At 43.7% G+C, this 233,969-nt stretch overlaps 5 protein-coding genes across 13 annotated transcripts; 2 read left to right on the top strand and 3 right to left on the bottom strand.

The window, feature by feature from the left end:
- Nucleotides 1-3,567: 3,567 nt before the first annotated feature.
- On the top strand, nucleotides 3,568-21,678 carry LOC119651440 (sarcoplasmic calcium-binding protein, alpha-B and -A chains). 2 transcript variants are annotated; one of them, XM_038055042.1, is made up of 6 exons: nucleotides 3,568-3,721; nucleotides 12,812-12,962; nucleotides 13,450-13,616; nucleotides 13,690-13,770; nucleotides 20,690-20,842; nucleotides 20,909-21,678. In XM_038055042.1, the coding sequence occupies exons 2-6, from the start codon at nucleotides 12,911-12,913 to the stop codon at nucleotides 21,032-21,034; spliced, it is 579 nt and encodes a 192-aa protein (XP_037910970.1). In that variant the 5' UTR covers nucleotides 3,568-3,721; nucleotides 12,812-12,910; the 3' UTR covers nucleotides 21,035-21,678. The 2 variants fall into 2 exon arrangements, with proteins under 2 accessions (XP_037910970.1, XP_037910971.1); XM_038055043.1 differs by having other exon boundaries at nucleotides 3,612-3,745.
- A 10,509-nt stretch (nucleotides 21,679-32,187) lies between these two features.
- On the top strand, nucleotides 32,188-86,148 carry LOC119651923 (THO complex subunit 2). 3 transcript variants are annotated; one of them, XR_005249506.1, is made up of 25 exons: nucleotides 32,188-32,319; nucleotides 32,377-32,533; nucleotides 32,598-32,845; nucleotides 32,900-33,030; nucleotides 40,833-41,080; nucleotides 41,141-41,281; nucleotides 41,362-41,613; nucleotides 41,688-41,989; nucleotides 42,056-42,242; nucleotides 42,298-42,569; nucleotides 42,629-42,746; nucleotides 42,809-43,153; nucleotides 43,216-43,500; nucleotides 50,260-50,465; nucleotides 50,527-50,629; nucleotides 50,715-50,894; nucleotides 50,960-51,169; nucleotides 51,235-51,415; nucleotides 51,673-52,041; nucleotides 57,118-57,158; nucleotides 78,866-78,988; nucleotides 79,062-79,110; nucleotides 85,467-85,553; nucleotides 85,848-85,894; nucleotides 85,957-86,049. XR_005249506.1 is itself a non-coding variant. In XM_038055753.1 (24 exons), exons 1-24 carry the CDS (start codon nucleotides 32,258-32,260, stop codon nucleotides 86,062-86,064), a joined length of 4,353 nt encoding a protein of 1,450 aa, XP_037911681.1. In that variant the 5' UTR covers nucleotides 32,188-32,257; the 3' UTR covers nucleotides 86,065-86,148. The 3 variants fall into 3 exon arrangements, 2 of the variants coding, with proteins under 2 accessions (XP_037911681.1, XP_037911680.1); XM_038055753.1 differs by lacking the exon at nucleotides 85,467-85,553 and having other exon boundaries at nucleotides 50,715-50,882; nucleotides 85,957-86,148; XM_038055752.1 differs by lacking the exon at nucleotides 85,467-85,553 and having other exon boundaries at nucleotides 85,957-86,148.
- A 6,574-nt stretch (nucleotides 86,149-92,722) lies between these two features.
- LOC119652724 (transient receptor potential-gamma protein) lies at nucleotides 92,723-150,141 on the bottom strand. 5 transcript variants are annotated; one of them, XM_038057018.1, is made up of 22 exons: nucleotides 149,929-150,141; nucleotides 149,478-149,517; nucleotides 127,354-127,514; nucleotides 127,158-127,288; nucleotides 126,857-127,094; nucleotides 126,654-126,796; nucleotides 116,617-116,806; nucleotides 116,244-116,426; nucleotides 112,281-112,392; nucleotides 112,089-112,211; nucleotides 111,882-112,028; nucleotides 111,682-111,821; nucleotides 105,469-105,737; nucleotides 105,302-105,409; nucleotides 105,044-105,239; nucleotides 104,783-104,977; nucleotides 104,569-104,610; nucleotides 104,311-104,488; nucleotides 94,012-94,344; nucleotides 93,792-93,947; nucleotides 93,601-93,713; nucleotides 92,723-93,080 (listed from the first exon to the last, which is right to left on the bottom strand). In XM_038057018.1, exons 3-22 carry the CDS (start codon nucleotides 127,465-127,467, stop codon nucleotides 92,862-92,864), a joined length of 3,330 nt encoding a protein of 1,109 aa, XP_037912946.1. In that variant the 5' UTR covers nucleotides 127,468-127,514; nucleotides 149,478-149,517; nucleotides 149,929-150,141; the 3' UTR covers nucleotides 92,723-92,861. The 5 variants fall into 5 exon arrangements, with proteins under 5 accessions (XP_037912946.1, XP_037912947.1, XP_037912945.1 ...); XM_038057019.1 differs by having other exon boundaries at nucleotides 104,569-104,607; XM_038057017.1 differs by having other exon boundaries at nucleotides 126,654-127,094.
- Nucleotides 150,142-155,502: 5,361 nt separating this feature from the next.
- On the bottom strand, nucleotides 155,503-187,794 carry LOC119651689. Of its 2 annotated transcripts, XM_038055396.1 has the most exons (12): nucleotides 187,472-187,794; nucleotides 187,090-187,393; nucleotides 177,201-177,323; nucleotides 170,772-170,935; nucleotides 170,397-170,679; nucleotides 169,425-170,285; nucleotides 169,219-169,363; nucleotides 168,979-169,130; nucleotides 168,601-168,914; nucleotides 163,071-163,349; nucleotides 162,817-162,927; nucleotides 155,503-155,813 (listed from the first exon to the last, which is right to left on the bottom strand). In XM_038055396.1, the coding sequence occupies exons 2-12, from the start codon at nucleotides 187,217-187,219 to the stop codon at nucleotides 155,694-155,696; spliced, it is 2,682 nt and encodes an 893-aa protein (XP_037911324.1). In that variant the 5' UTR covers nucleotides 187,220-187,393; nucleotides 187,472-187,794; the 3' UTR covers nucleotides 155,503-155,693. The 2 variants fall into 2 exon arrangements, with proteins under 2 accessions (XP_037911324.1, XP_037911325.1); XM_038055397.1 differs by lacking the exon at nucleotides 162,817-162,927 and having other exon boundaries at nucleotides 187,090-187,793.
- A 16,568-nt stretch (nucleotides 187,795-204,362) lies between these two features.
- LOC119652461 (short-chain specific acyl-CoA dehydrogenase, mitochondrial-like) lies at nucleotides 204,363-224,505 on the bottom strand. The gene is made up of 4 exons (XM_038056628.1): nucleotides 224,152-224,505; nucleotides 223,685-224,095; nucleotides 223,464-223,625; nucleotides 204,363-205,097 (listed from the first exon to the last, which is right to left on the bottom strand). Exons 1-4 carry the CDS (start codon nucleotides 224,177-224,179, stop codon nucleotides 204,487-204,489), a joined length of 1,212 nt encoding a protein of 403 aa, XP_037912556.1. The 5' UTR covers nucleotides 224,180-224,505; the 3' UTR covers nucleotides 204,363-204,486.
- Between the last annotated feature and the right edge of the window lie 9,464 nt (nucleotides 224,506-233,969).

Raw genomic sequence — 233,969 nt, 5'->3', positions numbered from 1 at the left:
AGCCGCATAGTTCATCTGCTTCTAGTTTCATTTTGACAAGAGAACTGCTACTCGTCTAGGGTGCATTGCCGTTCTTCACGAGCAACAACCTCCTCCGGCCCATCGCCCTTGCGCTTATATATGGCTTGACGCTCCTTAGCAAGAAGGGCAACGGGAATCACTCCCGCGATCACCATCACGGCCGGTTCAGAAACAGTGCGGAATGCAGAAGCCACCCGCAAAGCTTCCCGTCTCTGTACTTGCGCGAAACGTTTACGATATATCTCCTTGCCAAGAGCGTCAGCGCCGTTGAACAGGAAAAACTGCGTTGAGCTCATCAGGAGACGTCGCCTGCTAGACATAGGACCCCTAATGTTTGCCATCAGCCTATTTAACGCCGAAACTTTTGCTGCAGCCTTGTTCGATGCTGCCTTGAATCGCTCAGAAACCTCACCTTTGAGTCAAGAGTCAGCCCGAGGTTAAAAGGTAGTTCGGCACGTGGAAAGTATTGTCTAGTGTGCCCAGAATGTCTTTCCATCTTAGGGAATTAAAGGCATTTCTGACGTCAAGCGTTTCGAGGAACACCACCCGTCGAGTTCGGCGGCTATTTGCTTCCACTCGTCGAACGGCATCCACGACTTGCATGACAGCATCAACTGTGGATCTCCCTGCTCTAAAACCAAACTGCCGAGGGGATAAATCTCCGGTAGCGCGTATCACTTCAGTGAGTCTACTTCTGATGAGCTTTTCGAGCACTTTTCCAGCAGTGTCAAGCATACCTAGTGGACAGTATGAAGACGGCAACTGAGAGTCGCCTTTTCCCTTTGTGGATCAGCACAAGTCTCATCCCCTTCCAACGAGCAGGGAAAGTGCCCTCTTTCAGGCAAGCGTTGAATGCGCCGAACGGTAGGTCTGGCCGGTGTTGGAATACCAGTTTGTATGCCTCTGCTGGAATACCATCGGGTCCTGCGTTTTCTTGCTTTTCATAGAGACGACTGCCTGTTCCAACTCTTTTATAGAGAAATGTGGACAGTCTTCTGCGCTCTCTGCGCCGACGTCATCATCCCATACAGGGTGCGAAGGGAATAGTGCCCTTACAATGCGGTCCATTTGCTCGGCCCTAAGTGAATAGGATTTCCGCCAAGCCTCGATTTTTCGGGTTATCAGTTTGTAATCGAGTCCCCACGGGTCCCAATTCACCTCGTCGACCAGATCCCACCAGCAGCGAGCTTTGCTCTTGTTTATTGCGCTGCGGAGTCTCCTTTTGGCTGGTTTGTACTCCGTCACTATGGTACATGCCTCCTCCGGGTCGTTTAGACATTGTGTTAAGCGGCGGAGCGTGTGACACTCCTTCCGGAGCTCTGCGATTTCCACTGTCTACCAATACATAGAATGTTTGCCAGGTCTCGTTGCCCTCCTGGGCATGGAGGCTCCGCAGGCTGTCGTTATCAAGTTTACAACTAGAGTAAGATTGATCTGATTGCTCCCCCCTCAATTACTATCTGCATTCAATTAGATACAATTATTTATGTCTCGTCACAGATCAGTGAGTAATTAATTCAAAGCTACAAGAGAATACATGGGAATAACTGGGTTTTAGAATATAGGGTTAAAACCCAGCCAACCATTCACTAGGAGGCGTAAGCTTGATCACCTGAGAGCCATCACATTACATGATGTGGAGGTGAAACGAGAAACAGAGGTCAAATATTTGGGAATTACGCTAGACCAAAAATTACTCTGGAAGACACATGTCGGAAACACTTGTAGGAAAACCACGAGGGCTCTGATGACTTGTAGATCCATAGCAGGAAAAAAATGGGGTTTCAGCCCGAAAATACTACTTTGGATATATACTGCAATAGTAAGGCCAATGATTACTCATGGAGCGGTAATCTGGACAGAAAGAACCGAACTCAGCACACAAGCCAGGGAATTACATAAGCTTCACAGACTGGGTTGCATGTGTATCAGTGGGGCAATGAGGACATGCCGAACGGCATTCCTGGAGGTCCTTCTGGGATTAACCCCTCTCCATCTGTACATACAGATGCAGGCAAAGAGGGCAATATTCAGGATGGATGGTAGATCAGTGAGGCGGGGAGCTGCCTAAACCGAAGGAAGATTGATATTCTTTCTAGGCGGTATCCCGAATTACTGATACCAAGGGATAACATGGCAACAAGGTTTCACTTCGATTAGAAGTTTGAAACACGTTGAAGTAACAAGGCAAACTGGGAGAGCGTGGCTGCGACATACGGCTTAAACCAGCAACTGATTACTTGGTACACTATCGGATCCCCCATAGCAGAGGGAGCGGGTGTCGGTGTCATTGGTGCAAGGAAAATGTACTTTGAGCCAATGGGCAGGTACACTACCATATTCCAGGCGGAAATATACGCCATAGACAAATATGCCTCCTTTAATCTGCAAAGGAACTACAGGGGGCAGAACACAGCTATTCTGACCGATAACCAAGCAGCGACCAAGGCATTTGGGTCCAACCAGGTGAACTCTAAACTGGTATGGGAATGCCTTGAGAGACTGAATACACTCGGCTCGTCCAACAAGGTCTGGATACTTTGGGTTCCATGCCATCCTGGGTTGGAAGGCAACGAGGCAGCGGACGAACTAGCTAAGAAGAGAGCAGGGACGCCTTTACACGTGCCAGAACCGTTCGTTGAAATCGGAAACGGTTTCATGGCTATGAATCTAAGAAATGAAGAGGAACGGTTGAGGGAACTATACTGGCGGGTCTACCAGGGAAGCAGCAGTCCAGAGTGCTTATTGGGGGATACGAACCCATACGCACAAAAGGATTGTTTAAACCTCACCAAAAAGAACCTCAGAATCATAGTGGGAATTCTTAGTGGCCATTGTCAAACTATTACCTAGGGAAGCTAGGGATATCTACGGACACTGCCTGCAGGTTTTGTGAGGAGGATGACGAAACTTCTATACACGTCCTGGAACAGTGTCCGGCACTTGTGCAAAGTACGTCCAGGCATCTGGGAGAACACTTAATACCAGATGCAAAGCTGAAAAATCTGGAAGTAGGGAATATACTAAAGTTCCTAACGGTTATAGGCCTGCTTGAGATACTATGATCAATAGGTACACTATAACCAATAAAAGGGGCACAATAGTTCTTCAAGGACGCGGTACGACTTTCCCTTAACAGAATAATAATAATAATAATAGAGTTGTCAAAAGAGTTAAAAGATTTGGTCCTTTTTCGGTATCATATAAGCAAAAAAAGTGCATTCTCCTTGAGAACGGTCAACTAATTCAAATTTAAATAAATTGAAAAAAAGAAAAAAAATATCATAAATTGGCAGCTACTTTCACCGGTTTTTTCAAGTAAATTCTTTTGCCAATTATTGCCCGGCATACATAAATACTACGCTATCATTTCTGAATAAAGCATGTGGGTTGGAATTAACAGCAAAAAAAATCTTTCTACAAAAATGATTCACAGATTTATCTGGTGCCTTCATGGATAGGTGAGATAAATTCTGAGCCTATTGTGATGTCACCAGTCAGCATCTGAATAATGATGCTACGTGCAGGGATCATCTCCGCGATTGCGCGTTCCCGACTTTTTCAAATTGGCTCACCTCAAGATTCAATCAGTCTGGCGGTGATTTTATTTAAAATTTTTGATTCACCATCGCGTACGGTTAGTTTCAATTGAACGGTGCTACTTTCGAGACTTTCCCTCAGAGACTAGCTAGTACGGGGTGTAAGTGAATTTCTGTTAGTCAAGGGAGGTTTTGTTTGATATCTAACTGAAAGTTTTTATTCGTGTTTTAAGATTTTCTCAATGAAAGTGAATCGTTTGAAGTAACCAAAAAATCTGAATAATTTGTGTATCTTTTTTTCATGATCAAACATTTTAAGAAACATTAGACAGTGTTTGTGGAATTTTCCGTTATATTAAGTATGAGTGTGTTTCCTATTTTAAATAACTGATTTCATGCTTTAACTATTGTGGGATGTAAATCATTGGAAAGTTAGGAATTTTTCGTGTAAGTGGTAAAGCTGGTAAAAACTGCCAAAACTAATTTTTTGACCAATAGAAGTTATGCTGAATTAGTACTCAATTCGCATTTCCTTTACAAAATTTCAACGGTTCTCTGTAACATATCAAAAATGTGAAGTGATTTTAAGATATCGAAGATCATCGGAGAGACCTTGCAGTTGACTATTGCCAATAGAAGAACTTACATAACACATTTAGAAACGAACACTCCTTAATAGTTCAAAACTTATCTGCACTTCTGAGGATTGGAAGGATGCAGCAGTAGATTTATACTCAAAAGAAATGAGACCTTCTACAGTATATTCTATAGACTTAGTGCAGATATTCTGAGAACTAAGAAGTAGAAATCGGCATTCAGAGCAAACTCGGTAGCCCCAAGTTCGTAATGGCCAATAGTCAGGTCAGGAAAAATAATAAATTTGGTCCTCGGTTTGAATTTGCCCATATGTTGAATTCTTCCTTCTTATCTCAGAGATTTAATAAAAAATAATCAACTATAGTCAGCGATAAATGAGTTTAGCAAACTCATATCACTTTCATACATTTCTAAGAACTCCTGATCTCGGAGAATTCATAGGTCCTTTCGTACGTCGATAGAAAATTTTGAGATCCATATTTTTCTATCCTCAAATCTCAGCCGTCGGTCAGAATTCAGACGGCCTCATTTTCGTCAATGGGCGAGGCTGCTAGAGCGTCAATTTTTCGGTTTCTTCTTTTATCTATAGAGAACACCTTTCGAATTACTCTGTGTGTTCAAAGTTTCAATCGTTGTATATTTTCGTAGACAATCCCCTTTTATCGTTCATTATTATCCGTTTCATCTTATCTTAATAGACCTTTAAAATGTTATATTACTCATATAGGACTTGTAGGAACCTTTACATGGTTGTTATAGGCCCCCCTATGTGCGACATAGTCCGTTAACTGCACCAACGCGACATCGCCCTCGGTTCCCGGCAATGTATTTCACCTTCCTACAAGATTTTCCGAGAAGCTTGCACTTCTCCTCCACTGTTCTGCTCCACGTAGTTCCAGGGCGTCGGATCCTGGGGTAGTAGTTTCTATTGCATGGCATAACCCACCATTGAGTTGTCGCTTTTCCTCAATGTATGAACTATCACTACCTCTTCCGCTTTCTCATCAACACATCCATGGGTAGCTGGCCAGTATATCGAACAAATTCTTCACTAACTACTGTCTTAGGCCAGAGTACCAAATGATACGATGCAGGCACGAATTCGCGCCGTGAATTTGATTGACAGATGGTGTTCCAGGCATAAAACCACAATGGTTGCCTTCCAGAGATGAGGGGTACAACCCTTTAACTCTATGAAGAAGTGAAATGTCTGAGAGTTATTCTAGGCAAGAAGCTTCTTTGGAACAAACATGTAAAGATAAAGATGGAACGAGCTCTCACAACTTCTGGGCTTTTGCCTCGACATGGGGACTTAGGCCTCAGGTAGTAATGTGGATATATGTTGGTATCATTTGGCCGATGTTCGCTTATACATCCGTAGTGTGGTGGCTTAAGGTGAAACGGAAGAGTTTTCGCCGTAAACTAGCCACACTGCAAAGAACTGTATGCCTGGGTATCACTGGTACTATGAGCACCACATCCGGCCCAGCTCTAAATGCATTACTCAATTTGCAGCCCTTGGATTTGTTTATTCAGAGCATTGCAATGAGAGCAACTTATAGACTAATTCGATTAGATCTATAGGAAAACAATGGACGTGGGGACACAGAGCTTTGGAAGAACCATTGGGAGACCTGAGTCTAGTTTTCGCAATGCCTTCCGATTCACAGATCCCCATGCATCTGTTTGGTAGAAGATATGATGTTATCTGTTATCGAAGAGAAAACTGAGATGAACCAGAAGAAAGCACCGATGGCTCAAAAAACAGAAAATGGTTCTGGAGCAGGAGTCTACCTCTCGAATAAAAACGAGAAGTCGGCTTTTCCTTTGGGACAGTACACAACGGTCTTCCAGGCTGAAGTGTATGCGATCCTATGGACGGCAACTTGAATGATTGACGAGCGGTTGAAAGGCAGGTGCATCGCTATCTGTAGCGGCAATCAAGCTGCATTGAGTAAAAACTGGCTGAACTCTGTTTCTAGATTCAATACGGTGGAATTACTCTGGGTATCTGGTCATTATGGTGTAGAGGGAAATGAAATCTCGGGTGCCTTAGCAGAAGAGGCTTCAATTTCCCGGACCGGAACCAGCAATTGGGGTGACACTAGCATTGGCTGATGCAGCTATCAAAAACTGGGAACAAGCTTCCCATAATGACAGGTGGCGAAACCTTAATGCTGCTAGACACACCAAACTTTTCCTGTCAGAACCAAATAAAAATACTGCAAAGTTTATCCTGTCGAAAAGTCGGAAGACTTGTAGAAGTATTGTGGGCATCCTGACTGGCCATAATTCACTGGGGAATATGTTGAGAATACGAATCATCCAAGATTTTCTATGTGAGTGCCCGCCCTATGGGCGCATCAGTCATCAGATTTTTGGCGCTGATATGCTTCGACTGCAGGGGGAAGCATCACATCCACTAACGGAAATCCTGCGATACATAAACGAATCCAACATTACCAGATGGTCTGATTCGGTCCGGTAAAATACCGACCACAGAGCCCATACGCTGCGAGAATCCATTTCATTTCTGTTTTTGCACGTTTTTTCCAAAAAAGCATCCTACAGATATTACACTTCTTCGGAAAGTTAAAAGATTATTCCCTTCATCTTTGAGACCCAAAGACTATTCAGTTTCCTCCTATTTTTTGATAATACCATTTTAGCTTTATTTGGATCTACTGGAGCCCATGGCTGTGGCACAAACTATGATCATCATCAACGCCGCAATAACCAGTATTCGGTCTAGGCCTGCCTTAGTAAGGAACTCCAGACATCCCGGTTTTGTGCCAAGAACCACCAATTCCACATCCCTAAAAGCTTTCTGGCATCCAGGCCTACGCCATTGTTCCATCTCAGACGGAGTATAGACTTTTCGGGCTGGATCATCCTCATCCATACGGCCCACCGCAACCTATTCAGACGGATTTTATCCACAACCTGACGGTCATGGTATCGCTCATAGATTTCGTTCTTATGTAGGCTACGGAATTATCCATCCTCAGTAGGAAGCCAACAAATTCTTCGGAGGATTCTTCTCTCAAACGCGGCCAAGAGTTCGCAATTTTCCTTGCTAAGAACTCAAGCCTCCGAGAAATACATCAGGACTGACAAGATCATTGTCTTCTACAGTAAAGCGTTTCGGGTGGAATAATTTTTGTAAGCTGAAATAGGCACTGTTGGCTGCCAACAACGGTGAGCAGATTTCATTGTCATAGCTACTATCTGTTGTAATTTTCGCCCCTAGATAGGAGAAATTATCAACGGTCTCAAAGTTGTAGTCTCCTATCTTTATTTTTCCCGTTTGACCAGTGCGATTTGATGTTGTTGGTTGGTTGGCATTTGGGGTTGAGGTTGCCGCGATATATTGTATCTTGCCTTCATTGATATGCAACCCAAGATCTTGTGCCGCCTGCTCGATCTGAACGAAGATAGTTTGTACGTCTCGGGTCATTCTTCCCATGATGTCGATATCGTAAGCATAGGCCAGCAGTTGGGTGGACTTAAAGAGGATCTTGCGCCTCGCATTTACTTCAGCATTACGGATCACTTTTTCCAGGGCAGGGTTAAAGAGGACGCATGACCGGGCATCCCCTTGTCTTAGACCGTTGTTGATATCGAATGGTCTCGAAAGTAATTCTGCTGCTTTTATCTGACAGTTCACTGTCGAATGACCATAGCGCTGGCATTTCGACACCTTAGCAGACACTCAAAACGAATTACCTGTCATAATGAATGATGCCGGTCAAATCGCTTCCTCGGCTTTCCGGGCTTATATGCACGAGAAACTGCGGCAGAATTCGGTTTTCCAAAACGGATCTCCTCGTACTAAAACGCGAACATTGAGAGGAACTTGACCTCAGGTCGGGCTCTTCCTCCGCATCCAAGCCTTTCAGAAGGAAGTTTTGCACCTTTTCTTCCTTTGGGATGTAGGTGACGTGAGGAGCCTTGACTCGCTCCAGGACCTCCCTTGCTTTCTTGTAATCGGCTATTTGTTTACATTTGATTTTGACTTTCTCGGCCCTCGTCTTTTTGATTATGAAATTCGAGAGCCCTGCGCTCCCAATAAGTAGAGTGGCTAAATCTCCTCCACCTAATTCATATACATTACATTTTTCTTTATTTCGGATGCTACTTACGCCCATAAGTAGACATCTCCTTGTAGATATAAAGTTCCCAAGATTCACCATTAGGCGACTAAAGGCCGAGACTCCAGCTGAAGCTTTGTCCGCTGCTGCTTCGAGTCGAACATTAAATCAAGGTATTGGTTGGTTTTGACTTCATAGTTAACTCGTCGACCGATATGGGACGCAGTGTCGGGATTCTCTATCCGGTCAAGATGACTATTTCGGTTTTTTTCCAGCGCCATTGAAGCCATGAGCAGACATCCACTCGCTTACCCGTCACATCAATATATCAAGTCTTCTTGCGCCTGTTCAACAGTGCGTCCGCTAACAAGTGCCACAGCGTCGGCTGCATGACTCTTCTGGCATGTCGAGTCTTAGCAGACTATAATAAGAAGCACTCCCGAAGTTCGGCCTTGGATGGATCCCTGTGCCCTCTAGCGTCTCAAAGAACAAGAAGCCGTTTCTCAAATAAACCCTCAATATACGGAAGCGATAGCTTGGCACGTGGAATTAGTTGAGCATAACTCTCCATCTTACGGAATTGAAAACATTGCTGACATAAAGCGTTATAAGGAGCACTATTCGTCGAAATCGGCGGCTATGTGCTTCTGCTCGATGAATTGCAACGACGACCTCCATAACAGCATCCATGGTAGATCTCTCTGCACTGAACCCGAACTGCATTGGGGTAAGTCCACGCAACACGAATTACTTCAGCGATGAACTCCAGATGAACTTTGCGAATACTTTCCTGGTTGTGTCAAGACTACACAGCGGTCGGTGTGCAGACGGCAACTCAGGGTCTCCTTTTCCTTTGCTGATTGTCCCGAGCCTCGCCACCTCCCAGTGACAACGAAAAATGAACTGCCGTTAGCAGAACACCAATTTGTAGACTTCTTCCAGAATACCATCAGAACTTGGCGCCTTCTTGTTTTTCATGGTGAGAACTGCTTCTTCGAGTTTTTTCATTGTGAAAAGTGGGCAGTCCTCGACGCCTTCGAGGTTAACATCAACACGTATGGGATGTCTAGAGAAATATGCCCGTAGAATGCGGAGAATGCCCGCAGAACCCCGATTTTCCAAGTGACAAGTTAATAGCCAAGCCCTCACGGGTCCTTATTTACCTCCTTGACTAACTTCTGATAGCCGCGAGTTTTGCTTTTATTTATCGCGCTGTGAAGTCTCCTTTTTGCCGATCTATACTCTGCCTCTATGGCGCATGCCTCCTCGCGCGCGTCTAAGCGTTGTGCCATACGGCCGAGCTTATGGCACTCCTTCCGGATATCGTAAATTTCTGCCGTCCACCAGTACATAGAGGGGTTGCCACGAGTGAGAATCCTCCGGCGCATGGAATCTTCGCAGGCTATCTTCATCAGGTTCATTATTGAATTTATGACAGTGTCAGCTACAACTGCCCTAAGTGCTCTCCAGCGTTGCCGTAGCTGTTCCAAGAATTTCGACGAATCTCTCAATGTTCACCCTTAGGACGTTCCAGACGCAGGGACAGCGCCATTGGCCTCCCCGGCCGGCGGCAGCGTCAACCACTTCAAACGCGATGTACAGGTCGTCAGTTCTCTCAGAACTCTTCTTCTTCCCCGTCCCCCGACGATGCCAGAGATTCCGACACAAAAGTTATGACAGGTACGTTGCATTCGCAGCTCGGGCGATGGAACGTTGCGTAGATCCCGTTGTGGCAGCACAGCAACGACAAGAAACACCGACTGCATTGCCGGCGGTGAGAACACCTCCATCAACTTACTAAACTGCCGTCGACACATCTGGCGGCCTGACACAAGCCTGGCGCGTTGGACTCCCTTTTTCTTCTTTTTCCGACCGCCAAAGATTAAGGATGCTGATCAGACAAAATCGGAAAATGCCAAATCTTGCCATACCAATTTTTTTGGCGAAGGATATTTGAAGTGCCTACAATTGAAATTTTGTTTAACGCACGTGTTTAGAAAATAAATTGACCTCTCATCATCCGTCTGATTTTGAAAATTTTGTTTCATACACATTAAAATCGATTCAATGTCTGTCTGTCCGTCAGTTTGTCTGTCTGTCACACTCGATTTACTCGGAAACGGCTAAACCGATTATCATGAAATTTTGTGAAAACATGTGGCCTGTGTGTCAGCGAAGGGCGCCATTTTGTGCTAAGTTTGAAGGGAGCTGGCAATACATGCGAAACGGGAGTGTACATTCTTTTCACAGAATATGGTCATGTGGGGTATCAAATGAAAGGGTCCGAATAGCACTTTGCGAAACTGGTCCTTTTGATAGTAGGTAAAACATAGGGGAGGTAGGGTTCAAAATGTGTGCCCCAAAAAGTGAAACAGGTCTCGTTCTCAGAACCCATCCAACCGAAAAATCTGAAAAAATTAGTGATGCATCTATATGAAATCTAAGTCTCAAAATACATCCCGTTTCAATATCAGCACAAATAAAGTTAAGTTCATCCCAGAAATACAGCAGCATAGGCGCTAATATAGGACATAATTTTGAAAAGTTTGAAGGCAATCCAACTATTATTAACATAACTTTGTCAAAGGTGAAAGGTTCGCATTTCTGGTAAATTTATTGCAACCTGAGACATGTATGACCTCATCATCATGCAAAGTGAACTTATATGAACGGCGGGGTTCATGCGGACGTTTTAGTTTTCCTTTTTTGGTTTTTTTTAGTTATTTGCATATCAGTGTCAACTACTCGAGGGAGACATGTACGTGTGTAGCAAAGCTCGCGGGTAGTAACCAGAATAATAGATATGTGTGTACTTGATTACCAGCCGTTTTTAATTTACGTACATGCTTTTGTACGTGGAGTATTTATGTCGTGGATATGTATATGTGTATCTTAGAGTCTACAAAAACATTTCAAGCGAATTTTCTCGCCGAATTCTATGTTAATACCCTTGCTCCAAAAGCAAGCAGCAAGCAGTTCTTGCTACCATTTCCAGTATCTGTTTCATTCCGGAGTCTGCGCGAAGCATGCCCATTCAATTGTACTAGCATTAGTCAAACCCTACCAGGATGTGCCGTCCAACCCCGCGCCCGAAACGGCGTCCTCTAGAGAATCGAGCCTGCGTCAAAAGTCCGGCATGGTCTCATTCGGCGTTAGGGAACCGCAAGAAAACGTTATACTTTAACACCCAAACATTCAGACAAAGCCATTCCATCGTCTTTGGGCAAGAACACAAAGTTGAATTCCATTCTGAATCCAGATGGTAGCGGTACCCAATGAGTCGAGATGCCATTAAGCTGGGTCCTTGTTCCGGTATTATTTGCTGATTAGCACTAGATTAGCCTTTACTTTTGCAGCGGATTGCGCTAGCAATTCGTAAATGGTTGCACTCTCATGCATGTTGAGTTGTAGGATGCCAGTCAAGTGTGTTGCGTCCTTTCTAATTCCCACCTGAAGACTAAATATAGCTTCGAATCCGCGGTGTGTGCGACGCTTTCATCAGGCGCGCCACGATCCTTGCAGAGGATAAAATTTTCGCTTTCGTTGCAGATCTTCGCTTGGCGACCTACCTGGCCGCATCTGCAGAATGCTGTCCTCTTGTGGGATCCCTTGCAAGTTGCTGACGTAGCCCAGACGCCTGGTGGGTTTATCTGCATACCAGCCATCCAATTTTGAGTTTCCTCGCATATTGCTCGGGGACTTCCACCACAGTGAGTTGTTGTCCTCGAGCATTCACAGAAGTGATACCTATCCGGGCATTGGTTACCTCTGGACATTTACGTTTTATGGTCTCTTCCACCTCGGCCTTTTCTGTGAGCCAGCCAAGATCTCGGATTTCTAAAAGGCACATAAACTCTAGACTAGAAACGAGAATCTTCTCCCCCAGGAGCCTCTTGACTGCTTTTGCAGAAGGTACTATTGCTAGTCAACTTCGGGTATAATTCTGTCACTATTCGTTTTGCGTGTGGAAGACACTTTTGTTTCATTGTCTTCGGGTTTCATCTTGTAGCGTATTTCACTGAGGACTTCTGCAAATGTTCTGCCTTCCATCGGCTTATTGAGTAGGGCCGACGGTCTAGTCCTTCTTCGCTCTCTCGCCCTTTCTGTTAGTGCTTTTCTACATATTTGGAGCCTCTTTGTCTTTGGACAGACGGGTTAAGGGGTTGGTGGCCATTATGACATATCCTTCAGAGTTCTAGTTTATATATTTTCACCACAATTTGAGAAAATTAATTGCTGCTTATTATGTCGGTAGCAGAATCGTTTTTCTCTGATAATTTTAATATTTCAACACTCCTAATTTAGATACAAATGAGTAAGTATGCATGCTGCTTTTTGTACCGTTTTATTTGCTTTCATTTTCCGGCGAAACCACTGCAATTTCGACTATGAAACATTTTAATGTATCTTACTTTTACGTGGAAATGCATGCGGTACACAATTTGCACTCTCTTTTGGATATTTTCGAATTTTAGGGAAGTGTGACTTCGTTCAATAGCATAATAAAATTTATTATTAAACTTCCGTGGATAATGTGTATAAGTTCAATTCTCCTTTCAACAGGGGTTGGCCAAGCTGATGGAACTTCTATAAAACCAACTAAATTTAAGGCTAAGAAGGAAATAGATCTAAAGGATACCAGCGCATTCAAATATCGCCAGAATGAAGTACTCATGGGAGAACCGAGTGGACTTCGTAGTCCGTCATATGTATGGTAAGAGCTGCCTAAAATTAAGTAGATATGCATGATTTGATATTAATGAAGAGAGTTAATTAAAGTTGGCGCTATAACAATAATAACTGCGTCCAGTATTTTTAGAAACTTCTAAGAGTAATGTTCTGTTGTCGAATTTAGAAAGTCCCCAGCGAAGTGATTTTCAATGGGACCACCTTCTATCGATTTCCGTGGAATTCTCTACCTCAAACCCAAAACATAGACAGTGAGTGCGCCATAAAAACGCATTGAATAATAGTTTTTGGTCCCATCAACGAATATCAACACTAATTTCACTAGAACTGCAGGCAGTCTTGCTTTTCAATGTCGGGACGAATATGAGTTTTCCCTGGTCCAGTGCCAACAGAACAAAGCACGTTATGCTTCCCATAGACTGAAAACACACCACATTGAATGGCCGCTAATAATAAGCGCCTCGTTCTCAGACATCCGCCACTATTATTAATTTGATCGATATTCATTTTAGATATTGACAACAACGGCTATTTGGACCAGAAAGATTTCGAATGTATGGCCTTGCGGGCGTGCATCATAGAAGGAAAGGGAGACTGTAGCACTGGTCGACTGACGGAGTATTTGCATATTATGCGAAGTTTATGGGAAGAGATCTCAGAGCTGGCGGATTTTGATAAGGTGAGAGAGGGACAGAGATAGACTTAAGAGATTTGAAGACTTTAAACTGAATACTTTTCTTTATACTTCCCAGGATGGTAGAATTACAACTGCAGAATTCAGAGAAGCAGTGAAAAGGACGTGCATGCAGAAGAAATACGATGATTTTCCTCAAGTGAGTTGCGTTGGTTAAATATTTTTTTAGTTTATTCTGCAGCTTTCAGGGAAGTCTACCTAATGATTCTTGTGTTGATATCGACGTAATTTTTTCGTTCCTCCTGGTTCTGTCTCAATCGCCTATACCCCTAGATATTCTAAGATAAACTTCGTAACTGATGTCACCTAAGATCATTGAGGCAAATTTCGAAATATAAGCCTGATTAATGTTTACGCCCCGACAGAAGAGGCTGCAGAGTCAGATAAGGATATCTTCTATGGAGCGAACCCTCGAAGCCTGCCCAGGTTTGATATCAAAATCATACTTGGAGATTTTAACAGTAGGGACGGAGCCCGTATTCAAGCAGTACGCTGGCTCCCATAGGTTACACAAAACTACCAATGAAAACGGACCGCGACATTTGCCTCACGCAACTCCCGGGGCGGTCGAACGAGCGCTGGACTTTTCCGTCTCCATAAAAGTTCTAAGAATGTACTGGGAGTTGAATTTCCAATCCCCTCAACTACTGGTCTATGATGTTAATATCAAAATCATGGGAAGAACATAAACTGCCTTCATCCAGATCGAGCAGGCGACGATCGGCCTATTTCAGCGTACGAAAGCTATTGACTGACGGTTAGGTCCAGGGCAGAGGCAACTCATCAGACGCTGCCTCACTTCTGCCCTGGGAGCAGTGTGACCGAAAGGAGTATTTATATATAATCGCAAATACGACATGAATGCGAATTATATTGAAGTGAAATCTGTTATAAGTTCAGACCCAAGTAGCCTCTGCCCTGGACGAAACCGTCAGTCAACTTGGGTGTTTAATCCAAAAAAGAGAAGTCCGTGGACTACAAGAGTGAGTGCGGACTCAGGATAGCATCTTGAACAAAAAATGCACTTTGGATTGGTTTAGGTGTAAACTTACAATGGATTTCACTTCAATATAATTCGTACTCATGTTGTGTTTGCGATTATATGTAAATGAAGCGATTACCACCTGTCGCGACTTTCGGTCACGTTGGTCCCAGGGCAGAGGTGAGGCAGCGTCTGATGAGTTGCCTCTGCCCTGGACGAAACCTTTAGTCTACTTTTTTTGAAAAACTTGGGAGTTTAACCTAAAAAAAAAAGAAGTCCCTGAACCACAAGAGAGGAAGTAAGTGGCTTCTCAAGTGGTCCAGTCCGTTATCAAGTGGGTGTGAACTCAGGACTGCTCGCATCCTCAATACAAAATTACAAAAACTGTTCGGTTCAAAACGCCTTACTATAGAAGACAATGATCTTGTCAGTCCTCATGTACTCCTCGGAGATATGGGTTTTTAGCAAGGACATTCTCCTTACGAACGCGACTAAGAGTTCGCAACTCTCAGTCGCGTTCGTAAGAAGGATCCTCCGCAGAATTTTTGCTCCTCCCTCCTCCTCTCCTCGTAAGAGGAGGAGGAATATAAATTTATGGCTTAGAAACCTGCAAATTTTAAAATTTTACTGCTACCGAAGCATCAACACCACCTCGGATAGTGACTGATCTCACGCTGAAGGCCTTTGGCTATCGAAAACCGACTATGGTTGGTTTCTAGAATGTGCGGACGCTTCTCGACAACGGTAGCCAGGGACCCAAGAAGGCTCACTTTCTTCAACTCGCTTCCAACGGTATAAGCTGGAGATTCTAGAGGTAAGCAAAGGCAAGGCGCGGTTTCTTGACCTGACACACATTTCTGACAGATTTCTGCTTGCAAGATTCCGATTCAGATTCTCGAGCGTCACAATTGTACAGTGCTATACACCAACGGAGATTTTCGATATAATAGAGAAGGATGCTTTCTACAAGCAATTACACACAGTTCAGGAGAAGCTTCCTAAAGGTGACATTGTGATCGTGATAGGTGATCTGAATACCAAGGTGGGCTCTGACAACACCTCGTTCGGACATGTGATGGGAAAACACGATAATGGTGAAAGGTTTGTGGATATCTGCAGCTTCTATTGCCTCGTTGCTGTTGGTATATTGTTTGAGCACAGAGCCTGCTATAAAATCAGTTGGTTTTCAAATGACCGACAACGCAGGAGCTTGCGATCAACAGTAGATTTAGGAGTTGTCTCCTGTGTATAACAAGAGAGACACTGGCATCGGTGTAGAAAGAGATCACAATCCGATGGTTGCTCAACTTTGCTTGCGTGTTGCGTGCACCACTTTTCGCAGAGTTAGGGAGCTGCGACCCCCAAGTTCAACAACGGCCGCTTATATGATCCAGTTTTCGCTCGACAATGAGAGGATTAGCTTGCTGACCGGACGACAGATACACTGAGTAACCCGCCTGAGAATATCGATGGGCATTGGGCACCTATCAAAAATATTCTTTTCTCAGGTGCTACGCAGGTCTTCAACTACGTTCCGCTGCATTAATGGCGCATCCGAACTCCGATATCCAGCAAAATGCCGGGAAGTTCAACGTAGTGTGCATAGTGATGAAAAAGATTTCGTTATTGCGGTGGTCAGAGAAACGATTTCAAAAGTATGTATCACATCACATCACGAAAGACTTTGAAGGTGGTGACAAATCTTTTGATGGTCCTGTAAAGAATTTTAACGGTCGATTCCTCACCTACGATGACGAGCAACTGAAGAGTCGGAAAGAACACTACGCCGCCATGAATCGATGGGCTCAAACGGAGTAAAGCCGCTGGTTTGTCTTCCTGGATTCTTCTGGATTCCAGAGTAGTTGTGTGTGACAGTTGGAGGGGTATCTGCGTGCTCCGTGCTATTGCAAAGACAATAACTAAAATAATCCTAGACCGCACCAAAGAACATATTGAAAGCTTGATCGAGAGGGACTAGGCTGAGTTCCGCTCCGGATCCTCTTGCATTGATCACATCAGCAAATAGTGGATCATTTTGGAACAGTGTACGGTTTTCAGATCTTTGTTTCACCTGTTCTTTATTGATTTCGAAAAAACTATTGACAGTGTGAAAAGGGGGTGTAACTAGCGTGTTCTACGTCGGAGGGCATCCCGGAGAAACTAATAGCTATTATCAGAGCGACAAATGATAGCGGAAAATGTCACGTGCACCGAGGTAAAGTCTCAGAGGATTTTGAGGTCCAAAGCGCTTGCTTTGTTCGGAGAATGTAGAGGAATTCAATGGACTATGATATATTTCTTCAAAACATCTCAATTACCCTGGTGACACATGTTTGCTCTCTAACCCGGTCTTGGGCCTTGGCTAAATGGTTTTAAATTTGGAAAGAGAGGTAAATAGAGTTGGACTGAAGATAAACACCAAGAAAAGCAAGGTTTATCAGTCTGATGGGTCATCGTACTCTCTTTCTCTCTGGGCAGGGCATCAAAATCTGATGTTTCCCGACGCATTAACAGGGCCAGATCCACTGCCTCTGTCTTGTCCAAAATTTGGAAATGCAGGTATTACAACACCAAGATCAATTTGAGTCTATTCTGTGCTAATTTTCTTTCGGTGTTGCTATATGGGAGTAGCATATGAAAAGTAAGCCCCACTCTCGCCGTCGTCAACACCTGTTTACGTCGTATCATCGCAATAAGCTGGCCTGATACTATTTCAAATGAAGAACTTGCTCTGCGTACAAACCTGACAACCATACACATTGTGAAAGGAAGGCAGAAGTGGCAGTGGATAAGTGACATATTAAGGAGGGACGACAATTGCATTGCTGGCTATGCCATGCAGTTGAATCCGTTCTGCCTAAATAGCCTACGAGTGGGTCGCCCCAGGAGCACTTGGCGCAGAACAGGACAGAAAGAGCGTAGGCGTCTCGGGAAGTTATGAGGGGAGCTAAAGCACATTTCAGATAACCACGAGGGATGCCGCGTAGGTGTAGTTGACGCGCTATACCCCACCAAGCGGGAAATGTTGACTATATATTATATAAGAAGTCTGATATTGAAGGGAATTTTTCTTGTTATGAACTTTAGAATCAAGTTGACGAGCACAAGGAAAACAAACCTTCTTCTTCTTGCAATATATGTATAGTGATAGATCAGTCGGCGTACTTCGAAAGCGGGCCTGGGATGTTCGCAAACCAGACAACCTTCGGTTAGACGCTAGTTAGAGCATGAGCTTTTAGATCATCATTAGCACCATTCCGGTAGTCTTGTATTGTCGGTAGTTGAACTGTTCGTTCTAAAAATAGTGGGTCTTCACTTCTCCAACTTTAGCCAATATAACGAAAACTTTCGGAAAGCTTACCCTATTGCCTTCATCGATGAACCGGCAATCGTCTTTGGTTTCGTCCCTTTGTATCCGAGGCGACGCCGTCTAGTAGGCCTGTAAACACCACCAATGTGAGGTTCGGGGGGCATTTCAATAACAAACGTACTTAGATATTGCTTTTTCAAGGTTTTGTAAAACAAAACCCTATTAAAATCGGTTTACTGGCTGTCTGTCACGCGCATGTTTCTCAAAAAAGGTTATAACGATTGACACCAAATTTAATGGAACTGTGAACGCTCACGCATACATTAAGCTAGATCATTCTACGTTGAACTTAAGGGGAGGTCCCAAGAAGGAAGGTGTACATTTTTTTACACAAAATATAGTCATGCGGATAATTAAATGAAAGGTCCCGGGTAGTACTTTCCGAAGCCGATCTTAGTTTTGACATTTGTTGGAAAGATGGGCAGTGCGGGGGTCGAAAGTGATAATTTCTTTCACGGACCCATTCTTAGGAACTACCCAAACGAAAAATCTGAAAAAAAAACAAAGCGGCAACTATATGATGTCTAGGCTCTAAAATACGGGAAAATTCTCTTTTTCCCTGTCACCGTAGGCTAACTCCTAGGTTGCTTTGCCGGCCCTGCGGTCGTCAATCCACTACCAAAAGGTAGGCGAGCCATTCGAGTGAGTGAATTTGGCTTCGTGGTGAATTACGCCACTCTTGTGTGGAGTACAGAGGAATCTCCACTAATTGATTCCACACTGCAGCGCTTTCACACAACCCCACCCCCAGCTGATGCTGGGTTTCATCGACAAACCCCAACTTTTGGCACGGCAACTTTAGGGGCGCAGATCGAATCTCACGCGCCGTGCACCCGCTTTCCCGAGACTTTAGCTCTGGGGACAAAAGGCTTTAGCTTGGACACGCAAACGATCTTGGGTCTGCCGCCGACGTCAAGTTTAAAGAAGTGCTCTCCTCTGTTGAACACTTCATATGGGCCCTTACATGGTGGTTGTAAGGGCTTTCGGGAAGCATCCACACGAACCAAGGCGCGTGTGCAGACATCCAGGTCCAAATTTTGTCACGGTGTCCTAGAGCAAACGCAAAAGCCCAGTAGTGGAAAGGGCTGACCTGGTAGCGACACAGGCGCAGACGCCTCAATTTTCCCTTTGATTCCGCATCAATTCAAACTAGCGGCGGCAAACTCTTCAACCATATAAACTTATGGCTACAGGCAAGTGGACGAAAATCTGGGACTTCGACGAACGTTCTCATGGCATTTTGTTGTTGCGGAGATCAGCAGCCCCATATTAGGCGCAGACTTTCTAAACTACTATGGATTGCTAGTGGATCTGCAGAATAGGTCTCTTATAGATCCCGCAACTTCACTCAGGTCTCCAGGACCATCTACGCTACTGTCAGTCTTTCAATCATTTTTGAAGAAGTAGCCGACCCTCACATTCGTGCGCTTCTTCAAAAATTCAGCAACATAACTACCGAAAGTATAATTTAATTTTTAATAATTGATTGCACTTAAGTGCAACCTTTCATTCCTGAAGCGTCCCACTTCCGGTTTCCCGACTTGTTTTGTTTACAAGAAGCCAGCCGCAGGCTGTACGTCCTGAATAGTGTTTCATCTGCGAAATCGGCTATCCATATGTTATCCCTGCGGCTTTTAAGTTATTCACTTATTAAAGTAACTTACGCCCTTGATTCGTATCCAGCAATACAGCTCGTTCAGATCGATCAATAGCACTTGTAGATTCCTTAGGTTGGACCTCTTCTATAATAGATCCTTGCACTGTGTAGATGAAAATCGCATGCTTTTGAATACGTTCCGCGACATTCTTCCCAAATTAATTTGTTATATGGCTGCGGAAGCCTTGGGCCTTGCTCTCACCAGACTTTCTCAGCTCCAATAAGAGATCTTCTTTCTAGGTACTCTCGATAATACTGCTATTTTCTTCCAGGATTTTTAAGATTTTGCTACACTTTTCCTTTTCTTCCCCATGCTTGAGGTGACAATTTTATTATTAGCATTTTTTGGCTCAACCTTAATCCAACCGTTATGCATTTCTCATTTGAAAATCGGCTTGGCGCTTGGCGATACTTGCACTTTCGGCACTACTTTGCTGCCTACCGCAGTTCTAGCCACATTCTCCAAAGTAGATCACACCGTTTTGGTTCTTAGACCGCTGTTGGATGCTTAAGATATATTCCATATTTTTCTTGCAACCTTCTATTTGCGAGCGCAATGCTGACCACATTGCCTCCTAGTGTACCGTTACGGTCTTGAATGAAGTGCTCTAACACACTTCAAGGCCCTGATCCAACATGGATTGTTGCGCCAATGATTATGATTATTTGATTTGCCCCTACGCTGTGACTGTATTGCTTACGGGGGAGCAGTTTTCAATATTTCCTTCAATTTCTTTCTGCAACTTTCACAATGCCAAAAACAGCAGTGCATAGGTCATTTATTATCGAAAATACTTTCTAATGAGAAACTGTTGCAATGGAGCCCACTTTTCAGAGAATACCGCATATGTAAAGATTGAAAAATAGCGCAAATATCTGAGGAAGTGTAGGAGGAAGTTAAAAAACGTGACAAAGATAAAAAGATAGAAAAGGCACTCACGGATGCGATCCAGTAATTCTTAGGGCGATATTTCCCGTTTGTTTCAATAAATTCAATAAATTAAGTTAACTAAAGAGTGAAAGATATATCTTGAAATTTTGAATTCCAGGCGATGAAAGCTTTCATCGAGACCAACTTCAAAATGATGGACCTGAACGGTGATGGAGTTATTACCAAAGATGAGTTCCGCTACAATTGTATCACACGGATCGCTATTGAAGATATCGAGCCAGTCGACGAAGCTTTTGATAATCTACTTAGCGTAAGGAAATCAATCATTAAATCGAAGAGAGACTATAGGACTCATACTTGATTGTCTTATTTTCAGGATGACGACCGAAAACGTGGCGGTCTAACTCTCTCTCGATACAAGGAACTCTACAGCCTCTTCCTAGGACATCCTGAAGACAACCACGAGGGAATCTATCTGTTTGGGCCACTACCATCAGACTAAATTCAAACTCATCCTAACTTACAATGACAAAAATGTACCTTGAAATCACATTTCGCTAGTTGCGTTTCTTTGATGTTTATTTATTTATTTATTTAAAAACGTAGGAGTTGAAAATGTAGTTCTGTTTTCTGTTTAATTATTCGCCAAAAACTTCAGTGTAAATATCGATAATCGCATACATTCATAAGGGACTTATTATACCTGGAAATCTACGCACTCTCTCTCTGTAGATTTCAGGAGCAACGAAAAAAGACAACGAAGAAAGTTTGATATTGGTTGCTTTCACCATCGCCAATAGATTAGATTTCTTTCTCTGAACATAAAAGTTACTACACGAACACATGACTATCTAGCTGTAAGTTGTAAGGAACAGCATTGTTAATGTATCTTTTTTTTTTATTTTTCTCGTTTTTAGTGGATTGATCCGTTTTTGTGTTACTTAGAATTCATTTTCTTCTTTTTTTTGATGAGACCTGTTTAGTTTTATGTGCCTCGGATATTGTTTAGTTAGGTACAGACTTTATCGCACACTTTTTTATAAATATCTACTATGTACGAAGAATTTATTTAAGGATTGTATTAAAATTACTGTAAACGTTCTTCTATGGTTGTAAAATTAATAAAAAATGGAAACGAAAGTAACATTTACTGGTGTTTTCTATACCTTTCAGATGATCTCCAGTGATTTCCAGAATTCATCATCTTTGGTGACCGTCTGTCTTTTTGAAAAAAAGGCGGAAAACATTGAAAGCTACATTGTGGTACTTAAAACTAGCTCCACTAAGACTAACTCTCCTTATCTAACTTGTTCCATGGGACTTTTGCCAAAAACAATATTCTCAATGACTTATGTACCCTAATGCTGGGCGTTAACATTTTTTCTAATGGCTTGTGGTGTGTGGGATTCTCACCCACTAAAACTACCCCCACTTTTCCGTCCATATCCCCGCGGGACCACCATGAAGTTTTATTTTGCGAAGAGGGCTCTGGTTTATACCAGCATGACTAAGTCAGCTTTTCCTTGAATGGCAACTGTTGTTGCGTTTATCGCACTCCAATTTGCTTTGGACGTCAACATCTCCAAGAAATTATGGTGTCCCATAACTGCGTTGAGGGTGTCCCATAACTGCGTTGAGGGTGTCCCATAACTGCGTTGAGAGTTTCCCTCCCTCTTTCAATCGCAAATCTCGGACAATGGGACATAACATGCCCCGGCTCCTTGGGAGTAGCCGCACATTTGGGACAGTCTGGGGATTCATCGAATCCGAAGCGATTCAAGTACTTCCCGTACCCACCGTGTCGCGTAAGTAATTGTTGGTGTTGTTAGGTTGGTAATTCAATTCTTCGTGCTTTCGCTCGTCCCATCTCTCAATACACGGGATCAGTGCCTTTTCCGGAATTATCCCACTGTTGCTCCCATCTCCTGAAAAGCTGTCAAAATTCTTCTTAGTGGCTTTTCGGTAGTCCACAGTCACTTCGGCTGGATTCACCTTCCTTCTCCGGTAGGGATAGTGTGCTTCATTCGCTAGAAGATCCCATTCCCGCGATAACACACAGTACCACGCCGGATACTTCCCTATATGCGTTGCACACGCTCAGTGCGATTGACCCGTATGTCGAATTAACGCTTCCCTAGTTCACTGTGTTATCCAGTGCGCACACCCGGAGAGGAGCAGGATGGATTTTACCACCCCTGCCATAAGCAACTGGCGACTAGATTTTAGCCCTTTAATGTTAGGCATCATCCTTGCTCGCGATGATCCAGCCTTTGCTGCCTTTTTCAGGTGGACCTTTAAGCTCAACTTGGCATCGATCATTACCCACAGGTATCCATTGATCAATTTTGAAACGACCTCATGATTACCAACCCGGGTTTTGCCAGTATTGTTTTTTCTGTGATTGGTAATAAGAACCGCCTTCGTCTTATCTTCCGCCAGGTTCAGTTTCACCATTTAGACCTATGCTTTGATGATATGAATGGTTTCACTTCCATACAGGAGTTTCGCAATCACTACCACCGTCAGATCCTCCATAAAGCCAATTAAAGTTGTCTCCGTTATCAGCACTTCGTCGTACATTAGGTTCCACAATAGGGAGCCTTGGGAAACACCCGCTATCAAAACATATTCCTTTGGTCCGTGTCGTCCGTCTCATACCAAAGAAGTCTCTCCGAGAGGTAACTTTCAATTATCCAAACCAAGAAACCAGAGACACCCAGTTTAGCCAGAGTGCCTTTAATCGAAATCCAGTTGGCCGGGTTAATGGCATTCCTGACATCCAGGGTTCCACCGCAGCACTTATCAGCAGTCAATGCTTCCCGAGCAGTCCACGACTGTTGCTATTGCATCGACAGTGGACCACGCTCAGTGAAACTGATACTGCCATTCCGATAGATCACCAACTAGCTCGACGAACGGAAACAGTGTATTGTATATCACCCTCTCCACCATTTTCCCTATAGTGCCTAAAAGATAGAGCGATATGAAAGGGATCCGCCAGTTGGTTTTTGGTGCTTCGGTAGCAGAACCGACCTCTACCTTTTTTACTGGGCGTACTCCTTCCACCATGCACAAATCAAATGTGCTTATGAATCATGCGGGCCTAATTATAGCAGTCAACTTTAGGGTTATTATCCCCAATTCGTCCACAAATCTCTCATAGTGCTTCCTCGGTAACGCCGTGGGCGGAGAAAACGTCCTGATGAACCGTTGACTGGCATCCATTTTCTTCTTGTTGCAGGAAAAGAATTGCCTTTACTTTGAACAAGAGTCAGGGACACGTCAATGAATTTTGTTCACTACAACGTTGTAAGCAGTGCCGCACCGGTTCGTATTCGCCTCAAGGCATAACACTGTGGGTGTAGTGTTCACTTACTCGCCTTCACTAATCCTCTCGCCAACTAGCTACTAACGTAAGTAAGATTGACAATGGAGATTAGCCCTCTTCCTCGGAAGGTGAGCACGAATCCAACCTTGGCTAGTACGATGTGAGACGGTTTCAAGCAGGATTTGGTTCCTGGTTCGTTACTCGACTCCCCCAGTTGAAATCGCCGGCAATAATTTCAGGGCTGTGATCTCTAGCCTCCAACACCAAGCTGTCTAGAATGTCCTCACTAATGTGGCGTTAGGAGGAGCGTGACAGCTGTAAATATAGACGCCGTTGACTTTTGCCCTTACAGAGCTGGCTCACGGGGATACCAATGTTTCTTATATGGCTTGCCCTCTGCATGCACTTGTCGCCGCGTTTCCAAATGAATCCTTCACTCATATAACACTACCGTAATTTCGGTAAGGTTTGCAGATAACCGCTACGTCCATATTCAACTCTCGAATGGTTTGCGAGATCAGGTCTTGAGCTGATTCGCAGGTTGACTTCTATCAACCTCATTTAGCCGCTTTCAAAGCGGGGATTCTCGAATGGCGTAGTGGTAGGTAGACAATGAAAGTGAGTGGACGTTTTCTGCTTGAAGCATTCGGCTAGACATACTCCCAAATGTCGGGATCCCATACCCTTTCAGAGGAAGGGACTTGGGGTTTATAATGGAACTGACATACGCGCACGCGAGCACCTTAGCCAGTTGATTTGCTTGGCAAGACCTATTGTTCGGGGCATTCAACGCTTGCCTGAAAGATGGCACTTTTCCTGCTCTTTGAAAGGTGACGAGGCTTGCGCTGATCAACAAAGGGAAAGGCGACCCTGAGTTGCCGTCTTCATACCGTCCACTATGTATGCTTGATATTGCTGGAAAAGTGCTCGAAAAGCTCATCAGAAGTAGACTTGCTGAAGCGATACCCGTTGCCGAAGATTTTTCTCCACGGCAGTTTCGTTTTAGAGCAGGGAGATCCACAGTTGATGTTGTCATGCAAGTCGTGGATGCCGTTCGACGAGCGGAGGCACATAGCCGTCGAACTCTACGGGTGGTGCTTTTCGTAACGCTTAACGTCTGAAACGCCTTTAATTCCGTAAGATAGAAAGACATTCTAGGCACACTAGCAATACTTTCCAGGTGTCGAACTATCTCTTACGGATATTGAGGGACTATTTGAACCGTTCCCTGCTCTATGAAACGCTAGAGGGTAAAAGGAGGATGGAGGTAGCACAGGGATCCATCCTAGGGCCGGTCCTCTGGAACGCTACCTATGATAGTCTACTTAAACTCGACATTCCAGAAGAATCGCGTCTGGTCGGTTAAGCAGATGATGACGCGGAGCTTGTTACTGGACCCACTACCGAGCAGGCGCAAAGCAGATTCGGCGTATTGATGCGACGGGCAAGCGGATGGATGGACTCATAGTTTCAACCTTGCACTGGAAGAAACCGAAGTAGTCATCCTAACTAAAAAGAGAATTCCAACCCTGCGTCCCATATCGAGTCGATAATCGAGTCAAAACCAGCGGTAAAGAACCTCGGACTGACCCTTGACTCAAAGATGAGCGTTTTTTTGAGCAAATCAAAGCAGCAGCGAACAAGGCTGTAACTGGAGTTTCGGCATTAAGTAGGCTAATGACAAATATTAGGGGTCCTACGTCTAGCAGGCCACATCTCCTGATGAGTTCAACGTATTCTGTCCTGCTCTACGGCGCAGAGGTATGGGCTGACGCTCTTGGGATGGAGGTATATCGTAAGGGTCTCGCGCAAGTACAGAGACGGGGAGTTTTGCGGGTGGCGTCTGCGTACCACACTGTCTCTGAACCGGCCGTGATGGTGATCGCGGCAGTGATCCCCGTTGCCCTTCTTGCTAAAGAGCGTCAAGCCATATACAAGCACAAGGGAGAAGAGCCAAGGGAGGTTGTTGCTCGTGAAGAACGGCAGCGCACTCTAGATGAGTGGCAACTCTCCTAGCAAAATGAAACTAGTCTTACCTGCACAAGATTGGAAAGGCACGATCTCCAGATTGTGTGTTTTGCAATGGAGTTATGGACGACGTCTATCACACTTTTTTTTCTTCCATCAGGCGCGACCCAAGATGGCGAATAGGGGCATACCTATTGATGTGTAAATATGTGTTCATGCACTTTTCCTTTCTGACTGTGCATGGGCTAGTGTTTGCTCATCTCTGGTGCGTGGGCCAAAATGGCTATGGGAAGAACACCCAGAAAATAGAACCAACATGGACGAATTGAGAAGGAGGAAAGTTACGGTGCAGGGGCTCGGAACCCCACTACCGGCGGCTTTTAGGAGTAAGCAAGCGGGCTCTCGGCTGTCGATATCCCTCAACCACAGTGTCTCAGTGGTTGATAACTTAGCCACCGTGGCATCTAATGCTACAAGTGTTTTAAATTTGGAAAATGAGGTGTTCAAACGGAGTACAACTCTGCCAAGAACACCAATTGCAAACGCAAAGGATGATGCGCTAAAAGGAGATAGCTGGCCGAAAAAGGCGATTTCGATAACCATCGGATCTGACCAAGAGGAGCAGAAAATAGATCCATTCAGGCGAAGCTCAGCAATTTTACGACCTCCTCCAATATCAAAGCCGGCAAAAGAGAAAGCTCATGGGAGCTTAGCAATTGAAGGTGAAGGAGTCTGTAAAAGGAGTAATCTGGCCAAGACTCATCAAGAACAGAGCCCTGACCCAGAAGAACTACCTTTTATGCAGCTTGGGACTAAAATAGTTTAGCTGTCCGATTTCATCAAGGACACGCACAATGTGTACCAAGCTATTGAGAACATGGTGAGAGCCATCAGGGTGCTTTACAATAGGTTGCAGGAAGAAGAAAGAAAGTCTAAAGAAACGCCGAACATTCCAGCCCCAACAGTGTCACAGGCGAACCAAGTAACAGCAAAGGACAAGATTATCGACCTTCGATCAAGTAAGAGAGTGCGAGAAAAAGAGGGCTTTAGGGAATCAACAGGCACCAAAAAGGAAAAAAGGACTGTTGACCAGTCCAACAAACGGAAATAAAAGTTCGGAAGGGCCCAAAGTGCCCAAAGTAGGAATGTCGGCTAAAGAAGCGAAAGCGAAGGAAAATAAGAACGGTGGTTGGACTAAGGTCGTGAACAAAAAAAGGAACAGGAAACCAAAGATGCGAATTCGCCCGGAGGCAATTGTAATCTCCAGCGAAGAAAATCTAACGTATGCGGAGATATTGAAAAAGGTGAAATCTGACGGAAATCTAGGCGGAAATGTCAGCAAAATCCGGAGGGGATCTCTTGTTTGAGCTGAAAAAATCCACTGTGGTAAAAACTGACGGCTTTCGTAACCAAGTTATATACTCAATTAGGGAGGATGTCACGGGTCGTTCCCAAAAACATGAGATCTATATACAGTGCAAGGATCTCGATGAGGTAACATCCAGAGGAGAGATCTGCACTGCTTTGAAGCAACAATTCAAGTTGGAGGAATTCAACGAAGAATCTATCGTGAGCCTAATAAAAGCTTATGACGGTACTCAAACGGCCACAATGCGACTGCCAGTGGTGTCACCGCAGAAGTTGTTGGCCGTGTGGAAGGTTCGGATTGGATGGATTGTTTGCCGACTAAGGCAACATATTTCTTTAAAGAGGTGCTTTAATTGCAGGGCTGCACAAGATATGCTTGCGCAGACCATTTACGAACCCGCGATGGAGATTGCTATCATTAGTGAACCGTACAGAAATCTTGACGGTGGTATATGGCGTCACAGATTCGACTGGTGGGGCGGCAATATGGGCGTGCGGTCGTCAAACCATACAACATAGCATGGATCAGGCGGCTAGTGGCTTTGTGTGTGCAAAAATAAGCGGCATATTCATATACAGCTGCTGCGCCCCACACAAGGCCACAAGGCTGAAGCTGAAATCCAAAGGAACACCAGGATGGTCTACAAAAGCGATGGATGAACAAACATTCATGGAGGTGTGGTTAGACCTGCCTAGTAAAGAGCTCTCCATATAACATAAGGCATCTCTAAAGCATGTGACGCATCGATGCCTAGGAAATGCTCATTCCCCACTAGAAGACCCAATTATTGGTGGAATAGTGAGCTTGCCAGCCTTCGATCAATTCGTCACAGAGTCAGACGAACAGCTCAGAGGGCAATAGGTAGGATCGATCAAGGGCAAAAGGAGCATGCCTAAGGAGAAGCCCGCAAGAACGTCAAGCTCGCCATCTAGCGGAGCAAGCGGGAATCTTTTAAGTAGCTCTGTTCGGAAGCGGATATAAATCCCTGGGGAAACGCCTATAAAATCGTGACAGAACGATTCAGAGGCCGATCATCTCCGCAAATTGCATGCCCTATGCTCTTGTTGCAAATAATCCAGGGGCTATTTTCTCAGCAAAAGATGGGTACTGACACCTTTCAGCGCCCCTTGAATGTGACGCTAATTCTACCAGTCGCCCAGAACTAGCTGCTGGAGAACTGCATTCGAATAGGCGACAGCAAAGCCCCGCGTCTGGACGCATACCGACTAAGGCCCTCAAACTTGTCGTCAAATGTAGACGGGATATGTTCGCGGGGCTGTTCGAAGCGTGCTTGTCCGAAGGTATCTTTCCTGCACCATGGAAGCGGCAGAAGTTGATGCTGCTGCCTAGGGCTGCAAACAAAACCTGAAAAAATACAAAGACTGTAGAAGCTAGGTGCCGACTTGGCACGAACCAACTGCTTCATTTTGCAAAGCAATTGGCTTGGCGCACGGTCACCAAGCGTTAGCTCTAGTTAAATAGGCAAGCGCAACATAGTCATTCCGACCCAGAGCCATTGTAGTTTTGTATTCAGTGGCAGTGGTCAAAGGGTAGTATAGATCCCAAGGCGAAACGTGGATTGGTACCCACGATGGAGTATGAAACCTGGGAAACGCCTGCTGAACTAACACCAACAGCTCTACTACCAAACCTTATCTCCGCCTCCACGTGCTGACCGCTGAGAGCTTTTTCTTAACGAAAAGCTGCAGACGGAGAAGGATGAAGGCGAGTCTCCCGCGCCTAAAAACGGGACAAATTATACCAACTGGGGGTTGGGTAGGGCTGACAACCCTACACGGAAAACAACTTGTTACGAAGCCACAACAAGAGCCTCGGACTGGACGGATTATACAACGACGAACCCGGCAACGACAACGGAATAATGATTGCGCATTTTCTCATGGAACGCGCGCTCCTTGTACAGAGATGAAGCTGCTGAGCAGCTAGCCGATACCCTGTCCCAATATTGGGCTGATGTAACAATGTTACAGGAGATGCGTTGGACAGAGACCGGTTTCTTGGAGAAGCGCCAATACACCATATATTATAGTGGCCGGAGTAGCTTTCTTAGTTAGCTAAAAAATGAAACCTGCTGTTATCGGCTTTGAAAACAAGCGAACGGCTATGCACTCTGCGCTTGTGAGGCAAGTTTAGAAAGCCTCCTTAACGTTCACGCCCTTACAGAGGAGACTGCAGAGTCCGACTCTCCGATACCTTCTACGAGGCAGTAGAACGAACCTTCGAAGCCTGTCCCAGATATGATATCAAAATCATACTTGGGGATTTTAAGCGCCAAGTATTCAGGCGATACGTTGGCTCCCATTGTTTACACCAAAATACAAATGATATCTACCTCTGCCGTTATTTCACTACCGTTTCCACGCCGTGCTGGCCATTATGGGAGCCCGACCTAGTCAACAAATCAGACGACTCCCATCGGTTATTCATACCGGACCTTAAGTTCCTCCTTTTCCTCATTTTTAGATTAGCATTTTATACCTAACTGCCCCGTTTGGTGATAGCTATCGCAGTGAGTAATCTGCAAGGCTACAAAGTTCCTGCACTTTCCTCACCTACCCCCTGTGACGCTGGGATGGCATGCAGCTATTTAGACTGAGGCTATCCATCCATTCTCCTTTGACAACCGGGCTTGGGAACGGTTATGACGGATTATTATTATTTGTTTAAGTCGTCCAAATCCACCCCCTCAATTTGGATGTGATATTGTCATAAGAGTAACAAGAGGGGGAGGCGTACTATTCAGAGTCCCACCATCTTTTTTCGCATAGGTCCAGAAAGTCCAGTTGAAATTCTCGCTCAAGTTGGATATAATAGCATAGTCAGGGTAAAACTGAGAGAATTCAGTATCCTGACGAAACTTATAAGACTGACTAGGCCAGATAAAAGCAGCAGGATCACTCTCAAGGCCATTCGACATCAACAACGGTCTACGACAAGGGGATGCCCTATCATGCGTCCTCTTTAACCTGGCCCTCGAGAAAGTGATTCGTAATGCTGAGGTAAATGCAAGAGGTACGATCCTCTTTAAGTCCACCCAACTACTGGCCTATGCTGACGGTATCGACAGGCGCGAGATCTTGGGCTGCCCATCAATGGAGGCAAGACAAAGTACATGGTGGCAACGTCAGCACCGAAGACGAACTAACCAACAACATCAAACCGCACTGGTCAAACGGGAAGAAGAATAAGAATAGGAGAATACAACTTTGAGACCGCTGAAAGGGGTTGAACATCACAACCGATATCAGCTGCGATGATGAAATCCGCTCACGGTTGTTGGCCCCCACAGAGCCTATTTCAGCTTACAAAAACTGTTCCGCTCGAAACGTCTCACCATAGGGTCAAAGCTCTTACTGTACTGTCAGTTCTCATGTATTCCTTGGAGACTTGGGTTCTTAGCAAGAAAAATTGCGAACTCTTGGCCGCGTTCGAGAGAAGAATCCTCCGAAGAATTTTTGGCCCCCTACATGAGGATGGACGATTCCGTAGCCTACACAATGACGAAATCTATGAGCGATACCATGACCGTCCGGTTGTGGATAAAATCCGGCTCAATAGGTTATGATGGGCGGGTCACTTAATGCATATGGATGAGGATGATCCAGCCCGGAAAGTCTATAAGGGCAATCTCTATGGCAGAAAAAGAAGACGAGGCAGACCCTGCCTGGGATGGAGCGATGGCGTAGGTCAGGACGCCAGACAGCTTTTGGGGATATCGAATTGGTAGATCTCGGCGCAAAACCGGGATGTCTGGAGTTCCTTATTAAGACAGGCCTAGACTGGATACCGGTTGTTGCGCCGTTGATGATCTGATTCAGTGGCAACATCCCCTAGGTTGAAAAGGACGGCGAAAGAACGCCCTCTACAAATTTGGGTTATGCTCATAATGGGCCTGCTTTGGGCTCGCGGTCATAACAACATAGAGGGGAGTGAGCTGGCCGGCGGATTGGCCTTCGCTCTTGACAGTTCCTCGTCCCATTAACAACTGTGATGGGTGGGATCTATTCGCACTACTTAATACTTGCTGACTTGAGGAGGCCCGCCATCTGTGCCTAATCGAGGAGGCTTTGACCCTCCTATAATAAGACCCAATTACAAGAGGTTTTGGGCCAGACGCGTGTAAATGCGTAAAGGATTATGGCAGTTAGCAAGGACCCTAGTCTATAGGGGGCCATGCCACTAAACTCTTCTTATCCTGCAATTTGCCTTGCTGAAGCTGAGAAGACTAGGGAGAAACGCGATTGCCTAACTTAAGCTATTGCGAGCACAATTATTGGGGAAGCTCAAAGAGATCCCTAGTTGTAGGGAGACAAACAGTTTTCTTTTGTAAATGCTACAGGCTTGCTTTGAAGATCTGAGTCGGCTCAATTCTGTTTCTAGTGAAGGCCAAAGGCCTCAGACAGTTTCTGGTAGTTAGTGGGGTAGTCCCAGAATAAGGACTTCTGTTGATTTATATGTTAAGAAAATGTAAATCATAAATTTTCTATGACTTAAAAGTTAAATATTCATCTACATACCTACGATGTTGTCATTTGTCGTCGGGCGGACGAAAAGAGCGCCATTTGGGTGATTGCTATAAAGTACAACGCCTAGGATCCGGCTTGGCTGGTCTGTTCAATTCTTTTTTTCATTCAATCACTTCGTTATTTACTAAAAAGTATCTCTTTTTATTTCTGATTAATTCGTGAACAAATTGTTTCCTGAATAAATTAACATTTTTACACAAATACCAAAATCTGGTAATATAACTATTATTGCACCACGCATTGGGCGGCATTAATACCGAAAGCGTTTCGCATACTGTGCCAACCGCACGTCAACTTTAATAAAGCTGAAGTTTCCATAAATGCTGAAATCAAAAAACGAATTATTTTCACTTCACACAATCCACGGGTTCATACGAGAATCCGCCCACTTCTTTCATCTAGTACCTCACCTTGATCCGTCATATGTCAAACTCAATTCGACAGCCATTTGTAATGCCAATCGCTTGTGGCTTTTAGTGTTTAAGTTTCTTTCGGGAATTTTACACTAATAAGATGGCATTAAATTCGACTTTTGACGGCTGGAAACATTGGGAGAAACACGGACGCAGTGAATAGTAAGTCGAATAGCCGCCAGAATAGAGCAATTTCATGAAAATTTCGGTTTATTTCAGCGTGAAGCTCATCAGACATGCTTTACGTGATGAGGACAGTGCAAGGAATGAATCGCTCAAAGGGAACCTTTCCCGGCCAATTTATGATTTATTTTGGCAATGCTTGAAGGGACGAATACGCAGGGATTCGGTTATTTCCGCTTTGAATGATATCTTGGTAAGAGTTGAGGCGCAATTTGGAGGTTTAGTATGCGACATTTACACTGAGTTTTGTTCCGCAGAGTCTGCACTGGGACCTTGCTTCTCACGTCCTTGATGTGATTAATATCATCGACGCGGAAACGTCTCTGTTGTCGGACGGGCTCACAGACGAAAGACAGATATTTTGTCAGGTGGTGAAGGACATTGAGAAAGTGATTCCAGACAAACTTCTCAAGGAGAGACTCGAAATTGACACCTTGCAAGATGCCGGCACGGTGAAGAATAAGATTTTCTACACAAAGTTCATTAAAATTAAGACCAAACTATAGTAAGTGGGAGCCGGTTATTCATATTGGGTTACTAACGCTTGTTATTTTGGTAGTTATAAGCAGCGGCGATTCAATTTGTTCAGGGAAGAGTCTGAAGGTTATGCGAAGCTTATCACAGAATTGAACCAAGATTTCGGGGCGAGTTCATCCGTGGCCATTCTCGATATCATAAAATCTCTGATAGGTGAGTAAGTTTTATTGTTGAGAAGCGTCTTTAGGAGCTAAGAAAGTCCATTTTCAAACTAAACTATTTGACGAGGTTACCCTATTGCTGTCAGAATCTGCGGTAATTCGGAAAAGTATGGAAAGTCCAGTTCAGGAATCGGAACAATTGATTCAGGAGGAAACTAAGATGTGCAGCGAGCGCTGAGAGCTAATGCAGACGAGGCCGGTTTCAAGATTATATTTTCTTGAGGATTTCGTGGTGCTCCCGTCAGCACCCCAACTTGCCATTGACTTATATCTTCCAACCTTTGAATTGTTGGAAGCATTTATAGAAAACAATTGGATTTCCTGAAGTTGCACCTGTGTACAGTGCTCTAAGAATATTTGAGACCGGATACTGAATATCCCAGCCCTACGGCCGTAGTGACATCCGAAACGAAGTATCTCGAGAACGCTGAGCTTCAAGAAGAATTTTGCTTTTCCAGTCACCAACGCATCAAAGGTGGTCTGTGGAATCAGTGTGAGCGTTTTCTCGGGTACATACAATGTGATCGTACGGTTTTCCAGGAATCGTCAGCGCAGTACTGGCAATCTGAAGGCTGACAGGGAGCATATTCAAAATCACTCCCTTCTGGGTCCCCCGGTCATAGGAGCATGGGCAATGACGGAACGACTGACTGATCAGGTGAAGCTTTATTGACAGTCACTCGGTGGACGGAGTCCGTCTGGCTTACGCTGAGCTCAGATGTGCTTAGTCGAAGAGGACGACTTGCCTCTCTTATATTCGAAAAAATCAAAATTTGCCTGACGGTTTCGTCCAGGGCATCAGACGCTGCCTCACCTTTGCCCTGGGAACAGCGTGACGGAAAGTGCCAACAGTCCGGTCCACCATCACATGGATGTGGACTTAGGATCCCGCAGATCCTAAACAACAACCTACCCCCTCTTATATTGTAACAAGGCCCGATTGTGAGAGCTTCTGGGCCAGAAGAATGCGAATGCATAAAGATTTCACGGTGTGCTGGCTCACAGGAGATTATGCTTCCAGACTCGGTACACCTTTCAATTCGCATTGCAAAAGTGGCAGAGAGGAAGGGGCAATACTCAGATCCTTCCTTTGTGATTGTCCAGCTTTTGCTAGGGGCAGCCTGCGGACACTAGGTAAACAATTCTTTGGGAACCACAAAAAGATTTCCACCTGCAAAGTAGAGAACTGCCGTTCCTTCGTCGAGATACTCCGCTCGAAGAAGGAATTTCAAAAAGCTGGGACCGCTACTCTCAAGGCACGGACCATCCAGCGACGTCGACATTGTTGCCGCCGTTTTCTTGGGCCAGTCAACATTAATCGACTGGCAAGGGACTAAAGTTAATCAATTTAATTTCAATTTATTTTAAAAAAAAATATTAATAACCAAAACGCATGCTAGTCTTCGTTCTACTTGAGTGTCGTTTGGTGCTGCAGGTTGTGCCGCTTCGGCACCTGCAAAATGTCCACAGACAAAACCGCGGCAGAGCTTTCAATAATTGCAGTAGCTGTACGGGTGCCATCGTTTTTGCGAAGAAGCATAGCTCCAGCTCGAAGCACCGTTTGCTTCTGTCGTCACGTTGTATACCACGCGGTTCAATCATGCGTTCGTCGGGTTGGATTAGGAGCCGATTGAGTATGCCTTCGACATGCTAGAGGACCGCTCCTACACAAAGCTGAAGGAGCAACTCATTAGACGCTTATTAGTGAGTGAAACGGCTGAGCTAAAGCAGTTGGGTGGTGACAAAGTCGGAACTAAATTGCTGCAGTCTTTCTGGCTGCAAGAACTGCCGGAGAGCATACTGTGCAGATTTAGGGTCCCTGGACACGTTAGTCGTCACCAATGGTGTAATCCACGAGGTCCACGCGCGACTAGTGGCTGGCCAGTTATCGCGGGGCACATCAAACTAGGTGGCCCGGTTGGGCACTAACAGCCACCGTTTCTAAATTGTCGGCGAAAGTATGTGATTTGCGTTCGAGAAGTATAAATAAATTCCGATCCGCTTCCCGAAAAGGGCAATAGGGTAAAGGTCGTCAGGACCCTGGACAAGTGCCGCAGTGTGCTGTTGTTAGATTAATCCAAATATCCAATAAAGAAAATGTTATTTTTATATGGAAATTATTCCTTCTGTTCGAAGAGCTACTGTCACTTTTGAGTGTCGCTTTATATAAATACTTCCGGGACTCTAGTCCACAAAATACAGTGTTATCGAAGCGCGGACTCTGCAAGCCTTTTATTCAGAACTTTAAAGGGCACCTGATATGGTGTGTGCAGCGGCTTTCGTTCACTCTGATGAGGATCTGGGAGCACGTCTCGAGGTCCCTGGGGTTGTCGACCTCGCACGTGGTATGTCGTGAAGGCGAAGTCTGTCGCAATTTCGAAACCGCATCCCTGAGCAGACGCACCATGCTCGAGCCGCTTAACCCTGCTCTGATATCTCTCTTTGCATCATCTACGTGAGGCTGGCCGTGAATTCCTCTTGCTGGGCTGTGCGAAGTTTGAGGAGGACGAAAGAGAACGGTTGCGACCACGACAGATCGTCGCGAGCCATTGGCGCGGGCCTCAGCGTCCGGTACCAACGTTCTATCAGCCCATTGGGCTGCGGGTGGTATGCCGTGGTATCCTGGTCAGGTGCTAACTCCGAGAAAAGGGTAGACTCAAATCGCTTTCCTTGGTCCGTGATGGTTCACCAAAACCCGGGATCCATTCTCGGCAGAGGGCCTTGACACATGATTGTGTAGTAATGTCAGTTAGAGGAATTACTTAAGGTCACTGCATAAATCTGTCGATGGTTGTGAGGTAATACTTGAACAGTGCGAGTGTCGCAAAGGATCAATGATGTCGAGGTGGATGGTGTGGAAGCGCTTGATCGACCCAGGGAGTAAACATACTTCTTTTTTTACGTGTTTGTCGATTGATTGACCAAAACATCGTCCATGTAGACGAGGATGAATCTTTGGAATGTCTAGATAGCGTTGCACAAGCCAAATGTCATTCTGGTTAACTCGAAGAGTCCGAAAGATGTGCAAATAGCCGTTTTCGGTACATCTTCGGAAGCTACAGGGATTTGATGATGCCTTGGCCAGATGCAAGGTCGTTAAAACAGGGCAGTTTGTCAAGTAATACGCGAAGTCATGAATGAGTGGAACAGCGTACCCGGCTGGAATTGTCGACAACAGCTAGCTCCTGGTGTGATAGAGGAGACGCACCTTTGAATTGATCGTAGTGCTGATGTGGTGTTGCACATCGTGCTTAATCGGCTGGAAGAAACTAATTTCAGTAAAGATGTTGCGATATTTTCGGAGGAGTGCGCGAATGCGCTGGTTGGTAATGTCCTCGAAAACAATGGTAAGAGTGTCGTTGGCGTAAGTGGACATTTCTGCTGACGCTTTTAAAGAGGTCGCGAGGGCGAGGCTTCTGTTCTGCAGGTCCACCAACAGCCCATAGTGACACAGGAAGTCTGCGCTTAAAATGGGGGTGCTAATTTCCGCCAAAACGAATAGCCACGAAAACGTTCAGTGCAATCCGGGACATCCAGCTGCCTGTAAGCGTATGAGCGGATGTGAGAGGAGTTCGCGGTAGCCAGTCGCATGTTTTGCGATATTAGCATGTTTGGACGGGGTACGAAGAGAATTGATATCTTCACGCCCGTGTCGACCAGAAAGCAACACCTGCTCAGAGAGTCGAAAATTGTAAGGCGATGTGACACTGCGTTTCGAGTAGTCGCCGCCGAAGCTTCCAGCGGGCCTAGCTTTGAAATTGCATCCAGTAGTACATTTAGTCACTTGAACTCCGAATTTACGGTAGTACCAGCAAATCGTCGGAGCCGCTGAGGGCGAGAAGCAAACCTCCACCTTGGCTCCGATCGAGATCTACCTGTCGGACGCAAGGTACTCACAGTCGCTGGCAGTTTGGAAACTGCGTCCGCACAGGCCAAGATTTGGTGGTGGTGTTCTCCGCAAGGATTTCAACATTTCTGATCCGACGTTATACCCACTCAGCTCGAAATAGCTGGCTGGGGGTACGGTTGCCCAGCGATAGCTCGTTCAGTAGATGATTCAGCTTGGCCTCCTCACTTGCTGATAGCCTTCGTGTGAGCTGAGCGTCTTCCAACACGTCCACGACCAGCCCGTTGGACCGATGAGTACCGTTGTCACGCCCGCGGGCGCAAATAGCGCCTCCAATTGGCAGAACAACGCCCGCTGCATGGCGACGGCAAACGGGGGCTCCCTTACTGCGACCGCTGCCACAGGGGATCGGGCCTTCCATCTTTTTGTTACCATGCGGCATGTTACGTGACGCCTCTCAAGCGAACTGAGCAAAGCGGAGGCGGAATCCTGGAATCGAACGAACAACCGGAGCGGACAGAAGAGAGCCACCGAAGCAATGAAATCACGCAACCACACAGAAAAACGACCCGAGCGGAGACCGGAGTGGAACCTACTTCGAAAAACTTCCCGCCAACTCTTGCTGCGAGCGACCTGATAAATGTCCATATTATGTTATCTGTTCAAATATGTTACCACTAACTAAGAAAATAGGTTTGCAATCTCGGTAATGTGGAGTCTCCTGAATTGCCGTAGCCGCCGAAATGAGCAGGGAGTTCCCCTTGCAAGAATTCTTGGCGTAGAAAATCGCTGCAGCAGACGACGTGTCTTCAAGAACAGTTAAGTTAGCTGCTTCGCAGAGTGCGGAGTTCCTTGGGTCACGATGACGGAGTAATTGGCGACGATTCTGAAGCGGCAACTTCGCGGTACCTGGACACGTTCTTGACATAAACTGAATCCACTGGTCCTTGGTGATTGGAATCAACGAAATTCAATTGATTCTCAAGGTTGGAACTGGTAGCGTGGCTGTCTCAGTGCGCTCTGCTCGACTAGCTCTTTGTCTGCTGGAGGTTGCGTTACTTTTCGTACAATTTGCAGGCAATGTACTCGTTCGAGGTTTGACCCAGGTCGTTGAGCACGATGACTTGGGCGGTAAAGTGTTCACTGTTTGTTTCTTTTACTTTGCTTTCATTTATAACTTTACACAATAATCTTATATTCGTTTAAGAATGATGTATATTAGCCACTGTTAGAGTACTCCAAAAAAATGTAATTTTTATATAGATATCTGTTCGACACACTACTGCCGACGGCTCAAAGGATTTTAGTAGTTTTCTTTTCGCAATTTTTTGCTATTTTTCTTAATATTTCGATTAAGTTCTTCTTAGCCTCTGCGTTTGGCTGATTGCACTTTGAATACAAAAATTATAGAAATCGCGATGACGACCTAAGTAGATGCGCAGAAAATGACTTGAATGTGTGCTCAATGATGAGGTATGGCGTAAACTCGGACGAAACGGAAAGACAAACAAAAGGGCGCGTGAGAGCCAATTTGTTGTCTTTTCTCCCCTCCTAAAAGACTATTAATGATAAACTGTTTCCATCAAAGGACATAGACACAAAGCATTGAGAACTAGATTCGTAATAAGAAAATTGTCCGAAATCTTTAACAATTGGTTGCACTTCATTATGAACACGTCCCTTTGCAATAGCTCTTTAAGGTTCTTGTGTAAAACAAAACCTTATTAAAATCGAATCACTGTCTGTCTGTTATACGCACTTTTCTCCAAAACGGCCAAACCGATCCGAATGAAATTTGATAGACAGATGTGAACTATGAAATCCCACGCATACAGCGAGTGACATAAATTTAGGTGGAGTTTAAAGGGAGGCTCCCCATACCTGACATGGGGGGATTTAAAAAAAAATTCACCGGATATAGTTGTGTAGGCTATCAAATGAATGGTCTCGATTCGTACTTTCCGAACCCGACGTTAGTTTTGGCGTAAATTGCGAGTAAGGAGACAAAATGTACGCACCTAAAGTGAGAGAGGACTCCCATCCCAAAAATCCGAAAAAAAATCAGGGTAGTGCGCTTAGATGAAATCTAGTGATCCTCTTCTTCGACTCTCTGGTCTCAGATTTCCGAAATTTCCGTACGAGTGGAAGCAGCAGATTTGCAGTAACTGCAGATGCAGGGATAAATAACTCTGCGGGGAGACTGTCAAACTCACCGGCTTTACTTCGTTTGACTGCATTGATGGCCGGAATGATTTCTCTTCTGCTTGGAGGAACAGTCCGTATTCGCATGTTACGGTGACTAGTTATTTCATCCATAAAAGGAGGATTCTCACCGGATATAATACGGTTAGGGACCCTGGTGAAGTGTTCTTTCTACCTCTTCAGTTGTTCATCATCGTGGATGTGAAATCGACCGTTGACTTCCTTCACAGGACCATTGAAAGATTTGCGATCACCTACAAGCGCTTTCTTGATGCGGTATACAGTTCTGAAATCATTGCAATCTGCGGCATTTTCCGCTTCCCTGCACAATAGCAAATTCTCGTTTGTCACGCCGTACGCTGAATTTCTTGGGTTTTCGCTCAGTATCGGAATTCGAGCGCGTTACGCCCGTCATCATTCGCATCAGTTAGTAGAGCCCTCAACCCCTTCCATTCATCAATCCGCTTTCACCAATCCGCAGACAGCCAGGTCTTATGATGCCCTGTCGGGACGTGGCCGACGACGTGTGCAGCACCCAAGAAAAGAGCATTTTTGATGGGGGCCAAATGCTCATCGACATTCTCGGGAGAGTTACTCAGCAGATCTGCCGCTCGACCAGTAAGATAGCTCTCCCATTGTCGAGCGACAGCTGGGTCGTACAAGCGGTCGATGTTGACTTTAGGGGGTCGCAACTCCCCAATGCTGCAAGAAGTGGCAGACGCGACACGTAAGCGAACGTTAGCGGCCATCATATGGTGGTCACTTTCAAGGCCAATGCCAGCGCCTCTCTTGTTACGTACATCCAGAACACAAATCCTAAATCTACTGCTGATTGCGAAGTGGTCGATCTGATTGCTTGTACAATGTCGGGCAGTTAAAACCCAACTGACCGTATAGGAAGGTCTGTGCGAACAGTGTGCCACCAATGACGAGACGGTGGACGTTGCAGAAATTCACGAACCTCTTATCATTACCATTACGGTCGCTAAGACCGTGCTTCCCCATCACATACCCGAGCAAGATGTTGTCACATTCCATTTTCGCATGCAGATCACCCATCACGATCACCATGTCCCTTTAGGAAACTTCTCCTGAACCGCGTTTAATTGGTCGTAGAAAGCATCTTTCTCCACTTCATCGGAAGTCTCTGTTGGTGCGTAGCATTGTACAATTGGGATGCTCGTTACCCTGGTCCGAAATCTAGCAGTTAGAAGTATGTCAGAAACCGGCTCGCAGGTGAAGAGAGGGCGCCTTGCTGTAGTCGTCAAAAGCAATCCGACACCGTATTCACGTCTGCTATCACTTGGTTTTCTAGAGTAAAAAAACACATAGCCATTAGTGCGACAAGAGGGAGAGGAGTACTGTATCCAACATCTTACTTCGTTTAGGCTCAAAATGCCCAGTTTATGTCGCTGGAATTCGTTTTCGAGGAGCGTGCGCACATTTTAGAAACTAATCATAGTCCGTTTTCGATAGTCAAAGGTCGTTGCCGTGAGGTCAGTCCTTATCCGTTGTTGGCAGAAAAATGTCTATCCCTTTTAGTCGCCTCTTACGACAAGCAGAGGAGGCTTTGAGTGAATCCTTAAGCCCCAAACTCACAGGGCAAGATTGGTTATAAGTAAATGGTTCGAAGTCTTTAACAATTGGTAACACCATCATAAATAACCACTTCATCATAAATCATTTTTAAGAATGTTAGCGTTATATCAGAAAATAGTAGATAAGACAAATTAATACTTTCACAGGTTGCTTCAATTTGGATCCTAATCGAGTTCTTGACATTATATTGGAATCTTTTGAAACGAGACCTGAAAGACACACATTGTTCATACCATTGTTGCAGTCTTACATGCGAAACGGAAACATAATCTGTGAAGTTCTGGGGTACAAATTTCGTTATTTCAGTGAAAGTACAACACCTGAATCATTGTATAAAATTACCGCGTTACTACTTAAGTACTCAGTCATTGATTTGGATGAAATTTACGCATGGGTAACTATGAAATTGACATGAATAGGAGAAAAGAGACTAAAACTGTTCGTCTGCCTCTAGTTAAGCCCATCAGATAAGTCCATATGCCAAGACTGGGAGAAAGAGTTGAATGAAGCAAAGGAGTTTGTGCGAAAGTTGAATATAATTTTAACAAACAAAGAAAAGGAACCTGAACAAGAACCCGAAAAGGAGGACACAATGGTATGTGGACAAGTTCGAATCCCTAATTCGTATTGAAAGGAAAGGATTTTTGAATGCTCATCACTTTGCGCTTATTTCAGGGAAAATATTTAATGAATCAGAAATGGGGACTTTGTGAAGCACTTCTAAAAGTTGGTGATTGGACGACGGCGCAGAATTTGATGAAAAAACTTCCAGAACAGTGCGCTGTTGTCAATGAGCCCATTGCAAAGGCGCTAGCCAATTACATTAACATAAGCATAGATAGTCTGTATCGCAAGAAATGCTTTTTGCCTGGCATACTCAAGAGTGTGCTGTGTTCCTCGGAGTTTAATCTGGTGGAGGAACTTCAAGTAATGCATGGATTTTATTGGGAAATCGTCACATAATGAATATTGGTGTTTGCTCTGTTTTTCCCGTCCTACAGGTTAATGATTTCAGTGAGCTTCGAGAAAAAGCCTTTCCAATGATTGCAGCGCTAGGACCATCTTTACACTACGATTCGATTCTCCTTCAAAAGCTGATTCGTATCATGCGGACCATTCTCTCCGATATGAATATTGACCATTTGAATACGCCGCCGAACGGAACTACTGCGGAAATAATGTATTTTGATATTTTATCACTTTTAGACTCATCAATTTTGCCAGCTCTTTCATATTTGGACTGCAATTGTTGTGTAGCAGAAGAAATATGGACAGTCGTTAAGTTTTATCCTTATCAATTTAGGTAAGTGTTGAGGTTGATTTCCAAGAATTTTGAACTAAACAAGTGACACCTGCAATCGCTTTCCAGATATAGTTTATACAGTCGATGGAAAAACGAAACTTATTTGAGCCACCCGATGTTAATTCGCCGCCGCGGAATAGTACAAAAAAATATAAAGTCGCTAATGAAACGTGTCAGCAAAGAGAACGTCAAACCGGTTGGGCGGTTGATAGGAAAATTGAGTCACTCCGCTCCTGGATTTTTATTTGATTATGTATGATTGCCCCTAAAATCAAAATGAAGCAAGTTTTAACCTATCAACTCTTTAGATTTTACTTCAAATACAAATTTACGATAACCTCATTACACCGGTGGTCGATTCATTAAAGTATCTGACTTCTCTGTCCTATGATATGCTCGGATACTGCTTGATCGAGTCGTTAGCTGTAGCTGATAGGGATAGGTTTAAGCACGACGGTACGTCACTGTCGATGTGGCTGCAGAGTTTGGCGAACTTCTGTGGTGCCATTTATAAAAAATATAATATTGAGCTCAGTGGATTGCTGCAGTATGTCGCGAATCAATTGAAGTCTCATAAAAGGTAAGACTAATCCACAAGGTGTTATCTGAAATAGTTGTGTAAACCGGTTTAACTTGCAGTTTGGATCTATTGATCTTGAAAGAAGTTGTACAAAAAATGACGGGAATTGAAGCCGCCGAGGAAATGACCAATGAGCAGTTGAACGCAATGTCGGGAGGAGAATTGTTGCGCGGAGAAGTATGTTTGCAAATTTACTTCTTAGTTTCCTCGGTTTCTTATACTTATTATTGAATTTCCAGGCGGGTTACTTCAGTCAAGTTCGAAATACAAAAAAGTCGTCGCAGAGGCTGAAAGAAGCTCTGGCAAGCAACGATTTAGCAGTGGCTCTATGTTTGCTCATGGCGCAACAAAAACATTGTGTTATATACCGTGAAACTGCTCAGAATCACTTAAAGCTTGTTGGAAAGTTATACGATCAATGTCAGGATACTCTGGTCCAATTCGGTACTTTCCTCGGTTCCACCTATTCCGTTGATGAATATGTCGAAAGGTTGCCATCTATTCATTCGATGCTCCAAGAGTATCACATTCATTCGGATGTAGCTTTCTTCCTAGCTCGGCCAATGTTTTCACATCAGATAAATGTAAGTTTTTCGCTCATAGATAATCCTAAGAAATATCTTCTTATTTCATGTAATTTTCACAGCAAAAGTACGATCAATTACGAAAATCGGATCCCAACGCTAAGAAGCTAACGACGAACCAGAAATTGCAGAAATATTTAGAAGCTACAGCAGCTGTGATGGATCCAATTGTTGAATCCGTTCGACCATTACATGTCCCTAAAGTTTGGGAAGATATTAGCCCGCAGTTCCTAGTGACGTTCTGGTCTCTGAGTATGTACGATTTGCAAGTTCCAACGGATAGTTATCAAAAGGAAATTGCCAAGTTGAAACAGCTTTCGTTGTCAGTGTTGGAGTCAAAGGATGTGGTGAGTGGTTTTTGATTTTGTTGAAAAGTAAATTTAAATCGAATGATAGTGAATGATTTTGCAAACGTGTATTGCGGCAGGATTTGCAATTAAAGCTCTTTAGAAGAAAATAGTGATCATAAAATGATGAAAACAGGGATGAAGATGGCTACGCTTTCTTATGAGGGCAGAGACAAATCCTCAGACGCTGCCTCACCTCTGCCCTGAGAGCAGTGTGACCGAAGCGGCTCGCAGGTGTTGTACGCTCCCTTGTATAATTCGAACCAAAACTTGGCCGGAGTTAAACAATTTATTTTTAGGGATTGAGGAGTTCTGAGTCCGCATCCATTTAATGTCGGACCGGACCAAATGGAGAGCAACTTGCTCGCACTCTTTATGGTCCATGAACTTCTCTTTTTGAGTTAACACCCTTGGGAGAATTTACGCTGAATATAATTCGTACCCTTGTTGTGTTTTACGAATTATACAAGAGAGCGTACAACATCTGCGAGCCGCTTCGGCCTAGTAAGAAACCGTGGCCGTCTTTGTCCCTCTTTTCATTTTTGAACTTTGGGTGTAACCCCAAAAGGATGAGTCCGTGGGCTATAAAGAGTGGGACCAAGTTGTTCTCCATTTGGTTCGATCCGACATTAAATGGATGCGGACTCAGGACTCCTCAATCCTTGAAATGAAATCATAAAATGATGATATTTACGGTGCGAGCACTATTGCAGGATCTAGCAAAGATGATAAAGTGCGGTGCGTTTTGTAAGGCGGATAAATAATTTTGATTTGATTTAGTGGGAATTAAACGAATGACGTGGTCCCTTTTGAGTTGAGTTACTATCTCCATCGGATTGGCTAAGGAGGTAGATCATTTACCACCCCGGAAAATAAACTCAATGGAGCTCTACCATTCCATCATAAAGCAGATATAAGATGACTACATCCACTTGTAATGTTCACTCGGATTTGATCGCAAAGGGTCGAATTGAATTACATTTTTTTCCAGGAATTTAACAAAACGCAAAATTTGATGAGAACAACATAATAATGCCCTCGATAACTCACTAAGGAAAGTCGTAAGCTCTCATATCCATCTTACATGGAGGTGGTTTCATAATGATCCTGTTATTGGGGGTGTGTGTGTAAGAGGTGAGGAAGACGCAAAGATTCCGGACACTATGACCCTAGTGGTCCATTGTATTTGGTTCCCCTGTCTAGCGGAATATCCCGGATTCGTTTATGTGTAGCAAGATTTCCATTAGTGGATGTGATGCTCAAAAATCGGATGTCTGATGCGTCCATACGCTTACATAGAAAATGTTCCGTCGATCCCACTTTCAATATTATCTTGGAGAATTCCTATTCTAAACAGATGCTCAGCTAATGAATTATGGCCTGTCAGAATGCCCACAATTCTTCTGCAAGTCTCCATGTTTTTCGACAGGATAAACTTTCCCGTATATTTGTTTGGTTCTGCCGGGGTAAGTTTTGTGTGTTTATGCTACTGAAACCCCAATGATGGTTCCTGTCTGAATATGGGGAAAATTGAATCCTCTTTTGTTAAAGTACCGAGATTTCTTTTTCTTCTACACCACAATCATTGGATACCCAGAGCAGTTCCCTCGATTGAATCTAGAAGCAGAGCTCAATTGATTTCTACATTCCTGAACGATTTTTGAAGTGATCACAGACTTTTCAACGCTCTTAATGCGGCTTGACTATCACTTGCAGATTGCGATACGCCTGCCCTTCAACCGTTCGTGGATCATTCAGGTTGTCCCCCTTAGGATTCTATACACTTCGGCCTGAAAGATTGTGGCATATTGTCTCAAGGGAGCCCATTTCACGTTTTTATTCGAGGGGTAGACTACTGCTCCAGGCTACGGAGTAGAAGGCGTCAGTATATCCTGACACGCATTCTTCTAGTTCCCCCAGATTTCTCTTCGTTTCAAAATAATAATTATCTCCTATCAAAGAGATATATAGGGATCCGAGAAGGCATTGCGAAAATTGGATTCATTTTCCCCAATAATACTTCCAATGCTCTGTGCCCCCACGTCCGTTGTTTCCCCATAAATCTAATTGAATTAGTCAATGAGCTGTTCTCATTGCATTGTCCTGCAAAAAGAAAAACCAATGGTTACAAATGGAGTAATACTTTCAGAGCTGCACTAGATGTGTTTATGGCACCGGCAATATCCAGAAATACCGTTTCTTGCAGTGTGGCTAGTTTACGATTAAAACTCTTTAAATTCACCTTAACACACCACACTATGGATGCATAAGCGAACATTGGCCTCGTTGATTTAATTATTCATTTGGTCAAAGTATCTCATTATAAATGCTAATCAAAACGATAAATGTTGCCTCGGCCACACTCTCTGAGCGCCCGGTATCGCTTCGCGATGGTACTCCGCTGCCAGCTGCTAGCGAGAGAACAGCTGGCGTGGCTACTCGGTTGCGATCGACTGACGGACGTGAAAACGAACGCGGCGCTCTCGCTTCCTTCTAGTGCAGTCTGCTTCCTGGAAGAAAGGCTTCAACCTGTCCAAGGAGATTCTCTTATTGGGAACCTTGTATCGTGACTGCAGCAACTTTCGAAAGGCATCATTTCTCTCACAACGTGAGTACAAATTTCAAGTTTCCCAGGAATGTGGACCACCGGCTGTATGTGATGAGATAGCGAAGGTGGCTTTACTTTAGGCACGACCATTCGTAATAGACGCAACAGTCCGGTCTTTAAGAGGCCGTCTTTCCTGTCGAAGACCAGGTCGTTAGGGAGTCAAACCGTACACCAGATCAGCAGGGATGGAATTGCCCTTCGCGGACGGCTGTACAGAGGTCAAACGAAACGAGAGGCAATACCTACAACCAGGACGGCTCCTTGCGTTCCATAATGGCTACCTTCAGCTTCCGATGCCAACATTCTATCATGCCATTGCATTGCGGATGGTACGCAGTTGTCTGTTGACGTTTGCATCCCAGGAGGTTTCCGAGTTTCCGATAAGAGAGTAGATTCAAATTGCATTCCCTGGTCTGTGATGATGATGGCGGGAACATCAAAGCGCGGAATCTACCTTCGACAGAGGACCTCAACATATGATTGTGCTTTTGCGCCCTTCAGAGGCATTGCCTCAGGCCACCGCGAAAATCGATTAATAATCGTAGGGCAATACTTGTGTGTGTGTGAACTGCGTCATCCTTCTGGGATACGCCGATTACCGAAAAATCGACTGCGGCTGGGGTGTTGATCTCGGAGATCCGAGACAAAGCGTCAGCGACTAAGTTTTCTTTACCAGATACATGCTGAATATCCGATGTGAACTGACTAATGTAAACTAAGTGCCGAAATTGACGAGGAAATGCTTTGTCAGGCTATTGTCGTAAGGCAAAAGTCAGAGGCTTATGGTTCGTGGACAATGTGAATGGCTTGCCTTCAAGGGAACATCGGAAGTGTTTAATACTCAGACACGCGGTTAGTAATTCATGGTCATATGCGCTGTAGTTCCGTTGAGCCGGATTCAATTGTTTTGAGAAGAAATCCAACAGTTGCCAGCTTTGATTCATCCTTTGATGATGAACGGCGCCTACTGCGGTGTTTGAGGCACAACTAGAGGTGCACCTTGTTGAGCGAATGTCAAAAGAGTAGCGTCTACGAGTTGTTGCCTGCTAGTTTCAAACGCTTGGATGGTTTCTGGTCTTTGGCAGAGTTTGCTTGCCCCTCGTCTAGGCCGAGTTGATTGCCGTCAGGAGTGATGGATTGGTTTAGAAAATTCAACTGTTGCCAGAGAAATTTGCATTTACTGTTGAGAATTAGGCCATTTTCAAGTAAGCCTTGAAAAATGCACTCGAGTTGTGCCAGATGTCGGACTCGACGGAAGATGCGACTAGAATGCCAGCCAAGTAACAAAAGTCTAAATTTCGTAGTATAGAGTGGATGAATCTCTGGAAAGTTTGGGCCGCATTGCACAGGCCAAAAGTTATCCGTGCGATCTCGAAAAGTCCGTTGTTGCTTTTTTTGGGATATCTTCGGAACTGCAGGGATTTGATGGTAGGCCTTGGTGAGATCCAAGGTCGAGAAAACACAACAGTTTGTTAAATAATGCGTAAAGTCTTGGATGAGTGGAATGGGGTACCGGTCCAGAATCGTCTGAGCATTCAGACATTCGTCGTTGGGCTTTGGGACCAAATGGAATGGAGATGACGGACAGCCGCTCGAAAGTCTGCATGTATCCTGCTTAAGTAGCTGTTCAAACTCTTTCTGCGCAACAGCGAGCTTCTGGGGCACCTTAGAGAAAATTGGGAAACCGGTAGTGTTAATATGGTGCTGGACATCATGCCTAACTGGCTGAGGGAGACTACTTTGGGTAGTAATGTTGCGATATTTTTGAAGGAGTGCGCGAATTCGTGGATCAACAACGTCGTCAAAAATGATAGAAAGAGTGTTGTCCTAAAAGCCTACCGTGGTACCAACACACTCCGGAGTTCGATGCGGACCGCGGCGCGGTTACCCGAACGATCATTCCTCCAGGCGAACGTTGATCGAGTTCACGACCGGTTTTTCGAACGCAAAGTATTCACCACCGCGTCAGTTTGGTCACATTCGTCGTAAGAGGGGCCAACTGCCTCTGCAGTTTTATCACGTTGGCGGACTTAGTAGACACCTCCGCGACCACGGGGCGCGCGTGCACCTCGTAGTCGAAGTCAACACCTCAAGAGAATCGCCGTCGGTACACGCTAAGATAGCCTGCGTGCCCTCCGGTAGTCACTGGAGCCACAAGAAATTTAGGAGCTTTGCATCGAATTTGTCACCACCCAGCTGCTTCATTAATACAGCTGGCTGGGTGTGCAGTCGCCAAGCGTTAAATCTGTCAGTAAGTGATTCAGTTTGGTTGCTTCATTTATCGACAGGCGCCTGATGAGCTGGTCCTTCAGTCGGGCGTGGAACGGCTCGGTTCGGCACGTCAGTGAGGAATTCCTCGTCCAGACAGACTAACGCATGATCGTTACGCCACTAAATTTACTACAGCCTTTAACTGGTGGAACTACGCCTCCGAGATTCGCCGCCAAAACCGTGGCATTCTAGCAGAAACAGCACTAAGGGCGGGAGAAGGTCCCGCGACATGATCAGCGGAGCAACGCTTGTACTCGGCTTCTGTTGTCTGTAGGTTGGGAAAGAGGAAGCGCTCGCATTCGGTTTCTGTTATCTGCGGGTTGGAGACGACGAAGCGTTCGCACTCGGTCTCTGTCTGCTGGGCTGGGACTCCAATGCGAATTCGGCTTGACTTCAAAAACGAAAACATCCATACATCAAAATTCCACGCTGAGTTGCAGAAAATTTGGTCGCAGTGGGGACTTTCTTTAACATAATCCTCAAACATTTTCATTTATTTTCGATTCTTCCTCGGGATCACCACTTGTTGATTTAATTATTCATTTGACCAAAGTATCTCATTATAAATGTTAATCAAAACGATAAATGTTGCAGAAAAGACAATAAGAACAATATATTAAATCAACAGACAAAATAAGACATTTCTTAACAACTACGACTTTTCTTCGTCAAATTCAATTTCATTATTTTTTAAAACTTCACAACTGTCACAATGACCAGGTATGGCCTAATTCACACGATTATTCTCTTTTTAAAAGGCCTCGTGGCCGGCCACTCTCTCTCCGGGCGTCCGGTATCGCTCCATCACAACCTAATGATAAGTACCACCTGAGTCCTGTCCCCACGTCGAGGCAAGGGTCCGCTTACACATCCCACAAACTGAGAACTTGTTCCATCTTTACCTCTGCATGCTTTTTCCATGTTTGTAGAGATAAGTGTCGCCTAATTTGAAAAGGGCCGCTAATTGAAGATACTGCTGGGTCCAGTGTGGGCCCTGCCGCACGGCACCAACTTCCGCCGAAATTTCCTCCTTTTTATGTCAGATTTCTTTGGATATTGCCACGCTTGATGATGCCACGTCATCATTCGCAAAAAGCATCGGCTTTTTTCGCAGGCCTGTAAAATCTGGGAGACGATCACGAGGGGAGAACTATCCCAAAATCTAAAAAGACAAGAAAATTGGCGAAATTAACCTTGAAAGTCCTCCATCAAATACTGAAGTTCACTCAAAGTGTTTCCCCACACTCCCGAGTCCGGCTAGCATAGACGCAAGCAAGCGCTTGTAGACGGAGTCGTGGAAGATAGCCAATCCCAGTTCACACCTTCGTTTTAGAGTGTCGGATAGAGAATCGTCTCTCAAGTTTGTTCCCGGCTAGGCTCCCGTGGACTTGATTTCATCTTTCAAGATTTAGGTTTCACACCTTTTCCCCCAGCCTTGTAATGTAGCGGTTCCTATCCTGGAAATTCTGGATCATTCGTTTTCTCAGAAGGAGTTGCGACTACGCACAGGCTCCGTATCCCCATGATTGCATAATTGTTGCGCTCAGCAATGGTAAGAGAATGCGGACGTATGCCCTGCTTGCGTGCGTCTTATTTTGTAGGTGCTCTTGAAGAATATCAGCGGAGTGGTTGTAGGAGCTTTAGATGCCAGCCTGGAAAGTTAAAGGCACGCTAAACCGAAGTCGTTTCTTTTGTATGACATAGCCGGATATGTCCCCACCCAGATAGCGTTGTCTTATTTTAGTACCTTCTAGCCCCTTTCGGTACACGCATTTGCTAATAAGGTTATACATTAAGAGGCATTTCTGATTAGAACCAATTTTAGAATAAAATCGATAGAAGCAGAACATGTATTTTCATTGTCTCATTATTCCTCCTAGAATATATCGAAAGGTAAAAAGGAGCAAGAACGATACATGGCCTTAATGGAAAAATTGCAAGATGAAAGGAAGAAACATCAGGAACATGTCGACAAGATGTTGCAACGTCTCAATCAGGAGAAAGACACATGGTTTCTGTCAAGATCAGCAAAATCAGCTAAAAATGAAACAATTTCACAGTTCCTGCAGCTTTGCCTATTTCCAAGGTTATTTCCACTTTCTAAATTGTGTATTCGCTGAGTGGCCGTATTAACATATTCGTTATAGATGCACCTTTACCGCACTGGATGCCATCTATTGCGCCAAGTTTGTTCACACAATCCACAACTTAAAAGCAGCTAATTTTTCAACCTTATTGTGCTATGATCGGGTGAGTATATCGTTTAAATTGTTGTACAATTCCCACCTTTTACTTGCAAAAAAGGATATTATTTGAGTCCTTATGTTGTCTGTAGATATTTTGTGATATAACTTACTCCGTCACATCGTGTACTGAAAACGAAGCCACTCGTTACGGCAGATTCCTTTGTGCTATGCTGGAAACTGTGATGAAATGGCACGCGGACCAAACAACCTTCAACAGGGAGTGTGCTAATTACCCTGGTTTTGTGACTAAATTCCGAGTAAGCAATCAGGTGAACTGTTAAATTATGCATTTAATTGAATTAATCTATTTATTGTCTTATTTTTCCATGTTCAGTTTTCAGAGGCAAATGATCATGTGGGATATGAAAACTATCGTCACGTTTGCCATAAGTGGCATTACAAAATCACAAAAGCAATTCTGTTTTGTTTGGACTCTAAGGATTACATGCAGATTCGGAATGCGTTGATAATACTGATGCGAATATTACCCCATTTCCCGGTTCTTACAAAACTGGCGCAAATAATAGAGAGGAAGGTTGAGAAGGTAAGCTTTTGGTGTGGATTCACAGCCCCCTTGAGACTTAATTAAATGTTTTGTCGTTTCTTAAGGTTCGGGAGGAGGAAAAAAATCACAGGCCAGATTTGTTTGTGCTTGCTTCAAGCTATATTGGGCAGTTGAAGACCAAATCACCACAGATGATCAAGGAAAGCGACTTCCACCAAGTTTCGGAGAAACCAAGCAAAGATGCAGTCGACAACAAATCAGTCACGAACGGAGATGTTAAAACAGGTAAGCATGAATATTTGGATTGGTTGGACTCAGCTGGGGATACTATTTCAGTCAAATCACGGTAATAAACTTGGGCAAGTGCTATGCCTCTTAGTGTATTGTTACGGTCTAAATATGAAGTGCTCTGACACGATTCAAAGCCTAAGTTGTGCTATCTATTCTTGCTATTGATGTGGCGGTCATAGTTATTTTTCGTAAATAAATTAACACCATTTACGGGAAAGTGTTATCCAAATCTTCCATTTTTATTATTACAGAAAAACGTGAGAAAGATAAGACCGACCGAAAAGCAACGAAACTAACCAGCGCAGAGAAGGACATTCGGATAGATATCAAGGAAGAAGTTGTTGAGAAAGAAAAATCGAGCAAAGAAATTAAAAAGGAGGAACGAGCGAGAGAGAAAGAACGGGAACGAGAGGATGATGCCAGGAAAAAGGAGAAACGGAAGGAATACCGTCTCGAATCGCCAAGCTTGAATGAAACCCCCCTTTTGGATAAGCACTTCGTATCTGAGTATTACGACTATGACAAAGAGCCCGATCGTGACAGGGATTTGAGTTCGGTTTCAAATTCAAGTACAGGATCTTTACAACGTCGTAATCAGGATATTATCGAATATGAGAAAGGTAAGTTGAAGATATCATTATTTCATTTGGATCATTGCTAGTTTTGTGTAAAACAAAACCTTAGTAAAATCGGTTTACTGCTTGTCACACCCATTTTCCCAGAAACGGTTATTTGTATTGACATCAAATGAAGAGTGAAGGTGGGAGCTTTGAATCCCTTCCCATGCAGTGAGTAGCATCGTTCTGTTGAGTTTAAGAGGGGGGACGAGGTTCCCATACGTTTAAAAGAGTTGTTTTTTCAATGAATATAGTCATGTAGGTTGTCAAATGAAAGAGCCGAACAAAGATGGTCTCACCTGTGACATTTGATGCAAGAGGAGGAAGGCGGGAACTGGACAAGTAATAATTCTTATACGAACCCCTTCTCAGAAACTATCCAACCGAAAAATATGAAAGAATCATGAAGTTGCCACTATATGGTGTATAGACCTCAAAATACTCTCCATATCGATATTTATTTAAATAAAGTTAATAATAGTGCGGCGCCGACAACGCTCTCGCCGCCAGCTCAGCGCGCCCAGCGAAAGCAAGCACTGGGGCCGCACGAGATTATCGCTTGTGATTAATTCATTAGTAGCGGGCCTTAGAATCCGAGGCGAATCCTTTCGCTGCACTTACAACATGGCCAACAAAGACGACGAGACCAAGCAAGTTCGCCTCGCTGCACAGGCAGTGCGCACAGTGAAGCCAATCCAATTGACCACTGGAAACTGCCACCATTCTGGCGGGCCAACCCGGAGCTGTTCCAGGTGTATCATATAAGCAACGATGCAACACGCTACCACCTAGTGATTTCTATCTTGTACCTTCGACACTATCTTGGACGTGTCAGATATTATACGCTCGCCCCCGGTAACGAATAAGTACGTAACTTTGAAGACGGCTATCATCATCCATTTCACGGAGTCACCGGACGCGCAGCTGCACAGACTGCTTACGGACGTCGAGCTCGGGGACAAACATCCCTCTCAGCTTTTGGGTTACATGCGTATTTTGGCCGGTACGTGCGTCAGTGATGATGTCCTGCGCATAAAATGGCTTGATTTGCTGTTGCAGCAAACACGCCGAATATTGCTGCTCATTACCACCTAACACTGTTGCTCAGAGGTGGCGGTGAGGAAGACGGGGCGGCAACCCTGTCGGTCAAACCAAAACCAAGAGGCCGAGGAGAACCTCCATAGTGGTAGCACCGGGAGACGCTGTACTCACTTTGGTGAACTCCCGTTGTATGTGAGTACAGCTCGGTTGTTTGCGGTTGGCGCCCTAGTGGGAGTTTCATGGGGGTTGTGGTTATGCTCAAGCGTGAAGAGACCTTCGGGCCTCGGCGTGGTGTTGGGTTTCAACATATGCTCCAGGAGAATTCCTGGGGGGTTGTGTTCTCGGCCCGGTTATTTGCGGTTGGCCCCTAGTGGGAGTTTCATGGTGGTTGTGGTTAGGCCTACATGGACCGTGGGATTATGCCTATACGGCAGGTACTCACGTTAAACCCCCAAGACTTTCACCATCTAACGCTAGAAGTTGCTGATACGACATAGCACCTTTTATTATGGCCGCCTCACAAAAGCAAGTGCACACACAACAATCAGCACGCTACGCCTGGCCAAGCTCGTCACCGGATAAGACTGCCGTGGAGCTCGCGTTTTGTCTGAGGCCAACGCGCAGCTTACCAGCCTGATACATGAATTATTACAAAGGCTGGACTGCATCACTACGTTCTACAACGCTTGGTACGCATCCAACGACCGGTTACTGTTGGTATCATACCAAATTCGGTGCCCTGGCTCGACGCTGCAGGCAGCTGTGTCTTTTTCGGTTCAAATCGCTGATACCGACACATCGGGAAATTAAAACCGTCGGCTTTGCACTCGGCGAACAACGCCGAAACTTCCACGGAGAGCCATCTCTACCTGTCAAATCGCAGCATTGTAAACCGTTTCCTGGTGGACTCCAGCTTCGTGCTTTCCATTATTCCGAAACGGTTTATCGCCAGTCCACTTACCAAACAACGTTACGCTAGTCACAACATTCGGCGCTCAGCGTCCCACCTTGGACATCGATGTGCGCCGACCATTTCATTGGCTATTCATCATTGCTGATGTTCAAACAACCATCCTCGGAGCCGACGCACTCATGCACCGCGGATTAATAATTGACTTATGATGCCGTCGCCTCACTAATTTTTCCACGATCTGCATGCTCGACCCGGCTCCACAAATTCACATCATTAGCATCGTCTCATCTCAATCGACACTTCGCGACCTTTCGGAGGGCGAATATAGGCAAATTATCGGCTATTTCTCAAAGATTACCTTTTTGTCAGCAGAAATGACAACCTTGTCAGGTCTGTTAATTCACCACCAGATCGTCGCCAATGGACTACTGGTTTTCGAACGAGCTCGATGCTTCGTGGGAGAACGCCACATCGCAGCGAAGCAGGAGTTCGACGTCCAGTTGGAGCGTCGTGTCATTCGTGGGTCAGCCCTCTGAATATGGTGCCCAAGGGTGGCGGCAAGTGGCATGCTGCGATAACTAAATTTGACCACTCGCCCAGACCAGTATGCACTGACAGTAATAGAGAGACTGGACCTGCAACGAACTTTTTACCAGATTCTGGTCCCTTCCGGGGACGTCTACAAAACAGTTGTCCCTACAACCTTCGACCTGTTTGAGTTAGGCATGTCAATGGAGCTGAGGAATGTATGTAATTTAGATTGGCTTTCACTTTAACATTTAGTTCTGCTTAGTCGAGCTAAGCAAACAATTAGCAAAATTAATTGCGTCTGCAGGGGAGACCCATATTTTTAATTCCTCGTCCTTGAATTCGCAGTTTGTCGATAATTTAACTTTTGATCACTAGTGCCGTCATTCCAATCTTCAACCCGAGCTCTGTTTAGTTCCTACCAGATTCAGGAATCTTCTATTCTATATTGTACCATTTGAAAAACTCACTCAATCAGTTCTGACTTCGGCAAGGAGGGGGAAACAGGGTTGGAGGTTACTTCAATGTAAGGGTAATAATAGCAATAATCGTAGGAGCGACAATCTAATTGGATCAGGGTCTTGAAGCGTTTTAGAGTACTTCATTCAAGATCGTAACGCTACACTACAGTATATTGTAGCAGATAATGTAGTCAGAATTACGCTCCCTCGTGATTCGATTCACAGCTGAGTCGACCGGTATCCGGCATCCAGCCATCATACAAATCCCCCTGTCATCAGTGTGATTTGAAATGCGACCTTCTGTTACGACAGCCTAGTACTCTAACCGCTGGGCCATCTGGACACAAGATGTTAGGGTAATGCCGAGAAAGGAGCTCGAAGTTTTAAACATCGTATCCACGCCAACGTCTCGGCTGCAGAAAAAGCATTCCCAGTGAAATTTTCGCGTTGGAAACAGTGGTGAAGTCGGTGGACAAGTAACCAGTTCTGTAAGGCTTCCAGGCGAGTGACAATATATAAATCGCATTTGAATTGGTTGGCGCTATCTCTCGGCCTGCACCAGCCCGGCGCTCTCTGCCATGAATGTCGCAAGGTGAACACCGGGAGATTCATCGAAGTTCTTGGAATCGCCATACCCGCCCTGTAGCACACTTTGGAACGTGGTAGTCCTGCAGCTGAGATTGTCGTAAATTCAGTTATGAACTTGGTAACGTCAGTTTCCGGGCTTCCATGCTCCACGGGGTACCTGCGATGATAAGCCTCCTACGTATTAGTGGACGGCGGTAATTGCCGACCTGTGAAAAGGGTCCATAAACTCCGCCGTTTGCCACAACGTTTAACCAAACGCGAGGAAGCATGTAACACAATGACAGGGTACAGATCAGCTAAAAGTAGGCTCGGTACTGGTAGGAGCGAGATGTATGGGGATCCGTAGGGACTAGGTAATAAATTTATGGCGCAAAAAATCAAGGCGCTGCGGAAACCCTTTCCACTTAATGTCGAACAGATTGACGGAATGGTTCGGAAAGTATTCCCTACGAGGCCCCATCAATGATTTTCCACTTTCCACTATGGAAGAGCTAGAAGAGTCAGTCTTTCTATGAAAAATAAGACGGCGCTGGGACCCGACGGTATCTTGGCAGAAGTATATAAACTAATGTTTCACGCCGGAACGTGACAAGACAGTTCAGTTGAAGAGAATGGAGATATCCAGGGGATGCTATCATGGAGGTTTTAGACGCAGTTCATCGAGGTGGGCACAAATCATTGAATTCAGTGTGTAGTTCTCCTCGTAACGCTTGATGTCAGAAATGCCTTCCACTCCGTAGGATTATGGACGTACTAGACACACTTGAAAGCTGATTCCACATGCCGGGCCACCTCTTGCGAATATTGAGGGAGTACTTGGCTAGGTCGCAGCTGTAGTGTCGGGTTTAAGTTGACTATTGGCAAACGTTGGGGTTCTGACAGAAAACGTCTTCTTATGAACCCAGTATAGTCCGTTCTAGTTTATTCCGTGGAGGTTTGACCTGATACTTTTGGTAAAGAGGTAGGGGAAGGGAATTTTGCGAGTGGCCTTTGCCTGCGGCGCTGGGAGTGACGGTAATCGCGGGAGTGATTTCTGTTCTCCTTTCTAAAGTCGGAGGACTCAAGGGAAGTGTTTTTTGTGAAGAATGGCAACATGTACTTCGGAAAACGAATCAAGAGACAGAAGAATAGCGCGGCTCATCGGCAACTTAGGTCGGTGGGAGATTCTTACCTGGTTCCTAAGTGAGTCTGGAGGTTTTCGGTGTTATCTGCATAAGATTGGGATGGAACGATTCCCTGACTGTGCGTTCTGTAGAAAGTGGCAAGCCGCACCGGTCACATGTTTTTTTCTTGCGGAAGGTGGTATGGTATTCGGCAGCAACCTTATTCAGATACAATGGAGGGGGCTCTCTCCGAACAACATTGTTAGAGAGGTGCTGAGAAGCAATTACAGATGAAGTCGTATTGCATATTACATTTGGGGATTTGTTCTGACGAAGAAGGTTGAGCTTGAGTGGTGGAGGGACCGGAGTTTTTAATTTATAAAAAAGTTATCTTTTTTATTATTTAGCATATTATATTTATCAATTATTTTCCTTTTTCTTACAGTTGACGTAAAGCGACGAAAGGTGGATTCAAGCAGTTCCAAGGTTAGTATTATGATGTAACGGCCGAAACCATGCTAGAAACTTTGAGAACCTTAGCGATTGAAATTGCAAATCATTGGGCTGCACAATGTACCGGTATTCAAAATCATGGGCAATCTTAGGGAAGAGAGTAGCTGAGTAGTGTCTGTTGTGCTGTACATGCATCCAAACCATTCATGGTTTTCCCTTTGAGTGTTACTCCGTCTAGTCAAGAAACTAGAAAACTTCAAAACAAAGTTTACGACCAAGTGTAACAATAGTGATTATTAGTGAACTCAAATAGAAATTATCTGAAGTGGTGAAACTACATTGCCGAAGCCCTGATATGGAATTGCTTAAAATACACAAAGTGTTGTCTTGAAGGTCGAAGTGCAGCCCAATTTTCATTGAAGGTAAGTATTACTGTTGGATAGTATAGTAATTACCACAAATTATCTGGCTACACAAGTGAATTGAACTCTTTAATCAAATTCTAATAGACACCTTTCTAACACATACGGGGTAAGCAAAAAAGTGACGATAATTGGGTAAACTACTAAAAATAGGGGTTGATAACATCAAAATAGCAAGAGAGCAATTCCACTCAAGCGGAGGGCATCGTCAGATATTTTAGTCTCCTTTTGCTATCTTTGGAAGCTTCGACCTGGGGCGTTGGGCGTGAAAGAAGAGGACGACTGTTAAAACATCGAAGAAAGGCTAGTGCATTTAGTGTAATAAATCGAGGGGTGTTTATGTACTTGATATACCTTCTGTTTCAATCATGCGCAAGAATTCTCTAACGGGTTTAAGTCTGAAGAATTGCCTGGTCACGGTAGCACCTCCAGATCCAGTGGATTTATTTAATTTACACTGAATATATTCTCTTCGTGGAAGACTGTTAATATATAACATTAAAACATTATGATTTACGTCTATCTATTGCCCAGATCGTATCGTACCATCTACAAATTATATTGGACCCGGAACTTCGCCAAAAATACGGTTCCAAATCACTACTTCTGGTGGATGTTTGAACTTTGGAACGACACACACGTCAGAAAAGTGTTCACAACTTCCACCAAGTGACTGCTCTACTTACCCGTATAGCAGTTAGATAGCTTTTGGGGAGTAGATTACTTCGGTAGAAACGAAAGACTCTTGTTATAGGGAAGTGTCTGGAGGTGATTAGTACCACCACATTACCTTTAAACAGACTCCAAGCTCTTTAAATAACTATGTTGCAAAATAGTTATAGCGAGTTTCAACAGAATGAAACGATTGTCAAGTAAACACCATTCAAAACCCTTAATCTCGTGGATTGGTACAAATTTCCAGCCGTTTTTTTTTGTTTTTACAATTTTTATGCTTTCACAAAAGCAGAACACATAATTAGTCAATAATGTATTCTTCTAAATTATTTATGACTTTTTCCCAACGTTCCGGCAACTTCCGGATGAGGAAGAACTTCCCAACCGAAAAGAAAAGAAAAAATCTTGACTGACGGTTTCGTCCAGGACAGAGGCAACTCATCAGACGCTGCCTCACCTCTGCCCTGAGAGCAGCGTGACCGAAAGTGGCGACAGGTGGTAATTGCTCCCAACCGAGCTCTTGAACAACCACTTTTGTCACAATTGCTACGCACATTGCCATGCTGTGGAATCACTTGGTGAATAGCTCCATGATACCGGCAAAGGGGCTAACAATATTTTAAGCTCGGTTCTAACTGCCTGATTTCGCGGGAGTACATCGATTGCTTTCTTCGGGTGAGAACTTTCTTTGGTACCAGTCGCTTCCTGCTTAACTCAGGCATTATTTTCTTTGCTTGAGATTCAGGTATCAGCACCATTTCTTCATTCATTCATCGCCAGTGATTATATGAGTCAGTGTCAGTGTTGTTCTGTCGAATGATGACAAGCCAGTAAGGAAGCGTTTATTGGAATTTGTTGATTTTTGCTATTCTCGTTCAAAACATATGGTACCCATGCTCCTAGCTTTTTAACTTCTTTTTTTTTCTTCAGCATTTGTCCCGTTCACAAGCGGGATCAGCTCGTCGTGACCGGTTTCGCCATTTGGCTCGATCAAATGCCTGATCTGGATGCGATCTCGAGGCTTTTAAATCCCCGTTCAACGTATCAAGCCCACGTTGTTTTGGCCGGCCTTTTGGTCGTTTACCATCGATTTCGATGTTCAGACCAATCTTGGCAAGTGAATTCTCGTTAGTGCGAATTACGTGACCATATCATCAAAGACACCTCATATTGATCGCTTTTGAAATATTCCCATCGCAATTTCTTTTTAGGAATTGAGGAGCGGTAAATCCGCAACCTTTTAATGTCGGACCGGATCAAATGGAGAGCAATTTGCTCCCACTCTTTATGGTCCACGGACTCCTCTTTTGGGGTTAACACTCAAAATTCAAAAATGAAAAGAGGGACGAAGACGGTTAAGAGGAGTCCGTGGACCATAAAGACCATAAGAGCAGAGCACAGGGCAGAGGTGAGGCAGCGTTTCATGAACTGCCTTTGCTCTGGTACGAAACTGTACCGGCCTTCGTCCCTCTTTTCATTATTCCCATGGATTTCAACTGTTAGATGACGATTGAATTCACAACCCATTATATTGACGAGTTCTCTTGTCTTTTGATGAGGATCGTCATGGATTATTGCATTCAAATGATTTTCGTCCAAGTTTGCTGATCGTCCGGTGTGTAAAGTGCCGTTTAAGTCAAAATTTTCCTCCTTGAAGCGTGAAAACCAATTTCGAGCTGTTGTCTCATCGATGGTAGCTTTATCATAAACGTAGTCTTTCTACACGATTAAACTCGAATAAAAGATGACGGAAATGTTCCTTTCTGAGTCTAGAAATACAAATGTTTTTTCTTTCTATTTAAGGGCTTTATAAAGTATCACAAAACGGACGGAAATTATGGACCGGTCTAATATGATATTTTGATTTTTCATTACAATCGAAAAAAGAGTGATATAGTAAATTTTATCGAAAAAGTTCTTGTTCCTAATTCAAGAGGCAGTCACTGCATATAGGCAGGATAGGATAAGAAGGTGGGGATAGTCGTAGATCGGTCACATATTAAGCACAATTTTCTGGTTTCTTACGCAGTAGAATATTTTCACGCTTTAGCGCAACATGGACGAAGTGACGTTCAACAATTTGCGTTCTATGTGATCGACGATTCAGCGAACGTCTCGGGTCGAAAATTAGTCGCCGTGTCGTCCACCCTGTCGCCCTCTATGGTTGTGAGTGCTGGCCGACTATAAAAGACAATGAAAGGCGTCTCGCGGTAATTGAGACGAAAATGTTACGTAGAAATAGTGGCGTAACACATTATGATCACGTTTGATATTCACATTTGATATAGGATTGCACCGATCGTGGAAAAATTCCGAGAGAGGCATTTTCGATGATATGGCCACGTAAGTCGCGCTAACGAAAATTCACTTGCCAAGATTGGTCTGGTCTCGAAGTCAATGGGAAACAACCAAAAGGGCGGCCGAAACAACTGTGGCTTGATACGCTGGATGGTGATTTGAAAACCTTGCAACTTCATCCATATTATTTCTTTGGTCGAACAAAATGTCGCATCTGATCAAGACGAGTCGAACCCGAATGACTAAAGGAAAAGAAGAATACTTCCTCGCAAAGCGACGAGTGATTAGCTCTACAGTAACTGGGGGGTGGGGGAGAGGGGGTTAATTTGGAAATTTCTTATTAGAAATGGAGAGAAACAATAGGGCCTAATCGTGGTGGAAGTCTATATTGACTATGTCCTAGAAGCTGTCAAGAAGACTATACACAGGAAATGGATTGCTTTGAAAAGCCTTGAAATCTCACAGGACAAGAAAGATGACGTCCGGTGGATAGGGTTTCTCAGTCAAGATCACAATTGTGTTTTGCGTGTGTTCATTGTCATTGCTTCTCATTTGTGTGATCCTGTTAGTGCTCGTAGCTGCATTTGTTATATACATTTTCCAGATTCGTGTCAAAATCAATTGTCGAAGGCGGCGATCCGAATAGTGTCGCAATGGCACTTTATTAATTTTCTATGGGTTGTTTGTATCTTGTTGCTTGCTTACATGCTCACCCAGAAGTGCTATACAAATACGAGACTCAATACATTAACAGATCTGCAGAACGCCGGTTTTTTCTTTTTTACCCTGTTTTCTCTTTCGAGTTCCATCTCCTGTGTATAATCGTCTTGGGGCCTCTACATCAACTTATTAGTAAGTTTTCTTCTTCTTTTTCTTCTTTAGCCTTGTCCCATCGCATCTTTGGGTGGAAGTCGAAGGGCTCTAAAATCACCATCTATCATATCAAGATATCATTGTTTCAATCGGCCTTAAGTAAATCAGTTTTCTTTCGGGTGAAATAAAACTTCTCAGTTTGTTCAATGTGGTATGGTTTTCGAATTCGGCTCAAAATAGATAACAATGGGTTATTCCCCCAAAATAGCATTGTAATCTTTTTGTGTAATCCACCTTATTTATAATTTGGCTTACGCGCCACATCGTCCGGCGCATTGCTTGAATTTGTATAACGGAAGAAAAGCATTGCACATTTTCAACGTTCTTCGATAACAATACTAACCACTTGGCCCCTTGCACTGAAAAATTTCGCGCATTTACTCTGGTGTTAGTGTCGTATGTGTGATGTAGTGTACCTTAGTTTTCAGCCCCGTGGTTCCGAGCTTATGGCATTCCACAGCTGCTTATGACTTACCATATGAAATGGGGGGAAAAGCATTTAGGTGCCATCGACAAAACGAAACATTAATTAATGAACCACAGAGACAACGGGCTAGTTAGCTACTTCGTACCTACTCCGCGAATAGGCAGTGCCATTCCGTGCCACCTAGAAACTTGATTTATTCTTCCTGTGTGTAGTCTTCTTTAGCACGAATGTAAATTCAAGAGACGGTTACCGTGCGATAATCAAGTTGAGACTCCGCTACACAACGGTTTCATACGTTGTGCTAAAAGCTTGCAAATAAACCAAACCAATTAAATTGTTTTAAATGGGAGCTGCCACATGTGATATACCTATCATGTTTGTTTTGGAGAGCTATCGTTCCCAGCGATTTCGCTCCCTGTGATGGTTGCGGATCAACCAGATTCCAGGGTTAGATACATTCCTGTGTGCTGCCAGATGTATTGGGTGCCTCTTGATTTTGCAATCATAGTCGATCAGAGGTTGGGAAGAGCTTCCGCGTCAGTCTCGAAAATGGCTGGCGTTTGAATGTTTGTGCGCCAATGTACAATGGTATTGCTGTTGTTTGATTGTTGTTTAGCATAGAGAGAAAAGTACTTGCTGAGACGGAGGGAGAGAACTGGCAGATTGCGGGATTCCTGTTCATCTTAACCCCAAAGATAGTCACAATATTAGAACCAAATCTGGAGTATATGAAAATAATTGCGAGTATTGAAATTGTTTGCCCTGGATCCTCGGCGAAAGAAGTCATTTGTTTCTCTGACTTTCCGAAATCGATTATGTATGATGTTATCCCAAAGTGCGGTGAGTGGGAGCCGCCCAAAGAAAATTTTGCAACATCAACGAAGAAAACCCACTTGGAAGAGTGCGTTGTTAGGGCACCCTACATTATCTATCCGAGTTAAAATATATTATTTTAAGGTTCAGGCCATTCTTTTCTAAATTGTCCTCACCTATTGATGAAAGCGTAAAAACTATACGTCGGATCGTCGAGAATTTCACGACGATAAATATTACACAATTAAAGAGAGAGGTTGCTAAATAACGTTCACTTTGTTGAATTTTTGTTTTTAACATCCCAAATTTGAATCCTTTACACTTCTATATATAGGACGGAGTTGAAAGCGTCACAAACAAGTTCTGAAATTCAAAAGTCGCATCAACGAAAGCATTCACCGACATAGACGACGGTTGTGCAAACTTAACCGACAATAGAGGCCAAGTAAGCAGTTTATCTATTAAGGAAATATGTTATCTATGGCCTTACAAATAATCCGACTGAAGAATTGAATCGTTCGATTTTTTGCAACAACACATATAAATAAATAATGAAAATGTATACAGGGGACTTATATCTTCTTGGGAGTAAAGTCCATCAATGCTGTTTGTTTGTTTTTAAGGTAATACATAGTATAGCCGTAAGTTCTGTCAGTCGATGCGTATAGCGAGAAATGTTAGGCCGCCGAAACTGGTAACACTGCGCACGGAGAGTACCTAACCATACCCTACTTCCGTCAGAGTTTTAGGTTCCGAAGGTCAGTAGCGCGTGAACGACAACACGATGAAGTTCGGTAACTACGAAAAAAGAATCGCGATGATTGCGTTGCACCAATCTCGGAATACGCCGAAAAAGATTCATAGTTTCTTAAAAAAAGCTGCCGGTAAGCGAACGATTCGTTTTTAGGACATTAGCCCGATACCGCGAAACAGCTGATGTGGTTGACAGGCCGCGGGAAGGGCACCCACGGTCCGTACGTCGCCCGGATGTCGTGCATGCTGTGCGTGAGCGTGTTTGTCGTAATCCCCTCCGCAAGCAGAAACGAATGTCGGCAGAAATGGGCGTTTTAACTCGAAGTATGAGTCGTATTTTACGAGAAGATCTCGGTCTCGGTGCGTACCGGTGGTGCGTTAGCCATATGGTAACGCCAAAACTGAAGGAAATACGGCGAATTCGGTGTGCTGCCCTTCTGTAACGATTTCCCGGTAAAAAATATCGCAAAGTTCTATTTTCTGATGAAAAAATTGTTACCATCGAGGAAAAATTCAACCGACAGAATGATCGAGTATATGCTCACAATTGTTTTGAAGCCAAAGAAAATGCTCCGCGAGTCCAACGTCGTCACCATCCGACTTCTGTGATGGTATGGTGGGGCGTCTTATATCACTGAGTAACTGATATTCATTTCTGTCAGGCCGACGTTAAAACCAATGCGAGCGTGTACGAAAAGAGGATGTAGTCGAGCCATTGAGTGAATCTTCGCTGGAAAGCCGTGGTGCTTCTAGCAGGACTCAGCCTCCGCTCCCAAAGCCAAGATAATTCAGCAGTGACTTTATAACTACGGAGGAATGGGCATCAGGCAGCCCAGATTTGAATCCTCTGAACTACAGCCTTTGGATTAAATTAGAGGAGACTGCCTGCGATCGATCTTACACCGATTTGGAGAGTTTGAAGGCCAACATCGTGCGTACAACTCGAGAAATGCCGCTTCATACCGTGCGTGAAGCGATCGATGCATGGCCTCACAGACTTCGGGGCTGTATGGCTGCTAGCGGCGGCCATTTTGAATAATTTTTTTCGTTTGAAAGCGTGTTTCCTTTGTCTAATGGTGTACTTTTCGATTGATTTGGTTTATTACTTCTTGAGAAAGAAAGATTTGTTTGACTGACAGAACTTAAGGCTATACAATGTACATGATTGTATATTCATTTAAGTGTTTACCTATAGAATCCTGTGGACTGTAGCGAGATTTGATCCATTTCTATAATCCAGCATACTTTCATAGCCGTTCAAATCTCTCTAAACCGGAGTGCCTACTACAACCTCTTATTATAATTTAATAAATTCAGTTATCCATTTGGATCTGACTTATTGGATGGAGTGCTAACCTTTCGAAACGGAAAGTTGCGGGCCGAATTCCATGGATATCAAAGCGATTCATAACATAGGTTGTATTCAGAAATTAATTGATTCAGCTGCTAGTGAGAACTAGTTAGAGTCAAATTAGGATAATAATAGCTGCCCCTGCGTACCGTTGGGGTCTTAAAATCAAAGGGTTTGATGGCCAGGATGGTTGATCATCAACCTTTGGGTTCTAAGCAAACGAGCACGATTTATCCAATCGTGTGGCCGCAGGTGATACATCTGGATTTCGCATTATACCTGTAGTAAAACCATTTCCACTAGTGGTAGATTATCATTAGTAGGACCGATTAGCAACAGAGACCGAGTCTTCGGTGGCTTTTGGAAATATCGTTTTAGCCCTACTAGCAATTGTTCCTGACAATTCAAAATGGAGATTTGATTGGCGTTTATCAAATCGTATACGACAAACAATAAATGCTTCTTTCTTTTTCCAACCTACTTTCATGTGTGGTCTTGCTTGGGATTGCTGCGCTCCTGGAAGCTTCGAGAAGCACATTGTCCTTTTTGGTAATCAGGATCGAATGCTCGGAAGAGTGCCTGTTCGTCCAAACGACAGTTTTCAGTGATATATTGGTTCCAATAGACTTCTTTATGAGGCATAGTATCTAAATCGTGCTCGAGTGCCATCATTCTTGGTTCTTGACTATGGATGAGGTTGAACCCCTACTAAGTATAGTTTTCTTCAACTGTGTTCTGTCAACTACCCGCAGGTTTATTTAACAAAGTTTTTGAAGTGTAGTTTAATGTTTGTTAAGCATTATTTAATAAAAAAATACCTTTGTAATGTCTTAACTGTAATTACAACTTAGGCCCTTCAGATGTTCAGTCCAAGTTTTAATTCTGTACTATATTCACGTCATTTTTGTGAGAAGTTCTGGGCTATGTTTTTACCCTGGCCCAAATCATTTGGGATGAATAAATAGATAAAAACGCCGGAAATGTGACAATAAAGATCATGGGTAATTAGTTAAAATTGAACAGTTTCATCGCGCATCAAATCTAAATCTGCCCTGGAAAACCTCATCACAAACAAAGTTTAACAAATGTATGCCTTGATGTTGACAGATTTGCCAATAACCACAATTTCTGTAGTCATTTTGTCACGTCAACTGCGCTAAAGTCAGGACCCGTATATTGAGGTATCGCCTGAACTGAAGAATGGTGTCACTGTAGTGTTCCTCAGTCTCCCTATTCGTCTAATTTCACTCCTCGTAAAGAAAAAAATCCTTTAAACTAATGAGAAAATTTTGTTTAAGAATCTAGGGATCCCTAAGTCCGCCATCCACATAATTGCGGACCGGACCAGTTGGAAAACAACATGCTTTCACGGTTGCGGTCCACGGAATCCTCATCCTTAAGCAAGCACACAAGTTGCAAAATTTGTAACGGTTTGCGGTTTCGTCCAGGGCAGAGGCAGCTTATCAGACGCTGCCTCACCTCTGCCCAGGCAGCAACTTGATCGAAGTGGTTACAAGGCGGTATTTACTCCCTTATATTAGTTCACAATTGAAATTAATATAAGGGACTTGTTAGCACTGATGAAGGGAACAAGTGGTTCCCGAAATATTGGTATTTGCAAAATATAAATCATCGCCAGCGAATAGGAAAAACAAATTTTTATTATTTTAAATAATTTAATCGCTAGAAATACCGCGGAATTACACTTAGAGCACAGAACAGTCTCAACTTGATGTTGGTGTTGAGACAACTACATTTCTAGATTTCTAACTAGGCAGTGAAAACGGATTCAGCGCTCTTAATACGTCGGGCGGCATTCAGTTCAGTGTCACCGTTGGCGGAAACTATCATCAGTTTCCTAAATATACAAATTGATTGACGTCAGACCGTTGATTGATCAGTCAAACTGGAAAGCTTGGTTTTGTTGGTGTTTATACTCCGTTCAGCTCTACTCCAAGTCCAGAGCCATTTGGCGAAGGTGAGAGAGCAAAGAGATGTCATGCGTGTAGTCGAGGTGTTTAGGGAAATATGTCAGGGTCCATTGAACTCCTCTACGTTCTCTGGACAAGGCAGTATGAATAACAATAATAATCGTAAGTGCGACAATCTATTGTGATCATCAAGCGTGGTAGAGAATTTAATTCAAGGCCGCAACGGTGCGCTACAGTGCACTGTGATCAGCGTTGCGCTCACCCGTGATTATTATCCTGATTTTAGTCAGGTTTTTATTCACAGCTGAGTCAGAGACATCCAGTCACGATACAAATTCTTCTGTCACCAGTGAGGTTTAAACCACTACCTTCTGCTACGGTCTAATCACTGCGGCATCCGAATACCATCATGAAGCAAATCACCGATAATAAGAAATAATAATAATATATATCGGTGACAATTTGCAGCTCTGCCGAACTCCGCTTTGCGCCATCATATGTCGCTCCAGTCTCTCTGGAATACCCCTCGTGCATAGAGCATGCCCCATATACCCCTGTTCACTTCGAAATCTTTCTCGAAATCGATGAAGAACAGGTGAAGCGAAGATTGGAACTCCGTGCACTGTTCCAAATGGTATTGGTGGTATTGATGTGGTCAATGCAAAAGGATTTATAGCGGAAACCAGTCTGCTCTCTGACGCTCAGGCTTTCGAGATGTCCTTTGATGCGTTCCAGGAATAGTGTTTCCTGTTGAGTCCGAGTATAGGGCATCCTGACAATCAGACTGTGCTATAAGCCTCACTATCATCACACTTAACGCTGTGCATGTGATAAGCTCACAGCAGCGAGACAAACACAAGATGAATGCAGATACCTATGACGACTGGGATTCGAACCCAGAGCAGCAACATTGAGAGCCTGGCGCGATACCTCTCAAACATCGCGCCGTCGATAATTTTTTAGCTATTATCTTTGTGACGTCAATGATTTTTACACTCAGAACGGATACCCTTCTTTGGAATCTTAACGATCATCGCCTTCTTCCCTTTGCTGGGGAAAGATTCGGATTCTCACGACAAACTTCCAGCAAGATCTTATGTCAAAAATAGTGTGGATTATCTTGGCTAAATATTTGGATGCGGGTGAATCTTGGCCCTTCTCAGAAAAAAATAACAGAAAAACTATTTTTTAGGCCTAAAGTAACCCTTAGTTCCCAACAATTAATTACAAGCTGACCCAGTTGCCAACAACTGTCTTCCACAGTTAAAGTTTAAAAATTCGAGAATAGTTAGACGGTTTTATTCAAGGCAGGAAGGCAGTCGTCTCTAAGTGGTACAGTCTGCCATTAAATTGGTGGTGATATGGGACTAATTCAATTCTAAATGTCTAAATTTAGATCAGCTTAAACTGGAAACTCCTCAATATGATTCATTGCCGTTTTAGGATTACGAATCAATAAAAGGTAGGAAATATCTGCTTTCGCTTTTGGTTACATGAGTCTTAGGACAAAGGTGAGGCACCGCCTGAAGAGTTGCCTCTGCCTTGGACGAAACTGACAGCTCCTTTTGGATACTTGTTCATGTTGTCCATCAGTATAGAATACAGAGTCTTCCTAAGAGCTTCCCAGGATAACATGAGTATTTTAACATATCACAGTCGTGTAAACTGTCTCACATTAATATGGTGGAGGAAAAAGAAGACATTTCAGTGACTATCTGAATTGTGAAGTGTGAATCCATACGTTTTGTAGTTTGTAGATATGGTTTGCAGTCTTGGTAAAAAAATAGATAATTTTCATAGTTTCAATTTCTTTTTATCCTCTTCATGAAAAAAAAGTTACAACCACAGAGAACTCCATCGTTTAAATAATTTTCTTCCAACATTCCTTTCTGAATTGGTGTCCTTTTTATGAAGGATAGCAATAAAAAATAATGCTGTCAAGGGAAGTCATACTGCGTCCTGGAAGAACTATTGTGCCCTCTTACTGGTAATAGTATACCTATTAACTATACCATGTCGTCCAAGCCCATAATCGAAAGGAATGTTGTTATGTTCCCTACTTCCTTCAACCTGACATCTGGTATTAACTATGCTCCCAAGAGCCTCAAGTCACTTTGCACAAATGCCGGATACTATACCAAAATATAAGTAGAGGTTTCATCCCTCTCCTGACAGAACCTGCAGACAGTGTCCGTAGATATTCCCGGCTTCCGTAGGTGGTAATTCAGCCTAAAGTGACTAGTGAGTATTCCATGAAGGATAACTAAGGAAATCGTAGTCTGTCCTAGACCGGATACCGGTTGTTGCGCCATTGATGATGTTGTTATCAGTACTGGAGACGAAAAAGGATGCTGTTGGGGTGAAGAAAAAGAAATAAAGTGAAACTAAAAGAGAAATCAGTCAAAAAGAGTAGTGTATCACATAAAACAGTTTGTAATCTGGAGAACCGAACATTGTAGACTATCATGAGAAATGCGGTTGTAAATGGTTTTTAACGGTTAAAGATGACGACATTTTGAATCTTTATATCGAAAGAAATAGATCTATTACGAGAAGTGTGCTGCAGCGGGCAAGTTATGAATAATATTTAATTGGCGGGAAAGTTTCTAACCTTCTGTTTCATATTGTTGATTGGATGCGTTATTGGGCTTTTTTCTTCTTTAGATAGATAAATTGCGTGTGGAGATTGGTTCAACAACGGAATAATAAAATTTTCGGGTAGAAATTGTGTCGAAAAAAATTTGGAAAGTGAGACAAAGTTTCCCTCCAATCCTTTAATTCCAAACAAATTTTTTTTCCAGTTTTGACCGGTTTAGACCAGAAATACTAGACGGTTTTCCCTATGGATATAATTCGTGCCCATGATGTGTTTGCGAATTAATATAAGGAAGCAAACAACAGCTGACAACCACTCCGGTTATGCTGCTCCCAAGGCGGAGGTAGAGGCAGCATCTGATAAGTTGTCATGGCCTTGGGCGAAATTGTAGTCGTCAGTATATTTACTCAACTTTGGGTGTTAGGTCATGGACCAGAAATGTGGCAGGAAAGTGGCAGAAAATGTCTCTCAAATTGGTCCGGCCTGCCACCAAATTATTTCAAATTCAGAACTTTCTAAATTAATTTCAAACTTTTCCAAACTCATTCCAAATTCAGAATTTTTCACTCCAAATTCAAACTTTTCCGTTTCAAAATCAGAATTTTCTATTTCAAATTCAGGTTTTTTCAATATTTCACTACAAAGTGTTATACCAACTTTTTATCCCTGAGGAAGGATGGAGGTGAGATTCTATGAGAGAAGACTGCCCAGCCCATAATTTTAGTTATTTAAGTGGATTTTTTTCTCCAATCATATAGTTCAGCTTCGTGGGGAAGAGTATTTGTAACTATAATACTTTTCGGAGCTCGTTCATCATATCCATCACCCAATTAACACAGTCTCTCATTTCTATTGAAGTTGCACCTTTCTCGATTAGATTGGAGAAGATACGCTGCTCACCTCCATTGAAGAGAACATTCTTCACAAGCATCTTAATTTTAGAAAGAACCTTCTCTGTCGGATAAGTTCTGAGGGAGTAAGGAGGAAGAAGGAGAAGACTTTAAACCTGAGTTAATCCATTTTTTCCGTGAGTGTTGCCTCTCTATGAATAGTAGCATTGTCCATTATCAGCACTGCATCATTGGCGTTTTCCAACTTTTCTTGCACTTCCGTCAAAAATTCGTTAAAACGGATTGTATTGCAATTTTCCGCAGTAATGAGTCGGCAGAAATTGGATGGAAACCGTTTGTATAAACTTTAGGTGCTTATATGTAACATTGGAACTGCTACTGAGGCAACTTTTAGAGAAAAGACAAATTGGATCAAAAATAAAGTAATGAAAGCAATTAAGGCGGCTTTTTTTCATGCTCTGGGGAGGTTTGTGAAAGTCATTAGCAACCCAATAATTTAAATTTCTTAATTTGTGGGAAGTTTTCCGCATTATCAGTCGGCGTTAATAAGGTTTTACAGAAAACGGCGGAATTAATGGTGGTCATAAGTACAAGATTTAATATCTAGGGGTTATGAAAAAATGCAGCAAAGATTAAGGAGGATTAAATTTTGTTTCCTAGATCGAATGCAATAAAACAATGACAACATTTTTTCAACGCATTCGAGCTCCATTCTCCTTTGTCCAGAAGTAAAATATTGAAAAAGTTAAAATGGAAAATTCTGATTTTGAAATGGAAAAATCTCAATTTGAAATGAAAACCTCTGAAATTGGTTGGGAACAGTCTGAAGTTAATTTGGAAAGGTCTAAAATTAGTTTGGGAAATTGGAAATTTGGTTTTGAAAATTTTGAACTTGACTTGGAAAACCTACACTGTATACTGATTCGAAAATGGTTTCCGCTGTTCGCTTCGCAGGATTCAGTATTTGTGCACATTTAGCAACACAAAAATTAGAAATATGATCCCATGACAAATACGTAAATGTAATATAAGCTCAGCGAGTGATTTGATAGGAATTGAGCAAAACAAAATCGGGAGAATATTGGGGAATCTTTTAAAACTCAGAGTGATATCACTATTCGATTTAAGGGCAATGATGGAGCTGTTGGTCCGTAAAATTGCGCAACATTAGGTTGTTGGACTTTTTGATGATAATGTGTTATTAGTGAAAAGTTGCTTTCATGCTCGTGAAGATAATTTTCTGAACATACTAAAAGTGCAATGAGAGCTGCCTTTTTTTATGAAATTCATGGCACAGTCTTCTTGTAGTGTCCCTTATCATAATATTAAATTACGTCCAACTCTATTGGAACCTGCTTTTTAGTCAGTAATGACTGGACATTAATATGGATAGGCACTCTCTTCTCTGAGCCAGATGAATGGCTATGCCCCGGTTCTTAACATATAAAAATAAAAAGGATGTTCTCTCCCCGGAGCATAGCCATTCATCTGGCTCAGGGGAGAAGGAATGAACGGTACAAATCGGAAGCAGTATTAGTAGCTCAAAAATTCGAAGAATGGTTATGTGGGTTTTCAAAGGAAAGCTTTCGATTAGTACTTCCCTTGTTCTCAGTTCTAACATTTATTGGTCAAGGGGAGGAGGGCGTGGGCTGACAAACTTAGAAAAAGATCCTTCTTACAGGGAAAATGTGTTCCAATTGACTAAATTGGTGCGAAAAGAGGAAAAATTGGTCAGCAGATGAGGGAGTTGATGTAATTTCCTCTGACGAAAGCAGAATAACCTTAACCGGTTCAGATGGGTACCATGGTGCGACGTATAAGCAATGGATGATACAGTGATGAAAGAGTACAGACTATTGTAAAATATTCTACACAGGTAACGAGGCGGAGAAGCAACTACAAGCCGTAGTATTGGAGAAATTATATTGCTGGAAGGCTTCTTGCCAACAATTAAGGCTTTAATTGAGCCCACGCGAAACGTAGACTTTCGTGATTATTCTGCACCGTCCCATTAATCGAAATTCATGAGAACACCGTGGAAACTTTCTTATATGGTTCCTTTGTTGTATTTTTTACAAACAAATTATGACGAATTAACTTTCTTTCTTTGCAAAAGCGAAGGAATATCAAGATATTGCAGGGACTAAGCCCATATCACTGCCTGCAAATTGCATGGAGCTCAACCACATTGAGGACGCTCATTTTCCCTGAAAGTCCAGTGTCAGATCATTTTCTCTATAAATTCATTTATTTCATTAAATTATATGCTAATACTGATCAAATTGATGCTACTTTTGCCCTTTAATACCAGTCAACCCTAAACAAATTAAATTCTTATTGAAAAACATCTATTTCCTTCTAATGTGGTTTCTCGCTTAAATGGTAGTTCCGCGAAGTCAGGGCTGGAAACGTCGGGTGTGAATGACTCGCCCCGCTTTTGCTCCAAAGTTCAGTGGTTGGATCGGAGAGTCCTGATTTTTATATTTCCTTGTAGGGTATTAAACGTAATTTCACAGAGTTCACTTTTCATTTGATTCATTTTTCAATATTATGTCTCCTTAGCTCGGCCCCCTCCGGGGAAATTTACGCTCCCTTATACTGTCCCATGTCTGGAAATTTAAGTACACATTATTAGTCACCCTTGTTATTTCAACGCATAGATTAGTAGGATTATTAACTTTTAATTTATGCAGTTCTATTTCTAATCACCTTGTAGAATTTAGTCGGGTCAAAGCATCCCGATAACTTGAGGTAGAGAGAGGATCACCAAAAATCGCTTCTTAAATGCACGTTGGGGTCGCACCTCACAAAACCGAATTGCTATTATGGCTTAAATGATGCTACTTTTCTAACTTTCAAAGCCATGGGAAATGCCGAATTTCCTGTGTCGATAAAGTGTGAATAACGAGGATGTTGAGTGATGTCCACGGTATTCTATTCATCGATTGCGACGATAAATGAAAAACCACCAACAGCGAATTCTATATACTGCTGTTACTGCATTTGACAGAAGAAATTACGCAAAAACGATACAAACTGAATAAAAAAGTGCTTTTTCATCAAGGCAATTTACCTTATTCATGGAACAACGCTGAAATGGCATAAATTTCATTTTGAATTGCTTCCGCTTCCAGCATTCTCTCTGGGTCTGGTCCCCAGGGATGGTTTATAAACCTAAAAAGTATATCTATAGTTGCTATTCGCCCCTTGGTGTGTTGTAGCGGGTCAACCACATCTAAGCGCCATCGTTCAAGGTTCGCTGAAATTCGCTTCAACTCGCCCAAGACTTTCCGAGATTTCCGCCCTCATCATCTGCTGTTCTGTGCTAAGTGATCTTGGGTCGGCCATTTTAGGGAAAATGGGTTCCATTGCATGGCGTAGCCAGTATTGGGCACGCCGCCCCTCCTTAATGTGTTGCCCAAGCTCTTTATTTGAAATCTTATCAGCGCCGCGCACGTCGATGATATATCGCAGGCAGGTGGTGACGAAAGCTTAGCGCTTTCGGGTAAAAGTGGATGTGTTTTTCCATGTGCTACTCCTATATAACAGCCCAGAGAGGACAATAGCACAGAACAGTCTCAATTTGACGTTGGTGTTGAGATAACTACATTTCCAGATTTTGAATGAATGAAATATTTTGAAGCCAAAGGTGAATCGTTTCGAAAGGGGTTCAAATATTAGAGAACCGTTTGAGTAAATCTATCACTTCTGAAGGAGACTACGTTGATGAATAGAGTTGAATTTTGTCAGAAAGGTATTGCTTTAATAAGTCATCCTAAGAACTTATTGATATGTTAAGCATAAATTTGGATGTATTCCTAATCATAACATCTTTGTATTCATAATACATTTATGGAACATTGACACGACATTCGGTTGGCCGCAGGAAGAACACTAAACACAGGTAATTTATCTCCCGGCGCATTGGTAGAAATTGTGGGGTGAAAAAAAAACCATTGCACATGTTCGATAGTCTTCGGTATGTGCACGAGAAAAATTCCGCGCATTAGAACTTGTATTAGTGTCGTGTATGTGATGCAGTGCATAGGTGTGCAGGCACGTGTTTGCGAGCATAGATGTTTATGGCTTGAATCATGGGATGTTGAAATACACAAGAAAATCGTTTAGGCATCATCGACACACCAAGCATTATCCACAAGGACCACAAGCCAGTTAGCTACTTTTTCCCTACCTCATGAATACGCAATGACATTTCGTGTCTCCAAAACACTTGATTTGGTACTCCTGCATGTAGTTTTCTTGAACCGCTAATGAAAAACGTAGTGAATACATTCTCATCGTCCATGTGAAATACGGTCCTTGGACTTCTGCTATCCCACATTTATGTCTGCCTCAGATGTTGCCATGCGGATTTATGCGTATACTACCCTTTCTTTTGAGTTGTTAATAATACGAACCAATGGCCCATATTGTATGTTGGTTTTTCCTGTATGGAATGATCCTTTGAAGACGCCATGCAGCTGACTCTAGAATTAAAAACAATTTCGAGGTTTGTCTCATTTTCATCTTTCTCCTATATCTGCAGACAGTTGCGGCAAAGCTACCACTACAATTGAAATCAATTAAAATGGCGAAATTCAGAAATAGATAGAAAAAAAAAATTGGCTTTGATAAATGGTCACTCATCTAACACATCGGTCAATAAATCCGCAGGATAACACATAGATGAAGTCACGATACCGTAAAGCATATCATTTTCGAAAAGTCTTCACCTTCCAATGATTCCTGCCAAAATTGCCCTTCATTTCAGCCACTAGTGGTTGACTGGGAGTTGTTTTTGTGCCGCTATTTTATTGTTATTATTTCGTTTGATTAAATGGAAATGAAGCAATTTCGGTTTTGATTTATCGTTGCTGCTTGATGGGTAAAAACGGTTCAAGCGCTGCTCTGGCTTAATAAGTGTTATACGAACTCTGTCCCGTCACAATCCATGGTAGGAAAGTGTTATCGCGAATTTAAGAGTGGCCGTAAAGCACCAATGATGCCGACCGTTCTGACCGCCCAAATAAGGGACCACACAGAAAAACGTGAAGAAGTCCAGAAAATGATGTGTGTTTACTAGCGTCCGTGAACGTTTATTCATGAAGAAAAGACAAAAAGAACAACGTGTTAATGATTCAGAGGGTATTTTGGAGCTCCAAACGTATCGAAAGAGACTCCTTGCGTCGGTATGTACCAATAGACGAAACTCGGATCCAGCACTACACACTAGAACAAGATGAGTACAGAAAGACCAGTGAAAATCGTCCGAAGAGACCAAAAACGCAGGTGTCAGCTGGGAAGATTTTGGTCTCTGCACTTTAGGATACTCACGATATCGTATGTCGTACTATTGTTGCGTTTGACGGAAAAATCGCGAAAAAGGCCCCCTTTGAAGAAGAAAAAAGCGCTGCTTTTCCACCAAATCAATAAAAACGATGGCCAAATTGCACGAATTAAACTTTGAATTGCTTCCACACCCACGTATTCAGGGCCCTTTCTGCCAGCGATTACTGGCTTTTTACAAGACCTCAAAAGAGTGTGCCAGGGTAGACAAATTGACTCCAACGACGAAGTTATTGTCGAAATTGAAGTGTATTTTCGAGGTAAAAATTGGGAGAAGGGGCTGGAAGTAGAGACTACATGAGTGCCCTGCCCTCTATAAAGAAATTAAGCAGGGCACATACGTATATTTATAGTATATTAGCGAGTTCAATTCCGTTGAGCTTTAATCTGTGGAATTTTAAAGGACTCTAGGCATTTGATTACGCAGCCTTTCCCTATCTCTCCATGAAGGTGAACCATTTACACACAGTGACTGGCATTGGAAACGCAAAATTGGTCAAGTAATCATCGGTTAGGGGCTAAAAAATTGGCAACTAGAACAGTAATGTCAAAAAACTGATACCCCGGGAATCTTTTATAGTCACTGGTAGCTAAAAATGAAAGATAGGTGATTAGATTCTTTACTACTGTTCGGAAACAGAAATTACTAAACGCGATCAATAGTCTTGAAAACTTTATCGTCAAAATCATAAAAAAATTATTAGCTTACTGGAAAAGGTGATACGAAACACAATGGATAGAGAATGACGACGGAAAAAGCACAGAAGCTCAGAACTAAGATCATTCTGAACGCAGAATACTCCTGTCAACGCAACATCTTGCCCTGGTTCATTAAGACAATTGTTACAATAGTAAGGAGGAGTGGGCGAATTATCGTATTGCACGCCGATGCATTACATGTTGTGTCGCTGAAAATCACTGTCAGTATTGTCGTAGCAAATTTCCCAGAAGAAGGTTAAGACTTAAAAGATTTTGTATAAACGCTTGTAAAATCTAATTTGAAGTCTACCGTCGCCAGCATTCGTGGAGCCTTCCGTGTATCAAGCAGGGAAGATGTGCTGGCTGACATCAGCTTACTGAAGGCAATAAGAATCTAACAGCGAACAATTTGCACTGAAACACTGAGCAATAATTGCCGATGAGAAATGAATCCTATGTTTGTGTGAGGTGGAGAAGAGGCAAAGCCTCTGAGTGCTCAGATCCTAGTGATCCATTTTACTCGATTCCCCTGTCTAACGGAACATCCCGGAGTTGTTTATGTATCCGTTAGTGGATGTGATGCTACCCGCAGTTGGGGACATCGACACCAAAAATTTGATGTCTGATGCTTCCATAGACCACTCACTTCCTCATTACAGGATGGACACGTACCATCTCGAAGAATTCTTATTCTGAACAGATGTCCAGCTAGTGAATTATGGCCCGTCAGAATGAATGCAATATTCCTCCAAAAGAAGCTTGTTCCCAGTTTTTGATAGCAATGCTACTGACATTTCAATTGCTGTCCGGATATTGGTGAAATTGAAGCTCCTCCTCCCCTTTTTTTTATTTTTCTATACACCAGAATGACCGGGTACTCAGAGTAGTTCTACCGTTTCGAATCTAGAAACATAGTTTAAACGGTTTCTATATTCATGAGTCGTTCTTTGATTTGTATAATTATATCAATGAATGAAAATAGTGATTCTGGTGAAATGCAGAGGGGTGACTTTCAACCTGATAATGGCCGATATCATATGTCAAAAGCCAGGGGAATCAGAATGAATACCTCTACGATATTTTCCTTGTTTATCTGGCTACCATTGATTTGTGTCTCTGGGACTTTCTTTGCAAAATGAAACTTCTATACTTGTCAACTTGAGGAATATTTTGTTTTTGTTTGAGGATGGAGGGACTCCTGAGTCCTCCTGAGTTGATGACAGATCGGACCAACTGAGAGGCAACTTTTTTCAACTCTTATAGTTTATAGACTTCTCTTTTTGGTATTTGACGCAGAATTCCTTCAATCCTTAAACAAAAATAAAATATTCCTCAAGTTCACTTAAAAAAATTCGCTTGGGTCTAGTTCAGGCTTGAACGCAAGGCCGTTCACCTGAATACAATTTGCACTCATGTCGTGTTTGCAATTATATATAAATGGGACGATTACAACCAGCAGCTATTTTCGGTCCAGGCACTCCCAGGGCAGGGGTGAGGCACCATCTGATGAGTTGACACTGCGCTGGACGAAACGGTCAGTCGGTTTGTTGATAATTTGTTAGCCAATTCGTTCGAAAAAAAAAACAGTTTGTTGTTTAAGTATGTGGCGTTGCACCTCGAGTTGTTTAACCATAAATAATAATAAGAATCTTTGGCGCAACAATCCATACTGGATCAGGGCCTTGAAGTTTTGTTAGAGCACTTCACTCAAGACCGTAACGGTACACTACAGTACAATGTAGGAGGCAATGTGGACAACACTGCGCTCATCCGAGATTCAAAGTTTAGTCGACTGGTACCCGACAACCAGTCACGGCAACAAATCCCTCTGCCGCCAGTGAGATTTGACGACTGCCCAGCGAGCTAACCACTTGAGCCATCCGGACACTGTTTCCAATCCTAATATGTTTTCACCCAGCGTCCCGCCTCAATAAACAACGAAACCAATGGATGATATTCGTTAAATAGTTGCTGCACATCCTGAAGAATTGGTTTTTTCTCATTGCCGTATTGATCGTCTGACGCTGATCAAGCAGATGAAATGAGTTTATATGAATTCATTAGAAAATGCCGTGTTTCTGATGTTTTGCTATGAAGCAATGGATCATGGGAACGGAGACAATAATGGCAATTTTAATTTGCTACTGGGGCAGTGCAATCCACATATTTCTCCAGTGAACTTCAATGCACCGTAATGGTCGCACATATTCGCACAATTCGAACGAAGGGATACGAGCTGCAGTCAATTGTGCCATCGTATTGAAACTCTGGACTTTGATTCTTGGACTTAACAATCTTATACAAACAAAGGAAGAAGTTTTAATTTCATAACTGAGAAAACTACTAAAGCCGTCTTCGCCTAATATTTTTGAAGTTTGGGTGCTAAGCCCTAAACGAGGGGTCGAAGGACCAAAGAAAGAGGAAGTAAGTTGCTCCCTATTTGGCCCAGTTCGACATCAAGTGGATGTGGACTAAGGACTCCGCAATCCTTAAAAAAGATATATTTTTGTATTTTTGGTTCCTCTGAAACTGCATATATTGTGCATAAGTGAAGTTAACTATTTTTTTTTTGCTGTAATCGATCTTAAAAAAGACGAAGCTAAAATTATTTCAACCCTTTAATGGTTATTTATTTCTTAATTAGAAGCTCTATCTCTACTAGCTTAAATATAAGCTGTACTGAACAATCGTTTTTTCCTTCACAGAAAGTCGAAGAGTCCAGTGTTGATGTCAAAAAGGAAAGAAGTTCCAAGACAAAAGAACGAAAGGAGAAACTTTCAGATGAAGAGAAAGATGCTCGAAAAGAACGAAAGCTAGGACGTAAAAGGGTAATTATCAACTGACCTGGAGTTACCTAAAGCTGATATGACTAGAACTTTGTTGTTTTTTTTTCGATTTCAGGAGAGGATGGAGGAAAATCTTACGAATGACCATAAGAGGCGGAGAGAAGGTAAGATTTTTTTTTCATTGGTTTTAGGATGTCTCCTCGTTTAATGTTGTTTTGCGCCTATTCTACTTTATGGTGATCGATAATGGTGACGGTACTTCATGGAAAAAATATAGTAAACGTTCATGGTTATCAGTTGAAATTCATCTACTATCAAATGAGGGATACAAATTTTACCCTGAATTGCTACTCAGTAGAGTTTTGTTTGTCATATTCGGAATTTCACAATAGATTTTAGTTTAAAATATTCTGTGAATCTCTAAGCGCACTTGTTGATTTTTGACAATAGACTCTTTTAAAGCATTCATTGTCCTGTCCCTCAATGCAGACAAGGAGGGGCGGTGACTCTTATTGTATTTTGCTGCCACCGAGGACAGTGTAAATATTCTGGAAACCACTTCTTACCTTTCTAGGGAAGTCGAAAATTGTAACAGAAATTTGCTGGAAGTGTGGCTAGTATTTGATAAGAATAAATTTATCTTCACGTTAGCAAGTTTCATGTTGCTAAAGCATTTATTTTTGTGAATTCTTTATCGCCAACTACCAGGGTAGTTACTATCTCAGAGAAGTTGTTTATGCTTGAAGCGCTGGCTGTCAATTGCACTATCTGTTTATTAAGGGATCTGGATTTTTTTTCGGCCATTTAGATCTTGTGTTATTCCTGCTTTTCATTATTCATTGTCCACTGTGAATACTACAGACCCACTCAATAACGCTGATCGTTAATGCCTTGTTGTTTCTATAACGCACACTTGAGACTGTTTCATTCCTATTGCCTCACCTAACTCACAATTACGATAGTAATGTGTTCGCACACCGTTTTATAATTTGCATTATTATTTATTTATTTATTAATATCTGGAAGACTTGGTGGTTATAGTACTAGGCTGTTGTAATGGAAGGTTGCGATTTGAATCTCATTAGTGACAGAGAGATTTATATCGTCACTGAAAAACTGCCGCCAGGCGGCTCAGCTGTGAACGAGTATCTGAGTCAAATCAGGATACTAATCACCGGCGTGCGCAAGTGCTCTGACACGCTTCAAGTCCTTGATACAACTGGATTGTTGCGGCAGCAATTATTATTATTATTTTAGAGTTATCACAAGTCTTTGCAAATGCCAAGCGACGATCCTACCTACTTAAAAATACATTGTAGACAAAAAGTAGGGAATCATTTATTTTTTTTTAAACTATCTCACAAAATATAAAAATTACTGAATTCTTTTCGTCGCCAACTTTTAAAAACTTTTCTCGTTACTTTTCTATCAAAAGTTTGGAATTTGACTTTTGCAGATCACTGTGGTCATAATCTTACTGAAAAATGAGTACCTTGTTGATGGGCAGTTTTTGAAAAACTTACCGGAAACACGTGAATAATGACCTACCTACCTGAACATACAAAACAGATTACATCCCTCAGTTAAAAAAAAAATGGTGGCGGTAGCCGATGTTAAGTCAATGGGAAAATCTGTTGAGAGCCTCCCCGCATCAAGTACGTTTGCAGAAAGGTGTACCTCTGGATGGTTTAAATTAAATTGTAAGAATCCCAGGACACCAAGGCAAGCGGTAAGGCATTTTAGGTACAATACCTGCAGCTGACAATATTTTGATTTCCTGAGCCAGTGGGTCGTAGCTCACCTTCTCCATTTACTTTCGCTCAATTATGGGGATAGAAACATCAATAGTATACGTGAAGCAATTCGTCTTCCCAACTAGGCTTGTGAATGTTGCGCACTGCCTGCTGTTCATACCAGTAAACCAGACATGTTTCCGCGATCAGCCCATGCTTTTATGTAAAGGTTTTGATGAATCACCTTATATACAGCATTATGCCTGTTCGTGTGTTGCACCTGCGCCATAAAAGTACAGCCATGAATGGAACACATAAATCGGTTCGTGTGAGCATAGAGTTTCTGAGCAACAAACTTCTAAGGTGTTCATCAGCATCAGCATACAGCTTGATGTCATCTAAGTACATCATGTGGGTCAGCTCGCACTTAGCACGTAGGCCACATTTGACTGCAGAACCATGCCCTCTAGTATCATTCATGAAAGGGGGTTCAATGTCATGCAAAACCAAAGGGGATTTACTAAATCCCTCTGGAGGATGCCTCTTCGTATATGGATAGGCTCTGAGGTGTTGGAACCCTAAGATGAATACACTGATAAGGTGGTCGCCAAACACTTTATTAGTTTGGGATCAAAGCGATACATACATAGGACTTTGGTGCGTGGGAAGCTGCTAAAAGCCTTGGCATAATCGATATAGCAACTAAAGAGATTTCTTTGGCCTCTAGTTGTCTGTCCTACAATTATCGAATTCCTTTTTGCAACCCCTTCACCCAATTCGGTAGCCCTTCTGCTCCTCAGGCAACGTTGTTGGTCTCGAGGTGCGCATTGGCCCTTCCAATAATAATGGACGCTCTGAATTTGTAGAGGATTTTTGGTAAGCAAGTAATCGGTCTTGTGTCTCCAGGGTCCCGCATCGTGTCCTTAGGGATAAGATAGGTAATCCCCGCAGAGAGGAAAGGTGGAAATTCCTTCGGCCGACTAATGATCTGATTTATGCTATGTGCCAACCGACTATCTATACTGGTGAACTTTTGATACCAGGAGTTCTGCATCCGATCCAGACTTGAGCCCCTCCATTTCTTGGAGCTGTTTATGGTTCGTCGAAACTCCTTCGGTAACGTCCGCAAAATTCATGCCGGGCATAGTAACATGGCAGGTGCCTTTGGCGGTAATCCACGCAGCGTAGTAGGAGCGGATGATATCCTCAGTCCATTTCATCCGCTGCCTACGCGAACCTGCTGAAGTCGTCGCCACAGTTTGTAACGAAACAGCTGCAGTAGGCGGAGCAATGCTCCTGGTTATCATGGCGCCTAGATGTCGATTAGTGGTTTCGACACCGTGTTGTCCATTACGGGTGCCCGATCCACCCACCAAGTTTGACGACTTCCGCCGGTTGTCCCGGATCTCAAATTTCTCCTTCTCATCTTTGGTTTTGTATTTTATAGCCTTCGCCTATTCCCTGAGAGGCTGCGGTGGCATACAGTCATTCAGACTGAAGCGTGTGTCAAATTCCTCGTCTTTCCCAATTTTACAAATTTATTTCCTTTTCAACATTTTTTTTCAAATAAGTTTTAGGTTTAAACACTTCATTGTCAAAATGTTTATTCACTTATTACCGCCCTAACTCCAACAATCGCTAAATTGATGTATGTAAATAAAAATGTTACCTTTTGTTGATGTTATGATAAGTATGTTTCGTCGTATTGTCAATTGGGTGAGTGATGGGTTAATTAGGTGATGAGGTTAGTTGTGCGTAGATAAGCCAACATTAACTTGCTCGGCAAAAGGACCAACTACTCGGGAGTTCAACGAGCTAGATACCAATGGGAAACGGATCCGCTGTGGTGATGCTTAAGTAGTTGGTGGCAGTGATTACCGCAGCCTGAGATGCAGCGATATGAGTACCATTGCAGTTGGATTGGATCGATCAAGTCCTATTTGATGGTGTCATTACAGATTCGGTCTGGAGTTGTAAACTAGAGCATAACGAGTATAAATAAAAAAAACCCGAAAACGCAAAAGAAGAAAAAAAGACCAACGAATATGAGTTGAAAAATTTGTTGGTAAAATGGATGGATGGAGTTAAAGATGTACATTATTCGGCGGAATAGTACATCAACACCATCAGGTGGGAGTGGTTCCTAACAATCCAGAAAAGCACAGAAGGGGGTAGCACTGATGAAGGGAACAAGTGGTTCCCGAAATATCGGTATTTGCAAGAATAAATACTCACACCAACGAAAAAAAGAAACAACAAGTTTTTATTACTTCAATTTTTTTGCTGTTGCTTGATGGTCAAATGTGCTCTTTTTTTTTAGCGTTTTCCATCGTTTTGGCCAATGTTTGGGTCGATATGCCAGCTATTTCGCATCGAATGTTGTTTTTGAGTTGAGTCCTTGGATTGTTGATGTATACATTGGATTTGAGATAGCCCCACAGAAAAAGGTCTGGTGGCGTCAAATCTAGTGATCTGGGTGGCCATGGAAAATCACCATTTTTTATATCAACTTTCCGCTGAACAATGGGTTCAAAAAATCGATTGTAGCGGATGAAGTGTGGCAAGGTGCTCCGTCCTACCAGAGGACTTCCATGTCATTTTCTTCGATGATTGGCATGACAAAATCACGAATCATGGCCCAATAACGCTCGCCATTGACGGTAACAGAGGCTCCTTCGTCATTTTCGAAAAAGAACCGTCCGATGATCTTTTCCGCAGAAACACCGCACCACACAGTCACTTTTTGATCGAAGAGAGGCTGTTTTTCAATTAATTGAGGATTTTCGGTAGCGTAGAAGCGACAGTTTTGCTTATTTACGCCTCCATTTAACTGAAAATGGGCCTTCGTCTGACATGATGATTTTTCGCCAAAAGTCTGGTTCATTGCGAATAATTTCGATGGTTCATTTGGCATAATCAAGGCGTTTCGGATAAGCTGGGTTTAACTTTTGTGCCAATTGAATTTTGTACGGAAACATTTTTAAATCGATACGAATTATGCGGTTGAGTGGGGTTCTTGCAATGCCTAACTCCAGGGAACGACGACAACTTGATGTTTTCGGAGTCTCCTCAATACTGGCTTGCACGGCTTCAATATTTTCATTGGATCGTCTTGTAGGTTGTTTGGATGCGTGACTGGTATTGCTTAGACTACAGTGGATAATAAATTTTGTCTACAAAAGCTGGAAAGTGCTTTTATCATAGATGGAGCACTTTTCGTTTTTTTTTTACGAAATCCACGTTGAGTTAACACAATTGAGAGCGTATTTCGAATGTAAAGCTGAATTATTTCAGCGCGTTCTTTTATAGTGTTCTACTCCACGCTATAAATTGTCCTGGACTGACGCTTCAAACGCCGTGTGTCATTAGTCAATCTGACATTCTTACCAAAAGTTGCAGGGTTGCCAGATGGGTTCACATTAAATGGCGTACCCTGTATCTACTATGCAATGTCTCGGAGGATTTTGAGGTTCAAAGTGAAGCCCGCTAGGGTTGCATCTTATCACCGATATTATTCCTTCTTGTTATCGGTGGCGTTTTTCATGCTACCCTGGAGGAGGACGTAGAGGAGGACCATGACATCTTTCCTCAAACATCTCGACTACGCTGACAACATATGTTGGCTTTCTCACTGGATCATGAACTTTGGCCAAATTACTCTGGATTAGGAAAGAGAGGCAAGTAGAGTTGGACTGAAAATAAACACCAACAAAATGGACCACCACTGTCGCCTTATCTGCATTAATGGATAAAGCATCGGGGGTGTTGATCAATTTGCATTGTATATCTAGCAAGCGTGGTTTCTGCCGACGATGGCACCGAATTGGATATTGCCCGACGCATTGACAGCACTAGATCCATTTTCGTTGCCCTGTCTAAAATTTGCAAATGCAGTTATTTCAACACAAACATCAAGTTGAGACTGTTCTGAGCTAGTGTTCTTTCATTGTTGCTATATGGGAGTACCATATGAAAAGTGAATCCCGCTGTTACTGAAAAGCTTCAAGCCTTCGTCAACACCTGTCTGCGTCGTATCATCGGAGTACGTTGACCTGACACTAATTCTCAAACGAATAACTTGGTCGGCGCGTAGACCTGGTACTCGTAGCACTGTCATCCGAAGGCGGAAGTAGCAGTGGATAGGTCACACATTAAAGAGGGACGACAATTGTATTGCGGGATACACTTTGCAGTGGAATTCACTCTTCCAAGATGGCCAGCGAGTGGGTCGGCCAAAGGGCACTTGGCAGAATGTTAGGACTCTATGTGCACCTTGGAGCCGTTTATTTTGTTCTTCTACTCTCCCTTTCGACTGTACTGTGCTGAGCCTAAAAAGAGAAAAGTCCGTGGATTAAAAAAGTAAGGAAAAGTTTTTCTCCAATTGGCCCACTCCGCCATCAATTGAATGAGAACTAATTAATCCTTAAAGAAAATCTGCTTCAACCACGTTCCGGTCAGAGAAGGGTCTGTTGAATTTTGTTAAAGGTTGTGTCTTTCTTTGAAATGTATATGTATGTGATCGGGAAAAGATTTTCGAAAGTTTTTGATTTCCAAGCAGCATCCTTAAATTCTCTATTATTTTTTTGTTGAAAACTCACAGGGAGCCTGTGAACTCGAATAATCCATTACCTTGGACTAAAAAGCTAACCAAACAATCGAAATATTGAATGTTTTCAATTTGTTTGCATGAATTTCATTATACTGACTAGTCCTCGTGATTCTTTGTGCAGTTTGATGCTCTCATGACTCCATTTTGAACTAATAATCATTTTCTGTTATTTCTTAAGGCAGTGATTGTAGGATCAACGGCGAAAGTATTAATAGAAATATTGGAAATCGTCAGAATAGCGAAAATTGAGTAAAAAAAAGTTCAGGTATTTTGTTTCGAAGGAAGACATTTAGTAATTCATTCTATTTTACGATCAAGTTGTGCGTGATATAAATCTGTATAATATACGTCTAGGAGACTATTGAGGGACCAATGGAGTAATTTATTTTTTCTATTTAATTCTTTAAATTAGTAATTAACTGCTCGATTTTCATGGGGATCTCAAATAGAGTTTCTAGGCACCTAGACTAGACTTGGCACTCACTAGACTCAAGAAAGTTATTCAATATAGGCTTCAACATTAAAGATTAATCAATTACTGTTTTTGTCTGGTTTTCAGTTAATCAAAATGGGGATGATGATTGTCGTGATAAATATCACTTAAGGGTGAGTTTTTAGGCTTAATATCGACGGTGGTTAGTTTTTAAAACTGAATTAATTAATTATAGGAAAAGTCACCGCATTCACGGGAAACTAAGGAGCGATCACATGATAAGTTTGAACGTGAAAAGCAGTATAACTTTACAAAATCATCAAGATCGAGAATAGGCTATTAAGTGTGAATTTTATATATGTACATGATATAGTATTGTATCAAAGGAAATTTTTTTATTTGAACAGTAAAAAAAATGTTAAAATTACCATTTGGGTTGTTTATGGTAGCATCTAAGTTAGTATTAGTTCAGTGGAACAGCTTTAGTTTATAGCTAGTGTTGAGTTAATGGAATTTTCAGATTTTAGACAAAGTAACGAAGTTGTTGATGATTTTAGCGGCATAGAACTTGAAGCCATTATTACCAAAATTAAGATTAGCCTAGCGTTGAACGCCCCTTCCATCAATATAAGTAGAGGCTGCTCAATGACTAACCGAAAATGACTATATGCTGTAGTGATTCAGGCTGTATAATGTACCCCGGTGTTCACCCGATTGCCATTGGCATATATGTATGTATAAGTCGTTTTTAGTGGAGAATATTTTGGCACTATCCACGTTGTTGTAACTTGCACCTAGAGACGCTGCAATGGATCAACTTCTACATCTTTCAACCAGTCTTCATGGCAAATAATAACTGTGATTAGTTCTTGATGAGACATTCAATTCTCCAAATTATTGAAAATGTCATCACAAAAAATCGAACGTTAGAAGACCAATCAGGCATGCGTAGCAAGTGGTTGCAAGTAGAGCTGCTGAAATATTTGAAGAACGAAGCTCGCGACTGGAAACAGAAGGAATCAGGGCCTCTAATAAAAAACCTGTTGAATCATCAGAACACTGAGATACACGATTTCACAACCTACGAGTTTGAGCTTCGACTTTCAGAGCTGTCACAATTCGCGAAGAGTAAAATACACGACGTGAAACTTGAATGCTCATGGTAGGCAGACAAACGTCCGCCGAGTTTAGCTAGTGGTCAAAACTTTGTCCGGATAGCTCAGTGGTTAGAGCACTAGGCAGTCGTACGGAAGGTCACGGTTCAAATTTCACTGGTGGCAGTGAAATTTGTATCGTGATTGGACGTCGGATACCAGTCGATTCAGCTGTGAATGAGTACCTCAGTAAAATCAGGGTAATAATTTCGGGCGAGCGCAATGTCTCCTACAGTATACTATTGTGTACCCTTTCGGTCTTGAATGAAGTGCTCATAACACACTTCAAGGCCCTGATCCAATATGGATTGTTGCGCCAACGATTATTATTATTAATAATTAGGAGAAATTAGACAAACCACAGCTCAAACCCTGCTATATTCAACGAACCAGCGCTTCGGGCCACATTGTCGATATTTGGGGATACTTTGAGTGCGACGTCAAGCTCAACAGCCAAGAAGCTCTTCGTATCCACTCGACTCAATCTGTTAAGGATTAATTTCTGGATTGTGGGATGTTCCAATCCCACCACTAGTCTGCAATGACGTTAATACTGACGACGAACGCAACTTTTTGGCAGTAACCAAGACAAAATTTCCGCAACTCTTCATTGAAGGACTTGCAAAGTGTACCAAAATGCAAATCAAAAAACGAACTCAAATTTTCGCAAAACTCGACCAGTACCAGTCGCTTCAGCATCAGCGATTTTCGCAGAACTTCAGCGCCTCTAACACTTGGGTCTCGTTAGCCGTTGCAACTTCTTTCAATAAACTGCACTGATTGTTGCCGTCCGGAAGCACAACGATAAGGCGCGCATCTGCGGTGACTAATTGACAGGTCTTAACATTTTTGAGCTAATCGAGTATCCGATATTGGCCGTCTTCAGTAAGCTCGACCTTTCGGATGCTTTTCTCTAGCTTGACGACAACGGGAAGAAACTACTCCCCACCAACATCAATCGGTCAATCGGACGTCCATTCCACATGAGTATTTCTTGGTGTAATCAATTATTACGGCAAGTTTATCGCAGGAATGAAGGTTCTGCGTGGTTCATTTGGCAAGTTTCTCAGGTAAAATGTTAATATTATTTGGCAGAAGAAGCAAGACCGAGTGTTTAAGCAGCTCTAAAAGATGCTGATGTTGGATCTGGTTCTCACACATCACGATCCCAAGAAGATAATCGTGGTTGCAGCGGATGCCGTTTTGATGAACGAATTCCATGGTGATACTCTCCGCTGGTCACGAATACGGCGATGCTACCCTCAGGTTCAGTGTGAAGCTCTTGCTCTCGATTTTGTCGCCAAAAAGGTTCACAACTTCATTTACGGCAGATGTTTCTGCCAATCTTTGGATCAAAAACTGGTATCCTCGTCCACACAGCAAGCCATTTGCAATGATATGTTCTCACTCTCTTCCCCTACAACTTCAGGATGCGTTACGTGCATACCGAAAGTTTCGAGTATGTAGATTTGATTTCTCGCTTCATTGCATCACTTCCGAAGCCCATCGGCAAACCAGCTTTCCGTGAAATTCGCCGATATCCAACAAGCATTGTGCAGTAGCCCCGCACTTCACCAGGTTGTTCAATATGCAATATGTATATAAGGCGGCTGGCCACGAAAAAGGGTCAAGTCAATGATTCTGAGATGACAGTATTTTTTGGCCAACGGCTTGAATTGATAATTATTGAGGGCTGCATTTTTGCAGGAAAATTCTCGAAGCATTTCACGATGGTCACCCGGGTACATCATATATGCAGTCGATTCTACTAGCATGGCATCGTTTGTGACATCGAGAACTTCGTTAGGCACTGCGAGAACTATGCAATTATCGCGACGTCGTCTCAACTCAAGTATACACTCTGATCATGGCCCCTGGAAACATCCACCTTGATTTCGCGGGACTCATCAACCAGTACTTGTGTACCTAGCTGTCGTTGACGCTTTCAGTCGATGGTCCAGCGTTCACAAGGTGACAACCGCTACAACAGCAATGACACTTGAGTTTCTGCAGGACTTGGGGGTACGGGGTACGCCATACGATCTGTCCAACTATAGACAATGACAACGACCGGCAGTTCGTATCGCCGGAGTTCAAAGAATACTGTAAGTGGTATGTAATCAAGCATACCAAAATCAGCGAAATGGTCATGCCGACCGGTTTGTAGACTTGCTGAAGACGGCACTCAAGGAAGCGCAAGGAAACACCGATCATAAACTTATTGGCGAATCGCAAAATGATTACTCGTCTCGACTATCTTATGCCGCCTCGACTTTTAATCACATCAAGGGACACGCAAATGGAGGACGGTTTAAACCGCCACCATGGTGTTTCGCGACGTAAATTCACCGCTGGCGATGAAGTCAGTTCTATCAACTGAGAGATGGGCCCGGGTATCTGTAACGGTCATCCGACGATTCATTATCAAGCTCGACGACACCTCATGTGAAGCTCAGGTTAAAACTTGTTACACACAAAATGAGTTTCTTTCAATTTGGACCCCTCGAAACTCCAGAAGGTGAGGTCGAGCCGGTCATCGTCCCGCTTTATGTCCCAAAGGTACATAACACTGCTTCGGATAAGAACTGACCTCACGGCCAAGACCTTTAACTCTCGAAAATGAACTGAGATTCGTTTCTGGAATGTGCGTACCCTCCTCGACAACGCCAGCGAGGGTCCTCAGAATGCTCGATTTCTCCAACTCGAGCGAGAAATCCTGCGATATAAATTGAACATTCTGTGCCTAAGCGAAGTAAGATGATGGGACTGTGGAGTTGAATTCCTTGTCTCCTTTCCACACTAATAGTAATGTGCTTTGTATTCTGGAAATCGAGCTGCGGCAGACGCGAATTTTGTGTCGGGTTTTTTTCGGGCGGGTCCACCAAGCCGTGATGGGTGATCTGAATGCCAAGGTGGACTCTGACAACACCTTGCTCGGATATGTGATAGGGAAGTACGGCCGCGTTCGAGAAAAAAATCCTCCGAAGAATTTCTGGCCCCCTACATGAGGATAGACGATTCCGTAGCCTACATAACGGCGAAATCTATGAGCGATACCATGACCGTCCGGTTGTGGATAAAACGAAACGTTTCCCGGAGAGTGGAAAAACGGGACGATCGTTAAGATTCCAAAGAAAGGCATCCGTTTTGAGCGTAACAATTGAAGGGATATTTGCTGGCTTCTCTCTCAGTGGTTTTTTGATTCGATTGAAGAGGAAAATGCGGCCAACTCAGGTGAATTCCGTGTTGTTTTTAGCCAAAAACTCGTGGATAATGATTGCATTGTGCGATGGTGCATTATCGTGGTGCAAGATCTACGAGTTGTTCGCTCACAAATGCTTGCGTTTCTGACGGACTGATTCACACAAACGTTTCAAAAGACCAAAATAGTATTCCTTGTTGACAGTCTGACCCACAGTAGATCTACTATAGGCAGTACCTTTGCAAAAATGACCCCACTTGCAAATGTGCTTGCAGAAGCTTATCTGTACACATTAGAGACGCTAAACAAGGAAAAGGCATAATCTTCGTCAAATCGTATTGGTAAGAGAGAGATCGGTGAGCTTTTGCTATTCTGGTACTACGGCGTGCTCACCCATATAGCAAAAAGTTGTTTCACGTATTCACTTATACATAAGCAAAAACTTGCCAATCTCACCAATACTTTGGCAAGTCCGGGCGGTATGTCAAACACAGCTGATCGGGTTTTCGGTACATCTCGCTCATGCTCAAGGGCAAAACAATTTGAAATCGTGTGTACTCGCACTGATTTCCCCCCTTGAGGGGCAAGGGGGAGTGAGGTAGCTGTCTAGTATCTAACTGTGGTCTGACCTTATGACAAGAATTCACTTTGCACCACACCGTGGTAATCGATGAAAACTGTGAGCATCGCTTTCTTCTTTGACTGAAAACGACACAGTTTCTTCGGTCTCGGCTCATCCGAAGCGCGCCATTCACTCTCCTGATGGCTGGACTGCGTGTCGTACTCATACACCCACGCCTCTTTTCCAGTAATGATGCGTCTGACGAATTTTGGGTGAGAATCACCCATGAAAATCATGTTTTGGCGATGTACACACGTCCTCCTTTGCCTGAAATTTCAGTCTTTCGGCACCAACTTGGCTGCAATCCAACGGAGAAACAAATCGTTCACCACAATGCTTTGAAGGGACCCAAAAAATGCTCAAGTCTTCTGCGATCTCTCTGATCTTTAATTTGCGGTTTTTGGCCAACATTTCCTTCACTTTGCCAATGTTTTCTTCGGATTTTGATGTCGACATCCAGCCGCTCTGCACATCATGGGCGATGAACTTACGTCCTTTTCTGAATCGTTCGTGCCACTTGAAAACGACTGTTTGCTTTAAAGCATCGTTGCCGAAACATTTTCCCAACATTTGCAAGGTTTGTGTACCGTTGAAATCGTTTTTAATACAAAATTTAATGTAAACTCGTTGTTGCTCATTCAAATCCATTTTGAAAATTCTAGAAAATCGTGAACACGCTCAGAGACACATGCACTCAACTCGACGTAACTTGCACAACTGATGATGAAATAATGCCAAAATTTGACGGCAATATCAGTGACAGTTGAGCAACACATACACACAGAAAGAAGGACAGCCGAGTGTTAAGAGCGCCAGACGACGATCATTCCGGGAACTTTTTGATCAAATTAGTATCTGGCGTGCTGCATACATACCAGAGCAATTAATAGCTATTATCGGAACGACATATGATGGTGCAAACGAGTTTCAGTTCATCAGTGCTTCATCATGTTACCGATATTATTTGTTCTTGTTATCAGTGACGTTCTTCAGGCTCCCTTGTCCGAGAGACGTGGTGGAGTTCAAGGAGGAGTTTGTCAAACGCCTCTACTACGTTCATGACATGTGTACGTTGTATTATCGGGTCATGGACCTTGGCGAGATGACTCTAGATTTGGAAAGAGGCATGTAGAGTTGGACTGAAGATAAACACCACCGCATTAAAAGTTTTGATCAATTTGTATATCTAGAAAGCGTGGTTTCTACCGTCGGGTATCTGAAATCTGGAAATGGAATTATCTCAACATCAAGTCGAGACTGTTCTGTGCTAGTGCTCTTTCTTTGTTGCTATATGAGGATAGCACCCGTGGGTGATGTGATCGAAAGGCGGAAGTGGCAGTGGACAGGTCACACATTATGAAGGGGCGACAATTGAATTGCTGGCTACGCTATACAGTCTAATCTACTCTACCAAGCCAATGACGAGTGGGTCACCCTAAGGGCACTTCACGCAGATCAATATACGAGGAGTTTCGGGGTTTCTTTGGGAAGCTGAAGCGCATTTCAGGTAACCGCGGACAATGACACGCTATACTTCACGAGGTCTCAGCACAAAGTTATGTCTGGTCGTGACTTCATAGATGTAGGGTTGTCGAAACTTTGGTGGGGGTAGGTGTTATTTATTAACAATACCAGAAGGGCCCTTTCTAGTTTGGGCGTTCTCACAATACCGTGCATCACTTAAGTGTTGGATGAACCGCATAGTTTTCAAGTGATCTTCTGACGTTTGCTTGATGTTCTTGCCACAGTTACCAACCGTTTCTGAAGTTGACTACTGGATGCATCCTTTCAGTTTTCCTAATATTTTTTTCGCTCAGATAATATTGATCGATGTCTGTTTACGTAATTGAATGTAATCGTTTTGCTGAAGATAATATAAGACACCTGTCAGTTCCTACTCTTATCATAAATGCTGGATTTATCAAAAGCTAGATAGCAGCCGTCAGCAATGGATGAAAGCATTTCATCAAAAGCCCTTCACAACATCTCCCTCTTCTTCCTGCAAGCAATACTAAATACTTAATTGCTTTTCATATTACATGTCTATATTATGATAATAAAGTACTTAAAACAGTGTACATAATATGCAACTAACGTTGATATAAATTTCCTTTGTTTACTTCCATTTGGTTAACATATCGTATATAATGTGCGCTCGCTCCTTAGTTGGTTACATTCGATGTGACCGAAGCATTAAGTAATGGTTCCCGCGAATTCCCAGCTGTACTCAATGGCTCCATCTGTGTTCCGTCAGGCACTGAATATTCTGGTGGCAGTTCATCGGATTCATGCTGACTCTGGGTGTGCTCATGACGTCGAGGCTTTGCCGAAATATCTCCAGTGGTTGGACATGCGGGGAAGCTAGAGACTCGCTTGATAGCCTGAAAGGAAAGGTCTCGTTAATGTCCTTAAATAAGTTTATCCGGCGAAGGACTTTATTTGTGGGTAAATTTAGTCGGAAACAGAGTTTTCCCTGGAGTATCCTTAGGGGTTCCTTCATGTTTACCTAAATTCTATTCATATCGGGACTCAAAGCATTCATGAGATGATAGCATTAAAAAAAACTTGATTAATAGCTTCCACTCCAAATTTGATTCAAGCTTAGGAAAGTTGCAATTCTGTGTAGTCAACCCAATCATTTGGTCCAATGGATGTGCTTCAGTTTGTGTTCAAACAGTGCCAATAAATTTGCAAATTAAATGATATAATAATAATACAAATAACGAATGGAAGAAGGAAGATTTTTGGTTGACGATTCACTGGGTATTTAAGTGGGGAATATATGAGGAAGGATTCAATAGTTTGCAACGAAAAAAGAACTACCCAATTTCACGAGCATGGAAAGAACAGAAAGTGGTGCATACAGCATGCATTGAAAGAGACGAATTCAAAGTGTTTTACCCTTTCATTAGAGGGATCAGGGTTAATCGACACAGAGTCCAGAACTGGACTTGAATTTTTGCTTGAAGAGAATTTCTTTCTTTTCCGCTTTAAAGCCGCCATGGCATTTAGACCTGGGATAAGAAGAAAATCGAAGGATTACGTGGTGCAATATCTGCTAAGCTGATTTCACGGTACTGATTCAATGATACCTGATTTTGGTTGACTTGCCTCGGTCATTCCCGATTCGGGTGGTAGATGTTGTGCGTTCATATTTGGATTTATTACTCCGTAAACCGAATCTTCAGATCGGGATCGTCCAAGTATTCGTGAAACGTTGCCGGCCTTTGCAGCTTCGATTAGGGTGCCTGGAATGTAAATCATATCAAGATGACTAAGTGTCTCCCATTTTCAAGTTGACCAATCACTTACCCCATCTCTTCTTCTGGTTCGCTAATCGTTTGGTGTACGTTTTTGCTCCACATTTATTTATTTTTGAGTTTGAGCCATGCATACTCATGCTGGGATCTTTGATTAGCATCATCCCACATGTTGGGTTGATGCAACATGGTTTTCGGTGTAAGAAGTGGGGATTGAAGATATTTGAAAAAGTTGATCCAAGCATGTCTTGGTTGTTTTCAAAATGGTCCAGTGAAGTTGCAAACTCAGAGACTGGAGCTAGAGAGTTTGATGAGCCAGGCGGTGCTATGTTGAAACCCTTCATTAGACGGCGTTCCTTCTGTCGGTTCTTTTTTCCACCGGTTCCTGCAATTGGAAATGAACTAATTTTAAAATGGCTTACAGTCTATACAATAACAGACTATCTATTGAATAAAAGAGGGAGAGAGAAGGAGCAAAATAACATCCGGCGATAAATACTAGCGAATTCTGCAGAAACTTCCAGGAAACTTTAAGTTGTAAAAGTACAAAATCAGTTCGAGGCTAGTTCAGTACCTACCCCCCAGGTTTTACAGTATACATTTAAGCAGTGCAATTGCCGCATTGATTAAGCCCTAATTCTTTGGTCCTATGTTCTTGGGTCGAATCCCAATTTTGACCGACCAAAATTCCGCGCATAAGGGCTGGTGTTAGTACCGTGTATGTTATGCAGTGCATTGGTATCTTTTTTTTTTGAGGAGTTGAAAATCATCAAAAGACACAGGTCTGGACACACCAGCGTGTGGGATTTTTGCCCATTAAAACCACCCCCGACTCCCTCCCTGCCCCGCGGAACTACCATAAGGTATTACATCACGGGGCGGAGTCAGCTCACTCTAGCTTAATCCCATTTCTTCTATGCGCGGCGCACGCGACCGCGCTTTTCTCCTTTCCTCTGCGTTTTGCAGTTTATCTTGAATAGATGCGATCATGGAGTTGACCGCATCCTAATTCTCTTGATGTGCTAGCATTTTCGGTACCAGATTTTCTGGTACCAGCACCTCTCCTAGAGTCTCCTCTAGGTTCCTGCTTTCTTCTACAAATCTTGGACAGTGGAAGAATACATGTTCAGGGTCCTCTGGAACTCCATCACAATTTGGACAGTCGGGTGAGGTTTCCAATTTAAACCTGTGAAGGTATTGAAGATATCCTCCATGTCCCGTGAGAAACTGGGTGAGATTATAAGATTATACAATATAATTAATCTCACCGTGTTGCCTCTCCAACCACTCCTTGATGGCAGGAATGAGCCTGTGAGTCCACCGACCCTTTTCCGAGCGTTCCCACCGCTCTTCCCATCTATTTATGAATCTCTCCCTCTCAGCGTTCTTCTTCTGCAATAAGGGAGGGATTGACTTTGCATGGTATATATTCGCCATCTCATCTGCCAAGATATCAATCGGCATCATTCCAGAGATGAGGAATGCTGCATCATCTGAAACAGTCCTGAAGGCAGAGCATACCCTCAAGGCTGTCCTCGTGTATACTGCGCTCAGTTTGTTAGTGTTAACTGACATCTGCAATGCCTCCCTCCAAACTGGGGGCGCATAGAGCATGATTGAGGCCACCACCCTGGCTATAAGCAACCTAGAGGTATGCCGTGGCCCTCCCACGTTCGGCATCATCCTCGCCAGGGCCATACTAGCAGTGGACGATCTATCGCAAACATACTCCACGTGTTGCTTATAACTGAGCTTCCTGTCTAACACCACACCCAAGTATTTGGTATCTGTCCAAGTGGTTAATAATAATAATCGCTGGCGCAACAAACTATATTGGATCAGGGCCTTGAAGTGTGTTAGAACACTTCATTCAAGACTGTAACGGTACACTACAGTAGTACACTGTAGGAGGCAATGTGGTCAGCATTGCGCTCGCCCGAGATTTTTACCCTGATTTTACTCAGGTACTCATTCACAGCTGAGTCGACTGGTATCCGACGTCAAATCACGATACAAATCCACTGCCACCAGTCAGATTTGAACCGTGACTTTCCGTACGATAGCCTTGTGCTCCTTGTGCCCAAGCGTAGCGTAGAGCACGTGACGGCAGTATACAGAAACGTGACAGTCTGGCGTGGCGCGTGCCGTTCGTTATAACAATAAATATAGCCCAGCTTTTTATGGCTTCGTATAACCCAACGAGAACCAAAGGCAGAGTTTTCTTAAGGATTCACTTCAGATTAATGGTGATGGATCTTAATGAAATTATTGAGCAATTGATGCACAGAGGAAGGAAGCTTGGTGGAAGCAAAGCCGCGTAACATTCTCGGGAATAGATCCATGTTGGCTCTCTTAGGAAGTGAGCAGGGAATAAGTAGATGCCACTCAGATCAATCTTACAAATGCATTCGTTTTCTACTGGGATAAGATGTGGAAACACACCCAAGAAAACCATCTAGGCGACATGGGCACACCGATACATCAATAACCCTACCTGAAAGGTGCACAATGAGATTCCGTGCCCCTTTGCCGCTGCCCCTGTAAATGGTCTTACTGGTGCAAAGTTAATAGAGTTGGGCAGTTGCATTTCATCTTTTGGATTACCGTAATTAAGGACTGGGAGCTAGTTTTTTCTCTGGCCTTAACACCTAGTCAAATTAGTTCCTTGCGGTTGGCAACGTGGAGAATGTGAGTTGGGGCTTAAGAATACACTCAAAATCATCCCTGTTTGTCTTATGGATAGAAATTTGTGAGAGAGCAACCTGCAAATTTCGAAACTTTACAGCTACCGAACAGTCAAAAATGCTTCGGAAAGAGATTGACTTCACACCGAAGAGCTTTGGCTATCGAAAACGGACTATCATCGGTTTCTGGAATGTTTGCATGCTCCTCCACAACGATATCGAGGGTCCTCAGAATGCTTGCTTTTTCCAACTCGAGCGAGAATTCCAATGGTATAAGCTGGATATGTTCGGTTTAATCGGAGTAAGAAGGTATGACTCTGGAGAATACGTCTCTCCCTCCTGCCATACCAACGGCAATGCGGTTTTGTACTCTGGAAAGCGAATTCGGTATCGGGTTGCTGTTCCTTTTTATCTGGGAGCCAATTTCTGCTCGACTTCTGACTCCAAGATTCCAGTCCAGGTTAAAGACAATCACAATTGTACAGTGCTATGCACCAACGGAGACTTCCGACATGGAGGAGGAGCAATTACAAGCATTTCAGGAGAAGCTTCCTAAAGATGACATTGTGATCATGGTGCGTGATCTGATCATCTTACTCGGACATGTGATGGAGAAACACTGTATTGGCAGCCGCAACGATAATGGTGGGAGTATCATGGATTTCAGCAAATTCCATATACTCGTCATTGATGGCATATTGTTCGAGCACAGACCCTGCCATAAGGTAAGTTAGATTCCAACTGATCCTCACCACATGAACAATCAGATTGATCACTTTGCGATCAGCAGAAGATTTAGGATTTATCTCCTGAATATGGGGGAAAAGGGGTGTTGACAGCGGCCTCGAAAGGGATCACCATCTGAAAGTCCTTTACATTCCCTTGCGTGTTGCATCCATCATTTATCGCGGGGTTGGAGAGCCACGACCCCCTAAATTAAATATAAATCACTTGTAGGACGGCCGAGCATATTGATTGGACAACCATCAAAAGTGCTCTTTTGTCGGGTGCTGCAGGGGTCTATGGCCAGGTCCAAAAAGGACAGCATAACATCTGGCTAACTGCCGAATCGTGGAAGCGGGTCGATGAAGGGAAGTGGTTGAAGGTTTGCGCAAATTACAACACCGAGCGAAATCCCGAGAAGTTCAGCGTAGTGTACACCAGGAAAGCTGAAGATGCCACAGAACGCAATGATTTCAGAATTGCATACAGCATCACAAAAGAATTTGCGTGAGTTCGTAAATCTTTCGATGGTCTTGTGAAAGACATTAACCTCTGACGAATTAGCTCCTCATCTACGTTGACGAGCAGCTGAAGAGATTTCAAGTACACTTCATCACGGTTCTTAACCGTATTACATGCTCTTAGATTCCGCTTCTCGTGGAAGAAATGGCTAGTCCTGCAGTTACTGCAGACCTGCTACTCCCACTCATAGGGAAATCTTGGGAATCTGAAACCTTTCCCAGAGAGTGGAAGAAGGGGATGATGGGTACGATTTCAAAGAAAAGCACCCGTTTTGAGTGTGGCAATTGGACTAATCCTGGAACGCAGCAAAGAACATCCCGAAAACTTGACCGATATGGAGCAGGTTAGTTTCCGCTCCCTCTACATCAATACCTTACGAATCACTTTGAAACCGCGTGAGAAATTTGAATCTTCGCTTCACCTCCGAGAAAGTTTTCAATAGTTCTTCAAGGACGCGGTGCGACTTTCCCTTAACAGAATAATAGGGAGAGTATCTGGGGTGTTCTACGCAGGAAGGGCATTCCGGAGAAACTAATAGCTGACATCTTTCTCAAACACCTCAACTACGGTGGTGACATCTGTTGCCACTTTCGGTCAGGCTGCTCCAAGAGAAAGAGGTGAGGCAGCGTCTAATGTATTGCCTCGGCCCTGGACGAAACCGTTAGTAATTCTTTCTATGTTTTGAATACTTGGTTGTTATGCCCAAAAGGAGGGGCCCGTGGACCAAAAAACTGAAAGTAAATTGCCCTCCATCTGATTCGGCCAACATCAAGTAGATGTGGACTTAGGATCCCTCTTATCCCACTAAACACCTCGTATAGAGTCCGCCAGGGTTTCATTCTGTCAGCGATGCTATTTCTTCTTATTTTAAGTGACGTTCATCGTACTCCTTCTCAAATACCTCAACTACGGAAATAACAACTGGTTCCTCTCTTGTGGACTTCGGTCAAATGACTCTGAATTTAAGAAAGGAGGTAAGTAGCGTCGACTTAATGACAAGTACCAATAAAACCAAAGTTCTCGGACGGAAGGGTTTTCACATCTTCCCTGTTTGCATAAATGGGCAAATCATTAAAGGCGTCAAATAAGTTATCTTTTTTGGTGGCGTTGTTTCTGTTGATGGTGATACCGAAGTTGACGCATTATCGCATTTTGTCTAAAATATTCAAATGCAGATATCTCCCCACTAACATCAAATTGAAGTTGTCCCACGTTCCTCCATGTTGGAGAGGTGTTCAAAACGGCCTTCTCTATTATTCGAAAGTTCTGACCTTTCGTCAATAGTAGTCTGTGTCATGCCAAAGGGATACTTTGGCTACACACAATCCCAGACGGGAAATTACGTCGGCGGGTGAGCCGTGAAAATGTTGATCAGAAGCGGAAATAGCATTCGATGGTTTACACAGAGGGCAATAGCCAAATTACTACCTAGGTCATGCAATGTCATTCACTGTCTAAAAATAGTCGACGGGTGGGCCGTCCTATAGTTAGATTACGCAGAAAAGTGGAGAAGAAATCTTGGAAGGACTTTGAACATGTTTCAGCAGCTGTCAACGGCGACATGTGGGTGTGGTTGAGGTGCTGCATCATTTTAGGGATGTTTGCCAACCATATTCAATTCGACCAATTGGTTAAGGTTTTATGCAAAATAAAACCTTATTAAGATCGATTCATTGTCTCTTTGTCTGCTCATCTGCTGTCTGCCTTCCTGTCTGTCTATCGCACACACTTTTCTCAGAAGCGGCTGTAAAGATTGATACAAAATTTGATGACACGAAAGATTTGAACTGTGAACCCCCACGTATTCATTGAGTAACATCGTTATACATTGAGTTTAAGGGGGTTCCCCCATGCATGGAAAAGGTGGTGTGCATTTTTCAACAGAATGTTGTTGGCTGGGGTATCAAAAGAAAGGTCTTGATTGGTAGCTAGAGACGGTATCATTTCTGACATTAGCCTTAAAGGGGGAGTGGAGTGTGGGGACTAAAGCGTGATCACTTCTTTCACGGACCCATTTTCAGAAACCACCCAATCAAAAAATCTGAAAGACAATCATGAAGCTACTCCTATAACAACTCCAGCACTAAAAAATGAGTAATTTTGAATCCAGCACCAGCATGGTGCGAGGTGGTGAGCTCCTAGTTGATCGATGCAATGGGAATTTGGGGAAGAGCAGTACAACATAAAGCACCCCCAAACTGATGGCGGAAACTAATCTAATATCTTTCAACATAGTTTCTATCTATCGGGATGCAGTTGTCTTCCCTTCCCAGTATTTCTAAAATCCCTGGAGGTATGCAGGCTTTCATCGCCACTACATTGCAATAGTATCTTCTCCTCATAGCGTGTTTTTACTATGGACACGAAGAGGAGTCGCTAGCAACAAGGCCTGGTGAGTAAGATCGACGACTTAGCGTCGTGATCGAATTATCATCATCATCAACGGCGCAACAATCGGTATCCGGGCTAGGCCTGCCTTAATAAGGAACTCCAGACATCCCGGTTTTGCGCCGAGGTTCACCAATTCGATATCCCTAAAAGCTTTCTGACGTCCTGACCTACGCCATCGCTCCATCTCAGGCAGGGTCTGCCACGGCTTCTTTTTCTACCATAAATATTGCCCTTATAGACTTTCCGGGCTGGATCATCCTCATCCATATGGATTAAGAGACTCGCCCACCGTAACCTATTGATCGAATTATGGGCTAAAAAATTATCGGTAATCACTACAGAATGTCCTCGCCCGTTTCCGGAAGGTAATATCCATTGACTTTCAACAAAAATTTGGTAGCACACGACGCATGTAATTTCTCAAACACGTAAGAACTTCTAAGGCAGCATTTACTGTTTGCCATTGAGGTATAAACTCAGGATGGACATAACCTTGAATATCAAAAAAGCTACGAACATGGCTCTCAAAATTTATCGGCTTTTTTGACGTTTCTTTGTTTGTAGGTCACCTTTTGCTTTCGATTTCGTGTGATTTAACCTCTGTATTCGTAAAAGTATAATTCACCGGTAACGACCCTTTCAACCAGTGTAGTTTCTCCAACAGTTTAATCTATCAGCGTACGCCAGTTGAGGAAGCAATCAAACGAATGACATTGGGGGAAGCAACATGACCTAACGATATTGTTGCTGAGCTCTGGAAAGCGAAGAGCTAGGACCAAGCACTGCAGCTGAAACACCATCTGACTGGCAAGAAAGCACCACCGTCCTAATATGAAAAAGAGAGGCAGGCCAGCAGAATATTCCAATTTTTGTTTGATCTGGTTATTATGACAGTTTTTTAAAACATTTTTGGCAACTGCATTCGCGACGTTGTTTGAATAACCGTGAATCGAGCTGGGTTTGTCAGAAACTGCGGAACTACTGACGTAATACAGGCTGCAGGGTGTAATGATAAAAGTGGAAATAGGAGATCAGGTCGATCATCCTGAGTGGTCGATAACGACCTAGAGGGCAGAGCTATCCCAAAAAACTAAACAAAGTGGCTAATTTGACCGTGAAGGTCCGCCCACAAAAATTGAAGCTCCATCAAAGTGCTCGGTCGACACGTTCTTGCACGCCTCTGTGCTAGCCAGGCTCGGGAATGTGGGGGGGTCCTTTGAGCGCTTTGATCCCTCACGCTTCATTACTCAAAACAACGTGCCTTTTCCGATGCGTGGGTCTGCACCGGATTCTAAACTCGACCTTAGTACGGATTTCGCGACGGCCTATCGAAGGACAAACAGAACGCGAACTAAAGTTGGAAATTAAAGGAAAAAACGGCTCGACCGCGCGCGTGGAGCCGTAAGTCTCCGGACCCGAGTGCCGCGATCAAGGAGGGGAAGATCCACGACGGTTCACTGTCTCAATGATCGTCTCTTCCTCCATTTCAGATCCTCCTTTGTTTTAAAAGGGACATCCTCAAAGTAATAACTGGCCTGAGGATGTCGAGGTAGGGTGGGAACCTCAGAGGCCGTGCCTCATACCAGATCTGAGGCACGTTTGGCAATGACCCCTAGACAGTTTTCTTGGGTATTTTTCTACTTCTCATACATTAAAAATATTAAAAAATGCGTGGAATTCTTCACGCGCTAGTGATTGAAAAACGTCGAACATGTGTAATACTTTTCTTCCATCATACAAATTCGAGCAATGCGCTGTGAAACGAATTTTCTGTAGGTAGTTCTCTTGCAACGAACGTTTCAAATCCAAAATTGATCGCAGTGTGTTTCACCCTTCTGTGATTTTGAGTTCTATAACTAGACTATAAAAGACAATGAATGGAAGTTCGCAGTACTGAAGACGAAGATATTTCGTTGGACTAGTGGACAGCTGAAATGAGGACATCTTGATAGGCAAGAGAATGCATCGATTGTGAAAAAATTACGCTGGTAAGGACATATAATTCACGTTAACGAGAACTCACTATGCAACGTTGGTCCGAACATCGGTCCAAACAACCATGGCTTTTTACGGTGGATATGATTTAACAGCCTCTCAATTTCATCCTGATCAAGCATACCGTCATCGAGGCTCTGCAGCCCATTTCGAAACTTGGCTTTGAGGAGGTCCTTCCTCCAAGACGAACGGATCCACTACAGAGTAGAATAAAGACTAAAGAAGATTCGCTTCTTTATAAATCAGGACCTCAGTGCTAATTATATCGAACGAAAGCAGCCTAACAAGTTTAGGATTGTAAGAGTTCGCATCCATTTGATGGCGGACCGGACCAATTAAAGAGAGACTTTCTCTACTGTTTATAGCCCAGGGACCGCTCCGTTTTGCGCTAACATACGATTTTATAAAAATCAGTCGAATTGTATCCGCTCTCTTAGTAAGTGGATAGCGGATTCAATCGCCCCCAATTTCCAAGGATTTTAGGTTTCGTATCTCAATAGTGACTCATGATATTAGCCCTTTAACCGTAGCAGCTCCTCGTACTGCCGGCTTTAGTCGTTGCAAGCATTTTGGGTTATCCTTTTTTCGTACCTAGGAGTCTGCCACAATCACTGCCCGCGGCAATGATCTGCCCAGAACTGAGCGATTTAAATACCTCGGGTCAACGCTATCAGTCAATGGAAAACTGCGTTATGAAATTTCTTCACGCATTAACGCAAGCTGGATGAAGTGGCGTTCCATAACTGGTATTCATTGTGATCGACGTATCAACGAACGTCTCAAATCTAAAATTTATCGCAATGTCGTCCGTCCAGTCGCTCTCTATGGTTCTGAGTGTTGGCCAACTATAAAAGACAATGAACGGCGTCTTGCGGTGATGAAGATGAAGATGCTACGTTGGACTAGTGGCGTTACACGTTTAGATCACATCCGAAATGAGGATATCCGCGATCGTTATGGGGTTGCACCGATCGTGGAAAAGTTGCGAGAGAGGCGTCTTCGATGGTATGGTCACGCAATTCGTACAAACGAGAATTCACTTTCCAAGATTGATCTGAACATCGAGGTCGATGGTAAAAGACCAAAAGGCAGATCTAAACAACGGTGGCTTGATACGTTGGATGGGGATTTGAAAGCCTCGAGATTGCACCCAGATCAGACATTCGATAGAGCCAAATGGCGAAGCCGATCATGACGAGCCGACCCCGCTTGTGAACGGGACAAAGGCTGAAGAAAAAGAAGAAGTACCTAGGAGTTTGCACGTAGTTTTTATCAAACTCCTGTGTTGAGCAACCATTGCTTCGATTCTGTTGTTTTCTCTTTCTTCCTTTTTAGGGGAATTTTTAACGTTTTTTGCGGGAATAGAAAAGCTTATTGAAATCGGTTCACTGTCTGCCTACCTGTTACTCGCACTTTTCTCTAAAACGGTTATATCTATTATATTTACATAAAATTTGGTGAAAGGGACGATGTTGAGGACCTCCACAAAGCAGCTAAAGCTAAAGTTAAGGGACTGTCCTCTGTGCGCATACATAATCCTGTAGGATACTAAATGAAAGTGCTCAATTAGCATTTTCTCCAATTGCTTTGACTTGTATTGAGATCCGAAGAAGTGCTCGTAGATTAGGGATTCCATTGTGGAAAAAGCTGAATGATAGTAGCGGACAGAGGTGTCAAGAACCCAGAAGGTAGATACCTTCCAGGTCCACTCAGATGGAGACACTGTTGAGCTTTGCCTACGTGACTGTTAGAAGTAAAGCTGAGGCGAACTTTTTGACCACGCCAAAACTCCTAGTTTTACATGCCTTCTCTACTGTTTCTTGCCAGGATTCCCCGCTCCCCGTTCCTTCCTTAGAAAGTCTCACTCGTGTATGCTATTAGAAAAAGCGCTCGATATGTTCGACGTTATTAACATAACAATCGTGAACTTCTCCTAATGTATGACCTATTCACTGCCGAATCTGCCTCCCAATATAAATTTAAAGACAGGGGAGAGTTTCCAAGCATTTATATCAATTATTGTTTAGGAAACGTACCTTGGCTCGCTGATACATTGGTGTCCATTCCACTATTTTTGAGTATCTCGACTAGTTCACATCGGAATGCTGATATGTCTTGTTTTATCTCATTTACATCATCTTCTGTGACACCCTGAGATTCTGCTTTACGTTGCTCGACCGTTACATAGCGTCTCACGAGGTTTCTCATAATTTGCTGGAAAAATATAATAGTAGATCCAAAGGTAAGGTTGATTCGATTATTGGCTCTAAATATCTACCGAAATTGGGACTCACCTGGTATTTAAAGTCACGATCGTTTGCTTGTTGCGCTTTCTTCTGAAATGTTGCATGAAAGAGTCGATCGCATTTTAGAACCCGAAAAAAAAGGTACCAAAAAAATGAAGCAAACATTGAGATATGGAGTTTGATTTAATTAAGAACAAAGATAATTTCTTAAGGGACAAGTGTGACAACCAAAGGAACTAACATTTATATATGCTGGGCTTACCCTTATAGTTTTCAAATGTTCACGCCGAGCCGCTGAAGATGAGCTGCAGAATATTCGCCTCAACCACCTAAATCCGTACCAAAGAGACTTGGGGGTTGGTATGATGTTAAACGGGGGTGGGCTTGTCCCGCCTTCTTCGAAGTAACTAATCCAGAGCTTCGATCGAGCGAATTTCCACTCTATATCGGCTCGTTCCTGTGAAAATACGAAGAAAAACCTCAGTAGGCATGACCATGACTCTTAAGGAGGAGTATATCTTACCGAGATCAATTGATAGGAATGATTCATCATAGCAATAAGCAAATTCAGCAATACAACAATGTTTATAACAGAATACGTTCCAAACATCAGCATCCCCCAAAATCGTGTAAAAACTTTTATACCATCCAACTCAAAACTGTCCAAATCGATGAGGCCGAAAACGGCCCAAAATAATGTTTGTATGGTTTCGAAAAGACTGAAAAAGGCGTGAAACGGAAATTTACCAGAATCAGGATATTTGACGAAACGAGAACTCACTTTGCAAACCGCCTCCAAACAATACACGCATTGGGGTCTGCAGTACCATTCATAGGCATATTTAGTGAAACCTCTGGGCAGCGCTTCTTCTCCAGGTCTGCATAATACCTAAATTTATAATCCTTGAATAAAGGAGTTCTTTTACCACAAAACAGTCCAGATATTACCATAATAACTGATTCAAGCCACTGCTAAATGCAAAAAGGACCAGGACATATAAGAAAAAGAACTTCATGATGTCCATGATCATGCGAGATAGTGAAACCTGTAATGGTCCCAAATATGGGTTCACAGAAAAAATATAAACCAATTTCAGAGAACTAAAAATATTGGCAGCGCTAAAAAGTCCTTCTGAAATCAGCATTGGGTCCCATGTATCCCATTTTTCACGTGGTAAATCGGCAGCATTACGATTTGTGGCCATCTCTTTTCGGACCTTTAAGAGAACAGACGAAATTAGTTAATATTTTTTAAATGTAGATTATATACCTTTTCAGAGTTTGTTTAATTGAAATAGGATAGTCAAAAAAACCTTTAGCCAAGAGAATAATACAAAAATTAATAAGTGGAAGAATAAGCAGTTTATCCTGGATAACTGCGATCATGGAAGTGATCGTATCCCAGTCTTCCTGGAAAGCTATCATTCTCCGGACAAAATTTTCCGGTGATAGCACTTCACCTAGAGTTTCCTCTAAGTTCCTCCTTTCTTCCATGCTTTCTCTCCAGCCACTCCCCGATGGATGGGATCAACCTGTAAGTCCAACGACCCTTTTCTGACTGGTCCCATCGTTGTTGCCATCTGCTTATGGATTTCTCCCTTTCGGCTTTTTTCACCTGCGATAAGGGAGAGATGGACCTGGTGTTATAAATGTCCATTATTTCGGTTGTCAGGATGTCAGTCAGCATCGGCATCATTCCCGAGATGACGAACGCCATATGTCTTCTGGACACTATGAGGAAAATGTTAGAGTCGGTAATCTATAATAGATTGTTTTCGATTACTGAGGGCCAAGTCTCTACCGAACTAAGGAGTACGGTACCCGTGTTGAAACGCAATACCACGCCGAGGCCCGAAGGTCTCTTTACGCTTGAGCATAACCACAACCCCCATGAAACTCCCACTAGGCGGCCAACCGCAAACAACCGAGCTATACTCATATACAACGGGAGTTCACCCGAAGTATAAGAGTCCAGCGGCTATCCCGGTTCCCATGGTATCAGTATACCCTTGGTAAGGTTTCGTGGCCAATTGCCACTTCATATGAATCCCCGTACAGACTCGGGTCTGATCGCCCTAATTAGGCCTTTGGAGCATTCGCCTACTGCATCACGGCCGGCAAACCAAACTGAGTACAGCGTCTCCCGGTGCCACTTGGTTTTGATTTGGCCGACAGGGTTGCCACCCCGTCTTCCTCTGAGCACCAATCTTTAGGTGCAGGAAGAAATCACAGTGGCGGGTTACGTCGACCATATAGCCCTGGTTGTCGAAGATGCTGAGTTGTATTCATGCGAAGTAATCAGTGCTGTTAACGGTTGGCTAGAGAGATCTGGTCTGACACTTCTCGAGGAAAAACGGAAGCGGTCCCTTTACCAGGCACATAAAAGAAATTTGAGTAATGATAGAGTTTTATGCAACACGCGCAGTACGTTTCCGGATGATGTCGAACGTGGGAGAGCTCGATTTTGCTTTATGTAGTCCCAGTTTGGGGAAAGCATTTCTCATTTAACGCACATAGAAGGATAGCCCTAGCTAAGACCTATGGAAACGAGTGCAAACTTAGCTAATTCTTACGTCATCTGCAATATTTAGCCGAAATCGCGATGGGAGACGAAGTTGTGCGCACATTGTGAGTTAGCCGGCTGCCAACCAAAATGGAGAATATCTTCTCAAAAGGACGTCGCACTATAGCGACTTAACAGACGTGATCCCCGAATCTATGGCGAGTACGCCAGCACAAATCGCCAACCTTCGAACTGAGTCCTCCGGATTGAAGCGGGGATCGCGAAACTCACCGCAGAGGTGGTGGCATTCAGCGCGCCCTCTTGAAACTTTCGGTATCGAGGCCCAGAGATACATTTTTGCGTTTTCGAAAACGCGACCGGCTCTCGTTAATGGCTGCAAGACGACCTGGCTACAAATTCACGCCGCCTATTTGTTCTGGACGCGACGTTGCAGTGTACGTATTTGATCGACTCTGGCGTTAACTTATGCGTGTGCCCTGGATCAAAACCAAAGAATAATCCTCAACGGCTGATCTACGAGCTGTCTGTGAAAAATAGGACCACCATGAGTACTTATGGCTCAGAAACCTGTACTCTTAACCTCCTTCTGCGGCGTGATTTTGCGTGGAATTTTATCGTAGTGGACGGAGAACGTATCATAATTGGTGCCGATTTTTCAGCTCATTACAGTCTCGTGATCGGTCTACAAGATAATCAGCTGAACGACAATACAACCCGGCTCTCTTCGAGGGGTTAGGTAGTTCAGTGCTCTATATATCAAGGTAGTTTCCGGTGGATCGCAATAACCACCATCTGCCATATGCGATCACAGGGGAATTAGTGAACGCACGTACTGTGAGCGTTATCCAGTACGCCACATTCGTCACCTAGCGCAACAGTTCTGTGGGACGAAGATCTATTCGCCGCTGGAGTGGACGTTCCCAAGATCTCTACCATCACTTCATTAGGATCATTCGAATTTCTCTTCATAGGATTCGGGTTTCAAAGGTTCGTCGACGAAGTGCTGAGCAATCTTCATTTCCTCTACGCTTATATAGATAATATCCTGATTTCATTGAAGCATGAAAAACAACTCTTAAAGATCGTTTTCGAGTGCCTCCTGAAGTATGGTGACGTCGTGATTCCTTCAAAGTGCGAGTTTGGTCAGGACAAAGTGTTCTTCCTCGGCTACATCATCTCAAGCGCCGGCATTGCCCCATCAATGGAGAAGGTAGCCGTGTCTAGAAGTTCCCAGAACTCAGGACGGCTTTTGAGAAACTTTTGAGAGCCACCTTTCCAGCGCTGCAATGCTCGTGCATCCTGGTGCTGAGCAAACGTCTTGGCTCCACGTGCTACGCGTCCGACTTCGCGTTCGGAGCAGAGGAGCGGTAGTTCCTGGGAACAACTAGGTAATGTTGCGCAGCAAAAATAACAAGGCTTTCGACCGCGAACTTTTGGAAACTTTTAGCGCTATCAGGCATTTCAAACACATGCTTAGACCGCATGATAAGACAGTTTTCACCGATCACAAGCCGCTCACATTCGCCTTCAAGCGAAAGCACGAGAACGCCTCACCTCATCAAGCTGGGCATACGGATCACATGGGCCAGTTCACGATAGATATCCAGTACGTGGTTAGTAGAGACAACATCGTTGCCGGCGCACTTTCACGCGTTAAAATTGCGAGGGTACCAATCGATTATGAGGCTTCGCGAGGGTACAACCCACAGACTCTGAAATGCAGCATCTCCTGCAGAATGAGCCTCGGTTGGAACTCAAGAAAATACAGGGCGTAACCTTCGAAGGCTATTGCGATGCTTCCACCGGTAGACATCGACTGCTCATTACGCTAGAATTTGGTTCTTCTGGCCCAACATCGAAGCCGATTTTAGGACATGTGCCCAAGCGTGTTTGCAATGCCGGCAATTGAAGGTCAGCCGACAGTCACAATCAACATCACGGCACTTCGGGTCACCGTCGGCCCGTTTCGAACACGTCCACGTAAACATAGTCGTGTTATGTTTCCCTAAGGGAACTGATATTTCTTTACATGCGTGGACCGATTCTCGTTGTGATAGGAGACTTTTCTCATGGCTGACCAGGGAGCCGAAACGCTTGCTTGCGTTTTTGCGAGAGTTGGATTAGCCGCTTTGGCAGTATTACCGCTGATCAGGGGCCGCAAATTTGAGTCGCATCAGTTTCAAACACTTAACCGCTTGACAGGTACGAAATACCAACCCCCGACTCCGTACCATCTGCGGGCGAACGGTTTAGTTAAGCAATTCCACTGATAACTGAGAGCAGCCATTCGCTGCTACCAAAACGACTCGTGCATCCGAATATTAGTAGCCTGGCTGTCTGTCAGCCGAGCTTGTGTACGGAATACTACTCCGATTACCTGGAGAACTCCTTATGGAGAGTTCCAACGACTCGATCGAGCAAGCTGCTTTCATCGAAGATCTTCGTCGATATTTTGACACGTTTCGACCAGCACCAACGATACGATGCAGACCGCCACGCATGTTTTTGTTCGGCATGACCCGGTGAAAAACATGCTAAAAATGCCCGTACGAGGTCGTAGGCAGAACCGAATAGGAACCAGCAGTCACTGTGCAGCAGCCAGTTAAACGAAACGACCAGGGCCAACAACTAGTGTCGCTTACTGCTGCCACGGAAAACCAAACTCTTCGTTTTGAGAATGTGTTCTACGAGTTATATAAAGGAGCATTCAACATCTGCGAGCCGCTACGGTCATGCTGCTCCCAGGGCAGAGGTGAGGCAGCGTCTGACGATTTGCCTCTGCCCTGGTAAGAAACCGTAAAGCCGTCGTCGCTTGACCAAACTCTTACCAAACACACCACGCCAGTCAAGCAGGCAAGTACGCTTCGTAGGCAGATACCAAGCTAGTTTTACGGGTTACGAGGTATGCGGCTTACTGTAGCGGCCATTTGTTGGCACAAACGGATGTCACGCCACCACTCGTCGTTTTCTAGACCTCTCCAGCGATCCTCTCATCATTAACGGGCAACCCTCGAAGCACCCTTCGAGCTGGAATAACGCCCAAGATTCCTTCGTCATGCTCCGATGGTGAATGATGACAGCCACCGTGTATTTATTTGGATGTAAGGATGTTGAATATATATTGCAGAAAAAAAAATTCAGACCGTTATTCACTCGCGTATTAATAGGGAAACGAACAAATAGGGATATAGGTATAGAAGGTAAGAGTTTTCAGCAAATATGTAGCCAGTAAAAATTAAAGGAGACAATCGTTATAATTAAGTTGATCATGGGCAATGCCTAGGATGCGAATGTACGGTTGATTCTCTTTCTCTCCCACATTGTCCTTACAGAACAACCATTCAAATATTGCTTTGCAAGTTCCATTAACACCGTGTCGCAAAGCACCCCAATTGACACACTCGACTTAAGGTTTAATCTGGTAGCACGCAAATAAGGTGTGGACTTTATCAAAGGCTTCCTTCTGATTTATTTTCAAATAACCCTACTTCTAGCGTGCAGTTACCCTAGATGCAAAGGAACTACAGGGGACAGGATATAGCTATTCTCACCGATAGCCAAGCAGCGATCAAGGCACTTAGGTGCAACCAGGTGAACTCTAAACTGGTATGGGAATGCCTTGAGAGACTGAATATACTCGACTCGTCCAACAAGGTGTGGATACTTTGGGTTCCAGGCCATGCTGGGTTGGAAGGCAATGAGGCAGCGGAAGAACTAGCCAAGAAGGGAGGAGGGACGCCTTTACACGGGCCAGAACCCTTCTGTGGAATCGGAAACGGTTTCATGGCTATGAATCTAAGAAATGAAGAGAAACGGTTGAGTGAACTATATTGCGCGGGCCTACCAGGGATGGAGCAGTCCAGGGTGCTTATTGGGGAATACGAACCTATGCGCACAAAGGATTGCTTAAACCTCACCAAAAAGAACCTCCGAATCATAGTGAGAATTCTCACTGGTCATTGTTGGCTGAACTATCACCTAGGGAAGCTAGGGATATCTACGGACACTGCCTGTAGGTTTTGTGAGGAGGAGGACGAAACCTCTATACACGTCCTGGGACAGTGTCCGGCACTTGTGCAAAGTAGGTCGAGGCATCTGGGAGAACACTTAATACCAGATGCAAAACTGAAACATCTGGAAGTAGGGAACATACTAAAGTTCCTACGGTTACAGGCCTGCTTGAAATACTATGATCAATAGGTACACTATAACCAGTAAAAGGGGCACAATAGTTCTTCAAAGACGCGGTGTGACTTTCCCTTAACAGAATAATAATAACAATACCCTAGATCGGTCCTTCTACAGTAAGGTGGGAACGTCTTGATACACGCGTTTCTATTCTTATTTTTAGCCCTTTCATGGGCGGTAAAGTTAGATCAAAATCCCCAAAATTTTCAAGTTCTAGAGCTTTAGTAGCCTCACCCCCCCAAGGGAAAAACACTTGGTTAAATTAGACTAATTCATCTATGAAAAAACTCCAACCCTTATGGGTTTTTACTGGCATACCTTTATTTTCGCTGTAAATTCTGGTAATCTAACGTGTCGTCCCTTTAATGTAGGAAAACCTAGCGAATCTATATTCTGCCAGCAACGAGAGCTTTTTGGCAGTTTTTTAGTCTTTATTTTCATCAACTTACCTGGACAAAGGATACAACCCTCAGTGCAACTGTAGCCACGTAAAGAGAGTTCGTCACGAAGTCAATCACATTCCACATGTCATTCAAGTATTCCTGCAACCCAACATCCCACAACTGCTTCACTTCACTCCAGATGAGTCCTTCAAGTATCCATTATGAATTTTTCGCACAATTTATTTACATAATCCGAAAGTCCTTACCGCTGACCCACGCCAATATCATCCATTCTATAAACGTGGGTTTCGCACCTCTTTTCGTCGGCACCTCGTCCTGAATGATGGCTGTAGGATGCCAGAACCATCCGCCGATAAACGTTTCAATTCGCTGGGAAGCAAGCATCAACAAAACTAAGGGAGCAAGTACTTGGATTAAGCAATTCATGAATCCTTTTTTCAGTTGGTCCTTACATAAAAATGTGAAATATGACGCACTGTGGCAAATAAATTTAATGAAGGGCTTCCGCATGGTTTGTCCTATGGTTGAATATGGTGCAATTATGTAGGCCAGTGAGAACAACGGGAATAATATACCTGTGGTGGGGGATAAGGGAGGAATATTTAAACGTTTTGAATTCAGGAAATTTTGTGAGGTATACCCACCGATGCGGATAATTTCAAGCGCTTGTAGGACCATGTTTTTCCTCCGAAATCCTGGCAGTCCTTCATACCAGATGCTTGCAAGCAATTGTTGGACGTTTGGATGTGCGACAAACTGTAATTGAGTTTTCCATTTGAATATGAAATTTATGGAAAGTACTTTGAAGGCCTAAGTCAATTAGAAGATTTAAAGTAAAGAGAGTTAAACGAGAAAAGGCTATAAAGATGAAAGTAACTTTAAACCGTAATGTCATGCTATAAAAATGGAATTAATGAAAATTGCTCTACTAAAGTTAGAATACCTGCCCGCGCTCAGATAATATTTTTTAATTTAATCTCCACAGAGTACGCTTAGCTATCTAAATCAATTAGAAATTATTTTAGGATTGTGTTGGGATGAAAAGATAAAAAAATAAAATTAAAATTTAATTTCATTTGAAAATTAGAATATGTGTCATTCATTGTCTATTCTTCTGTAGAATCCTGTCGAATTCCGGAAGGATTTGAAAACATGAAGTTCGAGTTCTCAGCATTGTGGAAGATCTACGTGGTCTCTCTTTACTGAGTTTACTTTATCAATCAAGAGAGCAGAGAAAATTGATTAACTTCCTCTTTTTTAAATTTTTTGTAGCGACGATATAGAAGTGTTGAAAGGATTCCTCTCATCGCATCTGATGATCGCTTACATTCTTTCCTGAACCAAACCAGAAACAGAGCTGAATTTTTCTCTGTTTGCGAAGAAGATTTCAACCAAAGTACCATTGATAAGCCTACAAGGGGTCCAACTACAAATAATTATACTGACTGTTGGTTTTCGTGGAAAGTGGCGTTTTGGCGTGGAAAAAACAGAATTTTTGACGTCCGACTCCAATCCATTCGACTTAAATACCTTGGATCAACGCTATCAGTCAAAATCAGTCAAAAACCAAAATTTATTATAATATCTCCCGCCCTATCGCCCTCTATGGTTCTGAGTGTTGACCGACCATAAAGCCAATTAACGTTGCTTCGCGGTAAGGGAAACGAAGAAGTTGGTTGCATTGGACCAGTGACCTAATGCGGCATAATCACATCCAAAATGAGGACATCAGGGGTCGATATGAGGCTACGCAATTCGTGAAAAAATTGCGAGAAGCGCCGTCGATGGTATGGGTATATGATTTGCGCTGATGAAAATTCACTTGCAAAAATTGGTCTGATCATCGTCCGAAACGCTAGATGGTGATTTGAAAGCCTCTCGACTTCATCCATATCAGGCAACCGAAGAAAATAGCGCAATCGATCAAGATTAGTCCACCCCGCTTGAATGGAACAGAAGCCGAGGAAGAAGATAATCTGTTTGCGGATGATCTGGTCAAAGATCACTCTCTGAGCGGCCTGGTTAGGCAAATGGTAATGCATTCTTTCAAGATTTCTCTGGAATGGGAGTGCGGGGGGAGGGGGGTTAGGTCCTGGCTTCTCAGCAGAACATTTAACTAATGAAGCACATTCCGGCATTCCCTAATCTCGAAGGAATATTGATCCACTTTTCTTCCAGCGTCCGAATATTAGTGATTATCCGCTTTTGAGAAGAATTTTTGAAGAGGTACGTTAGTGTTGTCATATTAATTGCATGTCTCGGCACTATCAGACCTTATTTGGTAGTTTCCAAAGCCTATTCGCATCTGCAGTATTCAAGATGAACAAATGATTTCGTATATCCAATGCTGTTGGTTTGTCTTTATATCTCATCGGTAGTGAATTTGCAGAAATAAATATTTTGACTCATTATAGGGTTATGTGGAGTCAGTGTGCTGTATGGCGCTCGGAGAAACTCCACCACCCATGGAAGGGACAAAAAAAGTGAGAGAAGAGATAGCGTTCAGTATTCTGTCCCATTATTTCAGATGGCCTATGCCCAGTTTATTCCTAACTTTCAAATAAAACAAGGCCTGTCCAATACCTCTGCCGTCTTTTGGTATCAGTACCCAGTTGACAGAAGTCCTAATGTAAGCCAAGAACAAAGTCCTTTCTTGGTACATTATAGTATCAACTACAACAAGCGTGAAGTTATAATAAGGAGGTCAACCGTAAATAACCGGATTAGAGATAAGTTCCAGCGAGGTTTACCTACTCAACCAATTGCCACTTTCTAGTAAGTGTCAAACCATGGATATGGTTCTAAACCATTGGATGGATGTACGTCATGGAGACGCCAACCATAATCAACGTCGTCTGAAATGAGGCAACCAGCCAGGTTACTTTACAATATTCACGGTTTCACCAATGAACAATCCGTTAATTCTTGCTCACTATTTGAAATCACAGCAGCACCAAAACCGAAACCACACTGTCATACCCCCCTCCCCTTTTTTGCGGCTGAGGCCAAGTCTGTTTCTGGCCGTACCAACGATAACATTCTTGAAGTGGTCGTAAACATCATTTGTTTATGTTTCTTTCCCAGGAGCTGCGATTATTGCGGTGTCAATTTCCTCCTTATAGGTGTTATGGAAGACTCTGTTAGAGATGGCTTCAGTGTTCGCTTTTAGCTGATTGTCTTGGGGGTTCGAAATAGTGTCATTATTCGAGATCGAAGCACCATTCCAACGAGGTGGGGATCCTAGTCTATTGGCCACCCTCTATGTTTTGACATATATTAAGGTTGAGAGGTGGTGGCGTTAATTTGGTTAAAAGTGGTCCCGTTTGGAGAGGCCCATATTTGTTTGTACGATAACAGAAATTTTCATTTTTTGGTTGACTAACTAACTGACTGGATTTCCACTATAGTTTATGGTGTAATGGCTCTTCTCCAGAAAACCGTTACCTGTCCAACGCATCTGTTGTAAAGTTGTGACATCAGCCTTATATTGGGACATGGTATCAACTAGCTTGACAGTTAATTTTCTGTACAGGGAGTGCGTTCCATGAGAAAATTCGTCCTTTTTCGTTGCCGAATCGGTCGTTGTAGAATCTATTCATTCCAAGGCTCCTTTCGTGACTGTATATTTAGGTATTACCAATGCCGGGGGAACGACATTTGGTGCGTTACAGGATTTACAGCTCTGGGATTTATATATTGACGGGCATGGAGCAATGGAGGCGATATCAGGAGAACAGAATTACTCAGTTTTGGATCTTCATAAATATGTTTGGTATAAAGGAGATAGCCTGAGGCGTAGAGAAAATCGGCACGGACTAGAGAAATGCGCTGAAAGGTGTATTGTGGTTTTCTGCACTGATTTTTCAAAAACTGAACAAAGTCTGAAGTTGGGGTCCACCTTTCAGATAAAAGTCAGAAATGTGTTTTTTTCAATGCGACAATGTATAATAGAACTATCTTTCAGGTTGATGTAGGTGCTACCCTAAGAGCGACAGCCTGTGGGATTGAAGTAACGCAATCTTCAGCAATAGTCAAACAAGTTGGAGACATTGGGCAGTTCTCAAAAATCCTTGAGAGATATAGATCTCGTTTGTGGCCTATACGTGGATTCAACGTGGTGGAACTACTTTAGGTACCTTATGACTTTGACATTAAGGGAAATGGAATTCTAGACGTCTTTGCAAAACAGGGTTTAATTTTCCATGTCTTTTGACTGAAATATTACGACCTTTGGTTCCTGTCGAGTCGATATTTAGTTTTATATGGTCCAGCATTCACGAATACATAGAAAACCCTCCACGACATCCTACGACCCTGTTGATTGGTATTAACACTCTGACCTTCATTGATTACTTCCGCAGTTCACATGACGTTTTCAACCATCACAAAGTTAGGGGTCCACAGACCAAAACTAGTGGAAGCCAGTTGCAACTCCGTTGGTCTGACCTGTCATCAAGTTGGCGTCCTCAATCCTTAAACAATGAAAGTGCTTATGCGACAACGAGGATTGGATCTCATTTCGGGTAACTTCTTTTGCCAGAGATTTAGGCATATCTGGTTGATTGTGTTTTCGATATCAAATAGTTCAAAGGACTTTTTATTTTTACCTTTTTCTGTCGGAGTTTTATCGCCAGCTTAAGCCTATTCAAATGCATTCTTTGCCCATGTTCATAGACGGGAGCGGTGGGATCATGATTGAGTAGTATCTCTAATTCATTGGACGTTCTTGTGTGATCTAAGAGCGCTGTAGCAAAATCCTGACATTGCTTCCTTAGCTCCTGATATTCGCTCTGAAAAAAGAAAAATTTTTCCTTGTTAGCACTGATAAAGGGAACAAGTGGTTCCCGAGATATCGGTATTTGAAAAATATAAATCAACACTAGGGAATAGGAAAGACAGGTTTTTATTATTTTAAATGAAACATTTTTATTATTTTGAATTATTATTTTGAAAAATATGAATATGAATATCTTTACGTACCTTAAATTCATGTTCAAGAAAACTTAATCTACGCAATTCCCATGAAAGTTCGAATGCCGTTAATATTGGATCCTTCGATGATAAAGCTATAAGACTGGGACTAGCCAAGGCACGATATGCATTAATTCTAGACCTGGAATGCCGTAGAGAGTCCTCGAGACGAGATAGTACACATTCATCGCAGCCGCATCTTTGAATAGGCAAAAAAAAAATTGTTTCAATGTAGGATCAAGTTAAATAATTAGTTTAAATTCAAAGAAATTTTTTTCTACTGTATTTCGGGAACCAACTACCTTCTTTGTCAGTGTGCAATTTTTTTCTTGCCGTAGAAAACATTTTTTGGTGAATAAGTAGCTTTTGGGTCTGACAAAGAGGAGTTGGCTCCCTTGAGCCCGTGACTTTCTCTGAAGCATGTCGGTACGCTTCATTCACGTCGTTCGAAATTCAATGGCGATTTCGGTTTTCTGCAAGTCTCAAAGTCTCGCTGATTAGAGCGAGTCAGCCCACTTGGGCCCGGGACATCCTTTGAGGCATGTCGGTAAGGTTCATTTACGTAATTCGGAATTCGACGGCGATTTCGGTTTTCTGTAAGTCTCTAAAAACCAGGCAAATTGACCCCGACGACGACTTCTGGTTTCGCCTGGCACAAAGGCCCCCCATTAGACGCTGCCTCACCTATGATCTGTGAGAAAAGTGTCCGAAAATGGTTACAGATGGTAATCGCTCTCTTAACGTAAATCTATAAGCGGAAACGTTGGTACGAATTCAGGCCTAAGATTGCCCGAACCATCATCAAGCAAAGTGTTTATCTTCTTCGACTTTTTGAAAAATTTCGTCAGTTTTTACAGCATTTCCAGCATTCTGCTTTATCATTCGGGTGTGTATGAGCTCTTCATGGTGTCAAAGTGAATCTAGAACTCTCATGCAGTGTCGAAGCCATAATTCGCGAGTTCTTTCCTAGCTGCATAGGTCAAATATTAAAAAAGGGCGACAATTTCATTTCGGGTTATGTCATGTGATGGAACCTAGGATGGCCAACATGACTTAGAAGAGTGGAGGAAAAGTATAGGCTTCTCGGAAAGTCATGGAGGAGGGGAATAATGATAACCATATAAGAAATGAGTTCAAAACTGTAGTTTATCTGTTTGAAGTTGTTAATGACTGAACTGTTTGATTGTGTTTCTAAGTGACACTTAGGCTTTACGACAGGAATCGCCAGTCTCCTGCCTTAAACCTTTCCTCTTTGTCTGTAACAATACATGGCATTAACGCTGCTCCCTTCTATCTTCCGTTAAGTACAATGAAGCTGGACAAAATAGATGTGCAACTAGCCCTGAATGTTTAAAAACATTTTTTAACAAATTCTAGGGGATTGGTTGACAATACACAGCGAGTGGTGACGAAGACACGTTGGGAGTTACCTCTGAAAGAAAAGGCAGCTATCCTGGGCAAATCTTCTGGAGGCAGGTGTCTAGGTATAGGTTCATGATCGTAGGCAATTGAGTAGTGATGACAAATTCAGAGAGAAGAAATTTCGAACTCTGTTCACCGATGCAGGTGAAGAAGGAGCATATATACTTGCTCCGATGGCTCGGCAAATAATGCACAATGGTAGCCAGTGTGATATGAGGACTTTGGCTAAGGTTTTTCTTTTCTTATTAAATTTTTGCATAGTTTTATTTCATCAGGATTTTGAACATATCCTTCATTCGTTACTGTCAAATCCTTGAGTAAGATTGAACCCTGCAGTCTTTAATTCAGTGTAAAGAATGTCAAGCTGTTAGTTTGGCTGATGTTTTAGTGATTACTCGATCATGTTGATATTAATACTAGATTTCGCTCCGCATGCACTTTTCTCATTTCTTCGTTTTGATAGTCTTGACTCTGCTATTGACTTAGCATTTTTGTCTCCATCAAGGGAAGCCTGCCTTTAATGCTCGGTTCTGTGCGGAGTGAATAATTTTGAGGTGAATTTTTGGTTTTAAATTATCCTCTATTCGAAGGTCACAAAGGAGGGAACGAATGCTTCTTTTGGGGTTTCATAGAAATAGCGCTACTTCAAGCGCTTATCTCATGTCGAAAGTTGCCGCTAACATTCAGATTCGTTGTCAGGTCGTCGGTCTTCCTATTTGAAAGTCAGGGATCAGATTGATCTTACCATTGTACTTAAGGGGAGGGAATGGATGGAAATAGAGCACTGCTTACTATGCCAAAGCTTTATAATAACAATATGGAAAGCCATAAATAGTGTTTCGCTGAACGGAACCAATCATTGCCTTAACACATCGAATTATAAATCTCGCAACGACCATTGCAATGCGAATTGACGTCGGATACCAGTGGACTCAGCTGTGAATGAGTACCTGAGTCAAATCAGGGTGATAATCTGGGCCGAGCGCAATGCTCCTACACAGTACTGTAATCCTATAGTGAACCATTACGGTCTTGAATGAAGTGAGGAAAGAAACTTATTAATTGCATGACTCACCTCTTCTCGTCGGCTACAGGTACCATTGAACCCCTTCCGAAAATCTTATCTTTGTATGAACAAGGCGAGCCCCAGAGTCCCCTATAGGACTTCTCGGATATCTCCGTCCCAAGGAAGAACTCTTCGACTAATTTTCTATACCTGGCTTCCAAAATAAACAGGAATTGATCCTCTTCCGCGTATTACTGGTAACACTACCAGGCATGGGAAAGTTACTCCGTCGCGTATATACTCCACTTTGATTTTCTTATGATTTTCAGGGTAAGAAATACGGCTCCTATTCATCGCGGGGGCTAAGTGTCCTAGACTACTGTTTGGCGTACGTATGTAAACGATATCCTTATTGTTTCAAAATCATCAGTCTTCGGTTCAATAAATCCACTCCACAAAGGTTAACATTTTTTCTACAAACATCCTTTGACCACATTCGGATTCATCTTCTGCAAAGATAGCCCTGCTAGACATATTGGGAGACTATGCCTCAAGGAAAGGTAAATCGTCCGCCACTATATCGACATCTTAAAAAACGAAGATGGTACAAAGTTCATATCCAACCCGATCCTCTACGACACTTCCGGAATACTGCGTATCGATACTATCATGGCCAGATATGCAGTCCAATTACTAGAAAGGCGTCAGTCTGGTGATTGAAATCAGCGGAGAAAATTTTCTCCACAAGAATCAATCCCCATAAATCCTCATTCCCTGAAACAGTGATAACCGTCTGTTCAACAGTGAACGTAGTAATTCTCTACACTGGTTGCCACTCCCATTCGCAATACGTGTCACCAAACAAAAGCTCATGTTGTTTCTAATCGACTTTCCTTTTTCCCTAAATCCTATCCCATTCCTTTCCTTCAACCTCTTCAACCTTGAAACTACTTCAAACAGGCCCGTAAAGGGAAAAACCGAACCTGAGGTGAAAATCATGCGGAGTCCTTATTATCCTTCGACTATTTTCTGTATTTATTCCGGATCATGACAAAATTCTAGGCCTAATGAGAATCATCTTCCTCTCAATCCTCTCCTCAACCTTGAGAAACCGTACCGTACCGTACCCATACTGCCGCTGGATGTTTCAAAAAGGAGTAAACTGGGGGCGCTTCTTAAAATTAGACTATATGATTCCCAATATTAATATCAACGTAATTTCTCTTACAACGCTTTGTGATTATTATTTTTGTTTGCATCTTCAGGAACAGCTCCCGTGAGATTCTCCTCCCTCCTTCGTTATCGCTTCTGTATGTCTTTCCCTCTGTTCCACAAAAGTCACAATATTGGATGCAGTACAGGCCCTATGCAATACCGTGGTAACAATTCATCATCAGTGTCATACCAGATCAATCTTTCCACCGAGCTAATAACTTGCAAATTTCGGAACTTTATTGCTACGGAAACATCAAAAATACCTAGGATAGTGGCTCTCCTCACGCTGAAGAGCTTTGGCTGCCGAACACGGACTGTGATTGGTTTCTGGAAAGTGCCCACGCTCCCTGACAATGGTATCGAGGGTCCCCAGAATCCTTGCTTTCTCCAACTCGAGCGAGAATTCTTCTGATATAAGTTCGACATTCCGCGCTTAACCGAAGTAAGATGGTGGAACTCCTGAAGGTACTCCTCCCCTTCTTGTCATTCTAATGGCAATGCATTTTTATACCCTTGAAAGTGGTAACGGACGCGAATCCGGTATCGGGTTGTTTCTGACTTCTACTCCAAGAGTCTTGAACTGGAGCACAAACAAACAAAACAAAAGTCGAGAAGGATGCTTTCTACGAGCAGTCTTGCTCGGACATCTGATGGGGAAACAAGGTCTTGACGACTATAATGGTTAGGTGGAAGGTTCGTGGATTTCTGCAACTTCCACCGCCTCGTCAATGATGGCACATTATTCGGGCACAAAGCCTGCCATAAAGTCACTTGGGTTTCAACCGCAATGGCAACGTACGAGCAATCGCATCGACCACTTCGCGATCAGTAGTAGGTTTAAGAATTGTCTCCTGGATGTGCGTAATAGAAGAGACACTGACATTTTCCTCGAAAGTGATCCCCATCTGATACCCACTTGTGTTCGATTGTGTGTTGCGTCCGCCATTTCTCGCAGTTTTGGGAAGCTGCAGGGCCCCAAGTTCAACATCGACTGCTTGTATAAGCCAGCTGTCGCTCCACAGATATACTGAGTAACCCGCCTGAAAATATCGATAAGCACTGGGTTGCTATCTAAATTGTTCTTTTCTCGGGTGATACACAGGTCATCACTCACACGATGAAATCACGAAGGAACGCCATTAGATCTGACTGACTGCGGAATTGCGGAAACGGATCGATGAACGGAAGGAATTGAAAGCTTTATTGACCGCTGCGAGTGATGGCGAGTGGGACGCTGGAACTTGGATACCGAGAACTCCCACCCGAGAAATTCTCCTTAGTTGCACTGATCAGGGAAGTGGAACCTATCGCAGGACGCAATGATTTCAAAAGTATATCTTTCGATGGTCCTGTGAAGGACGCAACAGTCGCAACTAAAGGGATGAAAAGAATAGTTCACCAGGTTCTTAACCATATCATATACAGTAGGGTTCCTCCTCTTATGGATGAAATGGCTAGTCACCGTAATATGGTAATATGAGCTGTTCCTCTGAGCAGAAAAAAAAAATCGGAGTAAGATCGCTGGGTTTGACAGTCTCCCCGGAGAGTTGTTTATCGCTGGACCTGCAGTTTCTGCAGATCTGCTACTTCCATTCATAGAGCAGTCTTGGGAATCTGGAACTGGGTGATTATTAAGAGTCCAAAGAAGGGTTCGCTCCATTATCGCCTTTACCGAGAGCCTTCAACTTTATTAGGTTTTCTTTTTGGACCAGAAGCTTAGTTTCTTTACATTCTACTACGGTAGCTTTTCTCTGGTCACTAGGGGTAATAACATGCTATTAGATCTTCAGTCTCTAATGGCGATCACAATCCCTGCCTTGCTAGGTCGGTAATTTCTGGATGATGATGAAATGACTAAACGTGATTCCCCGTATGTCTTTTGAGTGACCTTATGACAATTCTGAAGTGACCCATCAAAATCGTGTATTCCTGTCTGAGCAGAGTCCTTTCAAGGGTTTTCCATACTTCGCGAAACCACTTATTTGAGGTTTTTTTAACCGTTTCGTAGACTTGTTATTCTTCTTCTTAACAAATTTTACTTATCACCCTATTGCGAATTGCTTGGCTAGACAGCCGCCCGAGGAAAATTATATATGGTTCCCATAAAACCCTACATGAGCCGTTCTCGGTTCTTGCCACGGTTTTCTGAAAAGTTGGCACCGCTTTTCCACTATTCTACGCCACTCTCTAAGGCGATTGACTCTTCGGCCATCCTGAGATAGTGAGTTCCACTGCATGGCATAACCTGCAACGGAGTTATTACCTTTCTTGAATATGTGACCTATTCACTGTCACTGCCGTTTCATCATCAAAATGTCTACGGGTATCTGTTCTTCATTACTTATTGCCAGAATACCTCGATGACACGACGAAGACATGTGTCGATGAAAGCTTGGAAGTTTTGAGTAACAGTGATGGTCACTTTCCATGTACTCCTCCCATGTATTAGTACCCAGAGAGTATTGCTGCGAAACATTCTCAACTTTATGTTAGAGGTTAAGATAGTTGTATTTCCATCAGTTGAAGTTAGAAAAGTTAACTAGGGAATGTCCATCATTTCAACACTGAGTCAAATTTTGTTCTGTAGAAAACTGTGTTGGTGGGTATACCCTCATCTACAAAAGTTTGCTGGTCCATCGCTTTCACTAGCCAACTTCAGAACCTCTCCTTTTTGGCCTTGTAGGTTTCATACAGAGCTTCGTTTCTTTAATGAGATTGTCTGGTGGTTGCTGCCAGGATAATCCTCATTAAAGCGTTAGCGCGTCAGCGTCAGTCCCAGAATTGAGTGTATGTGTGTTTGGGGTGGGGGAAAGGCAATGCCTCTGAGCACTCAAACCTTAGTGGTCCATTGTACTCGATTCCCCCATCTAACGGAATATCCCGGATTCGTTTATGTATCGCAGGATTTCCGTTAGTGAATGTGATGCTATCCGCTGCAGTTGGAGCACATCAGCACCAAAAATCTGATGTCTGATTCGTCAGAGTAAGCGGGGCACTCACATAGTAAATGGTCCGTGGATTCCGCTTCCTCATTACAGGATGGACACGTATCATCTTGGATAATTCCTATTCTGAAAATATGCCCAGCTAGTGAATTATGGCCAGTCAGAGTGCCCACAATACTTCTGCAAGTCTTCGTGCTTTTCGACAGGATAAACTTTGCAGTACCTTTATTTGGTTCTGATAGGAAGAGTTTGGTCTCTTATTATGAGAAGCTTGTTCCCAGTTTTTGATAGCAGCATGAGCCAATGCTACCGACAACCCAATTGCTGGTTCCGGTCCGGGCATGAGCAAAGTTGAAGCCTCTTTTGCTAAGACATCCGAGATCTACACCACAATGACTAGGTACCCAGAGTAAATCCACCGTATTGAATCTAGAAACAGAATTCAATCGATTTCTACATTCCTGAACGATTTTTAAAGTGATCAAAGTACTACTCAACGACCTCAATGCAGCTTGACTATCGCTACAGATTGCGATGGGCCTGCCCTTCAACCGCTCGTCAATCATCCAGATTGCCGCCCTTAGGATCACATGCACTCCAGGCTGAAATACCGTTGTGTATTGTCTTAAGGGAAAAGCCCACTTCTCGTTTTTATTCGATAGGTAGACTCCTGTTCCGGAACTATTTTCTGTCTTTGAGCCATCAGTGTATACGTCAGTATATCCTGACGCCCATTCTTCTGCTTCGTCCCAGTTTTCTCTCCGTTTCAAGATAAAATCATATCTTCTACCAAACAGATGTATGGGGATCTGAGAATCGGAAGGCATTGCGAAAACTAGATTCAGTTCTCCCAATGACTCTTCCAATGTTTTGTGCCCCCCATATCCATTGTCTATATATAGTCTATGAGCTGCTCTCATTGCAGTCCTCTGAATAAAAAAATCCAAGAGCTGCAAATTGAGTAATGCATTCAGAGCTGCGCCGGATGTCGTGCTCATGGCACCGGTGATACCCAGACACGCAGTTGTGTGTGTGGCTAGTTTACAGCGAAAAGTCTTTTATTTAATCTTAACCCACCACACTACGGATGCAATAGCGAACATCGGCCTAATGATAGCAATCCACTTTACTACCTGAGGCCTAAGTCCCCATGTCGAGGCAAAGATCCGCCTACGCAGCCCATAGGCTGTGAGAGCTGGTTTCATCTTTACCTCTGCATGTTTGTTCCAAAGAGGTTTCTTATCTAAGGGATAAGGGTTGAAGGGTTGTATCCCTCATCTCTTGAAGGCAAAGACCATTCAGTTTCCTTCTTCTTGTAAATAATACCATTGTGGTTTTATTTAGGTTTACTGAAAGTCTATGCCTGAGACAACAACTGTCAATCAAATCAACCGCGCGTTGAGTATTTCTACATACCATTCCGAGATCTCGACCAACAGCCAGCACAGACACACTACCCGCATAAGCTTGAGGGTGTATTGGCAGATTTTGCAGTTCGCATATTAGTGAGTTGATCAGCATATGCACTCCACAGAAGTGAGGGCAACCTTTCGTCGCTTCCGTTGTTAAGTAGCGATCAACACCCACTTCAGCACACAACAATCTCTGCATTAGCATAGCGTAGATCCACTTTATTAGAGTTTCGTCAATACCATGCTTTCTGGCGGCATCACAAAGTTTTTGGAAGGGCGCACTGTCAAAAACCCCTTCAATGTCCCCGAACACCCCCGTCGCATAAACACCCTTCAGAGTTGCGTCCTCTATCTTTGAAACCAAAGAATGAAGAGCAGACTCACAGGACTTTCCACGTTGGTAAGCAAGTTTTTTTTCATTTGGAGGGTGCAACTTTAGCGCCTTATCGCGAATGTGACGCTCAACCAGTCTCTCCTGACATTTCAGCGAAAATGATGTTAGGCTGACTTCCCTGAAGTTCTTTGAATTAGAATAGTCATCTTTCCCAGGCGTTGGTATGAAGACTACCTTCACCTTCTGCCAAGAGGAAGGCACGTAGCCCAGAACAAGACATCCTCGAAAAATATTTCTTAGAAGCTGTTCTAAGTGCTCTATACCTTCTTTTAGCATCGCTGGGTAGATGCCATCCATACCAAGTGCTTTGAAGTGTTCAAATGATAGCATAGCAGCTCCCGTTTTTTCGTTGGTAACAACCGCTCTCGCAGTGTCCTAATTCCCCTTGCAACACCTTCGTGTTGAAGGGTTTGCAGAAACCGCCAATTCTCTATTTCCGACTTCTGAGACATGTTCTCCTGGGTGGTGTACTTCCAAGAGAGTCTGTACAGACTCAACTCTGGAATTCGTGAAAGTACCATCCGGTTTTCTAAAAGAATCCAACTTGGCCGACTCATCCTCATTAAGGACTCTGCAGAACCTGAAAGTTTCCCTTTTAGCTTTCAGTTCCTCAGAGTATGCTCAAAAAGAGTCTCATTTCGAACGTTTTACGAGCCTCTTCTATTCACGCAGTGAGTTCTGGAAGTTTAGCCAGTCTTCATATTTATTGCTTTTGCAAGCATGATTTCGAAGTCTTCTGGTTGATTTCCTGATTCTCTGTAGTTCTCGGTTCCACCATGGAACCGTTTTACCCAGAACTGAACTGAACCTTTCTTAAAAATAAATGTTTATATCAGCACCATGACTAATAGTGCAAAACCCCACAAGGCACCGTGCTTTCGCAGGTTTTTAGTGGTAATCAGCAGCTTTGGACGCCGGAAACTAGCCTGCCGAAGCATATTTTCGAACTCTGGCAGAATAAGGTCTTGGGGAGCGTAGTACTTGCACATATACGCCTACCATATCTAATAGGGTCCATACACCATCAAACGAATGTTTGCCGAGTTTCAAACACGTGTGAAATCTTATGCACAATATTTTTCAGCTGACGGCTGAATTACTGTGATAAAGGTTGAATTTTCAAAACTATTCCCCAAGGAGGTGGAAAGTTTTCGGAAGGGGAAGAGGAGAGGTACTCCCTCTTCAAACCCAAATATTGCTCGTAGAATTTTCAAGCCTATTCCGTGAGAAAGACAGGATGGGGAGGATATGTAGAAGAAAGAAAAAGGCCCCTTCTTTCTAGTTCCGTTAATGGATTGCGGAAACCACCTCTTTAAACGCCATACCTCCTCTAAGTAGGGCCACATTCATGTCAAAACGCTGGCAGCGCTAAATGGAGGGTATGAAGGGAGATGTGAGTGGTCCTCTCTCTCAAATCCCGTTGAAAAATCGTGGCTGCCCCGAGATCCTTAAAAGATTAAAACTGCTGGTTAACAACTATATAGGGGACGATAAATTTATTGGTCCAGGCTAACAACAATGCGGAACAGGATCAAATTCAATAACTAGGGAGAAAATTGGTTTGAAAAATTTTTTGATAGTAACCTTAAGTATATTTTTAGAATGTAACAACGTATATCAGGCTCTTTGTCCTTCCTTACTTCTCTACTTACCGTACATCATGAGGCATGGGAAGGATTGATCCTCGATCGAGCAAAATTTTGATTATTTCATAATTATCACGATGCGCCGCTAATATTAAGGGTGTTATGTCAGGCGTGAAAGTAGACGTATCTTCTGGTGTTGTTTCCCAGTTCTGTAAGCAACAAAAGTTATCACCTGCGTGCCCTACACTCTCATCAATATCTCTCCTTACATGTGCGCCATTATTTTGCAGGTTAATATCTTCATGGTCAAGAAGTACTTCAACAGCTTCCACAAACTCTTCCGAAATCGCGTGCAGGAGGGCATCTTTTGTATCGACGTTGTAATTGATAAGTAACTCTACCATTTCTAAGTTTTCGTTGTCTATAGCCATCAAGAGTGCCGTTCGTCCTAGGGGGTCTACGCAGTTTATGTTGAAGTAACCAGTCTCCTGCACCTGTTGAAGCATCCTGGGGATTTCCAAGGATAGATCCGCGATGAATCTGGCTTTTTTGGAAGCGGTTATAACCTACCTTCTTGTTCCTGCCATGTCACCTCGCTCCACCGCCAGAAGGAACTTTTTCTCATCAAGGGTTAGCTGTTGGATTTCCTGATGGGGCCTGACAATGTTCTCCTCCTCCATCATTCCATGGATGCTATGTCTCTAGATTCCAGTAGAACTTTCATAAGAAATCGATACAGAAAATGTGTGGGGGTGAAATTTTTTACTTTAACTTTTCTGGCGGGGAATTTCTCCATTGATATCGACAATGACCCGTCATTCTTCTCATATTCATAAGAATCCACATTCACTTTCAGCTTGGATAGAATCGGTGCAAGCATGGATTTACGTCGACCCGTGCTGGTGAAGTGGATGTTTTTTTCTTCGTCTGAAAATTAAGTAGAAATTATTTTTAAATTATTGAATGATGCGAAATGAATTTGGTGAATTTAGCGGATGATCTACACAAGCATCTAATGAGCGAGAAATGGAAACGATCTGGCAGATGAAAGATAAAGCAATTTTGGATATCATCGCTGATCTGTGATTTGCGCATTTCAATTGGATATTGATGAACCTTGGCCCCATTTTGGTGTGCGTTTGGATCGTTTGATTTACGCATTCAAAATTACTGATTGGTGGGGGGTATCAAGTGGCGTGATGCGAACTGAAACGAACTTTGGATATACTCTTCTTATGTGAAGGAGGCGCCATAGTCTCAGAGCACTTAGATATATGGTAGAATCCATTAGTAATGTTTGCTAACATAGAATTTACATACTAAGTCCGCTCAATGTAGCCAAGAAGGAGCTGGTGAGATAATCTTCTAATAAGTCTAAAGCAGTCTTTGGCGAATGAATGCTTCATTGTGAAACATGATCACTAATATAACCTCTACGTTTTCAAAACACAAAGGTCTCGCTCCATAATTAGGCCTAACAAGTCGGAATACCGGAAGTTCAGCACTTGAGGTATGAAAGGCGTTGAAAATCATCCTAGGGTTATTTCCCCAGCTTCCCGACAGCTTCCGACCGCCTCTGAAAGTGACGGCGATTCCAACAGTCACCAGATAGGAGGAACTGAAGATATGCGGTAGAATAGGCGAGCGTAAAACCTCGGACCTAGACGGAGTACCGAATAAGGTCCATAAGCCTTCCGTGAAATCCAGACAAGACATGTGCACTGAGTTGTTCTGAGCGTGCACCACCGGGGGGATATTTCCTTTAGTATGGATAGCGATGAAAGTTGATACTGCTACCTAAGGCTGATAAACCTCCAGGTGAGCCGTCCTTCTACAGAACCATATGTCTTCTGGACATTGTGGGGAAATACTAGAGCGGGTTATATACAATAAACTGCTATTGGTTGTCAAGTCAAAGAGGCATTTCAGATAGACGATACCATTCGGTGAATTGGAACCTAATATGGAAATCCCTTCTGGTATCCCATCGACCGCGGATCCCTGAAATACGTTATCCGGGAGTCCCACAGGGCTCCGTATTTCTTCCACTGCGATGGAACATTATGTACAATGATATGTTTAATCTTCAGGTCCAGGAGGAAGCCATGGTGTTGGGTTACGCCTACAACATAACACTAGTTGTGACCGCAAAACATCTCGAAGATACTGAGTTATACTCATGCGAGACCATCCGTGTTTTTAACGGTTAGCTAGAGAGTTCTGGTTTGACGCTTGCGGAACAAAAGACGGAAGCGGACCTCAACACTGAGAAATTATCCCCGCATTCAAATTGGGGATTATATCATCACTTCCACGTCTGCCATCAAATACTTGGGAGTGCTAACAGATGCGAAGCTTAGTTATAAGCAACACGTGCAGTATGTTTGCGACAAAGCATCCTCTGCAAGTATGGCCATGACAATGATGATGTCAAACGTGGGAAGTCAACTACGGCATACTTCTAGGTTGCTTATAACTAGGGCGCTGAACTCGATCTTGCTGTATGCAATCCAAGTTCGGGAAAAGGCATTGCAAATCTCAGCTGGTGCTCAGAGGTGGTGGTGAGGAAGACGGGGCGGCGAACCTGCCGGCTGAACCAAAACAAAGTGGCCGAGGAGAACCTTCATAGTGGTGGCACCGGGAGACACTGTATTCACTTTGGCTTGTCGGCCGTGATGCAGAAGGCGAATGCTCCAAAGACCTAATTAGGGCGATCAGACCCGAGTCTGCACGGGGACTCATCTAAAGTGGCAATTGGTCATGAAACCTTACCAGGGTTTATACTGGTACCATGGGAGCCGGGATAGCCCCTGGACTCTCATACTTCGGGTGAACTCCCGTTGTATGTGAGTACAGTTCGGTTGTTTGCGGTTGGTCTCCTAGTGGGAGCTTCATGTGGGTTGTGGTTATGCTCAAGCTATTATAGAAGAGACCTTCGGGCTCGGCGTGGGTGTTTCGTTTCAACACGGGTGCCTTACTCCTTAGTTCGGTAGAGATCTAGGTAGGTTTTGCATCCACCAGTATGAATGCTAAGTCATGCACTTGATATTGACTGGTACCGTTGTTGCTTGTCACAGCGGAGCTCTGATTGTGGTCATAAAATCAATCCGTGTCTTAACAAGACCCTGGGATTATGTCTCCCTGATAGGTGCTCACGTAAAACCCTCAAGGACTCACTCACTGCAGATCTCAGCTGACGCTCATAAACTGAGTGTAGTCTACCGAAGGACAGCTCTAAAGGTGTGCTCTGCCTTCAGGACTGTCTCATATGGCGCAGCGTTGATCATTTCGGGAATAATGTGGATTGACATTTCGGCTGATAAGATGACGAACATGTACAATGTGAAGCCTATCTCTCCATTATCGTGGACGGAAACGGCGGAAGAGAGAGATCTGTAAGTAGATGGCAATAGGTTTGGGAACACTCAAGAAAGGGTCAGTAGACACACTGCTTATCCCTGCCATCAAAGAGTGGCTGTGGTTTCACATGTCCAAGAGAATATCCCCACCACCTGTGGAGGTTTAAAGTTAATACCACTCCTGATTGTCTAAATTGCAATGGGTTCACAGACACAGAGCATATCTTCCACTGTCCAAGTTTTGTGGAAGAAAGGAAGAACTTAGAAGTGATTCTAGGAGAGGTGTTAATAATAATAATAATCGTTGACACAGCAATCCATTTTGGATCAGGGACTTGAAGTGTGTTGGAGCACTGCATTAAAGACCGTAATGGTACACTACAGTACACTGTAGGAGGCAATGTGATCAGCATTGCGCTCAACCGAGATTATTACCCTGGTTTGACTCAAGTACACATTCACAGCTTCCGACGGCAAATCACAATGCAAATCCCACTGTCACCAGTGAGATTTGAACCGCGACCTTTCGTACACATTGGCGTGTCCAGGCCAGTGTACTTTGAAGATTTCCACCTCCTCAACAAAAAAAAAAGACAGATAGACGGACAGACAGAGTAAACCGATTTTTTGTTGTTTTCAAGAAAAACTGTCAGTTATTCTCGCTAATTATGGCATCAGCATTCTATTTCCATGGCTTAAGAAGCAATGAATTCACGTGAAAAGGCAAACAGGAGGCCTTTAATCGAAAGGAAACCGAAGAGCTGAAAAGCAAAGTGAAGAAGTCCTTAGGGAAAAGAGGCCTCAGGAAGGCATACGGAGCACGCAACGGCAACTATAAGCTTACCGCCTGAAGCAGCTATTAAACTGCAGGCGGCTGGTGAAGTTAAAATAGGTAGAGTCGTTTGCCGAGTCAAGCGCTGCTCCATATGCCTTGACAAACACCCAGGAAACCAGCAATTCCCCAACAAACAAGAAGGTCTATCACTCACTTTGAGGAAGGGGCCTAAAACCTCGGTAGGAGCGAAAATAGTGCCTGAAACTCTAGTTCCACAACGGGCGCTGATGTTGAACTAAGTTTGAGCCAAAAAAGGGTAATAAAAGGAATGAATGAAGATTAGTCCCGATGTGACCACCTTACTAAGAAAGGTGAACATTGATCCTGACCACAAAAATTTTGGGGGGAATGTCGGCAGAATCCAAAGGAAGTAAAAGAGGCAGCGTGCATGCTTGGACCTGTAGTTTATTACCCCTTGCATGGACACGGGGGCAGGCACAAGTTCTGTTGATCAGTGTTGCCGATGCAGAGTGTCTGGGAAAACGGGTTTCATTGCCCACGAATATGACAAGGATCAAAATCCATACTGTGCGTTGAAAAGAACATCAGCCATAATGTCAGAAGCGACAAGTCCCCTGAGCTCGAAAACGATGTAGGGTCATTCAAAACATGCTCTCACAAACCACTTACGAATTTGAGATGCACATGGCTGTAATAGGCGAAGCCTGTAGAAACCCTAACAATAATGGATGTGTAGCCTGAGGCTGTAGGATCAGCCATACACGAATGTATAGTATCAGGCAGCCCACAAGTGGATTCGTATGGGCAGAAATCGACGGCATATACATCCACTGTTGCTATTCTCCTCCAAGCCTAACGCTTAGTTGAATTCGAGGACATGTTGTATAGTTTGCTCTTTGATGTAAAAGGATGGAGACCCAAAGTCATTGCCGGGGACTTCAACACATGAGCCACAGAATGGGGAAATTTAGTGACGAATGCTCGTCCAGTTAGACATCATATTGGCTAACGATGGTCAGGTTAATACTTACAGGAATGGAGAGTCCAGTTGGGTAATGGACCTGACTTTGATTATACCCACAGTGATCACCAGGTAAACGTCTCTGGCCTCAAGAATAAATCAAACGGTTGAAGACCTGCTCCAGAGACCTGAGTGAGAAGAAGGGTCTGCGAAAGCAGAGACAGAGCTGAGCAGAGACCTGAGTAAGAAAAAAGATCTGTGAAAGCAATTGACGAATAAATATTAGGCTCCCTTAGAGCCTTAGGCATGAACCCAACAGACCTCCGCTCCTAAAGATATCGAAGTCAGTTGGAAGCCAACTGTTGACTTATCTGCTTAGTGTAAAAGCTAACACAGACGCTGGCCCTATCCTCAACTCGACTTTTATTCAAAAAAATCCCTAAATTCCCATTCTGCAATTGAGTATGAAAAGTTCAGATATCAATCTTCCGTAACGAAGTGGATAAAAATTTGTACAAAAAACATCGATAATTATTCGAAGCACATGGTGGATGTGCGAGTGTCTATACCTGGAGCGCTCTGGGATTGTAGCTTTTCATTGCTATGTACCAACAGGGTCGGGAGCTTTGGGCGGGGACTTTTCATATCGTAACAGAGTGAATTGCAACGACATGCTACTCATCAATGCCGCGATGTTATACTTTCCCCAGTAGAAGGCCTAGCAGCTAGGGGAACTGTGAACTGTCTAATCTTCGGGAGACGTGTCATCAAGCCAGATCCAGAGATCAATGGTTATGAAGGAGGTGAAGCAGCGTATCTATAAGGAAGTTCGAGGAAATCTGCATCTAGCTATACAGGTAAGCAAGAAGAACTGCTTCAAACAACTCTGCACAAAGGCAGATATAAACACATGGGGAAGTGTCTACAGGGTTTCAGTGGGGAGATTCAAAAGTCAGGCAGCTCCGTAAATTAGATGTCCCGATCTCCTACTGAAAACTGGTTTGTTTTTTTAGGAGAGCCTGATCGACAACGAATAATATATAGCACAAACTTCAAACCCCAGTTGCACGATCGAAAAGGAAGAACCACGACGGATTGCTTCCTCAATCGAAGTTTCTCCTACCTCAGAAGTGCAGTCAAAAGCGGCCTTTGGGGTTCCTTCCTTGCCTTGGCGTACCCAGGCCATTATACTGGAGGATGTTTCTTTCACAACACTTATTTGCTAGCTTCACTCTCTATCGTCGAAGATGATCCATAAATAAAATCAAAACCGATTTCCCATGACCCCGACCTTGAACTTCAAATTCAAAGTCGGCAGTAGCGAAAGCTTTTGCTTTTACGTCTGTCAATACATCACACCAGCAACACCCCGGCCAGAAACAAATAATGATGTTTTCAGCAATATGCAGCAGTATTTTAAGAGAGCCCACGGTTAACCAAAAGCTCCAAAACTTCGAGAACACTTGTTTGTGACATGTCAGCGGAATACGTTGACATGATATCATTTCAAAAAAAATAACTCGGTTGGCGCACAGGCTTGTGATGACGGTTTGATCGGAAGGCGGAAGTGGCAGGGGATAGTCTTACATTAAGGAGGGGCAACAATGAGCATGCAGTGGAATCCACTCTTCCAAGATGGCCGTAAGTACGGTTGACGCGCTATGTCTCACCAATGGGGTGAATAGTAACCATATTGGCTTAATAGTTAACTTAAGGGTTGACTGAGTTTACCATCGAGATCCGGTGCTTTGCTCTTTCGAAACTTGCTACAATTCTGAAAAAATTCTGCCTTCCGAACTGCCAGGGATTAACCCCTGGATACTCGCTGAACAAGTTCACCATACGTTTATAGTTACCTCTGGACATCCCTTTTACTTGGCTACATAGTTAACTGGAAGTACAGTGAATAGTCCAGTAGATATATTTCTTTAGTTCCTGGCAGCTGTGCCTACTCCTTTTTAGGCCATTCGTTCAGCGCAGTGGTACGAATTCGATTCACTAGTAAACCAGTAGTTAGTCCTTCCTATGAAAGGCTCTCTCGAAGGGCGTGGGCTAAGTATTGAAGCCACCGACAATCACTTTTAGTCTGCATCCTTTTGCATTCGAGTCCAGCCCCCCAGTATGACAGTGTAAAGCTAATTGTGCCCACACAAAGTTTGAACCTAGGGTCCCTACCATATGCCCTGACAATATGATCCACTTTTTCTGCACCTTCTGGATCGCTTAGATCAATCAGTAGCATTTGTTTGTAATTCCAGATTTACTCGAAAATGGTTAAATTTATTGCTACGAAATTTGGTACGAATATGTAGTGTATGTGTATACGTCGTTTCCCTCTATTGTCCCAATCAATTCTTTGGTCCAAACGACCTATTTGCTATAAAATTCTTACCACAGACCACTCCTGATTTTAGGAGGCAACTTAAACGCCAGACAAACCCCTGTTTGGGCTCCTACATCAATAATAATTGTCGCAAACTGCACCACTGGTTGACTACATAGCCCGGTGCTCGTAATATCTCCCATTTCAGACCGGCACCCCTTACACACAATGTAAGGAACAGCGTAAATCTTAATCCAACACAAAAGTGACCATGATGCCATCATCCTCGACATCCAACTCCCCAATCGGGCCTTTCGCACATCGCCTCTAATAACTCCGGACTTCCGGAACGCCAACAAGCGACTTATAAGTCAATCCCTCAGCCAGGCTCTCCTAACTCCCACTCCTTCTGAATCTGAATAAAGATATCATTGATAGTGCGCTTCGCCAATATACCAACACGCTCTCAACTCCCGTAAACTTATCACCCTCATGGACGATATTCTTTAAGACATCCACTACATAAAAACCTTACGGCGGAGACCATTAAGGAATAGATATTCTTCATGGTACTTACTCCCTAAGAACGAGATATTTGAAAGGATTTTCACCCTGTATACTAATTACCGCCACAATCGTTTCTCCCACACTGAGCTAAATTCAAACACATGCAGGAAGCTCAGGCAAATATCCAAATATCCCCTTGACAAAACTGCCAGTCGTAACGACACCCTTCCAAAAAACATATTCTCTCCAGAAAAACCAATCTACTCTCCACATGCTTGATCGAATCTTTGAAACTGGGGTCAAGGCATCAAATAACCCCCTTTAATACTCACATTCCTACACCTTCAACCTTCGCCAAAATTTTCGAGCGGGTAAATGAGCATTGCAAAAGAAACAACTTTATCCCGGACTTCCAGTTCCAGCCAACTGAACAGGTTCAGTTGAACATGCCCTCCTTGTCCTGAAAATCAATGTCTTGCTCGTAATTAGTCCCAAGAAACCTACAATAGCCTGTCTCTTTGACATAACCCTGACATAACTACATCCAATCCTATCAAGATCCTTCAATACGGCGACGACCTTATCGTCTATAGCACCACGAGGGACACAGTACGAAGCGGGGATCTTCTGAATTCATATTTAGATGAGTTACACCGGTACTTAACTAAGTGAAAACTTGTCCTCAACCAGTAAAAATGCCAAACAATTGTCTTGAAGGGAAAAATGAAGATGACTCCGAAAATGATTTCCGATATCAAAAACCTGTCCCTAAAAATCTATACACCGCCTATCCCCACAGTGAACCAGGTTGTCTACCTTGGCGTCAATATAAGCTCAATCCTTTCCAACACTCCCCATATCAATAAAGTTCCAAACCGTACAAACGGCGCTACTCCACTCCACTTTAAGAAGTCCACCCCACCAAAATTCCAGGTTTCTTGCTACAAGCAGTTAATCCGATTCCTAATCACTTTCGTCTTCTGGACTGACACCTCTCCTTGTCAGATGGAGAGACTGCGCCGCAAGGAGAGACATATCCTCTGCCATTGTACCGGCATGTTTAAAAACGTGGATGATATGAAGCATATATCCAATCTGGTTGCTCGCACCTGGTTTCCGAAGATCCGCAAGGATAAGGACACATTCCTACAATCCCTCCGTCTTCTAAACTCTAGGATTTAAATGGGGGACTAGTTAGTTATCAAAGACGGGGAAAACAAACAGCCAAACTTTTATGCTCCGTATAAGCGGAGAGTGCCTGGAGGGACTCGAAAAGATAAACTATAAAGTGCGGTTCGGAGTCAGGAATGCAAAGGTAAAAGGTTCCGCTCTGCAAAATCGGACGACGGATTCAATGAATGCCGCCAGGGAGCTGTTGGAGGAGATTAGGACTGACCCTCTAACGGTGACTGACTAACCCTTCAAGCAAGTAGATAAATCTGCAGCTCGAAGTGTGCCTCGGCCAATCTGCTTGTCTTCCTCCTAGAGGAAAACATCGACATCGCACTAATACAGGAGCCTTGGGTCGGGGGAACTATCAAAAGGCTCCAAAGCAAATATTATAATGTATTCCACAGGACAAGAGACGCTGATCAGGACAGACCTAAAGCATGTATCCTCGCGAGGAAGAGTCTGCACGCGTGCGACCTAGTCATGGTCAAATTAGAACAGTCGGTGGCACAGAACGTGTATATTTCCTTAGCTTACATGGCTCACGACTGATCAGCTCCCTCAGAAGAACTGCAACATTTGATGACTACCATAGCAACAAAGAGAGCCAATCTGTTGATAGGCTGAAACACCAATGCAAGGCATACGCTTTTAGGCGAGGAAGGAAATCAACGAGGGAGGTGAGTTATTCTTTGATTTTATTATTAATACAAATCTATCGGTGTGTAACAGGGACAGTACACCAACCTTCCTCTTCCCCAGCTCGGAGAACTGTTACGCTTGGGACGAACTCCTTGATGTGACCCTCGTAACCGACAATGGGATTCTTAGGGTGGATAACTGGAGAGTGTCTGACTAGAACCTTCTCAGATCATAGTTGGATATTTTTCAGTCTAAATCTCGCCTTCAGAGACCCTAGAAGGATCACCTGGAGGAAATTTAGTCAAGTTATTAAGAACAAAATCCCTGGTGCGCAAATTGGCAAGATTGGCACAAGTCATAAGTTGGGACTCTGGAAAAAGCAAATCGATACCGCTTTTAAAGTCACGTGCCCTGCTAAACACAGTAAGAAGATACTGCCACCGTGATGGAATGAAGATCTGTCCTGCCTCAGGAAGCTGACCAGGGAAATCTTCAGCATCTGCTACAGGCGTGAAAATTGGCAGCCATACAATTCCCGAAAAAGTACAAGTCGGCCATCAAGACCGCCAAGAAGCGGTCTTGGTTGGACTATTGACAGAGCATCGAAAGCGCCAGCAAATCCGCAAGGCTCAGTAAGATTCTGTCCAAGGAACCTAGAAACCCTTCCTTTCTTAAAATATCGGAAGGTTCCTGGACGGAATCTTCTGGTGAAACCTTGAAGCTGTTGGTTCAGACGCCCTTTCCCGCCAGCGAGGAGGACTGTGAGTTAGAGCCTTGCTTGGAGGATTTGCAGCCTGCCGTGCGAGACTATCAAATCGATAATTATGATACCAAGAATCAAATCGGTGTCCGGATAGCTGAGTGGTTAGAGCGCAAGGTTGTTGTGCGGAAGGTCGCGGTTCAAATCTCACTGGTGGCAGTGGAATTTGTATCGTGATTTGACGTCGGATACCAGTCGACTCAGCTGCGAATGAGTACCTGAGTCAAATCATGGTAATAATCTCGGGCGAGCGCAATGCTGACCACATTGCCTTCTACAGTGTACTACTGTAGTATACCGTTACGGTCTTGAATGAAGTGCTCTAACACACTTCAAGGCCCTGATCCAATATGGATTGTCGCGCCAACGATTATTATTATTATTCAAATCAGTTGGGCTATAAACAGCTTCTCCAGATGGCATAATGTGTTTTGGTTGTATCTCTCCAGGATACGTTCCACAATTTTGAAGACGCGCACGAGTGGTTTTCATACTAAAAAGGGGTAGGTTCGGCCATGAGTCCGCGAAGGACTTTTGACAAATCAGCCCTAGAGCTCGAGAGCAATTAGGGAGATAACACCTTTCCCTAAGTCCCAGCATACCTACCTCAAAGGCAAATCCACAGAAACCGAGATAATTGGTAGGGATATTTCCTTCCATTATGAGTGACATCATGGAAGCACCATTGGGAAAGGTGTCCCTGTGGGTCACAAGATACGGACTGGGCATAAACCCAACCAAAACGCAATTGACCTACTGACTATTCACCACCAATACAAGGGTACCCGAATTCCTACTACCGCAGCTGAATGAACAAAGATCGGTTCTTTCCTCCAATGTAAAGTATGTGAGTGTAATCATCGATCGGAAGCTAAATTAGAGATACAACTGGCCTGTATAACCTTCTGAACCTGCATGAGAATCTTTGCAAATAAATGGGGTCTCCGGCCGAGGATGGTTCTCTGGATATACACAGTTCTGGTGCGTCCCATCCTAACATAAGGCTCTGTTGTATGGTGGCAGACTTTGAGGAAAAAGTACAATAGAACGAAGCTTAATAGGATTCAAAGAACTACGTGTGCAGGTGCTACCGGGGCTCTGCAGTCCTGCCTGGCACATGTTCTCAATGTGCTCCTGCACCTCCATACCCTAGAACTCCACAATTAATACGTTGTAGCTTGCGGTGCCATACTACAACGTGAGTCCGGGTGGCGGACAGCGAAGCCCTACGCTAACATCCCATGCGAAGTACCTCGGAAAATCTAGGCGTTCCCCACGGACTATGCCACACACAAACTGAACTTCATGAGAAATTTTGCTGTTGACTTTTCAACCAGGGGGAGTGGAAGACCGGTGGCGTGTTGTAAGATAATGACACATTATTCTTCACCGACGGATGAAAGATGATCTGTGGAGTCGGCCAGGGGTTTTCTCGAATATATACAGGGTATCCGAGTCATATGATCTCCCTGGTTTTGCCAATGTATTCCAAGCGGAATGCTGCCGATACTGGAAGCCTGTCGATGGCTGGGGCATAATTCGAGCCGTAAGCGTAAGATAGTTATTCTGACGGACAGCCAAGCGTCCATTAAGGCCTTGTACTCAGCGACGACATCCTCCAGGATGGTGGGGCAGCTGATGCCCATCCTCCTCTGTATTCCCGGTCATAGGAATATAGAGGGGAATTAGCGAGCTGACGGACTGGCCGGGTGGGGATCTGCTCTTGGCAGTCCTTCGGCGGGTATAGTCTGTGGGTGAAATCTATTTTTACTACGTAGCAGCCGCGAACTTCAGATGGCGAAGCCTCACTAACTGTGCCAACCCAAGGAGGATTTGGCCTGCTAATAATGAAACCCGATCTCGAGAGCACCTGTACTAGAGGCGTCCAAATGGCCCATAGGGACCATGCCGCCAGAGTCGGCATACCTTACAATTCGCATTGCAGAGAAGACGGGGAAACTCTCAGGCACTTCTTTTGTGATTGCTCAGCTCTAGCTAGAGTCAAGCTACGGATTTTGAGCAAACTATTCTTTGGCGACCTCAAAGAAATTTCTAACTGCAGGGTGGGAGAGCTGCTTTCCTTCGTGAATGCTACAGGCTGGCTTTGAAGATCTGATCCGGCTGGACATTGTCTCCCTGCTTTCGTAATAGCAGTCACGATCTTAGGAGTTTATGATGTCCAAACGGCGCACCACAACGCTAACTGGGTTCCTCGGAGCGGCTACTGATACTTACCTACCCCATATATCCAATCAGAACTTCTATGAAGCTATCCAGGCTAGATACGCGGTCGAATCCCTTGAAAGATGTCTGTTACACCCTAACTCCTTAGCAACTGAGTGTCTGGGGATTGATTTTAGCGAACAATACGAAAACACCTGTTTGCGTGGTATCTTCGGAGTAACGCGGTTTGATAGTATTATAAACGAACAACTTGGTTGGCGCGCAGACCTGGTACCCACATGCGTTGTGAACGGAAGGCCGAAGTGGCAGTGGGTAGGTTACACATTAAGGAGGGGCGACAATTGCATTGCGAGCTACGCCATGCAGTGAAATGCACTCTCCCAAGATGGCCAAGGAGTCGGCCGCCTCAGGAGCACTTGGTGCAGAGCAGTAAAGGATGAATGCGAGCGTCCCGCGAAATCATGGGGGAGCTGAAACGCAATTCAGCGAACTGCTAAGCCCATTGAACTTATAATAGTTTCCCATATTAAAGGACCATTTACATATGAATTAGACGAGAATATTTTTGATGCTGCTTACTCCCACGTTGGGCGCCACTTTTACAATTTAAAAAAATGTTCGTCCTTTCCCCCTAAATTTCTGTCTTTCTTCGATAAAGTCGTTCACAGCAATAGACCGCCTTCAATATTACTAATGAACAGAAGCCCAGCTTGTTTCGCATTATGTGGATTCCTGAAAAAGCTTTGTGTCCTTTGATGTTTCCAACAAAAACAGGAAAGTAATCAACTAAGAACTCGACTCTTATCATTGTTCCCATAATGGAAACCGCGTGGGATTCCCATAGGTCTCTTGTTCATATGTTATCTTTGATTCTAATGTTAAACTGAAATTGTATCTTTGTCCTGACGTCAACAAATAAATGGAATATCACATCAAGATGCAGATGATGGATGCAGAAATAGCTTTCATTGTATTATATTATCCCCTCGTGGAGGTGGGGACATCGTTTAGCGAGATATTGACAATGGCGACTCCTGGCGAACGGCACACTACTCACGTCAATAGGGACGAAATCAATGGCCTGTGATTTGAGATAGATTCGATATGAATGCCATTTGCATCTCATTGCATTGTGATAACTCCCAGCGTTTTCCTCCATTTCTTGTAACTCTATTGTGCTCTGGGACATTTTTGCTTGGATAATGATGTTTGCTGACCACATATCCCTACGTGGTCACGTCTCAGGCTCCTACTGTTTTATTGCAAAAATAAAATGCACATATCAGCAGGATATTCCTGAAATCCCATTAAATTAATTAGCGTCTAATAAATTGCCATCTATTGTCCCCAATGTGGGACGTTTATCGGATACAATGTCTGCATTCCACTCAGGAAGTAAGAACAAGTACTGAAATAGGTACAATCTATGTACGAAGAGATCCTTATGTGTGGAACGCCGGGTCTTGTATCCTTGCTGGCAGATATGGTGTTTACCACATTAAAAGCGGAGCGTCAGCAACAGCAGAGGTGAGATTAACTGCAATTTTGTGTGTCCCTGATTTTAGTGGCTCAATTGGGATAGATTCTGTGGGAGCCTTGGAAACCGCTACAAGATTAAGACAAATGGACTTTTAATGTAATGAGCTTTCACCCAGAACCTTCGGAAAAAGGCCCTCCTTGATGGACTAAGGGAGTCAAACTTCACGAGTGATAGTGTATCGGCAAAAACTGTTCTGGGTATGAAACGTGTCTCTCGTTCGATGCCTCCACTCGGTCAGGACAAGAAAAGCCTCATTAAGGAGACTTCAAATACATAATGTCATCCATATCCTCCTAGACAGCTCTCCACCAAGGCTCATCCATTGTCCGCACGCCTGCTTATCGTTTTTGCACTTATCACAAATACGGCCCAGCTCGGCGTGTTCCCTTCAGCCTCCCTTGTCCGCATTTGTGCGAAGACCTCATTAGTGGGAATTGTAATGGCATACCTCCATCATGTTGTGTGTAGTAAATATTTGTTCGTACACATACATCACAATTAAAGCAGCAGGAATACTCGAATTGTTTACCCAGAAAAATGCTTTTTATCCTATCTGAGAACTGAGAACTTGGACGGATAATCGTGTGACGTGGACGGCGAGTTATCAAGAAAATCTAGTCGTCAATTAATCACAAAAATAAATGAACATGTTTTTTCCTCTTGGCGTTGCTCGAAATATGCTTGGCAATGTTTCTCGCCTCTACGGGAATTAAATTGTTAGCGGAAATTGATGAAAGAAATAATTTGTCTAATTTATCTCGTGGCTCGACGCTGGAAGTGGATTGAGATGGATTCTCAAGGGGATGTGGATAGCGTCCATAATCATCAATAAGAATAAGGCAGAACATTGGAAAGTGAGCAGATGGAATGATATTGGCGATGCATAATGATTGAAGGCCATAAAAACATCTCCAGGAGGAGCCATTGAGTGCTTATATAACGAAGTGCAGATCCCCAACAGACGGAGCACTTGGGAGTGAGCTCATCGGGGTGGAAGTGATTTATGCATCCATCTTGCGGGATTTACTGATTTATGTCGGATGTATCGCAAATCTGAATATGAACTCAAAACTTTCGAGTACCAGAACATTGTTCAAATCAGTTTCTCCTTGTTGCACGCTCTATTCTTCGGGGCTGAAAGGCTCGAATCGAGGATCAAATTTTTGTGTGGATTTGTACAAGAAAACTTTCTGAATTTCTGCCAATGTTCCAGCTCCAACTAATCAAATTTTAATCAATAAACAACTCACTTGAGAGCAGTCATAATAGTAAGTCCAATTACCTACATAGCAATCGAAAAGGAGGGGTTCACGTATTTTAAAAAATCTGGGATTAACCGATGAGACAATTTTCAATTTTATTCTAGTCATAGATACTTTTTAGGAATTTTTCTTTGAGCGACAAGTTGGAATCCGGGTTCTGCTCGCTTTACATAGGAAACGTATTCCTGACAGAAACTTCAGATGCACAGCCATTCTGGAGAGTAGTATATCGGGATTATTCTCTCGATGACTACCTAACTTGTCGTGGTGACAGAGCTAGCGGAAGCTAAGCAGCAATCAAAACCCCAATCCATGGTGCGAATACCGTGCCGAGCAAGCAGTAGGCTGCAGGAAAGACTAATGCAGAATACAGCCTTTTAGAAGCCCATCTATTTTTTTTGAGGTTGATATGTGGCTCTCCAGAAAGCAAGCCTCTCGTCTACCAGGAACGTTAGTGGGTGTTATGCGATTCGAGCCCATTGAATAATTTGCAGTCGGGGATAACTGACTGTATTCGAACGGAGCCTCACGGATACCTAGTCGCCTCAGTGAGTAAGCCTCACTACACGGTGCTAGGGGAGCTATGACACGGAGCACCTCTTAACTACCATACTCGTGGGAATCATATGAATACACAAAGGAGCACAAAAAAAAACTAAAAACAAACAAGCGGGACCCTATGCCACAAACAAACTGACTCATTAGGCGGCGCCATATTTCTATAACACTGATAGCCAGGTGACCGCAACCAAAAAGGGAGAAGTTGAGAGGTCAAGCAGTGGAGCCAAGATCAGCATTGTCCTACTGCGAAAACCACAACCAACAAAGGTCCCTCCTCGAAAATGAGGGAGAAGCAAAAGTGAGTCTGAGGTCACCACATCTGATGTTAAATGGTAGCTGCGCTATCTAAAGGACGACCTAAAACCAGAGAGAGTCAGGATAGACCTAAGCCCTCAGCATCAAAGACAAGAAAGTGAGGAGCACCGGAAATCATTCCGCAAGAGGGAAATGCTCCCAAGAGACCTAAATCCGAGCCCAAGAGTGGTGAAATGTCAAGGCGGTTAGTGGTAAAGACAGGAGATACTCACTCGGGAGGAGGTGGAAATAATTGAGAACCGTCGTGAAGATGAATGAGAGATGGAATAAGGAGCTCGTGTTCACCGGCATGCAATTTCGGCCAGGTCTTATACTGGTAGATGTTTGTGTGGAATTGCCAAATCTCTTATCAGGCGTAAGGATAAAAGAACATTCGGCGGATGTGTTATAGGCAAGAATATGCACGCATCCCGACGTGTGCGTGTATGGGCTTGCTTATGCGCAGGCCAAGTAAGTGGGAACAGAAAGCCTGCCCGTGAATAAAAATTTACTATGGGAAGGATACTCAGAAATAAAACTGAACAAGGAGGAACAGAAGGGGAATAACGTTGCGGTGCAGGACTTTGGAAATCCAGTACCGGCGGTTTTTGGCAGTGGACAAGAAGGCTCCCGGCCGTCGATATACAACGACCGCAGTGCCTCATTAGTGCGAACCTTGGCTACTATGACATCTAATGTTACAAGCGTACGGGAGGGATTGGAACTGGCTCCATGGACGGACTCGTTCAAGAGAAGTTCGATTCTTGGCAGATACCTCCCCATATGGGCACAAGCCCCAGCGATCGCTACCCTCAGCGGGAAGTATGTAGTAGCAGTCTTCGTCGAAATCAACCCAACAATGTTAGAGGCAACGATCAAAGATCGGGTAAAAAGCTCATGGAGCTGAATTCATAAAAGAGCGCAAAAATATTCACCGAAATATAAGGGCCAAGATAAAAGGCATTAATTTGGCATGCGGTAAGGCCCATCGTGCAAGAGGGGGGAAAGCCTTCAAATGAAAAAGTGAACCAGGCGACTGAAGGAACGCCTGTTTAAGATACGAAAAGGGAAAAACCGGGGAAGAGGCTGCGCGAAAAGTTGAATGATTCAACGGGCCAGCAAACCCTGAAAAGAAAAAAGGACTCAACTCCCAAAAAGGCGGAGCACATGAGGACTACTGCTGAAATTGCCGGCGAAACGGTTGCAGCAACGACCTCGGGAAAAGGGAGTGGATCTCTTGTAATCAAAATTATGTTGCCGAATATTGGTGGCTGAAACACTGTCGGGGGTTGCTTCTAGCCGGAGCGGCGCGTTCCATTTTGCTTTTCTCGTCAAATGTGTGGGCAGAGGGGCTTGCAAACTCTCAGACACGGAAGCAGGTGAATTTCCTAAAAAAAAAAAAACTCGAGGGGTACGGCGGACTGACTTCGGATTATAGTCGTCAAATTGCCAGGATGGAAGGGAACGGAACTGTCGACATGTGCCGATAGTGATATACCAGGAACACATATGGATCTCCAGAAACACTTATGGAGAGGTTTTAGAAGCAAGGAGGAGGGCAAAGACGAATTCTTCACATTCGGGCTAAACAACCGGTGGTGGGGTGGTTCTATATCGGATCACAGAATAATCAGATTCGACATTGGGGGCAACTCAGAGGTAGGTAGAATAATGAGGAATCACAGGAGAATAAACAGAATAAAGACACCTCAGTAACAAAATTGATGCATCTAGAGGTGTCCGGTGACATCAGGGGCAAAATAGAGCTGGAAACAGTGTCATTAACGCATATGAGGCCATCTGTCTGGCTAAGAGAATAGAATCAAGGGAGGTAGCCTTGTGGAACAGGAACCTAGCCCGAACGAGGTAGAAGGTGGGAAAGCTCTTTAACCGGGCGAAACAAACCGAGGACTGGCAAAAATACAAAAGAGCACTGACGATGTATAGCAATGCGATCAGGAAAGCCAAACGAAACAGCTTCAGGGAATTCTGTGAAGGAATAGCACAAACCGCAGAAGCATCCACACTATATAAAACTATAGTCGAAGACAAAGCAGTATCTTCTTTCTTTCTGAAGAAAGAAGATGGGAAATTTACCGAGAATGAGGACAAGATACATCTGCCTTGCAGCTAGAATAAGATGGGTACTGGAAACCTTTAAACCAGTGAAATCACCCGGCATATCTCTCACGTGAGAACATCGACCACTATTAGGCCGCCATCAGAAATGCTCATTTTTCAGGTATTGCGCAGCTCATCGGCCACGTCCTGAATGGACATCACAAGATCTGGCTTACTGCAAAATCGTGGAAGCGGATCGATTGACGGTCAACTCCCCATTCACGACGACGAGCGACTGAAGAGATTGAAAGAACACTTCTCCAAGCTGCTTCACCGTATCACATCTCACATCCGGTGAGGTTCCTCGTCTTGTGGATGAAATGGCTAGTCACTGTAACGGCGGATATGGACTGTTCTTCCAAGCAAAAAAAAAATCATTTGGACCATCAGTCCACTCAAATGGTGTAAAGTGGCTGAGTTTGGCGATCTCCCTGTAGAGTTATTCATCGCTACAGATCTGTTACTTTCACTACTCATGCCGAGACCATTCCTAGATAGTGGAAGAAGGAGATGATTGTTGAGATTGCAAAGAAAGGCATCCATTCTAAATGTAACACTTACGCGGGGATTTGCTATAGCTAAAACAATCCTGGAACGCATCAAAAAATATCTTGAAAACTTAATTGACAGAGAACAAGCTGGTTTTCGTCCTGGATCCTGCGGCATTGACCGCATCACCACCCTATGGATTATTATTAGAACAATGAGCTGAATTTAGATTTTCTTTTTACCTACTCTCCATCGATTTCAAGAAATCTTGCGACAACGTGAATAGGAAGTGTGCATGGAATATTCTGCGCAGGAAAGCATTTCGGAGAAAATGATAGCTGGCGAGGTTCCTCATGCTGCCCTGGAGGAGTTTAATGGATCATGATATCTTTCCTCAAACACTTCTACTATCCTGATGATATCTGTTTGCTCTCTCACTGGATCATGGACACTGAATGCATTTACGCACACCACTTAAAAACCTCCCCATCATCGGAGAGCTAGCCTGAACTGTTTATTCCATTACTTCGGGCTAGTCCCCGAATTTCCCTGCCATGCAGAATCTTCAAATCGGGTAATTTCTTTCACCAACGAAAGGGAAGAGAAAGAAGGGACCCGTCAGTTCAAGGAACCCCCCGCCATCTGACTCCTCCACCGGTCGAGCTTTATCTTCTTTGCAGAGAAGAAACTGAATGTAATGGGCCACGCAGCTCCACCTATCAGCGCTCCTCAGCATTCTCCCACAATGTTGTCTGGAGAGAGATCCCCTATTTTTAAATAGAGCTGCTGACGAATCCTATCCCACCTTAGACAAGCAGAAAAAGTGTGATGAGCGTCGTTCACAACTCCATTGCAAAACACACAATCCGGAGATCGTGCCTTTCCAATCTTGTGCAGGTAAGCCTGAAAACCACCACACTACCAGCCAGGTAACCACCCCAACTGGCTCTTCTTCATTGCGCTTATATAAGGCTTGACGCTTCTTAGCGAGAAGGGCGCTTGATATCACTCCCGCGGTCACCATCACGGCCGGTTCAAAGGCAGTGCGGTACGCAGACAGACTGCGTTAAACTCATCAGGATTGCTAGACGTAAGACCTTCAATATTTGCGATTAGCCTACTTAACGCCGAAACTCTAGCTGAAGTCTTGTTCGCTGCTGCTTTGGTTTGCTGATTTTGACTCGATTATCGACTCGCCGAATGGTATAGAACGTTGGAATTCTCTTCTTAATTGGGATGACTACTTCCGTTTTTTCCAGTGCAAGATTGAAACCATGAACAGTCATTCATCCCCACCCATATGCTAAATCTGCTTTGCACCTGTTTGACAGTGCATCCAACAACAAGCGCCACGACATCATCTGTATAACCGACCAGACGCGACTCTTCTGGCATGTGGAGTTTAAGTAGACTATCATAGGTAGCGTTCCAGAGGTCCGGCCCTAGGATGCTCCATCCTCCTCTGAATCTCTAGCGTTTCATAGAACAGGGAGCGGTGTCGCAGATAGTCCCTCAATATCCGTTTGGCGCTCATAGTGTTCTCATCGGGAGGTGCGGTGGTTTCTGCTTTCTTTTACTCTTCATGTCCGCCTATAATATGAAATTCTGTCCAGGAGCTCCTCCTGCTCCATCAGCCCGTTTTTCATGTCTTCTTTGACGTTTTTCGGGAGGAATGTCGCAGTTCGCATGCACTTCACAACTACCACGCATTTCTTAATAAGCCTTTCCTCTTCAGTTTTCGCCAGAGTAGTTGACTGCGCTCCCACTCGGCCCATATTCGAAACGATTTGGTTAGTTTCGGCAGTTTCCACTGTGCCTTTTCCCGCAACTATAGCCCTGTGTGGTCTTGCCTGGATTCCCGTCTCAGTTACAGGTGCCGCATGACTTTGCGAGTCTTGTCCTCTATTTGCGCATCTCAGTGTCTCGTCGGGTATTTCAGCCCTTGTTGCGTCATTTGCTGGGCGCTGGGGCGAACGACGCATTTTCGTGCTACGTATAATATAAACATAGCCAGCTCACTCTCCATTCCCACTATTTTCTCGTTCGTTTTGTGTTCGCCATTTAAGTTTTTTACCAGCGCATCGTGTGCAAGGGAGCGGGCCGCAATGGTCAGGAACGAATGTACTCTCGGGCATAAATCCCCTACCTCAGCTCCCTGAAGTCTGATCTAGGACGGGGCAACACAGTCTTCTAATACCGATTCAATGCACACTAGGGGTTGGCTCCTGCTATACGTCACAACTGCCACCTTGGCAGAGTCACTCTCACTTCACCCCATCGATGTCGACAAGGAGTTGTCGACGACTCCGGGGACTCTTGTTGTGTCCGGGTGTGTATCGGCCATTAGCAGTTCGCTCTTCACCGAGAAACTTCTTCGAGGCTACTACCTAGGATGCCAGCTAGAACTACTTCCTCGGGGACGCTACGCCTCGAATCGTAAGCAACCCGTTAAGGATCATTGACCACTCCTGAGATTGGTGATGCGCTATACCCTACCAAGGGGATAAAGAGCAACCATATATAGTACATATTTGTATTTTTTTTTTTTTTTGAGCTCAGTACAGAGGTTGAACTTCTTCGATAAGGCAGGACTCCATTGGAAAGCATTTTAAACTTGGACTCACTATGAGCACCACCGAATAAAATCGTATTCGAGAAAGAATCTGGGATTAGCCCTTCACGTCAAATTCTTATATCACCCCCTTCCCCTTCCTATGAAAATATCATAACAAGTTTGATGCCAGATAAGCCATCTTTATCGCCCATTAACTAATGGATTTTTCGAGTTCTCATTAGCCCTTTTCCGAGGTAATTATCATTAGAATTGTCTTGCAAATTAGCTTTGATCATTTTTCTCTGCAGCTCATGTGGGTGGTATCTTTGCTAATTGTTATAGCTCCAGCTGCAACTGTTTTCGTAGAATAACCACAAAAGGGGTGTCAACAGATATAAGAAATCTGCGAAAATAGAAAGATTTCATTTGGCGCTTAAAAAGTGCTCAAAATATCAAGCAACGCGAAGATCATTTTATTTTAGTAATTTCTCATCGAATTCATGGATTTCACATGTTATTGGTGATAGTGAGCTCTCAATCAGAAATAACAGAGCCCGAAGCAAGTGGGAATAGGAACATCCGAGGTACGACAGCCAATCGCCTTTCCTTAATTACGCGTGGATCAGTGAAAACATGAAAATGATGAAAAATAAATATACAAGCGACGCTCCAGGGAACAAAACCCACGGAAAAATCATTTCGAAAACAAATTTTCATTTATTTACTTTGGCAATTTTCCCCGGAGAATACCCTCACGTTTTCCTAGTGAATATCGGCCCAAGATGAGCTCAATCCAGCGCCGTGCACTGCTTATGACACCTTTTCGATGAATAGCCACTTTGCAGCTTGCAGGTACGTATGCACATACCTGCGTACGTGTGTATGCCTGCTCCTATTCCTTTGAATAAACTAATCCTTCTTTCGCATTCACCGCACAAAAGTCCTTAACCGCTCAAACGTGCCCACCACCGCGGCCTAGTGCCGTCTCGAAAACATGCCCCACTTTGGATGGAACAACCCATTCAACATTTCACACAAAAACCTATTCCGAACGATTTTTTCCTCGTTTTTAGGTCAATCAATAAAGGATAACACTCATGACTTAAGAACCACCTATATATCTTCGCAAGCGATGCACCACCTGAATCATGTCCTCATCATCGTTGCACGTTGCACGTTCAGGTGTGCAGGGCCTGGCGTGAGTGCAGCCCCAGAAATCGGTATCAGTGCGACCAGCGGAACTATCCCCGTGGTCTGATAGTAGCATAAATGATTAAATGGGGGTTGCGATGATAGCGTCCTAAATGCACAGGTAGGCGGCCGAAGCACATATAGTACTCCGGCCGAAACCACTCTGAACGACTTACCTCCGGTTTCCGCGGTTTTTCTTTCGTTCCATTTGTGCAGCTACAAATAAAAGAATGATGAGGTGAGAATGGTTCGCTCTTTTGTGTCTGATGGGATTGGAAATTGGACGCTTTGGCTATTTTTGGCCCGAACACGAGTTTTGTGTAAACAAATTCGTTGAGTACATATTTGTTGCCTGCGTCGACTTCTTCGCGGAGCGGTCCCGGGCGACTCGGTTCTTTCTTGTTAACAAAAGCACTCCAGCCCGATTTCTGCTTTCCTACTTTCTCCGATTTTATATAATCCTATCTCCGGTGATTTGGCCATTAGTAAATTAGCGGATCAAGTGTCCCAGGCGGATTACACAGCTTAAATTTCGCGTGGCCAATCAATTAATTGGCTCAGTGGACACCGCGACCGCACACTCACACACAAAGGACATTATTTGCCCAAACATCCTTTCGCTATTACCTTGAATTCCGCCTTCTCGTGAAAGGGAAAACTTTTCCTATACGCCGAGGGGATCACGTTCACTGACCGCAGAAACGCGGAAGTGCAAAAGGGAAACGACTAGAGCAACTTGTACCGGAACTAAGTAGCGTCAACACTACACGATAGGTATCCTCCTACCCAACTCACTAGAAAACCGTTACTCGCAGGACTGCACAAACTAGACTGAGTCGAGCGCCGAATGCACTCGGAGTCGTCCTACTTTATGGCCGTTGTGTGGAAAGCTCTCCCAGCTTTCGGAGGCTCGCAAATTGTTCAGTTCGTTGCTGGAGCATTAGAACAAACTCACCCCCCATTCTCCAAGTTTAGTTCGCCTTCGCGGCGAAATGATGTGATCCAGCTGCGTAGGAATTGTGTAGTTTACATTGCTGGGAACTTTTGATAATTCGGTTAGGAGTGCTCTCCTTATAGACGCAATAGAAGAAAGTCGTTTTTCCAGGTGTACACGGAGTTTCGGGCTCTCTTCGAATTTCCCGATAATTTTTTTTTGAATATGATATTTGTCGTGATAATATTGAAACATTATCACCGCCTTCGCTAGTTCTCTTGTGTTTTCACAGCGTGTTTACTTTAATATTAATATTGTCAAGCGGTGATCAAAGAGTAGTATAGGTCCCGGGGCGAAACGTGGATTGGTACCCACGATGGGGCATAAAACCTGGGAAATCCTGCTGAACCAACACCAACAGCTCTACTACCTAACCCTATCTCCACCTGCACGTGAACTCGTCCTTAACGAAAAGCTGTAGACAGAGAAGGATGAAGATGACCCTCCCGTGCCTAAAAACGGGGCAAATTTTACCAACTGGTCCTCCAGCTTGGGGGTTGGGCAGCGCTGACAATCCTACACGGAAAACAACTTCTTACGAAGCCACAACAGGAGCCTCGGACTGGACGGATAATACAACGACGAACCCGACAACGACAACGGAATAACCATTTGCGCATTGTCTCATGGAATCTGCGCTCCCTGTACAGAGACGAAGCTACCAAGCAGCTAGCCGATACCCTGTTCCGATATAGGGCTGATGTAATAGCGTTGCAGGATGCATTGGACAGGGACTAATTTCCTGGAGAAGAGTCGCTACACCATATATTATAGTCCCCATCCGGTAAACCATGTGCTCGGAGTAGGTTTCTTAATCAGTCAAAAAATGAAACCTGCTGTTATCGGCTTTAAAAACATAAGCGAACGGGTATGCACTCTGCGCGTGCGAGGCAAATTTAGAAATATAAGCCTCATTAACGTTCACGCCCCTACAGAGGAGACTGCAGAGTCGGAGAAGGATACCTTCTACGAGGCAGTAGAACGAACCCTCGAAGCCTGTCCCAGATATGATATCAAAATCAGACTTGGGGATTTTAACAGCCAAGTAGGGAAGGAGCCCGTATTCAGGCGATACGTTGGCTCCCATAGCTTACACTGAAATACAAATGATAGCAGACTGCGGATTATTCAACTAGCAGTGTCACACGAAATGGTAGTTGGAAGTACCTGGTTTGCGCGGAAAGCGGTCCACAAACATACGTGGGCCTCTCCAGATGGGACCACTTTCAACCAAATTGACCACGTGTTGATCAAACGCCCCCACCTCTCAGCCTTGATGAATGTCAGAACATATGGGGGGCCCAATATAGACTCGGATCACTATCTCGTTGGCATGGTGTTCCGAGCTCGAATAACACACCACCCAGAATCTCCGCTGACAATCAGGTGAGAGTTAACACTGAAGCCATCCACAACACAACCCTCCGCGACATCTATAAGAGGGAAATGCATGCCGCAATAACCACAGTCAACAGAGGTCGTGGAGGTGAAGCATCAACAAATGATCTTCACAATCACCTGAAGAACGTTATCACTGATATCGCCACAAATATACTTGGCCCCAGCCGCAAAAGGAGTCGGAACGGCTGGTTTGACTATGAATGTAAGCTAGCAACGGAACGGAAGAGTGCTGCATACCGAGTAATGTTGCATTCTCAAAGAACGCGGGTACGCGCAGAGACTTATCACGAACTCCGTCGAGCGGAGAAGCGACTTCATAGACGGAAAAAGGAAGCCTGGGAGAACCAACAAGTCCGTGAACTCGAAAAGTACAGGGAGCAACCGCACCAGGTCCGGAAGTTTTACCAACAAGTCAGCAGGATGAAGCCTTATACACCTCAATGTTCATCCTGCCGAGACAAAGAGGGAAATCTGGGTAGCTAGCCATTCAAGAAACAATGGCATTCCCGAGAACCGGCTTTGCAAGTCCCTCCTAGTGCAACATTAGTGCAATAGGCTAGACGACTTGGTGTTGGACACTAGACACCACAACCCTAAAATCATTGCCGGCGATTTCAACACGTGGGCGTGACAAACACCAGGGGCTAAATCTTGCTTAAAATCTTCACGGAGCTGGACATCGTGCTCGCCAAGGTTGGATGCGTGCCCACTTTCCGAGGTAGGTGACTAGGCTCGGTCGTCGATCTAACCTACCTCAGTAGTACGTCGGCGAGAGGGATGGTCTGGCGGCTGAGTGAGCACTATACCCACAGTGACTATCAGTCCATCTTTCTCGACATCAGGAACGAGGGAGGCGGCAATCGAGTGCGCATCAAAAGCGGAAAAACCAGGATAGCTGGGTGGTCCCCTGGAGCTATCGAGGAAAAGACATTCCTGGCGACTTTAGAAGGAGGTTACGACCCGAAGGGGACGGTGCTGCGAAAAGTGAGCCAGTTATGTCAACGGATAACTGAAGTATGCGACTCTACAATGCCGCGACGCAATTTCCATCACAGTAGAAAACCAAACTACTCGAGGAACCAAGAAATCGCGCTGTTGAGAGCATCGTGTCTGCGAGCGAGGAGGCAGTCAGAGAAAGAATACCGCAATCTTCAAAGTAGCCTTAAGAAGGCTATACGGGAAAGCAAGCGGAATTGCTACAAGCAGCTGTGCCTTGAAGCCAATATGAACCCGTGGGGCGCTGCTTACAAGGCTGTAATGAACAAGATTTGTGGACAAAAATCAGCCCAAGTGACGTGTCCGCGACTCTTGTTGAAAATAATCGCAATTCTTTTCCCACAACAAGAAGAAAACGGACCTCATCCAATGATTCAACAGGACGTCTTCACAATGCCCGGGATGAACGAAAAAGATCTGTGGACGAATTGAAGACAATAAGGTTCCGGGATTGGACAAGATTCCTAAAAAAGCCCTGAAGTTGGCTGCTAAAATCAGGCCCACATGGTTCATAAATACATTTGAATCATGCATGGTTGAAGGAGGCACAGGTTGGTTCTGCTACCGAAGCCCCAAAAACCACTTGGCGCACCCTCTTCAAATCGTCTTATCTATGTTTTAGACACTATGGTAAAGAAGTTGAAGAGGGTGATATACAACTAGCTGCTTCCCTGCATCGAGCGCTGGTAACGCTGAATGTCAGGAATGCCTTTAACCCAGTCAACTGGGATTGGACTAAAGGCACCCTGGCTAAACTGGGTGCTCTGGTTACAAAGCTCGGAAAATCGAGAGTTACCTTTCGGAGAGATTTTTTTGGTACGAGACCGACGAATGACCGAAGGAACTGACTGCTGACTGCTGGTGTTCCCCAAGGCTCCGTACTTGGGCCCCTGCTGTGGAACATAATATATGACAAAGTGCTCGGCCTTCGCGTGCCAGGGGAGGCAACATTGATTGATTTTGCAGACGACCTGGCAGTGGTAGTAGTTGCGAAAGACCACCAGGACGTGGAACTGTATGCAAATGAAACCATTCATGCTATCAGTGCATGGCTCCAAATGGTGAAATTGGACCTGGCGGAAAATAAGACGGAGGTGGTCCTTATTACCAATCGCAGAAAAAACAAACTCTCACAATCAGGGTTGGTAATCATGACGTGGTTTCAAAATCGACCATTAGATACCTGGGGGTAATGATCGATGCCAAGTTGAGCTTCAAAGGGCACTTGCACTATGGTCGCGAAAAGGCAGCAAAAGCTAGTTCATCTCTAGCAATAATAATATCAAATATTGGAATATTATCGCAGGGGTGGTGAAATCCATCCTACTATCCCCGGCTCCTGTCTGGGCGTGCATACTAAATAACATAACAAACGAGGGAGGGGTAAGTTCGGCATACCTTCAATCGTGCTGAGGGTGTGCAGTGCATATAGAACGGTATTATTTGAAACAGTGTGTGTCATTGCGGGAACGATACCCTTGAATGTTCTGGCAACTGAGGCACACTGTCTCTACCGGAGAAGGAAGGTGAATCCGGCCGAAGTGACTGCGGACTTCCTAATAGCTACTAGGAAGGAGCTATACAGGAGATGGGAGCAACGGTGGGATAATTCCGAAAAGGGCCGCTGGACCCTACACTGATTAAGAGATGAGTCGAGCGCAAACATGGAGAATTAAATTACTACCTAACGCAGTACCATACGGGGCACGGTGGATGCAGGAAGTACTTGCATCGCTTCGGATTCGATGAGTCACGCCTATCCTGAATGCGCCGCTACACCCGAAGACCCGTTATGTTCCGCTGTCCGAGATCCGCGAATGAAAGATGAAGGTTAAACGATGCCCTCAACGCAGTTATCAAACCCCGCCCATTCAATGCCGTCCACCTGGTTAGCTAATCTTGCAACCGTATCACTCGAAACCTTTGCGCATCATCTTCCAGATTCAGACACATGAATTTAGACTGACTATGATGTACCGTTGCTCACGTTGGCTAGAGGTAGCGTATTACAAGTCCATCCCAGTTGGCAGAACGTTCCTGAACATATGGAATTCTAGATTTAGTATACCATTTCGAATCACCTCAGTTCAAGGATGGCATTTTAAATGGAGGTAGTTTGAAGAAGAGATATCGAAATAGTCGGAATCGATCTCTAGAAAGGATTACTACAAAGAGCACTTACTTTTGAATAGTTTGTTGAATGTTTAGAAGAGTGTCTCCAGGAAGGGATATAAGGTTGCCGATGTTGAACCCTCCATTATAACGACAAACAAATCGAGAAAATGCAGCCGTAATTCAAAGAACTCCTCGACTAATTTCATTGGCACGTGGAACTTATGACTGCCTGTACTATCTCAGCTGACATTTTAAAGATGTGCTCATAATGCCAAAAAAAGGACTAAACCACTTTTTTTCTCACGTGGTTGCTGTTGCTGAAATTGATGATGAAGACTCGGTTTCAGACACCTGGAATAAACCGGTACGAAAAAAAGTCCGATTTGGGTGGCCAGTTCTATTGTCGGTGCTTTAGGCTGGGACTTCATCATGTCCCAACTATTCCCATTTGACAAGATTTCCAAATTAGAGCCCTGAGATCAGTTCATAAGAAAAGTTAGAAGGATTACCCCTGACTATTTAAAGAAAATTCAAAATTCATTACCCAGAACTGAATTAGTTACTTACCAGCTATAGAACTGTTCTAGGTAGTCATCCTTTAAAAAACTCTTGTGCTGCTGGGAGAGTCTAAGGAGAATAATTTTAGAAAGAGGTCCTGAACGCAGGAACCGAACATAAAAACCTGCCCTTTTGCATTTAAATATTAATGCGTAATTTAATTCAATAAATTAACAATAACAATTTCTTCTTGAATTTGATACCACGTTTCCATGAAACAATTCCTTTTGTCCTCATTAATATAATTACTCGTATATAATATTCAACTATGTTTCCTCACATTGACATTACAATTAGACATCGTCGGAGATAGTGCTCCCCACGTAGATTATCGGGTTTCCTTGCTGTCGCTCTTGTCACTCTTCTTCTGATCAGTCGTCTTAGCCGCAGTCTGGGTCGAATTTGTGGGTTCCGCTTCTTCTGGTATGGATTCACGACGCTCTTCGTCCTGCAAGGATATTTCATATTAAATTGATTGGGATGACGATGTTAAGTTGATTAAACTCTGAAGAGCATTCACTTCTAAGAAGAAATGGAATAGACAAATGGTTGAGGAAAGAAGTAATTGATGAATAGGACTCTGGTGGTGAATGAATGATGGAGTCAGGAGCGAGGTTACTTTTTCCAATGAATACGGGGTAGTTACCATTTGCTCTGAAATTCGTCATCAAATTTTGATAATATTTACATAAATGGGGAAGTTGAATTGAATTGAATGAACAAATTATGGTTAGAAGTATCCCTGCGGGCATGCAATGAATAGATTTGTATAGCTATATAGTTAATACTCCTCACGGGATATGTATATACAATATTAGGAATTAGGTATACAGAAAAGTCCCGACCTTCTCCCGAAGGAATCTGGGGAGCTCTACCTCTTATGGGAAAGTAAAACACATTCAAATTTTGAGAATGATTCCCAGCGTTTTCCATACCGCTCCTTCATCTCCCAGGAAGCGGAAATCCAGGGAAAAAATTCGAGGAAAGAGCAAGGGATCCAATTTGATTTCAATAATAATGAGCCCATTCAAGGCCTTCTCGTTGAGATCATTTATGGATTGGGTGTAGTACCCCAAGACAAGAGCTCATTTGCCTCTGTGCTAACCGGAAAAGTGAGTCGGGTTCTTTAAATACTCCAGTGTCTTTCCTGAATATGATACATATGTTTAAAGAACCACGAAGAATGGACAGGAAGAAAATTTGGATCCCAACACTCGCAATCATGATTGCTGCGATTGAGGGATGGAAGATCAACGAAGGACCACAAGCTTACCTGCTACTTCGATGAGGTATGACCTCTGGGTTCCCACCCTACTTTGACATTCCCCTCACAGGGGCAGCATACGAGTGCACATAGAGAGGTGCACCTTATAAAATGGGATATTTTTTGGTGGTTAACTTATTCATTCTGAGTCGTTTGAAACAAGTTCCATCAAAATCGGAGCATTAGAATTAGGTGATGAACTTTTTTAAAGTCACATAAGGCTGATGACCTTACTCGGAAAAATTGCCTATCAAGAAGCCATGAAATGAACCTCAGACCCGATTCGAAACACAACGGCGGACGCGACTAGGTGCATGGTGCTCCCTATTCGATTTCGTATCTCATATCGCCTCTGACATTTAGGTAAATGTAAACTGAAGTTAGGCCCTCTTCCGAATGATAATGCAAAATGTTAACTCCTAAGATACTTGTAGACGCTATGTGGGCAAGGGCTCGGACGGAAAGCAATATCTACAAACAGGTAAACAACAAAAGCCGGGCGACGAGGCACGAACTACGAAACCCTTCAGCGACATGGCCAGAAGTGACTTGCGTGTGGTAATTCCCCTGGTAGAAAACGGGCACCGGAGGTGTGAACCAGCGTTGTGGCCAGGCTGTGGAAGATAGCCACCGAGCATCTCGTGAACGTCGGGAAGGATGCGGATTCATCCCTTGCTTCGTTTTATCCCAGATGACCCGCGATTTCCATGTCAAACCATGCAAGAACCAACTTTCCAGATACTTTCTCGGTTCGTGTATCCCTAAGCTCAGCAACGCCAGGGAGGGCGTAAAGCTCAAAGTCATCCCATACGACGTGATTCCACGTGATCGGTTACTTGCATCTGGGTGCCGAAGATGCAAACGAATAAGTACAGGCTCGCCTAATATTTGCGGCCTTCAAGCAACAGGGTCCCAGGCGACTGTGGTGGTAATCAAGAGAAGGAATCCCAGCTGAACCGTCAAACTTCTCTGCTCTGCGTAAATAGAGGCACCAGGAGCGAATAATAAAATGCGGAGTTAGAAACGCAAAGGTGAACGTGTTCTACCCTACGAAACCAGACGTGTACCAGGATCCATTCGACGCTGCTAGAGAAGATGAAGATCGACGATCCAACAGGGACTGAAGAATCCACTACGAAAGCAGATGTTGCTGAGGGTAGCGCAGATAAATCTGCAACACTCGAAGTGTACCTTAGCTAATCTGCAGGTCTGCCTCCTAGAAGAAGAGGCTGGAGGAGGCCGAACCATTAAAGGGCTCCAAAACAAATATTACAATTTATTCCACAGCACAAGAGGCACCGTTCGGAGCAGACCTAGAACATGTATCCTCACTGGGAGGAGCTTGCACGCTCTACTGTGTCTGGATCTAAATTCTAGTGACATAACTTTGGTCAAATTGGAAAAAGCAGGAGCGGAAAACGTGTATATCTTCTTAGTTTAAATGGCTTTCAACCGATCAACTCCATCAGAAGAACTGCAACATTTCACTTCCACCATCGCAGCAAAGAAGGCCAACTTGTTGATAGTCCACGACGCCAGTGCAAGGCATACACTTTGGGACAGCTCGAAAATCAACGAAAGAGGTGAGTCTCTTTTTGATTTTATTATTAACATAAACCTGTTGATGTACAACAGGAGAAGTATACCAACCTTCTATTTATCCATCTTTAAAAACTGACAGAAGATGATTGATCACCCTACTAAACGACAATGGGACTTTAAGGGTGGATAACTGGGGAATATCTGGCCAGAGAGCCTTCTCAGATCATAGTTGGATACTTTTCAGTCTAAATCTCGCTATTGAGGTCTGCGACCCTTTCAGAGACCCCAGGAGAATAGATTGGAGGAAGTTTGGTCAAGTTATCAAGAACAAACTCTCCGGTATACACATTGGTATTATAATATTAACCCGATAGACGAAATTGAGTTAAAGATCGGAGCTCTAGAGAAGGCAAACGAAGTCTTGTATCCTGCTGAAAACAGCAAGATGACATTGCCACCGTGGTGGAGTGAAGATCTGTCCAGCTAGCTGACCAAGGGAGGTCTTCAAATTTTGCTGCAGGCGCAAATATTGACAGCCATACACGGACTGGCTTAAGTAGTAAAAGTTGGCCCAGACTACCAAGAAACGATCCTGGTTGGACTATTTTTAGAACATTGAAAACTCCTGTGTCCAAGAAACATAGAAGAATCTTCTGGTGAGATCCTGGAGCTGCTAGTCGAGACGTACTTCCTCGCCAACGAGGAGGTCTTTGAATCAGAGCCTTACTTAGGAGGGGTTTGCAGCCCCAGTCGCGTACCGCGTTTTACCGAAGGTAAAATCGACTGAGCTATAAACAGTTTCTCCCCATATAAGTCTCCAAGTCCAGATGGCATAATGCCGGTCATGCTACAAAAACAGCAAGAAAGGATTGTGTGTGGCTCATCGATATTTATTGGAGCTATGTCTCTATGCGATACGTACAACCCTCTTGGAGACGTATACGCCTGATTTTCATACAGAAAGCGGGTAGGCGCCGTTATGAGTCTGTGAAGGACTTTCGACCAATCAGTCTCATTACCCTTTGTTCAAGACCTTAGAGCGCGACATCCATTTAAGGATGATTATGGAGAGAACGCCTTTCCGCATGTCTTAATAACCCTATTTCAAAGCAAATTCACAGAAACCGCTCTTTGCGAGGTAATTGGTGCAAGCAATATACTGTAGCTTCCCGGATATAGAGGAACATTCAACAACGTTAGTGCCAATGCAGTGATGCAATTCTACGCATATCAGATACATACCCGACAACTTAGTGATGTTGGTGTTAGGAATGTTTCGCCCGGTTAGGAGTGAAATCATATAGCGAGCGTTGGGAAAGGTGTACCTATGACCTGCAAGATGCGAATTCGGCAATAAATACAACCAAAGCGGACCTGATGCTGTTCATCACCAAGACAACGGTGGACTAATTCCACCTCCCGTGGCTATATGAATAATGATTAGTTCTTTCCTCTTATGTAAAGCTCCTGGATGTAATCCTGGATATTGAATATAGAACTACGGGTTAAGAAGGCCTATATAGCCTGTAAGGCTTTCTACAGTCGAGGAGGCTCCCCTCGATGTGCACAGCCTTATGTCATCCCATCACAATCTACGGTTCTATTGTGTGATGCCAGGCTTTGAGCAAAAAGTACAATAGAATCAAACTTAAAAGGATTCAAAGAACCGCGTGTGCAGCGCTCTGTATTCTGCCCGGCAAATGCTATCAATTTGCTGCAACACCTCCTCCCTATAGACCTCCATTTTAAATACGCTGTAAAGTACAGTGCTGTCAGACAGACGAAGTACATCGAAAATTCTGGTCGTTCACAATGGATTACGCCACACGCAAGCCAAAATTCACGAGGAACTTTGCTGTCGATTTTCTAGGCAAGGTTATGACATCGCCGACGAGTTGCAAGGTAATGACACAGTGTTCTCCACCGGATCAAAGATGGCCCATGGAGTCGGCGCGGACGTTTCCTCGGGTCCACAGCGTAGCTCTTCTGGAATTCTCCAGTAGGAAAAGCAGAAACCGTCAGGCACTTTCACACACGAACACTAGATAACCCTTTCTTTGAGGTTCTCAAAGAGATGTGTAGTTGCAGGCTGAGAGAGCTACTACCCTTTTGTAGATGCTACGGGGTGGCTCTGAAAATCAGACCTCTGCTCCTCTTGCTCTTACCTCAGCAGTCATGATCTTAGGAATTTGTCGCATCAAAACTTCGCACCACAGCAGAGGGACCAGTGATAGCTACCTACCTACCTGTAGACCTGCTGATGAGAAGATGGAGGCGGCGATGGATAGTTTTCACATTGAGAAATGGCGACAACTACATTGTGGGTTATGGTTTAATATCGAATCCAATCTTAAAGCCACATGACATAAAAGTGGCGATGAAGAATAAAAGTATCTCGCAAAGCTAAAGTACATTACCAGGAACCGACATGGCGCTGTGTCACATATAGCTGTTTCTGGCACCTATAAATAGTACGTAGATCGTCGCAAGGCATAACTCATACCTCTTCTGACGAAAATGCGGAGGCAATTCTCTGGAATGATTCAGTTATCCTCACCATACGCCAACGCGAAAATACCTCAGGGTTCCATCTTTCCTGCAACATTTTTTGTTGTTGTGTTGTGTGTTTGTTTTCAATTTATGATATAATCACACAACACAAGCCATGGTTGCCGGTTCGAACAAATGCACTACAGCTCTCTTTAGACCTTCCCATGGAGCCTACACCACTATTCAGTATGCTTTAGGATACTGGATTCCATTGCATGGCGGGGCCAGCAATGTATTTGTCATCCTTTCTTGAAGGACTACCAGTACCTGGCTCATATGTTGAGTCAGTTCATAGTTCGTGATTTTCTCAGACCAGAGTAGACCGATGGCACAGAGGAGATAGGTGGTGGTAGATAGGTTTGGAGCTTTTAAGTAACATTTCTGCTTCATATAATAACACAGAGAGAACATTAGTATAGAATAACCTCAACTTGATGTTGGTTTTGAGGTATCTGCATTTCCAGATTTTAGCAAAAACAGCTAACACAGATTTGGCTTTGTTAATGCTTCGGGTAACATCAAGCTGGGTGCCAACGAGGGCAGCAACGAAGCTACCAAAACAGATAAATTGATCGACACCTTCGATGTTTGGTCCGTTAAGGCAGGTGGGGAAACTGCCATGATCGTTCGGATTGACAACGTTGGTTTTATTGGTGTTTATCTTTAATCCAACTCTGCCGTGTGGTCAGGATCCATAATTCGGTGAGAGCAAAAGGTCATCGGCGTAATCGGTTGTCTGAGGAAAGATTTCAGTATCCACTGAAGTCCTTCAGGCCCTCTGGACAAAGCAGCATGGAGAAAGTCACCAATAAGGAGAAGAAGTAATATCGCCGATAAGATGCAAGCCTGAAGGACTCCGCTTTGGCTCTTAAATCCCTGAGAAATTTTGCCTCTATTTGGCACGTGATATTTTGCAGCATCATATGTCCTTCTGATAATAGCTATTAGATGCTTCAACATGCTCCTCCTGCCCAAAGCATTACGGGTACACTCCCTGATAACGCTGTCGAAAACCTATAATCGATTAAAAGCAGAAGTTTGGAACTCAGTACATTGCTCCAAAATGATCGGAAGTGTGTTGATATGCTCAATGTAGGAGGGTTAAAGTAGAAACCAGCCCGCTCGCTAGTCGTGATGCCGTCCAATTATCGCCTTCGAAACAGAAGCCCTTCTTTGGAATATTGAAAATCATTGCTTTCTTCACGCATTGGGAAAGCTCTCATATTGTCAGAATTTGCAGATCAGTGAAAGAAGTGACTTTGGAGAGACCGAAGCAGCTGCGATCAACAGTTGCGCAAGGAGATCGTTAAGTCCAGCGGCCTTACTTCGCTTGAGCGTACATGAAATCTTTCAACCGCCTTTTGATCTGCTCATCGCGGAGGAGAATGAAGGAGGAATCTACTGTTGACATCCCTCACAAAACCATCGAAAGACCTGCAAGTTCTTCTTTAAGAAATTGATCAGCTTTGACCTTTAATTTTCTCTTTTTAAAGTTTTAACAAAACAAAACCTTAGTAAAATAGGTTCTCTGTCTGTTTGTCACACTAACTTTTCTCTCATGTGAAGTATCTAGTCTAGATCAGTAGTTCTTGCCGATATTAGTTCTGTCATTGCTTGCAAAGTGAAAGGGTATGGGGGTCTGAAAAGGATCAATTTAATCTCACGGACCCCGTTCGCAGAAACTACAGAACAAAAAAAATCATGGTGTTCCATGCACATGGTATCTAGGCCTCCAAATACTCCACTAATTATTATATTTTGAAAATTTACTGGGTGCCCCCTTTAAGTTCACCCTAGGTCCATAAAATAGTAAAGTGGAAAGTTTGCTGCAAATCCTGTTATTAATAACAAAGTTATGACAGGTCAAAGTGTCCCCTCTCCCTTTAAATTGTTACCCCCCACGAGATCAAATGTCTGTACTACATCAAATTAAATATCGAATATAATCAATGTATATACACTGCGAGCTATATATAAGTGGAACCGATCGATTTATATATCCTTCAATAAAAATATAGCCCGATGTGCTATATACATACTTATTAAGAAAATTAAAATCGAACATGCCATGCCTATTAATGAACAAAATTTGTACCAAAATATTTGAGGCTGGAAATGTTGGAAATTCCGTTACTGGAATTGTAGTCAACAAACCACTTGGATATTTTCGTATTTTAGTGGTTGGGAAAAATGTGGTTTCAACACCCTATCAAAGATATCCAAAAATAATAGTTTCTTTTCAAAACCTGTCTCTTTTACCACAAAAAAATCTGGTTAAACTTTTTAATAAAAGAACTTACTTCATCCAAGTAAAAAAGATTTCCAAATATAAAAATGAAAGAATCTTACCTCCACGACCACAGCTTCCAAGGCTGGTTGTGATATATTCTTCATATTGGTGTGGCTCAATTTAGGCACGCTGTCTGCACGGTTACGGCTCAGTGATTGGTTCGAAGTTTTATCTGTTTTGTTACTCAATACTGAATTGTTGGATGTCTTGTGATGGATTTCGAGAGCTGATTTGAGCAGATCCACTTTGGATGCACTTCCACTACCGACTTTTGGTGATCGTAAGGATTCAACGTTGTAACTACTTCGTCGATGTGTTAAGTGATCATGAATATCGGCCTAAAATAAAAAAATAATTAATAAATATAATTTCCAGATTGCATATAAAGATTGAGATACGAGAGTAAAGACGTTTTTGAAGTTCAATATAAACATAGTGGAGAATATAAAGGATGACTCCAAAACTTCACCTTGGAGAAATACGTACAGGATATGGCATACGTGATAGGCTAATGTCAAGCACATGTAGGATCCTCATCCACTGAAAATCACGCCCTATCTCTGATGCTACCTCATGGGGCTCACCATTAAGTTCACAAGGCTTTTTTGCTCTGCGCTATTTCAATAAGGGTGTCCCTCTGATTTTGACAGAATCTCCCCAACTATGTTTCTTCCCTGGACATGAGTTTATCCTAAGTCCATCGAATCCAGAGCAACGAAAGAGCATGCGTTCTGGGTACTTCAACGTTCTACCGTATCTACAATAATTCGGATAATCATCCAATTCATGCAGTGCAGTTTCTATCAGTTTGGGCTTCTGTCAATCTGCGTCTCCCTAACAGTCATTATTAAGGATAAATTTGCGCGTTTACGGACGCATTGAGGACCTTCCCCATCTGCGTTTGCGTCTGCATAGTGATTGTGGGACTCCATAACAGGCACAAGTCTTCATCCTGTCCTTCTTGTCAACTAGCCCATCGGCTTTTTCCAGTACAACGGATACATTTCCCATGCAAATAAGGTGATTGGGATCATGCCTGCTACAACCAACGCTGCTTTATCGGATACTGTCCTTAAAGGATTGCAAACCTTAAGAAACATTAAGTGATAAACCGAATTGGTCTTCTCTCGACTTTTCGATAGCACAGCATCATGCTCATATGGCCGTCGCGTACAGGTGCCACCTTCAAGCTCAACTAAGTGTCTAATTTTTGATAATCGGCTTTCAAATAACTATATATTCTCCAACTTCAACTTTGACAGTAGTCTTTTTTCTACATTTCGTGAGCATGGCCGCTTCCATCTTCTCCTTTGCCAAGACTTAATCAATCCTTCCCAGTCAGAAATTCACCATTCTTACTGCTTCTGTTGCGTAGATCTTCCGAATGTTCTGTGTTGATTGGCATAGTCAAACCGAAGTTCATGGCCTCTTCTGGAACGGGGAGCACGGGAACTCCATTATACATCGTATTGCATGGAATCGAGCTTTGAGGTACCTCCGCTGTGAGTAAGTACCCGAGGACGCGTCTTTTATTTGGTATCTATTTGCCGATGCTCTGAGGTGGCAGGAAGGTTGACGGGGCAGTAGCCCTGGCGACTGAATCAACTTCAAGTGACCGAGGAGAATGCTGTACTCACTTTGACTTACTGGCCGTGATGCAGGCGAATGCTTCAAGGCTTAATTAGGGCGATTAGACCCGAGAGTATGCAGTGGGACTCATCTGAAGTGGCTCCGACCACGAAACTTCAACAGAGGTCATCAGGTAGCATGGGAACCCGGGACGAACCTTGAATTCATATATTTCAAGAGAATTTTTTGTGGCATATGTTTTCAACCCGGTTATTAGCAGCTGGCCTCCTTATGGAAGTTGCGTGGGGATTTCGATTACGTCCAAGCAGATAAAGGCCTTTGGGACAAAAGCCTAGAGTTGCGTTTACAACTCACGTGGTGAGGGGTAGAAAGTGACTATTATTTTTTTCAGTAGGTACGGACAGGATTTTAAGAATAACCTTTAGAGTCTACGAGACTAAAAAAGAGCTTTTTCATTAGGGACAATCTTGACCTATTTATCGATATCTTAGCAGCCAGTTATTAACTTCCTCAGTGCTTGTTACAATCTAAGGTCATAGCGTGCCACTCAAGTATCTAGAACTGTTGATTATATAATGTTGCTATTTACCCATTGGCGCTCCACTGGAATGTGCTTCAACTTCTTCTCTATTGTTCTGCACCAAGTGGGTTCAACTTCAGCAATGGAATTGTCACCTTTGCTTAATGTGTGATCTATACACTGCAATGTCTGCTTTCCAACGGGGGACAAGTCTGTGGGGCAACCAAGCTCCTTGTTCGGAATAGTATCAAAGAAGCGCACTCCAATGATACATCACAGACAGGTATTCACACTTTCTTGGAACTTTTGTGTAACAGTGGAGTCCACTTTTCAAATACTACTAATCTAGGTATTGAGATAAGTGCATTTCCAAACTTTAGGCAACAAAACGGAGCTAGCGCTGTTAATGAGTCAGACGACATACAGCTCAGTTCCACCATCGGCAGAAACCACACCTCCTAGGTATACAAATTGATTGACGCTTTCGATGCTCTGCCAATTAATGCAGATAGAGAGACTCCGATAACCCGTTAGACTGAGAACCTTGGTTGTGTTGGTGTTTATCTTCAATCCATCTCTACTTGTCTCTCTTTTCAAGCCCAGAGTCATTTGGCTAAGGTCCCTAATCCAGTGAGAGAACAAACAGATGTGATCAGTGTAGTCGAGATGTTTGAAGAAGGATGTCATGGTCTATTGAACTGCTCCACGTCCTCCGTACAATGCAGCATGAAGAATGCCACCGATAACAAAAGGAAATAATCTCGGTGAGAAGATGCACTCCTGGTGGCCTTCGGTTTCGTCCTCTAAGATTTTACCTCGGTCCAGCGCCATAATCCATCGCTCTGATAACAGGTATTATTTTCTCTGAAATGCCCCTCCTACGTAAAGCACGCCAAATACACTCCCTGTTCATGCTACTGAAAACCTTCTCGAAATTGATGTAGAACAGATTAAGCGAACATCTAAACTCCGCGCACTGGAGGATCCACAGCTGTCGATCAAGTTTTCGAGATATTCTTTGATGCGCTCCAGGTACCCTCCCAATTATAACTCTTAAAACGGGTGCTTTTCTTTGGAATTTTAACAATTTCTAGGCAAGGTCTCGGATTCCCAGAATTTCCGTATTAGTCGGAGTAGCAAATCTGCAGAAACTGCAGGTGCAGCAATAAATAATTCTGCGGGGAGACTATTGGGTTCACTGGCTTAACTCCGTTTGTGAGGTCTTTATAGCGTTGAAATTTTTAGTTGTCCTGTGTTTCAATGAAACGAAAAAATTGTTTTTTGATTAGGGACAACCCTATTGTTTTTGCGGATGTCGATATTTCGGGAGCCAATTGCTTCCTTCCTCAGTGCTTACATTTGTATGCATTAATGGACGAGATGATTTCATCCATAAGAGGTAAAACTCCACTGAATATGATACGGTTAAAAACTGTAGTGGAGTTATTTTCCACCTCTTCGATTGCTGACTCTTTTCCTTCTTTCTCTCTTCGCTTTGGTTGGCTAGTTCCGCCTCCGCTTCACTCGCTAGCGACAAATGTCTCATGAAAAAGGGAGGCACGACCCCCCTTTCGGGCGCGGTCGCTGTCAGGGTGCCCCCTTTTAGTGACGTAATCCGGCCAGGAGGCCATTGGATTTGTCATGGATCTGTTAGAGGACGGCACCTATAACAGAGTAAAGAAGCAGCTCATACGGTGTCTGTCAGTGAGTGAAGATGCGAGCGAGAGTGGACGAGCTGATGCTGGGCAACCATATCTCTAGCCAGCTACTGCGAGAAATGAGGCAGCTGGGTAGGAATAAGAGCTTTTGAAAACGTTCTGAATGTTGGAGAGCGCCATCTTGACCTGCGCGGATTCAGGGTCACTGGAAGTGTCGTTCGCCACGACCGACAAAGTCCACGAAGTGTTTAAACGTTCCGTGGTTGCGGAAGTCTCTAGAGACACTCATTGGGAGGTTGAGGATGTGAAGCAAATCGTGACGACACTTGCATACATAGTTTCCAAACTAACCGCGACGGTAGGTTCTTTGCATTCGAGAGGTAGATCTTGATCACAGTCACGGTCGAGGTCTGCCTCTCGAAAAGGGCGTCCGGGTAGTGGCATGCAGGGACCCTAATCGGCCTCGACGATTTGCTGGCTCCGCTATAAATTGGGAGCTCAAGCGACTAAATGTACCACAGGATGCAATTTCAATACAACGAACACGGGCGGGAAGGTGTCGGTTCTCTCCGTACTCCGTCCAAACACGCTAATACCGTGGAACTTACAACTGGCAGCCACGAACTCCTTTTCCATCCGCACTTACGGGTGCAGGCAGATGGGCGTGAGTCTCGAATTGCGAACTTTATCGTGGCAACTCGTTAAACTCGATAAACACTACCGGCTCCCCTATCGCCCCAGAAGCTAGCTGTTGCAAAGAAAGAGTTCGATGATCTTATGAAACAGGGTATTTGCACGTCGGCCACATGACCAATTGATAGCGCAAATATAGAGACCAGAGGGTCGTGGTATCGCTCATAGATTTCGTCGTTATGTAGGCTGCGGAATCGTTAATCCTGTTGAGGGCCAACAATTCTTCGGAGGATTTTTCTCCCGAACCCGGCCAAGAGTTCGCAGTTTTTGGGCTGGATAAATGGGTCTACGTACTGATTTTTGGAGTCCCGCAATGGCAAATAAACACCACATCGGAAAACCAACCTGGAACCATTGACACATTACCTCAGGCTAAACTTCACGCTCTCTACTTTAGTCATGGAAATTTGACTCGTTTTTCGAGGAAAGTTACCTGTCGTTTCCCTTGCAATTATAGATGGTCTTGTGTTCCTTAAAGAGAGGGGGCCGACGAGCTCACCCCCACCATCACACCAGCTCTGCAGCAGTACGTTAGGCAAGCTCTATTAAGAAAACTCTCACTTTCTGCAACCACTTACGATACATCTTCAGGCTAACAGTATCAACCCAGACCTCCGTGACGTAAATCCTGGAATGGACTGCATCTCGGTCACCAGAAGATATTTTATATTAAAGTAGGACCCAGGACTCTTGCTTCAGTTTTATTCGCCCCTATTTTGGTTTGCTCGAAAAAGTTTATCTCCGAGTTTTGCGCATATGTAAGGTACTCAACCGTTGGCTTTGTTTTTATAATGGCCTCGCCAATTGCTATGGGTTGCAACGTCGGAATTGAATTGAACTAGTTCAACCAAACAGTTGTCCTCCCCTCGTTCATTTCCATATTTCTTTTCGAAATGATCTACGTCTTTCATTGGGAGAAACAGAAGAACAGAAAGGAAATAGGCATCTAACCCTACGCAATACTAGGAGTGGATCCAACTGAGAGCTTACATGGGGCATGTAAAAACGATAGTATATATTTTGAGCATATTCCTTTTTACTAAGTTATATGATAAAAGGTGGGTAATCTCTCCAGAAATAAGAATAATATTTAAAGGAGAAACAAAACCATTCAAATTAAAAACTCACCCTTGATCCTCTTGGAAGCGATGTTAAACTGCCAATTTGATTGTACTTTATCATAAGACTGAGTCGCTCCAGTGACATTGTCGTTCCTTGGTCCTTAGTAGCCGGCTCAGTCAACTTTTCCGTTTCTCCATTTTCCATTGCTTCCTGGTCCTCCTTATCCTCCGCCTGGTGATCGAACTTTCTCAACCATGCCAAATGCAGGGTACCATACGAAATACCACCAACGACAGCAATCAGTCCCATGTATCGGAACGCTTCTCTTGTTCCAAAGTGCGCGATCAGGAAACCACCGAAGAATGATCCGCTACCACGACCTGGAAGTTGGTTGATATTCTAAAATGCTGTCCAAAAGGTTCCTTAAAAGTCAAGAAATCCTACCTAAACTGAAATGAGCCATTCCCAAAACACCAATGAGTGTTGCTAGTAGATTTTTCGGTGCTAGTATGGAGCAATATGTGGCAGCAGCAACCCACATTAAGTGACAAGAAAGAGCTTCCATAGCCTCAAATGGGAAGCACCACCAAGCGTTTCTTTAAAATAAAGGACCAAGTGAATGCGCTAATTCTATAAAATATTCCAAGGAGCAGTCGAAAGTGAGAGATTTGCTAACCAACTTACTCTATGAAGGAATATCCAACAAGTCGTCCTGCATGAGAAAAGAAGGCTATGATAATCAGATTCACGTGACCAAATATTCTTGTGATCTTCTCTGCGCCATAAAGGAAGGGTATGCTGCTTACGGTTCCTACCGTGATAGTGATACCTGCAAAAGGATTAAATGTTCAATCCATGCTCTTTGTTTATTTATTTTCAAAATGACTTACCAAGTAGATAGTTTGGAGCACCAAGTTCTTTCAAGTACAAGAACAAGAAACTTTCTATGAAGCCCCAGAAGTTACCCAATGCAAACAGGAACATAATGAACGTGATAACATGAGGCATCTTCACTAGATTCCATAAATCACGGAACACGTTATCGGCCGGCAATTTCTCTCCCAACGGCATCAAAATCACGGTAATAGTGGAAATGATGAGAAGAACGTCATATGTATAGAAAGCGGCTGAATAATCTGTGTAGCCCAGGCCCCGTGACGAGTAGTCAATGAGTATTCCCGTGATTGGCGAAAATATGGCCATCCCAATGCTGGAAAACAGCCTTTCACGTCCAAAGTCCCCGCCGTATTTTTCAATCATAGTCAAGGCTATAGGGTCCATAATCGTCACTCCAGCAGATAACATGGTCGTCGCCAAGAACCGAAGCAAGAAGTATATCCAGAACGTCATGTCGTCACTCTCCTTATAGTCAGGAGGGCAGATCTCTGGTCCATTTCGTCGGAAACGACATTTTTGTACCATACAATCTGCTGCCAACTCACTGAGTCTCAGATTATATTTTCCCGACATATTTGACCGGGTCACAAGACCACCACAGCGTAAGTCCTCTTCCTCCAGAGCCGTTACATTGACGCCCGAGTCCCAAAGGAGTTTCTCTCCGAATCTTTGCTTGAAGTCAGTTACCGTCTCATTGTCGTCCGGTTCGATTTCCATACCTAATTGTTCCCTGGGATCGGCTAAATCGGCATGCATGTCCAAAAGGAAAAATGTGACCTCTTCACTGTCAGACATGAGCCAACTTTCGTCGCTCGATTCGTCGTTTTTGAGGCGTATGTGATTCAGCAGGGTTTCTGAAAAAGGAAGAAGGCTCATTACAAGGAGTTGCGAAGAGATTCCAGAAAGCCGACTCCAACTTGACATACTTCCTTTCTAATGATTACAGGTAAAATTATGGTACTCACTATTATGTAAAGGATGCGGTGTCGATGATGGATGAGTATTATGATGCTTTGTCCTATTTTGTCCCGAATGATCTTTGTGTTTCTTGTTGCTCACCAAGAAACCCAGATCATCAACCTCACCAACATCAGGAGGTTCAATTATCGGAGCGTTAGTTGGGGGCGGGGCAATTTCAATTCGAGGGTTCTGTTCTAGTAGTAGACAATGATCCAAACATTGATCCACAACAATATCGATTTCTTCTTCGTCAGGACATTCTCGACTTGGGCATGGTGACCACCAGACCTAGAAGTAAATTACGTAGAATCCGACAGTTATGATGACTGAAAAGTTTTCTGAAACATTTACTACATTACGAGGGGAAACTGATCACTTACTTCAACGTTTCCAGTTTGAGGATGTCGTATCACATACGCGGCAGGCATGACACCTGGTATTTCTTGTTGTGGAATAAATAATAAGGAATGATGAAAGAGTGCATTTAAAAGTAAACTCATTACAACTACTGGCTTATATTTCCCGAACTTATCAACTAAAAATCCTGCAAAATAAAAGAAAAAAAACATTAGTGGATGAATCGCCTGAATGGTACATGATAAACACAAAAAACACCCGCCCCAGGAAATATCTAGCCCCCTCTCTCAAGGTCAAGATCAGTTTGCAGTTTGATAAGGCCCCAAAAAGCAATGACACTAACAGACGACACTATGACAGAACCAAAGTACTCCACCCCCCCGTTTGAAATCAAGAGGATTTCAGCGAGAAACCAGACGCATCGCCCCCTCAGCATGGCTGCTGCAAGTCAAAATGGACGCGTCGCGTGCTCCTCTTCTGAGAAGAAATGCTTTAGTTGGGCCAGTGAAAGCATCCTGAGCGTGCCTCCGACGTTGAGGTTAAAATGGTGTGGGCCTCGCTCGAAGACCCCGATGGGGCCCTCGTAACGTGCCTAGCATCCTTCAGGAGGCATTCGTCCTAATTAGGTCAGCCGTGCGGGAGTCGAAATCCCTGACCACGTCGGCCACATTTTTCGCGTAGTTGGGGAGTGGTGGTGGCTTCAGTTTCAGCATTACCTCCTCCAGCAGACGCAACAATCCAAAGGTGTTAAGCCCCGACCGAATGTCCAGTAGCGGGTCGCTGAGAAGTCACAGGCCTTCCCCGTACACCAGCTCCGCGGGAGTTCCTGTAAATTATTCATCACTGGCTGTCTGAAGATCCAGTAGAACAAGTGGCAGGACTTCTGACCAAGAAAGGTTGTCTTGAAGCATTGTAGCGGTTTTCAGCGTATTGTGCTATTTGTCAAGCATCTTATTAGACTGTGAGTTACCCGCAGTCGTCCGGTGGTGTTTCAAGTTGAGGAAAGAAGGATGGCTCGACCTGCATTCCATGGTCAGTGATTATAACTGACACCACAAGGAAGCGTGGAATCAATTTTCGACACAGGGCCTCGTCACAAGTTCGTACAGGAATGTCTTCCAGAGGTATCACCTCGGGCGAACCTATCGACAATTGTGAGGCAATACCTGAAACCGAAACGGAAAGGGCCAGGATAGTGTGGAAAAGCTTCGTGGACCGTGGCAACACGCCTACATCTTTCCTTACATGTGTTGAATGTCGGAAATGAACTGGTTGATAAAGCTCCACTGCTGAAGACGCCTTATCGGGTGTCTGCTTCAAAGTAAAGGTGAGTTGCTTATGGTCCTCGAACACTGTGAACCTGTCCTCGAAGCAATACAGAAAGTGTTTTATTGCGAAGTACCCTGAGCGGGCTTCAGCTGCTCGGGAAACTGCTGCCAAATTTGGTTCAGCTCTTGTTGAAGGACAATACCCATGGCAATGTCTGAAGCTTAGGTAATGCCATAATTGTAGCTTCCACAAACTGTTGCTTGGTGGTGTCAAACGCCTCTGTGGACCACACCATCAAGCCAGAGTTTTTGGTCTTTGACCCAAACGTATACGTTAAGGATCGATTGATGGTGGCGGATTTGGGCAAGAAATGACGATGGAAGTTTAACATACCCAAGGCATTGAAAAATGCAGTCGAGATGCTCCAAATGTCGGACTCAGAGAAAAATGCAACCAGAATATCATCCAAATATACGAAGCAAAAGTGGAAGTTTCGTGGCACACGTCGCATTGCATAGTCCAAAGGTCATCTTAGTAATTTTGAAGGATCAGACAGGTGTGCATAATTCCATTTTCGTAATGTCTTCAGGAACTACAGGAATTTGATGATATGCCCTGACTAAGTCTAGGACGGGAAAATAGGACAGCCTTCTATAGAGTGCGCGAAGTAAGTGAAATGAGGTATCGATCTGAAATCGTCTGGACATTTTGACGTCTCTAATCGGCAGAAGGTGTTCAATCGCCATTGGGCTGAGGAACCATGGAAAGTGATGAAAACCAACAGCTGTTTGAAGGTCTCCAAATACACTGGTTAAGAACTTCTTCGAGCTTTTTCCGTGCAATTGCGAACTTTCGCGGTGGGTATGCAAGCGGCCTTAAAAAAGATAGGGGAGCGAGCAGTGTTAATATGAACATCATACTTAACCGGTTCAGAAAGGCTACACTCGATAGTAATATTACGCTGCTGTAGGAAGGGAGGTTCAGAAAGCGGAGGCGGGAAGGGTAGTCCGCACGCGGAATCTTTTTTTTGAAGAAGAACAGGGAATGGATGAATTTACGTTGCACCTTTTCAAGGGCAAGAAAGTCACAGTTACAGGAGGGTGACCAGATTACGGAGCAGTACTCGAGGATTCTTCTCACGAGGGAGCTGAAGAAAGCTAGGGAGGATTAGATTGAGTCAAAATCAAAGGATGAGCGAAGTATAAAACCCGACAATTTTGTAGTTTCGAGGCAGTGGGTATCGAAGCGGAGTTAATTGGCAAAAGTGACTTCGAGATCTTGAGTGGAGTCGAGAGAGTAGGAAAAGGAAGTAAGTGAGGATTTAAACGAATAGCACATACAGTGACACTTTCTGACGTTTAGCACTGAACCATTAGCGCAGCATCAGCGAACCAGAGTATCTAGGTTTGAATGAAGCTGGACACAGTTTAGAGGCAAACATATAGCGGAAAACAGCTTAAGATCATCGACATAGAGCGAGCAGGGGCAAGTAAGGAGAGGGAGAAGGCCAATGATAAAAGAATCAAAAAAAAATAAAGGACGCAGAATAGATCTCTGTGCCACGCCAGAATGGAGGGTGGAAGAACGAGATGTGCAGCCATAAAAAAACGCAGCAGGATCGGCTGGAAAGGTAAGAGGCCAGCCATGAAACAAGTGGTATGGTGACGCTTAGAGGCGAGAATTTGAACAGAATTATCTTGTGATTTACAGTGTCGAAGGCTTTAGCAAAGTCAGTGTAGATAGCATACCCTTCCTGCCGTAAATTTAGACATTTGGCCACAAATTTAGTGAAGTTGAACAGGTTGGAAGCAGTGAACCTACGCCTAATAAAGACGTGTCGCTCTATTACTATGAAGTGGTCAAAGTGCGCGGACAACCAGTCGCTGACATAGCCTGTCAAAGATTATGGAGCAGGAAAAGAGAAGTAAGATGGGACGGTTATTCTCGGCAAGAGTGCGATTAACACATTTATGAATGATTAGAGGCGAGGAAAACGGAAAACAGAAAAGGGAAGGGAGACAGAGTGACCAGTTGTAAGCAAAAAGAGGCTAAGAAGACCGTCATCACCAGGGCCGACATTGGCGTTAAGCATCGCAATGGGGTACTTGAGAAGGAGGTAAGGAGGGGAATGCAGGCCAGGCTATATTCACTAGCGGGTGGAAAGAAGAGAGAGGAAAGGAAGGGAAGGAAACATCAAACAGCATCAAGAGCAGGATGATGGGTTTCAGGACGAACGAAAGAGGGGGCATGAGAACAAAATCAAAAGGGCGATTTGAGTGATTTCTGGAAATAATAAATTAGAGGGCAGCACAAGTCTTCATTAAAGTGGATAAAAGTAGGGAATTGGTGGACCTCCACGCAAAACCGGGATGTCTGGAGTTCCTTATTAAGGCAGGCCTAGACCGGATATCGGCTGTTGCGCCGTTGATGATGATGATGAAAAGTAAAGAAGGGTGGGTGGAATTGCTGGGGAGGGAAGAAAAGCCGGAAGTAGTTGGCCAAAAGAGCATAGAGAGAGCATAGGTTAATTTTACCGTGAAGAATGAAAAGAATAGAGGTGAACAAAACGGTTAGGACTTCTGATAATCTGTCAAAGAAATCTTCATAGAGAATACAGAGCTAAGGCAGGGGAAAAATGGTTTATCGTAATCGGACTCGTAATTTTGTTTCGACCGCGTGCGGAAGCCGGATTTTAGAATGAGCCCTTGAATTCTCTGTACAGTGACTCTGCTTCTGTGATGATGACCGGAAAAAATTGGTGTGCCGAATTTCAACGTGGTCGCACGACGGTTTTTGATGGCCCACGCCAAGGGGCTCCAAAAACGGCTACCGCGGAAGATACCGTGAGGAAAATCCACGATCTCTTGTTGGCAGACCGCCGATTGAAGGTACGCGAGATAGTTGAGATAGTAAGCATCTCAAAATACTGGTTGGGTCATATCCTGCATGCAATTTTGAGCATAAAAAACTGTCGGCGCGATGGGCGCTTTGCCCACTCCGAGCATAAGGCAAGGCATGGGGTCAATGCTGTTGTGCAGCAATCCGTAGTGGCACAAGAAGTCTGCGCCTAAGATTGGAGTGCCGATGTCCGTTATCATGAAATGCTAAGAAAACCCTCGTCCGGGTCCTAGACTCATGTCTCATATTATGATTTCGGATAGGGGAGGTAGTTGCGCCGGGATCGTAAATTGTCAGGCGATGTGGTATTGCATTTCGGATAACCGTCGCCAGAGGTCCCAGTAAGTCTAATTCCTTGTCGAGAAACTGCGTGGGTTGGGAGATTTTGTGATTTTTTGTCAAATATACGATGGCATCACCATGCCCCAGTACTTGTTGAGGGTCCAAGTGACCTACTACCCTATCGTCCATTTCGAGAGGCAGATTTAGACCGTTGTGCAGTCATATTTCCCGAACGCAAAACATCAATTCTTCTTCGCTCTCTTCAGCCTTTGTCCCGTTGAAAAGCGGGGTTGGCTCGTCGTGATCGGTTTCGTCATTTGGTTCTATCAAATGCCTGATCTGAATGCAATTGCGAACCGTTTAAATTCCTATGCAATATATCAAGCCACTGTTGTTTCGCGTGGGTCGTCTCTTGCATGAAATTTTGAGCATGAGAAAACTTTTGGGGCGATAGGAACTTTGCTTACTCCGGACAACAAACGCAATCGTGAAACATCTTTGCAGCCACCGAAAAAATGCGCTTTTCAGTTGGAGCATTGCTGGGTCAAGCAAGCTAAGAAGAGCCTATACCAAGAAATAAGTCACCACTTTTCCAAAACTTTTGTTTTTCTTTTGTAGATTAAGTGTTCTTCGGACCGCCCTCGTAATATTCTAATAATGCAACGGGAGATGAATACGATATTTAGTTCCAAATCTGAGAAATTCACTCACCCTCAATAAGCTTCCGAGTGTTGAGTTTAACTTAATTTTCACCAAAAGGATTAGAAAGACACAGAGAGACTTTTAATTTAACATCGAACCCAGCCCTATAACAAAAAATTGTTTTGTTTGATAACGCATTAGGCTGCGTTTGCCAAAAAAAATGTACAACCCCCTTTTGCATATATGGGAACCCCCTTAAATCCAATGCATATCTTTGTCAACAGTTGAGTCGTTTCTGAATAAATTATTACATGTGGCAAACAAATGGACAAATGGCAAACAACAAATTTTCGGAACACAAATTGCTTCCAAACTTCCACGTACCAACATATAATTTCTTTATGACAGAAACTACAAAATGTTAATCAAATTAGCTTTAAAACAAAGATAAGATACTTCCGGAAAGCTTAAGTTTGCTAAAAAATTACTTTTTCGTGTGTGGCCGCGAAGACTATGGACTCCTTCCAAGAAGGCAATCACGTGGTAGGCGACAACCTCAAAACAAACACCCAAACTGCACAAATTTTATGGTATACCAACAAGCGAAAAGATAAGAAATTCTAGTCCACTTTTTCATGCTCAAAGAAGGAGAGAAGTCAGTCAAGTCTGGAGCCAGTACCCTGGGGATGAAAGCAATACTATATTATAGTGTGCGGAACTAAGCCTAGAATAAAGTTTTAAGGGGCTGTTTGTCATCTCCATCCGACAATTCAAAATTGAAGAAACCAAAGGTGGACATTGGTGGACAAACATTTTGGTCCTCACGTTGGGACTGGAAATTGTCACTACTGTATCCTGGTACCCTAGATTAAGAGGTTCATTGATAAAAAATTGTCTGGGAACGACAGTGGACAGAATACCGGCTTTAAAAAGAATAATAAACGTGATCCTTGCATACTTAAATCAATAGAATGGTGCCAATTTTATAGTAGGATATACCCAGCGAGCGGTGAGAGGAGTTGAAAACACAAGGATATGACTGAACTCTATAGATACTAGGGAAGCCCCACAGTGTAATGCGTAGAGTTGTGGGGCGAGTAATATCGACCGATTTTGGGACTGAAGGAAGTTATTTAAGTTATTTGATCCATATCCTTTACTGAAACCCAAGTCTAGGAAAAAACAGGGCTGGTAGATCGACCGAACAGTAAGCCTGAAAAATAGGTCTATTGATATCTCACATTAATTCTACGATCGCAATCGCAAGCCTCTGTTGTGACATAGTGCTCTAACCACTAAGCCATCTAGACATTAAATTAATTAGTTAAAATTTAGAAAAAATATCATCAAAATTGTCTTACCTGTAATTGGTGGGCTGAGAAATGTTGTAAATGGTAATGCTAAGTATATAATAGCAATTTCTTCCACAGTTAAACCTATTGACTGCATGTGTATCGTTAAATATGGTAAAAGCGATGATGTGGCTGAAATGAAATAATTCAAAAAAATGATTAGTACAATGAAAAGTATTGGCCTGCAATAAATATTCAAAAGTCTAAAGTCGGAAGCTGGACCCTTCAAGTATGTATGTTTGAGTAGTTTCTGAGAACGGACCCTTGAAATAATTGACCAGCTTCGGACTAACGCACTAACAATGTAAAAGCTAACACCTACTTTGGAAAGTACTCTTCAAGACCTTTTATTTGACATCCAATATGGCTATATTCGGTATATTCCCTATGCTCAACGCCATGCAAGGGGATTCACAATTCCCACCTTTCCACCAAATTTCGTGTCAAAAGGAGTAACCGTTTCTGGGGAAATGGGTGTGACAGACAGACAGACAGCGGTTGGAGATCTGGAGTAGGATAGTTGACAACAAAGCTGCGGGCCTGAACGCAATGCCACCCTTAAGCTCGCCTTGAAATCTAGACCGGACATGTTCGCTGAGTTGTTTGAAACATGCATGTCCGAAGGGATATTCCCCACAGCATGGAAGAGGCAGAAGTTGGTACTGTTGCCTTAGGCTGTCAATATTCCTGGTGGGTCATCTTCCTATAGACCCATATGTCTCCTAGATACTATAGGGAAATTGCTGGAGCGGGTAATTAATAATAATATAGATTGCTGCCGTTCGTTGAGACCCAATGATACCTGCTGATCGACAGTAAGGGCTACGTAAAGCCAGATCAACCGTTGATGCCATCAAATTGGTCCCTGCATTGGTAGAAAATGCCATTCACGCAAAGTGTATTACCAGCACATATTGCATGGTAGTACCGTGAACGTGAAAATGCATTCACTTTGGCCATTCATGACTTATACCGAAGTCCCTGACGACGATTGATATTCCCATCTATCTCTCTCCCATTATGGAGAGAGAACGGGCGCTCTACGTTGTTTCCGCGGGTGTCCCCCAGGGCTCAGATCACGGTGGTGGGCTGCGCCGTCGATATTGCACTGGTTGTGGTTTCAAAACATCTCAGAGATGTTGAGTTGTACTTATGTGAAGCAATCAGCGCTGCTAAGAGAGATATTCAGTGTTACAGTACATGTGGAGTATATTTGCGAGAAAGCATGTAGGAGACCCGCAACATACTTGCAGGTTGCTTATAGATAGAGTGGTGAGTTCATGTTTATGAAACGGAGATAAACTAATTGCGGTCTACAAAAGAACTGCCCTAAGGGTGTGTTCTGCTTTCCGAACCGTCTCAGATGATGCGGCGGTCATTATTTCAGGAATGGTGCCGATTGACATCTTGCCAGATGAGATGACAAACATATATAATATCATCTCTATCTTATCGGAAGCGAAAAAAGCCAAAAAGCCGAGATCTATAACTAGATGTCATCACTGATGGGATCACTCAAAAAAGATTTATTGGTCGTGGTTTTAGTGGGTAAAAATCCCATACACTGGTGTGTCCAGACCAAAAAAAGGCAGGCAGATAAACGACGGACAGACAGACAGTAAGTTTTCAAAAACTGAACAATCAAACATTTAATAGCAAGCAGAACTATTGAGTTCTATTTGTGCTTCATATCATGATTTGCCACTACTAATCTGATGTCACCTCATCAAGTTAAATGGAGTCAGCCCATAGCATCCGCATGATCCTTGCTGTAAAAATAAGTGTTTATCGATTCGACTTGGCGGTGATGTTGTGCCTAAACGTCAACAACGCCTGTGCAGTTGATGTCAGGAGACAAGTTCATCTGTTCCACGAAAGAATTCGGGTACTGCATTCAGAATTTGGTCAGATAGTCCGTATTCACCGCTGGACATTTTCTAGATCGGTCTTCATCCATAGAAATCTGAAAGGATAACAAATACATTGGATGCATCTATTTTGTTCTTATTGTGGATTCGACACTTCTTTAAGGCAAATTCCATCCACGGTTGAACCTGTGCAACAGATTTCTAAGATTATCATCAGTACCAGCATAAAACTTATCCTATCATATCATTAGCCAGGTATCCGAGATGATGTAAAAAGCCTGCAACTGAACAAGTTACTTCCTCTCCTACAACTACCGAGTCGATAATGTGTTGGTCTTTGGAACGTTTCCATCCAACTGGCGCAATTTTTCTGCTCCTCGAGCAAAATGTTGTCTCAAGGTATGCCCTAACCCTTCCACTAACAATGGACCTTACGCATTTGTAGAAAACTAGCAAGCAAATAACCGTCAACAGCAATGTCAACAACGTCACGGGTTGGGACTGGCCTCACACTCAAGACCTTCGATTATCCAAAACGGACTATGCTTTACCTCTGGAATGTTCCCTCGCTCCTCGACAACGGTAGCAAAGGTCCTCCTGCTTTCTCCAGCTCGAACAGGAATCCTAACGATATAAGCTCTAGATTCTGGGTATATCCGACGTTACTTCAAGCCATAAACTTCCGACTGCAAGATTCCGGTCCGGATTAAGGAGCATCTTAATTGTATAATGCTATACACCAACTGAGATTTCCGATATAGTGGAAAAGGATGCTTTCTACGACCAAATACTTGCAGCTCATGGGAGTTTTCTTAAAAGTGACATTGTGATCTTGATGGCTGATCTATATGTGAGGTTTGTGAATTTCTACTACTTCCACCGCCTCGTCATTGGTAGCACATTGTTCGAGCACAGAGCCAACCATAAGGTCATTTGAATTTCAACTGACCGACACCGCACGAACAATCATATTAGCCACTTCGCGATCAACAGTAGACTTAGAATTTGTCTCCTGGATGTTAGCAACAAGAGAGGCGCTGACATCGGCCTTGAAAGGGATCACTATCTGATAATCGCTTAGGTTCGCGTGTGTGTTACGTCCGTCGGTCCTGGCAAGACTGAAGAGCTGTAACACCCTAAGTTCAATACCGACCGCTTGTATGATCCAGCTGTCGCTCGGCGATCTTGCTGATAGGACGGCAGATACTCTGAATAACCCGCCAGAAAATATTGATGAGCATTGGGCCGCCATCAAATATGTCCTCTCCTCGGGTGCTATGCAGATCGTCGACTAAATTCCAAAGAAGTATCATAAGATTTGGCTGACTGCAGAATCGTGGAAACAAATCGATGAACGGAAGGGATTGGAGGCTCTTTTGACCACTGCGGTTGATGGTAGGCGTGACACGCTCGGAATCCGAGTAAAATTCCGGACATTCCTGCGTAATGCGCGTCCAGACAAAAGGTAATTTGTTATTACGTTTGTAATGGAATCGGAAGATGCCGCAAAACGCAATAATTACAGCAGTATATTCCGCATCACGAATGAGATTGCATGTGATCGTAAATCTTTCGATGGTCCTGTGAATTCATCACAACGGTCGACTTATCATCCACAATGACGAGACTTAACCTCGGTTTTTAACCATTCGGTGAGGTTCCTTTTCTTATGGATGAAATGTATAAATCTCTCCACAGAATTATTTATCACTGCACCTGCAGAGTCTGGATATCTCTCCCACTTATATGGAAATCTTGGGAGTTCGAGATGTATACGTTAAACAGGATGTGCATCTGGAGTGCTCTACACAGGAAAACATTCCTGAGAAGGTGACAGCTATTATCAGGGAAACATATGATGGCTCAAAATGTCACGTGCTATACTGAGGTAAAATCCCAGAGGATTTTGAGATCCAATGCTGAGTCCCTCGGGGTTGCATTTTGTAACCGATATTATTTCTTCTTGTTATTCGTGATGTTCTTCCTTTTCCAAAGGATGTGAAGGGCTCCAATGGACCATGATAACTTTCATCATGGACCTTGGCCAAATGGTCCTAGATTTGGAAAAAGAGGCAAGTAGAGTTGGATTTAAGATAAACATCACCAAAACTAAGGGTCTCAGTTTGACAGGTCATCGCGCTTTTCCTATGACTATTAGTGGGCAAATCACCGAGGGCGTCGATCAATTTGTATGTGTGTTTCTGTGTTGCTAAATTGAAATGTCACATGGAAAGTGACTCCCACTGTTACTGAAAGGCTCTAAGGGTTGAAGAACACTTGTCTGCGACTTGGCATTGGGATACTACTACCATACTATACTATTTTGAAAAAAGAACAAGCCTATTACCCATGAACGAGTTGATCAAAAAGCTGAAGCGGCAACGGGTAAGTCGCACAGTAAGGACAATTTCATTGCTGGTTACGCCATCCAGTGGAATTCGCTACCTCGTGGTGTCCAACGAGTGGGTCGCCCCAGGAGCACATGGGACGGAATAGCCAAAGAGTGGGGAGAGAATGGCGAAGTCCTGGAGACAGCTGAACCGCATTTCGGAAAACCTTGAACGACAGCCCATCAAGGAGTCTATTAGCAACCATTGATTCAGGATATTTAAATACATCAGTTCTTGGCTGGTCGCTCTCACTGATAATGACAACGCATGTGTCGTTGGGATCGGGATTCTTGGGGATCTCATTCTTGAGACCAGCTTTGTAATGAGGGGCTGTGGAAACTCCATCTACATAGAGCCACACCAACAGATACGTGAGGGGCTTTTGATATCCCAGCCTGACTTCAAACTTTATTTTTCAATTCTTTTGGTACAAAGAACCTCTGCTATGCATCCCAGATGAGTTTTTGATAGAAATCCAGGACTGAAAAGTAAACAAGGTGATGCTTCTCCATCAGTAATAACGCATGGTGTATTGCATCAACAACTCCCAAATTTAAACGAGTTCACGAATGCAGTTCTCAAGAATGCATTCACAAATCTTTATGACGTGGGATAACAAATAATCGGTTCGGATGGTAATTTGAACATTCTGTTGAACTGTCTTTCTTTTTCCACATTGGAACGGTTGTATTTTAATGCCAGCCGGATGGTGTTCTACCTTTCTCAAAAACGCGATTGAAAAACACCCGGAGCCAAAGTGTTGGGTCCCAACTCTTTCCTCAGCAGCTCAGCTGCAACATCGTAAGATCCTGTTGCTATTACTCACTTTATTTCGCTATGGTTATTTTTGAGGGTTTGACCAACGTATTGACGAGAAGCATATGATTATGACTTTGCTGTCAACAACGGTGGAACTCCAGACAATCCGGTTTTGCGCCGAGGTCCACCAATTCGATATCCCAAAAAGCTATCTGGCGTCCTGGCCTACACCATCACTCCATCTTAGGCAGGATCTGCCTAGTCTTCTTTTCCTACCTTACTCCTCATAGACTTTCCTATTGAGCCAGATTTTATCTACAACCAGACGGTCATGGTATCCCTGGTACCTTTTTTCTTCTACCATTTTACCCACAAAGCAATCAACGTTACCCATAAAGGCGATATAGCCATTTTCAGACAAATTACAGGTTGTTGCATCGATTTTTATCATCATGTCTGTATCATTAACCGGCCACGAAATCGCATTACTTTTTTAATGGCGAAACTGAAGCTTTCAAAAATAGCAGATAATATATTGCGGAATTGCATTACCAAAGTACACAAATTTATAGCAATTTTTAATGCTTTCGGGTTGTATGTCCCAAATTTCGGCACCACACCGTTAAGTTTTTGCAGTGCGCAGAGCCTATTCCGAAGGGTTCTTACAAGTTCTTCCGTTTTACCAGTGTTCGCTGCGTCAAGAACCCTTACGATGATAGTGAAGAGCGGGAGAGTTGTTAACTTGCCTTCCTGTATGTCACACGGTTTCGACCGCCGCTATGCAGGTTTTGTTGGGTGTGTCTCCTCTTGGTCTATATAGAAACAGTCCCACGAGCCACGGCCTACAGGATCAGGAACGTTATACCTGAAGCAACTGTGGGAAGGGTCGGATCACATGTGAATACGTAAAATGTCTGTCTGCCAAGGGAAGTTCTATCATAAACCTCGAGCACGACGGGAGCTTCATCCTGACGGGCCATGATAGCTTCAATGAATTTCTCTCTTTCTCTAGTCAGGGTTGTGTTCTGTTTGAGGCAGACTCAGAGGATTGTTTTCATGTTTCTGTCGCATTTACAATCCTGTACAATCTAGAAGACATGGGCAGCCTCTTCGATTTTGACCACTGGCTTGCTAGCAGTGATACGCTTCAATGCGGTAATTCACACGCACGTGCTGCCTTCCGATGACGGAGAGAGTAACTCGGCGCTATTTCATCTGCAGTATAATGAGCGAATGGTCATAGTGGCTTCGATAAACAAGCATTAGTTTCTTGCGTAATGTATCAGACTTGTCTTGTGACATATTGTATAGAGCGGCAGCTGGCTGGTGGGAAAGTTACGTTACGATTCTCCACACCGAGCTGATTTCAGTCAACTCGTTTGGGAGTGCCTTCCCCGCGTACTCGCAGAAAACAATCAGATCCGAGTTTGCAACGCAAGTGCAAGTGATTCTTGCCACGGAGCCTCAACGGAGGTTTTCTAGTTCCACAGAAACCGGGATGGCCCTCGAAGAGCATATGTTTCAGAAGAATTCCTGAGGGATGTGTTCTCAGCCCGGTTATTTGCAGTTGGTCCCCATTGTGGGATATTCATGGTGATTGTGCCCATATCGTGGGCTTAAGCGTTGAGTTGCACTGTACAACTCGGATGTCGTACTTCTTAGTTGTGGTAGAGGATTTAGATAGGCGTGCACTGACAGCGTTGTGCCAGTAATAGTGAGACTCCGATTGCGATCTCCAAATCAATCCGTGTCCGAAGAGGACCCTAGGATTATGTCTATACGCAAACCCACAGGAGCCTCATTAGTTTTACATCAGTGCAGTTTGAAAATACAATAACTTCGTCATCATTATCAGGAAGAAGCCGAGAAATCCATTGTATTGAAATCTTTGGAAATCCAAGTTCCTCTCTGATGGTGCAATCTACACTCCCATGAGTTTGACCTACTGAAGAGGCAATTTTTTCGACAGTGAGGCGCCGCATAAAACCTGGGAAACACCTGCTCAACCCAACAACTCTATTACTAAACCCTATCTCCACCTCGACCTGGTGATCGCTGGTAGTTTTATAAATGAATGAAAAACTCCAGATGACAAACAACAGATCAGATTTTCTCAGTGTGACAACCGATGGAAAAACTGTTGGAATATAGAAATCGGTTGCATCACCTTTTTGTCGACTTCAAGGCCGCCGATAGCATAGGCAGAATTAACAACACTAATTAAGCTAACCTTGACCATTGTGCGAGGCCAGATAAAAGCACCAAGATCACTCTCGAGACCATTCATCATTAACAACGGTCTAAGACAAGGGGATTCCCTATTATGCATCCCCCTTAACCTGACCCTAGAAAAGTTATCCGCGATGATGATATTAACGCGAGATGCACTAGCCTCTTCAAGTCCACCCAACTACTGGCCTACGCTGACGATATTGACATTATGGGAAGAACAAGCCGAGATGTACAGTCTGCCTTCTGCCTGATTGAACTGGCGGCAATTGGTGCTAGATCTTGGGCTGCACACTAACGAAAGCATGACGAACCACATCAAACGAGAACAATGAAGATAGGAGAAAACAACTTTGAAACCGTTGATAATTTCTCCTATTTAGGGTCGAAAATCACAACCAATAACAATTACGATGATGAAACACACGGTTGTTGGCAGCCAACAGAGCCTGTTTCAGCGTACAACAACTGTTCCGCTCGAAACATCTCATCATAGGGTCAAAGCTTTTACTGTACAAGACAATGATGTTGCCATGTTTTCCTCGGAGACTTGGGTTCTTATCAAGAAAAATTGCGAACTCTTGGGGCGCGTTCTAGAGAAGAATCCTCCGAAGAATTTTGGGTCCTCTACATGAGGATGGACGAATCCTTAACCTACATAACGACGAAATCTATGAGCGATACCATGACCGTCAAGTTGTGAATAAAATCCGGCTCAATAGGTGACGGTGGGTGGGTCACTTAATCCATATGGATGAGGATGATCCAGCCCGGAAAGTCTATAAAGGCAATGCATTCCTTGAAAATAGGTTCTTAGCAAGAAAAATCGCGAACTCTTGGCCGCGTTCGAGAGAAGAATCCTTGGAAGAATTTTTTGACGTCTATATGAGGATGAACGATTCCGTAACCTGCACAAAGATGAAGTTTGTGAGTGATACCACTACCGCCTGGTGGCGGATGAAATCCGGCTCAATGGGGTGCGGCAGGTGGGTCAGTTAGTCCATAGAGGTGAGGAAGCCCGAAAATCTATAAGGGCAATATCGATGGTAGAAAAAGAAGACGAGGCGGACCCTGCCTGAAATGGAGCGATGGCGTAGGCCAGCACGCCAGATTGCTTTGAGGGACATTGAATTGGTGGACCTCGGTGCAAAATCGGGATGTCTGGAGTTCCTTATTAAGACAGGCCTAGACCAGTTACCGGTTGAAAAAGCACGGAGACAATAGGCATACAAGAAGTGCTACAAGATCGCAAGTCACCCACGGTACATTTGTTTTGCTGCTGGGCTCCTCCAGATTTTACTTTGACGAGTACTTTGTCAACCTCCCCCCGCACGAATCAGTTGTGAGACCGCTAGTACTGCGCAATCTTAACATTTCAACGAGGATTATTCTCACAGCACCCTCAAAAATGAATGATGCCAAGGTTGATTAAGCAAACTTTTGAAGAGATGTGGTTAAACCAGCAACCCACAGAGAAAGAGTCTGTTACAGAGCAAGGTGCGACCTGATGCCACGGAGATGCATATTCCCCTCTCTAATCTTTGCTCAGGTGGCCATCGCACGAAATGATTGTCCGTAGGGTGATGGGTAAGATTAATTAAAAGAGGAATAAGCCTGCAATGAAGGCTAAAGAAACTTCAAGTTAGTTATCCAGCGAAATAAGGAATATGCTTAGAGCAACTTAGCTTAGGGCCGGACATAAATTTCCGAAGGGGCTCTAGAGAGTTCTCAAAACCCGTACATTGCCGTAGACCGCTTTTCCGAAAGCAGCCACTATCCTTTCAGCGAATTTGCGACGCTCATCCACTTATTAGATTATAATGATAATTGCAACATAGGCTCTGGAAGCTGAAAATGATCCATAGTTACCATATAAAAAGGGATTGAAGGACCCTTTTGCTCATCCTGAAGTTCAGGATATTTCTCTCCTTTAGACTTTTAAAACCTCGTCAAATCATATTTTCAAAATGATTGCCACGTTTTTAGTTGAAAAACGATATAGGATTCCGATTTGATATCTATCTAAGCAAAATGAAAGCAAAAGTAGATCAAGGGTCCTTGTTCGCTGGCCCCACAACAAGGTGAGCTCATCAAATACCCAAACAACCTGTTTATGAGCTTCAGCCACCCAAATCAATTCAGGGCAACACGATCAGCTGCACAAATTGCACATATCCAATTACCTAGCCCCATTTTCTTGACCCTAAATTAGAAATGGTGCAAAGTTCCACGAGTACATTCGAGTTTTCAGTGAGTTGCATCCCAATTGAAATCACGTAAGTAAATTGCGTTGAGCGGAGAAGGCTCATACTCACACTCGCGGAGCTTTTCTGGTCTTGATCTGTGCACAGACGCCCGTACGTCCGTCTGTGCGTCTGTAACGAACTCGGAGGTACGTTTTTCGCTCGCAAAGCTTCAATTCCAGTCTTCATTATTGCAGCAGCTTTAATTATGACTTCCTTTTCATCGTGTAAATAATCAAATTAGATGATTCCCAGTTTCAAAATCCAACGGGTCCGGGGGCTGCTTCTCCATCGCATTGTGCGGATTAATTACGAATGTGGTTACAATTCGATTTGACAAAATTTCGTTTGGGCTGTAAATTAGAACTTCCGGAAAAGTCCAGTCGTTCTGACGCGATCGCACACTTACCTCCGTACATCACAAACAGCGTGATCTTCAGCATAATTAGATTAGAATTGATGCCATACTTTCGACAGAACTTGCCGAACTTGGTCAACTCCACTTTTTCACAAGTATCCGTGGCGATTTCCTCCCCCATCTTGAGCACCAGCGGTTCGCTCCCTTCGTACTACTGCACCAAATTGTACCTGGACCGATATCGGAAACGGACGAGGGACACTCCGTTCTTGGGTTCTCAGCACGATTTTCCCGCAGTTTCAGAGCACCAAAAACTTCACATTAGCCATCTATTTCCAGAGTGAAGCACCGAGCACTTAAAATTAAACGTCGTTTTTCTGATTAAAGCAATTTACTAATAAAGAGTAATGCGTTTAACTCGAGCGCGACTCACGTAAGAAGGAACCGATTGAACGGCGGACCTCGACTCATATACGAGGGTGGACGCGATATCCTCCTCGGTGGGACTGGGCAGATAAGATCCCCGCTAGCGACAACAGCAGATTTGGCTATTTTTCCCCGAAAAAGCGAGGCAGGCACAGGCAACCACGGCTTCCAGATAAAACGATCCGAATCTTCTTGTAAGATTTATTGAAGATAACGCTCGGCCGCGTACTAAGACGGCACTAAAAAACACACTGGCATCTTAAAGTTATATATTAAGCTGGATAGATAAGAACAGAAAAGAGATCACTTTGTTGGCATGTCCGTCGGCCGGTAAGACTTATTTTAACAACATACACGACTTAAATATGCGAAACAGAAGCAGAAGCTGGAGCGTCGCATCATACGCTTTCGTACGGGTACCTATAGACGTAGAAGATCTATTTGTCCTCCTTGGAAGACGCCATATATCACTGATATCCCACGAAGAAAAAGCACGTTATCTCGCTGAGGAGATACTTGTATCTACAAGACACTGTATGCAAGAGCACCTGGCAATAAATAATACGAATAACGTATATTCTGTGGAGGTTCACGCTCGGTTATTTGTGTTCTATAGTTGACTATTCTAATAATAAATCCAGGCGTTTTCCGCGTCAACATTTCCATGGATTTTATCTAAATTTAAGGTTCATCTGGAGAAGTAAACAAAACTTTGAGCCTTATCACAGGTTTCACAATTGTCTGAGTTTATTGTTGTTCGGATACTCCATTCCAGACCACACTTCTGCAATAGGATACACACCTATGCTAAGAGCTGATAACTGAATAGCAATATTGATGACCACCCTTAAGGGATTTTCCCACTCAATGTATCTTCGAACAAACTTACGTTTGGTTTCATACGCCTTCGACCAGGTCTGGTTACTGGTCGATTGTGTAACGGAAGGCGCGGCGAAATCCTGTGAGATGCTGCCAGATCTCCCATCAGGCGACCCAGGTGACGAATAGGAGCATACCTCTTCTTTTTCTTCAGCCTTTGTCTCATTCAAAAGCGGGGTCGGCTCGCCGTGATCGGTTTCACCATTTGGCTCTATCGAATGCCTGATCTGGGTGCAATCTCTTGCTGGGCTTTTAAATCCCCATCCAGACAGATAGGGGAGGGGGGATGGGTGCACCAAAATAGCTATGGGAAGGATACTCAGAAAATGAAAAACAAAATGGAAGAAGAGAAAAGGGCTCAAAACCCCAGTACCGGTAGCTGTTATCATCCCTCAACCGCAGCGCCCTCAGTTGTGCAAAACTACCATAGGCTACCGGGATATCTAATACTAATACTTTAGATATGGAGAAAGAAGTGTTGAAGCGGAAGAAGACCTAACCAAAAATACAAAAAAACGAAGGCGACAAATGATGCATTGAAGACAAATCACCGGCCGACCAAAACTGCAGGAGATACTGGAATCCTAGGAATTAACCCATTCAGGAGAAGCTCCTCAATTTTTCTATCTCCACCAATGCCAAAAACGTCAAAAAATGGCAGTCATGAAAACTCATTAAATGCTAAGGGTGAATGAGGGTTTAGAAGGAGAAATCCAGCGAAGGCCCATAGAGAACAGGTCTCTGGAACATAGGAATTACTATTCATGCAGCTTGGAGCACAAATAGTTGACCTATCCCAAACGAAAGAGTGCAGAAGAAAGATGGCGATCCCTTAGGGAATCAAAACGCACCTAAGAGAAACAAGTCGGGAAACCGGAAGCTGGACGCTTCAAGTACGAAAGGTTTTGTGTATTTCTTAATACGTAGCACGAAATATATGCATATATTATGTGAGTATATCCATTTTCGGATGATATTGACATTCATAGTCTTGAATTTGCAAAGAAGCGACAACTTTGACATATTATAACTTTGTTAGTAATAGTGCGACTTCCACCAAACTTGGTAAGATCATGCTTTATATTATACTCTATTTTGTGGTGCTAGCATAAACATAAGGGGAGTTATTCGAAGCCCAGCCACCATATAGTGGCAGCCACCTGATTTTTTTCAGATTTTTCGGTCTAATGGTTTCTGAGAATGGCTTTCTGAGAATGATCACTTTCAACCCCCACACACCTTTCCAACAAATGTCAAAACTATGACCGGATTCGGACAGTACTAACCGAGACCTTTCATTTGATACCCCATATGACTATATTTGATGAAAAAAAAATGTACACCCCCCTTTTGCATGTATGGGGACCCCTCCTTAAATTCGTAGTAAAAGGATGTAACTTTCTGTATGCGTGAGCGTTCACAGTTCCCAGTTTTCTACCAAATTTGTTGTCAATCGCTATAACCGTCTCCAAGAAAAATTCGTGTGACGGGCAGACAGACAGTAAACCGATCTTAATAAGGTTTAATGTTTACACAAAACCCTAAAAAAACTCACTAGCAGTTCCGAACAATGGAACTAAAAGTATGGAAGGGAGAAAATCTATGCCCCAAATATGACCATCCGCAGCCGAAACGAAACCTAAGGAGTCAAAAAACGCCTCCTCCAATCCAGAGTGTCATACGAAACGTGCCCATTGGATAGTTTGCACTCGGAGTGACTGGTTATTTTCGAAAGGAGCTTGACCTTACCATAGGTAGCTATGGCACGCCGGACCTCCTAAACCTCATACTCTTGTAAATCAAATGAACGAGGGATTTAAAAAAGATAAAAAGAAAATCAATAACAAACAAACAGGCTTCCGTACCGCACACAAACTGGCACACTAGGCGAAGGCATACCTCCGCAATACTAAGAGCCAGCGGATTATGCCCAAAAAGAACAGTTGGGGAGTCAAGCAGTGAAGCCAAGATCAACATTAACGTACTGCAAAAAAATCCCCACTTAAAAAGCGGGCACGAGCAGGGGTACCCCTACGATCAGAATATGAAACTTCAGGAAGGAAAGAGGTATCAGTGACGCAGGTGCTCAATGATACCTACATTATCTGAAGGAAGGCCTGAAACCTGAAGAGGCCTTCAAGAATTTTCAGGACAACATGGGAGCCAAGAAAGCTTCCAAAAAAATCCAAACCTAAACCCAAGAGAAGAAAAATTCCGTGTATTGATTATCGAAGACCTTGTCGTGAGGCCGATGTGAAAGGGATGGAGAGCGAAACTCGCGTTCACTGACGCACGCTTTCCACCAGGTCATATACAGGTGGACTGCGCGCCGGAGGAAACTGCAGGGTGCCTTAAGATCATAGTCCCTAAATTGCTAAGATGGAAAGGAGCAGAATTGTGAACATACATATATTGCGGATGATATACCAGAGGCACATATGGTGACAATGTATATTTCCAAAGCCGCAACGTTAGAGACAGAGGATCTTATAAGCGTTCTAATTGCTCAAGATGATGAGCTCCATGTGCGATTATGGAGAGCCATTAGAAGTATGTTGAAAGGCAAAGGCAAACTCTTCACGATCGGTGTAAATCACCGATCCCTGAAGACAATTAAACGACGAAATTGTCATATCAACTATAGATTTGGAAACACACCCGGGCATATACGCAGAGAGAAAATCAGGAAAGATACTTCGGGTGGTAAACATACCGAGGTAGCTGTAAGAATCTCGAAGGCCGTAGAGACTAAAATGAAAGGACCAAGGTGGAAAGTAGACCCGCTATCTCACCCTCGGGCATCCCTTTGTGGTAGTGGGCAAGCTTATGTAGTTTACAACTACACTAAAGTTGTGCAAATGCATGAATACGGAAACTATGGGTTTGAACTCTCCAGGTGGTCACAGACTTCGAATCGACCCGCGATCATGAATAATCAGGTCGAGGAGCCTTTTGGAGCCTTCACCAAATGTATGTCTCCCTACGGAGAAATCTGTAGAAGGCGTACTTTCTAAATTAATGGATAATTCGCATTTGGTGCCTAAGGTACCGCAACCACAAAGGAAACTACGACAACTCTCATCATGGTAGAAACTAAAAACTCGGCTACGACTGGCCCCTCCGCCGTTCAACAACCCAAATCCATCCTGTAGCGGATGAGGAAGACCCGGTAAAAGGAAACTTCCGCCAGTAAGGAGGAGCTCAATGCTGAATCCTGTCTGCCAGAACCTTCTACTTCACCTTTAGCAGGAAGAGCGGAAGCAAGGTAAAAGCTGGTGACGTGGACGCAACTGGTTTAACGCCGGTATGTGAAAATGGAGCCAAGCGGCCTGGACACCGTGAACTTGGGAGGGCTCCAAGTCGGCGAACAAGAAAAACCTGCTAAAGAAGGTGAAGCACTTTGGGAATGAGAACATGGGCGTGGCAGTAATGTCCAGAGAAACCTGATGCAAAGAAGCGGAATTTTCAGCGGAAAATGGGGACAACCACACTGAATGCACCAGACTCCTCTGGCAGCGGTAATGCGCGCAATAAGCATAAGAGCAATGCATCTGTTGTGCGCAACGCTTTATTGTGCTCCGCATCTGGGCCTACATTCGCGTATCTCGTAAGGATTAGAAGCAGTCTACCGAGAGGTGATTAAATCGGTGGGAGAGATCTCCATGAAGCTAGTTCCTTCCATAGGAATACGGACAAGAAGCCGAGAAGGAGGAAGACCTATACACAAGCTACAGACTTATTTCTGACCGTTGCGCAGGAGTTTCCTGCAAGGATGGTAAAATGTCGGGGGCAATCCTCCGGGAGTGCCTATGGGAAAAAATGCTGGAACGAAGCCAAGATTTAACAATCAAGGCTTTCACGATAGGCTCCTCCATTTGAAGTGTGCTGATAAGACTGCCTTGAAGTGACTCTAGCTTTGAGTTCTGGCGGGCGACCCAAGTTCATCATCAACGGCCAACAACCGGTATCCGGTCTAGGCCTGCCTTAATAAGGAAACTCTAAACACCCCGATTTTGCGCCGAGGTCCACAAATTCGATATCCCTAAAAGCTGTCTGCTGTCCTGACCTACGTCATCGCTCCATCTCAGGCAGAGTCTGCCTCGTCTTCTTTTTATACCATAGATATTGCCCTTATAGACTTTCCGGGCTGAATCATCCTCATCCATACGAATTAAGTTCACCTAAGTTCACTTTTGCGAAAACCGAGCTACGCAGTACAGAATATGTCGGATATTGGATAACTGGCCCTCGAAAGAAGGCAGAGGACATCATCAGAATGTTGGGTAAACAGAAGCCAAGCACGGACTTCGGACACAGGCGGATAAAGTTCATGGATAACAGGAAGGACCAATCTACAAAGGATTTCACCCTCGTATTCGAAGTGGTGCTCAAGCACAGTCATACGGTACTCCATATTTTCCCTCAAAATTCATTCATATCTTCAAACTGTGGAAAATCATATCCATTTTGAGAGCCAAAAACAATGATGGTCTTCGACTCCCACAGAATGGAGCAAATTCCAGCATCTTCAGTGTGCTTTCCCACAATCGAGCTGCGTGGCAGAAACCCCATATGGAAGCTCGCACTGACAAAAGGACTACAGAGTAAATGCTACAGGTTAGTAGTTTCTCCTACACCTCTTACGGAACAAGCGGAAGAAAAGAAAGTCACAGGTGTGAACGGAATTGGCTGGTTGCCAGTTTGTGTGATCGGATCTACGCAAACCAGATACCAGAAACGAGTGAGGATGTTAACTGGAAAACAGATTGATACTCTGCGTGTTGAGATGATACCTTCTGTGAATGAGGATATGGGAACTGCTGTAACTCCTCCCCCATCTTATACACACACTCCACCTCTAGTTTGATGGCTGGAATGTGTTGCCTGGTACAAGCAAAACTTATCGATTTTAGCGTTTGTGAGCCTTTTTGAGATAAAACCATAAATCCATATCCTACGAACAATCCGAGAAAAATATCCACCCTGGCTAACTCAGTCCCAGGGTAAGCCCGCCTACTGGAAATCAAACTCTTTCTCCGCCACACAGTCCTCGGTATGTGCTGTTCTACCTTCGATTGAGGTCCTATGAGCCCCGTTTGGAGTGCAACGAAGATGGTGCCGGACTATTGCCTTGGTTTTTTCCCCGCCAGATTCGATTGCTTTCAAAACATAACTATCAGGCAAACAGATCCTTATCGGTTGGATGAACCTGCCCCCAGCACCGCCCGGAACACTCTTGGCCCATCTGAAGGCTGTCACTGCATGCGAGGAGTTACCTAATTATGCCACCCGAACAAACCACCGACAGAATAGAAAAGTACTTAAGGTTGTTAAGCATTTTTCGAGGCCAATGGGTGGAATTTGGTGGACTAATTGGTTTGACAAAGCTAATTAGTGAGACGAAGTGGGTAACGAAGCAAACCTGATTGATTGAATGTTTAGGAATATAATGACATGGATTCAAGGAAAGTCACTGATGCATTCGGCTTCAAAGCTTCGGTTACATATGAGGAGTGTAGAACGTTAGGTGTTAAGAAAGTGCTTCACAAGGATGTTAGCTTTTTACGGAGGGAAGATGTTTTGGCAATTTTATCAAGTCGCGAAGAGACTTTCCAGAGTTCTTTAAATGTTCAGGATTTGAACTGAGTAGCTGGTGAACTGGCACGTATCAAAGTGATTGGAATAGAGGCCAAGGATCCTACCGTAGATTGAAGTATCCTGTGATATTTTTAGATATCTCCGCCGTAGGGTTTTTTTGTAATGTATGTCTTGAAGGGCGTTCAGAAGGAATTTACATACTTTTTACCCACGCCAACTAATATGGAAGAAAGTAGTGAGAAAAGATGGAGCAATCATTTGTTTTTGCGAATTTATACTGCCTTCAACTCACATCACTTTTCCGCTTATAAAATTCAGTCTTTAGCGGCTGAAATAATAGGTAGATAGGTAAGTATCGGTGGGCGTGCCCGAGGATCGAAATTAGCGCCGTTGTGCGCCGTTTTGATGCCACAAACACAGACCATGGACGAATCAGATCTTCAGACCTAGCCCGTAGAATTCCTGAAGAAAAGCAGCTCTCCCTTATCTAATGTCCAGATAAAGCGCCGTTGTGCGCCGTTTTGATGCCACAAACTCCTAAGACCATGGACGAATCAGATCTTCAGACCTAGCCCGTAGAATTGCCGAAGGAAAGCAGCTCTCCCTTACCTAATGTCCATAGCCTGGCTTCAACTAGAGTTAGGCTATCGCAAAGGAAATGCCTAAAGGCTTTTTTCTCTTCTCCATAGCTTCGGCAATGTCCATTGTAGCATACGTCGAGTCTGGCGGCATGGTCTCCTATAAGCCAGTGCCTATGCAGATCACTATAATCTTTTATGGATTTGCACGCGTCTGGTACAAAAACTATAGCGATCAGATTTTTTTATAGGTGGGCCAAGTCCTCGTTAACTTGCCACGGGTTGTGAGCTTTCACCATCTGAGGTCCATAGCTGCTAAGTAGAGCGAGTAGAGCTCACTCATGACAGTCGCCAGGAGGACATAGACTATTCCCATCGAAAGACTGCCAAAAGTAGAACCCTGTCTGGCCATTCCATCAGCGTGCTCACACTCCTCTATGTTCCTACGACTGCGAACTCAGACGAGGGTGAATTTAAGCGTGCTGCCCAGACTGTTCAGCACTGTTCCTGCACTGCGACACCAGAATGGCCCTGATAAGTTTAAAGCCCTGACCATGCCGTAGTCATCGAGAGGCTTCCAGTATCGCCAGTGCTTCCGCTTGGAATACACTGCCAAATCCGATCCCCCTGGTCAGTTTCCTGAGACTGAACACATCTTCAAGCGATCATGGTGGCAAAGTCGCGCTGTTAAGGGAAAGTCGCACCGCGTCCTTGAAGAACTATTGTGCCCCTTTTACTGGTTATAGTGTACCTATTGATCATAGTATCTCAAGCAAACCTATAACCGTTAAGAACTTTAGTATGTTCCCCACTTCCAGATCTTTCAACCTTGCATCTGGTAGTAAGTGTTCTCCCAGATGCCACGACCTACTTTGCACAAGTCCCAGACACTCTCCCAGGACGTGTATAGAGGTTTCGTCCTCCTCCTCACAAAGCCTCCAGGCAGTGCCCGTAGATATCCCTAGCTTCCCTAGGTGATAGTTCAGCCGACAATGACGAGTGTCCAGTCCTTGATAGCCACCCAATCGTCCATAGGAATCCTTGACGAAAGCCCTGGGACTGGACGAGCTTGGCCTTATCCATGTGGATGTTATGCCACCAGATGCGAGCAACTAGTCTCCTATGGGTCTCGTGGTATGGGATGTCTTTTAGTTTTACACTCTCCCAGGTGGGCTTATCTTAGCGACGCACGAACACAAAAAGTCCCTGAAGTATTGGTCCTCCCATGGTACAACCCACCCACCACCGACCACCGACTGAATACCAGCAGCAAGTCCTTTGAAGATGAGCTTGTCATCACCTCTTCTTCTATCGTTCGTTTTGTTGAGTTTAAAAACGGTTTCCGGCGGCCAACGCGGGAAGATCGTGTGGGGGCTTGCCGAATTATGCAACCTTAACAGGAAGCATAATCAGGCCAGGCTGCCTACAAATTGGAAGTTCGCTACTTTCTTATCAGTCATTTGCTGTGGCCAGGTCTTTCCTTAAAAATAACTATAGGAAGTTTGTCTTTTCATGATCGGAACTCAGCAAGCTATATATACAGCATTTCTGGAAGAACCTAGATCTATCGGCTCGAGATTCAACAAGTATACCATGTCCCATTTTTGAAGCTTCTATCTCTACAGCCATCATACTCAGCAGCAGTGGAATTTTTTGATATGTTTATAAATCTTAAAATCACTTTCAGCAAGAGTTGTGATCTCAAGGTTGTAAATGTTAGCTTTTGGCTTGAGGTCTCCATGTAGGAAGTGAGGCAGCTTTACAGATGTGCACGTATCTTTAGCAACAAAAAAATAGATAAACAGCTAAACAAACGTTCCGCCTTCGGAGCACCCTAGTTGTCGTATCTCCTTAGCCAAACATAAATACGACATAGGTGAATCTCTTGCAGCGTTACTAGCCGCTAAGTTAAGCCTAGAGTCACTTCACTGCATGGCCAGACTTAAACCCAATAAGTATCTAAAGTTTGCCCTGCCATTGGTGTCAGCATTATTTTTTTAATTTAAAATGCGTTAAAGTGCGTCCGAATATGCGTCATTTGGAGCGCATAAATTCTTCTTTTTCGTGAAATTACAAAATCAAACAATCTCCGTAAATCATAAACACAGTAGCTATTTTGGAAAGATATTTTTAATTTTATTAGAAGATAAAATATTATAAACCATCACAAAACACGTGCTTTTATCAGGTTTTATCACTGTTTCCACATAAGAAAGCAATGGGGTACGTAGACTGGGTAATTTGTGTGTTGTCATTCACTTGAAAAAAATATGGTTACAAAAAATTAATAAGATTTATAGTGTGAGCGAAAAGTTCATATAATTATAAGGTAAATTTATCTTTGTGAAATTTATTCTACACTTACGTGTTTACAAATCTGTTTACGACAATGTCAAGCAAGTGGAAAAGATGTTTCGCGAAGTTTTTTCGTATTTTTCTTCTCTGGAATTTATGGCATTCTGTACAACTGGAACGTTTGTCCTTCCAGTGTGCGGTAAGGATCTATAAAACAAAAGATATCAATTATACCAATTTTTTTAACATCTTCAACGGGGTAACTTTCATCATCATCAACGGCGCAACAACCGGTATCCGGTCTAGGCCTGCCTTAATAAGGAACTCCAGACATCCCGGTCTTGCGCTGAAGTCCACCAATTCGATATCCCTAAAAGTTGTCTGGCGTCCTGACCTACGCCATCGCTCCATCTCAGGTAGGGTCTGCTTCGTCTTCTTTTTCTACCATAGATATTGCCCTTATAAACTTTCCGGGTGAGATCATCCTCATCCTTACGGATTAAGTGACCCGTCCACCGTAACCTATTGACCCGGATTTTATCCACAACCTGACGGTCATGGTATCACTCATAGATTTCGACGTTATGTAGGCTACGGGATCATCTATCCTCATGTAGGGGGCCAAAAATTCTTTGGACGATTCTTCCCTGGAACGCGGCTTACAATTTTCGCAATTTTGCTTACTAAGAATACATGAGGACTGACAAGATCATTGTCTTGTACAGTAAGAGCTTTGACCCTATGGTGAGACGTTTCGAGCGGAACAGTTTTTGTAAGCTGAAATAGGCTCTCTTGGCTGACAACAACCGTGCGCGGATTTCATCATCGTAGCTGTTATCGGTTGTGATTTTCGACCCTAGATAGGAGAAATTATCAACGGTCTCAAAGTTGGAGTCTCCTATCTTTATTCTTCCCGTTTGACTTATGTGGTTTGATGTTATTGGTTGGTTGGTTTTCGGTGCTGACGTTGCCACCATATACTTTGTCTTGCCTTCATTAATGTGCAGCCCAAGATCTCTCGCCATTCTCCGCCTGCTCGATCTGAATGAAGGTAGTTTATACGTCTCGGGTGGTTCTTCCCATGATGTCGATATCGTCAGCATAGGCCAGTAATTGGGCGGACTTAAAGAGGATTCTACCTCTTGCATTTGCCTCAGCCTCATTTGGTCCGGTCTAACATTAAGTTGATGCGGACTTAGGACCCCATCATTCTCAAAACGAACGTTCGCTTATGTTTTCAAAGTGGATAACAGCATTTTTTAGCTAACTAAAAAACCTACTCCGAGCACATGGTTTACCGGATGGCCACTACAATATATGGTGTAGCGACTCTTCTCCAGGAAACCGGTCCAACGCATCTCCTGTAACGCTGTTACATCAGCCCTATATTGGGACAGGGTATCCGGCTAGCTGCTCAGCAACTTCATCTCTGTACAGAGAGCGCACGTTCCATGAGGAAATGCGCAAATTATTATTCCTTTGTCATAGCCGGGTTCGTCGTTGTGTTATCCGTCCAGTCCGGTGCTCCTGCTGTGGCTTCGTAATTATTGTTTTCCGTGTACGGTTGTTAGCCCTACCCAAACCCGAACCTAGAGGACCAGTTGGTACAATTTGACCCGTTTTTAAGCACGCCTTTACCCTTCTCCGTCTGCTGCTTTTCGTTAAGAAAGAGTGTTAGATATTGCCTTCTGTTTGTAGTTAAGTCTAAGCTACAAAGCTTTGTACTGATGAAGGGAGTAAGTTGCTCCCGAAATATATATATACATAATAAAATAAAATTGTAGTTTGGAGTGAGCTTTCAAGTTAAGAAAGAGCTCCCAGCGGTCACCACGTGGAGGTAGAGATAGGGTTTGGTAGTAGAGCTGTTGGTGTTGGTTCAGCAGGCGTTTCCCAGGTTTTATGCTCCATTGTGGGTACCAATCCACGTTTCGCCCTGGGACCTATACTATCCTTTAACCTTTGGGTAACTTTCAAAATCCTTAAATTTCCCTTTTTTTTCTTATGACTCAAATCCAGTTTCATAAGTTGGGAATAGCAAAAACGTCCTCAAGGTTGATTACGGGCAACTAAGAGGGCAGAACTATCTCTATATACATCGTTCCTAATAAAGGAGTACACCCGCTTCGAACAACAAGACAATTTTACTAACACCCACTAGGAACGACACGACTTAACACAACAGAATATTGCCTACTGTATTTGCAAGGTACCTATATTGAAAACATTATTATTAACTTATGCCATCTGCCTCAGACAACAGACAGACAATTTTTTGTGCATGTTTCATATGTCAGACAGATAAATAGTTGTGTCCGTGTCAGACAGACGTCCGTCTCCTATAAATGATGTTTCAAAGAGACAAATCTCTGTGTCAGACATATGTCTGTTGCATGTGGCTATATCTGTCTCAGGTGTCAGACAGACATACGTCAGACGAAGTTTTTAATCGGCGTCAGACATCCGACAGACCTGCCTGAAACAGAAATTTAACTGAAGCAAACATTTTTCTGACATAGACACAAAAATTTGCCTATTTAACGTCTAAGGTAGATTCAGACACAGATATTTCTCTGAAACGTCTTCATACCCCGTGGATCTCAATCGTCATTATTACCGAGATGACGAATGCTGCATCATCTGAAACGGTCCTCAAGGCAGAACACACCTCCACTCAGTTTATGTCCATGCCTCAAACATGCAGCGATTTTCGTCAAATTGGGGCTGCATATAGCAAGATAGAGCTCACCATCCTGGCTATGATTCTTTGTCAGAACTATACTCGTCGTGGATGTGTGTGCTACTTAAAATGAATTTTCTGTCTATCATCACTCCCAGTGACGGTACGATTCCCAATTCTAATACAGGCATAATTTCTCTTGCTTCGCTTAGTGATGAAGATTGCTTCTGTCTTTTTCTCCGCAAGTGTCAGTCCAGAATACTGTCACCATTCTTTAACAGCACTGACTGCTTCGCTTGAGGACAACTCAGCATCTTCAAGACGCTTTGCGACCATAACCAGTGCTACGCCGTCGGCGCAACCCACCACCGTGCCCCTCCGAAACCGGAAGGTTAAGTACATCACTGTACATAATGTCCCACAAAATTGGACCCATTACAGAGCCCTGTGGGACATCCGCAGAGACAATGTACTCCTTGGGTCCGTCATGGGTATTATACCAGAGCGTCTGCTCCTGCAAGTAGCTATCGACAATAGCAGCGAGGTAGGCAAGAATACCAATCGTCACCACAGACTTTCGTATAAGGTTCCAATTGGCCGAGTTGAATGCATTCCTCACATCCAGGGCCCAGGCTGCCCTATAGGCATGCTCCTTTGGTCCGTGTTCGATCCTACCTATTGCCTTCCGAACCCTTGCCTGGCTCGATGGCAAATCGATCGAAGGCTGACAAGTTCGCTATTCCACCAATAATTGGGGCTTCTAGTAGGAAATGAGCATCTCCGATGCGTCAAAAGCTTTAGATATGCTTTGTGTGGCATGGAGAGCTCTATCGGTGGAGGTGCCTGCCTCGTTAAGTAGGTTTTTGCAGACCATCCTGGTGTTTTTTGGATTTCGGCTTCCGGGGTGCGGGTGCCCTGCCCTGTAGCTCCATCCTTAGTTCAAAAGAGGTTGCCTGGTAGTCGCTGTACTTGAAGTGCTCGCTAACTTGCTAGGAGATATCACGTACTAGCGGATGGCTGAAAAAAGTCAGATCTACAATTGAACCAAATCCCTCTTTCCGACTAGAACTATATCCAACTGCGCGAATGCTTCTAATAAGCACCGCCCGCATTAGCCTCTTTGCTGTCCCACTCGATGGCCCATACATTAAAGTCACTGGCCATCACCTTTGCACCTCATCCTCTAGTGTCGCGAAGAAGGTCGTCTAAGAGGTTTTTAAACTCCGGCAGTGTGAGGCTTCTCGTGATCGGTTGCGCCATTTGGTTCTATCAAATGCCTGATCTGAATGCAATCACGAGGCTTTCAAATCCCCATCCAGCGTATCGAACCACCGTTGTTTCGGCCGGCCTTTTAGTCGACTTCGATGTTCAGACTAATCTTGGCAAGTGAATTCTCGTTAGCGTGCCTCTCTCGCAATTTTTCCACGATCAGTGCAACTCCATATCGATTGAACATATCATTATTTCGGATGTGATCAAGCCGTGTCACACCAGTTTAACGCAACATCTTCGTCTCCATTACCGCGAGATCATTCCATTTTTGGATGAGTTTCTCGAGATCATTTTTGCTATTAGACGCTAGGAAAACATCATCTGCATCTGCATAAAGCAGTGTATAGGGCGCTGGGCGTTGGATGTCCCGTGTGACGATGTCCATAACAAGAACAAAGAGGAGTGATATGAGGGCGCTTCCTTTGATGAACACCAAAGGAGACACAAAGCGGTTTTGATACACCCGTCACACTTCGAACTTTACTTTCCGGCTCGTGATAGAGCAAGTGCTTAAGTTGGAGGAAAGTTAACGAGCTATGAGCTCCATAATAAGGAGGATTCAGGCAAAGTTTGGCAGGGGGAAACGCAATCCTCCTCAGCAATGTAACAACCGTCGGGACAATAATGATACAGCACAAACACCAAAAATTGTCTAACCATTTTTCACTGGCAAAACTAAGTGGTTCGAAGGAGTGCAGCCAGTGGAAAGCAATGTAAAAAGTGCTAGCTAGATACTAGCCTAATTTTCGTTGACTAAAAAAAACTAAATCATCAAGTTTGATGGGTTCCCGTTCTTTTTCCAAATCTATAAAGCCCTGATTACATTTTGTATGCTTCAAGACTTCAAGGTTAAACTCCGCATATTGGAAGAATCAAAGGGTTTAATTTGATTTTAAATTGTCCTAACTGCGCCATAATAGTGGAAAGAATTGTGGACTATTTTCAAAAATGCCTTTAATTATACATTTTTTTTATACAAAGGACACAAGATGTATTCTGATACTCTAAAACAGGAAATAAGGGCGTACTCCAATTTCAAAGGACTTCGCAACAGCGGCCATTGGACGGGCGAAGCCGAAAATATTCTGGGAAAGGACTGCTATTTGGTAAGCAAAAACCACCCTTTCGAAGAGCTCCTAGCCACCACACAAAAAGAATTTATCTGAGCAAAAAGTAGAGTCGTAGAATGGCACAATTATACAGTATTAGGTAACGCTGGAGGAAGTGGTACATAGAAGAGTCCAGCCACGGAGCATGGCAATATCAGTGATGATTCGTGCTCGTTGGGCGGTAACGTAACAAATTATAGAAGACAAGAACTGATAAGTCTTTAGTGTCAATCTTAAATGAATAATGCAATCTAACTGGGAACGTGGAATAATGTGCTCAGATTATAGAAATCCTCAGCACCTCATATGATGATTCTATGCATTGACCAGGAGGTTGTGAGCACAGGCAGCGTATCTACTGGTGCAGTATTAATAAAATAAGAGCTAAATGCTTCAAAACGAAAAGGATATATCCGCTCAGCAATGCGACAACAGGAGACATCTGAGGAGAGCCAAAAAGAAAAGTGAACCCAGCTGCTACAAGGAATTATGTGATGAGGTTAACATCGGTCCCTGGAATAGGGTCTATAAGATAGTAATGACTTAGAGGAAAAGGACCACCACAAAATCTCTGCGGAAAAAAAACAAAGCAGGATTAATACATTAAAGCGTCAGTAAGGGTTTAAAATAACGTGGTCAATCGCTGACACAATCAACACGACAATGAACCTCACCGGAAATATTATGGAAGAAACAAAAGGGAGTAGCTGCTGAGCAGTCATCAATCTTAATGAAAAATAAACTTAAATTCAGTTCAAAAAAAGTTGACTGGCTGTTTCGTTCATGGCACTGCCTTTGTCAGTCAACTTTTCTTTAAAAAAACGGTGTTAAGCCCAAAAAGAGGGGTTCGTGGACCACAAGAGATGAAGTAAGTTGCGTCCCAAGTGGTCTAGTCCGTCATCAAGTGGATGCGGCTCAAGACTCTCTGCATGCTCAGCAAAACATTAAATTCAGTTAGTTGGGACCACGTGCTGGGAGTACTGTATAAGACCGCTCTCTCCAGTGAGTATAGTGAAATATTACTTCTCTATTAGAGAATTACACTAGGAGACAGATGAGAGTCCTGCTAGGACAATTCCTGTAGAATATTATGTATGATGGCGTGCTGCGCTTGAATCTCTAGGGAATGGTATTCACGGTGAAATCTACGAAAACACAAGCTGGACATAAAGTGAACAGCCAACAAATCTGCCTTGAATTTTCAAAAAATGGCTGGGATACAATTTCAGTGTTTATCAGCAGGCAAAGGAAGAAAGAAGTCATCAAATTTCTGATCGCATCAAAACCCTCAATAAAATACCTTGAAGTAGTGATCGTCAAAACGCCACCTCTTAACGGTGAACGAAAAGACAGAAAGGCAACCGTCGCACTAACGCGTATTTTGCCATATATTGGTGGATCAAAGCAACCAAAAACGTTATTGCCATCGAAAGTGATCACCTCGTTATTGTTGTATGCGGCACTTGGCTGGCCATAAACAGTAGAAAAGTCGTTCTAAAGAAGATTGCAGACAATGGAATAAGGTCGAAGTTCCCTTACAATTACAAGCGCTTCCAGGACGATACCGGACCACGCATTGTTTCTGGCAGCCGGGGTGATACCGACCAATAATTTTCCGAGAAGCAATGCCTATTTGGCTTTCGTCTCTATAGCTACCTAGCAAAGGTGACATACCAAGAAGGAAGTAGACATTGCTGCCGATCCCAAAAATCCAAACCTCGTTGGTGCGTAATCATAGTGAAAAAAATTATCACCTCACACAATTCCTGACCGAGCGGTCATAGCAACGATTCACATTCGAGATTACATACCAAAAATCCTTTTTGTGAAACATGTGTGGCTGCTCATCTTGTTCTACTGATCGAGATCTATGGGGAAGAGAGAGTACTGTGCTGGGTACTAAGGGGCATATTGGGAGAAATGCTAAAGTTGAAAGAAGTACAGGAGACATTGAATAAGGCATTAACTGCATTCCCAATGAAGAGAATGAGGCAGAGCGTAAATGAAGGGTGCACACTAAGGAACGGGGCAATCCCATAAGCAGATTGGAACTTACGAAGCTTTCACTAGCCCCCCATAGCGATGCATTTTTGAAGAAAGTTACGCTTTTAGTGTCATTGTCTGTCCTGTAAAGTAACGTCTGACGATGGTTTCGCAGAACAACAGTTTGTTTCTAGTCTCCATTACGTGGAGTCTTTATTCTAGCTAGCTTTGAAGTACGAATCATAACTTCAATTATTCAAATATAACTAGGTTCTCCCAACCTTCATCTGGCTTGGAAGCGTTTTTGGTTGAATTAACAATAAGTAAAACGAAATTTGGAAATTAGGTCCTGCTATGGCTGTTATTGTTTTTTATTCAACCAGTTGAAGACTAATCAGCACAATGATAGTGAGTTCGCAGATTAACAAGAACCAATGAAATCAATGTCAACTGAGTGAATGTTCATATACTTCCAAGGATGATATATATAATATAAACTCAGAAATCCATGATAACAATAGCGATTTATTATGTTTCTTTTTCAAATGCATCATACAAAAATACAAGGGTACATATTTTCAAACTTTTGAGCTTAGTTTACAACACTTCATCACAACATCCTCACCCCTCCTTATTTCTTAAGACCACTCTCTTTCAGCAAATGATCTGCTATCACCTTCAACTGTATATCCGTCACACCACCATAAATATCTGTTATCTTCGCATCACGATAATATCTCTCCGCCGGCATATCCTCCACATAGCCCATCGCCCCCAAAATCTGAACACATTCGTTAGCACAGAAATTTGCAGTTTCTGCGGCCATCAATTTCGCCATTGAACTATTTTTGGCGAACTTCTCTCCGTTTACGCATAGCGTGGCTGCCTTACGGACGAGCAACCTGGCTGCTTCGATTTTCGCGCACATCCTTGCTAGTCGTAATTGTACTGCTTGGAAGTTGAATAGCTTCTTTCCGAATGCACTGCGTTCGGTGGAGTAATGAAGAGCTAAATCTAAGCAGCCTTGAGCGATACCAACAGCCTGGGAAGCAATGCCAATACGAGCTTTGGATAGTTGTTCCATTGCTAGGCGGAAGCCTTCTCCTGGATTTCCTACCAAGTTCACTTCAGGTATTTGGACATCAGTGAATGTGAGGGTGCATGTCGATGTGGCGCGGATACCCAGTTTGCGTTCGCGCTTTCCTTTAATGACACCATCAGCGTTGAGGGGAATCATAAATGCTGAAACAAAATATTATATTACAAAACTTATTGTCTTCCATATGCAAAGAGTGAATGTATAATAAAAAAATAAACGAAGAAAATGGAAAATTCAATACCAGATAACCACGCCTGCTGACAAAAATATCTTTCTTCTTTTTCTTCAGCCTTTGTCCCGTTCACAAGCGAGGTCGACTCGTCGTGATCGACTTCGCCATTTGGCTCTATCGAATGCCTGATCTGGGTGCAATCTCGAGGCTTTCAAATCCCCATCTAGCGTATCAAGCCACCGTTGTTTAGTTCTGCCTTTTGGTCGTTTACCATCGACTTCGATGTTCAGATCAAAAATATCTAAATCAATGTTTTATGTTATGGGAGAAATTCGCGCTGTGAGAAAGAATTGGCATAAAGCGAACGGACAAACAACGACAGCAGTCCATCAGCATATTGACAAATTACCAAAAAACGAAAAGTAATTCATCGTGAATTTTAGAAAAGGAACTCAATGAAAAAAAATAGGAAGGGAATTAGAAAGGAATTGGAATTGGACGGAAAAGAAAGAAACGAAAATGACTGCAAACGGAAAGTCATGATGATCACCCATAAAGGGGCCAACAATAGGTTTCGATTCGGAATTAGGGATGGCAGTCACTGGCAAGGAAGCGAACCGCAGATAACCGCGCTGAAAATAAAAAGGATACTTTCAAAGAGCTACCCTCTGATCGTATACCAATTAACTCCTATGTGACTAGGTCCAGCCAAAAAACCTCGTACTTTGGAAGGGGAATTTCAGCAGATATTGATATCAGTTAAGCCCTTCAACCATTTTTTCTCAATTTAGATGCGTCGAATCTTTATCATGGCCGGTTTAATTGAAGTATTATCATGCAACAAATGCCTACTGTATCTGATTCGCTATTCATCGTTGTGCTCGTTTCCGTTTTCCAGGACCTTCTCAATAAAGTCATTGGGAACGGCATTAAAACAAAAACAGCGTCCAATAGCACTATTCAATTGTAAACAATGAAGATACGAAACTACAACTTTGAAGCAGTTAGCTTATCTATGGTGGAAAATCACAGCCTATAATAGCTACGACAGTGAAATTCCCGCACGGGTATTGGCAATCAACAGAGCATATTTCTGCTTACAAAAACTATTTTGCTCGAAACGTTTCATCAAAGCTCTTACTGTACATAATCTGCGAAGCCCTAATTTTAGGTTCTTAGAAAAAATGTGAACTGTTTAGCACCTTCCAGAGGAGAATCCTTCGAAGAATTCTTAGCTGGACGATTCCGCATTTATGAGCGGTATCTCGAAACGAAGAAATTTATGAACAATATGATGAAATCAGTTTGGAGAAAATCCGGGTCAATAGCTGCGGTGAGTGGGTCATCTAATCCGCAATGGCGGCGATACTCCAACCCGAAAAGTCTATGGTCTCAGATAGAGTAATGGCATAGACCAGGATGCCAAGCAGCTGTTAGGAATATCGGATCTGTGCACGCCACCGCAACACTAGGACGTTTGGCGTTCCTTATTAAAGCGATGATGATAATAAAGGTTTTAAAACAAAGATGGTGATAGATTTCATTAATCTACGCAATAAGTTAATTTAACTTGTCACGGGCGGCAAAATTTCATGCACCCAGCTATCTCCCGAAATTTGTCCTATCCCCTCTTCCATTTCATGATTGACTGGTTTCGTGCCAACTGCCATCGAACAGTATTTGATATGCCGATTGGATATAATTTAAAGACCTTGATTTTCCGTTGTCAAAACATCAATGGGAATCATCCCTACTACCATGTTCAGGGCATGGCAGTAGGGCTCATTTGGACCGTTTTTTTTTGTGGTAATGATTTTTCGACATCCTATTAAACTGCCATCTCACTTTTATTCAGTATTGTTTGGCAAACCATCATGGAAAAACTGGCAAAATTAGCTTAGCAGTTAAAAATGTTTTTCGTGTACATGGAGGTATTTATGGTATACACACGGTATTCTAGCTCAATGAATACGTTAGAAAATAAAATTGCCATATTTGATGACATTTGTTTGCTCTTTCGCCGGGTCATGGACCTGGTCCAAATGGCTCTAGATTTGAAAAGAGAGGCAAGTAGAGTTTGACTGCAGATAAGGACCAATAAAACCAAGGTTTTCAATCTTACGGATCATCCAACTCTCCCTACCTTCATTAATAGACAGTCACAAAAAGTAAGGCGTCGATGAATTTGTATGTTTTGGAAGTGTGGTTTCTGCCGACGGTGATACCGAACTGGATGCCGCCCAATGCATTAACAACGGTAGATCCGCTTTCACTTCTTATTCTAAAATCTTTAAATCCAGTTATATCAACACCTAGATCAAGTTTTTTCTGTATTGCTACAGTTAAATCTGCCAATCGGACCACCCTTTCCCAATTTAATTTGGTTTTGCATACAAAATAAACTTTGTAAATGGACCACCTGCTAATCGGGCCACGGGCCACCTGCTAATCGGGCCATGGGCCACAATTAGACGATCATCATCAACGGCGCAACAACCGGTATCCGGTCTAGGCCTGCCTTAATAAGGAACTCCACACATCCCGGTTTTGCGCCGCGGTCCACCAATTTGATATCCCTAAAAGCTGTCTAGAGTCCTGACCTACCCCATCGCTCGATCTCAGGCAGAGTCTGCCTCATCTTCTTTTTCTACCATAGATATTGCCCTTATAGACTTTCCGGGCTGGATCATCCTCATCTATACGGATTAAGTGACCCGCCAACCGTAACCTATTGAGCCGGATTTTATCCACAACCGGACGGTCATGGTATCACTCATCGATTTCGTCATTGTGTAGGCTACGGAATCGTCCATCCTCATGTAGGGGGCCAAAAATTCTTCGGGGGATTTTTCTCTCGAACGCGGCCAAGAGTTCGCAATTTCCAACCCAAGTTTCCGAGAAATACATCAGGACTGGCAAGATCATTGTCTTGTACAGTAAGAGCTTTGGCCCTATGGTGGACGTTCCGAGCGAAACAGTTTTTGTAAGCTGAAATAGGCTCTATTGGCTTCCAGCAACAGTGCGCAGATTTCATCGTCTTAGTTATTATCGCTCGTGATTTTCGACCCTAGATAGGAGAAAATATATCAACGGTCTCAAAGTTATAGTCTCCTATCTTTATTCTTCCTGTTTGACCAATGCGATTTGATGTTTTCGCTTGTTTAGTCTTTGGTGCTGACTTTGGCATCATATATTTCGTGTTGCCTCCACTAATGTCAGCATAGGCCAGTAGTTGGGTGATCTTAAAGAGGAGCATACCTCTTGCATTTACCTCAGCATCACGGATCATTTTCTCGAGGGCCAGGTTAAAGAGGACGCATGATAGGGCATCCCCTTGTCGTAGACCGTTGTTGATCTCGAATGGTCTTGAGAGTGATCCTGCTGCTTTTATCTGGCCTCGATTTTTTTGGTCTAAGTTAATCTGAGTTCTTTGTGTGCAAAATTAGCTAAGAAGACTGAATATCTATATACATATGTATTATTTGCGTTTTTTATTCTTTTGTAATCGGACCAATTTGATTCGTCCAGTCAGTGGTCCAATTAGGCAGGTTTGACTGTATATGTGAGTAGAACGTGGAAAGTGAACCGACAATTGCATTGCTGGCTATGCCATGCAGTGAAATCCACTCTCCCAACATGGCCGACGAATGGGTCACCCCAAAGGCACTTGGTTTGGCGCAGAAAGAGAGTAGTAGACTGCAGGCATCTCAGGAAATTTTGGACGATGGGGCATAGGTATGTTTGACGTGGTATATCCTACTAAGGGGTAAATGGCAAACCATTTATATATATTTGGACTGATGAATAACTGGAAGAGTTTCAAGAGCGAGCGCTACATCCACAGAAAACAACAGTTTGGTGGTTTACGGGCCGACAGAATCACCACTCCATATGAATCGATTGCTATCTGAAATTTTAGCCCGTGATATGAGTAAGTTCATTTGAACTAGACGGTGCGACTTGCCATACAGCGTGACAACCAATGAACTTATTGATAAATAATTTTGATGGGCACTTGAGTTTAGGTTTTGGTTCAGTAAATTGGCCGCCTAGATCACGTAATATCACTCCTTTGGACCATTTGCTTGGGAGCTATGTGAAGTCTCTGGTCTTCAATTATAAAGCAGCTTCAATCGATGCTTTGGAATTCAGCATTACTTGCCTTATTCGTAAGATCCCAATTGCAATACTCGAACGCAGAGTCCGAAATTGGACCATCAAGATAGATTTTAAAGTGAAGGCCATAGACTGTTCGATCAATTTTCAACATAGAGTTTGATTTGTGTGTGTGTCCTTTATTTGAATTTAACAAAAAAAGGTATAAATTAACTATCTTATATAATCGAATTCATGCTGGGACTGTATAGAAGAAAACTGAGATAATCATTCTTGTGATAAACTGGCGGAGACCTTGCCTTGAACCCCCTAGTTTTGAGAACTTCATTGTAAAAATATCAGGCGATCGAAAGGGAACGCTTCCCTTTAATCGATTACATTGTCAGTTGTACATTCTGGGAATTAGACTCGGCTCCATTGAAGCGCTTGTTTTAACTTTTTGTAGTGGTGACATAATTCGTCGAACTGGGGTTAATTTGATTGTTTGATTCAGTTCCAGTTTCCAGAGGAAAAACACTAATTTGGGCCCTGGTTAAATGAATCGCCAACATCACTTTTGCTGCCGACTTTTCTGGTCTTGCCTTGACAGACGTATTGGTTCTAGGCTTCATACCATAGACTGCTGTTTAGTTTCCGGTCCGTACTTATAGAAACAAGTTTCGTCACATGGAATGATTTTGACGAAAAGTCTAAACTGGCCATTTTTAGATTTCGCAAGAAAGTTTTAAGCGAAATAAACGCGTGCCTTGTTCTGAGCGCATTTTAAAATGCGTGAAACCTATTGAGAAGCTTTTTTCGTGCATCCTAGATTATAATCAAATATTCGCGACATAGCCATGCCATTCAAACCGAGTTCATTAGGAACCATTACTTGGGCCAATCTGTGATCTTTATTTATTTCAGCTTTAACAAGGGTGACATTCTATTATCAGTACAAAAATGTCCTGTCTAGATTTTTCTAAACCAATTTGTCACAATTTATGCTCCCTCTCTGAGTGCATTCGCCCATATCTACTTTGGAATTCATTAAAAATTTGCGTTGATTTCAAACTGACGTCGAAAATCGTAGAGATTATCGCATCGAATTTCCCGTTGCATTATTGGCGGAATGGATACAAGCATAGCATCACAAAATGTGCGTTTTCTTGTCTTTATTTTCATTGATTTTCGTTTTGAAATTTCACATAAAACATGGCTAGACTATGGCAAACAACCTACAATTTATGAAATTGCCCTTATTAAAAATTAAAATGGACCTTGGACCAATGACCCCGATGCCTACTCCGTCTGCTGCGAAGAATCGATCAGATCATTTAATATGTCGGTTTAAGTCACAAGTCCCGCTCCGCTCTCCTAGTTTGTTCAGTTACATCATCATGTTTCAAATTTCTTGTCGCAGATTGTGCTATACCTTAGTATCAGTAATTCGGGAAATGCCTGAAAGAGTTTTAATCTTCACTTGATTTGAATAGACGCCCGCCTCGCTGGTACTCCCGAATATTCTGAACAGCTATATGTGAATATGGAGGGGAGTCAATCCCAGAAGGACCTGCAGGGCAGGCACGTTACAGGGCTTTCGATCTAGTAGTTGCCAGAAGGGTCAACCTGACTGTGGTATACAAACAGCATCAAATGAATCGTGCGTTCAGCTGAGATAATAGTGATCTTCGCCAGCTGATCATCAATTTCAACTTCTTTAACGGTGTAATGGAAATCCTCCGAAGTGGTGATGTCAACACCATATTGAGCGCATAGACTACCAAAATAGAGTAGCAATTTTTACCGAGTTTTCACTCTCTGCGCATCTTTTAGCACAGCGGCATCGAGTTTTTTACAGAGCCCAAATATCAATACGCATCTTCTGACGTGCTCGTCCGAGTTCTCTTCAAGGACCCTTTCAGTTATTTCGCCGGGCCTCCTCCTGCTGCTTCGACTGAGAAAGATGTACTAATCTTTTTCCAACGCTTATTATATAGTATATATGATAATTTTTTGAAATCACATTGCATTTTCTTGGTATGAACCCATCAGAGATCAGGTAGAATTTAGCATAGTAGACTAATTCTAGCTGTACTAAGTACACTGCCTCAAGCCTTCCTCCTATATGTGACCTTGGGATCATCATCAATGGGGCAGCAACTCCTATTCGGTCTAGACCTGCCTTAATAAGGAACTCCAGACATGCGGGTTTTGAGCCGAGGTATCTGGAGTCTATCTGGCATCCTTGTCTACGCCATCGCTCAATCTCAGCCAGGGCCTGTTCCGTCTTCTTTTTTTATTATAGATATTACCCTTATACACTTTCCGGGCTGGATCGTCCTCATCCATACGGATTAAGTGACCCGCCCACCGTAACATATTGAGCCGAATTTTATCCACAACCTGACGGTCATGGTATCACTCATAAATTTCGTTCTTATGTAGACTACGGAATCGTCCATCCTTATGTGGACGCCAAAAATTCTTCTTAGGATTCTTCTCTCGAACGCGGCCAATTTTCACAATTTTTCTTGCCAAAAAGCCAAGTCTCCGAAGAATACATGAGGACTGGCAAGATCATTGTCTTGTACAGTAAGGGCTTTGACCCTATGGTGAGACGTTTCGAACGTAACAGTTTTTATAAGCTGAAATAGACTCTGTTGGCTGCCAATAACTGTGCGCGGATTTCATTATCGTAGCTGTTCTTGGTCGTGATTTTCGACCCTAGATAGGAGAAATTATCAACGGTCTCAAAGTTGGAGTCTCCTATCTTTATTCTTCCCGTTTGACTTATGTGGTTTGATGTTATTGGTTGGTTGGTTTTCGGTGCTGACGTTGCCACCATATACTTTGTCTTGCCTTCATTGATGTGCAACCCGAGATCTCGCGATGATCACCGCCTGCTCGATCTGGATGGAGGCAGTTTGAACGTCTCGGGTGGTTTTTCCCACGATGTCAGCATAGGCCCGTTGTTGGGTAGACTTAAAGAGGATTGTACCCCTTGCATTTACCTTCGGATCACTTTCACGAAGGCCAGGTTAAAGAGGACGCATGATAGGGCAGCCCCTTGTCGTAGACCGTTGTTGAACATTCGACATCAACAACGAGAGTGATCCTGTTGCTTTTATCTGGCCTCGCACATTGGTCAGGGTCAGCCTAGTCAGTCTTATTAATTTCATCGGGATACCGAATTCTCTCATGGCCGTGTACAGTTTTACCCTGGCTATGCTATCATAGGCGGCTTTAAAGTCGATGAATAGATGGTGAAACTGTTGTCCATATTCCAACAGTTTTTCCATCGCTTGCCGCAGAGAGAAAATCTGATCTGTCGCTGATTTGCCTGGAGTGGAGCCTCTTTGGTATGGACCAATGATGTTCTGAGCGTATGGGGCTATCCGGCCTAGCAAGATACAGGAGAATATCTTATAGATGGTACTCAGCAACGTGATACCTCTATAATTGCTGCACTGTGTGATATCTCCCTTTTTATGTATAAGACAGATAATGCCTTGTTGCCAATCGTCGGGCATTGATTCGCTGTCCCATACCTTGAGCAAAAGTTGATGAACCACTTCGTGTAACTGGTCGCCTCCATATTTAACCAATTCGGCTGTAATTTCATTGGATCCTGGCGACTTATGATTTTTTAGCCGATGATTTGCACGAACTGTCTCCTCAACTAGCTGAGAACAAATGCGCCAAGAATTTTTCTTAGTCATGTGAACCCGAAGGGCTGCTGAGACTTCACGGCCGAAGCCACTTCTCCGACCAAGTCCTTGAAACATTCGCCTACTACATTACGACCAGAAAGTTAATGTGAATACATCGTTTCTTGGAGGCACCACGTTCTTCTTGGGCACTTGGGTTACTGCTCTTCCTACCTTTGAGTATCCTCCACAAGTCACAGAGAGATATCGGTCTAGAAGGACGACCGAAGAAAATTGGTGAATATGTTTGTTGAAGTGCCATCAGGGTTGAGATCGGTCATGAGTGATTCCCTTCTGGAACGCCTAGTCAACTGAGGATTAGCTTTCATAGGTGAAGCTTAAGAGTGTTTGTTAGTTTATGAACGAATCCATACCGCCAAATAAATGCATTTTTTCCATCAAGGGGAGCAGCTATTGTGCTTGTTTTCCGAGCAAGATGTTGTTCTCGGGATTGGGGAATCGAACGGCCATACTAAATAATAAAAATGATTTCTTTTCTTAACAAAAATATCCATCATGTTAATCCTTTTTTTCTTCCATTTCAGATATTATTTCTAAACAGCAAATAACAAAAATAAACCAAAGATGACGGGCTAGTCAACGCCACAAAACTAACTCGCGCCAATTCGAACAAAGTCTCTCTATTTCTTGCCATATACCTTTGGATCATCCTCCTGTAAGTCAATATTGTTTGTTTTATTTTTATTTTTAACCAGTTCGACAAACAAATATTTATTACTAAATATATAAGAAAATATTCTCAGTCCCATTACCAAATATGCTAAAGGTTATCGATCTGTATGACCTGGAGATATTCAATCAGTTGCAGTGAAAACGCTTTAGAAATGGACCACTTCAATGACCCCCTAAAAACAAAAGTTTAGATTGTGCAACTTGGATGCACATCATTGAGAGCATGCTCCAGTGAAACAGTTGGAGTGTTTAATGACATAGTGCAAAAGTTGATTGATACTCACCAGACCATGTAATTTTTTGTGTTTAACATGCGTTGGCTTGTGGTGCTGAAGGTTTTTATAGTGACTACTGATATAGAACATCACTCCTTATCTAGATGATCTCTTTTCAGCGTAGTATAGTTATGGGTATCATATATATTTATGCTAACTACCCAGAACAGCTGAATAATTGATTATCAAGAAAACATGAGGCACTAAGGGTAATCTCATTTCTACTTTTTGGATATGAGTAGCAATTAAATTTCATTTTGTAATATTTGTAATCAATTTTGAAACTTTGTCAACTTTGAATCTACAAGTTTGTTCTTTTATTATATTGATCAATCTTGGGAACAAAGTAAACACATTTTCAAGCCAAAGTAATGCAAACACGAGGGAAGAATTGCACCCGTATTCTCTTACCAGTGATGGGTGCATATGTGACACCACCATGAACCGCAAGCGAATAAGGGCTTCGAATCCTTCAGAGCAAAAAAGATCGCTCTTGGGGAGTATTATACTTTTGAAGGACTTCAAAGTTCGAATATGTCCATATGTAGAATAGATCTCGTAACCTTGTCAATAGCAACCAAGGCTTCCGTGTAAGTCTTGGAATCCACAACAGAGCAAAGAAGACGATGACGGTGATCGAAATGGTTGCGCGTCAGGTTCTGATCTCATTACCCCGAGTACGAATCCCGGTCGTCTTGGATCTTTTTATTCGTATTCATGTTGCTCCGCTTATCACTTGCACAGCATCAGGTGCGATGATAATGAAACTGAAGCACGGTCTCATTGAAACTTAGGACTGATTGGATGCCCTGTACTCTACATAAAGAGGGAACAGGAGTAATACAAATATAATCTGATGCAACAGCCTTTGTAGTGATGGCTCTTGGATTTGGACTTCTCTAATATTATTATTATGTATGTATATATTCACAAATTAATGTCGGGCATCGAAATTTCCATGAAAAAGGCCACTTTATCGTAAGCGCTCTAACCATCGAAGCTTCTGCTGAATACAGCATACAGTGCCATCAACCGCATTCAACACTTCTTGAGATTCGAGCATGTTCCGAATGATCGTCTCCACGGGTGGCCCCAAAAGAGGTTCAAGTTGTCTCCTCTCACTAGGAAAGTTCGGGCACACGAAGTGTATGTGCTCCGTGTCCTCGTATTCGTTTAGACATTCAGTACAGAATGGAAGATCGTCATGTCCAAAACGATGTAAATATCTGCGGAATCCGCCGTGCCCAGTCAGAAACTTAGTCAAGTGATAGTGGATATCTCCATGGCTGCGCATTATCCAAAGCAGGATGTTGCGAATCACCATGTACGTCCACTTCTCCTTGTGAGAATTATCCCAACTTTCTGTTACACCCTGTGTGTACGCGTTCTCCCTTCCCGTCGTCGATCCTCGGCATTATGATCACTGCGTGCTTTCCAGTTGTACAATTTTCGAATCTCCTCAACCAAAATATCAATGAGGATAATTCCTGCGACTTGGAACGTTCAGATGATATACTAAGGATTATTGTCTCCTACACGCCTGACCAAGACAGGTCATTCAGGAAGTCATGGCCCCCCCGCCAGCCGGTTTTATAAGGGCGAAGGTCAACGGTGTCCATATTTACAGCTGCTACGCTCCTCTTAGTGAAACCTTAGCACACTATGAGGAGATGTTAGACAGTCTGGTGTCGGACGCTAGAGACCGCAGCCCTAAAATCATTGCGGGCGATTTCAACGCGTGGGCCCTGGAGTGGGGAAGCCGATCGACGAACACCAGAGGTCAAATTCTGTTGGAGTCATTTGCGGAGCTGGACATCGTGCTGGCCAATGTTGGATGCGTGCCCACCTTTCGAGGAAGAGGGTCGGGTTCGATCGTTGACCTGACATTTGTTAGCACTTCACTGGTGAGGGAGATGGCTTGGCAAGTGAGTGAGCACTACATCCACAGTGACCACCAGGCCATCTTCCTCCGCATTGGGAACCGGGGAAGCAGCCAACGACGCTCTGGAGGTGGAAAGGCTAAGGCGGTTGGCTGGTCTATCGGAGCTTTCGACGAGGAGACATTCCTGGCCGCATTGGAGGAAGCCCATGATCCAGATGGAACAGCGGTGGAAAGGGTCACACAGCTGTCTCAGCGTGTAAACGAAGCATGCGACGCTACGATGCCACGACGACGTTTGCACCACGGCAAGAGGCCAAACTACTGGTGGAACACGGAGATCGCTGCCTTGAGATCCTCTTGTCTCCGAGCGAGAAGACTTTCTCACAGGACAAGGGGAGCAGCAGGAGCGTGAGGAGGAATACAGGGATCTGCGAAGCAACCTTAAGAAGGCCATTCGGAGAAGCAAGCGGGAATGCTACCAGAAGCTCTGCATGGAGGCTAATACGAATCCGTGGGGTACAGCCTACCAAGTTGTAATGAAGAAGATCCGCGGGCGAAAATCACCTCAGGTAACATGCCCACGGCTCTTGTTGCAAATAATTACAACTCTTTTCCCGCAGCAGGAGCAGGACGAAAGAGAACCCCAACTGGCAGCTCAGCAGGACGTCTTCTCGATCCCTGATGTTACCGAAGAGGAACTTTGGGAAATCTGCAGACGTATTGGGGACAACAGGGCTTTGAAGGTGGCGGTCAAGGCCAGACCAAGGTGGTTCGCAAGCACATTCGAATCGTGCATGGCGGAAGGAGTGTTTCCCGCCCAGTGGAAGAGGCAGAAGCTGGTGTTGCTACCGAAGCCTCGGGGCTTCGGTAGCAACCACCCGGCGTGCCCTCTTCATATCGCCCTATTTGTCTCTTAGACACCATGGGGAAGATGTTGGGGAGGGTGATATACAACAGGCTGCTCCCGTTTATCGAGCTTGCTGGTGATCTTTCAGAGCGGCAATATGGGTTTCGGCGAGCCCGTTCTACGGTCGATGCAGTAGCAAAAGTCGTGGAATTGGCTCGAAATGCAATGGCTATGGGCAAATGCTGTGCTCTGGTGACGCTGGACGTCAAAAATGCTTTTAAGTCAGCCAACTGGGGCTGGATTAACGGCGCTTTAGCCAAAATGGGTGTTCCTAGCTACTTGGCTCGGCTCATCGAGAGTTACTTTTCGGACAGACTTCTCTGGTACGAGATGGACGACGGGCCGAAGGAGTACATTGTGACAGCAGGTGTGCCTCAAGGTTCTGTATTGGGACCGCTGCTGTGGAACATAATGTACGACGGAGTGCTTGGCCTTCGCGTGCCGGACTAGACAACGCTGATTGGTTTTGCGGACGACTTGGCGGTGGTTGCAATTGTAAAGCATCCCGAGGACGTGGAGCTTTATGCAAATGAAGCCATTGATACCATCAAGTCATGGTAACGAATGGCCAAGCTGGACCTGGCGGACGAAAAGACGGAGGCGGTCCTCATTACCAACCGTAGGAAGAACAACATGGTTACCATCCAGGTTGGTAATCGTGAGGTCGTCTCAAAATCGGTTGTCAAATACCAGAGGGTAATGATCGATGCCAAGCTGAGTTTCAAGGAATACTTGGATTATGCGCGAGAGAAGGCAGCAAATGCCAGCTCATCCCTTGCAAGGATGATGCCTAACGTGGGAGGGCCGAAGTATAGTCGCAGGCTACTCATCGCGGGAGTGGTGAGGTCGATCCTGCTATACGCGGCCCCTGTCTGGGCAGGAGCGTTGAACCACGCTGTCAACCGGAGGAAGATATGTTCAGCATACCGGCCAATTCCGCTAAGGGTGTGCAGCGTATTTAGGACGGCGTCGACGGAGGCAGTGTGTGTTATCGCAGGAATGATCATTATAGATCTTCTAGCGAGCGAGGCACACTGGCTCTACGAAAAACGGAAGGCAAATCCAGCCGAGGTGAATGCGGATTTCCGAAAAGCCATCAGGAGAGAGTTGTGTGGCAAGTGGCAACAACGATGGGATAACTCCGACAAGGGCAGGTGGACCCATACATTGATCCCGTGTATCGAGAAATGGGTCAACCGAAAGCACGGAGAATTGAATTACCACCTGACACAGTTCCTTACGGGCCACGGTGGCTATAGGAAGTACTTGCATCGCTTCGAGTTGGACGAGTCTCCCAACTGTCCTGAATGCGGTGCTACACTCGAGCACCCGGAGCATTGTTCCATTGTCCCAGATTTCTGCAGCAGAAAAGGAGGTTGAGCAGCATCTTAGGGGCGGACATCGAGCCCTCCAAGCTGGTGGAAGAGATGTTGAAGTCGGAGGAAAACTGGATGCCGGTAAATGAGGCAGTAGCCGTGGTGCAGACAAAACTCCTGGAATTGGATCGAGCTCGGAAGATGGCGCGACGGAGACGTGACATGGACGAGCTGGTATAGCGAACCAGAGCCTCCCCCGCGAAGTAATACTTCACGGTGGTCCCGCGGGGAGGGGCGGAAGAGTGGGGGTGGTTTTAGTGGGTGTGAATCCCACACACTGCTGCAACCTGGCGCAGCAGCGTCTTTCTAAGATTTCCACCTCCATCCATAAAAAAAAACGCCTGAACATTAACGGCCTTTGCCCAAACTGATGCTGGTGTGTACAGACAGACAGATGAGCACATTCTTGCTAGCAACAGCCTTCTGCTTTCTCGACCACGTACCTCAAGTGTTCCTTGCAGGTCCATCGATAACCCAACATAACACCGTGGTATTAGATGAAAGACTTAGACATGCGCTCATAAAAAAACTTAGAACTCCTTTTAGCTTGCAACTGCTGATTAGTACAGTATCAGATTTGTATTCCACTCTAGTCCATATGATACCCAATGCAACCCAACCAAACCAATGTATCATATGCCCAGACAATATCCTCTAGGTGTTTGTCTACTACAACAATGGTAATGCCGTCCGCAAAGCACAGCGCATGGTCATACATCACGCTCCAGAGTAATGAGCCCAGCATCGATCCTTGAGGTATTCTGGCGGTTAACAAATAATCAACTGGGCCTACATCGGTTTCATAGAGCAGCTTTCTATTCACGGAATAGTCCTTGATGATTACGTGGCCACATTTAGTTGGCTTAGGGATCTTATCATACGCTGCCATTGTGCTAAGTGGAAAGCGCTCCTCATATAGAGGGTAATGATAGTACATTATTTTTTAATACGGCCCTCCGAACTTATACATGGAATTGCTTCCTCTGCCAGTTTGACCACTCCGTTGATCGGCCAACGTGAAAACCATACTCCTGTTTCCTCAACAATTGGAATTGGAATATAAGCGTGTGTTAGGCATGCGCGATATATATTCCAAATATGTAGACCCAGGGCATCCATTCCCTTTACTACTACCGCAGGAATGATGCCATCTGCAGGTCCGGAGACTTGTATCTATGGAACGAGTTAAATACCCATTTTACTCGCTCCAGAAATACTACTTTGCATGACAGATTCCAGTCTCTCGGTTGAGGGCTGTATGAACCTGTTGGCCCCGAGACTAGATTTTGGATGCTGCTTGGGAAGTGTACTTCAAGCAAATGGTTTGCCGTTTCTTCATCGGTTTCTGTGTACCTCCCGTTCTGTAAACGTAAATAACCCAATTTCTGGCTACGTTATTTAACCAGAATCCGCTTCAGCTTTGAGGTTGCTCCAAGAGACTTAGTCTTTGTGCGAAGAGACGTTCACATGGATGCGAGACGAGACATGGAGCGTCTCCATGATGATCGTTTAGCCTTATGTTCTTCTTTAGAGCCTTCGGCGCCTTTTTATAGCGATTCCAGCTAGCCCCTGAATCACCTTCAGAGCACGATTGAGGAGCATCCTTGCCGTTCTCTGTTTTGCCAAATCCGAGTTCCATCATGGTGTTTTACCTTCTTTGACATTTTGAGTGGACAGCTTTCTTCGAAAGTTTCTCTCATGCTAGTTGTGATCATCTGGGTTGTCTTCTCAATTCCAGCAATGGATTTGATGCGGTTCCCAGGGATCGTGACTCGGGCGCTCAATTCTATTTTATATGTCACCCAATCTGTCTTCCGCGGATTCCGAAATGGAGTGGGTGGAGGTGGATCCATGCCCATTACGAAATTAGTGCGTCTGATATTGTTTGATACTATCCACTCTCCGATCAGAACCGCGATGTTAGGAGATGCCACCGTAATGTCGAGAAGCTCTCGCCTGATCATGTTGAGGAAAGTTGGGTTCATTGCCCAAATTAAGGATCTGCAAATCGGTTCCTACTAAATACTCCAGTAGTCTCGATCTTCTTGCATGGATGTTCGAAGTTCCCCAGCATATGTGGTGAGCGTTGACATCACATCCTGCTATTACCCCCATGCCTCTACTTTTGGCATATTGGATCTGGTCTTCTGCGTCATAGGGAAAATATGCAGAGCACCATAGTATCTCTTTATCTCCCTGTTGACTTTTTATGGTTAGCTTAGCCGATGTGGTGTCACCCTCATATAGGTCATTAACCAAATTAGCCTGGAAGTCTTTTAAGACTACCATGCAGGAGCGGGGTCGATCGCTTCCATTGGTATACAACAGCAGTAGGCCCCTGACTACCCCATGAACAACCCACGGTTCTTGTATGAGGTATATAAATGTCTTGCAGCTATTGATCCAACGACTGATAAGTGCCTTGCGAGGATGCAGTCCTTACAGCTAGGAGGAGTTTCCTCCTGAGCTTTTCGCACTGCTCAGTATCGTAACCGGATGGATTAGAGTCGTCATACAGGACCCATCCATTGGCTTCGATATCCTTGGCTGCAAATGAAGGCCTAGTCGTTGCCGGCTGAGCCCTCTTTGCTGCCTTTTGTGTCAAAGAGTTAGGATACATACATACATGAGGACTGGCAAGATCATTGTCTTGTACAGTAAGGGCTTTGACCCTATGGTGAGACGTTTCGAACGTAACAGTTTTTATAAGCTGAAATAGACTCTGTTGGCTGCCAATAACTGTGCGCGGATTTCATTATCGTAGCTGTTCTTGGTCGTGATTTTCGACCCTAAATAGCAGAAATTATCAACGGTCTCAAAGTTGTATTCTCCTATCTTTATTCTTCCTGTTCGACCAATGCGATTTGATGTTGTTGGTTGGTTAGTTTTCGGTGCTGACGTTGCCACCATATACTTTGTCTTGCATTCATTGATGTGAAGCCCAAGAGCTCGCACCGCCTGCTCGATCTGGACGACGTCGATATCGTGAGCATAGGCCAGTAGTTGGGTGGACTTAAAGAAGATCCTCGTATTTACTTTAGCATCACGGATCACTTTCTCCAGGGCCAGGTTAACGAGGACGCATGTCGTAGACCGTTGTTGATGTTGAATGGTCCGGAGAGCGATCCTGTTGCTTTTATCTGGCCTTGCACATTAGTCAGGGTCAGCCTAGTCCGTCTTACCAAATTCGTCGGGATACGGAATTCTCTCATGGCCGTGTACAGTTTTACCCTGGCTATGCTATCATAGACGGTCTTAAAGTCGATGAAAAAATGGTGCAACTAATATACATATTTCAGCAGTTTTTCCATCGCTTGCCGACATTGCATTTTCTTGATCGACGTGCCGCAGGACCCATCAGAGGTTAGGTAGGATTTAGCATAGTAGACTAACTACAACTTTACTAAGTACACTGCCTCAAACCTTCCTCCTCTATGTGATCTTGAGATCAGCGTGTTGTACAAATAACATTGCAGAGTTTCTGACTTATATGTAGATGATTCATATGTAGAGCGAATTCCTTCGAAGTGGTTATAAAGTTAAGGGGTTTTCCTGTGTGAGGGTTTCCAGAAATCGATTTTGATCTAAATTTTGAAGGCAGAATATGTTGGGAATATACTGCAGAAATTTGAGTCCGAAATTCAAAATATTTACCAAGTTACACCAAATAAAAGAACATCCGCAATGTTTACGTGCCAACAGAAGAACAATTTTAAATGCATTTTTCTCGAAACCACATTTTTTCGACTGTTGGGAAGCACAAGTAAAATTCTGTTTAACCAATCGAGCTGAAGTCTTTACACAATATTCTACACAGCAGTAGTTCTGGTCCGAACCATTATTATGTATTTTCAATGAAAAGTAGATCCGACTTTTCAAGATTTTTTTACAGCTCCGTCATTTTCATGTTTAGTTTAGGTAAAATTATAATCAGGGCTCGGACAATAAAGACAAGTATACAGATTAGAAAACGTTTGAATTTTGGTTCCAGATTACTTCAAATGGAGGTGGGTTTCCCATCAGCAATCCACCTTCTTTAACGGAGCCTACTTTGACCGTAAAAAATTGTATCAGGTCAGAGTACCCATATGACACGACGCTGACAAGTGTTGGCCCAGACTTGGACACAGAAAGAACATTAACATGGAACTATCTCAACTTGATGTTGGTGTCGGTATGGATAACTGTAGTTCCAGACTTTGGATAGAAAAAGAGTGCAGTGACCCGTCAGACCGAGAAGCTTTTGGTTCTGCTAGTTTTTATCTTCAATTAGATTTTACTTTCCTCTGATCCAAATCTGAAAACAACTTGGCCAGGATCCACGACTCGGTGAGAAAGCAATCAGATTTCTTCGACGTAGACGAGTAGTTTGAGGAAAAATATCATGACCCATTGAAGCCATCCTGGCATCATCAAGAATATCATCAATGACGAAAAGAAATACTATCCGTGACAAAATGCATCCCGGGCGGATTTCGCTTTGAATTTCAAATTCTTGGCATTTTACGTTGGTACAGCATGTGACATTTTGCGCCATCATAGGCCATTTTGATAATAGCTATCAGCTTCTCTAAAATGCATTTGGCTTCCCAAATATGTTATTTGTTCACGCTGTCGACACCATTCTCGATATCGTGAAGCGGAGATTTGAACTCCGGGGCATATTCTAAAATGACCCGTAGGGCGCAGATGTGGTCAATGAGACAAAACTTTCGGAATGTTCCTTGATGCGTTCCAGTATTATTTTAACTAAGCATTATCTATGAGACAGCAGTGAACACCTAAGACGGGTGCTCTTCTTGGGAATCTTTAGGATCATCCCCTTCTTCCACTCTCTGGGAAAGTTCTCGGATTCCTAGGATTTTGGAAGTACCAATTCTGTAGAAACTGCAAGAGCAACAATAAGACCGTCAAGTCCAGCGACTTAGTTACAATTAACTGCATTGATGGCCGAAATGATTTTAATTCAATTTGCAGAAGTAGTTCGTATTTGCGTGTTACGGTGACTATTTCATTCACGAGAGGTGGTACTTTATTGGGTGTGATACGGTTCAGAACCGGGGTAAAATGCTCCTTCTATCTTTTCAACTGACCATCATTGCGGATGAAAAGTTACTGCTAACGTTCCTCATAGAACCTGCATGTTATCTTGTGACGCATTTATCATCCTAAGAATTTCAGTCAGTAAAATAATCATCAACCCGGTCCATTTAGTGCCTTCTAGTCGCAATACAGGTAAGCGCAGGCATACTGATACCCAATTATCTCAATTTTTAATAGAACAAAAATCAAGTACTGAAGAACTGCATAGATACTGGTATACTGTGCAGAGAGTTAAATAGGATGCATTTTCGAAGCGAAATCATGTAGATGTATAGCAATACTCTAACAAGGCTATTTACCTGATAAACCGCCATATCCCTTACTCCTGTCGAACGTAGCAAATACTATTGCCATTTCAGCCTCTATACCAGAGGTTACCCATGCCTTTGTCCCATTAATTATATAGCTGTTGCCATCCTTCTTGGCAGTGGTTGAAATATTCACAACATCCGAACCAGCGTCTAAAATTCAACGAATTTGAAATGACGTTAACATAGAAATCATAATTACCTTCAAGTACCGAATTCACTAAGAGCAAACGCTCCAGGAATGCCTTGCGTATATGGTGGGAGGAAAGTCTCCTTGTGGTACTTATTGCCATAAGTGCTTAAAAAATCCAAATATAAAATATTGTGAATAGAAACCAGGGCTCCAGTTGAGGCACAAACTCTCGCCAGTTCTTCCACAGCAACCGATGTACCATAAATATCCAGTCCAGTACCACAAAACTCCCGAGGAGCATTGATGCCCATTAACCCCATTTCTCCTACTTTTGAAAGAAGATCTTGAGGGTATTCGGCCAACTTATCTATCTTAGCACTCATGGGTTTTATGGTCTTATCAGCAAATTTTCGGCAAACCTCCTCTAACTCGGCATGTTGCGAGGGAAGCGTGTGCAGGTTGCAAATGGAATTTTTTGCTAGCCGGCGACCTGATAAGGAATGAATATTCAATAAATTATCGTATTCAATCAACAATTTAACTTACATGACTGGCGAAATAAAATATTCAACATATTTCCGGAAAATATAATGGTTAAAATCAAGAAATTCAGATATCAAACGCAGGCACCCGCAGCCGACCCCGCCGTCATGCATAAAAAACACTGAATGCTAAGCAACGAATCGCAACTTTCAGACAATTCGTATCACTACGTCATAATTATTTATCAAATCGCACATCGTTTATGCAAATACATGAGGTGTTGATTCCTAAAATACCGCTAGTTTGTAAACTCCAACAGCTGATTGCTTTGACATTCGATATGTCAGGGAATCAGCGCATTACCCCGGCAATCAACAGGCTATCTGGAGGAAGAGTGTACAGCGGAGCTTGGGGCTTTCTCCTCTCGTTCCTATTAATGTAATGGGCACTGCTGAAAGTTGTAGCATTTTATTGTAGGGGAGAAAGCCATTTAGTTAGTTTGGAAAAAAGCAAAGTATTGCCCGATTGAGAAGATTCCGTTGAATTTGGATAGTAGCGGGCGTTATTTTCGCACGAATAACGAAGCAATTTGTATGAAGACAGCAGAAGTGTACCCTCTGTTTTAGCTCTGATAGTGATGCAGTTTCGTCTTAATTGTGCACTGATATGCCTTTTTGATAGCGGCAGTGACTTCGATGCTATTATTGCTTTTATATGGTTTGCTCAGAAAATGTATTTTCATGATTTTGATTTGAGTGAAAAAGAGATCTACCATGGAAAATTCGTCTGGAATATTTATCAAAATTGTTAAATCCCAGCTTATACCTTGCAGTACGGGAACTAGCGACGCCGTTTTTCGGTCAATTATGCATGAAATTAAAATATTAGCTTTTGGGAGACTGACGTTTGCTGATATTTTTATAACGGCTCATTCGACTGAGACTGATATTTATTTTTTTGTTCAATTTACGATAAATAGAGTGTAATGAACTTGGAGGCAATAGGAGGATCAGACGATCATCCTAAGTGGCCGACAACGACCTAGAGGGCAGAGCTATACCAGAGACCTAAAAAGTTGGCGAAGTTGACCGTGAAGGTCCGCCCGTAAAGATTGAAGCCCCATCAAAGTGCTCGGTCGACATGTTGTTGCACGCCTCAGTGCTAGCCAGGCCCGGGAAGGGGGGGGCCTTTGAGCTCTTTGATCCCTCACGTGCCATTAATACAAAATCAACGTGTCTATACCGATGCGTGGGTCCGCACCTGATTTCCAAATAGACAATGCAAAGGAATTCGCGCCGGCCTAACGAATAACGACCAGAACGCGAGCTAAAATTGAAAAATAAAAAACAAAACGGCTCGACCGCGCGCGTGGATCCGTAAGTCTCTAGATAAAAAGAAAACCTTTTTGAATTCGGTGGCTTCTGCATATGCTTCGCGCGGGGATTTTCAGGATTGGGCTTCGAAAACAACACTTTTGGTTTGCATTGTGATATCACCGGAATAATTGTAATTCCAGAATGTCCATCGATCAACGGAATAACGACAGTATTCACATCCACTTTACATGGATCCGAAATGAACCTTTGGGCAAGGACAATATCCAGAATGGAAACACCGGGGAGACGACGAGGTTAGTCCTTTCCTTTGGATTTTAGCACTTCTGCGGCAATTGATACACACGAGTTTATTAAGTTTATGGTACCCAATTGTCCACAATGCCCGAAGTCAAATCGCGAACGATACCAGCATTGGTGTTGACCCAATCACTTCCTCTGCTCCAACGTACCCTCCTGTCTTTGCCGATGTCCAAAAAGATTCCCTTTCAGATTCCCGACAGTAGTTTTATTGTGTATTCGGATCCTTCTACGAAGTAAATTACTCCCAAGTCCAAAGTATAGAAATTTATTTCCAACAATTTCTGGTCAAAATCATTTCCTTTTCTCGTTTGTTGGCTAGTTCTTCGCTAGACATTTGAAAAACTTTCCAGGAAAAACTCAACCAAGCACACATATTTGACAATCTCCTTTCTCTCTCACAAGTTTGGGATCCTTTCACTATTTTTCTTTCTGAGACTGCCACTGTCTTTAACTTAATTTCTTCCTCGTAACGATTCCCTCTTCAATTTTCCGCCGCCAATCCACTCGCCAAAAATCAAACTCCACAGGCCTTCGACCTCTCGCTTCTACCCCCAACCCAGGACCGCTTCACGTGCCGCTACTTTGCCTTGAACTCTGTTCAGTTCATGTTGCAGCAACATGCGCATGGACCTGCAGATGCGGCAAATCATTCGCCTCTGTCAAGATTAATTCCCCCGAATGCATTCAATAATGTGCAATCTGCGGCGAACATTAGGGTAATTGCACATTATGAAATGCATTATTTGAGCAAATTAATTCAGAAAGAGGCGAATGAGATTCCGCTCCCGTCGCGAAGCCGCGGTCCCTACAAGAGGATAAACCGTTTACATATTGAGTGCGCATACAAAAGAAGGACATGACTTGAGTGGCTGAATATCTACGAAGGAAGCCACGGGGCCGAGACACAAGCAATTAAATTCCGATTAAGTAGGCAAGTGGGAGTTGGAGAGACGGAATACGTCGACATAATGAAAACTCAATCGGAGTTTTGAAATGAATGCAAAATCAGGAGATGCCCGGCAGAGTTCAAATAAATTAAATAACCATAATAACCAAGAACCATGATAATGGAAAGTAAATTAATTGTTTTACTCCTGACGTGATAAACGGGTGGGACTTGAGGACGCGTCTTCCTCAAATTTTCGAATCCACAGCACTCTACCGACAGAACTTAGCTGAACTCCAAACCTGTGAATAGCCTATGTGCAAGGGAAATGCTTAAACGTAGTGCATTCTAGAAGAAAAAAACATCAGATGAGTTTGCTCACTATCATAAAGTATTCGATAACCAAATCAAGCAAAAAGGGAATCACACGATTGGGTTCCTCATTTGGAGGATGAACCATTGGGAACAAAGTAGGCACAACCTGAGCCGATTGTTTCCGTATTTCATCAAAGTTTCATTTTACCTTTCCTTTCATTCCGACGAAAGAAAGGCTGTCAAAAATTATCTGATCAAAAATTTCCTTATTCAAACAAAGACTTTTTTGTTTGAACTCAGATTGGTTCAAACAAATTTCGACGAACAACTTACACCGTTCTCCTACCACTTGGACCACTTTATTTTGGGACCTCGTTCGTCAGAGCACAGACAAACTCATCAGACGCTGCTCCATATCTCTATCTTTCTGTTCTGTTCTCTATCTATCTGTTGGTTCCGAATATATTAATTCGTCAGAGCAGAAGTGGGGCATCATGTGCTGAGTTTACCTCTGGCCTAACGAACGAAATTTTTTAATTGACCAAGAGATTGTCTCTCAAAACAGAGGAAGGGAAGGAGATTCCTCAGAAGCTTGGGCGACAATACCGTTTAGCGTATTGGTGCAAAGCCCCGTAAATGCAAATATTTCTGGAAGACAGTAGGCTATTCTGCCCTGTTTACTTAGTTGAAGTATTGAATGTCTTGCCCCACATTGGGCGCCTTTTGGAATAAAAGTAAAAATATCGGCACTGAAATGTCCCATCAACACGCCTAGACACTTCAGTGAGTCTCGCATCATGTATAGGACTTCGCGGGTCTTGTACATTATGTGTTGTGATCGTGAAGATGCTATTTAACTAAGAGATTATCTAAAAATTTATTTTACAAGATGGGGTGGACACAAAAAAGAAAAACAAATGCATGATATTATGAACAAGGCACTTTTTTAGCGGGGGAATGCAATGGGGGACTCATAGAGACAAGCGCTTAGCGAAATAATAGGGGTAATTGGAATGTGCTTTTTAACGTCACTTGGAACAACGCGTTTCGTGAGTTTATCTGATATTTTGTTATCACAATCGAAACGAAGGACAGTGTAACCATCGAGTGGCCCCGCATTGGACACCCTAGGGTCGACGCCAGTTTTGGATACGCCGAGATTCATGCATTGGAGATGTGATACATAAACACATACATAAAAGGGGAGACATCACGAAGTGCAGAAATTATAGAGGTATCACGTTGCTGAGCATCATCTACCAGATATACGCCTAAAACATCATCGATCAGATTTTTTCTCGTCCGCAAAATATGGAAAAGCTGTTGGAATATGGCCATCAGTTGCCCGATCTCTCCATCGACTTCAAGGCCGCCTATGATAGCATAACTGGGGTAAATCTTTACACGGCCATGAGAGTATCCAATGGTATCCACCGAAATCGATAAGACTGACTAGGCTGACCCTGACCAGTATGCGATGCCAGACCATTCAAAGTCAGCAACGGTCTAAGACAAGGGGATGTCCTATCATGCATCTGGTTTAACATGGCCCTGGAGAAAGTAATCTACGGTCCTGATGTTGATGCTAGAGTCATCATCCTCTTCAAGTCAACCCAACTAATGGCCTATGCGGACAATATTGACATTATGAGAAGAACAGATCAAGCAGGCGACGTGAGATCTTGGACTGCACATTAATGAAGGTAAAACCAAGTACATGGCGGTAACGTCAGTACCAAAAACCAAAGAACCAACAGCATCAAATGGCACTGGTAAAACGAGAACAATAAAGATACACGATCTCACTTTGAGACCGTTGATAATTTCTCCTATCTTGGCTCGAAAATCACAATCGATAACACCTATGACAATGAAATCCGCCCACGATTGTTAGCAGCCAAGAGAGCCAGCTCACAAAAACTGTTTCGATCGAAACGTCTCACCATCGGGTTAAAGCTCTTACTGTACAAATCTTGCCAGTTCTCATGTATTCCTCGAAAACTTGGGTCGTTTGCAAGTAAAATTGTAGACTCTTACCAGGATCCTTCGAAGAATTGTTAGCCTCCGATAAGGGGATGAACGATTCCGTAGCCTATATAATGATGAAATCTATTGTCTGATTGTGAATAAATCCGGCTGCATAGGTTACGTTGGGGCTCACTTAATCCATATGGGTGAGCATGATCCAACCCGAAAAGTCTATTAGAACAATATCTCTGGTAGAAAAAGAGCTGCCAGACATCTTTTAGGGATATCGAATTGGAGCATCTCGGCGGGATGTCTGTAGTTTGTTATTAAGGTAGGCCTAGACCGGATATCGCTTGCTGGGCCGTTGATGATGTAGTTATCTGGTTCGTCACTCAGTCATTTGAGTCATCTCACAATAAATTTCTATTATAATGTGCATCGTAAATGCGGCTCGGCGCTCATTCTCTATGTTACCGCAGTAAGCCAGATTTTATGGGATCTGGACGACAACGTGACTTGCGCCCGAGAGAAGAGCACTTTTGATGACAGCCAAAAACTCATCAATATTCGCCGGTGTCTGCCGTCCACAACGAAATATAATTATTCCACTGCAGAGCAAAAGTGTGAACGTTGTGATTTTGTTTATAAAAAGTCTTAGTCAAGGCTATAACACACTCAAGTATAAATTAACCGAAATCTACACGTACCCTGAAGGCAAGCGGATCAGACGACTTCCTAGGTTACAAGGCAACATCACAAGGCGTGTTACCACTACCTAGCAAGTTACATGCAATCTAGGACTACACGTGTCCGGGGATAGTAATCCAGCTACGAAGATTTCTCGGGATACTGAACTTCTACCGAAGATACGTTTCACATGCAGCCACTGTACAGAAGCCGCTAAACGCATTTCTAAGCATGTCAAAAAAAGAATGACAAGTATCCGATCCTCTGGACCGACTCTGTAGTAGCTGCGTTCGAAAAATGCAAACCAGATCTTCAGAAGACTACACTACTAGGTCATTCAGACCAAGAAGCCGAAATTTCATTAGACTGTGATGCCTCAAATCACGGCATGGGAGCTGTACTTCACCAACAAGTCAACGGAACTTGGCAACCGCTGATGTTCTCTTCAAAGGTATTCATCGAGACTCAGGGCACGTACTTTACGTATGATAGAGAACTTCTGGTTATCTACAGTGCCGTACGTCACTTTCAACAATTACTTGAAGGCACGAAATTTCCCCATCCGCACAGACCACAAACTTTTGGTGTTCGCCTTCAACCAGAAGACAAATACCGAACCAAGGAGAAGCAGACAACTCATCTACATTAGCCAGTGTACCACCAACATAAGGCACCAGAGTGGAACCACTAACACAGTCGCCGATGTACTCTCCAGGGTGAAAGAAATAAGTCTACCTAGAGATGCAAGGCTAGCCAGCCCACAGAGAGACGATTCATCCTTACGGATCTTACAGGTTAATCCAAACCTTCGACTCTAATAGGTGGACAACTCCGGAATAAAAAACCTTTATTCTGTGTGAAACAAAACCACGGCCCTACATGCCAGCCGACTTCAGAATTAGCATCTTCGACAGCTTTCATGGGCTCTGCCACCCCGGCATCCATGCTGATCGAAAGCTTGTTTCTAAACGTTATTTCTGGCCAAACATGAATGACGATATTGTAGAATGCAGCTTGCATAGATTACCAATAATCGAAGATCCACAAACCCACCTTCACACCCAGAAGAGCTTTTCCACCAGCGGGTCGTTTCAAGCACGTCCACCTCGACATCATATGCCATTTACCTATATCCGAGGGAAACAGGTTCTGCTTGACCATGATCAACAGATGTGTTGGGCAGGAGCTATTCCAGTCAAAGAAACTTCAGTGGGAACTATCGCCAGGGCATTCTATGACCACTGGAAAACAAAATTCGGTGTATCTCACTGCATCACAACGGACCAATTCAATTCGATTCGAACTTATTCAACAATCTCGCCCAGTTCCTAGGCATCGACCGTATCTGAACCACGCCCTACCATCCACAGACCAACGAATCTGCCGAACGTTGGCACCGATCACTGAAAAGCGCTATCATGACACAGTCCAGTGATCCGCAGTGGACTCGACATTTGCCCACAGTTCTATTAGGCCTTCGTTCCACGCCGAAAGAAGATACTGGACACAGCACCACCGAATTCGTTTACAGGACGGGCTTGCGGCTTGCAGGTGAATTGTTTTCCCCAACAGCATTCAACACAGACGATCAACTAATAGTGGAAAAACTGGTGAAGAAGATGACTTCGACAAACATCGACCATCATCCACCAGGACAAGTCTACTGGCCCAAAGATATCTTCTCCCATACACACGCCTTTCTACGAGCTGAAGTCAAGAGACCTCTGAAACCACCTTATGACGAACCTTTTAGAGTTCTGAAATGTTCGGAGAAGCACTACACCATCCAGCTACCCGACAGGACGACAACAATTTCAACGGGCAGGCTCAAACCAGAGTAATTGCTGCAAGACTCTGGTCCGATTCAATATTATGCATGGTTTTTTTTTGAGTAGGGTAGGTGAATGCGTTTACGCACAGAGTGTTGGACTCCCGCAACAGCACGCTGGCGGACTACCAACTAAACACCTCCCTGTCATCAGATAACTAGCCTGGAACCGTTTGACACATTACTTCGGGCTAGCCCTCCCGCTCTCCCGGTTTTGGGAGCCTTCAAGTCAGGGAATTCCTTTCACCAACGGGAGGGGAGGGGAGGAAGGGAGTTGTTGTTAGTTCAGGAAACCCCTTACTGTCCGATCCCTCCGCCGGTCGAGTTCAATCTTCTTCGTAATAAGAAGATCCCGAAAATAATGAGCAATACGATTCCAGCTGCCAGCGCTGTTCAGCATCTCTCTGAAAATGTTGTCTGGAGAGAGCTCCCCTCTGTCTGCATAAAGCTGCTGGCGAAGGCCGTCCCACCTCTCGCAAGAGAGAAAGGTGTGTTCAGCGTCGTCCGCCACTCTATTGCAGAACACACAATCAGGAGATCGCGCCTTCCCAATCCTGCGCAGGTAAGACTGAAATCCTCCATGCCCACTTAGAAGTTGGGTAAGGAAGTAATCAATCTCACCGTGCGTTCTGTTCAATCACGGGTCTAATTTGTCGATGAGCCGCGCAGTCCACCTGCCCCTTGGCTCATTTTGCCAAGAAAGTTGCCACTCGGTAAGGGTGCGTTGACGTTCTTCACGGGCAACCACCTCTCTTAATTTTTCGCCCTTACGGCGGTAGATAGCTTTGTACTCCTTGCCAAGGAGGGTAACGGGGATCACTCCCGCGATCACCATCACAGCCGGTTCGGAGACGGTGTGATAAGCAGACACCACTCACAAAGCTCCTCGCCTCTGCACTTGAGCGAGGCGTTTACGATGCACCCCCTTGTCAAGGGCATCAGCCCATACCTCCGCACCATAGAGAAGAACCAACTGCGTTGCTCCCATAAGGAGACACCATTAGTCGACTTAAGGCCGCCACTCTAGTTGCAGCCCTGTCCGCTGCTGCTTTGATTTGCTCGAAAAAGCTCATCTTCGAGTCGAGCATTAAACCAAGGTATTTAGCTGGTTTGACTTTATAGTCAACTCGCCGATCGATATGGGACGCAGGGTTGGGATTCTCGTTTTGGTCAGGATGACTACTTCGGTTTTTCCAGCATAAGGTTGAAGCAGTCATCCATCCGCTTACCCGTCGCATCAATATGCCAAGTCTGCTTTGCGCCTGTTCGACAGTGCGTCCGGCAACAAGTGCCGCAACGTCGTCTGCATAACCGATCAGGCGCGACTCTTCGGGCATATCGAGTCTCAGCAGACTATCGTAGGAAGCGTTCCAGAGGTCCGGCTCTAGGATGGATCCCTGTGCTACTCCCGACGTGATTTCCATCCTCCTTTGGCCCTCTAGCGTCTCATAGAGCAGGGAGCGGTCTTTCAGATAATCCCTCAATATCCGCTTGGCACGTGAAAGGAGTTCTCTAGTGTGCCTAGCATATCTGTCCATCTTACGGAATTGAAGGCATTTGTGACATCAAGCGTTATGAGGAGCACTATCCGTCGAGATGCCTCGGCTCGGTTAACCGCATCTACGACCTCTATAACAGTATCCACTGTAGATTTTCGTGTTCTGAACCCGAACTGCCTTGCAGATAAGTCCCCGGCAGCACGGATCGCTTCAGCGGGTCTACTCCTGATGAGCTTCTCGAGCACTTTCCGGCCGTGTCAAGCATACACAGCGGTCGGTATGCAGGCGAGAGCTCCGACTCTCCTTTACCCTTACTTATCAACGCAAGTCTGGCCACTTTCCAGCGACAAGGAAAAATGCCCTCCTTCAAGCACTATTATGCATGGTAGAAGCATTGGTGGGAACCATGTGGCGGCACACAAGTTGGAGCTTAACATTTAGTCGCTACCAGTAAATGACACTACGGTCACTAGTTTTCACTCACGCCACTTGTTCCAGACAACAATACCCCCATCAAAGGGGCCAGGTACCATTAGACGGAAAAATATAAAAGCCCGGGAGAAAATCAGACCGGAGTCAGTTTTGTTTTAACTCTTCTGGAGATAAATTAATGAAAATTCATTTAAATTTAAATAAAAGTTATTTTAACTGATAAGGAATCACAATAAAAGGGAGCAGAAATTACTGATTGTTTTGTCACTTTTATAAAACGAACTAAAAGGTACACAAAAGATAGACGGCCTGAGTTCTCAAATGGAAACTAAACGTGGTGCCCAGTATAATCGAAGAGACGCCTTTGTAGTTGGAGAATGAAAGCAAGCAAGTCAAATTTCTAGTTGGGTATATATTCTCAAAAATATATAATTTTGTACCCCCCTATCCTTAGGCACATCCTTTATGAATAATTCATATTGTGATACTTTTTACCTTAAAATTTGTCCGTATTATATTCTTGATATAAGGCTAAAAGCTCCTTCTTCTTTATAACGGCCAAACAAGCCCTTGGCTAGCTAGAGGGTGTCTGCGTTACTTTCATCGAAAGTGCTTTAAATTGCTTCAAA

Source organism: Hermetia illucens, chromosome 3 (assembly GCF_905115235.1).
Source record: "Hermetia illucens chromosome 3, iHerIll2.2.curated.20191125, whole genome shotgun sequence".
Taxonomy (NCBI): Eukaryota; Metazoa; Arthropoda; class Insecta; order Diptera; family Stratiomyidae; genus Hermetia; species Hermetia illucens.
This window is presented reverse-complemented; position numbering and strand designations above follow the sequence as displayed.

Bases quoted from the DNA above. Each gene is read 5' to 3' on its own strand.
- LOC119651440 (XM_038055042.1), top strand. From the start codon at position 12,911: ATGAAGTACTCATGGGAGAACCGAGTGGACTTCGTAGTCCGTCATATG. The intron at 12,963-13,449 runs GTAAGAGCTGCC...TATTCATTTTAG, and splicing joins CGTAGTCCGTCATATGTATG to ATATTGACAACAACGGCTAT. The intron at 20,843-20,908 runs GTAAGGAAATCA...TCTTATTTTCAG, and splicing joins CTTTTGATAATCTACTTAGC to GATGACGACCGAAAACGTGG.
- LOC119652461 (XM_038056628.1), bottom strand. From the start codon at position 224,179: ATGTTGAATATTTTATTTCGCCAGTCAT. The intron at 224,096-224,151 runs GTAAGTTAAATT...ATTCCTTATCAG, and splicing joins TATTTTATTTCGCCAGTCAT to GTCGCCGGCTAGCAAAAAAT. The intron at 223,626-223,684 runs GTACTTGAAGGT...GTTGAATTTTAG, and splicing joins GTTTGCTCTTAGTGAATTCG to ACGCTGGTTCGGATGTTGTG.
- LOC119651923 (XM_038055752.1), top strand. From the start codon at position 32,258: ATGGCATTAAATTCGACTTTTGACGGCTGGAAACATTGGGAGAAACAC. The intron at 42,570-42,628 runs GTAAGACTAATC...TTTAACTTGCAG, and splicing joins CAATTGAAGTCTCATAAAAG to TTTGGATCTATTGATCTTGA. The intron at 51,170-51,234 runs GTAAGCTTTTGG...TCGTTTCTTAAG, and splicing joins TAGAGAGGAAGGTTGAGAAG to GTTCGGGAGGAGGAAAAAAA.
- LOC119651689 (XM_038055396.1), bottom strand. From the start codon at position 187,219: ATGGGGGAGGAAATCGCCACGGATACTTGTGAAAAAGTGGAGTTGACC. The intron at 162,928-163,070 runs GTAAGATTCTTT...TATCTTTGATAG, and splicing joins TGGAAGCTGTGGTCGTGGAG to GGTGTTGAAACCACATTTTT. The intron at 155,814-162,816 runs GTACAAATTTTG...ATATCCTTGCAG, and splicing joins TTCCAGCCTCAAATATTTTG to GACGAAGAGCGTCGTGAATC.
- LOC119652724 (XM_038057017.1), bottom strand. From the start codon at position 127,467: ATGCTTGCACCGATTCTATCCAAGCTGAAAGTGAATGTGGATTCTTAT. The intron at 111,822-111,881 runs GTAAGGACTTTC...GGATACTTGAAG, and splicing joins GATATTGGCGTGGGTCAGCG to GACTCATCTGGAGTGAAGTG. The intron at 105,738-111,681 runs GTAAGTTGATGA...GTTCTCTTAAAG, and splicing joins GGGTTGTATCCTTTGTCCAG to GTCCGAAAAGAGATGGCCAC.